A 209,282-nucleotide genomic window follows, 5' to 3' on the forward strand; every position below is an offset into this window, starting at 1 on the left:
GAGCCAGTAGTCATAACAGCACAGAGTTGTTGATGCTGCTGCATTAGCTACGTATTGGTTGTTAGGGGACTTGATCTTTACGATGAAACTGCCGTAAGGCATTACCCAATTAAAAGTACATCTAATTTATACTCTGTCAGCATCAAAGTTTCAGCCTGGGAACATTTTAATCACGGAATGATTCTTCACTCAAATGTGAATTGGGTAAAGCTTTTCATCTCAGTTTGTTTAACCTGAAATGTGGTTTGCATAATGGCCCTTGTAATGTAATCCTCTGTTTACAGTTCATATTCATGTGGTGCATTGTCTGCATAATAATGACTGCAGTGACGGGGAGCTCTCAGGAGATGTGTTATGGCCAGCTGAAGGTGCAGGGTTACAACGTCAAGTTTTGAATGGTTTATTTTTGCAAAAGTGTTTTAGTGTTAATGTGTGACACATAAATGTGAGTGTGTTGACCTTGTGCTGCTGCTGTCACTCATTAGACTTGTCTTTGTCGCAGCACTGCCTGTTCCCCAGAGGTGACATTCACACACGTCACATTCATTTGTGTGTGAGAGATGATCAAAAGCTCTATCTGCGTCATAATGCACAAGAGCAAGTCTCAGTGGGCAAACCTCCGCACTTCACACACAAATTAAAGACCTGTATGAAGCTTTCTAAGGAGAATAAGTACTGTTTACAAAACGATTAAACCGTCTATCCCTGTTGAGAGGAAATGTACATACATTATGTATGGTAGTAAATCACTATGTTTCTACAGTACAGTGACAGTCCTATATGTTCTCTCGTGTGTTAAATGCGGGTCAGCTGATGCCTGTCCTGTTAGGGAGTTGGTGATGCGATAGAAGCTATTGACGTTCCCCTGTGGGGTGTAGCTATTGATCCTGGGGACTGACCTCTGTGGGATGGGTTTGAAGAATATTATCAACCTTTCCCTCGTCATAGGCCTACGTCACAGTGTACTGTAACTTTTTATGTTGGACCATCAGGAATCTTACCGGTCCAGACCATTTGGAGGGACTCTGCAGTTCTGGTAATGGTAGAAGTCTGTTGTCAGTGTTTCCTGACCACATGACCTGACATGGGAAACTCCTGGCTCTGGTCATTAGTACTGCAGAACTGAGGTTACATTCTTAGCTCTTTAGCACAGGGTCCATTTCTCCATGGTCTTGAGGCGAGAGAGAGAATATGGCTTGGCTAGAGTAGCTTCCACTCAATGCCCCAGCGGACTAAGCCAGGGTTGTCTAGATATCTGAAGATTGTGACGTAATGCCCGAGCACCATGTGATTCTAGTGTGTGTGCTATGTAGAATGGCTGATTTGCAGGCTTCTAGAATGTTCTGGTCTGATCTTGTCTGGTGCTGTGACAACTGTCGGAGCTCTCCCTGGAGCCAACTAGAGAGACTATGCTCAGCCAAAAGATTATAAACATCAAAGGGTAGAGTTAGGGACAGAGTCCAGGAACTGAGACACACAACCCAACACAGCAGCCTCTGCTTTCTGTTTAGTTTAAGGGTCTCTGACGGATTTAAAACAAACCTATTTGTGTACGCTTGCGCCTCATTTTCTGGGTATTATGCAGGCAGAGTTGGGCTTTTATTATGAATGTGGCTGCCAATATACTGTTTCCGTGAAATTAACTATTTAATGATCTTTTCTTTGAAGTGTACTACTGCACAGTTCCATAATAGGGCTTGTGTTTTGGGTACATCCAGCCCACATTATTTAGACTACTTTGATCTACTACAGCACTTCTCTTTAAAGTCCTTGTCCTTATTTGAATAATGGTGGCATAATTTATTTATGTCTGGAACTACACCACCCAGCGACATAAAGCGTCTTGATTAATCAGGACCTCGACCTCAGTGAGGTGAAACTTCTCCTCCTCTCTGTCTCCTCAGACTCCATGTCTGTGTGAGAGCTGTGCACGTTCCAGGGGTTTCTGTAAGGGAACAGAGGCATAGCGAGTGAGAGGTGCTGAGGCGCACATTGCATCCACATAGCAGTGATGAGGTGTGTCAGGATTAGGCGTATCTGAGTGAACGCCCCCACACCGCTCTTCAAATGGGTATAATCTCCCCCCCACTGCGCACTCTGGCACGGACACAACAGCCCAACAATGCCATGGGCTGGGGGTGGGAGGATAGAAAGAGAGGAATGTATTCTTCCCAATATTATCTAATGCGGCAAACATTGGTTTTGTATAGGCTGAGTGTAGACTGATAAGTAGTGATAATGGAAAAACTGCAACACAGAACCATTGGTTACCCATGTGATGATGCACAGCATGGCTAAACTACCTATGAACGCTCTATAAAGTATACCATAATCTACATGTAAAGTGTTACCGCTCATCCATCTCCCTCTGTCTTGATTGATTCTCTGCATTCTCCCTGGTTCCCTCCGTCTTCTCTACCTCTCTGTCGGTGGATTGTATGTCGCGCTAGGTGTTCTGTCGATGGACAAGGGAGCTTCTCAAGAGAAGTGGTCTCCATAAATACATCAGAGCAGAGCCACTCTCGCTGCCTGAGAGCTGGCCATTCTCAGCATAACATACAGACGAGTCAGAGTTGTACTGCAGGAGGAATACTGTACTCCAGGGTTCCCCAACTGGTGGTCCAATGGACAAATTTGACCTGTGGTTGATTTTATTTGTCCCCCCAAGTATTCTGAGAAAAAAATATTATATTATTTATTATTATTGTTGGACACAAAAGACTGTAAAAACACCAGCAAATCAGCTCCAAGTTATTTTAATTTAGGAAATTAATCAAAGTATTCCCACGCATAATAGAGATATACAATCACCAGCCAGTTTATTAGGTACACATCTAGTACTGTATTGTACCCCCCTTTGCCTCCAAAACAGCCTGAATTCTTTGGGGTATTCTACAAAGTGTCAGAAACATTCCACATGGATGTTGGTTCATGCTGACTCGATGGCATCATGCTACAGATTTGACGGCGGTACGTTCATGATGCGAACAACCTGTTCCATCTCATCCCAAAGATGCTCTAATGCAATGTTCACCAACCTTTTCTGAGTCAAGATCACTTTTTGAGTCAAAATGCAAGCCCGAGATTTACTGCTCATATATATATGAGCCCGTCCTCATCTATACATACATACATGCATGCATACATGCATGCATACATACATACATGTGAGGTCAGAAGTTTACATACACCTTAGCCAAATACATTTAAACTCAATTTTTCACAATTCCTGACATTTAATCCTAGTAACAATACCCTGTTTTAGGTCAGTTAGGATCACCACTTTATTTTAAGAATGTTAAATGTCAGAATAATAGTAGAAAGAATGATTTGTTTCAGCTTATATTTCTTTCATCACATTCCCAGTGGGTCAGAAGTTTACATACACTCAATTAGTATTTGGTAGCATTGCCTTTAAATTGTTGAACTTGGGTCAAACGTTTCGGGTAGCCTTCCACAAGCTTCCCACAATAGGTTGGGTGAATTTTGGCCCATTCCTCCTGACAGAGCTGGTGTAACTGAGTCAGGTTTGTAGGCCTCCTTGCTCGCACACGCTTTTTCAGTTCTGCCCACACATTTTCTATAGGATTGAGGTCAGGGCTTTGTGATGGCCACTCCAGTACCTTTGTTGTCCTTAAGCCATTTTGCCACAAATTTGGAAGTATGCTTGGGGTCATTGTCCATTTGGAAGACCCATTTGCGACCAAGCTTTAACTTCCTGATTGATGTCTTGAGATGTTGCTTCAATATATCCACATTATTTTCCTGCCTCATGATACCATCTATTTTGTGAAGTGCACCAGTCCCTCTTGCAGCAAAGCACCCATACAACATGATGCTGCCACCTGTGCTTCACGGTTGGTATGGTGTTCTTCGGCTTGCAAGCCTCCCCCTTTTTCCTCCAAACATACAGCAGGGGATCAAATACTTTTTTCCCTCACTGTAATGATGGTCATTATGGCCAAACAGTTCTATTTTTTTTTCTTCATCAGACCAGAGGACATTTCTCCAAAAAGTATGATCTTGGTCCCCATGTGCAGTTGCCAACTGTAGTCTGGCTTTTTTATGGCGGTTTTGGAGCAGTGGCTTCTTCCTTGCTGAGCGGCCTTTCAGGTTATCCTCTCTAGGGTAGGGGGCAGTATTTTCACGGCCGGATAAAAAACGTACCCGATTTAAACTGGTTACTACTCTTTTCCAGAAATGAGAATATGCATATAATTGGTAGATTTTGATAGAAAACACTCTAAAGTTTCTAAAACTGTTTGAATGGTGTCTGTGAGTATAACAGAACTCATATGGCAGGCCAAAACCTGAGAAGATTCCATACAGGAAGTGCCCTCTCTGACCATTTCTTGTGCTTCTGTGGCATCTCTGTCGAAAATACAGGATCTCTGCTGTAACGTGACAATTTCTAAGGCTCCCATAGGCTCTCTGAAGGCGCCAGAAAGTGGAATGAGATCTCTGCTGTCTCTGGGCTAGGTACAGGAGCGCTGTTTGTGAGTGGTCAGGCTGGTGGCTCAGAGACAGGAGATGCGCGACCCCGAGAAGTGGCCATGTTTTTCTTTCAGCCTTTGAACGAAAACAACGTCGCCCGGTTGGAATATTTTAAACAGCGTTTGACATGCTTCGAAGTACGGTAATGGAATACTTTGAAATCTTTTGTCACGACATGCGTCCGCGCGTCACCGTTCGGATAGGGACCTGAACGCACGGACAAAACAGAGGATCTTTGAACATAACTATAGATTATTTTGAACCAAAACAACATTTGTGGTTGAAGTAGAAGTCCTGGGAGTGCATTCTGACGAAGAACAGCAAAGGTAATCCAATTTTTCTTATAGTAATTCTGAGTTTAGTGAACGCCAAACTTGGTGGGTGTCAAATTAGCTAGCCCATGATGGTGAGCTATCTACTCAGAATATTGCACTATGTGCTTTTGCCGAAAATATATTTTAAAATCTGACACCGCGATTGCATAAAGGAGTTCTGTATCTATAATTCTTTAAATAATTGTTATGTATTTTGTAAACGATTATCAAGAGTAATTTAGTAAATTCACCGGAAGTTTTCGGTGTGTTTGCTAGTCCTGAACGTCACTTGCTAATGTAAAAAGCTGTTTTTTATATAAATATGAACTTGATTGAACAAAACATGCATGTATTGTATAACATAATGTCCTAGGAGTGTCATCTGATGAAGATCATCAAAGGTTAGTGCTGCATTTAGCTGTGGTTTGGGTTTATGTGACATATATGCTAGCTTGAAAAATGTCTGTGATTATTTCTGGCTGGGTACTCTCCTAACATAATCTAATGTTTTGCTTTCGCTGTAAAGCCTTTTTGAAATCAGACAATGTGGTTAGATTAACGAGAGTCTTGTCTTTAAAATGGTGTAAAATAGTCATATGTTTGAGAAATTGAAGTTATAGCATTTCTAAGGTTTTTGTATTTCGCGCCACTCGATTCCACTGGCTGTTGACTGGGTATACCCGAGAGAGGTTATGTCGATATAGGACTCGTTTAACTGTGGACATAGATACTTTTGTATCTGTTTCCTCCAGCATCTTCACAAGGTCCTTTGTTGTTGTTCTGGGATTGATTTGTACTTTTTGCACCAAAGTACGTTTATCTCTAGGAGACAGAACGCGTCTCCTTCCTGAGCGGTATGATGGCTGCGTGGTTCCATAGTATTTATACTTGCGTACTATTATTTGTACAGATGAACGTGGTACCTTCAGCCGTTTGGAAATTGCTCCCTAGGATGAACCAGACGTGGAGGTCTACAATTTGTTTCTGAGGTCTTGGCTGATTTCTTTTGATTTTCCCATTATGTCAAGCAAAGAGGCACTGAGTATGAAGGTAGGCCTTGAAATACATCCACAGGTACACCCCCAATTGACTCAAAGTATGTCAATTAGCCTATCAGAAGCTTCTAAAGCCATGACATAATTTTCTGGAATTTTCCAAGCTGTTTAAAGGCACAGTCAACTTAGTGTATGTACACTTCTGACCCACTGGAATTGTGATACAGTGAATTATAAGTGAAATAATCTGTCTGTAAACAATTGTTGGAAAAATTACTTGTGCCACGCACAAAGTAGATGTCCTAACCGACTTGCCAAAACTATCGTTTGTTGATGACAAATTTGTGGAGTGTTTGAAAAACACGTTTTGATGGCTCCAACCTAAGTGTATGTAAACTTCCGACTTCAACAGTATATATTACTTAAAAAGCGTAACCCTTTGAAACATTAACCTACACTATATGACCAAAGGTATGTGGACACCTGCTCGTCGAACATCTCATTCCAAAATCATGGGCATTAATATGGAGTTGGTCCCCCCCTTTGCTGTTATAACAGCCTCCACTCTTCTGGGAAGGCTTTCCACTAGATGTTGGAACATTGCTGAGGGGACGTGCTTCCATTCAGCCACGAGCATTAGTGAGGTTGGGTACTGATGTTGGGAAATTAGGCCTGGCTCGCAGTCAGTGTTCCAATTCATTCCAAAGGTGTTGAATGGGGTCCACCAAACCCATTTTCGTCCGTCGGATTGCCAGATGATGAGGCGTGATTTATAACTCCAGAGAACGTGTTTCTACTGCTCCAATGGCGGCGAGCTTTACACCACTCCAGCTGACGCTTGGCATTGCGCATGGTGATCTTAGTCTTGTGTGCGGCTGCTCGGCCATTGAAACCCATTTTGTGAAGCTCCCGGCAAACAGTTATTGTGCTGACGTTGCTTCTAAAGGCAGTTGGTAGTGAGTGCTGCAACAGACGATTTTACGCCCTGCAGCACTTGGTGGTAGCTTGAGCTTGTGTGGCCTACCACTTTGGCTGAGCCGTAGTTGTTCCAAGACGTTTCCACTTCACAATAACAGCACTTACAGTTGACCCGGGGCAGCTCTAGCAGGGCAGAAATTTGTGGAACCGACTTGTTGGAAAGGTATCCTATGATGGTTCCATGTTGAAAGCTCTTCAGTAAGGCCATTCTATTAATAATTTTTGTCTATGGAGATTGCATGGCTGGGTGCTCGATTTTTATACACCTTTCAGCAACAGATGTGACTAAAATAGCTGAGTCCACTAATTTTGAAGGGGTGTCCACATACTTTTGTATACAGTACATTCGGAAGGTATTCAGACCCCTTTTTCCACATTTTGTTATGTTACAGCCTTATTCTAAAATGGATTAAATAATTTTTTCCCTCATCAATCTACACACTATACCCCATACTGACAAAGTCAAAAGAGGTTTTCCGAATCTTTTGCAAATGAATACAAAATAAAAAACAGAAATACCTTATTTACATAAGTATTCAGACCATTTGGTCAAGGAGGGGCGGCAGGTAGCCTAGTGCTTAGAGTGTTGGGCCAGTAACGGAAAGGTTGCTAGGTCGAATCCCCGAGCTGACAAGGTTCACGGGTAGAATGACAGATTTTTACAAGGCAGTTAGCCCTCTGTTCCTAGGCCGTCATTGTAAATAGGAATTTGTTCTTAACTGACTTGCCTAGTTAAATAGTGTCTGTGCTGTTGTTTTTTTGTCGCACTGCTTTGCTTTATATTGGCCAGGTCGCAGTTTTAAATGAGAACTTGTTCTCAACTGGCCTACCTGGTTAAATAAAGGTGAAAAAAATCAAATAATAACAAAGGTTAAATTTGCTATGAGACTCGGAATTGAGCTCAGATGCATCCTGTTTCCATTGATCATCCAAGAGATGTTTCTACAACTTGATTGGAGTCCACCTTTGGTCAATTTAATTGATTGGACATGATTTGGAAAGGCACATACCCGTCTATATAAGGTCCCACAGTTGACAGTGCATGTCAGGGCAAAAACCAAGCTATGAAGGGATTGTCCGTAGAGCTCCGAGACAGGATTGTGTCGAGGTACAGATCTGGGGAAGGGTACCAAAACATTTCTGCCACATTGAAGGTCCCCAAGAACACAGTGGCCTCCATCATTCTTAAATGTAAGAAGTTTTGAACCACCAAGACTCATCCTAGAGCTGGCCGCCCGGCCAAACTGAGCAATCGGGGGAGAAGGACCTTGGTCAAGGAGGTGACCAAGAACCTGATGGTCACTCTGACAGAGCTCCAGAGTTCCTCTGTGAAGATAGGAGAACATTCCAGAAGGACAACCATCTCTGCAGCACTCCAGACAGAAGACACTCTTCAGTAAAAGTCACCTGACACCCCGCTTGGAGTTTGTCAAAAGGCACCTAAAGGACTCTGACCATGAGAAACCATATTCTCTGGTCTCATGAAACCAAGATTGAATTCTTTGGCCTGAATGCCAAGCGTCACGTCTGGAGGTAACCTGGCACCACCCCTATGTTGAAGCATTGTGGTGGCAGTATTATGCTGTGGGCATGTTTCTCAGCGGCAGCGATTGGGAGACTAGTCAGGATCGAGGGAAAGACGAATGGCGCAAAGTACAGAAAGATCATTAATGAAAACCTGCTCCAGGACGACTGTTCTGATTGTCCTTGATTGGCCCAGCCAGAACCCGCACTTGAACCCGATCTTACATCTCTGGAGAGACCTGAAAATAGCTGTGCAGCGACACGCCCCATCCAACCTGACAGAGCTAGAGAGGATCTGCAGAGAAGAATGGGAGAACCTCCCCAAATACAGGTGTGCCAAGCTTGTAGCATCATACCAAAGAAGACTCGAGGATGTAATCACTGCCAAAGGTTCTTCAACAAAGTACTGAGTAAAGGGTCTGAATACTTTTTTTTTATACATTTGCAAATATTTCTAAAAACCTGTTTTTGCTTTGTCATTATGGGCTATTGTGTGTAGATTCATGAGGGGAAAAAACTATTTAATCCATTTTAGAATTAGGCTTTAACAAAATGTGGGACAAGTCAAGGGGTCTGAATACTTTCTGAATGCACTGTGTATATTTTATTTATAACAGTTCTGTAGCAATGTGGTTTGTGGTAAACTATATGTCCAATACATTATCATTGCATATTTGCTATGCTTGAATTGCCCTGCCATTGTTGTTTTCAGACCATTTTGAAATGATATTTAAAAAATGTAGGTATATGATCACACTGGTAATATATCATTTGTTGTATTACTAGTGAGGCACAGCTGAATGAGCATAATCCTGATGGTCTATCTGAGGAGAGAGAGCAGCGGTGAGGCTGCCTCTCACTCGAGTCACCATCCATCTGCTGAGAAAAGGGCACGCAGTCTTCCAGCTAATGGCGAAACTCAAGTCGCACTGCATTATTTCTGCCTCATACGCCAATTCATGTATTTAATCCAATGTCCAGATGAAGTGAAATATCAATATAAAAAAATGGACAAGCTGCTAGTAATAACAATGCAAGCTTATCGAAACACTTTGCTATGAAACAATAATTCGTTGCAGCTGCGGTGCTGGTTGTAGTGTGAGTGGAAGTAGGGAGAATGCACATTTTATTGGCTATAAAAGTGTTGAACAAAGTGTTGACAGTGCTGAATAACAACAAACATGAACTTACTCCTAAAAACAGCAGCTCTTTGCTCTATTCTTTGAGTCTCTCTCTAGTCATGGTTTGAAATGTTTTGTGCTCGGGGCTCCGAACTATCTGATTGGCCAGCGGTAGGCCTGTAGGTGCACATGATATACACTCTGGGACTTCTGGGTTAGGTGGAATTCTAACTTCAGACACATGAAATGGTTCAAAATGGGAACACTTGCCTTTCAGGGGCTAGGGCTGCTGAATCAAGTGCACCTACCGTCAAAAGCACAACACTTTTTTTTTTGTACATTTATTGTTGTGTTTTTTACAGAAATGTTTGATCAACTAGGAATGCCTTGAAGATCGACTGTTTAGTGACCACTACACAGTCTGTGGACTGTGCAGGCCACTGAAGTAAATTTAACTTGCTGTCATGTTCCAGGCTATGTTTTTCAAACTCCTCAATTGTCCAGTGTCGGTGATCGCATGCCCACCTGGAGCAGCAGCTTCTTGTTTTTAGCTAATAGGAGTGGAACCCTGTGTGGTTGTCTGCTGCAATAGCCTATCCGTGACAAGGATCAACGAGTTCTGAGATGCCGTTCTGCACAACACTGTTGTACTGATCCAATATTTGTGTCTGTTGCCCGCCTGTTAGCTTGCACAATTCTTGCCATAGATGACCCTGCTGGTCATCTAGGAACGTTTGAACATCTTGGCCATGTTCTGTTATAAATCTCCACCTGGCACAGCCAGAAGAGGACTGGCCACGCCTCAGAGCCTGGTTCCTCTCTAGGTTTCTTCCTAGGTTCCAGCCTTTCTAGGGCGTTTTTCCTAGCCACCATGCTTCTACACCTGCATTGCTTGCTATTTGGGATTTTAGGCTGGGTTTCTGTACAGCACTTTGTGACATCGGCTGATGTAAAAAGGACTTTATAAATCCATTTGATTGATCTTCCTTCAACCTCTCTCATCAACGAGCTGTTTTTGACAACAGGACTGCCGCTGACTAGATGTTTTTTGTTTGTCGCGCCATTCTTGGTAAACCCTAGACACTGACGTGCGTGAGAAGCCCAAGAGGGCAGCCGTTTCGGAGATACTGGATCCGGCGCATCTGACACCGAAGGTCATACCACGCTCCAAGTCGCTTAGGTCACTCGTTTTGCCCATTCTAACGTTCAATCGAACAGTAACTGAATGACCTCATACCTGTCAGCCTGCTTTATATAGCTAGCCAACGCCACGTGACTTACTGTCTGTAGGCGCGATCAATTTCCTAGAACGGGGTGGTGTACATAATAAACTGTCCGGTGAGTATTTTTTTTTATTTTGTTTTTTATTTAACCTTAACTACAAAAGTCAGTTAAGAACAAATTCTTATTTACAATGACTACCAAAAGGCCTCCTGCCAGGACAGAGGCTGGGATTAAAAATAAAAGAACACACACATCACGACTAGAGAGACGCCACAACACTACAGTCGTGGCCAAACGTTTTGAGAATGACACAAATATTAATTTCCACAAAGTTTGCTGCTTCAGTGTCTTTAGATATTTTTGTCAGATGTTACTATGGAATACTTGTCCCGATTGGTATTTTTAAATCACTGATGAATGATCTTGAGACTGATTCCCTGACATGTCAATGTTTTTAATTTGCTGTTTTTGATTTTGTTATATTCTTTGTTAATTCTATGGTTTTTACTAGATTACTTGTAGTTTTTCATGTTGTTTGTCAGTAATTTTTGTAATGACTTGGCGCTGCCTATCTTGACCAGGACGCTCTTGAAAAAGAGATTTTAAATCTCAATGAGCCCTTCCTGGTTAAATAAAGGTTAAATAAAAAATTTAAAATAAAACTGAAGTATAATTACAAGCATTTCATAAGTGTCAAAGGCTTTTATTGACAATTACTTGAAGTTGATGCAGAGTCAATATTTGCAGTGTTGACCCTTCTTTTTCAAGACCTTTGCAATCCGCCCTGGCATGCTGTCAATTAACTTCTGGGCCACATCCTGACTGATGGCAGCCAATTCTTGCATAATCAATGCTTGGAGTTTGTCAGAATTTGTGGGTTTTTCTTTGTCCGCCCACCTCTTGAGGATTGACAACAAGTTCTCAATGGGATTAAGGTCTGGAGAGTTTCCTGGCCATGGACCCAAAATATCAATGTTTTGTTCCCCGAGCCACTTAGTTATCACTTTTGCTTTATGCCAAGGTTCTCCATCATGCTGGAAAAGGCATTGTTTGTTACCAAACTGTTCCTGGATGGTTGGGAGAAGTTGCTCTCGGAGGATGTGTTGGTACCATTCTTTATTCATGGCTGTATTCTTAGGCAAAATTGTGAGTGAGCCCACTCCCTTGGCTGAGAAGCAACCCCACACATGAATGGTCTCAGGATGCTTTACTGTTGGCATGACACAGGACTGATGGTAGCGCTCACCTTGTCTTCTCTGGACAAGCTTTTTTCAGGATGCCCCAAACAATCGGAAAGGGGATTCATCAGAGAAAATGACTTTACCCCAGTCCTCAGCAGTCTAATCCCTGTACCTTTTGCACAATATCAGTCTGTCCCTGATGTTTTCCCTGGAGAGAAGTGGCTTCTTTGCTGCCCTTCTTGACACCAGGCCATCCTCCAAAGGTCTTCACCTCACTGTGCGTGCAGATGCACTCACACCTGCCTGCTGCCATTCCTGAGCAAGCTCTGTACTGGTGGTGCCCCCATCCTGCAGCTGAATCAACTTTAGGAGACGGTCCTGGCGCTTGCTGGACTTTCTTGGGTGCCCTGAAGCCTTCTTCACAACAATTGAACCGCTCTCCTTGAAGTTCTTGATGAATGGTTGATTTAGGTGCAATCTTACTGGCAGCAATATCCTTGCCTGTGAAGCCCTTTTTGTGCAAAGCAATGATGACGGCATGTGTTTCTTTGCTGGTAACCGTGGTTGACAGAGGAAGAACAATGATTCCAAGCACCACCCTCCTTTTGAAGCTTCCAGTCTGTTATTTGAACTCAATCAGCATGACAGAGTGATCTCCAGCCTTGTCCTTGTCAACACTCACACCTGTGTTAACAAGAGAATCACTGACATGATGTTAGCTGGTACTTTTGTGGCAGGGCTGAAATGCAGTGGAAATGTTTTTGGGGGAGCCAGTTAATTTGCATGTCAAAGAGGGACTTTTCAATGAATTGCAATTCATCTGATCACTCTTCATAACATTCTGGAGTTTATGCAAATTGCCATCATACAAACTGAGGCAGCAGACTTTGTGAAAATTAATGTTTGTGTCATTCTCAAAACGTTTGACCACGACTGTACATAAAGAGAGACCTAAGACAACAACATAGTATGGCAGCAACACGTGAAAACACAGCATGACAACAACATGGCAGCAACACAACATGGCAGCAGCACAACATGGTAGCAGCACAAAACATGGTACAAACATTATTGGGCACAGACAACTGCACAAAGGCAAAAAAGGTAGAGACAACAATACATCACGCGAAGCAGCCACAACTGTCAGTAAGTGTGTCCATGATTGAGTCTTTGAATGAAGAGATAAAACTGTCCAGGTTGAGTGTTTTTTGCAGCTCATTCCAGTCGCTAGCTGCAGCGAACTGAAAAGAGGAGCAACCCAGGGATGTGTGTGCTTTGGGGACCTTTAACAGAATATGACTTGCAGAACAGGTGTTGTATGTGGCGGATGAGGGCTGCAATAGATATCTCAAATAGGGGGGAGTGAGGCCTAAGAGCGTTTTCGAAATAAGCATCAACCAGTACGACGTGTATACAGAGATGACCAGTTTATGGAGTTTTATAGAGTGCAGTGATGTGTCCTATAAGGAGGTTGGTGGCAAATCTGATGGCCGAATGGTAAAGAACATCTAGCCGCTCGAGAGAAGCCTTACCTGCCGATCTATAATGGGTAGGATGGTCATCTGAATCAGGGTTAGTTTGGCATCTGGGGTGAAAGAGGAGCGATTACGCTAAATGAAACCAAATGTAGATTTAACCTTAGCCTGCAGCTTTGATATGTGCTGAGAGAAGGACAGTGTACCGTCTAGCCATACTCCCAAGTACTTGTATGAGGTGACTACCTCAAGCTCTAAACCCTCAGAGGTAGAAATCACACCAGTGGGGAGAGGGGCATTCTTCATACCAAACCACATGACCTTTGTTTTGGAGGTGTTCAGAACAAGGTTAAGGGCAGAGAGCTTGTTGGACACAAAGAAAGCTTTGTTGTAGAGCGTTTAACACAAAATTCCAGGAGGGGCCAGCTGAGTATAAGACTATATATAAATTGCATATAAATTGATGAGAGAGCTTCCTACTACTTGAGCTATGTTGTTGATGTAAATTGAGAGGAGAGTGGGACCTAGGATCGAGCCTTGGGGTACTCCCTTGGTGACAGGCAGTGGCTGAGTCAGCAGATGTTCTGACTTCATACACTGCACTCTTTGAGAGAGGTAGTTAGCAAACTAGGCCAAATACCCCTCAGAGACATCAATGCTCCTTAGCCGGCCCACCAGAATGGAATGGTCTACCATATCAAAAGCTTTGGCTAACTCAATAAAAAATTGCAGAACAACATTGCTTAGAATCAAGGGCAATGGTGACTTAATTTAGGACCTTTTAAGGTCGCTAAGCACATCCATAACCTGAGCAGAAACCAGATTGCTTACCCGAGAGAATACTATAAATGTCAAAAAAGCCAGTCAGTTGACTATTGACAAGTTTTTCCAACACGTTTGATAAACAGGGCAAAATAGAAATTGGCCTATAACAGTTAGGATCAGCTTGATCTCCCCCTTTAAGTAAAGGACGCACCGTGGCTCCCTTCCAAGCAATGGGAACCTCCCCAGAGAGGAGAGGCAGGTTAAAAAAGTCAGAGATAGGCTTGGCAATGTTAGGAGCTGTAACCTTGAAGAGGAAAGGGTCTAAACCATCTGACCCAAATGTTTTTTGGGGTGAAGTTTAAGGAGCTCCTTTAGCACCTCGGACTCAGTGACCGCCTGCAGGGAGAAACCTTGTAGCGGGGCAGGGGGAAAAGAGGGAGAAGCATCAGGGATAGTCGCATTAGAAGGGGTGGGAAATGTTTGACGGGCAAGGAGGAATGGCTGAGTCAAATAGGAATCCTGACTTAATGAAGTGGTGATTTAAAGAGCTCAGCCATGTGCTCCTTGTCAGTAACAACCACATCATCAACATTAAGGGACATGGGCAGCTGTGAGGAGGAGGGTTTATTCTCCAGGTCTTTAACTGGTTTCCAGAACTTCTTGGGGTTAGACCCAAAGAGAGAGAACTGCGCCTTAAAGTAACTAACTTTGGCCTTCCGGATAACCTGAGTGCACTTATTTCTCATTTGCCTGAACGAGAGCCAGTCAGCCTGAGTATGCATGTGCCAAGCGATTTGACAAATGGAATTCTTGAGGTGGAGTAACTCTGCCAAATCACAGTCGGGCCAGGGGCTGAACCTGTTTTTCATTTTCTTTATGGGTGCGTGTTAACAATACCACTGAAAATATAAAAAAGAAGTTCCAAGTGTCTTCCACAGAGGGGATCAAGCTGACTCTATACCAATTTAAAGAGGCCAGGTCATGAAGGAAGGCTTGCTCATTAAAGGTTTTTAGCAAGCGTCTATGACAAATCAGGACAGGTCATTTCACTGAGCAGGCATTACAAACACAGTGATCACTAAGGTCATTACAGAATACACCAGACTGATACCTATCAGGATTATTTGTGAGGATAACATCAAGGAGAGTAGCCTTTTCTCGGTGTTTGGAGTCATACCTTGTGGGATTGGTAATAATCAGAGAAAGATTTAGGGAGTCCCATTACTTTAGGACTTGGTCAGGTGGTTTAAGCATGTCCCAGTTTAGGTCTCCTGGCAGGACAAATTCAGACTTAATGTAAGGGGCCAGGAGAGAGCATTTAGGGTACAGGCCAGTGCTCGTGTACAAATGTGATCATGTAAAAATATAAGCAAGGTTTGAAATGATTGTTTAAGTCAAATATTATACCTGTTTGGGCTTCTTGCGGTCAATTTGCTGTCTACAAATGATTTGTAATTATGTTCCCTCCCCCTGACCATCTGCTCAAGAAAAGATCGGCCCGCGGCTGAATCTAGTTGATGATCCCTGCTGTACAGTATGTGGGTTGAGTAGTTAAGCAAGCTGGCACAAACACCATCCCACATACTGGACCAAGTGCTCTTTAACATTTCTCCTCTGAGGGTAGAGTCCCTCACTGTGCCAGGTCTCTGGTGTCCCTTCAGCCTCTCAGCCTGGCCATGCCCTGTTGGTCAACGGCTATTCTTCACTCCAAGATGCTTCTCAAATGGCACCCCTGATCCTATTCCCTATGTAGTGCACTTATTTTGACCAGAGCACTGAGCACTACATAGGGGATAGGGTGCCATTTCAGACACAGTCCCTCTGTGTGCCAGGTTTCCCTTCAGTCTCTCTGCTGGCCATGCCCTATTGGCTAACGGCTGTCCTGTTCTCCACTCCAGCATACTATCCTATCTACATCCTAATAAGGTCTCTGACCTGCTTACTGTGCTGGACCATCAGCAGTATCACTGCACAGACAAATTAGGGCCAATAGCTCCCTGTTTGTGAACACTGCATACACTAATCTGTGTCTGATGAACACTGAGCATTTTGTCCAGACCAAAAATGACAGCGTTTAGAACTGTGACTCACCCTGCCTCACTGAACAAAAAATATAAATGCAACAAGTAACTATTTGAGTTACAGATCATGTAAGGAAATCAGTCAATTGAAATGTTATTCATCAGGCTCTAATTTATAGAGTTCACATGACTGGGAATACAGATATGCATCTGTTGGTCACAGATACCTTAAAAAAAGATAGGGCGTGGATCAGAAAACCAGTCAGTATCTGGTGTGACCACTATTTGCCTCATGCAGTGCGACACATCTCCTTCGCATAGAGTTGATCAGGTTGTTGATTGTGGCCTGTGGAATGTTGTCCCACTCCTCTTCAATGGCTGTGCGAAGTTGCTGGATATTGGCGGGAACTGGAAGAGGCTGTCGTATGCGTCGATCCAGAGCATCCCAAACCTGCTCAATGGGTGACATGTCTGGTGAGTATGCAGGCCATGGAAGAACTAGGACATTTTCAGCTTCCAGAAATACACATGGTCTGTGGTTGTGAGGCCTGGTTTGACATACTGCCAAATTCTCTAAAATTATATTGGAGGAGGCTCATGGTAGAGAAATGAGCATTCAATTATCTGGCAACTGCTCAGGTGGACATTTTTGCAGTCAGCATGCCAACTGCACGCTTGATACATGTGTGGCATTGTGTTGTGTCACCAAACTTAGAGTGGCCTTTTATTGTCTCCAGCACAGGTGCACCTGTGTAATGATCATGCTGTTTAATCAACTTCTTGATATGCCACACCTGTCAGGTGGATGGATTATCTTGGAGAAGGAGAAATGCTCACTAACAGGGATGTAAAAAAAAGAATGTGCACAAAATGTGAGAAAAATAAGCTTTTTGTTCATATGGAACATTTCTGGGTCTTTTATTTCAGCTCATGAAACATGGGACCAACACTTTACATGTTGCGTTTTTATTTTTGTTCAGCGTAGAAGAGGCTCTCCATTTTGGCAATCCGTCCATCTGGTCTGATATTACTGTGTCTCGTCAGTGAATCGGTGTTGTTCTAAAGTAGGTCACTTGTTGCAGATCCAGCAAACAAACACAGATCCAATATTGCCTGCATGATGAAAAAAAGATGTTCAAAATAAAAGTAAACCAGCAGATCCCTTTAACAAACCCATTGTATTGATTTATTCCTGTGTGTGTGTGTGGGGGGGGCGCCTGAGAGAGGCTGTCTACAGTTAAAATGTGCTAAATGAAATAATAAATCCATAAGTACTGTTTTTTGTGTTTTGGTGGAATGTGCCATTGTGTGGGTGTTGCAGAAAATAGACTTCTGAAGCTCATGATTGTGAACTCATTGGTGCAGTGGAACCTTCACTCTTCTGTTTTCAACAGCAATAGTTATTACCCCAAAACGATCAGTTTCTCTCCTTTACCAAACTCTAAATCTCACTTTTATGACCATATGATTCTATCCATACCCTCCGTTTAATTTACCTCCCATCACGTTCTGTCTTCCCTCTTTCATTTCATCCCCTCTCCCCTTCTCTCTCTCTCCTCCCTCGCCTCTGATCTTCTAGTGTGGAGGCGCTCTCATGCTGCATCATTGGGGATGACACGTGCTCTCTGTTTATTGCCAAGGCGAGAAGGAAGGGAGAAGGGAGCACGAGATGGGAGGGAGGGAGGGAGCGGGAGAGAAAGAGGGAGGGTGGATGAGAGGGAGAGAGATCTGGAGAGCAGAGACCCCATAGAATACACTGCCTCTTTCTGTAGCACGCTCATACACACAGACTGGAACAGACTAAGGGAAAGAGAGAGAAAAACAGACGCACTACAAAATACGCAACAATAGCAGCTGTTGAAGCTCAAACCACCACAAGAGGTAAGTCCTTATGTGTCTGTATGTTCAGTTTGGATCTGATGATGATACCTACATGAGATAGAATGACAGAACTCATTTTTTGCAAAGCTTGACTTAACCTTCTTATGCACTATAAAGAGTTAAGGTACATCGATCATGGAAGAGGGAATTGATAGCACATACTGTATAGGGACATTAGCCCCCTCAGATCCTCTACTGTCTCCTAGCTGTATAAGTGAGGCTCTGACTGTGCCCCAGTGCCAGCCTCTGCATTGGCGTGAGTACGAGGTCGTCAGGTTGAATTTATTAACCCTAGAAACAGGAGTGCGTCATACAGATCAGTACTGCCTTAGACAACCCTGGGCAACCTGCGTATTAGTAAGTAATATAGAGAATATACAGTCTAACTTCCGTACCAGGAGCAGGCCTTCTGCTTTCCAGTTAAAGAGAATAGCGAACTGCTTTGCATTGTTGTGTTTAGTTGTGTATCAGCTGTAGAAAAAGGTTTGCGTACCCTCCCCTCCAACAACCAGCAGCCACACTAATCACTAACACACTGCACTTCATATCTGAGGCCATTGCGTGTGGAAGGGGTAGAGTTAGAGATGGATAGAGACAGGAAAGCTTATATTCTGGTCCAAATAGACTGTGTTCCAAGTTTTACAGTCTCAACGAAGAGTTCATCAGTGGACATTTACAGAGCCTTCAGAAAGTGTTCACACGCCCGTTGACTTTTCCCACATTTTGTTCTGTTACAATCTGAAATTAAAATGGATTACATTTAGATATTTCTGTCACCGGCCTACATACAATACCTCATAGTGTCAAAATGGAATTATGTTTGAAGAATTTTTTACGAATTCATAAAAAATGAATAGCTGAAATGTCTTGAGCCAATAAGTATTCAACCCCTTAGTTATGGCAAACCTAAATAAGTTCAGGAGTAAAAATGTGCTTAACAAGTCACATAACAAGTTGTATGGACTAAGTCCTATGCAATAATAGTATTTAATATGACTTTGGAATGACTGCCTCATCTCTGTACCCCACACATACAATTATCTGTAAGGTCCCTCAGTCGAGCAGAGAATTTCAAACACAGATTCAACCACAAAGACCAGGGAGGTTTTCCAATGCCTTGCAAAGAAAGGGCACCTATTGGTAGATGGGTAAAAAAACAGACATTGAATATCCCTTTGATCATTGTGAATTACACTTTGGATGGTGTATCAATACACCCAGTCCCTACAAAGATACAGGCGTCCTTCCTAACTCAGTTGCTGGAGAGGAAGGAAACAACTTATGGATTTCACCATGAGGCCAATGGTGACTTTAAAACAGTTAGAGTTGAATGGCTGTGACAGGAGAAAACTGAGGTGGATCCACAGTTACTCCACAATACTAACCTAATTGACAGAGTGATAAGAAGGAAGCCTGTACAGAATAAAAATATTCAAAAACATGCATCCTGTTTGCAACAAGTAATACTGCAGAAAATTTGGCAAAGCAATTACTTTTTTTCCTGAATACAAAGTGTTATGTTTGGCGCAAATCCAATACATTTACTGAGTACCACTTTCCATATTGTCAAGCATAGTGGTGGCTGCATCATGTTATGTGTATGCTTGTAATCATTAAGTACTGGTTAGTGTTTCAGGATAAAAAAGAAATGGAATGGAGCTAAGCACAGCCAAAATCCTAGAGGAAAACCTGGTTCAATCTGCTTTCCAGCATACACCGGGAGATAAATCCACCTTTCAGCAGGACAATAACCTAAAACACAAGGCCAAATCTACACTGGAGTTGCTTACCAAGAAGACAGTGAATGTTCCTGAGTGGCAGAGTTACAGTTTTGACTTAAATCTACTTGAAAATCTATGGAAAAATCTAAAATAGTTGTCTAGAAAAATAGAGCTTGAAGATTTAAAAAATATATATAATAGGCAAATGTTGCACAATCCAGATGTGGAAAGTTCTTAGAGACTTACCCAGAAAGTCTCACAGCTGTAATCACTGCCAAATGTGCTTCTACAAAGTATTGACTCAGGGGTGTGAATACTTATGTAAATGTGTTATTTCTGAACTAATTTGAAAACATGTCTAAACATGTTTTCACCTTGTCATTATTGGGTATTATGTGTAGATGGGTGAGAAAAATAATCTATTTAATCCATTTTGAATTCAGGCTGTAACACAACTAAATGTGGAATAAGTCAAGGGGTATGAATACTTTCTGAAGGAACTGTAATTGGATATCTGTTAGGCCTTCATTTCTTTTGAGCTCTTTGTGTATGTGGATGTTCGTTTACATGCTGTGTGCACAGCCTCCTGCCTCATTGAATAGTGGTTGCACACTGGAACCTGTAGGCACACCCTTTGAGATCTGAGGCTGAATGTCAGGCCTGACATGGTGGGAGTGATCTTCACCACCTGTCAGCAAAACGATGACAGGCTCCTGGGCTGTGGTGAAAGTAAATGCTGATATGTATCACTTTCACCTTGTGAGAAATATGTCCTGTTCATTTGTACAGTTTCTGTCGACAAGATAATATGAAATAATATGGGTGCAGCCCCAATTCATTGTCTTATATAAGCCTGGTGCAGAATTCTAATACATTAATTTGTTCTAGGATCAAAAGCTTTGACAAATGGTCAGTAGACACAATGTCCCTGTTATTTAATCCACACTGTCTATTATGATTTATTATCACCCTATACAGTGTAAAAAGGACGTTATCAGGTTAGCTTTTTCTCCTTCGGCATATGCAAGCTCAACAAAGCCCACTGTATCCTATGGGACCAGGTCTGTTTCTCTGCTGCTCTTGGATATTAATAGAACTACAAAGAGCATTATAAACTGGGTGGTTCGAGCCCTGAATGCTGATTGGTTGAAAGCCGTGTTATATCAGACCATATACCATGGGTATGACAAAACATGTATTTTTCCTGCTCTAATTACGTTAGTAACCCGTTTATAATAGCAATAAGGCACCTCGGGGGTTTGTGATATATGACCAATATAATACGGCTAAGGGCTATATCCAGGCATGCCTAAGAACATTCCTTAGCCGTGTTATAACCCCCCCGGGCCTTATTGCTTAAAAATACCCTGTTGGTTTGTTCCTCTATCAGCTAGGCTGAGGCAGATAAAATTGCTTTGTTCCTACCACTGTAAAAAATCGACCTATGAGTCATGACGATATGGCTTGAACTTTGCTGTTCACTTTTTTCCCTCACTCTTTCAATCTCCAACGGATGATTTTATTTTGTACTAATAGATGGGGCCCGGATTGTTTTGGAACTTCCCTTCAAAGGCTAACTGCACGGTGCCGCAGAGCCTGCTGCAGACCATGTACGTAGTGCCTTCTGGAATGGACTTCATATACTGTATATAGCTTCCTTAACTTATGTTTTTGGCATCTCATTCATATACTGTATATAGATTCCTTAACTTATGTTTTTGGCATCTCATTCATCGCTCTTTTCATTCACCACTGTCCGTCCTTCCTAAAGTCATGAGCTGTTGGCTGCAGTGTTTCACACCGAGGCCTAGCTTGTGGACCAGTGGAACGTAACTTAGTCTCCTGGACTACAATTTAATGGCCAATCCCTGCAGAGCATTGGACCACAACTCATGACTCTGTGGCCAATCGTGGCTCAGTGTTGGACTATTACTTGTGAGTCATCAAGCACTTTTATGGCAAAGTTGAACGAGACTCATGAGCCATGGACCAATCGCAGCAGAGCACTGGACCAGGACTGATGCAATTTGGGTGATCATTTGATGACTCGTATCTCACCTTCACCCCATTAAGGCCCTGGTAATGATGCTCAGAACGAGCTTTAGCCAAGCATCACAGCACACATTCTCTATGTGTGTGTTACATTACCATCCATCAGCTTCGAACCCCAGCCGTAGCTGTTGTTGTGTTCAGTCTGGACAGAACTGCATGTTCCACACATCTTGCATGTTAATCATGTCCTTGCTTTGGGGTGTGTGGGTATAGTCTCAAACTCAGTATTAGCATACGCTTGATAGGCTTTTGAAGTAAGGTATAGCTAGTTTTCAGGAGTTTTAAACCTGTTGCTTATTTTATTTTTTACTTTTGGGTTTGTTTCCTGACTACCCACTGGGCACAGACGTCATTTCAACGTCTAGTTTTGATTTACATTTGGTTGAGTTGTCAACTAACGTGAATTCAACCAAACATGTCACCATGTCATTGGTTTTATGTTAAAAGTTGGGTTAAAAAAATCAGAAATGTGTTGATGACTTTTTATTAAATCCAATCAGTTTTCCATGTTGATTCAATGTTTTTTTTTTTTTAATGACAAACAACATTGATTCAACCCGTTTTTGCCCAGTGAGAAACCAGCATACAGTACTTACTTCTTTTAGTTTTCAGTATCTCAAGTACACATTTTCCAGCCCAATCAAACAAGTTTTTTTGGGGGGGGGTGGGGGGCAATAAAGAGACTGGATGCTATAGGCCTAGATGTTGTGGATGTTTGGGTTAGAGTAGATAGACAGTGGGGGATTCAGTGAAGCGGATCATGTAGCCCGTTGACATATTGGATATTGAGTGTGGCTTCACTGGACAAGGCTGTTGGCTGACGTCAGAAATAGCCGATGAGGGGCATGTTAGACAGCATATCATGTCAAAGACTCCAGCCACCCTAGTCACAGACTGTTCTCTCCGCCACCACACGGCAAGCGGTACCGGAGCACCAAGTCTAGGTCCAAGAGGCTCCTTAATAGATTCTACCCCCAAGCCATAAGACTCCTGAACAGCTAATCAAATGGCTATGCCCCTTACGCTGATGCTACTCTCTATTATTATCTATGCATAGTCACTTTAATAACTCTACCTACATGTACATATTACCTCAATTACCTCGACACCGGTACACCCTCTATATAGTCCCGCTATTGTTATTTCCTGCTGCTCTTTAATTATTTGTTATTCTTATGTCTTACTTTTTTGGGGGGGGTATTTTCTTAAAACTGCATTGTTGGTTAAGGGCTTGTAAGTAAGCATTTCACTGTAAGGTCTACACTTGTTTATTCGGCGCATGTGACAAATAACATTTGATTTGATTTGAAAACAGCATTTTCTGACCAGCTTAAGTACCCACCAATCTGTAAGCTTTAACAAAACTGAGTCCAGTGGAAGGAGAGGGTTTGGATGACTAAGAAAAGGCAGATCCTTTACAGTGTTACATTTCATAATAAAATCATTAAGAGATCCATCTTTTGATATACAAGAATGAACGCTGCAATCGAAAATGTGGTCTTATGAGACAGTGGTGTTTGTTCAGGAAGGTTTTAAGACCCCCTGCCTCTCCCCTCTCTGTTGTGTACAGGTCCCATTGAGAGCCACATTCCATGTCCTTCTGGCCGACTGGCTCTGTCCCAAAGCCCTGGGTACCTATAGTGACAGGAGGCAGGGTTAGGCAGGCTGGAAACACAGCCCTGTGGATTCATCAGGGGACACGGCCTATCAGGCCATCTCTGACGCCAGAGCTGAGAGCAGCATAGACACAAAGATAGGGGTAGGCTGCGTCCCAAATGGCACCCTGTTCCCTATGGAGTGCACTACATAGGGAATAGTGCACTACATAGGGAACAGTGCACTACATAGGGAACAGTGCACTACATAGGGAACAGTGCACTACATAGGGAGCAGTGCACTACATAGGGAACAGTGCACTACATAGGGAATAGTGCACTACATAGGGAATAGGGTGCCATTTGGGATAGCCACATGGCTGGCCTGCAAGGCAGTTCATGAGCCTGTAAGTATAAAAGGCTAAATGCCAGGGGCACCAGCCATAGCAGCCGCAAGTTGATATCTGGCTATCAATTTTTAATCCATGTTTGATATCTTGCTCCCCCCCAGTGCATTTTCATCGAAGGCCTTCAGACATACACCACTATATTAAAAATGGAATGTGTCACTTCAAATAGTGAATTAAAGCTAGAACTCTAACATTATTTTGATTGCTCGGTGTGTATGTGTACATGCCAGTGAGATGATGCCACTTCAAGATTGACCTGTTGAAGTGAATCTCTGGTCAAGTTGTCAGTCTCTGTTAGCATCATTCTCTGGGCTTGTGTGGGAGGCGAGTCCTGTAGGAATATGTCCACTTTGCTCATAAACAACACTTGGAGTAGCACAGAGAAACCAAGCAGGAGCAGAGAGGATGACGGATACAGCGGATGGATTGGTAGTAACAGATGCGGGTCTGAGTAGACTAGAAGATCCCCAAGAAGGGTTTTGAGTTGTTTTGTTTGAAAGCAGATCATTGAGAGAAGAGAGAGGAAGTCTGTGATGACAGCAGGATTACTGTGAGAGAGGTGACACTGGTTGCATCTAAAATGGTACCCTGTTTTCTATATAGTGCATTACTTTTGACCAGTGTTCTTGTTTGCACTTAATCATCATTAGTGTGTATAATTGATTTCATTTCTTGAGTTGTTAGGTTCCAGTGTGCTGAGGAGAGCAAAAGGCCATATTCTGTTTTGGAAGAGTTGGCCTTTAATCCTCTCTAATGTTATCGTCCATATGGCTAATTAATACGCCGTACCAGAGTTAATTATGTTACTGACAGAGAGGAGGCTTAACAAAAACAGGGCCTTTCTGGACGTTGTTTTTCCAGGGGTCACTGGTGGGTCAGCTTTACTGAATTTATGGGTAAAACAAACTGTTCAAAAACTCGTCAGTAAGAGTTCAAATCCCGACACTACCCAAACACAACCATTACACATCCAAACGCACACACACACTGTGCACACACATGACAGAGAGCCGAACCTGGCCCAGTTTCCGGGAATTGATTCTGAATCGTGCATCTGGTCAGATGCTTCCCCCTACATGCACATCCCATCGATTTCTTGTCCAGCAGAATGCTGTTCCTCAGGCCCACTCTCTATCACCGATATGAGTCACACATAAGGCCCCTGCAACTGTAATTGAGGACTGTGAGAGAGAACTAGTCTCTCCACAGTACAAAGTCAACCCTTCCAGCTCACAACCCTATGAGCTACATGAGAGGAAAGGAGAGTGATATGTTGGATATGGAGGATGGCCAGCCAGACAGAGGTAGTTAGTGTGGGTAAAGAGATGCGAGAGGGGAGCAGCTGGTGGTAATGAGAAGATGTTAAAAGGAACAGAGAAGGTAAGCCAGATCCTGTTAGAACCAAGGCGAGTCGACAGCCCTGCAGGAGGTTGTCATGGCTACAAAATCTGTGTAGAACTGTAAAAGAACAGGAGGGAGAGAGGGATGAAAACAAGGACAGATTTATTTGACCATCCTTGACCAAATAAAATGACGGTCTTCTCTTGACTCTCATGGAGAAAAACAAACCTGAACTTGGTAAGAGAAACCTCACATCTTCTTTTTACTAACAGAGAGCAGATGATGAAAAGACACTGGATGAAAGGAGACTTTAAAGTAGCACTTGACTACTTGACTCCATAGACCATGGATGCACAATGGGCACACATAAACACACACACACACACACACACACACACACACACACACACCACCAGCACCACCCAAAAGTGAAGTTGATGTTCCTGATCAGCCTCATTTTAGGGTAAATGATCAAGTCCCCCTCATTTCATTTAATTAGTATGAGGAATAATTCCTCAGAGAGAATATAAAACCGTATTTGTGGATTTAGGGAATATTGAATAAAGCAGCTAGCAAACAAAAGTATTGAGTCATTTAAACCTGAATCAGTGGGTTTGAAACGGCTTCAACTGGGACGAATATAGACTGTAATGGTAATTGATTTCACAGCAAGCCATCTTATATAAGGAGAGAGAGAGCGCGAGAGAGAGAGATTAAGCAGGCAGAGTAATGAGGCTGGTTGTCCTGGTTAGTTCCTAATTAAAGTTGGTCATGGGCCCATTATAATGTCATGCAAAGGTCACTATCAGACAGAGAACAACAACAGTGTTGTCGCAAATAGGAGGAGAGGGTTTGGTTTTCCAGTGTCGCAAATGACTTACATGGACTTTTGTTTTGGAGTGTCTGCATCTGGGTTTTGTCTAAAGGTCTGGAAACATCCGCTGACAAGAGAGAGAGAGTGTATTGACTAGCTGTTGCTGTTACTGCATCCCAGCCATTAAACAACCTGTCACTGTGTGAAGTTGGGGTTTCTAAATCATTATGAGGCCATTTTATCACCGTGCATGACTCAATTTGGTAGGAAGACTCAAACAGCAAACAGTGTTTTGATGCTAACTAAGTCTGTCAGTAAAGTACTTGATCCAGCAGGGAATAGTTGTAAAGCTCATAGGTTTCCATATTTCACCATACATGCTTATTGGGCTGACAGCCTCCCATTGCAGCTACTTTACCATTACGTTTTGATCATCTTTACATTTTTTTTATTCAATAGGCTTTCTTTTATTTTGTTGCATTTGTTTTTCTTGACAATGAGTGAGTTAATGTGCCTGTGTGTGCATGCCTATAGAACATCTACACCACCTCGAACCTTTGTCACGTTTTGTTGCTTTACAAAGTGGGATTGAAATATATTTACAAATCAGACATTGAATATCTCTTTAAGCATGGTTGAGTTAATAATGATGCTGTGGATGATGTATTAAACCCCCCCCCCCCCAGACATATCAAAGATGCGGTCGTCCTTCTGAACTGAGCTGCAGGAGTGGAGGGAAACTGCTTAGGGAAGTCACCATGGGTGATTTTAAAACGGCTTCCATCAATGGCTAGGATGGAAGAAACCTAGGATGGATTAACATTGTAGGGACTCCACAATAATGACATAAAGGACAGTGAAAAGAAGAATGAAAAAAACGCAGAATAAAAAATATTCCAAAACATGCAACAAGGCACTAAAGTAGTACTACAATAAAACACTGTAAATTAATACACGTTTTGGCCTAAATGCAGCCTTATGTTTGGGGCATATCCAACAAAACACATCACTAAGTAACTACCTCCTTGTGTTCAGGCATGGTGGTGGCTGAAGCATGGTATGGGTATGCTGGACATCTGCAAAGACTGGGGAGTTTTTAGTATGAAAAGAAATGGGATGGAGCCAATCACAGGCAAAACCTGCTTCAGTCTGCTGTACACCAGACACTGGGAGAGGAATTCACCTTTCAGCAGGACAATAACCTAAAACACAAGGCCAGATCTACACTGGTGTTGCTTATCAAGAAGACAGTGAATGTTCCTGAGTGGCCTAGTTACAATTTTGACTTAAATCTGCTTGAAAATCTATGACAAGACTAGAAAATGGCTGTCTAGCCATGATCCCCAACACCTTGACAGAGTTTGGAGAATTTTGAAAAGAATAATGGTCAAATATTGCACAATGCAGGTGTGCAAAGATCTTATGAGACTTAACCAAGAAGACTCACAGCTGTGATTTCTGGCTAAGGTGTTTCTAACATGTATTGACTAATGGGGGGTGAATAGGGAAAACCTAGTCAGTTGCACAACTGAATGCATTCAATGAAATGTATCTTCTGCATTAAAGAGGTGGGGGGGCTGCCTTATTCGACGTCATTGGCGCCTGGGAAACAGTTGTTGGGGGTTAACTGCTTTGCTCAAGGGCAGAACGGCAGATTTTTCCAACTTGACGACTTGTGGAGTCAAACCAGCGACCAACCACTAGGCTACCTGCCGCCCGATACTCATCTAATACTTATACTTGTAAGACTTATCTAATCATGGTATATTAGTGTTTTGTTTTTCAGTAATCTTCCCGTTGACCAAAAAATGACAATTAAATCTATTTTAATCCCACTTTGTAACAATATAATGTGATGAAATCCAAGGGGGGTGTAGGCACTGTAAATTGGCTGGGTGTGCGTGCGTGCGCGTGCACGTACGTGTGAGCGTTTGATATCCTCAGTGATCCAATGTGTTAGTCGAGTGGCGCCAGCCTGGGTCAGCTCTGCTCTGTGGGCTTAGCAGTGCCCTTGTATAGACGTATCAATCTAAATTGATATAGCCCCTCTGTGTCCACTGATCTGGCTACACTGCAGGAGTTTTGTTTTATCCTAATGGGAAAGCTCACTGTCTGTCTGTCTGGCTGGGTCCTCAGACCTGCTTTATTCAGTCTATGACCCAGTCCATGAGCTGATTACCACTGGAGACCCAAAGAGAACTGGCTACTACTGTTCAATATGTTTTCCAATAGGCCAATACCACAACTTTCCACAAACTTTCCACAACTATTGAAATCTTTGGGCGTCTGCCTTTAGCATTTTTTCTGGTCTCCTAAGTCCAAACGATGTATAAATCAGTCCACATTATATTATCACGTTTGAGCAAAATAACACAGCGTTTGCCATGGCAAAGTGCATAGAATCGCAGGAAATTTGCTTTAAAACTGCATCAATGTATCTCAGCTCCATGAACAAATTTGTAGAATTGCAGGAATATGTCTCTGTAGCGCCAAGATTGGGGCCTCTAAAATGTTCTCTAAAATTCAGACAGGCCGACAGGCCGACCCTGCGAGCCACTTTTTGATCCAGAAACAACCCTGGACATGTATTCTCTATTCAGATACTGAGCATCCCTGGACTTCTTTACATGCCCAACAAAAAGGGACTATGGGGGCTGGTGTAGCAATTATATAGGGAAAATGGACTTGCCCAGCCACAGCAACCAAACCTCCTGAAGACCTTGCCACCCAGCCAAAAGCTTGATATACTGTAGATATTTACTGGGGGGAGAAAAACATGATAATGCGGTTTTGCTACTGCAGTGGTTTGAATTGGATGAATTTCAGATTTTAAAGTAACAAAGTGTGCGTTGCTATGGTGATTGCAGGTTGCTCTCCAGGATGGCTGGGATGAAGGAGCAGCAATTTACTGAGGAGAAACCCCTACTACCGGAGCAGAGAGGACAAGATACTGAGATGGTGAGCATTTACTTTATATAAATGTGTGTGTGTGTGTGTGTGTGTGTGTGTGTGTGTGTGTGTGTGTGTGTGTGTGTGTGTGTGTGTTCAAATATTTATTTGTTTTTGTGCAGAGTGTGTGATATAATAGTGTATTTTTGTGTCTTTCTTTGGAAACAAAATGTGTTTACATGTGTAGGAGGGATGAATCATACACTGCATTTCAATTTAGGAGTGTGAAAGAAGGAGTGGGGGGGGACAAGACTATATAATTGAGAGGATGCAAGGTCTAACCAAATCCACTGATTACAGCAGTATGCTTGTCTTAGCAGAAGCTGTAAGTAACTCTTGATTGCTGGGACTGTTTGTGAGGAGGACAAGAGAGGTGGCATCGGTAGAGGAAAGAAAATCACATTGATTGAAATGCCAAAGGTCTAAGAGGATATGTCACTGTAATTTATACACTTCCCTGACTCTCTTGACAATGATTGACAGAGTGGAGAAACTGATTACTAAGACGATGCCAAGGCATTGGCGGATAAAACTTGGAGGCCAAATAATACATTCAAAGTTATTGATGATTATTACCTGCTAGCTAGTAATTAGTCCCAAGGGAAATGCATATTAAAGTAAAACATTATCGGGAGTGGATGTGTGACCCAGATTACATTGTGTCCTTTAGAAGTCTATGTTGTTAAAGATTTAACAGGAGGACATCATTACAGCAGCTTATCCAGATAGCTGTTACCTTAGCCTATCCTCTGTTGTCCTCCTCTATGTGGGTCATGTCCTCCCAGGTCTGTTACTCTTCCTCCCCTCCAGGCCTCTCCTTGCCTGGACCCCTGAGATGGACTGACCAGCCACTGTAACACACCTGTGTTTGTGTTTATGATGCAGAGAGACCAAGGGCGGTGTGTGAACGCACTCCCCTGCGCAAGCCCTGCGCCACTCACCGCCCCCTCTTCCTCAAGCCGCCCCCCACAACGTTGGCATGTGATCGCGCGGCACTGGCTCCACCAGACCCGCAATCGGACCAGTGGGTGCATCCCGGTAATTACAAACCTAGAACTCACCTGTAGGGGGACTATTCCCCATGCCCTGCAGGGGTACCAAATCTCCATTTCCTTTGGCTGTGTTATTGGATGCACCTTTAAATCCTCACCTGCAACACATCCTGAGTCAGAGAAATATGGAGGGCCACATACAACAGAGAATATCTATATTTTTTTAAGTTCCTTTACACACAGGCTGTAGTAGTAGCATAAGCAGGGTTTCATACTGACAGAAATTCACAGACAGGCTCAGGATCATCTGATAATAGAGAGATTTGGAACTTTCCTGGAGATCAACATGCAGCCAGCCAACACCTCCAGCACAATGTCGCAGCTCCCCCCCCTCCCCCACCATGCTGTGCTACTGCAGTCACACGTGGGCTCCAAAGGACAAGAGTGACACCTGCTGGTCCGACCGCCCCACTGAAACCACTAACCTACTATGTCTCTCCACTAAAAACAACTGCATGAAATAACCATTCTCTCTAGGTGTGTCTGATCACTGTAACACTGTCTTGAATGGCATCACCCTCTATCAATGGACTGCTGATGACAATGCAACCATTTGTCATCTTTCCTCTTTCACCTCGTCCGTGTGTTTATCTATAATCCTATCCTTTTGTCTTTCCTGAAACCACTGTATATGAATACACTATCCAGGATTGCACCTTTAGCATCACAAGGAGTTTGGGGACAGTTTTTCTTAACCCACTAATAATGCTTGGTCTGATTCAACTATAACCTCTATAGAGCATGTCCTTCATGTTGCACTGAAGTTTAGGGGAATGTTTGGGTTCTGGTTTGGCTCTTTTAGGGCAGGGAAAAAGTATTCTGTCTCTCCTGAGCCTTCTCTTCCCTGTCCACTAACTGCTGTCTGTCTGTTTGGACCCACACAGTCTCTATCTCTGTTGCTCTCTGTGGATCCATCCCCTCAGCTTTAACGGCCTGCTCAGCCCTGTGGCATCTCAGAAGTGGAAGCAGAGGGACTATCCTAATGGGCGTCAGTTGACATTGTGTTTTTGTTATCTATCTGCAGGAGAACTGTGAGACCCTGATGCCAATTGGAGACTGGAAGGTACTTCAAGTCTATTCTCTTCTATTCTCAATATACTGTATCCCCGATAATCGTTATGACTGTCCACTCACCTGCGTAACCATGGTGTCGCACTGGGAGGAGAAGGAGGAGGGATTGTTTGGCCAAATGGTTGATGGAATCATTCGCTATCACACAACACCTCTCACACAGTGTGGTACAGATTTGTGTCTGAATGATAAAGTGTAAAGGACGTATGTGTTTGTGTGTGAGAGAGACTGGAACACTCTTGTTCAATAATTATCACTCACATAATAGGGCATCAATCTCAATGCTACAACCATCGCTATAACCATAGTAACCTACTATCCGTTATGGATTAAAAATACCACAGTCGTTTTAAAGTCCTCAGAAGTTGATTTCTGTACCCGTGATGTTGTCAATTTTAACATGAATCCACGTGACGATGAGATCAGAATAATCCAGACACCTTGTTTCTCACCTCTGTCTGACGCCTCCAGTGTCACCCCCCTCTTCTCTCACCCTCGCCGGTCTCACCTCCTCTCTCTCTCTCACTCCCCTCTCCCACTACCACCTCATGATCCTGACAGTCCTTTACAATGGAAAAGCTAACAAACACAGGTGCTGATTAAGTTGAGTTAAACGGGAGAGGACTGTGTACCCTTACGATTGGTGCTATGAAAATAACAACTGTGATTTGCTTTGCACAAATCAAATGAACAGGCCTCTTGAAGTGTGAGTGTTGAGAGCGTGTATGTGTGCGCTTGTGTGCGTGTCCATGTGTGTGTGTTGAATTTTAATTAGCAAAAGCAATCTCACTGCATACTAAGCATTTGTTTATGCATCACCTTCCATGACTTTTGAGGAGCGATAAGAGGGGTGGGAGAGGAAAGGGGACAGGTAGGACAGGGACAATGGGAGGAAGGGAGGGAATTGTTCTGCTATATTCTCAATGACCTTCCTGAACCTTCCTCAGACAACACAATGCTCTCAGCAAAAAACGCATTGTCTTTCTACCCAAACACAGAACAGACCATATACACACATTACACACACTACTAAACCAGCATGTTCATCAGGACAGACCATATACACACATTACACACACTAATAAACCAGCATGTTCATCAGGACAGACCATATACTCATATTACACACACTAATAAACCAGCATGTTCATCAGGACAGACCATATACACATATTACACACTAATAAACCAGCATGTTCATCAGGACAGACCATATACACATATTACACACTAATAAACCAGCATGTTCATCAGGACAGACCATATACACACACAATACACACACTAATAAACCAGCATGTTCATCATATACACACATTACACACACTAATAAACCAGCATGTTCATCATATACACACATTACACACACTAATAAACCAGCATGTTCATCAGGACAGACCATATACACACACATGTCCCGTGTAGCTCAGTTGGTAGAGCATGGTGTTTCCATGCCAGGGTTGTGGGTTCAATTCCCACGGGGGACCAGTACAGAGAAAAAAATGTATGAAATGTATGCATTCACTACTGTAAATTGCTCTGGATAAGAGCGTCTGCTAAATGACTAAAATGTAAATGTAAATTACTCACTAATAAACCAGCATGTTCATCAGGACAGACCATATACACACATTACACACTAATAAACCAGCATGTTCATCAGGACAGACCATAAACACACATTACACACTAATAAACCAGCATGTTCATCAGGACAGACCATAAACACACATTACACACTAATAAACCAGCATGTTCATCGGGACAGACCATCTACACACATTACACACACTAATAAACCAGCATGTTCATCAGGACAGACCATATACACATATTACACACTAATAAACCAGCATGTTCATCTGGACAGCAGAGTAAAAGTATTTGTATGTTTTGTTGATTTTAATAATGCTTTTGATTCCATATGGCATGATGGACTATATAACAAAACTATATATAGTAAATTAAAGCACAGATATCCCAAAAAACTACTTAAGTAGTACTTCATAGTATTTTTACTTAAGTACTTTACACCACTGACTGTAATAGTGAAGGTGTAAACTTGGCAGTAGAAAACCTAAGCAGTATATTTGACCTCTCAGCTTCTCTATCAAGTCTTTTTTTTCAAACAGACAACCTAAGAAAATTAACAACAATGACAAATGGTTTGATGAAGAATGCAAAAACCTAAGAAAGAAATTGAGAAGCCTATTCAACCAAAAACATAGAGCCCCAGAAAACCTGAGTCTACGCCTTCACTATGGTGAATCACTAAAACAATACAGAAATACACTACGGAAAAAGAAGGAACAGCAGATCAGAAATTAGCTCAATGTGTCATGTTCACCTGTTCCTGTGATTGCCTCCACCCCCTCCAGGTGTTGCTTATTTTCCCCAGTGTATTGATCCCTGTGTTTTCTGTCTCTCTGTGCCAGTTCGTCTTGTATGTTTAGTCAAGTCAACCAGCGTGTTTTTCCCCGTACTCCTTTTCTATTCTCTTTTTATAGTCCTCCCGGTTTTTACCCCTGCCTATTCTGGACTTTGTACCCGCCTGCCTGACAGTTCTGCCTGCCTTGACCACGAGCTTTTCTGCCACTCTGTACCTCCTGGACTCTGATCTGGTTTTGACCTTTTGCCTGTCCCTGACCATTCTCTTGCCTACCCCTTTGGATCATTAAACATTGTAAGACACCAACCATCTGCCTCCTGTGTCTGCATCTGGGTCTCGCCTTGTGCCTTGATACAATGTAATTGAAGAATCACATTTTCCCGTTTCTGCGAAAATTGGGAAACACTAAACAAACAACAACACGAAGAGTTATCTATCCAAAACGGAGATGTATGGATAAACCACTTCTCCAATCTTGTTTGCTCTATAACAAAGAACAAACAGCAAAAACATATACAGTACCAGTCAATAGTTTGGACACACCTATTCATTCAAGGGTTTTACTTTACTTTTAATTTTTTCTATGTTGTAACTCTGGGTCTTCCTTTCCTGTGGCGGTCCTCATGAGAGCCAGTTTCATAATAGCGCTTGGTTGGTTTTAGCGACTGCACTTGAAGAATCTTTCAAAGTTCTTGAAATTTTCTGGATTGACTGACCTTCGTGTCTTAAAGTAATGATGGACTGTCATTTCTCTTTGCTTATTTGAGCTGTTCTTGTCATAATATGGACTTGGTCTTTTACCAAATAGGACTATCTTCTGTATCCCAACCCTACCTTGTGACAACACAACTGATTGGCTCAAACGCATTAAAATTAACTTTTAACAAGGCACACCTGTTAATTGAAATGCATTCCAGGTGACTACCTCATGAAGCTGGTTGAGAGAATGCCAAGAGTGTGCAAAGCTGTCATCAAGGCAAAGGGTGACTATTTGAAGAATCTCAAATATAAAATATATTTTGATTTGTTTAATGCTTTTTGGGTTACTACATGATTCCATATGTGTTATTTCATAGTTTTGATGTCTTCACTATTATTCTACAATGTAGAAAATAGTAAAAATAAATAAAAACCCTTGAATGAGTAGGTGTGTCCAAACTTTTGACTGGTACTGTAAGTATTCAGACCCTTTGCTATGAGACTTGGAATTGAGCTCAGATGCATCCTGTTTCCATTGATCATCCAAGAGATGTTTCTACAACTTGATTGGAGTTCACCTGTGGTAATTTCAATTGATTGGACATGATTTGGAAAGGCACACATCTGTCTATATAAGGTCCCACAGTTGACAGTGCATGTCAGAGCAAAAACCAAGCCATGAGGTCGAAGGAATTGTCCGTAGAGCTCCGAGACAGGATTGTGTCGAGGTATGGGGAAGGGTACCAAAAAATGTCTGCAGCATTGAAGGTCCCCAAGAACACAGTGGCCTCCATCATTCTTAAATGGAAGAAGTTTGTAACCACCAAGACTCTTCCTAGAGCTGGCCGCCCGGCCAAACTGTCAAGCGGGGGAGAAGGGCCTTGGTAAGGGAGGTGACCAAGAACCTGATGGTCACTCTGACAGAGCTCCAGAGTTCCTCTGTGGAGATGGGAGAACCTTCCAGAAACACAACCATCTCTGCAGCACTTCACCAAACAGGCCTCTATGGTAGATTGGCTAGACAGAAGCCACTCCTCAGTAAAAGGCACATGACAGCCCTCTTGGAGTTTGCCAAAAGGCACCTAAAGGATTCTCAGACGATGAGAAACAAGATTCGCTGGTCTGATGAAACCAAGATTGAACTCTTTGGCTTATCACCTGGTCAATACCATCCCTATGGTGAAGCATGGTGGTGGCAGCATCATGCTGTGGGGATGTTTTTCAGCGGCACGGACTGGGAGTTTAGTCAGGATCAAGGGGAAAATTCTTGATGAAAACCTGCTCCAGAGTGCTCAGGACCTCAGACTGGGGCGAAGGTTTACCTTCCAACAGGACAACGACCCTAAGCACACAGCCAAGACAATGCCGGAGTGGCTTTGGGACAAGTTTCTGAATGTCTTTGAGTGGCCCAGCCAGAGCCCGGACTTGAACCCGATCTAACATTTCTGTAGAGACCTGAAAATAGCTGTGCAGTGACGCTCCCCATCCAACCTGACAGAGCTTGAGAGGATCTGCAGAGAAGAATGGGAGAAACTCCCCAAATACAGGTGTGCCAAGCTTGTCGTGTTATACCCAAGAAGACTCCATGCTGTAATTGCTGCCAAAGGTGCTTCAACAAAGTACTGAGTAAAGGGTCTGAATACTTATGTAAATGTGATATTCTATTTATTTATACATTTTCAAAAAAATCTAAACCTGTTTTTGCTTTGTCATTGTGATGTATTGTGTGTAGATTGATGAGGGGAAAAAACGATTTAATCCATTCTTGAATATGGCTGTAACTTAACAACATTTGTAAAAAGTGAAGGGGTCTGAATTCTTTCCAAATGCACTATATATATCAACAAATTGGTGAGGGCACTGGAACAGTCTGCACCACCTGGCCTCACCCTACTAGAATCTGAAGTCAAATGTCTACTATTTGCTGATGATCTGGTGCTTCTGTCACCAACCAAGGAGGGCCTACAGCAGCACCTAGATCTTCTGCACAGATTCTGACAAAAATAATGGTGTTCCAAAAAAGGTCCAGTTACCAGGACCACAAATACAAATTCCACCTAGACACCGTTGCCCTAGAGCACACAAAAAACTATACATACCTCGGCCTAAACATCAGCACCACAGATAACTACCACTAAGCTGTGAACGATCTGAGAGCCTTCTATGCCATCAAAAGGAACATAAAATTCAACATACCAATTAGGATCTGGATAAAGATACTTGAATCAGTTATAGAACCCATTGCTCTTTATGGTTGTGAGGTCTGGGGTCCTCTCACCAACCAATAATTCACAAAATGGAACAAACACCAAATTGAGACTCTGCATGCAGAATTCTGCAAAAATATTCTCTGTGTACAATGTAAAACACCAAATAATGCATGCAGAGCAGAATTAGGTCGATATCTGCTAATGATCAAAATCCAGAAAATAGCAATTAAATTCTACAACCACCTAAAAGGAAGCGATTCTCAAACCTTCCATAACACAGCCATCACATACAGAGTGATGAACCTGGAGAAGAGTCTCCTAAGCAAGCTGGTCCTGGGGCTCTGTTCACAAACACAAGCACACTCCCACAGAGCCCCAGGACAGCAACACAATTAGACCCAACCAAATAATTTGAAAACAAAAAGATAATTCCTTGACACATTGGAAAGAATTAACAAAAAAACTGATCAAACTAGAATGCCATTTGGCCCTAAACAGACAGTACTGACCCAAAATTAAGGAAAGCTTTGACTATGTACAAACTCAGTGAGCATAGCCTTGCTATTGAGAAAGGCCACCGTAGGCAGTTCTGGCTCTCAAGAGAAGACAGGCTATGTGCACACTGCCCACAAAATGAGGTGGAAACTGAGCTGCACTTCCTAACCTCCTGCTAAATGTATGACTATATTAGAGACACATATTTCCCTCAAATTACACAGTTCCACAAAGAATTTGAAAACAAATGCAATTTTGATAAACTCTCATATCTATTGGGTGAAATACCACATAACAGAAGCAAGATTTGTGACCTGTTGCCACAAGAAATGAGCAACCAGTGAAGAACAAACACCACTGTAAACACAACCCATAATTATTTGATTTATTTTCCCTTTTGTACTTTAACTATTTGCACATCGTTACAACACTGTATATAGCCATAATATGGCATGGCTTTTGTGAGTGTAATGTTTACTGTACATTTTATATTGTTTATTCCACTTTTGTTTGTCTATTTCACTTGCTTTGTCAATGTAAACATATGTTTTCCATGCCAATAAAGCCCTTTCAATTGAAGAGAGAGAGAGAATCTCCCCTGATATAGAGCAGTGGTGGTGGTGATGAGAGAGCAAAACAAGAGCACAGCAGAGAAGATGCTCTGACTGATTGGGCAGCCAACCAATCAGATGCAGAGAGCCAGCCAAAGGGCTTGAGCTCAGCACGCCCACACGGTGGGGTTTATAAGGTGTCTGGGGGAAGAGAGAGGGCAGCAGCACTGCAGAGCTCAGCCCTAGAACAGGGCGAGGCTAGACGAGACAGAGACCACCAGCAGCAGCAGTCCCACTACCAGAGAGGACGGGCTCTGAATGTCTCGTCTCCACCCGCAGCTCCTACTCCTCCTGCCGCTCTTCCTCCTCTTTCTCCTCCTCCACCGAGCACGCTTACTCAGGCACCATGCCTGAATGCTGGGATGGGGTGAGTGGCAGTGCAAAGTGTGTCTGCAGGTGACTGAGTGACTGATAGCGTGAGGATATTTTGATAAAGTAAATTCACTACTATGTCTTAATCAACTCCTTTGTTCATGGATGTGCATGACGAGCACATTGTGCACACGTGTATTTCTCATGCACATACACACCCATGTCTTACCTTCTTCATGCATGTTCTTATACCATGTTTATATCTTCGCAAATCCACTAGCTATCTATCATGTACCCATCTGTTTTAATGCTCTGGGATAATGAGATCATGAGTGAAATCTGCATGTTGAAATATTAGTAGTCTAGATTTGGTTTTATTATATGACTGAACATATGAATTAATGTTGCATGGTGGCTACATGCTTGTTGTACTGTTATTGTGTTGCTCTAATGATCAGTCGTGTAATGTCTGAGTCTGCGTGGAGACACACTGATACATTAATGCTGTGACACACTAATGCATTCTGCAACACATGCAAGCCTACACAGAGATGCCCGTAAGTCTGGGGGAGATGCAAATTATTCCGCACTAGGGTGTCTGTGTGACCTTGGGAGTGAGGGAGGAAGGGAATTAGAGAGGAAGATGAGTGAGAGACAAAGAAATCACAGAAGAGACTAAGAAAGGGAGAGAGTGTTTGCAGTGATACAGGTGCTGTTTTTACCTGCAGTTTATTGTGCTGCCATCCAGAAAATACCAAAATAGTTTTACCCATTCCATCAACCCCTATCCTACTACACGTTTAGACAACCCGAATGACCTTTACATTGTATCTGTCAATCGTTCACACAAGCATTTCATGTCACACAAAGACAAAAAAGACAACAGATTTTACAGGTGAGTGTACTGCAGTAGCTGCCAATGTATTGGTTCACAGAGGGCATGCAGCTGCCAGACTGATGTGTGGTTAGGGAGCACTTAGCGTCACAGACTATGGCTACAGTACATCCTCAATGGCACTCTTTGGGATGCAGCCTATCAGTGGCATTTCTCTGTCTGGCTGTGATAGGACATAATCCTGGAACGCTGAACCAACGTTTATGGAAGTAATATCTGCTGCCTCCATTTTGAGTGTGTCTGCCTGTCTGTCTGTGTTGATGAGGACGCGGGTCATGTGAGATTGAAATACCAATGAGTAACTATGTCAACACCACACAACAACATTTTGTAATTAATATGCTATTGCATAGAATGTTTGCAGGTTTTAGTTTTTTCCTTTCATTTAAGACCTAGAAAACCAGATGTGGGGGGGGGGTTACTTACTAATTAGTGACCTTAATTAATCAATCAAGTACAAGGGAGGAGCGAAAACCCGCAGCCACTCGGGCCTCCGTGGAATGAGTTTGATACCTGTGATTTACAGTATATGCATAGTGTTGTCAGGCCTCTCAGAATTCTCCTTTGAATCAATAAAGCTTTTATGTTGATCAGAGGTGGAAGGTTGCAGTTGGTGTCTATTAGATCTCAGTGATAGTGGGGCAACTGTTTGTGCTCATCAGTGAACTCCATTGAACCCCACCAAGATGGCAACGACTGTATGTGCAGAGGTACAGAATCCGTCCCTGTGGAAGTAAATGTACATGCATTTAAATATGAGCATTTGTCTGTTTCAGGAACATGATATAGAGACTCCGTATGGGATGCTTCACGTGGTTATTCGTGGAGCCCCCAAAGGAAACAAGCCTGCCATCCTCACCTACCATGATGTGGGGCTTAACCGTGAGTACAAACACTGTGCTTCTACACTGTGTGTGTGTGTGTGTGTGTGTGTGTGTGTGTGTGTGTGTGTGTGTGTGTGTGTGTGTGTGTGTGTGTGTGTGTGTGTGTGTGTGTGTGTGTGCGTGCTCCATGTGTGAGTTCATGTCTTTGTTGCACCACCATCTGTCATGTAACAACGACCTGCAGCTGGTTCCAGGGTTCATCTTGCCACACTTCCTCAGGGTGTTGTTCATGGTGGGATCTGGCAGCTGTATCCGTCGAGCTGTCAGTCCCGGGAGGTGTTGTGCCTATCTGAGGTGATAATTGGACTCCATTCTGGGAGCTGTATCAGAGTACCAGTAGCATTCCCTGACAGCCGTCCAGCCAGCCCACTGCAGAGCACAGACAGACAGTGTGAATCTCTCCCCATTACCCAGCATGTCCGTTACTACCTCCCCACCGAGCCTGCTCGTTAGCTCCTCTAATTGGTGGATGGGGACTGCTTTTCAATGTTGCTGCAGTTTGCAGGGAGTCTTCTTACACTTGTAGCATGAAATGACTCCAGGATACAAAACACAACATTTAATAATCTACATTACAACTACAGTGCCTTGCGAAAGTATTCGGCCCCCTTGAACTTTTCGACCTTTTGCCACATTTCAGGCTTCAAACATAAAGATATAAAACTGTAATTTTTTGTGAAGAATCAACAACAAGTGGGACACAATCATGAAGTGGAACGAAATTTATTGGATATTTCAAACTTTTTTAACAAATAAAAAACTGAAAAATTGGGCGTGCAAAATTATTCAGCCCCCTTAAGTTAATACTTTGTAGCGCCACCTTTTGCTGTGATTACAGCTGTAAGTCGCTTGGGGTATGTCTCTATCAGTTTTGCACATCGAGAGACCGACATTTTTGCCCATTCCTCCTTGCAAAACAGCTCGAGCTCAGTGAGGTTGGATGGAGAGCGTTTGTGAACAGCAGTTTTCAGTTCTTTCCACAGATTCTCGATTGGATTCAGGTCTGGACTTTGACTTGGCCATTCTAACACCTGGATATGTTTATTTGTGAACCATTCCATTGTAGATTTTGCTTTATGTTTTGGATCATTGTCTTGTTGGAAGACAAATCTCCGTCCCAGTCTCAGGTCTTTTGCAGACTCCATCAGGTTTTCTTCCAGAATGGTCCTGTATTTAGCTCCATCCATCTTCCCATCAATTTTAACCATCTTCCCTGCCCCTACTGAAGAAAAGCAGGCCCAAAGCATGATGCTGCCACCACGTTTGACAGTGGGGATGGTGTGTTCAGGGTGATGAGCTGTGTTGCTTTTACGCCAAACATAACGTTTTGCATTGTTGCCAAAAAGTTTGATTTTGGTTTCATCTGACCAGAGCACCTTCTTCCACATGTTTGGTGTGTCTCCCAGGTGGCTAGTGGCAAACTTTAAACGACACATTTTATGGATATCTTTAAGAAATGTCTTTCTTCTTGCCACTCTTCCATAAAGGCCAGATTTGTGCAGTATACGACTGATTGTTGTCCTATGGACAGAGTCTCCCACCTCAGCAGTAGATCTCTGCAGTTCATCCAGAGTGATCATGGGCCTCTTGGCTGCATCTCTGATCAGTCTTCTCCTTGTATGAGCTGAAAGATTAGAGGGACGGCCGGGTCTTCGTAGATTTGCAGTGGTCTGATACTCCTTCCATTTCAATATTAACGCTTGCACAGTGCTCCTTGGGATGTTTAAAGCTTGGGAAATCTTTTTGTATCCAAATCCGGCTTTAAACTTCTCCACAACAGTATCTCGGACCTGCCTGGTGTGTTCCTTGTTCTTCATGATGCTCTCTGCGCTTTAAACGGACCTCTGAGACTATCACAGAGCAGGTGCATTTATACGGAGACTTGATTACACACAGGTGGATTCTATTTATCATCATTGGTCATTTAGGTCAACATTGGATCATTCAGAGCCTCACTGAACTTCTGGAGAGAGTTTGCTGCACTGAAAGTAAAGGGGCTGAATAATTTTGCACGCCCAATTTTTCAGTTTTTTATTTGTTAAAAAAGTTTGAAATATCCAATAAATTTCGTTCCACTTCATAATTGTGTCCCACTTGTTGTTGATTCTTCACAAAAAATTACAGTTTTATATCTTTATGTTTGAAGCCTGAAATGTGGCAAAAGGTCAAAGTTCAAGGGGGCCGAATACTTTCGCAAGGCACTGTACATTACCAGTAGCTGTCTGAAATAGGATCAAGTGTGCCCATTGAAGTTCCAGATACAAGCTGCATTCCACGAGATAGCACTGTCTGTCAGTGGTCAGTCATTAAAGGACTGGGTAATGAAAGAATGGCTGGAGAGAGAAAAAAAAGAGGGAGAGTGAGAAATGTAGGTCAGAAAAACATCCCTATCATACAAGTGGGGTGGTGTTGGGGGAGGGGTCAGCACTGAGGCACTGTAGATCAGCTGCTCCACTGCATGCCTGCCTCCCTCTGCATGCCTGCCTCCCACTGCATGCCTGCCTCCCTCTGCATGCCTGCCTCCCTCTGCATGCCTGCCTCCCACTGCATGCCTGCCTCCCACTGCATGCCTGCCTCCCTCTGCATGCCTGCCTTCCACTGCATGCCTGCCTCCCACGGCATGCCTGCCTCCCACTGCCTGCCTGCCTCCCACTGCCTGCCTGCCTCCCACTGCATGCCTGCCTCCCTCTACATGCCTGCCTCCCACTGCATGCCTGCCTCCCTCTGCATGCCTGCCTCCCACTGCATGCCTGCCTCCCACTGCATGCCTGCCTCCCACTGCATGCCTGCCTCCCTCTGCAGCCACAGCTGGGGGTATTAGTATGCACTGCCAGTAACCACAGCCTGACTCAGTCAACACAGCTACAGGATGGAGAGAGAAAGCGAGCGAGAGATGGAGGGAGAGGAATGAGACTAAATAGAGGAGACACTGGCCTGTATGTGGTTGTGCTGCTCCTGTGTTGTGACCTTGTGCTGGGGAGGAGATGTGAGGTGAAGGAAGGGAGACAATTAATAATAATGGTCTTCTATGGCTGACTGATGTGGGCGAATCAGAATCACCTCTCTGCCTCTGTGTGATGCCCAGTCCTGTAAATCACAGCACAGAACACATCCGTTTCATTGTTGTCTAAAAGAACACCTGGAGCATTTCAGCTTTTTCATTTCCGTCCGGTTCCAGGTTAATTAACCTGCTTAATGACGTTTGTTGGTGTTTGATGAGATGGAACAAACACCTCAGTGTTCTCTATCACCTTGTCATCTCCATGTTGTTGTCTGAGTCACCACAAACCGAAGAGAAGCAGGACAACAGCGGCGGTGGGAGGGGGAAACAGAGTTGTTTATCAGAGTTGTTGTTGAAGGTTTTAAGAGGTGAGGTATATAGGGTGTCATTGCTGGTCTGTAAAACAGAGAGAGGGGTGGCACTTCAGTTAACCTATAACCTCAGTTAAAATGCAGTATATCAAACTAGATAGTTTTTTCTTTACTCTGACTCAAGCACCCAGATGATAATGGAATGACTCCCAGTAAAACCTCAGGTCATTTCCCCATTCTCATTTCCCCTGCTGACAAGGTGCTCTCCGCTTAATGCATGTTTAACGTTTCCCTCTCTGTCTCTCTCTGTCTGCCCTGCACAGACAAGTTGTGCTTCAACAGCTTCTTCCACAACGAGGACATGCAGGAGATCACCAAGCACTTTGTGGTGTGTCATGTGGATGCTCCTGGACAGCAGATTGGAGCCTCTCAGATGCCACAGGGGTATATAACACCTAAACACACGTGCATGTCTATACACACGTATCCCTATCCATGCACCTCTGGTTTTGTCTTGTATTGACTGGAGTGTGCAGACAGACAGATAGACAGGGTGTCTCTTTGCCACGTGACTGTTTAACTAAAGATCTCCAACTCACCTCTCCACAGGTACCAGTACCCCACCATGGACCAGCTGGCAGGCATGCTGCCCAGTGTAGTGCAGCACTTTGGGTGAGTGGGCCTCCCCTTCCTCTCTCTCCTACTAAACAGTACATACATTATCCATATTGTTCAACTTTGAATGCATTAATGAACCTGTAAAGTAATTCAAACCATTCTCATTTGACAGATTCAAGAGCATTGTGGGCATTGGAGTTGGGGCTGGCGCCTACATCCTGGCCAAATTTGCTGTAAGTCATACCCGGTTATTGTTCTTTGCTTCTCCACGTATTTCATATTTTGGGGCCTAATAATGATGCCAGGTGTATCTACCACAGGAGGTTGGTGGCACCTTAATTGGGGAGGACGAGCTCATGATAATGGCTCAAGTGGATTTAGTGGAACGGTATCAAGACATGGTTTCCAGGTGTTTGATGCCATTCCATTCGCTCCGTTCCGGACATTATTATGATCCATCCTTCCCTCAGCAGCCTCCTGTGGTATCTATCTAACATAAGACAGCCTTGCTCTGCTCTGTCCTCAGCTGATCTTCCCTGATCTGGTGGAGGGCCTGGTGCTGCTCAACATCGACCCCAACGGGAAGGGCTGGATCGACTGGGCCACCGGCAAGGTAGCAGACACTGCACCTCTGTGGCAAACACATAAACAGAGTTACCTTTTAAAGCTTATTCCAACTATCAAAATGGCTGCTGTACTTGCAATTGGTGCAAGGTAATAATATATATCTCTCTTTCCTCGTCTCTCTCTTTCTCTCTCTCCTCCTCCTTTCTCTCTCTCCTCCTCCTTCCTCTCCAGCTGTCTGGGCTCACCAGTGCTCTTCCAGACACAGTCCTGCCCCACCTCTTTAGCCAGGTGAGTTCTCACTCCAGATATGTGTGGTAATCAAACCATTATCCACGTACCTACAATAGTTTGTGGCAATACATAGGACTACACACCAAAATAACAACACTAGACTGCAGGCTTTGGACTACACACCAAAATAACAACAACACTAGACTGCAGGCTTTGGACTACACACCATAATAACAACAACACTAGACTGCAGGCTTTGGACTACACACCATAATAACAACAACACTAGACTGGAGGCTTTGGACTACACACCATAATAACAACAACACTAGACTGCAGGCTTTGGACTACACACCATAATAACAACAACACTAGACTGCAGGCTTTGGACTACACACCATAATAACAACAACACTAGACTGCAGGCTTTGGACTACACACCATAATAACAACAACACTAGACTGCAGGCTTTGGACTACACACCATAATAACAACAACACTAGACTGGAGGCTTTGAACTACACACCATAATAACAACAACACTAGACTGCAGGCTTTGGACTACACACCATAATAACAACAACACTAGACTGGAGGCTTTGGACGACACACCATAATAACAACAACACTAGACTGCAGGCTTTGGACTACACACCATAATAACAACAACACTAGACTGCAGACTGTGTTATGTTAATAACCTTCAGAGACACCAGTCTCTCAGTCTACCTGTGTTATTGTGGATGGTTGTACAGGAGGAGCTGATGAACAACACAGAGCTGGTCCAGAGTTATCGTCAACAGATCAACAACACCATCAACCAGGTCAACCTGCAGCTCTTCTGGAACATGTACAACAGGTAACACACACACCTACTGTCTACAGACACACACACACCTAGTGTCTACAGACACACACACACCTAGTGTCTACAGACACACACACCTAGTGTCTACAGAACACACACACACCTAGTGTCTACAGACACACACACACCTAGTGTCTACAGACACACACACACCTAGTGTCTACAGACACACACACCTAGTGTCTACAGACACACACACACACCTAGTGTCTACAGACACACACACAAACCTAGTGTCTACAGACACACACACACACCTAGTGTCTACACACACACACACACCTAGTGTCTACACACACACACACACACACCTAGTGTCTACAGACACACACACACCTAGTGTCTACAGACACACACACACCTAGTGTCTACACACACACACACACACACACACACACACACACTTAGTGTCTAACACACACACACACACACACACACACACACACACACACACACACACACACACACACACACACACACACACACACACACACACACACCTAGTGTCTACAGACACACACACACACCTAGTGTCTACAGACACACACACACCCCTATCAATCAGTTAAATGTATTTATAAAGCCCTTCTTACATCAGCTGATATCACAAAGTGCTGTACAGAAACCCAGCCTAAAACCCCAAACAGCAAGCAATGCAGGTGTAGAAGCACGGTGGCTAGGAAAAACTCCCTAGAAAGGCCAGAACATAGGAAGAAACCTAGAGAGGAACCAGGCTATGAGGGGTGGCCAGTCCTCTTCTGGCTATGCCGGGTGTGTAGTGTAGTGTGTACAGACATACACACCACACACACCTAGTATGTACAGACACACACACACACCTGCAAACTGTGTGTGTGTGTGTGTGTGTGTGTGTGTGTGTGTGTGTGTGTGTGTGTGTGTGTGTGTGTGTGTGTGTGTGTGTGTGTGTGTGTGTGTGTGTGTGTGTGTGTGTGTGTGTGTGTGTGTGTGTGGCAGATGGTGAGAGCACTATATTCTTTGAGAGAATGTAAGCAGTGTGTCTCAGTTCTCCTCTCCCTCTCAGCCGTAGGGATCTGGAGATGAACCGCTCTGGGACCATCATCAATGCCAAGACCCTGAAGTGAGTCTCTCTCTACACTACTAGAATATTGTCCTTTGGTTCTTCATGGCATTGTCTAATTAAGCAATAGGGCACGAGGGGTGTGGTGTATGGCCAATATACCATGGCTTAGGGCTGTTCTAAAGCACAACGCAAGACGGAGTGCCTGGATACAGCCCTTAACCATGCTATATCACATATTAGGACGAGCAATGTCGGAGTGGCATTGACTAAACTACAGTAGAATAGAATACAGTATATGCATATGAGATGAGTAAAGCGGTATGTAAACATTATAAAAGTGACTATTGTTCCATTATTAAAGTGGCCAGTGATTCCATGTCTATGTATATGGGGCAGGGTTGAGTAACTGGGTGGTAGCTGGCTAGTGATGGCTATTTAACAGTCAAATGGCCTTGAGATAGAAGCTGTTTTTCAGTCTCTCGGTCCCCGCTTTGCATTGGCGAAAATCTGATATCAACTTTGGAGGGGACAATTACATGAAATTTTCTCAAGAGCAATTCCTGAGGGGGACACCAAAAGTAATGCTGTTACACATAGCCTACATTGTAATATGGTAAATGTATATTGAGGAACCAAAGAAATAAGGTGTTTGCCGTACTCCTAACTACCGGTACCCAAAACTACACAACTAATCACAACAGCAATACCATTGCCTTTAACAAATCTTAGTTCAGTCACCAGTTTAAGTTGAGAGTGGGGGTATCCATGGCATTTTCCAATTATGTTCCTATTTTACAAGTTTAAAAAAATGAGAACCTTTCATAATGTTGCCAAACAAAGACTCAACAAACTTACCTGAGACTCCCTGTGTCTGCCAGTCTGTCCCTGCATATCTGTCCCCAACTCTGCTGTCTGTGTGCCATCTGTTGCCTGCTCTGCCTAATGACATCATTGTGAAACATTTCCATTAGAATTTAATTTCTTTCTTATGAACATTTTATCAACTAGTCTTTGAGATATTAGGCTACTAAGGTTCTTACTATGCGTTTTGGTGTATTGAAAAATACTCTGATGTCCGTCTTTTATTTTTCTGCCATTTTTCTACCTGGCTGGCTGGCTACACAAACAGTGTGTAGGTTATTTACAGTAGGAGATGGGCTTCTATCATCTTATCTTTTATCATTCTATTTGGGCTTTGATCTAAAAGGTAGCTAGCAAATGTGAAACGGATTAAAATGACAAGAGTTGACAGCTGTATGAGTTCACCATCTACACAACATATGCTGCAACCTTTTGTAATTTTAATAGTTTGTTTCATATTGGCTGGCTTCCAACAATAGCTGAATTTGCAAAGCTAGTGAGCACCAATTCAGTTTCAGTGGTGTTTGCTATAATCTTTGCTACCCGGGTTAAATAAAGGTGAAATAAAATAAATAAATAAATAAAAGTTCACTTGCGACAATTTAGCTTTTGCAACGAGACCATTAAATATATTTAAGAGAATGGTAGAATTTGTAGTTTTCTGTTCAGTTTGTATTTCAGTTTATCGCTAACCTTATCACAGGGACTTTGAAGCACTAACTTACATCATCTGCATGCTGATTCCATCTTTGACGATGCCACCTAAATGGAATAGGTACTAGCTAGCTTAATAGTTAATATTTGCGCGCTAGCTCTGCATATTCAGCTAGTGTGTGTGCGCGATTGACTGGATTAACCTCACGGCAGTTACGTAGCAAACTAAGGAACTGGCAGTGGATCAAACCATTGTGAGGCAAAGGGTGGGGGGGTTGCAATCTTTTGAAACTTAAAAACGCGCTATTAAGTGTCTATAATCAGCACAATTGCTTTCATTGCGTATTATTAATATTATTTAAATTACATAGTTATGTTTCAGTGATATATTGGGGGGGACAAATCATATTTTTCCCAGGATGGGGGGGTCGTGTCCCCCCCGTCCCCCCCGGGATTTCCGCCCCTGCCGCTTTGATGCACCTGTACTGACCTCGCCTTCTGGATGATAGCAGGTGAACAGGCCGTGGCTCGGGTGGTTGATGTCCTTGAGGTTGGTGTAGGTGTCCTGCCCATATACCACAAACCCCCGACGTGCCTTATTGCTATTATAAACTGGTTACCAACGTAATTAGAAGGAAAGAATTTTGTGTCATACCCGTGATATATCAGCATTCAGGGCTCGGTCCACCTGGTTTATAGTAGTGTTTACGCACCTTTAACATTCATAACAGGTTACTGAAATTAGCCATATTTGTGTATGTGTTTGTGTTGTTGCTGATCTGTGCTCTGTGTTTCTAGGTGCCCTGTCATGCTGGTTGTTGGTGACAACGCTCCAGCTGAGGAGGGAGTGGTGAGTCCTTTTCCTTCTGTTATTCCACTCCTTTTCTCTCATCAACACCCTCTCTCCATTTCAATCTCTTCCTCCTCTACCTCCCTTCCTCCCTGCCTCAACTCCCTTCCTCCCTGCCTCACCTCCCTACTTCCCTGCCTCACCTCCCTTTCTCCCTGCCTCACCTCCCTGCCTCACCTCCCTTCCTTCCTGCCTCAACTCCCTACTTCCCTGCCTCACTTTTCTTCCTCCCTGCTTCACCTCCCTTCCTCCCTGCCTCTCCTCCCTGCCTCACCTCCCTACTTCCCTGCCTCACCTCCCTTTCTCCCTGCCTCACCTCCCTGCCTCATCTCCCTTCCTTCCTGCCTCAACTCCCTGCCTCAGCTCCCTTTCTCCCTGCCTCACCACCCTGCCTCAACTCCCTACTTCCCTGCCTCACCTTTCTTTCTCCCTGCTTCACCGCCTTTCCTCCCTGCCTCACCTCCCTGCATCACCTCCCTTCCTCCCTGCCTCACCTCCCTTCCTCCCTACCTCACCTCCCTGCTTCACCTCCCTACTTCCCTGCCTCACCTCCCTGCCTCACCTCCCTACTTCCCTGCCTCACCTCCCTTCCTTCCTGTCTCACCTCCCTGCCTCACTCCCTTCCTCCCTGCCTCACGTCCCTTCCTCCCTGCCTCACCTCCCTTCCTCCCTGCCTCACCTCCCTACTTCCCTGCCTTACCTCCCTTCCTCCCTGCCTCACCTCCCTTCCTCCCTGCCTCACCTCCCTTCCTCCCTGGCTCACCTCCCTACTTCCCTGCCTCACCTCCCTACTTCCCTGCCTCACCTCCCTTCTTCCCTGCCTCACCTCCCTTCCTCCCTGGCTCACCTGCCTACTTCCCTGCCTCACCTCCCTACTTCCCTGCCTCACCTCCCTTCCTCCCTGCCTCACCTCCCTTCCTCACCTCCCTACTTCCCTCTGTTGTGACTCTGTGCAGTACTTGGCATGCTGAAAGGTATGTTTGCCCTCATTGAGAGAAACAGAAGAAGGTTAGTCAGAAGAAGCTCAGCTCTCTGTCTCTCTCTCTAGGCACCCCTTTCTGGGGACGGCTGAGTCAACTGTGTGTGTCTCACTGCCTATCCAAGGCCCATATGTATCTCTCTCTCTCTCTCTCTCTCTCTCTCTGCTCCAGTCTCTGGGTTTCCACATGCTCTTATGGGCCAGATATTTCTATCTGTGTGTCTTTCTGTACTGTTAATCTGCTAGACTTTCAGGAGGTCAAGGCTTAATCACATCCCTCTGTAAATGTAGGATGATAGGAGGAGGGGATGGACAGGGGAGGAGTAAAATGAGAGGTTATACATCCTTTTTAGAGAGAGAGAGATGAAAACATAGATGAAAAACAGAGATATGACAGATGGAGGTCACGTTAATATTTATTGCTATGTAATGTGTCTGCCAGCACACATCTGTACACACCCCGTGTGCTGGAATGACTCATCACTGCAGCAGACTTCAGTAGCTGGGTCCACCCTCTCCCCCAGCTCCCTCCAAGCCTCTCTTCTGTCTTTCATTCACAACATCTATGTCTCTACAATCCTATTGATTCTAGGCAGAGTTGCAAAGAAAAAGAGATATCTCAGACTGGCCAATAAAAAGAAAAGATTAAGATGGGCAAAAAGAACACAGAGGAACTGCCTAGAAGGCCAGCATCCCGGAGTCGCCTCTTCACTGTTGACGTTGAGACTGGTGTTTTGCGGGTACTATTTAATGAAGCTGCCAGTTGAGGACTTGTGAGGCGTCTGTTTCTCAAACTAGACACTCTTATGTACTTGTACTCTTGCTCAGGTGTGCACCGGGGCCTCCCATTCCTCTTTCTGGTTAGAGCCAGTTTGCGCTGTTCTGTGAAGGGAGTAGCACACAGCGTTGAACGAGATACATTTACATTTATACATTTTAGTCATTTAGCAGACGCTCTTATCCAGAGCAACTTACAGTAGTGAATGCATACATTTCATTTCATGCATTTGTTTTTTTTGTACTGGCCCCCCGTGGGAATCGAATCCACAACCCTGGCGTTGCACACACCATGCTGGCGTTGCAAACACCATGCTCTACCAACTGAGCCACAGGGAAGTTTCTTGGCAATTTCTCGCATGGAATAGCCTTGATTTCTCAGAACAAGAATAGACTGATGAGTTTCAGAAGAAAGTTATTTGTTTCTGGACATTTTGAACCTGTAATTGAACCCACAAATGCTGATGCTCCAGATACTCAACTAGTCTGAAGAATGCCAGTTTTATTGCTTCTTTAACCAGAACAACCGTTTTTAGCTGTGCTAACATATTTGCAAAAGGGTTTTCTAATGATCAATTAGCCTTTTAAAATGATAAACTTGGATTAGCAAACACAACGTGCCATTGGAACACAGATGGTTGCTGATAATGGGCCTCTGTACGCCTATGTAGATATTCCATAAAAAAATCGTCCGTTTCCTGCTACAATAGTCATTTACAACATTAACAATGTCTACACTGTATTTCTGATCAATTGCTTTTCTTTCAAAAACAAGGACATTTTTAAGGGACCCCAACCTTTTGAACGGTAGTGTTTATCTGAGAATATTAAATGTCCAGCGCCTTGGTCCTCTATGTAATATTTTGTTGTTCCTCAAGGTTGAATGTAATTCCAAACTTGACCCAACCAACACCACCTTCTTAAAGGTATGAATGCAAAGCATTAATTGTGGAATGTTGGTCTTTATTAGATTTTTTATCTAATTAAATAACCAAATGGAAAATAATTGTACCTTACATGTTGTACTTGTTGAAACATTTGATGTAAAAATAGAGTATTCTGTAATGACTAATGTCCCTGTTCTCCCCTGTTGTGCTTCAGATGGCTGACTCTGGTGGACTTCCTCAGCTCACACAGGTCAGAACACTGCCTTCAGATGGCCCTCTGCATCCTCTCATTCCATATTGAAATACTCCTACTATTATTTAGCCATGCCTTCCTCTGCACCACCTCCATATCCCCCTTACTCCCTTCAGTTTCTCTTCTGACGCAACTCTCAGATGACCCCTAACTTCCTGTTTAAAATACCTCTCTGACCTCTCTATATAAGGCCTCCATACAACCCTCTTCTGATGCAACTCTCAGATGACCCCTAACTTCCTCTTTAAAATACCTCTCTAACCTCTCTATATAAGGCCTCCATACACCCTCTGCTGAATCTCCACTTCCACTGCCACCATGAGTGGGTTGGCTCTATAGCACTCTCCACAGAACTCCGCAGAGGTCATTGACAGAGGTCATTGACATCATCTGGGGTCGAGTCTTAGACGTCAAGTGTCTAACCGTACTCTTCTTGTTGTTTTATAGCCTGGAAAACTGTCCGAAGCATTCAAGTACTTCCTTCAGGGGATGGGCTACAGTAAGTATCTAGAACCCGATTACAGTAATTTGTGATATATGAGTGAGTGTGTGAGACTGTGCATGTGTTTGCGGTCTCTCAGAAACTAGGCATCACTACCTTGACTGAGTTTATCTCTCCATACCTTAGAAATACAATGTTGTACAGTCTTCTCCCTTGTTTGTCTTAATCCTCTGCTTAAACACTGTCTGTACGTTGGGTTGTTCTGAATGTGTGATGGAGTCCAGTTCGGACTGTGTTGTGAAAATGTCGTTTGGTATGGTGCGATGTGATGTCTATTGCAGGGACCTGTGTTATGTTAATCTTGCCCTCTATGTTTTCCTGCCTTCGCTCAGTTGCGTATGTGAAGGATCGGAGGTTGAGTGGAGGGCCAGGTACTTCCTGTTTGCTGTTCACCTCTGACCTCCTCCTCTCTTCTTCCCCTACATGAGATGTGGAGTGATAATACTCTGATCATATATCTGCCTTTTGACTTATTATTGCATTTGATTTGTTTTGGCGTTTGATTTCTGGTCATTGGCAATCTTGACGATTTCATTAAAAAAGTTTTTTTGTTTTTTTTATGCATTTTTTCCCTCAGCCTAAGGGAAAATATGCCATTGTTACTTTTTTCCCCATCCCTGCCATTGCATTCTCTATCTTGCTCTTTGCATGGGATACAGTTAATTATGATCCAGAATTGAACTCTCACTGGCACATTGGAGTGTCCAAGTGAAGCAACTTCTTGAGGAATGTTTGCATGAAAACAAATAGGAATAGGTCTTGCCAGATTGTAAACTGAGTATTATTGCCAATAGGCCTGTTATGCAAATACAGTGCCCTCCATAATGATTGGGAGGGTGAAGCATTTTTTATTATTTTGGCTCTTTACTCTAAAAGTTTGCATTTGAAAACAAACAATGACTATGAGGTTAAGTGCAGCTTTAATTTGAAGGTATTTTCATCCATATTGGGTGAACCGTTTAGAAATTACAGCACTTCTTGTACATAGTCCCCCCATTTGATATTTGTGCATCTGTAACTTTCTCACTCGTCATTATTTACGATTCATTCAGAATTATCTGTAATCATGGTAGCATCCACATTCATGTAGAAGTGTTTAGAAACATATTCTATTCAAATTTACAATAAAAGTTACTCCAAAATGACACAATACATTATTTACCATTCATTTCTATTGGGAACAAAAATCGGAAACACAACCAAAACAAACAGCAAATGCATCCAACAAATTTCTAGAGTCACAAACTCGTAGTCATTGCGTGCTATACAGTGCCTTTGGAAAATATTCAGACCCCTTGACTTGTTCCACATTTTGTTATGTTACAGCCTTATTCTAAAATTGATTACATAGTTTTTTTCCTCATCAATCTACGCATATTACCACATAATGACAGAGCAAAAACAGGTTTTTAGAAATGTTTGCTAATTCATGAAAAATGTAAAATGGAAATATCACATATACGTAAGCATCTTTGGCAGTGATTACAGCATGGAGTCTTCTTTGGTATGACGCTACAAGCTTGGCACACCTGTATTTGTGGAGTTTCTCCCATTCTTCTCCGCAGATCCTCTCAAGCTCTGTCATGTTGGATGGGGAGAGTCACTGCACAGCTATTTTCAGGTCTCTCCAGAGATGTTCGATCGGGTTGAAGCCCGGGCTCTGTCTGGGCCACTCAAAGACATTCAGAGACTTGTCCCAAAGCCACTCCTGCGTTGTCTTGGCTGTATGCTTAGGGTCGTTGTCCTGTTGGAAGGTGAACCTTCGCTCCAGTCTGAGTTCCGGAGCGCTCTGGAGCAGGTGTTCATCAAGGATATCTCTGTACTTTGCTCTGTTCATCTTTCTCACGATCCTGACTAGTCTCCCAGTCCATGCCGCTGAAAAACATCCCCACAGCATGACATTGCCACCACCATCCTTCACCGTAGGGATGGTGCCTGGTTTCCTCCAGACGTGATGCTTGGCAATCAGGCCAAAGAGTTCAATCTTGGTTTCATCAGACCAGAGAGTCTTGTTTCTCATGGTCTGAGAGTCCTTTAGGTGCATTTTGGCAAACTCCAAGCGGGCTGTCATGTGCCTTTTACTGAGGAGTGGCTTCCATCTGGCCACTCTACCATAAAGGCCTGATTGGTGGAGTGCTGCAGAGAGTTGTCCTTCTGGAGGGTTCTTCCATCTCTACAGAGGAACTCTAGAGCTCTGTCACCTCCCTGACCAAGGCCCTTCCCCCCGATTGCTCAGTTTGGCCAGGCGGCCAGCTCTAGGAAGAGTCTTGCTGGTTCCAAACTTCTTCAATTTAAGAATGATGGAGGCCACTGTGTTCTTGGGGACCTTCAATGCTGCAGAAATGTTTTGGTACACCCAGATCTGTGCCTCGACACAATCTTGTCTCTGAGCTATAAGGACAATTCCTTCGACCTCACGGCTTGGTTTTTGCTCTGACATGCGCTGTCAACTGTGGGAAAGGGGGATACCTAGTCAATTGTCCAACTGAATGTATTCAACTGAAATGTGTCTTCCGCATTTAACCCAACCCCTCATAATGAGATAGGTGCAGGGGGCGTCCTTAATCAACATTCCCCTTCTCCTGTGCCCGTGAATCAGTGGGTTAACTGCCTTGCTCAGGGGCAGAACAACAGATTTTTACCTTGTCAGCTCGGGGATTCAATCCAGAAACCTTTGGGTTACTGGCCCAACGCTCTAACCACTAGGCTAGCTGCTGCCCCTGGATATGCACTGTCAACTCTGGGACCTTATATAGACAGGTGTTTGCCTTTCCACATCATGTCCAATCATTTGAATTTACCACAGGTGAACAATGAAGTTGTAGAAACAGCTCAAGGATGATCAATGGAAACAGGATGCACCCAAGCTCATAGCAAAGGGTCTGAATACTTGTGTAAATAAGGTATTTCTGTTTTTTATTTGTAATAAATTTGCAAAAATGTCTACAACTTGTTTTCACTTTGTCATTATGTGGTATGTGTGTCGTATATATGGGACCAAATACTTAACCTTTTGCTACATCAATACACATGTAAGTGAATTGGTCCCAATACATTTGCTCCTCTAAAATGGGGGGAGGGGACTGTCTGCCTTTATCTTTACCTTCAGACTGACCTCCCAAAATTGTACCTTCCCCTATTTCATTCTGTCTTATTTATTTCGCTCTCTTTCTCTCTCTGTCTCCCTCTCTCTTTTTCTCTGTCTGTCTCTCTCTTAGTGCCCTCTGCCAGTATGACCCGTCTGGCACGCTCCCGGACGGCCTCACTGACCAGTGGCAGCTCCATTGAGACTTCTCGTATCCGGGGTTTTACACACACTGACAGCAACGAGGGCCAGGTCAGCCACACCATGGAGGTGTCCTGCTGAACCCTCAAACACACACGTAGATAAACAGACAGACAGAATGACGTTGGTTGGAGAGAGATGAGTTTCTACTTTGAGATTGTTAGTGCAGGATGTTCTCTCTATCTCTATTTGTCTTTGTCCTAGTATTATCTTTCCCAAAGTTCCTCAGTATTTGACAACTTTTGCCACCCCCTCCCCTCACTGTAAAATGACACCAATGTATTACTCTCCCCCTTAAACTTAAGAAACAGTTTTGGTTTTCTTGAATTGTCGTTTGTTTTGCTCAGTGTCTCCTCCCCCTTCATTTTCTCCTGCTCCCCCAGCCCTCCTCCACTCAGACCCATAGCCTCATCTGCCCCCTCCTCCACTCAGACCCATAGCCTCATCTGCCCCCTCCTCCACTCAGACCCATAGCCTCATCTGCCCCCTCCTCCACTCAGACCCTTAGCCTCATCTGCCCCCTCCTCCACTCAGACCCATAGCCTCATCTGCCCCTTCCTCCACTCAGACCCATAGCCTCATCTGCCCCCTCCTCCACTCAGACCCATAGCCTCATCTGCCCCCTCCTCCACTCAGACCCATAGCCTCAAATGCCCCCTACCTCCACTCAGACCCATAGGCTCATCTGTCCCCTCGTCCACTCAGACCCATAGCCTCATCTGCCCCTTCCTCCACTCAGACCCATAGCCTCATCTGCCCCCTCCTCCACTCAGACCCATAGCCTCATCTGCCCCCTCCTCCACTCAGACCCATAGCCTCAAATGGCCCCTAACTCCACTCAGACCCATAGGCTCATCTGTCCCCTCGTCCACTCAGACCCATAGCCTCATCTGCCCCCTCCTCCACTCAGACCCTTAGCCTCATCTGCCCCCTCCTCCACTCAGACCCATAGCCTCATCTGCCCCTTCCTCCACTCAGACCCATAGCCTCATCTGCCCCCTCCTCCACTCAGACCCATAGCCTCATCTGCCCCCTCCTCCACTCAGACCCATAGCCTCATCTGCCCCTTACTCCACTCAGACCCATAGCCTCATCTGTCCCCTCGTCCACTCAGACCCATAGCCTCATCTGCCCCCTCCTCCACTCAGACCCATAGCCTCAATGCCTAACCACTCAGACCATAGCCTCATCTGTCCCCTCCTCCACTCAGACCCATAGCCTCATCTGCCCCCTCCTCCACTCAGACCCATAACCTCATCTGCCCCCTCCTCCACTCAGACCCATAGCCTCATCTGCCCCCTCCCACGCTTGCCTGCCAACAGTTTCTGTGAGGTGGTCAATGATGGTAGTTAAGTGGGTTGTGGTCAGTGAGGATGGTTGGTCACTGGGGAGAAGACATACAGGACATTATGTATTAGGTTGCTCTATTCTTGCTCTTTCTCTGGGAAGTTCAAGATTTGACAGAAAGCAGCACACAGCCTTATATTTCAGAGGGGTTTTATATCACACTGTGGAGGATGTGTCTGTGTGACAGCTCCTAGAGCAGTATTCCCACTCCACATCCCACGCATGGCGTTTTCCCATTGATGGTCATACAGAAGCATAAATACATGTAGTGTGATTCTATACCCATGTAGCCCATGTGATTCCACTCACCTGCATTGGTAGGAGCATCCACCCTATAGGTAGTGTGACCACGGTCATTTCCAGATCCCTACAATGACAATCACACCTTGACCCAAACCAGACCTAGGAGCTGAGGCAGAACCTGTTACATCTGAGATGTTCTTCTCTCAGGTCAGATATACCAAATCTACACACACACACACTAACCTAGGACGTCTTGGCTCTGTAAGGGGACCGATTGAAATGATACCGGCACAAAACACACACAAGCGCATGCATGCACAAACTTACGCACACACCCAAACACTGTCAATGTGTCACAGTAAATGTGTTTTCACAAAACAAATGTTAATGTATTTACATACCCATGCCCATGCATAGCTCACATAGAGAAACAACATCCTAACATCCCACAGAACTCTTTTTCCCCCATGATATTGCGCTGAAACACTGGTCGTTGTTTATGGAGAGGAGTGTGCTGCTAGCTGCTGTGATGGACTACCCATTGAGTTAAGGAGGAACTGTTGTCCCTGACAATTTGCACAGTAATGTATTTCTACATTCTATTTGCATTCCTTATTCTTAGTAAAAACATCTCCCTATTCTCTATTTGAATGTCAATATCTGCATCCCCGACAAGGGTGAGGTGGGATAACTACTACTGCAGGGTGATTCCTGGGACTGTCTGTAAGGGACAGGACTTTTTTGGAGCCCGTTGCTCAAAGCTAGGAATGTAGGGAAATCCCACCCCCAACCACAAGATACCCTGCCCCTTACAGATACATCCAGTCGCCCCAAAAGGGCTATCAGCTGAGGTCACTTTTCAGTTCATAGTGTTGCCTAGCAACAGTGCACCAACGTGCAACGGTCCCCAAGGGGTACACAGCAAAGATTTTAGGACAGGGAGATTAATTCATGAATGACTTCTGACAAAGAGTGAGGGAAAGGGAGAGATTATGTCTTGATGAATAAGAGGAACTTTCATTTGTAAAGATGGAAAGAGTGTGAGAGAGTTGGATCTACAAAATGTCTTGATAGGGGGACAATAAGGGGGGGATAATAGGGGGGAATAATACATGTAAAGAGGGTATGAGTGGGGCTTCTGGGAGAGGATATTGGGTCAGGTCAACAAACACTCCCTTATACTCCTCCAATCTGTTTGCATGCACCTTAATGTGTGATATTCAAGGCTGTGCTCATGCATTTTCTCTCCGTAAGACTACTGTTGCTGTCAACTCTGAGCAGGCCTGATTTTGACCCCTCCCTCATTCTCATGCATAGTGCCTGGTGGCCCCTGAATGTAATTGGTCATATTGAAGTGCTGTACAGTATTGTCCAAGTGCCCCCTTTCACCCACCCACCATCATTACCCACTAGTGCTTGTAGCTGCTTTCCTCCCTACCCTAACACCTACCCTACATTGTACCCTAACTCCTACATTGTACCCTAAATCCTACCCTATGTCCTACCCTAACTACTACCCTACACTGTACCCTAACTCCTTCCCTACCCTAATTCCTACCCTAACTTCTACCCTACACTGTACCCTAACTCCTACCCTACCCTAACTCTACACTAACTACTACCCTACTTTGTACCCTAACTCCTACCCTAACTACTACCCTACACTGTACCCTAACTCCTACGCTACCCTAATTCCTACCCTAACTACTACCCTACATTGTACCCTAACTCCTACCCTAACTCCTACCCTACATTGTACCCTAACTCCTACCCTACCATAACTCTACCCTAACTACTACCCTACTTTGTACCCTAACTCATACCCTAACTACTACCCTACACTGTACCCTACCTCCTACCCTACTCTAACTTCTACCCTAACTACTACCCTACATTGTACCCTAACTCCTACCCCACCCTAACTTCTACCCTACATTGTACCCTAACCCCTACCCTACATGGAACCTAACACCTACCCTACCATAACTCCTACCCTAACTCCTACCCTACATTGTACCCTAACTCCTACCCTAACTCCTACCCTACATTGTACCCTAACTCCTACCCTAACTCGTCCAAGAGAACCCAAGTCCTTCCAGGTCCTCCTTGCTCTGTAGATAGAGCAGTTTAACTGAAAGAGCACTCCAACACTATTGTATTGTGACAAACAGCATTTGGTTCAACTTTCCTAGAGTTCCTCTTTTTACATAACAATAGAATTAAGTTTTCTGTGGTATATTGGTTCTCGTGTATTATTATTATTATCATTATTACAGTATTATTGATTGATTTATATTGAGCAATAAGTTGTTTTTTGACTGTATGGTTTCATGGGAGTCTCCCCAACATTGTTTCTGTTCACAGAGATAGTAGGATTGACTCTTACCTGCTTAGTCATAAAATGTGTAATGTAAAGTTTAAATATATATACAGTATATATACTGTAAGCTGTCTCTGTCCATGCATTGAACATGTAAAGACAAAGAAATAAAGACTTTATGTCAGCATGGAGTCATATGTTTAATAAGTGCATTTCTTTGCAACACTGGTTTTATTGAAAAAGTCATGATTCACACATTTTTTCACTTGCTTCCACCGATGCTGGATATGTACACAACAACATACACACTGTCAAGTGAGCAATAAACACTTATTTAGATGCGACTCAAACATTATTGTTTTATATATACAGTAGTTCACCCAAAATGAACCTTGCTGTGGGGGTGACCATTTTGGCGGTGATGTTGAAGTGGCAGACAAAGTCTTTGTTGTAGCAGTTATAGTAAAAGGGCGACCCCGTATGTGATGATGTTCGGCCCCTGGATGGTGTTGGAGATGTGAATCACCACACTGCCTGGAATACTGACCCCCACAACCAGAGAGCTCAGGCTGCTATACAGTCTCACAAAGTTGAGTAGGTTTGGGGTCATGACCCCAAGAGCCATAGCTGAATATACAGTTGAAGTCAGAAGTTTACATACACCTAAACCAAATACATTTAAACTCTGTTTTTCAGAATTCCTGACATTTAATTCTAGTAAAAATTCCCTGTCTTAGGCCAGTTAGGATCACCACTTTATTTTAAGAATGTGAAATGTCAGAATAATAGTAGAGAGAATGATTTATTTCAGCTTTTATTTCTTTCATCACATTCCCAGTGGGTCAGAAGGTTACATACACTCAATTAGTATTTGGTAGCATTGCCTTTAAATTGTTTAACTTGGGTCAACTGTTTCGGGTAGCCTTCCACAAGCTTCCCACAATAAGTTGGGTACATTTTGGCCCATTACTCCTGACAGAGCTGGTGTAACTGAGTCAGGTTTGTAGGCCTCCCTGCTCGCACAGGCTTTTTTAGTTCTGCCCAGAAATTTTCTATAGGATTGAGGTCAGGGCTTTGTGATGGCCACTCCAATACCTTGACTTTGTTGTCCTTAAGCCATTTTGCCACAACTTTGGAAGTATGCTTGGAGTTATTGTCTTGGGGTCAAGCTTTAACTTCCTGACTGATGTCTTGATATGTTGCTTCAAAATATCCACATAATTTCCCCTCCTCATGATGCCATCTATTTTGTGAAGTACACCAATCCCTCCTGCAGCAAAGCACCCCCACAACATGATGCTGCCACCCCCGTGCTTCACGGTTGGGATGGTGTTCTTCGGGCTTGCAAGCCTCCCCCTTTTTCCTTCAAACATAACGATGGTAAGTTCTATTTTTATTTCATCAGACCAGAATTCATTTCTCCAAAAAGTACGATCTTTGTCCCCATGTGCAGTTGCAAATCGAAGTCTGGCTTTTTTATGGCGGTTTTGGAGCAGTGGCTTCTTCCTTGCTGAACAGCCTTTCAGGTTATGTCAATATAGGACTCGTTTTACTGTGGATGTAGATACTTTTGTACCCGTTTCCTCCAGCATCTTCACAAGGTCCTTTGCTGTTGTTCTGGGAATGATTTGCACTTTTCACACCAAAGTACGTTCATCTCTAGGAGACAGAACGCGTCTCCTTCCTGAGCGGTATGACAGCTGCATGGTCCCATGGTGTTTATACTTGCGTACTATTGTTTGTACAGATGAACGTGGTACCTTCAGGCATTTGGAAATTGCTCCCAAGGATGAACCAGACTTGTTTTCTTATTGTTTTCTGAAGTCTTGGCTGATTTCTTTTGATTTTCCCATGATGTCAAGCAAAGAGGCACTGAATTTGAAGGTAGGCCTTGCAATACATCCACAGGTACACCTCCAATTGACTCAAATTATGTCAATTAGCCTATCAGAAGCTTCTAAAGCCATGACATAATTTTCTGGAATTTTCCAAGCTGTTTAAAGGCACAGTCAACTTAGTCTATGTAAACTTCTGACTCACTGGAATTGTGATTCAGTGAATTATAAGTGAAATAATCTGTATGTAAACAATTGTTGGAAAAATGACTTGTGTCATGCACAAAGTAGATGTCCTAACCGACTTGGCAAAGCTATAGTTTGTTAACATGAAATTTGTGGAGTGGTTGAAAAACGAGTTTTAATGACTCCAACCTAAGTGTATGTAAACTTCCGACTTCAACTGTAGTATATAGTAGTTGAATATGTGTCGGGACCAGTCACGCTCTGAAGGCGGCCTATTGGACTGTTTTCTACATGAGACACAGAATGAACAAAAGGACAGTGACACCACAGCAGCAATCAACTCTTTAAATGCTGATGAGAAAGTTATAGATGTCAATACAGGTGCTGTGGAATAAACGCATGGGGAGATGTTCAAGGGGCGGGGCAGTAAGATGGTGGCCATTCTGGCACTGGTCCAAGTCCCTCCTCAGACATGTGTTGGCCTCCTGTCCCCTGACCACCTGCATGTTGGCAAACTTCTCCAGGTCCCCAACTCCGCTATGAGCTCCTGCAGCTGGTGAGAGTGCCTAATCATTCCTCAATACACATGGTCAAACTGAGGATCCACATGCTTCTCTACAACACCTTTAAAACCTATGTCTGGTAGTCAAACATGTTCATATTTAATGTACTGTGGCTGCTCATTTGTTAGGGTTAGTATAATTTACTATAGTTTGTGACCCAGCATGCAGAAATACGTTTTTTTTAAACATGTTTGACAACATCCATTCATTGTTTATTGCCATTGGTAAACCCTTTGATCATCAGTGGGGTTTTTACATTTACATTTTAGTCATTTAGCAGACGCTCTTATCCAGAGCGACTTACAGTAGACTGCCTACATTTTTATTACATTTTTACATACTGGCCCCCCGTGGGAATCGAACCCACAACCCTGGCGTTGCAAGCGCCATGCTCTACCAACACCAGCCTAAACTGTAGCAGTGTATGTGTTGAGGCATTGGTAGCTGTGAGTGGTATTGTTAATTTTGGCCCCAACATTTATTTTGAAACTTTATTTTAGAGGTCGACCGATTAATCGGAATGGCCGATTAATTAGGGCCGATTTCAAGTTTTCGTAACAATCGGTAATCGGTATTTTTGGCCACCGATTTGCCGATTTTTTTTCTTAACATTTTTATTATTATTATTATTATATATATATATTTTTGACACCTTTATTTAACTAGGCAAGTCATCATGAAGAACACATTCTTATTTTCAAAGTCGGCCTAGGAACGGGGGTTAACTGCCTTGTTCAGGGGGGATTTGGGGATTCGTTTTTGCAACCTTCTGGTTACTAGTCCAACGCTCTAACCACCTGCCTTACATTGCACTCCACGAGGAGCCTGCATGGCAGGCTGACTACCTGTTACGCGAGGGCAGCAAGAAGCCAAGGTAAGTTGCTAGCTAGCATTAAACTTATCTTATAAAAACTATCAATCTTAACATAATCACTAGTTAACTACACATGGTTGATGATATTACTAGTTTATCTAACGTGTCCTGCGTTGCATATAATCGATGCGGTGCCTGTTAATTTCTCATCAAATCACAGCCTACTTCGACAAACGGGTGATGATTTAACAAGCGCATTTGCAAAAAAAGCACTGTCGTTGCACCAATGTACCTAACCATAAACATCAATGCTTTTCTTTAAAATCAATACACAAGTATATATTTTTAAACCTGAATATTTAGTTATTATTGCCTGCTAGCATTAAATTGTGTCACATCTCTAGCGTTCATTGCACGCAGAGTCAGGGTATATGCAACAGTTTGGCCGCCTCGCTTATTGCGAACTAATTTGCCAGAATTTTACGTAATTATGACATAACATTGAAGGTTGTGCATTGTAACAGGAATATTTAGACTTAGGGATGCCACCCGTTAGATAAAATATGGAACGGTTCCGTATTTCACTGAAAGAAAAAACGTTTTGTTTTCGAGATGATAGTTTCTGGATTCGACCATATTAATGACCTAAGGCTCGTATTTCTGTGTGTTCATTATATTATAATTAAGTCCATGATTTGATAGAGCAGTCTGACTGAGCGGTGGTAGGCACCAGCACGCTCGTAAGCATTCATTCAAACAGCACTTTCGTGCGTTTTGCCAGCAGCTCTTCATTGCGCTGTTTATGACTTCAAGCCTATCAACTCCCAAGATTAGGCTGGTGTAACCGATGTGAAATGGCTAGCTAGTTAGCGGGTGCGCGCTAATAGTGTTTCAAACGTCACTCGCTCTGAGACTTGGAGTAGTTGTTCCCCTTGCTCTGCATGGGTAACGCTGCTTCGAGGGTGGCTGTTGTCGATGTGTTCCTAGTTCGAGCCCAGGTAGGAGCGAGGAGAGGGACGGAAGCTATACTGTTACACTGGCAATACTAATGTGCCTATAAGAACATCCAATAGTCAAAGGTATATGAAATACAAATCGTATAAAGAGAAATAGTCCTATAATTCCTATAATAACTACAACCTAAAACATCTTACCTGGGAATATTGAAGACTCATGTTAAAAGGAACCACCAGCTTTCATATGTTCACATGTTCTGAGCAAGGCACTTAAACATTAGCTTTCTTACATGGCACATCTTGCACTTTTACTTTCTTCTCCAACAACTTTGTTTTTGCATTATTTAAACCAAATTGAACATGTTTCATTATTTATTTGAGGCTAAATTGATTTTATTGATGTATTATATTAAGATAAAATAAGGGTTAATTCAGTATTGTTGTAATTGTCATTATTACAAATAAATAAAAAAGCATCGGCCGATTAATCGGTATCGGAAATTTGTTTTGGACCTACAATAATCGGTATCGGTATCGGCGGTGAAAAATCATAATCAGTCGATCCTCTACTTTATTTATGGTTTATGCAATGAGCTGCTGGATCTGAGGCTGTTCGTTCTTTATGAACTGCAGAGACACAGTCCCGTACAGATCCCCATCATCCTACTACTCCAGCGCACATAAAATACGCCTCTTCAGACCCAGCAACAGACCCTCCCCTTTCATAGGCTACAGGTAAACAGTAGACAGGTGAAAAGGCTACAGGTGAACAGTAGACAGGTGACAGGCTACAGGTGAACAGTAAACAGGCTACAGGTGAACAGTAGACAGGTAACAGGCTACAGGTGCACAGTAGACAGGTAACAGGTTACAGGTGAACAGTAAACAGGCTACAGGTGAACAGTAGACAGGTAACAGGCTACAGGTGAACAGTAGACAGGTAACAGGTTACAGGTAAACAGTAAACAGGTAACAGGCTACAGGTGAACAGTAGACAGGTAACAGGCTACAGGTGAACAGTAGACCGGTAACAGGTTACAGGTGAACAGTAAACAGGCTATAGGTGAACAGTAGACAGGTAACAGGCTACAGGTGAACAGTAGACAGGTAACAGGTTACAGGTGAACAGTAGACAGGTAACAGGCCACAGGTGAACAGTAGACAGGTAACAGGCCACAGGTGAACAGTAGACAGGTAACAGGTTACAGGTGAACAGTAGACAGGTTACAGGTGAACAGTAGACAGGTAACAGGTTACAGGTGAACAGTAGACAGGTTACAGGTGAACAGTAGACAGGTTACAGGTAAACAGTAAACAGGTAACAGGCTACAGGTGAACAGTAGACCGGTAACAGGCTACAGGTTAGCAGAAGACAGGTAACAGGCTACAGGTGAACAGTAGACAGGTAACAGGCTACAGGTGAACAGTAGACAGGTGGTAACAGGTTACAGGTGAACAGTAGACAGGTTACAGGTGAACAGTAGACAGGTTACAGGTGAACAGTAGACAGGTGGTAACAGGTTACAGGTAAACAGTAAACAGGTAACAGGCTACAGGTGAACAGGAGACAGGTAACAGGCTACAGGTGAACAGTAGACAGGTAACAGGTTACAGGTGAACAGTAAACAGGCTATAGGTGAACAGTAGACAGGTAACAGGCTACAGGTGAACAGTAGACAGGTAACAGGTTACAGGTGAACAGTAGACAGGTAACAGGTTACAGGTGAACAGTAGACAGGTAACAGGCTACAGGTGAACAGTAGACAGGTAACAGGTTACAGGTGGACAGTAGACAGGTAACAGGCCACAGGTGAACAGTAGACAGGTAACAGGCCACAGGTGAACAGTAGACAGGTAACAGGCTACAGGTGAACAGTAGACAGGTAACAAGCTCCAGGTGAACAGTAGACAGGTTACAGGCTACAGGTAAACAGTAGACAGGTAACAGGTTACAGGTGAACAGTAGACAGGTTACAGGTATCGGAAATTTGTTTTGGACCTACAATAATCGGTATCGGTAGTGAAAAATCATAATCGGTCGATCCTCTACTTTATTTATGGTTTATGCAATGAGCTGCTGGATCTGAGGCTGTTCGTTCTTTATGAACTGCAGAGACACAGTCCCATACAGATCCCCATCATCCTCCTACTCCAGCGCACATAAAATACGCCTCTTCAGACCCAGCAACAGACCCTCCCCTTTCATAGGCTACAGGTAAACAGTAGACAGGTGACAGGCTACAGGTGAACAGTAGACAGGTGACAGGCTACAGGTGAACAGTAAACAGGCTACAGGTGAACAGTAGACAGGTAACAGGCTACAGGTGCACAGTAGACAGGTAACAGGTTACAGGTGAACAGTAGACAGGTAACAGGCTACAGGTGAACAGTAGACAGGTGAACAGTAGACAGGTAACAGGCTACAGGTGAACAGTAGACAGGTAACAGGCTACAGGTGAACAGTAGACAGGTAACAGGTTACAGGTGAACAGTAGACAGGTAACAGGCTACAGGTGAACAGTAGACAGGTAACAGGCTACAGGTGAACAGTAGACAGGTAACAGGTTACAGGTGAACAGTAGACAGGTAACAGGCCACAGGTGAACAGTAGACAGGTAACAGGCCACAGGTGAACAGTAGACAGGTAACAGGTGAACAGTAGACAGGTAACAGGCTACAGGTGAACAGTAGACAGGTTACAGGCTACAGGTAAACAGTAGACAGGTAACAGGTTACAGGTGAACAGTAGACAGGTTACAGGTGAACAGTAGACAGGTTACAGGTAAACAGTAGACAGGTAACAGGTTACAGGTGAACAGTAGACAGGTTACAGGTGAACAGTAGACAGGTTACAGGTAAACAGTAAACAGGTAACAGGCTACAGGTGAACAGTAGACCGGTAACAGGTTACAGGTGAACAGTAGACAGGTTACAGGTAAACAGTAAACAGGTAACAGGCTACAGGTTAGCAGTAGACAGGTAACAGGCTACAGGTGAACAGTAGACAGGTGGTAACAGGTTACAGGTGAACAGTAGACAGGTTACAGGTGAACAGTAGACAGGTGGTAACAGGTTACAGGTAAACAGTAAACAGGTAACAGGCTACAGGTGCACAGTAGACAGGTAACAGGCTACAGGTGAACAGTAGACAGGTAACAGGCCACAGGTGAACAGTAGACAGGTAACAGGTTACAGGTGAACAGTAGACAGGTAAAAGGCCACAGGTGAACAGTAGACAGGTAACAGGTGGACAGTAGACAGGTAACAGGCTACAGGTGAACAGTAGACAGGTTACAGGCTACAGGTAAACAGTAGACAGGTAACAGGTTACAGGTGAACAGTAGACAGGTTACAGGTGAACAGTAGACAGGTTACAGGTGAACAGTAGACAGGTTACAGGTAAACAGTAGACAGGTAACAGGCTACAGGTGAACAGTAGACAGGTTACAGGCTACAGGTAAACAGTAGACAGGTAACAGGTTACAGGTGACAGTAGACAGGTTACAGGTGAACAGTAGACAGGTTACAGGTAAACAGTAGACAGGTTACAGGCTACAGGTAAACAGTAGACAGGTAACAGGTTACAGGTGAACAGTAGACAGGTTACAGGTGAACAGTAGACAGGTTACAGGTAAACAGTAGACAGGTAACAGGTTACAGGTGAAAAGTAGACAGGTTACAGGTGAACAGTAGACAGGTTACAGGTAAACAGTAAACAGGTAACAGGCTACAGGTGAACAGTAGACCGGTAACAGGTTACAGGTGAACAGTAGACAGGTTACAGGTAAACAGTAAACAGGTAACAGGCTACAGGTTAGCAGTAGACAGGTAACAGGCTACAGGTGAACAGTAGACAGGTGGTAACAGGTTACAGGTAAACAGTAGACAGGTTACAGGTGAACAGTAGACAGGTGGTAACAGGTTACAGGTAAACAGTAAACAGGTAACAGGCTACAGGTGAACAGTAGACAGGTAACAGGCTACAGGTGAACAGTAGACAGGTAACAGGCCACAGGTGAACAGTAGACAGGTAACAGGTTACAGGTGAACAGTAGACAGGTAACAGGCTACAGGTAAACAGTAGACAGGTAACACGCTACAGGTGAACAGTAGACAGGTAACAGGTTACAGGTGAACAGTAGACAGGTAACAGGTTACAGGTGAACAGTAGACAGGTGGTAACAGGGTACAGGTGAACAGTAGACAGGTAACAGGCTACAGGTGAACAGTAGACAGGCTACAGGTGAACAGTAGACCGGTAACAGGTTACAGGTACACAGTAGACAGGTAACAGGCTACAGGTGAACAGTAGACAGGTTACAGGCTACAGGTAAACAGTAGACAGGTAACAGGTTACAGGTGAACAGTAGACAGGTAACAGGTGAACAGTAGACAGGTAACAGGCTACAGGTGAACAGTAGACAGGTTACAGGCTACAGGTAAACAGTAGACAGGTAACAGGTTACAGGTGAACAGTAGACAGGTTACAGGTGAACAGTAGACAGGTTACAGGTGAACAGTAGACAGGTTACAGGCTACAGGTAAACAGTAGACAGGTAACAGGTTACAGGTGAACAGTAGACAGGTTACAGGTGAACAGTAGACAGGTTACAGGTAAACAGTAGACAGGTAACAGGTTACAGGTGAACAGTAGACAGGTTACAGGTGAACAGTAGACAGGTTACAGGTAAACAGTAAACAGGTAACAGGCTACAGGTGAACAGTAGACCGGTAACAGGTTACAGGTGAACAGTAGACAGGTTACAGGTAAACAGTAAACAGGTAACAGGCTACAGGTTAGCAGTAGACAGGTAACAGGCTACAGGTGAACAGTAGACAGGTGGTAACAGGTTACAGGTGAACAGTAGACAGGTTACAGGTGAACAGTAGACAGGTGGTAACAGGTTACAGGTAAACAGTAAACAGGTAACAGGCTACAGGTGAACAGTAGACAGGTAACAGGCTACAGGTGAACAGTAGACAGGTAACAGGCCACAGGTGAACAGTAGACAGGTAACAGGTTACAGGTGAACAGTAGACAGGTAACAGGCCACAGGTGAACAGTAGACAGGTAACAGGTTACAGGTGAACAGTAGACAGGTAACAGGCTACAGGTAAACAGTAGACAGGTAACACGCTACAGGTAAAACAGTAGACAGGTAACAGGTTACAGGTGAACAGTAGACAGGTAACAGGTTACAGGTGAACAGTAGACAGGTGGTAACAGGGTACAGGTGAACAGTAGACAGGTAACAGGCTACAGGTGAACAGTAGACAGGCTACAGGTGAACAGTAGACCGGTAACAGGTTACAGGTACACAGTAGACAGGTAACAGGCTACAGGTGAACAGTAGACAGGTTACAGGCTACAGGTAAACAGTAGACAGGTAACAGGTTACAGGTGAACAGTAGACAGGTAACAGGTGAACAGTAGACAGGTAACAGGCTACAGGTGAGACAGTAGACAGGTTACAGGCTACAGGTAAACAGTAGACAGGTAACAGGTTACAGGTGAACAGTAGACAGGTTACAGGTGGACAGTAGACAGGTTACAGGTAAACAGTAGACAGGTAACAGGCTACAGGTGAACAGTAGACAGGTTACAGGCTACAGGTAAACAGTAGACAGGTAACAGGTTACAGGTGAACAGTAGACAGGTTACAGGTGAACAGTAGACAGGTTACAGGCTACAGGTAAACAGTAGACAGGTAACAGGTTACAGGTGAACAGTAGACAGGTTACAGGTGAACAGTAGACAGGTTACAGGTAAACAGTAGACAGGTAACAGGTTACAGGTGAACAGTAGACAGGTTACAGGTGAACAGTAGACAGGTTACAGGTAAACAGTAAACAGGTAACAGGCTACAGGTGAACAGTAGACCGGTAACAGGTTACAGGTGAACAGTAGACAGGTTACAGGTAAACAGTAAACAGGTAACAGGCTACAGGTTAGCAGTAGACAGGTAACAGGCTACAGGTGAACAGTAGACAGGTGGTAACAGGTTACAGGTGAACAGTAGACAGGTTACAGGTGAACAGTAGACAGGTGGTAACAGGTTACAGGTAAACAGTAAACAGGTAACAGGCTACAGGTGAACAGTAGACAGGTAACAGGCCACAGGTGAACAGTAGACAGGTAACAGGTTACAGGTGAACAGTAGACAGGTAACAGGCTACAGGTAAACAGTAGACAGGTAACAGGCTACAGGTGAACAGTAGACAGGTAACAGGTTACAGGTGAACAGTAGACAGGTAACAGGTTACAGGTGAACAGTAGACAGGTGGTAACAGGGTACAGGTGAACAGTAGACAGGTAACAGGCTACAGGTGAACAGTAGACAGGCTACAGGTGAACAGTAGACCGGTAACAGGTTACAGGTACACAGTAGACAGGTAACAGGCCACAGGTGAACAGTAGACAGGTAACAGGTTACAGGTGAACAGCAGACAGGTAACAGGCTACAGGTGAACAGTAGACAGGTAACAGGTTACAGGTGAACAGTAGACAGGTAACAGGTTACAGGTGAACAGTAGACAGGTAACAGGCTACAGGTGAACAGTAGACAGGTAACTTCCGTTAATACTGTATTACACAATGAAATGATGTAAAATATCAGAGATCCGTTTCTCACTATAGGTAATAGCTTTAGAGAGTGGATATTTAGAAATAAGATTTCAGAAGCCTGTCACTTACTTGCTGTGGAGTGATGTTTTTAGTGCACTTTGAGGCACTGTCCTCTACAGACTCAAATCAAAATCGAATTGTGTTCGCACATGCTTTGTAAACAACAGGTCTAGACTAACAGTGAAATGCTTACTTAGGGGCCCTTTCCAACAATGCAGAGAGAAAGAAAATACAGAAATAATAGAATAATAAAAGTAATGATAAATACATAATGAGTAACGATAATGAGTAACAATAACTTGGCTATATACACTACATGACAAAAGTATGTGGACATCTGCTCATCGAACATCTCATTCCAAAATCATGGGCATCCCCCCTTTGCTGCAATAACAGCCTCCACTCTTCTGGGAAGGCTTTCCTCTAGATGTTGGAACATTGCTGTGGGGATTTGCTTCCATTCAGCCACAAGAGCATTATTGAGGTCGGGCACTGATGTTGGGCGATTAGGCCTGGCTCGCAGTCGGCGTTCCAATTCATCCCAACGGTGTTCGATGGGGTTGAGGTCAGGGCTTTGTGCAGGGAAGTTAAGTTCTTCCACACCGATCTCGACAAACCATTTCTGTATGGACCTCGCTTTGTGCACGAATCCACACATTTGAAGGGGTGTCCACATACTTTTGTATATATAGTGTATATGTGGGTACCAGTACTGAGTGGATCTGCAGGGGTATGAGGTAATGGAGGTAGATATGTACATATAACTAGGAATAAAGCGACAGTTAATAAACAGTAGCAGTAGCAGCGTATGTGATGAGACAAAAAAAGTTAGTGCCAAAAAAGTCAATGCAAATAGTCCAGGTAACTATTTGGTTATCTATTTAACTAACTATATGGCTTGGTGTATCAGTACCGCTTGCCGTGCGGTAGCAGAGAGAACAGTCTATGACTTGGGTGCCTGAAGTCTTCCTCTGACACCGCCTGGTATAAAGTTCCTGGATGGCAGGGAGCTCGGCCCCAGTGATGTACTGGGCTGTATGGACTACCCTTTGTAATGCCTTGAGGTCAGATGCCAAGCAGTTGCCATACCAAGCAGTGATGCAACCAGTCAAGATGTGCTCAATGGTGAAGCTGTCAAACGTTTTGAGGATCTGAGGGCCCATGGCAAATCTTTTCAGCCTCCTGAGGTGGAAGAGGCTTTGTTGTGCCCTCTTCACGACTCTGTTGATGTGTGTGGACCATGATAGATCGTTAGGGATGTGGACACCGAGGAACTTGAAACTCTCGACCCGCTCCACTACAGCCCCTTTCGGCCCGTTTCCTGTAGTCCACAATCAGCTCCTTTGTCTTGCTGACATTGAGGAAGAGGTTGTTGTTCCGGCGCCACACTGCCAGGCCTCTGACCTCCTCCCTATAGGCTGTCTCATCATCGTTGGTGATCAGGCCTACCAACGTCATAGTGTTGCACAGTGGTAGGCCTGATCACCAACGACGATGAGACCCACAACCGTGGCTACACAGTTGTGGGTGAACAGGGAGTACAGGACTAAGCACACACCACACAGGGACTATGGTGGTCTGCTTGAAACATGTAGGTATTACAGATTGGGTCAGGGAGAGGTTGAAAATGTCAGTGAAGACACTTGCCATCTGGTCAGCGCATGCTCTGAGTACGCGTCCTGGTAATCCATCTGGCCCTGCGGTCTTGTGAATGTTAACCTGCTTAAAGGTCTTACATTGGCTACAGAGAACTTGATCACACAGTCGTCCGGAACATGCTCTCATTAGGGAAGGGGCGCTCAGGTCCCACACACAATCATTCAGCGACGACCAGGCCTGCGAAGAACAGTGGGAGAAATGTGCAGAGAAAGCAAACAATATTATAATACACACCTGCAGGACATTTTTAACATTGAATTGTCAAAGATTCACGTAGACAAAATGTTTTATCGGCCGAGCAGGACAGTGGTGATGATGGAGACCAGCCCAGTGATCATCAATGCAAACACCAGAGAGGACTTCATGTTTGGCCAGAGTACAGAATGGATGTTAGACCAGCTGCTCTAAGACCCATGTAAGTATGAGAGGGATATGTGATATGTGAAAAAAGACATAAGGCATTAATGCTGATAAGAATAACGGTAAAAGAAGAAAAATGTGAAGAAAAAAGATGGGAAGTTAATTTTTTGAGTTTGTGGGTTTGCAAATGAAATCTGACCAAATATGTGTGGTAGGGAAAAATATTAGGAACAGAAACAAAAACATGCTCTACTTCTGTTCACAAGGCAACACGATAGATGAGAAAAGATATCGGATTGTGCAAGAGCTTATTCTAATTCACTCTCGGTTCCACTCTTTGTCACGCTTGGTTTGTGCAATTAAATTATATTGAAAAGTTGCCCCCATAAAATAATGCCTGTTCTTCATCAATTCTGTCTGATCTATGGCAATGCCAGATTATAGCTGTACACTTTAGTGAGCAGCTTCAAGTCTACTGTACGTTCAGTAGAGATGTAGGGCCATACAAGCCACACCGAGAAGGATCTTGATTTTCTAACATTTTAGAGCTAGTGTGGTGTTTAAAGGAGTTCAAATGTAAAAATATCAAATAGTAGTGGGGTTAGCTTATCTGATAGTTTTCTAGAGGACCTCTTTAAAAGTTATCTGGGGCTATAGGCATTTCACATGGCAATGCTTGGGTGATCGCCTTACTTATGAATGGTGACTCAAACTATACCTCCAGCTCAGAATGATTGTACAAAACATTAAGAACGCCTGCTCTTTCCATAACACAGACTGACCAGGAGAATCGAGGTGAAGGCTATGATCCTCTAATGATGTCACTTGTTAAATCCACTTCAATCCGTGTAGCTGAAGGGGAGGAGACAGGTTAAAGAAGGATTTTTAAGCCTTGAGACAAGACAAAAAATGTAAGTGCCTTTGAACGGGGTACAGTAGTAGGTGGCAGGGGCACCTGTGTCAAGAACTGCAATGCTGCTGGGTTTTTCACGCGGAGCACCTCGCCCAATGCTCCCTTGTGCCCATAGGGTGAACTGGTGATTAGCTGCCAGCTTGTATGCTCTTCAAATAAAACAATAAAAGTTAGTCTGATACCAAAACTAAATCACAATGTATTTATTATGAGCACGCCCCGCTATTGGTTAGAATGAGATTTAATAAATCATGATGCTGTCCGCGATTCAACAGACGGTGAATGCGTTACCATCGCGCCAAACAGCGCTTGTGATAAACATCGTTACAGGTTACTTACTATATATAGATATTGAGCACCTACCCACTACTGGTGTTAGCTTTAAACAATTTATAATAAAGCAAAAATTAAGAAATTATTTAACTGGCTGCTGACTGGTTGAGTATCTCTTCTGCCCGGAAGTCCTTCATAAGGATTAGTGACATGTCCAAAACATCGCCATCCAGACAGACTGAGAGGAACCTCTGACTGGATATAATATAGCCACCATCCGCTGGGAGTTTGTGCTGTATTGCCACCATTTCGCTACAACACACACACTCGTACTCTCTAGCCATTATCTGGCAGCATCCGCACTCACACCCGATTGTGGCACAGCTACACCGACCCTCTAGCTGAGGTGTTTCTGTGTCACTGCTACGAGAACAAACTCTTTGATCTGGGGCAACGATCAGCTCAAACATGAACGCTTCAGTAGGTTTATTGTCTCCCTAACTAACGTTATTTCATCCTCTGTTATAAACTCCTTCTCATACACGGAGCTACTCTTGGTAAATTCAGACATTTTTGGGAGTTCCAAAATGTTCTCTCCTGCCAGTGACACAACAATGCCAATATGGCGATTTACAGTTCCAGTTAGCTGGCGTTCTAAATCCTAGTGTTTCCATTCTCCTTTAAGGGTTGATCCGAGCGTTCTGTCCTATTAACAACAGTCAAGCACCCAAGCTAACTGGCTAACGTTGGCTACTGTAGCTTGCTAGCTACTTCCAGACACAAATGAGAGAACAGCTCACTGACCATTTAACTCGCCCTAGCAGAGCTGGTTAGGCTGTTTTTATGTTATCCAGAGCGTTGGTGACTGCAACTGTGCTGCAGGCAACAGTTGACGGTTTTTGCCAGCTTTTACTGACAAAATCAACAGGTGTTGAGCGTTCATAAATGTATTAGTTATTCTGCGCTCTGGCACTCAGATGAGAGGGCTCTGATATCGGAGTAGATAGCCAGAGCGAATTTACCAGCTACGTCTATCAACAGTTGTCGTAGTGACATTCTATTGAAATGGTTACTTGCATAGTGGAGCATGTAGCTAGCTAGCTAAACAATTAACGATAATCCCATCTCATGACATTAGTACCCTGCATGAATCTGACAGGTAGCTAACCAACCAGGTTCACTGTTAGGTAGCTGAGTCATTCTAGAATTGGAGGACATTTTCTGTCCCACCCAGGAAATTTCTAATAATCCATGCCCAAAATGCTAAAACATGCACTTGTGTAAATTATACTTGTCATGAGACAAAATGTATATATAGTTGTAGAAAAGTGGTTCCAAAATTATTTAAAATACCAAATAGCTCTCGAGCACCCCCTAAAATGGCATTTTTCTCTTGTCCCACCTTCTTGATGACCAACTTGCACATCAAATATAACAGTTAAAATAAGTTTTAAATCTACTTGTTTTGGTATGATTTTGTTATATGTCTCTTGTAATTGTTAAAACAATTTGTTTAAACTTCAACATATTTAAAATTATATCAATTATGTACTGAAGAAGTGTCCCACAACATGCATGCAGCCCTGTTACCAGAAACCTATTTATGTCACACCCTGATCTGTTTCACCTGTCCTTGTTATTGCCTCCACCCCCTCCAGGTGTCGCATGTTTCCCCCGGTGTATTTATCCCTGTGTTTCCTGTCTCTCTGTGCCAGTTTGTCTTGTATGTTCCAAGTCAACCAGCGGGTTTCCCGTACGCCTGCCTTTGCGTTTCTCCTTTTTCTACTCCTCCGGTTTTGACCCTTGCCTGTTCTGGACTCTGTACCCACCTGTCTGACCGTGCTGCCTGCCTTGACCCCGAGCCTTTCTGCTACTCTGGTCCTCCTGAACTCTGATCTGGTTTTGACTTTTTGCCTGTACACGACTATTCTCTTGCCTACTCATTTTGGATTATTAAACATTGTAAAACTCCAACCATCTGCCTCCTGTGTCTGCATCTGGGTCTCGCCCTTGTGTCATGATAATTTAGCCTGGCAGAGGACCTAAAAAAACTGAGTCACATGACAAAGGAACCATGGGTAGACCAAAGGTAAGTCCTCTCTTTTATATTTTTCCAGTGTTTTCAGCCTTGATTGAGTGTCACTCTAACCAACACAACTCTGTTACTCTATCAGAATAAGACAAATTAATTTCAAAGTTCTGTTTTTATTTATATAAAACTAAGTTTATCCTTGACCTTGACAGTAACGCTACATTCCACAGCTAGCATCTATTCCTGAGAAAGCTAACATTAGCATAGATTTACAACCCTGTTACTAATTCAAGTAACAGTGTTGAACTAAAGTAACAGGTTGAATCTCCTTCAGTTCACTCTGCAGGTGAAATGGTTAAGTGACAATATATTTGTTTCTTTTAGGCAATGTGATCTTGGGAAAAGGAAAAAGGAGGGCTGCCAAAGAAATTAAACATGGAGCTGCAGAAACTACAAGCTCAGTTGAGGAAAGTCGAACAGCGAGCAGAAAAAATGCAGAAAGCGGCTCCAACGATCGAAAAAGGACCACCCATCTCCAAGATCCAAAGTCAACAAGTTGGTTCCGCAAATCTCGGACACATCCCTAAGGAGAACCCTGTTGTTTCATCCAGCAGTAGCTGAGGAAGTACGTAACAAGTACGCACAAAGAGGGAACGTGACAGACAAGTCATTGCAGGAATGGTCACCAGCAGAATCCTGAAGAAGTACAGGTTGCAGAGATTGGCAGAGGAGGTTTTGGGATTTTCAAGGAGGTGGACAAAACTGGCAAATGAAAATGTCTACAGGTACCAGAGGAAGAAGCACGAGGGGATTGCTGCCACGATGAGATCAACAGTGAGATTATTTTTAAGTGACGATGTCAGCAGGATCACAACTGGGAAAAAAGCAAACGGTGACAAGAAAATGCAGAAAAGATTACTGGTGGATTCAATGAAGAACCTCCATTTTTGAAGTAACTGGATGAGCATACCAAGCTCTGTCTATCATACTCACGGTTCTGCACACTTCGCCCCTACTGGGTTGTGCGTCCAACATTGGCAGATTGTGACACATGCATGTGCAAACAACATTAAAATCTAGGCTTTATTGCCAAAAAGCTTCACCAGATGCACATCATCGACACATCCAATGTGGGGAGCCTGACGCATGCCATCACATGACCCCACAAGCAACAATGTATGTATGGGGAATGTGAGCAATGTAGCAATTAATACCTGTCCACTCAAAAGCCACTACAGAGCATCTCCTACCTTCAGTGGACCACTGTGGACAAAGAGCACAAAAATGATCTTGGAGCAGTCTCCAAGATCACTTAGAAAAATCTGCCCCTAGCACCTCCTGCACTGTATCGGCATCCAGACTGAAAGGACCACCTGCCATATGGCAACACCTGGAGCCCATCCTGAGGGAAATCCAAGAGAGATGCCCGGATGTGACAACCGTCCATTTTTCTTTATAAAAGCAATGGTCCCTGCACACAGTACAAGCAGTGTGGTAATTTTTACCTGTTTTGTACTGACATAATCAAGAAAGAGTTTACAAGAGGAACCTGGAACTACTTCGAACCCAGTCATGGCAAAGGTGCCCCAGATGGTGTGGGTGGCACGTTGAAGAGGAGGGCCGACAGGCTTGTCGGCCAAGGAGTTGATATCCCCACTGCATTGTCCCTGTACCAAGCTCTGAGTGGGGGACAATCGAAGGTGAAATTGTTTTACATCCAGGAGCAAGCTGTGGAGGATGCAGTGAAAGAAATGTCAGATTACCTTCTAGCTGTACTGTCCACAATGAGGCTCCACCAGGTGGTCACTCTTTCACCTGGGAAAATTCTCTACCGCGAATTCAGCTGCATGTTCTGCAACAGGGAATCTGGAGTGTGATTGCCAAAAAACAAAGTGCTTCAGCTTTAATCTCACAGATGACCACACAGAAGACCCCATACACAGCACACCAGAAGATGTGCAGTGGCACAGTCCAGAGGTTGTGTGGTAATGATGTGCCCTGGTGTACGAATACACCATCTACCCCGGGATCATCCAAGAGGTGAATAAGTTCAGTTCATGACTATTTTAAATATGCTCATTTAATGCCAGGTTGTCGCCCTACTGTAATATGACTATTTATTTTTATATTTGTCCATTTGAATATTTGATCAGATCCAGTTTGGTCTTATTGACATGTTTATTTTTTTATCATTCATACTCATCCTGTTGATCCTCCTTTTGAATATATATATTAAATATTATTAAACAACATTCCTGGGTATTTATTTGTCATATTTATGTCATGATCTACAATCAAAAGTAATGTAATCCATTCAACCCCGCTACTTTTTGTCACGTCCTGACCAGTAAAAGGGGTTATTTGTTATTGTAGTTTGGTCAGGGCGTGGCAGGGGGTGTTTTTCTGTGTGTCTTGGGCATTCTGTCCTTTTTTCTATGTTTTTGTATTTCTTTGTTTTGGCCTGGTATGGCTCTCAATCAGGGACAGCTGTACATCGTTGTCGCTGATTGGGAGCCATACTTAGGTAGCCTGTTTTCTTTTGGGTTTTGTGGGTGGTTAATTTCTGTTTAGTGTTTTGTAGACCTGACAGAACTGTTTGGCTGTTGTTTTCTCTTTGTATATTGTGTTCTCAGAATATATTAAATTATGAGCACTCACCACGCTGCGCCTTGGTCCTCTTCTTCCAAAGACAGCCGTTACACTTTGTGCAACCCTGTTACTCTAATTTCAACCCTGTTAACATATCAGTTTTATTAAAATAATCTTAAATTATTTTCTGAGCTCACGAGGGTTTAACCTATTGTCCTCCTAATAGCTTGACTGATTATATGCATAACGTATTTGAAAATAAATACTGAAATTAGTTTAAAAAACATGTGACTATTAAAGTTGGGCAAGCTAGATTTCAAAAGTCAAGTCTTATCTGAAATTGAGCTTGACTTTCTTTACTTACTGGTAAAGGATTTATTAAACAATTTAAAATATATCTTTTTCAGGTTCCTGAGTATTTGTATCAGGTTTGCGCCAAGCATAGCACACAAAACAACTCATAAAAAGTGTACTTTTGATGCCTGAGCTGGACGAATCAAATAATTTGACGGTTTATTACCTGTTTATCTTATACATAACAGAAAATTATGAAATAAAGGGTTCATTTTTCAAAAGGGACTCATTTGTCCTCCAATTCTGGAATGACCCAGCTAACATTAGGTTATAACTAGTAAAGCAAATGGTTCTGCAATACGAATAATAAGATCATACACATATCGTCAGCTAGCTAGCTAACAGTACACTTTAACTTCAAATGAAAATGACTTTGTCAAAATTAGAAATGTGTAACATCTGAAAATGTGGCTAGCTAGACTCTTACCCGTGCTCTGAAATCAGAGCAGATAGCCAGAGCGAATTTACCAGCTAAGTCTATCAACAGTTGTTGCAGTGAATTTCTACTGAAATGGTTACTTGCATAGTGGAGTCTTAAGACATGTAGCTAGCTAGGTAAACAATGAACCATAATCCCAACTCATGACATCACTACCCTGCATGAATATGCAGGTTGCTAACCAACCAGGTTCAATGTTAGCAAGCTAACATTAGACTAACTAGCAAAGCAAATGGCTCTGAGATAGGAATAATAAGATCATACATGTATTGTTAGCTAGCTAGCTAACGGTACACTTTAATTTGAAATGAAAATGACTTTGTCAAAATTAGAAACGTGTAATATCTGAAAATGTAGCTAGTTAGACTATCTTACCAGTATACATCATGGATGGACGCTTCTCCCTGTCACGGGTGCCATGGTTGCCCTTAGTTTGAAGATGTAATCCGGAGACAGGTGTTTTTTCCATCTCCTTAGATATCATGCTCTAATTCAATTCCACTGATTTCAAAACTTGGTCCTCCAGAAAGTGGAGAGCAACACGTATGCAGTTCTACTACGCAATGCATTTAAAAAAAAGCCGTGATAGACAGGATTACCTACACATTCTGACCAGCTCAAATTGACAGAAGCGTCCTATATGGCAGACCAATCCAAACTCATCTCTCGGTGTGTCCAGCCCACTCATTATCTCAGCCAATTATGCCTTAATGGAAGGTTGCTTTCTTTTTATGTGGCTAAACCAGCTAGACTTGTAATTTAACAAATGTATTTGTATTTACAAATGGCATACAAGTCTGCTTTTAAGGCACATGAAAGTTCAAATGTTCTAGAAGGCATTTCTCCCCAAAAATGCATTTTGATTAAAATTGCTCTGCTGGGAAGTAGTGACCCACAACATACGCCTAGTTTCCTGAAACAAGTCACTATTAGGAAGGTGTTCTTATTGTTTTGTACACTCAGCGTAGATATGCAGATATGTAAATGTGTCCACAGTGCACACATGTTTCATAACATATTTTTGGGTGAAATGTGAAGACCTCAGCAAAGTGGGTTGCGCAGTAAGGGAATCATGAATTGCACAAAGAGGTAGGAATATGGAACACACTTCCTGTCACTGATTCCGCCACAACCCCAGTACATGTCCATATTTTGGTTTAATGGTTTCACATCCTGGTGATGAGCTAGATCTTTCTCAACCTCTGCATTTACATAGAAAAAAATTGCCTTCTACAGCAAAAGTAGTAACATCTGTGGCTGTGTACATCTGTGTGTCTGTGTTCTTAAAAGCCAAAGTTGTTCCTTTTTGTTTCAGTGTGCCGTGGGTACTCTAACACTGACCATGCTGTTGCTCCTGTTGCTCCTGACATCCACTGTGAGTTCTACTCTTTGTCCACACCACCTGTGTACTATTTTACATTACCTATCTCATACATCTAATATATTTTTTAAACCTCCACAGGTTTATGTTCATTGTAATTACAGCACACCTGAATTGTTCATATCTTTTTTTTAAGGGTTGATAGTATATTTTTGTTCAAGTAGATGTTTTTATTTTGGTGTATGTGAACAGTTTAACAGGAAAACTGCATACTGTGTATACACAGAGTAATGGTGATGCCCAGCGTATTCCTGGCTTGAAGAAGGATGACTCATGTTCATGTCAGGTCAACAGTAGTGTCTGGGCGTTCCCTGCCATGAAGTTTGAGGGGGTGCTGCAGCTGGTGCAGGACTGTGGCGACTCCCTGCAAAACCTCCAGGCACAGGTAAGGCGTGTTACAGTGGGCTATGATTATGTTCTGAAATGTTTTCCTGTTCCACAAACAACATGACCCTGGATATGGGATAAAAATTAAATTTTAGGGTAATAAGAGTGTATTTTAAGTTGATTGATAGCTGAAATTGTCAACTGATTGTTTAGGTGAAGCTGTCCAACGAGAGGCTTCCTGAGATCCAGGCCACCATTGAGAACGTGACAGCTCGCCTGGAGCCGTACCAGTACCTGAACGACCAGGGTCTGTACACCGCCCTGCACCTGCGTCAGCTAGCTAATGAACTGAGGGGGCTGGAGGAAGACATCACTTCCATACACCAAGACAAGCCAAGTGATCAGACTCAGAAACTGACCCAAGAGGTACATACAGTGTAGCTCACTTTAGAAACATGTCATTTTGGCCAATCTTACATGCTATCACAACAACACCAACTCTCTCAACCCACAGATATATTGATGAATTACAACATGTTATACAATCTGGCCAAGGTGGTTATACATGCATCTCAAATGGGGAAGAAATGAGAGCTTGCCAAGGTCTTTCTCTGGGTAGTCTAATGTGGTAACAAGGCTCCCCAAATTCTATCAGCATATCGATTGTGCTACCAGGGGTAGCAAAACCCTAGACCACTGTTATTCTAACTTCCGCGATGCATATAAGGCCCTCCCCCGCCCTCCCTTTGGAAAAGCTGACCACGACTCCATTTTGTTGCTCCCAGCCTATAGACAGAAACTAAAACAGGAAGCTCCCGCCCTCAGGTCTGTTCAACGCTGGTCCGACCAATCGGATTCCACGCTTCAAGATTGCTTCGATCACGTGGACTGGGATATGTTCCGCATTGCGGCGAACAACAACATTGACGAATACGCTGATTCGGTGTGCGAGTTCATTAACAAGTGCATCGGTGATGTTGTACCCACAGCATCTATTAAAACATTCCCCAACCAGAAACCGTGGATTGATGGCAGCATTCGCGCAAATCTGAACGCGCGAACCACTGCTTTTAATCAGGGCAAGGTGACCGGAAACATGACCGAATACAAACAGTGTAGCTATTCCCTCCGCAAGGCAATCAAACAAGCTAAGCGTCAGTACAGAGACAAAGTGGAGTCGCAATTCAACGGCTCAGACACGAGAGTTATGTGGCAGGGTCTACAGTCAATCACGGACTACAAAAGAAAAAACAGCCCCGTCGCGGATCACGATGTCTTGCTCCCAGACAGACTAAACAAGTTTTTTGCTCGCTTTGAGGACAACACAGTGCCACTGACACGGCCCGTTACCAAAACCTGCGGGCTCTCCTTCACTGCAGCCAACGTGAGTAAAACATTTAAACGTGTTAACCCTCGCAAGGCTGCCGGCCCAGACGGCATCCCCGGCCGCGTCATCAGAGCATGCGCAGATCAGCTGGCTGGTGTGTTTACAGACATATTCAATCAATCCTTATCCCAGTCTGCTGTTCCCACATGCTTCAAGAGGGCCACCATTGTTCCTGTTCCGCACACTGCCCTATCCCATCTGGACAAGAGGCATACCTATGTAAGAATGCTGTTCATCGATTACAGCTCAGCATTTAACACCATAGTACCCTCCAAACTCGTCATTAAGCTCGAGACCCTGGGTCTCGACCCCGCCCTGTGCAACTGGGTCCTGGACTTCCTGACGGGCCGCCCCCAGGTGGTGAGGGTAGGAAACAACATCTCCACCCCGCTGATCCTCAACATTGGGTCCCCACAAGGGTGTGTTCTCAGCCCTCTACTGTACTCCCTGTTCACCCATGACTGCGTGGCCATGCACGCCTCCAACTCAATCATCAAGTTTGCAGACAACACTACAGTGGTAGGCTTGATTACCAACAACGATGAGACGGCCTACAGGGAGGAGGTGAGGGCCCTCGGAGTGTGGTGTCAGGAAAATAACCTCACACTCAATGTCAACAAAACAAAGGAGATGATCGTGGACTTCAGGAAACAGCAGACGGAGCAGCCCCCTATCTACACTGACGGGACAGTAGTGGAGAGGGTGGAGAGTTTTAAGTTCCTCGACGTACACATCACGGACAAACTGAAATGGTCCACCCACACAGACAGCGTGGTGAAGAAGGCGCAGCAGCGCCTCTTCAACCTCAGGAGGCTGAAGAAATTTGGCTTGTCACCAAAAACACTCACAAACTTTTACAGATGCACAATCGAGAGCATCCTGTCGGGCTGTATCACCGCCTGGTACGGCAGCTGCTCCGCCCATAACCGGAAGGCTCTCCAGAGGGTAGTGAGGTCTGCACAACGCATCACCGGGTGCAAACTACCTGCCCTCCAGGACACCTACACCACCCGATGTCACAGGAAGGCCAAAAAGATCATCAAGGACAACAACCACCCGAGCCACTGCCTGTTCACCCCGCTATCATCCAGAAGGCGAGGTCAGTATAGGTGCATCAAAGCGGGGACCGAGAGACTGAAAAACAGCTTCTATCTCAAGGCCATCAGACTGTTAAACAGCCATCACTAACATTGAGTGGCTGCTGCCAACATACTGACTCAACTCCACCCACTTTAATAATGGAAAAATGTATGTAATCAATTTATCACTAGCCACTTTATATTATATAATGTTTACTTACCCTACATTACTCATCTCTTATGTATATACTGTATGCTATACCATCGACTGCATCTTGCCATCTGATGTAATTAAATATATCACTAGCCACTTTAAACAATGCCACTTTATTTAATGTTTTCATACCCTACATTACTCATCTCATATGTATATACTGTACTCTATACCATCTACTGCATCTTGCCTATGCCATTCGGCCATCACTCATTTATATATTTTTATGTACATATTCGTATTCATTCCTTTACACTTGTGTGTACAAGGTAGTTGTTGTGGAATTGTTAGGTTATTACTTGTTAGATATTACTGCATGGTCGGAACTAGAAGCACAAGCATTTCGCTACACTTGCATTAACATCTGCTAACCATGTGTATGTGACAAATACATTTGATTTGATTTGTGTAATATGCTAATTTTGTCACTTCACTGTGTCTCCCAGATTGGTAAGGTACGTAAGGAGGTAGATAAGATGCATTTGTCAAACACCTTTAACATGAAGACGGTGAAGGAAAAACTTCGCTCGCTGAAGAATGGCGTGGAGTCCTGTAGGACAATCCCAGAGGTGTTCATAAGTGAGTGTTGTGTTTATGTATGTTTCTGTGAGATAGCTAAAATATGTTATGGATTTTTTGTTGTTGATTAATTGCCATCATTTGGACTTTTATTGATGTAGAAAATCAATCCTGCCCTGACTGTATGACCATCTGATTGACTCCATTGTCTCTTATCCCAGGCAAGCAAGGTGTTTGCTCTCAACGCATCATGTCCAACATCAGCCCCCCTGTGATCACAAAGATCAGCCCGTATGGCAAAAGCTATACGTCTGGTTCCTGGGGTCGCCAGGCCAAGCAGGTCATGGAAGACCAGGAGGGCAGTGGGGTGTTCTACTGGGTTCAGCCCCTAGTGAACAGCCACAGACTGGGGAACACCGTTCGACGCTACCGCTCCTACGACGACTTCATGGCCTCCAAGAACCACGAGGATGTGTCCGTGGCACCGTCCTACAGCCATGCTAATGCCATCCAGGGCTCCGGCACGGTGGTGTATGGTGAGGCAGTGTTTTATAACTGCTACTACTCCCCTGAGCTGTGCCGCTATGACCTACAAACCAAGGTCACAACTCGTCTGAAGATCCCAGACATCGGTACCAACAACGAGTTTCCCTACTGCTACTACAACTGTAAAGACTGGACGGACACCGACTTTGCTGCTGATGAGACTGGCCTGTGGGTGATCTACAGCACACGGGGTAACCATGGGAACCTGGTGCTGAGCCGGCTAGACAGCGAGGCGTTCAACGTGACACACACTTGGACCACGCGCCTCTTCAAGAAGTCAGTGACTAATGCCTTCATGGTGTGCGGAATACTGTATGCCACCCGTTACATTGACCGGTTCCACGAGGAGGTGTTCTATGCATTTGACACAGCGACAGGTAAAGACGACAACACCCTGGCTCTTCCCCTGGAGAAGATTGAGAACGGTGTGGCCAGTCTGAGCTACAACCCCATCGACAGGCAGCTCTACATGTACAATGACGGTTACCTTCTGTCTTACCAAGCTATCTTTTAAAGTAAACCTTGTACATGATGTAGAAACAGTGTATACTGTGACAAATCCCACATTTTGCTGTTTTTCTGCTTATCTTTATAAACTTGACTTCTTCCTAAAAATAAAACCACAGCAATGAACCTCTGTAATTTTTTTTCATGTTAGTAAGGGTGGGCTAAAATGAGGTTCTAATTGTGTTGAGGTGCTATAAACACAATTATAAACTGGGTTGTTCAAGCCCTGAATGCTGATTGGCTGACAGCCGTGGTATATTAAACTGTATACCATGTGTATGACAAAACATTTATTTTTACTGCTCTAATTACGTTGGTAACCAGTTTATAATAGCTATAAGGCACCTCGGGGGTTTGTGGTATATGGCTAATATACCACGGCTAAGGGCTGTCTCCAGGCACTCGGCGTTGCGTCGTGCTTAAGAACAGCCTTTAGCCGTGGTATATTCGCCATATACAACACCCCCTCGGGCCTTATTTCTTAATTAACAGGCTGAACTGAGCTCTAAATTTGTTTATTCAGTCAATCTTTTTTCTCAATGGGGGCATTCACTTTCCTTTCCCCAAATCTACTGAGTTAGACATGTAACACACACACACACACACACACACACACACACACACACACACACACACACACACACACACACACACACACACACACACACACACACACACACTGATGATATGATCTCTCGATGTAGTCTTGTTGTATCCATAATAGTGCTCTTGTTCCCTGAAAATAAATACATAGAACATTCCACTAGTTATGAGCCCTTTTTTTTCCAAAATAGAAAGTACTGTTTCTATAACTCTTGTTCTGCAAATTGTACCTGAATCTTTTTCAGCTTGATTTCATTTTCAGCCTCTCTCCTACATCTCTGCATCTAGCGACAGGTCCAAAGGACTGGGAGGTGAGCTGATGGGTTCACTGGGAGATTCTGGGTCATTCTGGTTGGGATCATCTGAAAAACAGAACATCCTTAAAGCAAATGAATACTGTTTAATGTTCATATTCAAACATAGATATAAATAAAGCTTGGTGGAGATATCAGTAACTTGGTATGGCCAGTGCAGGGTGCTAGAAGGACTAAATGCGATCAGAACATGTTGGCAAAGCTAGCCACACTGACCTGAGTCGTAAATCACCTGCCTCTCTAGGAGCTGTCGCGTCTTCCTTAGTTTGTACTCCAAGAACTGCTGCTCTGTACACACAAACAACACAACAATGCTTCGTAATCTAAATTCTGTACAGCATTGTGGATATGACTGATCAAAACGGAGTAGGACCTATGTCTGAGTATATTATATGAGTATATAAACCCATGTGAAACGGACCTACTCTGTGCCGCCGCTCTCGCTCCTTGTCCAGCTCATTGTTCAGGTTGTCCACATCTCTCCTCTGTAACTCCAGCTGAATGTGTTAACACAAATACACATGATGTATATCTTATTGTGTACCCATTTTTATTTTGCTAATTTTCTGACTTTTTAACTCTGGCTTGTTGGGAAAGGACCCCTAAGAAGACATTTCACAGTAAAGTCTACACCTGTTGTATTCGGTGCATGTGACAAATACAATTTGATTTGATGTACATTTATCTATCCAGGCTATATATTCCATAGGATATCCTCAAAGGAGGAGTAGTTGGTTAGTCTCACCTGTTCTCTAAGGGTCTTGACCTCTCTGACTAGCCTTGTCACACACACAGCCTGCTGCTGATAGGCTGCCAGGGCCTTTGTCCTCCTGACAGAGATAGAGGAGACAACAATGACCTTCTGACAGGGCACAACAATCATAGTGTGTGATCTCACTTTCTATGTATTATGTTACACCATGTAATAACACTGAGACATTGCTGTGTAACCTCTGTGCTACTTTACATAGTCTCTGCTCTAATAAACAATGTTAGGGGTGGTCTCCATGGACACAGTTGGGGAGTGTCATGTTGTGTGCTTAATTAACTCACGCCATCTCCACCTCCAGCTTGAGCTCCGGCAGCATCAAGGAAAACCCAGGGTTACGGCTCTCTGACTCTGGAGGAAGAGAGGACGGTAAGGCTGGATTTATTGATATGACCAGTATTGAGCTCCCTGTGTGGTAAATGTCAGGTGGCTCACCTGTGGTGAAGGGAGGTAGATAACTCATTAGGGTGGTGTTGGTCCACTCATCCCTCACTTCTCTGATGAAAGACAGACAGAGGTAAGATGTAAACAACATGTTGAACAGGCAGACCGGTGGTGGCGATGATGTGTTTCAGTACCTGAACTTGTCGTTGAGCAGGGCGTCATCAGTGAGACCACAGCGTGAGAAGAAGTCCACCGCGTCTGTGTCAGCGTGAGCGAGGAATGCGTCGTAGGCCCCACACACTGATTGGGTCTTCAGCAGCTGACCACCACAGAGGAATAACGAAAATAAAGGTAAGCTTTTAGAATAGTATATCATCATCAAAAACAGATGCTGGTAGAATTGGAACTGACAGGTACTGCAGAACCATACAGTTCATTGTAAAGATGTGCAAATCCTCTCATGGCCAGCAGGGGGCCCTCTAACCACACAGAGACAGAGAGAGGATCAGAGACGCTGTATGACTGTGGCAGCAGACAGGGAAGAGCGCTGCCTTGATTTGACTGACACACCCAAACTCCTGACATAATAACAGACTGCTGGTTCATAGTTAAAGAAAACGTACATTCTGTATAGTTCACGCTCTGTGGTTACAGTATTTTGACCTTTCATCATGTACAACTTTTAGTTAGTAATATTATTTTTAACTGGATTTGCCTGGCAGTTATTTTTCATTTAGTTACTCCTTACTAAACCAGTATAGCCCAACATTACAGAGGGAATTTCTTCTGATTTCAGGTTCTCACTAAAGCACGGTTCACATGGCTACTGGGAACCTCTACTGTATATTCCCACTGAGCTGACAAACACATGCCCCAGCCCCACCCTACCTCTATGATGTAGCGACCCACTCCACAGTTCCGATAGCGCTTCCTGGTAGCCATCAGAGACAACTGTAGCACCTTCTCTCCTGTTGACCTGGTAAGGTGAAAGAGAGGTCAGACCTTCGCGTTTCTCAGTAGTGTTGTTGTTTGCTTCCGCTCAATGTCATGTCCATATTTCCACCAATAGCCATTACTATAGCGGTAATGCACATGATGGCCACACTACTATCATCCCCATTACCAGTGATGCTCTTATACTCCTGCATTGTATGCATTAGTGATGATCCCACCAGTTATGGCGATTAGCTAGCAAGCATCTATGCCTGAGTTGATCCCTCTCCTTATGGCCATTACCATCTCTGTTAATACTGCTTGTTATGTCCATAAGTAACCACTAGGGGTAATACTTCCAAATGTGATTAATATTACTGTATTTGAAGGACCACGTTCAATGGACTGGTGAGCCGCTAAAGCAGCAGATCTGAAACACTGTTGAGCTGCAGACTCTAAGCACTGTTTCTCACTCTGCCACCACCATTCACTTCACTGGACAAACTGTGAAAGTGTGGAGGCTCGGGTTGGGAGAGGTGGAAGCCATTGGCAGGGAGAGGAGAGGGGAGGGTGGGGGCAGCAGTGGAAAGGGAAGCAGTACGCTGCTGCTGCTCTCTCATTGGGAGGTAATTGCACACTACATTCCTCACAGCTCAGCGCAGTGTTCAGTTCAGCCATCCTCTGGAAATAGACGCAGGCAAGCCGAGAGGGTGTGGGAGGGATGCAGGCCACAAAGGGTGGGACCCAGACCTGACTTCCAGAAGGGGACTTATAATGACAAGGCCTCTTTCAGTTTGAAGATATACATTTAAAAAAACTCTTTAAAAAACCTGGAAGGAATCCGCCCAGTCCAAGAGGAGAGGATGGATGGAAATGGTAATGCCTGCTAGACACTGTACCCAGTCTGTTCCCTATACTGACTGGGTCATTGTGTTTAAGGGCATTTCCCGGACGGCCTTGGAGCTAAAACATTCCATTTTAATATGTCCTACCTGATTCATAAAAATGTGGGTTCAAATAGAATGTTGAAAACATGGTTCACACCCTGATGTAAATGCATTTTCTTCTGTGCAAAAACAGAGACAGGTGCTCAGGAATGCCTATGCTGTTGACAGAGGACTGAAAAAGGATAAATAACAGGAAACAGATTTTGGGAGAGAAATGTAGATGAAGACAGACAAGGAAATGATGTTCCTGTGGCAAAACCTGGGCTAGAGCTCAGCAAAAAGTATAGTATCTCTTTCAGGGTGTAACCTGTCCCAAATTTTCACCGAAAGCCCCATCACCTCACCCAGGATCATTTTCCTGTGTTACATTTTGACTATAATCTTTGTTCATTTTACCACAGTACCGCATATACCTGTGTACCTGATGTCTTACGCCTGCCCTCATACTGCTACTTACAATGTCTTTAACTCGTACGCTGCCGCCCCTACGATGAGGGACTCAGCTCCCACAGCTGTGGGCAGGAGTGGCTTGTCTTCTACCAGAGCCTCTCTCTGTGCCCTCCGCTCCCGTGCCCTGGCCAGGAACTCCTCCAGCCCCGTACAGAAGGTCTCCCACGCAGACCTGCAGGGATGGAACACTGCACAGTTATACACACAGAGATGGACTGACTGGGCCAAATAGTCCTCCTACTATAAGAGGACTAGAGGTATGACTATGTAATAAGACGCTCTTAGAAGCCAGGCCTAAAGAACGGACACAATGAAGACAACTGTCACTATGAATTACAGACAGTTACACAAGCTAGTAAACAAACACTACCAGGTTTTTCACTACAAAACACAAGAAGATATTTTGCCATGTCTCTGCTGTCTGATAATCAATCTGCAAAACGGTGTCGACACACAGTTATATATCATAATGTTTCCATGCTCTAAAAGCTCTGGGCGGTAGTGTTTCAGCTCTCTACCACATCACCTTGTACTTTGGGGTGCTTCAGTGCTCTGTAATAGAGTAGCTTCATACTGTTCGGTATAGGTTTGTTTCTTCCCCTGTGATAAAGCTGTACTGCAGGCAGGAACTGAGTAGTGGGTGTTTTGATATGGACTCTCCCTTCCAGGAAATGTAATCTCCAGAGCATCAGTGCTAATGTTAGTTGGGCCTGCTCTGCTCTGCTCTGCTCTGCTGCAGGGAAGCTAAGCTCTAGTTGGACAAGTGAGAGCACTTGGCTGACAGCAGTGTCAGCCTTGGGAGTGGATCTCCTCATAGTCCCTTAATCTCATTATCTTTAATACAGTCGCTCTTGTTAGCCGGGTCTCGCCTTGGGTTTACTTTGCCCTCATTTGTCATTCATGTCCATTACCATCACATCAAAATGCAGAGACACAACCTTGCAGCTATCAACACACTTACACTCACACATGCACTCTCACGCGCACACCCACATATATGCGCAGCTGAACACACACATTGGAGGATATTGACACAACAAGCTGACAACTCACAGTCCTGAGACCATGCCACTACGTATGTAATACACTCAAACACAGTCAGATACTACTCACTGGGAACAGAAGTCAGATACTACTCACTGGGAACAGAAGTCAGATACTACTCACTGGGAACAGAAGTCAGATACTACTCACTGGGTACAGAAGTCAGATACTACTCACTGGGAACAGAAGTCAGATACTACTCACTGGGAACAGAAGTCAGATACTACTCACTGGGAACAGAAGTCAGATACTACTCACTGGGAACAGAAGTCAGATACTACTCACTGGGAACAGAAGTCAGATACTACTCACTGGGAACAGAAGTCAGATACTACTCACTGGGTACAGAAGTCAGATACTACTCACTGGGTACAGAAGTCAGATACTACTCACTGGGAACAGAAGTCAGATACTACTCACTGGGTACAGAAGTCAGATACTACTCACTGGGTACATAAGTCAGAAGTAAGAATAACGAGGCTATATACAGGGGGCACCGGTACCGAGTCAGAGTGCAGGGGTACAGGCTAGTTGAGGTAATCTGTACATGTAGGTGGGGGCAAAGTGAATATGTAGGTAACAAACAAACAGCGAGTAGCAGCAGTGTACGGAGGAGGGGGGGGGGGGTCAACTTAAATTGTCCAGTGGTGATATTTATGAATTGTTCAGCAGTCTAATGGCTTGGGGGTAGAAGTTGTTGAGGAGCCTTTTGGTCCTAGACTTGGAGCTCCAGTACCGCTTGCCGTGCGGTAGCAGAGAAAACAGTCTATAACTTGGGTGACTGGAGTCTCTGACAATTTTCTGGGCTTTCCTCTGACACCGCCTATTATATAGGTGCTGGATGGCAGGATGCTTGTCAACTAACGTGAATTCAAAGTAAAATGAACAACAACAAAAATACAATCTAATTGGATTTAGGGTCAAAGTTGGATCTGCCATGTCCTGTTATTCCAGAGCAGAGATTCTGGTAGCCCCTTCTGTTTGTAAGTGTCTTTCAGCCCATCCTATTTAAGCACCAAACAATCCTATCAGCTTTCTGGTTCCCCTGAGGATCCACCTTTATATTCATCTTTCTGTTGGACTGGTGAACTAATAGAGTTGTTTGGAAATGACCTGCCACAGATAATTATTTATTCATAGACTTGGTGATCAATTCAACCCAGTATTCAGACCAATAAATATCATTTCCATGGCACTCACTACGGCAATGCATTTGGAAATGACTTCAATGTGCGTAAATACCTTATTTCATTCATTCATTCGTTTGTTTGTTCATTCGTTTGTCTTAAATTCTTGGATTGTTTAGGGATTAGTGAGACTGATGTTGGCATTCTAAGTCAGTTCTATATGGATCCATCATGTATTAGTGTGAGCTCATGGATCAACACACCTGCCAATACCAAGAAGAGCTTTTTGAAATCAGGAGTGTTACAGTACTATGAGCCAATGTAACAGTGGGTCAGAGGCAGTGCAATGGGATGCATGAGTTACTGTAGCACTGTACCTGGGCTCTGTGCCCTCCTCGCCATCTTCATGCTCATCAGAGCTGTCATCTGAACTGTCTTCTGATTCGCTGAACACTTGGAGGTATCGTCCCTCTGATTCTCTATCCCCATTTACCACTACAGGGACAGGAGGGCTCACTGGTTCCCGTCGAGGACTGGGCAGTGGTCTGCTTCTGTACTCCTCTAAAACATCTGGAGAGAGAGAGGGGCATGGAGAAAGAAACAGATAGAGGTGCAGGGGGAAAGAGAGAGGAGCAAGGGGAGAGATAGTGGAGCAGGGGGAAAGGGAGAGAGGAGCAAGGGGGAAGAGAGAGAGAGAGGAGCAGGGGGGGAAAAGAGAGAGAGGAGCCAGGGGGGAGAAAGAGAGAGAGGAGCGGGGGGAAAGAGAGAGAGGAGCAGGGGGAATGAGAGAGAGGAGCAGGGGGAAGAGAGGGTAGCAGGGGGAAGAGAGGGTAGCAGGGGGAGAGAGAGTGGAGCAAGGGAAAAGAGAGAGAGGAGTGGGGAGAGAGGAGCAGGAGGAAAGAGAAAGAGGGGAATGGAGATAGAAAGAGAGAGAGGAGCAGGGGGGAAGAGAGGGTAGCAGGGGGAAGAGAGGGTAGCAGGGGGAGAGAGAGTGGAGCAAGGGAAAAGAGAGAGTGGAGCAGGGGGAAAGAGAGAGAGGAGCGGGGAGAGAGGAGCAGGAGGAAAGAGAAAGAGGGGAATGGAGATAGAAAGAGAGAGAGGAGCAGGGGGGAAGAGAGAGAGGAGCAGGGGGGAAGAGAGAGAGGAGCAGGGGTGGAAAGAGAGAGGAGCAGGGGGAAAGAGAGAGAGGAGCAGGGGAAAAGAGAGAGGAGCAGGGGTGGAGAGAGAGAGGAGCAGGGGGAAAGAGAGAGAGGAGCAGGGGTGGAAAGAGAGAGGAGCAGGGGGAAAGAGAGAGAGGAGCAGGGGGAAAGAGAGAGAGGAGCAGGGGTGGAGAGAGAGAGAGGAGCAGGGGGGAAGAGAGAGAGGAGCAGGGGTGGAAAGAGAGAGGAGCAGGGGGAAAGAGAGAGAGGAGCAGGGGGGAAGAGAGAGGAGCAGGGGTGGAGAGAGAGAGGAGCAGGGGGAAAGAGAGAGAGGAGCAGGGGTGGAAAGAGAGAGGAGCAGGGAGAAAGAGAGAGAGGAGCAGGGGGAAAGAGAGAGAGGAGCAGGGGTGGAAAGAGAGAGAGGAGCAGGGGTGGAAAGAGAGAGAGGAGCAGGGGGAAAGAGAGAGAGGAGCAGGGGTGGAAAGAGAGAGAGGAGCAGGGGGAAAGAGAGAGAGGAGCAGGGGTGGAGAGAGAGAGGAGCAGGGGGGAAAGAGAGAGAGGAGCAGGGGTGGAGAGAGAGAGGAGCAGGGGGAAAGAGAGAGAGGAGCAGGGGTGGAAAGAGAGAGGAGCAGGGGGAAAGAGAGAGAGGAGCAGGGGGAAAGAGAGAGAGGAGCAGGGGTGGAGAGAGAGAGAGTTGCAGAGACAAAGATGGAGCAGGATATTACAGAGCATGTTTGATGTCTGATGTCTATCTCCAAAAAGGCCCACTCTAACTGTATGAATAATAATCATACTTTAGAAAGTGAAGTATACCTGAGGGTTGCCTGAGCAGGATAATAGTGTGCGTTCCATGGCTGTGTACCGTGTCATGGACGTCTCGAGGGCCAACATCCGGGAGAGACACATCAAACAGAGCAACCACTGAACTCAGGATATCCATATTTTCTACCTATGGAAAACACACTCATGAACACACACACACACAACCCTTCCATATCCTACTCTTCCAAGACACTGAGATTTAGCAGGATTTGAAAGTGTAATCAATTAAGAATGAGAGTTCTGGGACAAGTAAAGGCCTGAGGCAGGAGGAATACCATTGATGATAATATGACCTATATGTATAAAATCCACATCTGTACAGACAGGCTCGTGAAACGCGGAAGAAGCCAGGAAATGGGAGGCAGAGAAGTCGAAGGGGTGGAAAGAATATCTTAATGAAAGTATGAACGAGAGGAAATGAGATGGGTGATGAGAAAGAGATAATGGGAGAAGGTGTGTGTTTTGTGTGTGTACGTGCCTATACTTGTTTGTGTACAGTTGTAAGATCTTAATTTGAACACTTGTTGCTTAATATTAAATGCAGACGAGCTTCATGATTCACATAAATTCACTGATAACCTGAACTAACACTTGGTTATATTAACAGTATTGCACTTTTCATATATCCTCATTTTGTCCAGCTAATAGCCTAACCACCAGTCAAGCAACATTATGGACTAAACGTTAAAATCCTGTTGCTGCGGGATTATTTTGCTGTGACAATAGTGGTCAAATTAAGATCCAACACCTGTATGTGTGCACTTGCTATTTTTCTCTCCCTCTCTCTCTCCTATTCTACTGTAGCTATTGCAATAATGTGTTTAGTCATCTACAGTGGTTTCGCAACAAATGAACTTCACAACCAAAGCTAGATTCAGTGTGTGTCTATGAATAGGATGAGGGTAAACCCCAGGCAGCAACACATGCACACAACCCACACAAATGCGCATGAGAATACAGACTTGGCTGCACAACTATACAGTATCTTCTAATGATCAAACATAAGGGCAATGTTTCTATATGTTGCATCTTGGCTACACAGCAACACTCCCTAACCCCTTTGGCAGAGCCAGGCATTACCGTCATGTATTTTTAGTGGTCCCAGAAGAGTGAATGCATTTGGACTGCACTCTATAATTAATCTGATTGCCTGTGAGAGGAATTCATCATAGAGTCTGTGGGTATGATGACACTTGTGCTGTTTCCAGCGGAAAAGGGGTGCTATGGTCGGGAGGGGATGGACAGATGCACACAAGTTATTCAATGTGAGTGAGGAGGTATGTCTAGATAAGAAGGAAAACGGATGCAGGGGAGTGGCAGGGGTTGCGAGTACCTGTGGAACGAGCTCATTGGCATCACTGATTCCCAGCAGCTCGTAGAAGTGAACTTTGATGGGCTGTGCAGTAAAGTCACCTCTGCTGCCATCTATTTTGGGCTTGAATTTCACTGTGTGGAGACGGACCACACAACCATCCATATTCACAGGCTCTTTATTTACCCTGCAGTAATGACAGCAACAACAAAAATACTTGTCATCTTATCATTCAAGTCGAAGCTAACAGCTAATTAGCTAGCCAGTGTCTGATACGAGCTATGTTACTTACTTGCCTGCTGCTGGTAGCCTACAAAAACTCCAATGTTATGTTATGGTAACTATGGAAACACTGTGACCGACTGTGCCTTCTGGGAATTGAAGTCTAAGAAATTTTACACCACAAAAGACGCGAACTAGAATCTCACTGAGAAGTGACGTGTGGTGTCAGGTAGCGTGTTTGAGTGAGCCATGCAATCTCACGTTTGCATTTCTACTTAATTCAAATAGTACATTTAATGGAGTTAAAACCAACCCAACTGCCCGAACAAGAACCAGAGTGGTCGTCATGAGAGGTTACAAGGTTTGTCTCTGCCTTTCGATTGGCGGTGGTCGTTATGAAAAGGGAGTGGCATCGTAGCCGGTGAGCTATGACGTCAATGGAGCTGTTCAAAGTGTGGTGGTGCTGGAAGGAATCTCACGCAGTTCATCAGCACAGGCTCCGCGGCCATAAAGTGGACTGGATTTCAGAGCATCAAAGGCTATTATCACGGTTCAGAGGGGGAGAATACCGAAGACAAATAGTGTTCCACCTGTTTGAATAAATCGGCGAGATCTGAAAGAAGTGAGTAGCTATTCCGAATCGCATGATTTGCGAGGGAACAAGGGTTGGGATCATGAAGAAATTTGGATTTTAGAACATCTTGAGCACGTTGCGATAGTAGAAATGTTTCTTTGCCCTTGTGAATTTTTAACCATAGACAAACGGTCTTGATTGGTTACTTCGGGTTACCTCTAGCCTATAATAGCTTTATTGATGCGTTTTTGTCTTTGTAATCCGCTCCTTTCACCTCAATGACTATTGCATGCACAATGGGATGATTTGACTGGTATTTCCATAAGTCTCAAGGATCGAATGTTCAAGTCATCATCGAGTGTGTGTTTGTGTGTAAAAGACGAGGGAGAGCGAGAAAGAGAGACGTTGTTCGTTTCACATAGACTAGTCTAGTAAATCAAACCCATGGAATAAAAAAATACATTATCCGCGCACGTTTCATATAGCCTACTCCTCGTAATTAATTGTCTCTAAATATTATATTCTCTTCAACATGATTGTGAGGGGAGGGCTGTGCCGGGCGGCTAGGCGAAGTCACTCGGACATAGTGGCTAGGAGAAGTCACTTGGATATAGTTAGAAAAATATACCCTTTTAGGAGAAGTCGTAATAACAGTTTGCCTGAAATCAGTAGGCCTAGATATCAACACTGTCTGGACAGAATTGTAGCCTACACTCTTTCCAAAAGGGTTCTTTGCGGGGGATAGGGTTCTACCAAGAAGCGTTTTTATCTGAAGAGCCCTTTTTGGAAGCCGTGGGTTCTTTGAAGGCAAAGGGTTCTACCTAGAACCTTTTTCATCCCAATAGCCGTTTTTAGAAGAAAGGGTTCTTTTATGATTATTTGGAAGGCAATAAGGATTCTTTGGAAAGTACGAAAGGTTCCACATACATTGAACACTTTGAATATGGATACTTTTTTATTTTAGCTTGGACAGCAGGAGTTTGAGTCATCTTAAAAAGATAGATGTGAGCATGTTTTAAACTGTACCAATAAAGGAATATTTGTAGGCTGAATGTATCTGGTATTCTCTTATTCATTTTATATGTACAGTAATGACATAGTTGATATCTTTGCCATGGTTTCTTTCTTTAAAATGAGTATTTTCTGTGATTTTATTTGAGCAGAATAGGATTATAGAAGGGAGTATGTATGGTACACAGTAAATTGGCCAGTTTGACTGACCTCATGTTGATTATTCAGTGTAACATTTCTAGTGTTGATTCAGGAGTTAAATTAACTTAACACTCAGTGGCGTGAAATAACCTACAACCAGAGTTGAATGTAGAGTAAAACACTCAAAACCACACCCATCATTATGATATTTCCCAGCATGGTCTATTGCAGGTTGATTTTCAGAATTGTTTGTTTCAATATCTGTGTTTTTGCATGTAGATTGATTAGTTCATTAATCTTATGCTATACAAAGATAAATTATATACATTTTTCTAAATTAATCCAAACTGTTAGTAGTTGGACTTATTGCACCCATTACTGAGATTGATGTTCCAGTTTAGATAATTTACGTACTCTCATTAATTAATCTTCCCTACCCTGACATGTGTTCTGTATGCATGTGGTGGGTGATTAAAAGTACCAATTGTTGGATATCCTCACTCTGGCTGGATTCCAATAGGAATTACACATCCCTTTGCAAGCCAGCATAATGTGACTTGCAGGCTTGATGTGGTCTGTAAACCAGGAGTTTCAGAGCACTGTTTTAATGTATAACTAAGCCCTCTACAAAAGGCCTAATGATATATGTAATGTATTGTAATAAATCGTTTTTTTAAAGGCTATTACGACTGGTGGAACCGTTCATAGACGGTTCTAGGAATAACTTTTAGATGATAAAAGGGTTCATGGTAGAGCCATTTATAGAGGATTCTATAAGAAGAACCCTTCATAGAGGGTTCTAGGTAGAACCATTTACAGAAGGTTCTATGAATTACCCTTCATAGAGGGTTCTAGGTAGAACCCTCTGGAAAGGGTCCTCCCTAGAACCAAAAATGATTCCCCTATGGAGACAAGCCGAAGAACCCTATATGGTTATACTAAGCACTTTTTTTTCTAAGAGTGTATTGAAATAGGGTAGTGTTATTGACTGAACATGGCTACTGATTTAGCCCCCATGTTGCTGTAGATTCAGTGGAAACAACATCTTTGATTGCGGATGGTGATGTTATTCCAATGATAGGTGTGGCACAGCCGGTGTGCACAGGCTGCTCTCTCAGTCGGTGTCCATCTCTGATCCGCTTTTTGGCTGACGTGGTGAAAAAGAGTCAGGTGCTATAAAACTCCTCCCTTCTCGTGAATAGACGCTCAAAGCTGAGGTGACAAGGGAGGGAGCAAGAGGATGCTGGTAGCTGATAGGCCTAAGTGTGTCCCATTAATTAAAACACAGCCTGCAACTCGTATTTTTTAATTTTTTTATCGGGGCACTGATGGCCAAGTGTGATAGGCTATCTTCAAAATGTGGGTAAAGAAAATATAGGCATACAATCTTCAAAGTAGCCTATAATTTGATAGAATTGAGTGGGTCTACTTTCACTTTATCACAGACCTGCCCAGTGTATGTCTGGCTTGCCTATCAAACGCCCATCTAACCACTGTTCAATAATGAACCAGGTGGTCGGGCCAGATGGGGGTTGATGGGCCTTGCACAGGTGATACAGGATACTTCAGGATTCGGTTTCTTTTGTGTGTAACCTACATTACAGTCTCATGAGTAAGTGACAGCCAAATGTAAATAAGAAGCCAGTGACAGTGGTGACAGAAAAACATTCATGTTCACTGTCACTGTCATTATAGTCTTCAATAGATAGGCCTTGTGTGTGTTTTTGTCCATGCAGCTCCAGAGGGAGTAGGGTCCTTAAAGGAAAAATACATTTTGGTATTTTTTTTTCATTAGTGTTAGCAATCAAGTTTTCAAGATATAGGACTTTCAAAAAGCAAATTGTCACCACCTACGTCATCATGTATCATGTATCAACAGTGGACTAATGGGCTCCTTTAAGTGCTATCAAGTGAGGCTGAATACACGACTTGGTACATGGAAATGCTCTGTTGTGTATCCTGCAAGCAGGCAATTTTCTCAGCAAGAGGATGCAATCACTAATCAAATGCATTGTTGAATGCTTTTAGCAAAAGAGCAGCAATACAACACTGGTCCCACTGTAAACATCTACAGTCTTGGTGACAAAAAGTTGTTCCTGAGCTTCAAGAGGGGATGGGGCCCTCTGCCATTCTAGGCCTACACTGCTTTCACTTTTTGGGACACTGAGCAAGTTGACAAGGCTCTCTCTCCATTTAGGCCCATACACTTAGAAAAAAGGCGCTATCTAGGACCTAAAAGGGTTCTTTGGCTGTCCCCATAGGAGAACCCTTTGAAGAACCCTATTTGGTTCCATGTAGAACCCTTTCCACAGAGGGTTTCACGTGGAACCCAAGAGAGTTCTACCTGGAAAAGGGTTTTACCTGGAGCCAAAAAGTGTTCTCCTACGGGGACAGCTGAAGAACCCTTTTGGAACCCTTTTTTCTTAAGAGTGTGTCTTCTTCCTTCTTTCTTTCATTTACTCCATTCTAACCATCTGCCTATTTTCAGCATACATTATCTTTCCATCCAAGTCCATTTGCCTTTCACTCTCCTCTCTCACACAACCCTGTCCCTCTCTGTCTGTCTCTGCCATCTCCCTTTCCTCTCCCTCTGTTTGTTTCCATTCACAGTGCCTGAGTTAGGTAGTCAGTGTTGTGTAACCTGATGTTCCCGTGGATGTATTATTATACAAAGTGTAATGTTCCAAAACTCAGCGAAGCTGGCTCAATTTAGTCTAACCCACGTCACAGTATTGACACAGCAAACTGAATCACATAAATACATCATGTAAGAATACCTGAAAATACTTCTCTCAATGCTTCCACTTTTCAGCATAAGACAAGTTGGCTCGGACAACAAACATCATGCAAAAATATATTTCAGTAAGATTTATTTGAACACTGATATAATGATTCTTCATATATCTGAACAGTTACACAAACTATGAACCCCACTTTAAACACTCAGGCCTAAGAACAGAGGATTTACTGCAGGTTTATTAGATGCACATGACCCCTCTGATTCTATGGCATTTAGAAAAGATTACTGACATCTCAGACGTCATTCAGAGTGGGCACTCAAACAACACACAGGGATGGAACAATATAACACAGTTCAATTGATAATCCCAAACAGTATAGCAGATTTGATTTGTGTGCTCTAAAATCTGATCTCTTCAGATGAAAGTAACTGTACAGTGTTTACAGGTTTCTCTGAAATATGACCTATAATGAATTACAATATGAGTGAAATAGTTGCTAATTAAGTATGTTAAAGTGCAGCTTTTCTGTGTTGGAATGGTGTGGGCGTACCCCAACAACCAAATGGTGTGGGTGTATACCGGTCATTACAAATATTAATGCGAGTACACCGCTGATTGGCCAGCTCATCCTACTCGGGATGACATCATCCTCTATGAGGAAATAGCAAGCATTTTCTTTTCAAGTCTGTTTGAGATACAAGTTTAAGGTGGGGTTTTTGAAGTGTTTTTTTCTCCAATTTATGCTTTGGCCACAAATACAAGTATAGGATGAGTCAACAACATTATTTGGGAATGAGCTAATAGAATATGAACTTTTAAAAGTGAGATTTTCATTGGACGGTTTAGGAAAAAAAACATTTGCTGGTGGATTTTCATGTGCTAAAAATATGACTCAAAGTATAGGACAGAGCAGCCTACAATTATTCTAGTAGAGTGCCATGGTGGGATTTACTCAGCAGGGATATGCTAAGTTTTATTTAATGACCTCTCACTGATCATGTGTTTAAGCCAGTTCATAGTATGTGTGTTCATAGTATGTGGTAGGGAAGGAGGGACAGGGAGACCTGGGTGATATTGGCAGTGTTTTGTGAACAGACTTTGTGAACATGGAGAGATGATGTGTCCTCCACTGGTAGAGGGGAAAATATGACTGACACAAGAGGGGGAGGATTTGGGTTTTGTTCACTAAGCCACAGGTTTGTTTTAGACTATATATGTGCGCATGTGCATGTGTGTGTGACTACCAGCCCTCAACTTGTCCTGTCCGACTTTGCCGTCCACTTATCAATGCACTCAGCCACCCACACTGCCAGGCTTGACCCATGCCATCCTCTCTTCTACAAAGCCAGAGCAGAGCTGTGTCATTAGGTACAGTATGCTGCCGGTTGCTGGTCTGGGTGGGTGTGTAATTATGGTGCTGTATGGGTGCTCAGGGTGGTGCTATGGTCTTGCCCCAGACAGTGGATCGTGTGGAGACAGGCACTGATCACAGGGGGAGAAGTCAGTGTGGGTCTGGGTGGGGTTCACTCCTCCATCCCAACACACCCTGCCTATCCTTCTGGAACCTATCAGATGGTCTTTCATTACCAAGAGGCCATGCTCTGACCTCAAAAAGTGTGTGTGTGTGTGTGTGTGTGTGTGTGTGTGTGTGTGTGTGTGTGCGTGTGCGTGTGCGTGTGCGTGTGTGTGTGTGTGTGTGCGTGCGCGTGCGTGTGCGTGTGTTTGTGTGGTTGTGGTTGTGTGTGTGTTGTACATTTGGTTTGCGTGTCCTGTACATGCGTGTGGAGCAATGCTTCTGTGTCATTAGCCTACTACACACTCTGTTGGCTTGTATACTGTGATTGGAGATGGGGTGGACTGGCGCGGTGGGACATTCAGCCTCAGCTACACACGGACCTGGAGAGCAGCTATAGGAGGGCTGCTGTACTACATGTAGGATATGGTGTGTTCTTCAGAACCTGTTCACGTGGTGGTGCTTGTTGTGACGGGCAAAGGTACGGACACTCGTTTTCACTCTCTCCATCTCACTCCCTCTTCTCTCCTCTCTCTCTGTCTCCGCTCCTATATGGTCTTGTACTCACCTGTGTTTGCCATTGCCTGAACTTTGAGCGGTTTCCATGGCAACCTTCACCTCACACTTCAGGGAATACCTGTGATCTCTCTCTTTGTCTGTTCTTTCTCAATCTCTCTTGTTTTTCACATTTTGTTTCTCCTGTTATGAGTAGCTATGTGTGTTGGTACCTTTACATAATTGTACGTGCTGACATTGCGTTATCCCACTGCTAAAGGGATTGCCATGTTTATTATGCCAGGCCTTTGCTTTGAAGCTAAGCAGGTTATTCAAAAAGTGGCAGTTCCTTCAAGTGACAGTTGGTTTAGTTTCTAAAGACCATATAAATGGAAATATGGTTTCTCAGTGTGCAGCTTTTTGTAGAGCTTCTTTAAAATGACTAATCTACTATTAACTGGTTGAAGAACCCTGGAAAATATCACACTCTCTCTCAAGTTCCACACCTAAATGACAAGGGGCCTTTTAACTGTATGGCCTTCAACCCTGCAGGAATGGTGCAACGTCACAGTTCATGCCAGAGATTTTCAGTCCAAGGCTTGCTTTCTATTCAAGGCATGGCTGGCTTTTAGTCCAATGCTGGCTTGCTTTCCTCACAAATACACGTTTTCTCTATCTGTATTTTGAATATAAATGTATTTGTTTTCACTGTCTGCAAGTTAACAGACTGAAACGAACAGTTTTGACATTTCAGATCAGTGTTGCCGTAGCCTTTAACATGACAAATGTGGAACAAATCAATGGGACAACCAATCCATATCTGTCTGTAGAAAACCAGGGCAGGGTTCGAGCTAGTGATGGATCACTTACCGTTTGTTTGTGCGTGTATGTACACTACATGACCAAATGTATGTGGACACCTGCTTGTCGAACATCTCATTCCAAAATCATGGAGTTGGTCCCCCCTTTGCTGCTATAACAGCCTCCACTCTTTTGGGAAGGCTTTCCACTAGATGTTGGAACATTTCTGCAGGGACTTGCATCCATTCAGCCACAAGAGCATTACTGATGTTGGGCAATTAGGCCTGGCTCACAGTTGGTGTTCCAATTCATCCCAAAGGTGTTCAATGGGCTTGAGGTCAGGGCTGTGTGCAGGCCAGTCAAGTTCTTCCACACTAATCTCAACAAACCATTTCTGTATGGACCTCGCTGTGTGCACTGGGGCATTGGCATGCGGAAACATGAAAGTGCCTTCCCCAAACTATTGCCACAAAGTTGGAAGCATAAAATGGCATTGAATGCTGTAGCGTTAAGATGTCCCTTCAACGGAACTAAGGGGCCTAGCCCGAACCATGAAAAACAGCCCCAAACCATTATTCATCCTCCATGGCACTATGCATCGGGGCAAGTAGCATTCTCCTGGAGTCCGCCAAACCAAGATTGGTCCGTCAGCTTGCCAGATGGTATAGCGAGATTCATCACTCCAAAGAACGCATTTCCACTCCTCCAGAGTCCAATGGCGGTGAGCTTTACACCACTCCAGCCGATGCTTGGCATTGCGCATGGTGATCTTAGGCTTGTGTGCGGCTGCTCGGCCATGGAAACCCATTTCGTGAAGCTCCAAACAAACAGTTCTTGTGCTGACGTTCCTTCCAGAGGCAGTTTGGAACTCAGTAGTCACTGTGTTCTTCAGTAAGGCCATTCTACTGCCAATGTGTGTCTATTGAGATTGCATGGCTGTGTGCTCAATGTTATACACACCGGTGTGGCTGAAATTGCCAAATCCACTCATTTGAAGGGGTGTCCACATACTTTTGTACATACAATGTATGTGAGCACACATGCATGCAGGATTTGCTATGTTACTGTAACGAATGTGAGAATGCATGATGTCAGCCCATATGTCTGTCTGTGAATGTTTTTCAAGGGCAGGGGAGTAGGCTACACGTTTACAGAAAGAAGAAGCAGGAGTATTTTTAGTGGTAGAGCTTAGTCATGGGTGTTACAGCACCCATGACCGGGGGTGAGGAGGGAGGTGGGGTCCAGATGGGTGACTGAGGGAAGGCTGGGGTCAGAGTTCATGAGTCGGGGACAGAGAAACAGGGACAGACATGGTGCAGAGGTTAGTGTATAGTCGAGGCACGGTGGGGGGAGGGGCACAGTACATTGCATGAAGTGTATGATGGCACATCAGCTCATTCGTATTGATCCAGCATGATCTAGATTTGAAAGTATATTTAGTGCAGCTGCCCAATGGCAGTGTGAGCCCATATAGGCCACAGCCCAGGGGTATGCTGGGTAATTCTGAATCATCATCGTAATCCCCCATGTCAGTAGACGCCAAGCCAAGGAGGTCTCTTTATACATAGCCCAGCAGTAATACTCCACAGCACTACTGTATACTATTCCAGTTCTCTCTTTCTCTCACACATCTGTTTTCTTCTTGGTACCCCTTTAAAGTACAGTCAATTTCTCTTATACAGGGTTGGGTAGGTTACTTTCTAAATGTAATCTGTTACAGTTACTAGTTACCTGTCTAAAATTGTAAACAGTAATGTAACTTTTGGATTACCCAAACTCAGTAACGTAATCTGATTACTTTCAGTTAGTTTTGGATTACTTTCCCCTTAAGAGGCATTAGTAGAAGACAAAAATAATCCATCAAATGCATGGTGTGTCATAATAGTGGTCTCAGACTCGCTCAGGGGGAGCAAACTTAAACGTGCGCCATTTTTCAATGCTGATTTGACTGTCATTGAGAAAACAGAAAGGTTTTCACAGACATCCTTTCTGAATTTAAAAGTAATCCAGGAAGTTAGCCTAATCATCTAGTTTTTCGAAAGTATCTGTAATCTGATTACAATATTTTAGCTGGTATTGTATCTGATTACAGTTATAGTTTTTTGTAATCAGATTACATGTAATCGGTTGCTCCCCAACCCTGCTCTTATACCTGTGCACAGTAATAACTCTTTAGTTACTCAGCAACAACCTTAATTAACAAGTTGTTACATAATAAATTAGTAAATCTGTTTAATCACTAAATAACACAAACATACACAAACAGAGACCAATTTCCCTGTGCAAGCCCTTAGAGGGAAGCTTGAGGAATGATTGTTCCTTACTAAAAAGCAGGTGGCAGGAGGGGCTGATTGAGTTATAGTGATGATTGCATTGTGGTAATAGTGATGGCATTATCCATTTCCTCTAACAGTATTACATTTACAATTACACCCAGCCCAGCGCACACTGTGGCTCCCACATGGGCTTCCGAGTGGCGCAGTAGTCTAAGACACTGCATCTCAGTGCAAGAGGTGTCACTGCAGTACCTGGTTCAAATCCAGGCAGCATCACATCCGGCCGTGATTGGGAGTCCCATAGGGCGGTGCACAATTGGCCCAGTGTCATCTGGGGTAGGCCGTCATTGTAAGTAAGAACTTGTTCTTAACTGACTTGCCTAGTTAAATAAAGGTAAAAAATAATAAAAAATAAAACTGTCCTGTCCGGCATAGAAATGGTGATGAAAGAGAGAGAGAGGGCTGTTCTAACCCAGTCTTCTACCAGCATGCCAAAAACAACCAGTGCTGCTGAGCAAAACCCTTGAGGCTGTTTGTCCGGACACAGCCAATGCAACAAAACAATAATACACTGACCCTTATACCATAGAATATTCAGAGCTTTTGGCAAAGATGCTAATCTGGCCAATATGCTTTCTGGGTTTGGACAGGTGTAATGATGATGGATTGATTGTCTAATGAGGCTTTGGGAGGTATTGTTTTCAGCCAGCCTTTCTCATAGGGACTTAGTCAATAGTAGAAGCCAATCTTATGACATTTAAGAATGACAAGTGCTTATTTATACCACACGTGGACAGACTAGACAGGGCCAGGGGTATTTTACAGAAACCTGAGTCTATCTGCCTGTTGGAGTGTGGATCTGAAGTACACATGAATGCTCTACCTGTGTCTCAGGCTCACCATTATTAGATTGCTTGTTCAAATTTTAAAAGGTACCTGAGTAATGGCGTGTGTGTTTGCCAGAGTGTGTGTGTGTGTATATTTAATCCAAAGTGCAGTTGTGTAGAGTTAAGGTTAGACACAAACATGTGTGTGGTAGGGGAGTTGGAGGTGGGCAACATTCACCATCACACACCAACAGGCCTCGCTAGTACCTGAGTGCATGTGACTAGGTCACCATGACAACCAAAACCCCTTAAGAATACTCGGAGTAGCGTCACCGCTGGCTCTGGCAGTGGAGGAAGGGAGGCAACTTTCAAAGCTCACAGGGAAGAGAAAGAGATCCAGAAAAGGGCCATCCTTAGGGGAGAGGGAAACGTAGTGGGTCTGCATATGCTCCAACTCTGTTCTGATGGTTTACTGGTCTGGTCTGTTTTAGTGCTATGGCCTGAACACAGACATCTGCCGGTGTCTCATAATGTAGCAGCGTCGTACACTTAAACGCTTCACAATTCTGCACCATTAATATTGAAACAGAAGGAAACCACCACAGCCGGCTAGATGGGCCACATCGATCTCTGTGGTCACCGGATACTTAGCAGTACATCACTCATTTACCCACTCTAAAACGTATTGACACAAACAGAGCCTCCACACACACACACACACACACACACACACACACACACACACACACACACACACACACACACACACACACACACACACACACACACAAACACACACATTCACACACACACACACACACACACACACACACACACACACACACACACACACACACACACACACACACACACACACACACACACACACACACACACACACACACACACACACACACACACACACACACACACACACACACACACACACGCACGCACACACACATGCACACGTATTCACCCAGGATTCAGCAGGAGCTTTCTCCCTTTGTCATTATCAGTATTGATCCAATGGAGGAGGACATTTCGTAAAACAAATCCATGGGGAGCGGTTGAGGCACCCGGACCCCATTCATTTGTCATGCTCGTCCCCATTGAAGCTTGCTGATGAGTCTCTCTGGGTTGGTTATGCTTCAGTTGAGTGTGACTTTTTCAGGCAGGAAGACCCCTTGGGTAACTTATGAAAGATGCCAAAACATTGCTTGGAGATATACGACACGATTATTATCCAAGTGGTTTTAATTCCAAAACAAACACATGGTTGGCTAGCTAGATGAAACAGATAGCCCCCCTCTCAGCGGGGGATGTGTTCCTAGATTCCTTCAAGCAAACAGATAACAGTTGTTAGTCATGTAAACACAGTAAATACCGGAGAGCTGACTACTGAGTTAGCTACTCAGGCAGTCAGACAGGAAGGCTCCCTCAATGTCAGTACTAGATGGAGGTCAGGACACTGCTGTGTACTCTGTGTGTTTGTGTGTGTGTTTGTTTGTATGTGGGTGTTTGTGTGTGTGTGTGTGTGTGTTTGTTTGTATGTGGGTGTTTGTGTGTGTGTGTGTGTGTGTGTGTGTGTGTGTGTGTGTGTGTGTGTGTGTGTGTGTGTGTGTGTGTGTGTGTGTGTGTGTGTGTGTGTGTGTGTGTGTGTGTGTGTGTGTGTGGGCGGGCGTGAGTGATTGAGTGTGTGCATGTGTTCTTGTGTGGCTACAGACTGCAGAAGCATTAGAAGCTGTTGAGATTTCTATCTCTTCCTGTGCTCAAACCCTGACTACAGCATTATTTCAGTTTTTATGTTCTGCCCGAGCACAAGTAGTGTGTTCAAGCAGAGATCGTCACATTCAGGCCTGGTCATACTGTAGGTTCAGCATCCTGCCGTCTATCACCACCAGGGTTGGGCTACAGTGATGCACTGGCCTGTCTTCAGCAGGAGTGAACCCAGCAGAGCAAACACTGCAACAAAATAGCAGATTGTTTCTGACAGCAAATGTAAGTGTTCTTCTGTGTTTGGTTGTGTCACTGTGCATCTGTGTCTCTGAGAGAACTGGTGTTTGTGTATGAATGTTTTATGTGTGCGTATGTGCAAATATGTCTATGAAACTGAAAGTAGATAGGATACTATTCATACTTTTGCAATGTGGCACTGTGGTATGGATGTCTGTGTGTCCTTTTTATGTGTGGGTTAGAGACAGAGAGACAGAAATGATGTGTCGGCTCTTACACAACCCAGTGATATTTTCTCTATCCTCACTGTGGAGAAGTATGGTTAGTTGATTCTGGATAAGACATAGAGTGACTGTTTGATAAAACAACTGGTGTTTTTCTCTCCATTTTCCCCTATTGATCCTGCCATCCGTCACCAGGGTTGGGGAATAACGTATTACATGCAATCAGTTACATGTAATCTGATTACAACAAAACTGTAACTGTAATCGGTTACATTACCAGCAAAAAAATGTTGTTAATCAGATTACAGATACTTTTGAAAAACTAGATGGTTACTTCTTGGATTACTTTGAAATTCAGAAAGGATGTTTGAGAGAAAAACAACAAATGATAACACCTCTATGTGCGTTTGATGGATCCTTTTTGTCTTCTTCTAATGCCTCTTATGGGGAAGGGAGACTTGTCGTGGAATATTCTAATCAAGTGAGAGAGACTTTGTCATTTCTTCAAACAATCATCTTTATTCAATATCGATTAATTATTGCAATAATGAGGCTGGTCAACCCCACACCCTTAAGTGTTGGACCGAGTAACCTAACCTTTACACAAACGTAGAGTACTATATATAGCTGACACTTAAAATGCTTAGTCATGGTTGGTTCCACCCGTCCCATGCAGATTGGGGGCATCATAAGCCACTCTGGGTTCATCCAGTCGTTATCTGCACGGGGTTGTTGTCTTAACCCCACCCTGGCTTAGTTTCCCAGATGCAAGGATGATTTTGAGACAATGAGGGATTGTTCTACTCCTAAGCTATCCCTAGTAAAACACATTCTTGTCTATGTAATGCAGTCTTTAACTCATTTGTCAGCTCAAGCCATCTCCAGTGACCATACACCCAGATTAGCTGCAGGGAACTAGAGTGGAGACCATACAAACACAGACACTGGTAGGACAGAAATGTCTTAATATAAGTTAAATATTTATTGTTAACCATTAATATCAAATAAATCAGGTAAATACGTAATTTTTCTCTCACTTTATCCAAAGTAACCAGATTATGTTGCAGATCCAAAAGTTACATTACAGATAACAATTTTGGACAGGTAACTAGTAACTGTAACGGATAACATTTTAGAATGTAATCTAATCAACCCTGTCTGTCACCCACCCCTACGATGCAGAGGTGCAAAGGGAGATAAATGATGATGAGAACAGGAACCGGCTCTGCACCTGCTTTTTCTCTCCTCTCCATCTCTCCTCCTCTTCTCTCCTCTCCATCTCTCTTCTTCTTCTCTCCTCTCCATCTCTCTTCCACTCTTCTCTCCTCTCCATCTCTCTTCCACTCTTCTCTCCTCTCCATCTCTCTTCCACTCTTCTCTCCTCTCCATCTCTCTTCCACTCTTCTCTCCTCTCCATCTCTCCTCACATCTTCTCTCCTCTCCATCTCTCCTCACTTCTTCTCTCCTCTCCATCTCTCTTCCTCTTCTCTCCTCTCCATCTCTCCTCACTTCTTCTCTCCTCTCCATCTCTCCTCACCGCTTCTCTCCTCTCCATTCCACTCTTCTCTCCTCTCCATCTCTCTTCCACTCTTCTCTCCTCTCCATCTCTCCTCACTTCTTCTCTCCTCTCCTGCTCTCTTCCACTCTTCTCTCCTCTCCATCTCTCTTCCACTCTTCTCTCCTCTCCATCTCTCTTCCACTCTTCTCTCCTCTCCATCTCTCCTCACTTCTTCTCTCCTCTCCATCTCTCCTCACTTCTTCTCTCCTCTCCATCTCTCCTCACTTCTTCTCTCCCCTCCATCTCTCCTCACTTCTTCTCTCCTCTGCTCTTCTCTTCACTATATCTCTCCATCTCTATCTCTCCTCTGCTTTCTCTCCATCTCTATCTCTCCTCCTCTTTTCTCTCTTCTCCTCCTCTTTTCTCTTCTCTCCTCTGCTTTTCTCATCTCTCATGCTCCAAAACATTAGGTGCATGGTGCTTCTGCTCGTGCACGCAGATTTGCTTTTGTCTAATTTCATAAAAGGGTCCAGTGTTGTTGTACTCTGTGTTAATCACCATGACACAGCTTTAACCTGTCACCCTGAACAGTGAGATGCATTAAGAATATTGCATATGATCAAAATATATTACGCTAGGTGATTCAAAACAGTAGCCAAAGCACTATAAAAAGGATCAATGCCAATACAAGAGATTTTTGGAAGCCAAGTCTGAGGCCTCAATATGAATAGTAGTAATTGAATTTGTGATGCTGCATTATATTCCATACATACGGTGTAGCATTGAGAGCTATCTTGCTGTCATCCGGACATCAAGATACCAAGATGATCTATCTAGCCAACAAAACCTGTACAGTTTTAAAAATACAGTATCTTCCAGATAAATATTGCTCATATTGTTGTATAGCGTTGTATATACATAATTATCTTGTAAAATGAAGTGGCACATTCTCTATATTGAAGATAGAATAGATCACCATTATTATGGCTTCATTCCAACAAACACTGACAGTTTCACATTGAAAAGGAAATGAGCGTGTCAAGACAGCTAAGAAAAGTTCACATTGAAATGGCTTCTCATCGGCGCAAAACCTATTCACAGTTGTCCCCACTGCCATTTCAGCCCAGAGGAGAAGGTCACAAACAGCCCCGGGTGCTGCCTGAACTCCATTTCAACATAGTCATGGTCAGAGGTCCAGAGACAGATGCAGTTAGTGTGCAGCCACCCTGGGCATACTCCTCATTTAGCAGATAGACAGACAGACACAGGGGCTGCATCCCAAATGGCACCCTTTTCCCTATATAGCGCACTACGTCATGCTGTATGTCATCAGGGACAGATAAGGGCCCTGGTCAAAAGTAGCGCACTATTTAGGGAATAGGGTGTGATTTGAGACACAGCCAGGGCCTGCTCTGGGCACTATCTGTCCCTGATGACATAGAGCGTGACGTTCCACAACATGATAGAAAGTTTGGCATTAATCATAGTGGTGACAAACAGTGACATTACACATGATGAGACACCATGTAACCAGAGATGGTCTATAATCTTGTAACAGGCTTTGATGTACGAGATGGATGATGAGGTGATCTTAATAAGGGAGCTAGTAGCATCAATATATTTCTGATCCATTGAAAGTTTATTTGGCATCAGTCCTAAAAGGACTCACTAACTGCTTTGTTATCCTAAAAAGTCCATTGACAGGGACTTTATAATCCATTGACAGGGACTGCATAGTCCATTGACTGCATAGTCCATTGACAGGGACTTTATAATCCATTGACAGGGACAGCATAATTCAGTGACAGCAGCTGTGCTATTCTTTCTGTTTCGTAAAACAATGACATTTTCATATGATCCTGATCGATTCAGAGCAGCATACATAATGGCCGTTTATACAGTGTTTGTGACACAGTCTTGCCCCAGGGTCGCGGTGGCACACAGTCTAGAGTCATATTGCTGTTGCTGTGCTGAATATGGTTTGGTGGCTCTGGGGTTAGGCTAAGGCCAGTGGCCCTTTAGTGTTTCAATTCATGAATTAACAATTCATGATTTATTTATATTGTGTGCATTGCTTCACTTTCCACTCAACCCTATATTTATATAAGGTTACCCCACTGAGTGCGTCCTGTGTCTGATTATCGTTTACAGCAGTGTTATTTGCTATGAATTCTGCAGATTTATTAACCATGTTTTGGCACTAAAACCATTTGGTGTTTTTGTTGTGTTATGTTAAAAACAAGTCTCATTTTGACTGTTTAAACACACGGAGATTCACACAAGCCTATCAGAAACTGTGTATCACCTGTGATGCAGTATTTCTAACCATTGGGGGACATTAGGGAAATGAACAAGGCCCATTTTGCTGACCACACATTTTCATCTCAGTGAGTCATTGCACAGCTGATGCCCCTTCCCTTTTTTCTCCCTCTCTCTCTCTTCGACTCTCTCTCTCCCTCTATCCTTCTGTCCTCCCTCTCCTCTCGGCAGGTTCTGAAGCTGAGATGGTACTGAGATTCACTTCTTCATAGATCCGCCTTCATGGTGTCCATGGATTCCTTCTGACTACAGCAGCTAGTTCTACGTCATCAAGATGATCTCCACCCAGAGACTCTAGTTCCTCATTCCTCCATTGGAGGGCCACTGTGGTGAGGGGAGGGGGAGGGTGAAGGAGCCTCCTGTCATCAGGCAAATAGCTGCGGAGCCTGCTGGTGAAAGCGATGGGAACCATGTAGTGTTCATTTCTCCACCCAGGGGGAGGGTAGATTTGAGTCAAGTTTGTTTTCCATTGATTTTAGTGTGAGAGTGTTTTATGTGAGCCAGAGAGGAGATGGTCCTCCACACCTCTCCCTACTCCAGTGCCTTCCTGCGGTGCCTCACTAGCCTGTCATGGGGCTTCATCTTCCCTTGCTACTGGCTGCTGGACCGCCTGCTAGCCTCCTGTGTGGCCACCTCTCTGGAAAAGCGCCGGCGCTCCCAGGACCCCTGCTCCTTTGTGACGCTGTATGTGCTAGTGTCCACTCCGCTCTACCTGCTGCTCCTCCTGGCCTCGCTGCCCTTCGCTCTGCTGGGATTTCTGCTGTGGGCTCCCCTGCAGGCGGCCCGCCATCCCTATCTCTACACCCACCGCCGCCCGAACAAGCACCAGGCCGAGCAGGGGGGCGCGGCATCACTGGCCGACTGGAGGCCGCAAGGCCGCAGCTTCTGCTTCGGCAGTGCCAACGTGTGCCTACTGCCAGACTCCCTGGCACGCTTCAACAACCTGTCTGAGACCCAGCGCCGTGCCCGCGAGGTGGGAAAGCGCATCCGTAACGGGGCCAGCCGGCCACAGATCAAGATATACATCGACTCCCCCACCAACACCTCCATCAGCGCCGTCTCCTTCAGCAGCCTGGTCACGGGGTTCCCACGCACCTCCTCACTGGACCAGCGGCCTGACAATACAGCCGAGTCCGAACCCCTCACCGAGTGCCCTGTACACAATGCTAGTGCAGACTGCCCAATACACACTGCCGGTGCAGACTGCCCCATACCCACCGCTGGTGACGACTGCCGCATACACCCAACAGGGGACCAGAGCTCCTCAGATTGTCCCGTCCACGTAGCTGGTGGAGAGAACACACCAGAGTGCCCGCTTCACACTGCTGGTGCCTATAACAGCTCTGACTGCCGTGTTCACACCACAGTGGCCCAGAACTCCCCAGACTGCCCCTTGCACGCCTCTGGGGTCCAGATCAGTATCAGTGCCCCAGAGCCAGACGCCCCAGAGGCTGAGACAGGAAACCACCAAGGCGAGGGTGACGGGGAGAGCCTGACAGGGGGGGTGCCTTCTAACAACACCCTGTCCCACCGCACCTCCATGTTCAAGAAGCACAGCGGCCGCAAGCGGCGCCAAGGCGACGACGGCATCGACCACGAGATCTCGGCCTTCTTCCCTGCCAACCTGGACTTCCTGTGTCTGCAGGAAGTGTTTGACCACCGGGCCACATCCAGGCTGAGGCGGCAGCTGCACCACTACTTCCCCTACATCCTGAGTGATGTGGGCCGCTACGCCTGGAAGGGCTGCTGCTCCCGCTTCAAGTTCCTCAACAGTGGCGTTATGCTGGTCAGCCGCTACCCCATCCTGGACGCCCACTATGAGTGCTACCCTAACGGGCGAGGGGAAGATGCCCTAGCAGCCAAAGGAGCTCTCTTTGTCAAGGTTAGGTGTTTTTTCTCTCTCTCCTAATGATAGCATTGGCAAGTGCTGTAAATGTGTAAAAGGCTGAATGAATGATCATAATTAGGGTAACACTTTGAGTGTTAACAATAAGTTACTGCCTCTTATTGGACCAGATCATTGGTAAAGGAGCTAAATGTCCTCCAGGCTGCATCCTCACATCTGGCTGCTTTTTGAGGTTGGATGTGTTTCCACTGTTGTTAGACAGATATATTCAATCTTACTGTTGCAGAAACTTTGTGAACACAACGAAGTTGAATTATTTAGGCATAGTTCCCTGTACCCTTGGCTTAGGGGTAATTGAAAGTTGAAAATCTCTCTTGCAATTTTTTGCAGAGACCAGGAAATAATAAATGCCCTTTTTTTATTCAGTCTCAAATTAAATAATACACAACTGTAGACCTTATTTTTCATTTTAGGGTTGAAGATACACTACCTGTCAAAAGTTTGGACATACCCACTCATTCAAGGGTTTTTCTTTATTTTTACTATTTTCTACATTGTAGAATAATAGTGAAGACATCAAAACTAGGAAATTACACATATGGAATCATGTAGTAACCAAAAAAGTGTTAAACAAATCAAAATATATTTTATATTTGAGATTTGAGATTCTTCAAAGTAGCCACCCTTTGCCTTGATGACAGCTTTGCACACTCTTGGCATTCTCTCAACCAGCTTCATGGAGTATCCACCTGGAATGCATTTTAATTAACAGGTGTGCCTTAATTTGTGGAATATTTGTGTGCCATAATTTGTGGAATATCTTTCCTTCTTAATGCGTTGGAGCCAATCAGTTGTGTTGTGACAAGGTAGGGGTGGTATACAGAAGATAGCCCTATTTGGTAAAATACCAAATCCATATTATGGCAAGAACAGCTCAAATGAGCAAAGATAAATGACAGTCCATCATTACTTTAAGACATAAAGGTCAGTCAATGCGGGAAAATGTCAAGAACTTTGACATTTTCTTCAAGTGCAGTCGCAAAAACCATCAAGCCCTATGATGAAACAGGCTCTCATGAGGACCACCACAGTAAAGGAAGACCCAGAGTTACTTCTGCTGCAGAGAATAAGTTCATTAGAGTTCCCAGCCTCAGAAATTGCAGCCCAAATAAATGCTTCACAGAGTCAAGTAACAGACACATGTCAACATCAACTGTTCAGGGGAGACTGCATGAATAATTGCCTTCATGGTCGAATTGCTGCAAAGAAACCAGTGTGAAAGGACACCAATAAGAAAAGAGACTTGCTTGGGCCAAGAAACATGAGCAATGACCGGTGGAAATCTGTCGTTTGGTCTGATGAGTCCAAATTGGAGATTTTTGGTTCAAACCGCCATGTCTTTGTGAGACGCAGAATAGGTGAACGGATGATCTCTGCATGTGTTGTTCCCACCATGAGGCATGGAGGAGGAGGTGTGATGATGTGGGGGTGCTTTGCTGGTGACACTGTCTGTGATTTATTTAGAATTCAAGGCGCACTTAACTAGCATGGCTACCACAGCATTCTACAGCGATACGCCATCCCATCTGGTTTGCGCATAGTGGGACTATCATTTGTTTTTCAACAGGACAATGACCCAACACACCTCCAGGCTGTGTAATTGCTATTTGACCAAGAAGGAGAGTGATGGAGTGCTGCATCAGATGACCTGGCCTACACAATCACCCGACCTCAACCAAATTGAGATGGTTTGGGATGAGTTGGCCTGCAGAGTGAAGGAAAAGCAGCCAGCAAGTGCTCAGCATATGTGGGAACTCCTTCAAGACTGTTGGAAAAACATTCCAGGTGAAGCTGGTTTAGAGAATGCCAAACCAGCTCAAATATAAAAAAAAACATTTTTTGGGTTACTACATGATTCCATATGTGATATTTCATAGTTTTGATGTCTTCACTATTATTCTACGATGCTATTCACATATCTAGCCTACAGCATGTCTTTGATTCTAATTTTGTGGGCTGTCTATTTATACTGTGACAGTATTTATTAAGTCCTAAAACAAGGGGTTCAAATGTGAATTAGCACAGGGCAACAGGAACAAATTGTAGAATATTTAATATTTTTAAGGATAATCTTCTGTTATAGCTGTTTACAGGCTTTCGAGTTGCTCCAGAACTACAGACCGCTGCTATTTCAGAACATGAATTAAGTCATATTTAGCTAGTCTAACCCATTTTCACCAGTGAGCTTCAGTCGTTTTCTGGTGTGGCAGCGCCATGCCATGAGCTGCAGGTGACTGACGAGGCTCCATTGGGGAGACTGATGACAGAGGTTGGGGCTATATGGCTGGGGTTAGGGCTGTGTGGCTGGGGCTAGGGCTGGGGCTAGGGCTGTGTGGCTGGGTCTAGGGTTGTAGGGCTGGGGCTAGGGCTGTGTGGCTGGGGCTAGAGTTGTGTGGCTGGGACTAGGGCTGTGTGGCTGGGGCTAGGGTTGTGTGGCTGGGGCTAGGGCAGTGTGGCTGGGGCTAGGGCAGTGTGGCTGGGGCTAGGGCTGTGTGACTGGGGATAGGGCTGTGTGGCTGGGGCTAGGGCTAGGGCTGTGTGGCTGGGGCTAGGACTGTGTGGCTGTAGTTGTGTAACTGGGAGTGTAGTTGTGTAGCTGGAGCTGTAGTTGTGTAGCTGGGGCTGTAGTTGTGTAGCTGGGGCTGTCTGGCTGGTGCTGTGTCTGGGGTTGTGGGGTTGTGTCCCAAATGGCAGCCTATTCCCTTGGTGCCATTTGGGATGCATCCCTGGTTCTGGCTGGGCTCCAGGTCCTGCTGGGCAGTTCAACAGTTCTCAGCCTGAAGGTGATGATGGGAGGCTGACAACAAGCCTGATAAGTTCTGTATGCACCTTTTAGTTCCACCACTCTGACAACTATGTTTGATACCTCCCACCTGCTGCTTATTGATTCAGATAACAAGCTCCTATGGCTTTGCCTCTATGTGCCTCCCTCCTCCGTAGGGTCATTCTGGGTCATCATCTCACTCTCTCCAGAGCTCATGTAGGACTGACCCTTAGCTTCAGGGTCCTCGTGCAGCTTGACCCCACAGACTAGTAGGCTTTAGAAAGAATTATGTATCCAAGTGGTCTTTCTCTGCAAGATTGGGAGTCTTGTGACCAAACAAACATTATCAAACCACATGGTAATTTTCCTCTAACAATGTACGTTCTTAGCAATGTAAGTGGCAGATTTAATTTGCAATACAAAGTGACAAACTCAGACATTACAAAGACATGAGGTCCGGAGGCAAAGGGAAGAAGGGTGAAAGGGAGGAAGAGATACAGGGAGGGAGGGAGATACAGGGAGGGAGGGAGGGAGGGAGGGAGGGAGGGAGGGAGAGGGAGAGAGAGGGAGATACAGGGAGGGAGGGAGGGAGTGAGGGAGAGGGAGGGAGGGAGGGAGAGAGAGGGAGATACAGGGAGGGAGGGAGGGAGGGAGGGAGGGAGGGAGGGAGGAAGGGAGGGAGGGAGGGAGGGTGTGTAGAGATACACAATTAATTAAAAATGTCTCCCTGAAGAGCAACCCAGTAATTAAAGCCTTTCGGTCTCAACATTTATCCCTCTTATTATTATTTAAAACCACAAAGTGCAAGGTTGAAGGAGGAGTGTGTGAGTGAGTGTGTGTGCATGCGTGCGAGAGAGCGTGCATCTTTGTGCATGCTTGTGCCTGTTTGTGTGGAGTTTGAATACATTACTGAGAGAACCTTAAAACAGGCCCACTCAAAGAACACATTGAATGGAAATCAATGAAAGAAATAAACCTTAGCTTCTCCCTTTGCTTTTAATGACCAAGAACTCCTTTCAGTGCTGAGGTCGACTCCATTTGTTGATATAAATTACCTTCCTTCCTGGGATAAAGGGACTTGCTTTTACTCTGCCTGCGTCGATGTGAAAGTCTATTTAAGCATTGGACACAGTAATGGGGTACAGTAGAGGTCTTGGCTCCTCTCTCTAGCCTCCGTGCTGAGAGAGAAAAAGGTCTGGTTGCAGGAGAATTTAAAGTGGGTCACATAAACTACATGACCAAAGGTATCTGGACACCTGCTCGTCGAACATCTCATTCCAAAATCATGAGCAGTAACATGGAGTTGGTCCCCCGTCTGCTGCTATTAACAGCCTCCGCTCTTCTGGGAAGGCTTTCCACTAGATGTTGGAACTTTGCTGTGGGGACTTTCTTCGATTCAACCACAAGAGCATTAGTGAGGTCGGGACCTGATGTTGGGCGATTAAGCCTGACTCGCAGTCGGCTTTCCAATTCATCCCAAAGGTGTTCGATGGGGTTGAGGTCAGGGCTTTGAGCAGGCCAGTCAAGTTCTTCCACACTGTTCTCAACAAACCATTTCTGTATGGAACTCACTTTGTGCACAGGGGAATTGTCATGCTGAAACAGGAAAGGGCCTTCCCCAAACTGTTTCCACAAAGTTAGAAACACAGAATTGTCTAGAATGTCATTGTATACTGTAGCGTTAAGATTTCCCTTTACTGGAACTAAGGGGCCTGAACCATGAAAAACAGCCCCAGACCATTATTCCTCCTCCACCAAACTTTACAGTTGGCACTATGCATTGGGGCAGGTAGAGTTCTCCTGGCATCTGCCAACCCAGATTAGTCCGTCGGACTGCCAGATGGTATAGCGAGATTCATCACTCCAGAGAACGCATTTCCACTGCTCCAGAGTCCAATGGCGGTGAGCTTTACACCACTCCAGCCGACACTTGGTATTGCGCATGGTGATCTTAGGCTTGTGTGCGTCTGCTCGGCCATTGAAACCCATTTATGAAGCTCCCGACAAACATTTCTTGTGCTGACGTTGCTTCCAGAGGCAGTTTGGAACTCGGTAGTGAGTGTTGCAACCGAGGACAGACGATTTTTACATGCTACGCGCTTCAGCACACAACGCTCCCGTTCTGTGAGCTTGTGTGGCCTATCACTTCGCGGCTGAGCCGTTGCTGCTCCTAGACATTCCCACTTCACAATAAGAGCGCTTATAGTTTCCCGGGGCAGCTCTAGCAGGGCAGAAATGTGACGAACTGGCGTGTTGGAAAGGTGGCATCCTATGATGATGCCACGTTGAAAGTCACTGAGCTCGTCAGTAAGGCCATTCTACTGTCATGTTTGTCTATGGAGATTGCATGGCTGTGTGCCATGCAATTTTATACACCTGTCAGCAACGGGTGAGGCTGACATAGCAGAATCCACTAATTTGAAGGGTTGTCTACATACTTTTGTATAATACTGTTGAAGTCAGAAATGTACATACACCTTAGCCAAATACATTTCAACTCAGTTTTTCACAATTCCTGACATTTAATCCTAGTAAAAATTCCCTTCCTTAGGTCAGTTAGGATCACCACTTTATTTTAAGAATGTGAAATGTCAGAATAATAGTGGAGAAAATGATTTATTTAATGCCTTTAAATTGTTTAACTTGGGTTAAACGTTTCGGGTAGCCTTCCACAAGCTACCCACAATAAGTTTGCTGAATTTTGGCCCATTCCTCCTGACAGAGTTGATGTAACTGAGTCAGGTTTGTAGGCCTCCTTGCTTGCACAGGCTTTTTTAGTTCTGCCCACAAGTTTTCGTTAGGATTGAGGTCAGGGCTTTGTGATGGCCACTCCAATACCTTGACTTTGTTGTCTTTAAGCCATTTTGCCACAACTTTGGAAGTATGCTTGGGGTCATTGTCCATTTGGAAGACCCATTTGCGACCAAGCTTTAACTTCCTGACTGATGTCTTGAGATGTTGCTTCAATATATCCACATAATTTTCCTTCTCATGATGCCATCTATTTTGTGAAGTTCACCAGTCCCTCCTGCAGCAAAGCACCCCCACAACATGATGCTGCCACCCCCGTGCTTCATGGTTGGGATGGCGTTCTTCGGCTTGCAAGCCTCCCCCTTTTTCCTCCAAACATAACGATGGCCATTATGGCCAAACAGTTCCATTTTTGTTTCATCAGACCAGAGGACATTTCTCCAAAAAGTACGATCTTTGTCCCCATGTGCAGTTACAAACCGTAGTTTGGCTTTTTTATGCCGGTTTTAGAGCAGTGGCTTCTTTCTTGCTGAGCGGCCTTTCAGGTTATGTTGATATAGGACTCGTTTTACTGTGGATGTAGATACTTGTGTACCTGTTTCCTCCAGCATCTTCACAAGGTCCTTTGCTGTTGTTTTGGGATTGATTTGCACTTTTCGCACCAAAGTATGTTCATCTCTAGGAGACAGAACGTGTCTCCTTCCTGAGCAGTATAACGGCTGCGTGGTCCCATGGTGTTTATACTTGCGTACTATTGTTTGTACAGATGAATGTGGTACCTTCAGGCGTTTGGAAATTGCTCCCAAGGATGAACCAGACTTGTGGAGGTCTACAATTCTTTTTATGAGGTCTTGGCTGATTTCTTTTGATTTTCCCATGATGTCAAGCAAAGAGCCACTGAGTTTGAAGGTAGGCCTTGAAATACATCCACAGCGACTCAAACGATGTCAATTAGCGTATCAGAAGCTTCTAAAGCCATGACATAATTTTCTGGAATTTTCCAAGCTGTTTAAAGGCACAGTCAACTTAGTGCATGTAAACTTTTGACCCACTGGAATTGTGATAGTGAATTATAAGTGAAATAATCTGTCTGTAAACAATTGTTGGAAAAATGACTTGTGTCATGCACAAAGTAGATGTCCTAACCAACTTGCCAAAACTATAGTTTGTTAACAAGAAATTTGTGGAGTGGTTGAAAAAAGTTCACATTGAACTTTTACCCTGCTACTAGTTTACTCAAGATGCAAGGAATTCAGATTTTAATTATCATCATTATCATTTATTTATTTTCTAACATGTAGCCTATGTAAAGCACAAACACAAACAGCGTGCACACACCCGCACATGCACCCACACACAAGCGGGTCCTAGACACATGACCATGATTCCCTTCAGGCCTGTTGTCAGTTTTAGAGCACACAGCTACCCAAGCATGGATAAGCCTCTGAAATATTCATACATAGGGACACAGGCAGAGAAAGAGAGAGAAGTGAAAGGAGAGAGAAATAGAATGGGGAACAGGAACAGAGGGTAAGAGAATTGGAAAGGGACCTGCTATACAGACTGGGTCAGGGAATGTACAGTGCATGTGTCAGGCCAAGTGGACAGTGGATGGCTCCAAATCTCTGCGGAGGAAAAAATGTCACAGAATGTATTGTGTTGTAGTCTAAAACGTAGCCCTTGCATTTCATTTTAAAGTCTAGCTAATTGGGCTAATGCTTTACTGTGGTCCTAAGCGTTTTCTATGAGGGCCTTGTCGGTGAGACCAAGCCAAGACTGCGATCCAGTGATTGCATGACTGCACAGTGACTGAACAGAGAGCTTGAGCACACTGTAATCAAATCTAATCAAACCTGCAATCGCCCTGATGACAGAGGAGATCTATTGAACAAGTCCTGAAAGGTCTTTAGATAGATATTTTCTGACACTAGGTAACACTTCAAAACAATGCACATTTCAAACCCACTCAATCGAATACTGTAGTCCATCCCTATTACCTGCACCCAACTGTGTAGGCCACCGCCCCTGACACTCAAAAGCATCAGTCTATCCATTCAGTATAACCATTTTTGGCTCTGGCTCACAGGCCCGGCGTAATCTGCAGTAAAAGCCTCTCCATTCATTCCAGGATCATCAGTGTTTCTATGGCCAATTCGGGCCTGTAAATCGAAACAGTGAGGAACAGACTATCTCCACTGAGGGGATTTCAAACAAGGACAATGTCAGAGTTACGGGTGTTGGAGAGGGGAGGGAGGGTTGTTTTTGGATTGGGCCAATGACAGAGAAAGTGAGGAGCAGAAAGGAGGCTAGAAAGGGGACAGTTAAAAATATATATATATTTTAACTAAGCATGTCAGTTAAGAACAAATTCATATTTATGAACAGTGGCTTAAGGAACAGTAGGTTAACTGCCTCGTTCAGGGGCAGAACAACAGATTTTTACATTGTCAGCTCAGGGATTTGATCCAACAACCTTTCGGTTACTGGCCCAGCGCGTTAACCACTAGGCTACCTTCCACCCCAGAGTGGGCAGCATCGAGACAGAAGTAGGTCTGTAGATGTAAAGGTTACATTAATATATGATATTATGTGGTATTAAATGTTTTCTAATTCACTGTCCAATCTGCTTGTTGTCAGAGATATATAACTTCCTATTTTTCTCTCCCTATTCTCTACAGGTGCAGGTGGGAACCTCTCATCAGGAGCAGAGAGTTGTGGGATACCTCACCTGCACTCATCTACATGCCATTGAAGGTATTTTTAAGTTTATAGTATACAGTACAGTACATGCTCACACACCAATACATTTTTTAGCTTCTTTGCTAATTGGATCCTAGCTTCTCCTCCCTACTCTGAGTCTATGCTGGCTCTGTAGTCTTATGTGAATACCAGAGGTAAATGGAACAAATGTTTGGGAATAAAAAGGGTTTGAGAGTCAAATCATATCAAAGTTTATTGGTCACGTACACAGATTTGCAGATACAATAATACAGTAATATACACACAGCAATACAACAACAATACACATATTATCCAAAAAGTTTTAAAACATCTGAAATATCAAAACCAGCAATGTCAGAGTCCTGAATATACACACAGTTGAAGTCAGAAGTTTCATCCACTTAGGTTGGAGTCATTAAAACTCGTTTTTCAACCACTCCACAAATGTCTTGTTAACAAATTATAGTTTTGGCAAGTCGGTTAGGACATCTACCTTGTGCATGACACAAGTCATTTTTCCAACAATTGTTTACAGACAGATTATTTCACTTATAACTCACTGTATCACAATTCCAGTGGGTCAGACGTTTACATACACTAAGTTGACTGTGCCTTTAAACAGCTTGGAAAATTCCAGAAAATGATGTCATGGCTTTAGAAGCTTCTGTTAGGCTAATTGACATCATTTGAGTCAATTGGAGGTGTACCTGTGGATGTATTTCAAGGCCTACCTTCAAACTCAGTGCCTCTTTGCTTGACATCATGGGAAAATCAAAAGAAAACAGCCAAGACCTCAGAAAACGAATTATAGACCTCCACAAGTCTGGTTCATCCTTGGGAGCAATTTCCAAATGACTGAAGGTATCGCATTCATCTGTACAAACAATAGTACGCAGGTATAAACACCATGGGACCACACAGCCGTCATACCACTCAGAAAGGAGACGCGTTCTGTCTCCTAGAGATGAATGTACTTTGGTGCGAAAAGTGCAAATCAATCCGAGAACAACAGTAAAGGACCTTGTGAAGATGCTGGAGGAAACGGGTACAAAAGTATCTATATCCACAGTAAAACGAGTCCTATATCGACATAACCTGAAAGGCCTCTCAGAAAGGAAGAAGCCACTGCTCCAAAACCGCCATAAAAAAGCCAGACTACGGTTTGCAACTGCACATGGGGACAAAGATCGTATTTTTTGGAGAAATGTATTCTGATCTGATGAAACAAAAATTTAACTGACTATCGTTATGTTTGGAGGAAAAAGGGGGAGGCTTGCAAGCCGAAGAACACCATCCCAACCGTGAGGCACAGGGGTGGCAGCATCATGTTGTGTGGGTGCTTTGCTGCAGGAGGGACTGGTGTACTTCACAAAATAGATGGCATCATGAGAAGGAACATTTTGTGGATATATTGAAGCAACATTTCAAGACATCAGTCAGGAAGTTAAAGCTCGGTCGCAAATGGGTCTTCCAAATGGACAATGACCCCAAGCATACTTCCAAAGTTGTGGCAAAATGGCTTAAGGACAACAAAGTCAAGGTATTGGAATGGCCATCACAAAGCCCTGACCTCAATCCTAACGAAAATGTGTGTGCAGAACTGAAAAAGTGTGAGCGAGCAAGGAGGCCTGCAAACCTGACTCAGTTACACCAACTCTGTCAGGAGGAATGGGCCAAAATTCACCAAACTTATTGTGGGAAGCTTGTGGAAGGCTACCCAAAACGTTTGACCCAAGTTAAACAATTTAAAGGCAATGCTACCAAATACTAATTGAGTGTATGTAAACTTCTGACCCACTGGGAATGTGATGAAAGAAATAAAAGCTGAAATAAATCATTCTCTCTACTATTATTCTGAAATTTCACATTCTTAAAATCAAGTGGTGATCCTAACTGACCTAAAACAGGGAATTTTTACTAGGATTTAATGTCAGGAATTGTGAAAAACTGAGTTTAAATGTATTTGGCTAAGGTGTATGTAAACTTCTGACTTCACCTGTATATTTATAATGGTGTGTATAGACAGTATGGACAGTATATTAATATAAAAGGTGTGTATATAATGTTATGTATTGGCGTGACTTGACTTTAACATTAATCTGAAGACTGTTATTTATCTAATCAACTAACTATATTTAATTGTTACCCAATTAAATTAATCATGTAACAAGGAACTCATATGGGGAACCACGAGAGCGGTTCTTTAAAGAGTTACCATCTCCCGAATTAAACTCTACTTATCACATCTATAAACAGTCAACTTATTCATCATTAACTTTGTTAAAAGTAAATAATAGAATAAGTATATATTTTTTTGTTATTTGTAAACTCAGGTTCCATTTATCTAATATCAGGTTTTGGTTGAAGATCTGATAACATTCACTATCAACAATATAAATAGAGAAAATCTGAAAAGGGTCAAATACTTTTTCACGGCGCTGTATAAATATAAAGTGGGTCAAATAGTATGTAAACATTGTTCAAGTGACCAGTGTTCAATGTCTCTATATACATGGGGCAGCAGTCTCTAAGGTGCCGGGCAGAGTACCGGGCAGGTGGCCTGCTGGTGATGGCTGTTCAAAAGTGTGATGGCCTGGAGATAGAAGCTGTTTTTCAGTCTCTCAGTCCCCGTCTTTGATACACCTGTCGCCATCTGCTAGATGAGCAGGGTGAACAGGCTGTTGCTCGGATGGCTCAGGTCCTTGATGGTCTTCTTGGCCTTCCTATGACACCGGGTCCTGTAGATGTCCTGGAAGGCAGGCAGTGTGCCCCCAGTGATGAGTTGGGCTGATGGTGCAGTTGCCGTACCAGGCGGTAATGCAGCCTGAAAGAAAGCTCTCAATGGTGCATCTGTAGAAGTTTGTGAGGGTTTTAGGGGCCTTGATGAATTTCTTCAGCCTCCTGAGATTGAAGAGGCACTGTTGCGCCTTCTTCACCACAGTGTCGGTGGAACCATTTCAGGTCCTTGGTGATGTGCACGCCATGGAACTTGAAGCTTTTGACCCTCTCCACTGCGGCCCCGTCGATGTGGATGGGGACGTGATCTCTCTGCTGTCTCCTGTAATCCACAATCAACTCCTTTGTTTTATTGACAATGAATCAAATAGCCACCGGACTATTTACATTGACCCCTCCCCTCCATTTGTTTTGTACACTGCTGCTACTCGCTGTTTATTATCTATGCATAGTCACTTCACCCCTACCACTATGTACAAATTACCTCAACTAACCTGTTCCCCCGCACATTGACTTGGTACCGGTACCCCTGTATATAGCCTCGTTATTGTTATTTTATTATGTTACTTTTTATATTTTTTACTTCAGTTTATTTGGTAAATATTTTCTTAACTCTTTCTTGAACTGCACTGTTGGTTAAGAGCTTGTAAGTAAGCATTTCAGGGTAAGGTCTACACTTGTATTCGGTGCATGTGACAAATAAAGTTTGATTTGATCTTGAAGCAAGTGGGGACGACAGACTGAGATAGGGAGAGATCTGAGTGATTGTACACGAGTGTGTGAACACAATAGTAGTAGACAGATGGTGTAAGATGGATGGTGTGTGTAGTAGCCTACTCTGCTTTCTACCTCAGAGCAGATAAATGGATGCATCAAACCCACACACTTGCTCTGCACACATGCTCTGTTCCCATGGCGATGGGCTCAAACTGTTTTAAGAGTCAGGCCTATTTAAAGCCTCTGGTCTCTGGGTCTCGTTTTTTTTCGAAGACAGATCTCCCTGCTATTTTTGGAGCATCCTACACCTCTGAGAGTCTGCTCACTGGGCTAACTATAGAACAAGGGCTATTTCTAAAGACAAATGAAATATAGGGAAGAGAGAACAAGAGAGGTCTTATTATGTTCTAGGTGATGCTTTACACAGTACAAAACCGATCTTTACAACGAGGCACATTCCTATTGCTGCTTGTTTTTCATGTACCATTTTCCCCTCTTACTGCTTGTTCTGTGTGTGTGTGTGTGTGTGTGTGTGTGTGTGTGTGTGTGTGTGTGTGTGTGTGTGTGTGTGTGTGTGTGTGTGTGTGTGTGTGTGTGTGTGTGTGTGTGTGATTTCTGCTTTTACTTCTGTTTATTTTGGCCTTTGCTGCTTATAACCCATGTTTTCATTGTCTTGTTGACTCATAAATGATCAGCATTGAATAGATGTTGTCAAGGGTTCCAGACCACCCCTGCTCTCCCCACACACAGATCTGTTTAGTAGCTTGGTCATCCTTGCTGGCCACAGGGAGCCTCCCCATTCCCCAGCCAGTAGCCCATAGTGACCATTATGCACTGTGCTGTAAATACTGTTTGAGTACATTCTATGTATTTTTTCTCCCTCTTTCCTTGTGATGCAGCCAAAATCCCATCCAAAGCTAAGCCACTCACATTTTGTATTTCCATCCCCCTAACCACACTCCTCTCTCTTTCTCTCTCGCTCTCCCTCTATCTCTCTCTCCCCCCTATTTCTCTCTCTCTCTCTCTGTCTCTCTCTCTACGTCCTTTAGGAGATGCAGCTGTGCGTTGTGAGCAGTTGGATCTACTCTTGGAGTGGGGGACGGATTTCCGCAAGGCAACGTCCCGCCCCTCGGAGGAGAAGGGTCTGGAGGACCAGGTGGCCTTTGATGTTGTCCTCGGTGACCTCAATTTCGACAACTGCTCCTCAGGTAGCTAGCTCTCTGACTGTGTGAAAAGCTTCTATTCTCTGACATCCTGCAGAAATTGTATGTTTGGGTGTTGTACCTATCATTCCATGTATCTGGACTAATAACTGGGGGATCTGGACAGACAAGCCCCTCTTTGTTTCTCATTGTATCCCTCCATTTCAGAAGATAAACTGGAGCAGCAGCATTCCCTCTTTACGCAGTACAAGGACCCGTGTCGCCTGGGGCCAGGGGAGGACAAGCCATGGGCTCTGGGTGAGTGGACAGGAGTTTGGGCTGGTACTGGTGGGAGTGGGTGTGCTTGTGTCAGGGAACTAGGCTTTGTCTCTTTGGCAGAAAATCTGGGAACACATTGTGCAGATCAAAATAAGTACAATAGATTATGAGACATCAGCAATAGTGGCATAAACCTGGAGAATGATGGTCTGGAACTGAATCTAAAGGAGAAGGGACATTAGCAAATCAAATCAAATTGTATTGGTCACATACACATATTTAGCAGATGTTTTGCGGGTGTAGCGAAATGTTTATCTAGGACACACAGTGATGTTTGGAAAGTGATATGTGCTGTGATGGCAGGGAGATGGTAGGATGGATGCTGGCATATATTCAAGCTAGCCAAGTTTATTGTGCACTAGAGCCAACATGTAGATACTGTATATGGGAGTTATGTTAATCACTGTGAGTCACCATGTTCTCCTTCTCATCTACTGCTCATTTAAATGTCGTCTCGCCCTCCTCCTTGTGGGAGACATCATTAGCCTAAGACTAGGTCCTCAGAGGTCCTCATTACTGGTACTGCACATTTGTTTGCTGACCACAATTCTCTAAATGAACATTTTAGAGGTCCGGGGAGAGATCTGTTATGTCACAGAGGAGGAAGATACTGGAGTGTTCATTTTTTTTTCTTCCCAACTACAGTTCATCCATTTGTGTTATTGTTGAGCTCTTGAGAAATTACAGAGAAAACAGGCTTCAGAACTACATGTTCTTTTGAGCTGCCATCCATTGTCAGATTTCGAAATTGGTCAGGTGAACTCAAATTCCTCCCTGCCAGCTGTTCTCTAACCCAGGTGTGTGTGTGTGTGTGTGTGTGTGTGTGTGTGTGTGTGTGTGTGTGTGTGTGTGTGTGTGTGTGTGTGTGTGTGTGTGTGTGTGTGTGTGTGTGTGTGTGTGTGTGTGTGTGTGTGTGTGAACAGGAACACTACTGGACACCAGCGGGCTTTATGACGAGGAGGTCAGTTCACCAGAGAGTTTGCAAAAGTAAGTAAAACAACCAGTATCAACTCCCACACCGACATAATAACACGTAGTACATAGAATACATAGCACCCAGCTCGCACCTTTGGTTCCTTGGAAATTGTGGAAACATGTTTTTGGTTTCACATTGGTTGTCGGAACAAAGCCATTTGTTTCCTGACTGGTAAAAAAATTATGTTTTTTAAACATTCTGAGAACAGATGTGAAAATTTCACCTGTTCGACGAATGTGCATTTGTAGGTTACAGGGAGGTTCTGACAACGTTTTACTCTGGTTCCCTGAAAGTTTTCCTGGGTGGTTTTATTAACGCTCTGAGGACGGAAATTATAGGTTATATGAAGGTAATTAAATAACATTCTGAGAACATTCTCTAAATGTTTCGGTATGGTTATATACTACCCATTAAAAGTTTTAGAACACCTACTCATTCAAGGGTTTTTCCTTATTTTATTTTTTAGTAGAATAATAGTGAAGACATCAAAACTATGAAATAACACATATGGAATCATGTAGTAACCAAACAAGTGTTAAACAAATCGAAATATATTTTATATTTGAGATTCTTGAAATAGCCACCCTTTGCCTTGATGACAGCTTTGCACACTCTTGGCATTCTGTCAACCGGCTTCACCTAGAATGCAGTCTTGATGGAGTTCCCACATATGCTGAGTACTTGTTAGCTGCTTTCCCTTCATTCTGCGGTCCAACTCGTCCCAAACCATCTCAATTTGGTTGAAGTCGAGGGATTGTGGAGGCCAGGTCATCTGATGCAGCTCTACATCACTCTCCTTCTTGGTCATATAGCCCTTACACAGCCTGGAGGTGTGTTGGGTCATTGTCCTGTTGAAAAACAAATGATACTGTAGTCCCACTAAGCCCAAACCAGATGGGATGGCGTATCGCTGCAGAATGCTGTGGTAGCCATGCTGGTTAAGTGTGCCTTGAATTCTAAATAAATCACTGACAGTGTCACAAGCAAAGCATCCCCACACCATAACACCTCCTCCTCCATGCTTTACGGTGGGAAATACACATGCGGAGATCATCTGTTCACCCACACCGCGTCTCACAATGACACGGCGGTTGGAACCAAAAATCTCCAATTTGGACTCCAGACCAAACAACAGATTTCTACTGGTCTAATGTCCATTGCTCATCTTTCTTGTTCCAAGCTAGTCTCTTCTTCTTATTGGTGTCCTTTAGTAGTGGTTTCTTTGCAACAATTCGACCATGAAGGCTTGATTCACACAGTCTCCCCTGAACAGTTGATGTTGAGATGTGTCTGTTACTAGAACTCTGTGAAGCATTTATTTGGGCTGCAATTTCTGAGGCTGGTAACTCTAATGAACTTATTCTCTGCAGCAGAGGTAACTCTGGGTCTTCCTTTCCTGTGGCGGTCCTCATGAGAGACAGTTTCATCATAGAGCTTGATGGTTTTTGCAACTGCACTTGAAGAAACTTTCAAAGTTCTTGAAATTTTCCGCATTGACTGACCTTCATGGCTTAAAGTAATAATGGACTGTCATTTCTCTTTGCTTATTTGAGCTGTTCTTGCCATAATATGGACTTGGTCTTTTAACAAATAGGGCTATTTTTTGTATACCCTTCCTTGTCACAACACAACTGATTGGCTCAAACTCATTAAGAAGGAAAGATGTTCCACAAATTAACTTTTAACAAGGCACACATGTTAATTGAAATGCATTCCAGGTGACTACCTCATGAAGCTGGTTGAGAGAAAGCCATGATTCGATATGTGTTATTTCATAGTTTTGATCTCTTCACTATTATTCTACAATGTAGTAAATAGTCAAAATAAAGAAAAACCCTTGAATGAGTAAGTGTTTTAAAACGTTTGACCGGTAGTGTATATATGAACATTTTCTTTACACTTTAAGAACTAAGTGTAAAGGTTATTTAAAGGTTTTTGAATAACTTTCTTAAAACTTTCAAAGAATGTTTTAATAACACATTTAATAACACCTCTAGCTTATTCTGGGTTAACTCTTATGAACTCCAAGGACATATTGAGTAGGACACATGGAAATGAATTTGCTTAGGTATTAATCATGCAAAGATTTTAAAAAATGTACTGTCTATTACGGCTTCAGTGAGATTCAAACCTATGATTTTCTGACATAAAAGAGAACCATACATTCGCTGAACGTTCTGAGAACATTGCTTAAGTCACACCGTTTTTTTTTTACATTCCCAGAATGTAGTAAATATATTACATTAAATAGGACCTGTGGCATGTTCTGTAGAAGTACTGAAATTCCCACAGAACAACATTGTTTCTTTAAAAAATGTTTTTTTTTAACTAGGCAAGTCAGTTAAGAACAAACTCTTATTTACAATGACGGCCTAGCAGGGAACGGTGGGTTAACTGTCTTGTTTAGGGGCAGAACGACAGATTTTTACCTTGTCAGTTCGGGGATTTGATCCAGCAACCTTTTGGTTCCTGGCCCAATGCTTTAACCACTAGGCTACCTGTCACCCCCTGTTTCTTAATGTTCTTCTGAAAGATTTGAGAACATTACTTTACATAGAACCACGAGGAAACCTGTGGGAAACATTATGCTGAAGAGCTTAAATTCCCGCAGAAGAATGTTGTTTCTTAACATTCTCTGAACCGGATGGAGAGCATTCCTAAAACATGACCAACATTGTAATTAAATGTAACCATGTTTGAGCTTTTAGGAAACATTCTGTTAAAGTAATGAAATACCAAGAAAATATACATGTTTTCCCCTTAAATGTTCTGAGAATGTTCCAAAGCCAAGCAACTAACCTGTACCATTCCTAGAAAGTTGCGGGAAGGTTGTATGCAAAATAACAATAGAACAACCCCGCTCTCACCAAGCTCTAAAATATGGTTTTCAGAACGTTATGTGCAGCTGGCTGTTGAAATCGTTAAGGTGTTTTTAAGTAAATGGTTGATTGTTTTCATTGATAGAGTGATGGAGAATGAGGAGGGGAGGAAGGAATACTTGGTGTTCCCTACCAATAAAAACCACTGTCCGAATCAGAAGGGCAGAAAGATCCCCCTGAAAGGCAACGGGAGGAGGATCGACTACATCCTTTACAGTGAGGCGGTGCAGCAGGACTGGAAAGTGGTACGTTCATTGCCAAATATGGAAACCCTGGCGAAATACCCTCAAGATTCCAAGGAGGTTGAGATGTAGAAACACACAAAAGAAGGAGACTGAGCATAACAGCATAACAGCTGATCAAGGCCAGATCAAATACATTGGGAAAGAAGGGTTAGGGTTAGGACAATGTTTTCATCACATTTTGTGTATGGAGCAAAGAGGATTAGAAAACCAAATTACTTTATTTGCATAGGTTGCAAATCTGTGCTCAACAACATCTCGCTTTTCTCATTATGAATCATGGCACTGAACTGCCACCTTGTGATTAAATGTAGCAATGGCAAGAATTCTGAGTGACATACATTTTCAGATAAACCATATTTTCAAGGACATTATGCACAATGGCTCAGAAGATTAGGATTTAAAATACGCTGCGTTGTAATCTAGTATTATGATAACGTGATATAATTAATCTGTAATCCCATAATGTTGTATTATGAAATTATAATGATGTCATGTACCTACTCTCTGTTGCCATCTGTAGGACATTGAAGAGTTTAGCTTCATCACCCAGCTGGCTGGCCTCACTGACCACCTGTCTGTGGCCATGCGTCTGGCTGTGTCCACAGGAGAGGAGGAGCCTTAGGCCCACACCCTTTATACTGCCACGGAGGAAGAACCGGGACGGAAGAGGCAGAGAGAAGGCAAGGAACTCAGGCCTGAGAAAGACAGAGCTTGAAAAGGGAGAAGAAATGGATGGACATAACAAAGAAGAAATAAAGGAGCAGATGCAGAGGAGTCATGTGATCCAGAGAAAACCTGGTGGAGAGAGATAAGAGAGTGGTTGTTGTGTGTGTCAGAGGTCTGGACTGGGCCCAATGCGGACCTGAGGGACTGAGCCAAAGACTCACACACCTACAGGCCACCGTACCATGTATCACCTCTGGTCCTCGAGGTCTATCAGCTCCCTGATGATGGAGTACCAATGATTGACTTACTATCAATAATTTCCTGTATTTAGATACTTTTATGTTTTTAGGCCTCATTTATGTCTGACCTTTTTATGTTTATACTTTTTGGGCTCGGAAGCGTCTAAACTTAGTTCTTTATTTGATTTAAAACGGTGACATGAGACTTCTCTTGACTCATGGAATATAGAGTGTAGCCTGGCTTACTGTGTCTCTGTGTTGGTGTGTTTGTTCCTCTCTTACCTTAACCTCAATTCATGGAACCTCAGCATAATGTCTTTTTTTCTAACTCTTTCTAATGGTTTCTATGGTCGACGTACCATCTTTGTAGGGAGTTGAAACACCCACATTTAATACTTTAAATTTATAATGGAGGTATTGTATGAAAATAACATCTGAAAGGGATATTTTCCGGGCCAATCTGACCGGCATCTCATGTTTCAGTGGTTGTTTGGTTGTTATGCAGAGCTGAGCAGTGAGGAACACCTGATATGATTAGATAAGAGGAACTTAGTTAGGAGGGGGTGGGGGTGGGAGTGGGGGGGGTGGGGGTTCTGCATGGGGGAGGGTAGTGAGGATATCAGATGCAATCCCTCAATAAGAATTTTAATCACCGACTGTTTGGGTTGAAAGCCTGGTCTCCAGGGCGATAAGCATGTTCCCCTGACGATGCAATCTCAAATGCTGCCAATGCAATGAGTCTGCATGAAATGCCACCCTGCCAAAACCCACAAACACACACACCTGCACACTCATTACATACACAGACACCATTGGCACTGATGCCTGCCTCATTTGTGACAACACCTTTTTACTCTCTCACCTGTTCTTATTGACACTGTTGCTATTGCTGGCTGTATCACAGGATGATAAGGGATGTGTGTATGTGTGCAGAGCTGGCTTTGGGATATGTGACGACCCCATGTCCCCCTTTAGCATGGTGCAGTATTTATAGATCTTATTCCTGGTTGTGGCCACAGCAGAGGCGAACGTTTACACACCTGCTTACTTGTTTCAGGTTATGGAGGGATCCTGGTCAGTCAGAATATCTCTGTACTTTAATATGTATGTACTGTATGTATGCCCACCTGGCGTTTCTACTCATTTACTATCACCTGGCTGCTTTTATACGCTCTAAAGCCTCTTTATTATTATTAGTAGTAGTAGTAGTATTGGTAGGGTTTATATTTGTGCTTTTTAATACAGTACATGGCCCATCTTGCATTGATCTGTTCCATATTTAGGATGCTGCAGTTCCCTGGTTTAGGAAGCTCATAGAGATAACATCTCCCCTGTGCTGGTCTGACTCTCCAGTCCCTCAGCCTCTCTGCGGTTGGGTCTGTTTTTGAGTCAGGGACTAGGGGGGTCAAGGGGCAGGCAGGGGGACTGCTGTAGCTGCTTGCAAAGTGTTATGATGATGCTCCATGGCTTCTAGTCTCTCCACAGATAATGCATCACATTGCTATCCTTTTGATTTTGTTCTCTATAATAACTGATGGTCACTGATGGTTTTTTAAATCATTTTGTGGGGAATGCTGCTTTGGGGTAGCCTCGTTATCTGAGTGATGTGGCAGGGAATTGGCTCTCTTTTTTAAGCTTATTCAACAGCTCATTTTCTTCTGCTTTAAAAAAAGTATATTTTCCCTCTTTGAATCACTGGCTCTTTGTGTCTTTATTTGAGTGTGGAGTATATGTCTGAAGGAGTCTCATTCACCAACAGTCATTCTTTGCCAAGCCTCCAGTGGAAAACACCACAGAAGCCTTCTGTCTCACTGGGACTTAGGGACTGTGTGTGTGTGTGTGTGTGTGCGCGCGTGTGTGTGACCCAAACTGACCCATAAGTGTGTGTCGTGTAGGTCTTTGTATAGCAAGCGTGCTGAATAAATGTTGCTTTACCTTTGCTGAGCATCAGATACCCAGAGGAAGAGTGGTGGGTTACACAAAGACCAGCCAGCAGTGCGTGCGTACCTGTGTGTGAATTTGTTTTCACAACCTCAAGTTGTGTAACTCATGCCCATGAACATACCACAGCTCACAGCTATTTCATGAGCTTCACTGTCTATGAAAGCTTCGTGTTACACAGGATAATTGTGTTTAGTGCCACATTATATAGGACATAGAAAGGAAATAAACAACTTGTGCATAGAAAGAGAGAAAAGTGACAAGGAAGTAAAACCTTGTGTGTACTTTCCTCCTATGACGTGGACTTCTGCTTTTTGATATCAGGGGAGAGGGGAGTTCTATGTTACACTTGATGAACAACAAAGCACTCTTCGCTGTGACAGAATTCCCTTGAATGAGCTTTTTTGAAAACCCCAAGGAGGGGAGTCCCTGTGAACATAAACCAAAAACAAATAAACAGAGACACAAGACCAAATGTGAGATAAACATTTGGCCATTTTGGCATCTTTTGCCAACCAGAAGGGTCCATAATAATGGCATTCCTCCAAACCAATAACACATGCCTTATAATTTGTATCTAATTTTCGAGGTTATTATTGTTTATTCGAGCTTGATGATATGCCCTATATGCTAATGAGTTCTGCAGATTGCGTGTCCAGTCAACCAAACACATATTTGTTGCTAATAAAAAGCAACTCTCATTTATAATGACAACATTCAGGCATAAATACAGTGAATTTGTGCCAACGGCAATTCTATACTAAAGCCTTCTACATGCATGACCAGAAAGACATGTAGAAACACTGTAATAGGAGGACTTTTAATAAAGAGGGGAATCACCTGCTTGTGTAAAACTTTACATACCACAATATACTGTACGTTAGTGGTGCGTGGGTCATCTGTTTGTTTACCCGCACCCATCTGCAATTGCTAATAACCCATCCACAACCGCCTGACTATACGTGATGAAGTGAAAATCTGAGGCCCACACCCAACCCTAACCATAATCACAGAAAATGCGCTATAGGCTAAAGTCAAAGACTGCAGAACCATTTTTTGAAAGGGGTTCAGGATTTGTTTTTGCCTGATGTTTCTGCTTATAATTTCCGCCATTTTGGTAGGCTGTTTGTTAGTCTATTTATCTATAATTAAATTCATGTAGCTTCTCTTCTGTCATTAAATGTTGCCCTAGAAGACTGAATAAATCATTGCTCAACAGAATCATGTCATCAATATAATTAATGCTTCAATCTAGTTGACATCAGTCAAGTTTTCACTGTCATCTTTCGACGAGAAAAAAACATTTAGGGACTTGGGAGAAAATACAATAATGCAATAAAAAAAAACAGGAAAGATTTTCTGTGCAAAATGTCCAAATGTCATCAGTTTGAACGGTTGTAAGGAAAAAGAAAGCTGTGACAACGACTCAAGGTGTTTCTGCTAAGATTTCAGTTCGGCTTCGAGGTATATTTTATGTAGTTGAAATACTATCAGCTTTTATTATGCTTTTATTAGGTTGACAGCACCTCTACATATGGTATCTAACTGTGCATTGCATTCTCTCAAGGTGCAGAAAGAAAGAAATTATATTTCTCCACTCCTGTTCCCATAAAAATGTTGCCTACATTTGGTGTATAGTTTTACTGCAAGAAACGTTGCATTCTGCCAGAGTTATTATTAAGGCTATGTGAGAGGTTATAGACCTACAGTCAGTGTCCAGATTTCAGTTTCCATTTAACCCATCTAACAGTAGAATAGGCTACAGTACCTGTGACAGTCAAATTTGAATAACACCTCACAATCATCACACATAACAGCCACCAGCACCGCTATCATCCTCTTTTACCACTTGACCAAATCTTTTCCAAACATTACTTTTCTGGCCCTCCCTTCTCTTTATTTTCAACTCTCCTTTCGCAGCTTTTGTCTTATTGAATTCAACTTCGACAGCGTATTTTTTGCCTTTGTGGATTGACATTAACTTTTTCTGCCCGTTCCCAAAATAATTATTTGGCGATTGGCTGTGTAGGCTATTTGGCACGCGTACAGTTAAGCCCTAAAGTTTAGGTTTATGCACTAATACCAGATAGCCTAAATATAACCTGGCACAGAAAATATATTCATTTATTTCAGCATTACAGTACATGAGATCTGAGAAAAATGAATGTTCTTAATGGTTCTTCATCAGCTCTTAAGATTCCTTGGACAACTCTTGCCTGATAAAGAACCTTTGAGTTAAGTGTGGGTTTCTTGACGTAGCATCTACGCTTCTTCAGAATTCTAAAAGGTTCTTGAAATGTATGGCAACCTGCAGATGTATCCCTTTCATACCACACAGCAAATTGGCCAGGTTTAACCTGTAAAAGTCTAAGCCTTTGAGGGGGGGGTTAAGATGGTAATACCATGGATCATTTAGCTATATGACTTGTAGTTTTAGGAGGGGGTTAAGATGGTCATACCATGGATCATTTAGCTATATGACTTGTAGTTTTAGGAGGGGGTTAAGATGGTCATACCATGGATCATTTAGCTATATGACTTGTAGTTTTAGGAGGGGGTTAAGATGGTCATACCATGGATCATTTAGCTATATGACTTGTAGTTTTAGGAGGGGGTTAAGATGGTCATACCATGGATCATTTAGCTATATGACTTGTAGTTTTAGGAGGGGGTTAAGATGGTCATACCATGGATCATTTAGCTATATGACTTGTAGTTTTAGGAGGGGGTTAAGATGGTCATACCATGGATCATTTAGCTATATGACTTGTAGTTTTAGGAGGGGGTTAAGATGGTCATACCATGGATCATTTAGCTATATGACTTGTAGTTTTAGGACCTCTGTAGGTATAACATTTTTTTTACCATTGTGTTCGTGACGTCTCATCTTTCCATAGAGTGGTCATATGACTTTGTATAGCTCAGGCAGGTTCCACTGCAAATGCGGAAGGCCAACATAGGTGGATGTGGTAGACTGAGACGCAGCCCATGCAAAAAAACAGATATCTCTAGTTTAAACTGACGGATTTTGATGGGGATTTTTTTATTATGTTACTTAGATTGGCGCACGGGTGCATCAATAGTAACTAGTGTTGTTTTTCAGTGTAGCATTTCTAGTGTTGATTCAACAATGAATAAAGAGAAACAATACCTTAAAAAAAATCTAGAAATGTATACTTCTTGTGCAATTTATATAGGCTACTTTGAGGTTTTTCTTTCATTATCTAACTCTAAGAATAGTTTTGCTGATCAACAGATCAACAGGCTATAGAACATAAAAGTCCCACAAATGATGTACTTCTGGTGTAAAAACCAATGGCGAAAAAGGGAAGTGAAATACAGGCATGTCATAACAGGAGAAGGCAACACACTGATGCATGGGATGAAACCCACCCACATGTACACATACTAAATGCCAATCAGATGTAAAAAAAAAAGTGACCGAGACTATCACTTTCTGGATATCCCCCTAACACTCTCACCAGACTATAAAGATTGGTCCTCTGTTCCCTTCACCACACAGCAGACAAGAAAGCTTGAGACCAGTATTCACAGCAGACTTCTCCTCATCTAATCTCCATCCCACCTGAGCCAGCATGTTCACCCCTCGTCTTGCTATGCTGTCTGTGCTTGTTCTTGTACTGAGTACCATCACATTTAGCGAAGGTAAGAGACAACTGGAATGTTTGTATGTTTGAGTGTGGAAGTGTTTAACTATATTTGTGGGGACCAGAAGTCCCCACAAGAATAGTAAAGGAACACAAAATAGGATTTTGAATGGGTCACTGAATTGTGTGTCTCCACAAGGTCAGTTATACAAGACTGCGTGTGTGTGTGTGTGTGTGTGTGTGTGTGTGTGTGTGTGTGTGTGTGTGTGTGTGTGTGTGTGTGTGTGTGTGTGTGTGTGTGTGTGTGTGTGTGTGTGTGTGTGTGACCCAAACTGACCCATAAGTGTGTGTTGTGTAGGTCTTCGAATGTCAAGCGGGCCGGAGAAGTGCTGCTTTACCTTTGCTGAGCGTCAGATACCCAGAGGAAGAGTGGTGGGTTACACCAAGACCAGCCAGCAGTGCTCTAACCCAGCAATTATGTGAGTAAACCCTATTGTACTTATGCTATTGATGTGTGTGTAAGTGGATATGTGTGTGGCGATGAGAGTTAGGCTTATTACAATTTGATAGAAACACTCAAGATGCCGTACCGTATGTAGGAATTGAAAGGAATGAAATGTCAAAGAAACAGTGATATGTTGTAAAAGTATTGTGAAATAGAGGTGTCAGACAGACATAGAGTCATTGATTCAATCATGCTGTAACTGGGATAGTTACGGGGGGTTAGGGTTACCCGTTAGTGGCCGAATCCTCAAAGCAATCTGTGTTAGAGATCAATCCACGAGATACACAACAACCTCTTATCATCCAGGGGTCAAATTCAATGTTTTGACTTTTTTGTGAGTTTACCTCTGTTGTAAAATGCAGAATGTGCTATATTCCTCCTTCATGTGATTGATTTTCACTACTTCACTTTCACGTTGGGCATTTTCCTCTCAAATATGATAATTTTATTGATTTAACTACGCAAGTCAGTTAAGAACAATTTCTTATTTACAATGACGGCCTACCCTGGCCAAATGTGGATGACGCTGGGCCAATTGTGCCCAGTGTGGAATTTAACCAGGGTCTGTAGTGACACCTCTAGCACTGAGATGTAGTGCCTTAGACCGCTGCGCCACAAGTCACGTCATAATCTAAAAAAAGATGTCATGAGTATCAACGGTATCTTGTATGTGCATTTCCCTATGGGGTTCACACTGTTGTGCTGTGCTGATAACCCTATGGGGTTCATACTGTTATGCTGTGCTGATAACAGTGTATTTCTATGTTCAGGTTTAAGACTCAGAAGGGGAGACAGGTGTGTGCCAGGCCCTCAGACAGATGGGTGAAGGACTACATCAACATCCTGGACGGCAAGAACTTTGGGAAGCAGACGCCACTCCTGTAACCATGGTGATGTGACCCTCATCTATGTCAACGTCAAAGCAAATCCTTCAAAACCTATTTTGTTCCTCGGTTACACAAGAAGGACATGGCCAGAACTCTGCCTCAGAGAGAGCAGTTAAGGTCCTGAGCCAAAACACCACCTGGGTCTATCTGGGCAAATAGATAAGCTAAATGATCTCCATATAACTGTAATGCTGTGAGCAGTCTGCGTTGCTGTGTATACCTCTCTCTTTACCATTTGATGCCTGTGATCGATACTCAATATTTATTTTTGGAATCCATAAAACACATAATTGTGCCGAATGAGTTGTGCATAGTAATGATTAGATTCAATTAGAATGTAGTTCCATAGAATGTCCTATGGAACTGCATTCTATAGGCCCATTCTGTTTGATTGCCTTCAATGAATTAAAATGCATGTGGATAAACCATTTGTTGGTTTTAATGCTTACCTGATGAAACAGGACTGTAAAAATCTATCTAAACCACATTCAGTTGTAAGCTACTTAATTGGGTCTGTGTCTAACCCTCTCAGCATGAAGAACATGTTATATGCCATTTAGCAGACACTTTTATCCAAAGTAACTTACAGTCATGCATGCATACATTGTACATATGGGTGGTCCCAGGCATCAAACCCACTACCCTTGAGTTACAATTGCCATGCTCTTCCAACTGAGCTATAAAGAACCACAAAGTGGCCAGCTAATTCTGGTGCTCATCTGCTAACTGCAACTGTCCTCTAGTGGGTTACTTCTAACTCGTGTGTGTGTGTGTGTGTGTGTGTGTGTGTGTGTGTGTGTGTGTGTGTGTGTGTGTGTGTGTGTGTGTGTGTGTGTGTGTGTGTGTGTGTGTGTGTTTGTGACGTTCCAAAAATGTGCGTGGGCCAAAATAACCATTTTACAATCACCAAACGTGCATTCTAACAGAACATAGATAATAGGCCTAATACAGCTGCTTCAACTGCACAGCCACAAGAGAGCGCAACTAGACCGTGTACGGTCAAAAGACAATGTGGGATGAATGAATGTATGTATGTTTCTGTTTCTTGATCATCCTGTTGAGAATCCTAAGAAGAAGCACACATGTATGCGATATTTGACCTGTGAAATATACAAATCCAACAGCGCATTTTTGGTTTGTACGTCCAAGGCATTCGTAAAAGATTCGAGGTAAAAGGCTCGGCTCGCCACAATGCAGGCAGTTCACCTTTAGAACCAATGGAATTCGGTAGGCTGTCGGATCTTGTCTGACATCACCATTTTAGATGTCTTTAGCCAATAGGCATGCAGTTCCGAAGGAGGACACAATCGCCTTTTGAGATTTGTAGCTTGGAGAAAAAAAATCCCTTCTGCTGTTCATGATGCTTTACTAGTGGTATGTCGATACCACCTACCCAATTTCATTATTTTGGACCCGTTTAGAGGCATTAGGGTTCTGTTGCTACATAAAGACGTCAAATTGCCTGAATAGGACGTGTCTTTTTGAAAGCAGCGTCTCTAACGCTTTTGTTTCGTAAGTTTTGTTATTTTTTTGTATGACTGATTTATTCGGCTCCTGGGTGGGTGGTGTCACGCTAGTACTACAATGATCGAACGACCAGAATCTACAGTTGCCAGCATTGCAGTAAGTGTTATTCTGATCACATTAAATCAATGTTGATACTCGTGTGAACTGGATTTAAACATTTCCATGAATGAATTGAAACCAATGACTTTATGCAAACGACGTTGTCTCCAACGGTAGAACTCCATTATGGTCCATGACAATACTATAAGAGGAATGTGACCGACAATGCTGATTTCATCTAGCTCTCAGCCAGAGTACGGGTTAATTCCACTCCATTCTCGCGTATAATTGACAAGAAGAGAAGGGTTCCGCGCCCGGTCGTGGAGAGGAATGGACATGCATACTTATGCGCGTTTGAGAATCCACGGGGGAATTTATAAGATGTTTCCATGCCTTGGTTATTTTTTTTATTTGCGCCCGTGATGAAGGCTATTATGTAGTCTTTGATAATGTCATTATAGGCATAGGCTATAAAAAGTGGTCTTAGTCAAATATTGATTAAACATATTCAGTTCATTATTGTATTAGAATGCAGAAAAACGTGATCACTTGACACATATGCATTGGCAAACAGAGAATCCGAATGCAGTTGCTGTCATCCAGCTAACCCTGGTGTGCTTTCCATTCTGCACCACACACCCACATCTTTATTCACAGTCCTCGGATCTCTCTTCTCATTCTCTCTCTCTCTTTCTCTCTCTCTCTCTGTTCTGTCTCATACACATGTATTTATACCTACATCAGTCCCTCTTCAAAAGGTCCCCAATAATTCTAGCTTCTACCATCTGTTACGTGTTAACTCCAGGTGATGAGAGAGCTGAGATTACATCACAGCAAAGTTATATAACCCAGCATGGGTAGGGAGGGAGTATGGAAATTGCTTTGGGGCCATTTAAAATCACTATGTGCTTGTACACATAGTGAACTGTAAACAACAGCAAGATATCAATATTGGATTGATATGAACCCTTAATGTATGTGACCTTTTGCTTGGACCTGTTATTTTCCACCAACAATGTACGTGTGTAAATTGGAAAAACTCTTGATTGCCACCAGGGTTGCAAAGGGTCGGAAACTTTCCGGTAAATTTCAGACATTTTTCTGGAAATTTTCCATGAGAAGTTAAGCCCAGGAATTTGGGGAATTTTGCTTAAAATCATCAAAAAAGTTGGCTTATAACAGTCAACCTTTTTTTGTGGGATACACATAAGGCAATTCTAGGTATTGTGGCACATTTTGGTTAAACTATCCCCAATTCAATGGAATTTCAACCCCCTGCATGCAAAGTGCATTCTTCCATCACATGTATAGCTGATTCTCAAGATCTTGCACACTAATGAGATGCTATTGAGCCCACACTACTACACTGTCTGAGCCAAGGACTAAATGCTTTCTGGTAAGTTTTTATTACAATACTGGGTTGGGTGAATATATTTTGTATGACATATGTTGTTTTTGTTAACTAGTAAGTGGTAGCCTACAGCAAAGTGTGTTTAAATCATTTCTAACTTGTTAACAATTTCTGCTAGTTAGTTTCTGCTATCATGTGGGTTTTAGCTTGCTTGAGCCTGCTAACTGAGGAGTGTTAATTCACCTGTTTCCATACATGTTTCATTTTAAAACATTTATCTAACGAAGGAGTTGATTAATCTAACTGCTTAACTATTTATGGAATAGTTTTTGTTTTTTTACTAATTATTTTACAGGAAAATGCCACGGGCACTATCTGATGTGTGAAGACATTTCACTGCAGCTAATGTAGAAGGAAAAGCAGTGTACATTTGCAAATACTGTGCCAAATCATATGTGAAGAATGCAACAAAGATGCAGAATCATCTGGCCAAGTGCATAACGTTCCCTCAGCGCTCACAAGAAGCAACCTCTGACAAAAGTCTCTCTACTTCTATTCGAGGTGAAAATGATGAATCAGACACCTTATAAATAGCAACAGCTCATGGTCCTGGAATAAAACGCTTTTTTGACTCAATGGAGGAACTTAGTCAGATAAATTCTGATGAATGTCTTGCTCGAGCTGTGTATGCAACTGGTTCACCTCTGATGCACACAGGCAATGTGTATTGGAAGAGATTTCTGAATGTTCTTCGCCTAGCCACCCCTCCAACCAGACATGCTTTATCTACTCATTTGCTGGATGTTGAGTTCAACAGAGTTCAAGTGAAGGTCAAGCAAGTCATAGAGAAAGCAGACTGAATTGCAATCATCTCTGATGGGTGGTCGAATGTTCGTGGGAAAGGAATAATTAACTACATCATCTCCATCCCTCAACCAGTATTCTACAAGAGCACAGACACAAGGGACAACAGACACACCGGTCTCTACATTGCAGATGAGCTGAAGGCAGTCATCAATGACCTTGGACCACAGAAGGTATTTGCACTGGTGACAGACAATGCTGCAAACATGAAGGCTGCTTGGTCTAAGGTGGAGGTGTCCTACCCTCACATCACACCCATTGGCTGTGCTGCTCATGTATTGAATCTGCTCCTCACAGACATCATGACACTGAAAACAATGGATACACTCTACAAGAGAGCTAAGGAAATGGTTAGGTATGTGAGGCAATCTACCTCACCAAGCAAAGTGAGAAGAATAAGAGCCTCCACATTGAAGCTGCCCAGCAACACCCGTTGGGGTGGTGTTGTCATAATTTTTGACAGTCTCCTGGAGGGGAAGGAGTCTCTCCAAGAAATGGCCATATCACAGTCTGCCGACATGGACAGCCCTACCAAGAGGATCCTCCTGGATGATGTATTTGGGAGAGAGTGGTAAGCAGCCTGAAACCTATAGCAGTAGCCATTGCACGGATTGAGGGAGACAATGCCATCCTGTCTGATGTTCAGACTCTGCTTGCAGATGTAAGAGAATAAATCCGTACTGCCCTGCCCTGCAGAGGAAACTGCAGTTCTGAAATACATCAAAAAGCGTGAAGACTTCTGCCTGAAGCCCATACAAATGCCGCAGCGTACATGTGGACCCCAAGTATGCTGGCAAGAGCATCCTGTCTGGTGCAGAGATCAACAAGGCCTATGGTTTCATCACTACCGTGTCTCGCCACTTTGGCCTGGAGGAGGGCAAGGTTTTTGGCAGTCTGGCAAAGTACACTTCCAAGCAAGGGCTTTGGGATGGAAATGTAATATGGCAGTCATGCCAACATATCTCATCAGCCACCCGATGGAAGGGAATTTGAATTTTGTCGCACTCCTCTTTGCAGATCTTCTCCAAGTCATTAAGGTTTCGAGGCTGACGTTTGGCAACTTGAACCTTCAGCTCCCTCCGCAGATTTTCTATGGGATTAAGGTCTGGAGACTGGCTAGGCCACTCCAGGACCTCAATGTGCTTCTTCTTGAGCCAGTCCTTTGTTGCCTTGGCCGTGTGTTTTGGGTCATTGACATGCTGGAATACCCATCCACGACCCATTTTCAATGCCCTGGCTGAGGGAAGGAGGTTCACACCCAAGATTTGACGGTACATGGCCCTGTCCATCGTCCCTTTGATGCGGTGAAGTTGTCCTGTCCCCTTAGCAGAAAAACACCCCCAAAGCATAATGTTTCCACCTCCATGTTTGGCGGTGGGGATGGTGTTCTTGGGGTCATAGGCAGCATTCCTCCTCCTCCAAACACGGCGAGTTGAGTTGATGCCAAAGAGCTCCATTTTGGTCTCATCTGACCACAACACTTTCACCCAGTTGTCCTCTGAATCATTCAGATGGTCATTGTCAAACTTCAGACGGGCATGTATATGTGCTTTCTTGAGCAGGGGGACCTTGCGGGCGCTGCAGGATTTCAGGGCTTCACGGCGTAGTGTGTTACCAATTGTTTTCTTGGTGACTATGGTCCCAGCTACCTTGAGATCATTGACAAGATCCTCCCGTGTAGTTCTGAGCTGATTCCTCACCGTTCTCATGATCATTGCAACTCTACGAGGTGAGATCTTGCATGGAGCCCCAGGCCGAGGGAGATTGACAGTTCTTTTGTGTTTCTTCCATTTGCGAATAATCGCACCAACTGTTGTCAACTTTTCACCAAACTGCTTGGCGATGGTCTTGTAGGCCATTCCAGCCTTGTGTAGGTCTACAATCTTGTCCCTGACATCCTTGGAGAGCTCTTTGGTCTTGGCCATGGTGGAGAGTTTGGAATCTGATTGATTGATTGCTTCTGTGGACAGGTGTTTTTATACAGGTAACAAACTGAGATTAGGAGCGATCCCTTTAAGAGTGTGCTCCTAATCTCAGCTCGTTACCTGTATAACAGACACCTGAGAGCCAGAAATCTTTCTGATTGAGAGGGGGTCAAATACTTATTTCCTTCATTAAAATGCAAATGAATTTATAACATTTTTGACATGCGTTTTTCTGGATTTTGTTGTTGTTATTCTGTCTCTCACTGTTCAAATAAACCTACCATTAAAATTATAGACTGATCATTTCTTTGTCAGTGGGCAAACGTACAAAATCAGCAGGGGATCAAATACTTTTTTCCCTCACTGTAGATGTAGGGTGCTGTGGGTGATTACACCACTGTCACATGCTGATGCACAGACCTGATTACATGAATGTCCCATTTTCCCTGAAGGAACATGCTATACAGTGGTAAGAAAAAGTATGTGAATCCTTTGGAAATACCTGGATTTCTGCATAAATTGGTCATAAAATTTGATCTGATCTTCATCTAGGTCACAACAATAAACAAACACAATCTGCTTAAACTAATAACACACAAACAATTACACGTTTTTATGTGTTTATTGAACACACCGTGTAAACATTCACAGTGCAGTGTGGGAAAATGATGTGAACCCTTGGATTTAATAACTGGTTGACCCTCCTTTGGCAGCAATAACCTCACGCAACTACAGAAAACATTTGGTTATCAGACCTGCACAATGGTCAGGAGGAATTTTGGACCATTCCTCTTTACAAAACTGTTGGGATGAGGTTTTACAGTTGGAATGAGGTTTTGATGTTGGTGTGTTGTGCTTTTTTTTCTCCACACATAGTGCTGTGTGTTCCTTCCAAACAACTCAGTTTCATCTGTCCACAGAATATTTTGCCAGTAGCGCTGTGGAACATCCAGGTGCTCTTTTGCCAAATTCAGATGTGCAGCAATGTTTTTTTTGGACAGCAGTGGCTTCTTCCGTGGTGTCCTCCACATGAATACCATTCTTGTTCAGTGTTTTACGTATCGTAGACTCGTAAACAGACGTTGGCATGTTCCAGAGATTTCTGTAAGTCTTTAGCTGACACTCTAGGATTCTTCTTAACCTCATTGAGCATTCTGCACTGTGCTCTTGCAGTCATCTTTGTAGGACGGCCACTCCTAGGGAGAGTAGCAACAGTGCTGAACTTTCTCCATTTATAGACAATTTGTCTTACCATGGACTGATGAACATCAAGGCTTTTAGAGATACTTTTGTAACCCTTTCCAGCTTTATGCAAGTCAACAATTCTTAATCTTAGGTCTTCTGAGATCTCTTTTGTTTGAGGAATGGTTCACGTCAGGTAATGCTTCTTGTGAATAGCAAACTCAAATTTTGTGAGCATTTTATAGGGCAAGGCAGCTCTAACCAACATATCTCATTGATTGGACTCCAGGTTAGCTGACTCCTGACTCCAATTAGCTTTAAGAGAAGTCATTAGCCTAGGGGTTCACATACTTTTTCCAACCTACACTGTGAATGTTTAAATGATCTATTCAATATAGACAACTACAATTTGTGTGTTATTTGTTTAAGCACACTGTCTATTGTTGTGATCAGATCAAATTTGATGACTAATGTATGCAGAAATCCAGGTAATTCCAAAGGGTTCACATACTTTTTCTTGCCACTGTAGGTGGCACTGTATTTGATGGTCAAAATAGCCTAGGTGTTTTTGTCCCTGCTACTACGGATTATCTGGTTTTATAAGCCACTTCTCTTTGACAGGATGTGCCCTGATTTTCTCCATTGACCTGTTATCATTTTTTTCTAGCACAGTGATTGCACTGTCACACTGAATGTCTTAAAATACAGAAGAGGACGGTGAGGAAGGTTTCCCATCTGCCCCTTAGTCTTGTTGTCAAAAAACAGTTTGGGGGCAAAGAGTCTTAGGATTTAATTTGTCATTGTATGTGTAATAACACATTTGTTATCACAGCCTATAACAATAACACAATTGTTATTACATATTCAATCATGGTTAAGGCTTAAATCCCCTCAAATCTACCAGCTTCTGACCGGTGTGGGGTTGGTTAACGAAGCTTGATGTGGAATAGGATACACACAAAGATTGTCGTAGAGCTTTTTGGGTTAATACTCCACTAACTCCTTTCCTCAAATGGAAGCATTTAGGGCAATTGCCTGTACACCTCCGACATACCACAACAATGTGTTTGCTCCCAAAGCAGCCCTGTTGTGTGTCTCCTGACTCTCCTTGTTACTATAGGAATGAGAGGACACGTTTTCAGGGTGGTAGACAGTGTCTGACTGAGCTGTTGTGTGGGAGTGACTAGTGTGGCCCCTTTTCTACCCCTGTGTTGTCCATTGGGACACGCATGAGAGGTCCTGTGAACAGGGGCGAGCAGTGATCAATTGTTTGCCTTGTGCAGCATGAGTGACAACGCGCTGGGAGAGAGAGAGGATGAGATTAGAGCAGGCAGAGGGAGGAATGGAGAAATACGGTACTCAAGAGAAGGACAACACACAACTTGGGAACGCGTTGGCTGTCATCTGGTGTGAGATCCACTGTCTCCATGACGACGTCTCTCAGATGATGGATATGATGGATATGATACGACTCGTAAATAAACACAGGAGGATCAGTTAGACTACCTTACCCCCTTCCTCTCCTTTTGTACCTATTTTTTTCATGTAATTTTACTCACCTCAAACCCATAACCCTGTTCCCGTTTTACCCCACTCTTTCAAAGGTGCTTTGTCACTCCAGGCCAGAGAAATGCTAATCATGGCCTCTAAAACCAGCTCTTTGTCTCTCTGTGTGTCTGTGTACGCAGAAGTGCTTTTCTCACCCCAGGAGATTCCAGAGTAACTCTGTGTGTTTTCTTCCAGCAGAGGAATCTGGAGGGGTATGTGGGGTTCGCCAACCTCCCCAACCAGGTGTACAGGAAGTCAGTGAAGAGGGGCTTTGAGTTCACACTAATGGTTGTTGGTGAGTCACTTTGTCTGCTTCTCTTTTTATGTGTGGGTCTCCCTGGTCAGGTTAATGTTTGTCTCTCTATATGTGTCTGCTTGTGAGTCTGTCTGTCTGTGAAAAAGGAACATGAAGCATGTCATTTGAGGTTCCATATTTGTTTTGAATGCATTGTATGGATCAATGTGTGTTTCCTATTTCTCTGCATGGAATTGAAGTAAAATGTCACAAAGTTTCAGTGAATTTGTTCATTACTTTTTTAACTCTAGCTCTGTGAATTGGTAAACTGAGTGCATTTAAGAATTATTGAACCACAGAATTCCAATGAACTTGGAATGGAATCTGGTGGCTAAGGAGATTAGATGAGAGTGGAGGAGTGATTGGTTATACCAGCCAGGTCGCTCAAGATCCACTGTGAAAGTAGAAATCCGTCCAGGTAAACAGGACGTCAGGCGACTACTTCAAAAGCGGCCACTAGGGGCAACGGTGAATGCTATTAGAATCATGTAGGCTTGGGTTTTGTTTTGTGGACTGTTCTGAGGGTCGTGTGTTCTATCCCAGTGCTCGGCACTTGTTTTTGATGTATATAACTTAACCTGCCTAAACGTAACCTTCGAAATTTGACGTTAATGGACAAACTTCTGATTCTTCAGTGAGACTGTGAGAGCTGGTTGGTTATACATGCGCACGCACGCACACACACACACACACACATTCACAGACCACAATCACATGTTTATTGAATTGTTACTCTACATGAGGCGATTGATGTGAGGAAATACAGTATTGATCATACTTCACTGATGTAAGGGCTGCCTTCCATGGGAATCAAGACTGGATATTTTTGTTTTTGTCATATGTATGCCAACTGTGCACTCTTGCGCTTCCTTGCGACACACACACTCTCTTTCTCTCAGCCAACCAGCATGACATGTCCCACATACAGAATATCTCCCTCTGGTTTGGGTTTCCTGTTTGGTAAAGTAACACTGTGAAAGGGCTACATGTGCCAGAGGGAGAGTGGCAGAATTCAATGTCAACAGGATTGGAGATCAGCCTTGTTACATATGGGCCTTTCTTTCCTTTTATCTCCAACCCCAGCTGAGCCAAACATTACACATAACAAATGTGAAGTGTGGAAGAGAGAACAAACACAACAGTGCCTCGAACACAAAGATGAGACACTCACACAGACACACACTCACACGGTATAGCTTTTATACTTTAAGACACTACTATTGTGAAACTCTACCAGACACTCATAAAAAAGTTAAGACTTCTGGAGCAATCTCATCCATTCCAGCTCTGACAGACAGACAGGCCCCCTCTCTCTGTGAGAGTTCTAGAGAGAGTCAGAGAACGCACTCCCAGGCTCAGGGCCAGTAGAGCGAGCTATAGCTGGAGTCATGAGGAGATTGGCCTGTAATGGAAGCCAGCTGGGTTCACTGTTTTGACAGGCTGGGGCTCTTTTTGGGAATCCGCTCGCCTGTTAGAGCCCGGTCACTTGGAAGTGTCTCCACTGTTCCAATGTCACTCTGTGAGACTGACGCCACAGGACTTTGGCTTGGGACAATTTTTTCCCTCCAAAATTCTGGAATGGAAAAAACCTGTTTCCTGGCCTTTTGGCCAGCTGGCAGAATTTCTGTACTGAATCTGGGAAAGACTGGAGAGAGCCGGGCTGCTCTACAAAGCAGGTCGTCCAAATCCATGATATACTACAGGAACAAAGTAGAGGCTAAACAGACTACTGTTCCAATTCACCTCACAAGACTTAAGAATTTACAACACTTGGAGCTTGAGCTTCTCTTTACTCAGTCAGTGCCAATAGTAGATCCCAGTCTCTGTTCTGTTCTCTCCTGTCAGCCATGCTGTCTGTCTCCCTTTCTTCATGTTGTGTGTATGAGTTCTGATAAGATGGTCTGACAGGCTTTGCTGCTGACCTGGCAGGGGGATTAACTCTAGTTTTCTTAGATTCACTGAGGCTGAAGGCTTGGCCCACATCTCCCCTACTACTAGGGATGCACAATTAATAGAATTCACATTGAAATCTCAATATTGACACGTGCAATATCCATATCGCAAGAGGTCCATATTGCATGGAATATTTTGAAATGCCACTTAGCCACATGTGACATCCGTTTTTTAGAGTTGACTCCTTTTGTCGTCTCTCTCCTTCTCTTGCAGCTCCTTCCCCACACACACCAAGCCCTGCCTGGTCACTCAAATTAAACCTTTATTTAACTAGGCATGTCAGTTAAGAACAAATTATTATTTACAATGACGGCCTACACCGGCCGAACCTGGATGACGCTGGGCCAACTGTGCACCACCCTATGGGACTCCCAATCACAGCCAGATGTGATATGGCCTGGATTTGAACCAGGGACTGTAGTGACACCTCTTGCACTGAGATGCAGTGCCTTAGACCGCTGCGCCACTCGGGAGCCCTCAAGCAGCGCAGTTTCTAATTTGTTAGATTCACTATAAGCTTGTTCTGTTCGGTCAAATGCTTTGCTTCTTCTCATTCTATTTCTATGATTCAGTTCACCCAAGTGTTTTGATCTACACTGAGTGTACAAAACATTAAGAACACCTTCCTAATATTTAGTTGCACCCCCTTTTGCCCTCAGAACAGCCTCAATTTGTCAAGGCATGGACTCTACAAGGTGTCAAGTGTTCAACAGGGATGCTGGCCTTCGTTGACTCCAATGCTTCCCACAGTTGTGTCAAGTTGGCTGGATGTCCTTTGGGTGGTGGACCATTCTTTATACACGCAGGAAACTGTTGAGCCTTCTACCATACCCCGTTCAAAGGCACTTCAGTCTTTTGTCTTGCCCATTCACCCTCTGAATGGCACACATACACAATCCATGTCTTAATTGTCTCACGGCTTAAAAATCATTATTTTGAAGGGGGGGATACCTTGTCAGTTGTACAACTGAGTTCCTTCAACTGAAATGTGTCTTCTGCATTTAACCCAACCCCTCTGAATCAGGGGATAATAGCTTTCACCTGGTCAGTTTGTCATGTTCCTAATGTTTTGTACACTCAGTTTATATCGCAAGTCCAATCGCAATATTTGGTCAAAAGAATTGCAATTACATTTGTTGCCCATATCTTGCAGCCCTACCTACTACCCATTCATACTCCCCTACCACTATCCCATCCCTATTCCAGGGTTTCCCAACTGGCGGCCCATGTGTGTCTTTATTTGGCCCCTCAAGTTTTCTGAGTACATTTTGGTTTTATTGTTAGACATAAAAGACTGTAAAAACACCAGGAAATCAGCTCCAAGTCATTTTAGTTTTGGGAATCTGTTCTTGAGTATTCCAGCGCAAAAGAGACATGATTGCATATAAGGAAGGTTTGAATTTATTCTGTTTTAGTCAAATATTATATCTGTTTGTGCTTCTTGCGGTCAATTTGTAGTCTACAAATTATTTCTAATTATGTTCTGGCCCCCCCAACCTTCCGCTCAAGAAAGAATCATCCTGCGGCTGAATCGAGTTGATAATCCCTGCCCTATTCTATGGCAGTTTACTTTCACCTATTGGTTTCCTCTGGTTCGTCTTCTTACTGTCATCTACCAACTCTTGTTCACTGACTAATTAGATAGCATTACCTCAAAAGCATAGAACCACGAAAAGAAAGGATGTTTTCACACACAGATTTTCCAGGTGAAGGAAATGTCATCACATTGCAACAAGATGAGCCACTAAGAAAAAGGAAATGTATTTCACATGAGACACAGCAGCAGCGCCTTAGTTTGTGTGAGATCTGTTGGACCGCTTCAGGGTGTGTGGGTGACTCTGTGTGGGGGGAGCTGCTGCTGCTGTATAATGCAGTGTGCACATGTCCTGTATGACCTCACTCGTGCTGATTCTGTCAGTTTCTGTTTAGACTCAGGGGTTCAAAGTGAATCTTTTATAGATTACCCGCTCTCTCACAAAAATCTTGGGAAACTGACTCTCACATTGACTATACAGACCAGATCTTATAATAGATGGTGGAGTAGCTAGTCCATCTGTAAGCCTACCAGAGTATCTCATATAGCCTTATAGCATAGTGTTTCTGGTGTATCATCCTTTTATCTTCCGCCGTATAGTAGTTGAGGTGTGTTTGTGTGTGAGTTGCAGATCTTTATCAGATGACCTTTTGACCCTACTGCAGCCATCCCATCTCCTGATTGATAGAGCTTATCTGACACACTTAAACATCCCTTCTCACACACACACACACACACACACACACACACACACACACACACACACACACACACACAGACTCTCTCTCTTTCTCCTCCCTTCCCCCCTCTCTCCCTTCTTTCCCTCTCTCTCCTCATATAGACATTAGTGCATGTGGACCAGATGTCTCATTTCCCACTGATTCAGGCCCACATGTCTGTTAGTTAGGGGAGGAGAGCTCTGTGTTTGTCAGTGGAAAAGAGCTACAGGCGTACAGACCAGAAGCACCAGGAGCCCCTTTATGAGGGGTGATGAGGAGAGGAACAAGGGGTCTGGTCTGGCTGGGCTAAGCAGGGGAGTGTAAAAGGGGCCTGTCAGGATGTGTGGGGCCAGCTGCTACCCCAGGTTTCATTTTGTTTGGGCATTAGTATGTTGACAGGAAGAGGGAGGAGAGAGAAAAGCCTGGAATGTTAGGTATCTCCTGGGAAACGTGTCCTGTGTGTGTGTGTGTATGTCTGTACCCATAGCCCTGTCAATCTGTCTCGCTCTCTAACTGCAGTTACTGTACTTCAGTACTGTACTTCCCTTCCCTCCCTGTCAGTTTTTTTTTTTCTCTTCACCTGCCTCTTGGTCTCTCCCTCTCTGTCCCCCTCACAATGTTCCCATTATGAAAGAGGGGAAGTAAGGGGCGGGTCACCCAGCCAGCCATCCATCTATGCAGCTTTGGGTCGTCACGGAGAGGGTCTATTTATGGAGAGTGCGTTTCCAGAGATCATGCGGACCAATATTTAATTAAAACTGAGAGGAAGGCTAATTGGGTTGGACTTGCCCTCCGGGGGTGGGGTAACTACTGCAGAGAGACTATCATTGGCGACTCTGTCGGCTCGTTTGCACCACAGAACGGCCACTGTCACAACTAACTATGTGCTATGTCGACTGTTGCTGTCCTGTGATTTTGACCACGATGAGTTACTATGAACTCCAAGGTCAGTGGTTCTTCTAAGTGGAGTACACTACGCAGGACATGAGCTGTAATTTGGCTTGCATCCCCTCTGGAGCAGCTCTATGGTATTTGGTTAGTTTCCTGTGTTCTGGCTGGTCTGTTGTGCAGCTGAGGTGGAGTGTTTGGTGAGAAAGAGGGGCCAGGGGGTGTAATTTGATCCAGGACTGCAGGAGGGGGATGGAGGGAAGATGAGCTGGGGGTTGGATTTTAGATGGTAGGTAAGGAGTCACCTAAAATGGGTCTGGTTCTTTGTGGTGGTGATGGGCCTACTGTATAAAGGATAATAGATATATGGACAGTTATCACGCTGTGATTGATGTCCTTTCTTGTCCACGTGTCAGTATTTAGTTATTCATTTCCCTTCATTTGTTTTTCTAGCCAACATCAGCAGTCAAACTAACAAAGGACGAGGATGCTCTAGTCTAGGAACCAGAGAGAAAAGCTCTTCAGCTATATTTTATACCAGGATTACAATAGAGTTCATATTGTATTTCTGCAAGAGTTATTTAAAGTGTCCTGTGTTTTTTTTCCTAATCCAGTGAACTCCGATCCTAATTCTGTCCTCCCCAGTGTCTAGTTCAACCCAAAACGCAGATCAGTGTCCCAGGAGCCAGACTCAGAACAGGGCCTCTCTCTATCTGGGACTTGTCGATCCATTTTGCATGCGTGAGAGGCAGAGAGAAACAGGAGATCCCAGTGCCAGGTTTTAGGGCCACAGAGAGGGGTGGGAAGATGATGTGTATGACTGGCTTCCATTAAAATTCCTTCATAACTGCTATCAAGCTCCAGAGTAATCTGCAGGCACTGTCTGCTCTCCTTTAGATACATGCCCCTGACCCTCTGTTGCCCTCCACCTATTCCCCCAGAGTAGCGTAGGAGGTGCCTGCCTGCCCCTCTATCCTCCCCCCTCCTGGTTTGGGTGACCTCCAGCACAGGCCGGGTGCTGACAGGTGTACCCAGCAGACAGTGGGTGGGTTTGGTGTATCTTATCTCATGGTTAAACAGTGTGTTTTGAAGGGGGCAGGGGGGAACCTGTGATCTAGTGCTGTCTGTCAGCCAGAGGTGAGCTGCCCAGAGTCTACACCTCAATGAGGGTCCGGGTGAGAGGTGACGGTTAAGAGACACACTGTCTGAAATCGGAGGATTTGACAACTGGCCAGGACAACCTGACGATTATCAGGGACTCCACGGAGTCATCATAATGACTGGTTTGGTTGCATTGCAGGATTGTATGCAGAGCGGAACACATGCAACCCCACAAATCAACAGTCAGTCATTATCAGGAAACGTGTGTTTCCATCAGGAGTGTGACACTAAAGACTTGGGGCGAGCAGGATCAACAACCTCTGCATCATCAAGACAGTTGCTTTGTGAGGTGTTTTTATGGAACCTTTGTTTAACTAGGCAAGTCAGTTAAGAACACGTTGTTATTTACAATGACGGCCAAACACGGATGATGCTGGGCCAATTGTGCGCCGCCCTATGGGACTCACAATCACGGCCGGTTGTGATACAGCCTGGAATCGAACCAGGCTCTGTAGTGACGCCTCTAGCATGCAGTGCCTTAGACCGCGGCGCCACTCGAGAGCCCGAGTTTAAAGTTCATAGTTAGCCATTGTTATGTAAATGCAAGCTGAAAAGTACCAGTGGTCTGGTATTGGCCCCAAGTCAAAGCAAGTATGAGCCTTTTGGGTGAAACACTGAGGTAAATCTGATGGAAACTTGACATGAGTATGGGCTAGCTGTGGGTTGATGTGGGAGTGTTGGGAATGATTGAAAGCAAGGTGGTGGGGTGCCCCCTGCTGGGACAGTGGTGGTAATGCTGCTGTTGCTCTGCTGCTGGTGTGGTGGTCCTGCTGGAGCATGCCAGGCAACCCGCCCTTGACCCTCCCAGAGCACTAGAGCAGTCACTCCCAAGCACAGCTCTGGATATGCTCAATCATTAATCACACTAACTTGTGTGGGAGATGGAAGCTGTGTGTGTTTTATCCTCTGTAAACTAATAAGATCATATAGTCAAACTAATAACATACTGAATGATTTTAATGTCAGGGTGGGAAGAGAGGGTAAGAACGATTAGTGAGAGAGAGAATAAATGTTTTATTAACTCGGACTTAAAGCTTACTTTCTGGCAGATAGGCTTTTGACCTTTTCCCAATGAGACAATAAATCAGCTTTATTTCCTGTGCTGCAATTATCCGGGACAGAAATGACCTTCAAACCCTTGACTGTGACTATGCCACTGCAGGGTGTGTGTATGCGTGAGTATTTTGGTGTATGCATACTGCATAGCCAGATAAAGGCTATATGCTGAATTCCTCATTGTGACAATGATGTAACTGACGTCAGATCTCCTCCCATAGGTGAGTCTGGATTGGGGAAATCCACGCTCATCAACTCCCTCTTCCTGACTGACCTGTACTCCAAGGATTACCCTGGCCCATCCCTACGGATCAAGAAGACTGTGCAGGTAGCCTACAACTCCTTCCTCCACATGTGGAAGTGCAACACAAGCAAAGGCCAAAGAGCACAGAGCTCTCAGGCCAATACAAACAAACCCAATAACCACTGGATGGTCACAGCAGCCAGGCCAGAGGCAGCGCACCCAGAGCACCAGCAGCCAGAGATGGAGCCCATAGTGGTTTGTCCTTATATGTCCTTCATAAACAGAAGAGGGACAGATGAAGAGGCTGGGGGGGGCTAGTTCAATTGATGGGTGCACATTTTAGTTAAGGGTGTTTGGGGAGATTTGTGTGGCCTCTCTTTAGGATGGGGACAAGAAGGGGGAGAGTTGGACTCAGGGGCTCTGGTTCCTCTTGGGGTCAGTAGGGGGTTAGGAATGTTCCCATGAAACAACACCCAGTGGTGACTTTCCCACCAAACACAAGACTCCCATCTCGGAGGCATCCTGGGCCTCGGATTTCTGTCTTTGTGATGTATATACAAAGGCACACACACCAGGGCAGTGTTTGGCTGCTATATTTGGGTTTTTATCTCATCACACTGAGGTGGGAGTTAGTAACTATTGTGAGTCATCATTTCCTGAATTGGAACCACACTTTTGCAAAGCTGTTTTCAAGAAATGACCTTGTTCACAAGAAAACGTGTGACTTCATTTTGAATGTAGACCGACGTAAGTTGTTTTTCAGATTTGTTGAGGCCTAAGATTCCTGGTTGTCTCTGGGGTCCCCGTGGTTCCTGCGGATGTGTTTGGTCCTCCATTGAAGAGTGCGTCCAATGTTTTTACAAATGGAGCTGTTGGGGTAGGCCAAAGCCACAGTGTAAATGTAGAGGGGTAGACTTGGGTCGTGTGCTCTGTGCGGCTGTCTGCTGCGGCTGCCGTGGGCTGAGGGGGGGAGGAGGAGAGTATTTATATTCCAGAACAATCTCTTATGTCTGTCAAATGGTCACATTCTGTCTACTCAAATTTCACTCAATTGATGGGTGTACATTTTTTGTTTTTTTTTGTTTTTCTTTCACTGAAATGGATTTAAAAGCAGACACACACACACACACACACACACACACTCTTCCGAAAGTATTTTGAGTGCTTGATATATGCCCTGCTAGAAAAGAATGTGCATCTAAACTGAAGTGTTTTGCAAAGGAAAATAATTTGTGTGTTTAGAGAGACTGAAAGAGGTCAACCCAAAATAACTACCCTTGTGAAAGTATGAGGCAGCCGAACAGAAAGCAACTGAAACAAACAACAGCGGGAAGCGAATTTTGCATTTGTCTCCTAAACCGTGAAAAATCGACCAGCACCATATCACTGTCACAGCTGCCATTTTCCCCCCCAGGACTAACAAGCTATAGATGAGCCGTAGTGTATGGGGGAGCTGAGAGATGAAATGGAGTTATGTTTTAGAGCCACTGTGGTGCTGTTTTGCAGGTGGAGCAGTCCAAGGTTCTGGTGAAGGAAGGAGGTGTCCAGCTCACTCTCACCATCGTCGATACGCCAGGGTTTGGAGATGCGGTGGACAATAGTAACTGGTGAGTATTGGGAGTGAATGTGAGCATTTATGAAAGATATGGTGGAGTTTGTTGTGTGGGAGTGTGACACTATGCAATATTCTCTCTGCGTCACTGAGAGCCTAAATCTAGAGGTAAACAACATTTTCCTATTTTTCTCTCTCTTTCTCACCGCTCTCTCATCCCCCTCTCAGCTGGCAGCCTGTCATTAACTTCATTGACAGTAAGTGTGAGGACTTCCTGAATGCAGAGTCCAGGGTGAACCGACGACTGATGCCAGACAACAGGGTTCACTGCTGCCTGTACTTCATCGCCCCCTCTGGCCACGGGTGAGTACTGACAGACCTTGGGGGAACAGTCCCTTTGTGATCATGTACCAGTACTACATTGATGTCATAGGAAGTATAGTATAAACTTTTTGATGGCTAAATATATGAAGCCGATGCTACCCACCTTGTCTCATAAAGAGACTCGTATGAGCTGAAACACATTTTAAATTATAACAAATGTTTTTATACAGTATGTGTGCTGTAATTCTAAAAATTCTCTATGCTGCTTCTGAGTTAGGAGTGGCCATGTCTTTCCATGTGCATTAACTCTGTGTTGTATAAGTCATGACGTTATGCTTTTGATCGTGTGTGTGTGTGTGTGTGTGTGTGTGTGTGTGTGTGTGTGTGTGTGTGCGCACGCCTTTATCGATTATCTCTGCTTGCCTATGTATGCGAGCCCGAACGTGAACATGAATGTATGAGTGGAGTGTAGGCTCATGCGTGAGTTCACATATGTGAGTGGGAAGCGAGACAGAGAGAGATGTAGGCTGCCAATGTTGTGACCTACTAGGTTGCATAACACCCACTAGACCGAGGATGAGATGGAAGCGCTCTCACCATCACTGAGCCAGCCAATCAGGAGGAGGCAGCTCACTGAGGAGCCCCTGAGCTCAGAATCCCTGGGAATGGGATGCTTTATTTTCAGCTTAGAAAAACGCCTCCGTAGCAAATCAGCTAGGCCCACTTTTTGTGTTAGGATCTATCCAATCCTACACATTTTAACCAGTCAAATGGTTGCTGTAATTATATGTAGCCATATAAGGAGGACTATGGACACTGACGTGGTTGTGACATTATATAAGATCAGGAAAATGTCCGTTGTTAGACCGACACAAGGTAATGCATTAAGAGATCAGAAATCATGTCAGTCCTTGCCTCTGATAATGTGGAGACAAATTCAGAACATGACCTTCCTCCTCTGCCAGGTCTGTCTCTGTCGCTCTCCCCACACTTCATATGCCCCCTTTACTCCTGTGACCTGTAACAGCGGGTCTGTTGCTCTGTATATTCCTGGAATACACAGCCCTCCCCACCCCCATTACCCTTAGTGCTTTGCCCCCTCCAGCTCTCCCCTCCAGCTCTCCCCTCCAGTCCCTGGACAGAACTCACTCTCTCAGGCCACAGAGAAGAAGAGCCCCTTTGTCCACCTACTCCCTCATCAGCCAGAGTGAGAACATCACAGAGAGAATAACAAAGAGAATCCCTCATGTTCCCACCATGACATAATTGTTAGTGGTCACTGACTGGGAAAAAGAAGACAGAAAAATTCACTATATATACAAAAGTATGTGGACACCCCTTCAAATTAGGGGATTCGGCTATTTCAGCCACACCCGTTGCTGACAGGTGTATAAAATCGAGCACACAGCCATGCGATATCCATAGACAAACATTGGCCTTACTGAAGAGCTCAGTGACTTTCAATGTGGCACCGCCATAAGATGCCACCTTTCCAACAAGTCAGTTCGTCAAATATCTGCCCTGCTGAGCTGCCTTTAAGTGATTTTATTGTGAAGTGGAAAGTCTTAAGAGCAACAACGGCTCAGCCGCAAAGTGTTAGGCCACACAAGCTCACAGAACGGGACCAATGAAGTGCGTAGCGTGTAAAAATAATCTGCCCTCGTTTGCAACACTCACTACCGAGTTCCAAACTGCCTCTGGAAGCAATGTCAGCAAAAGAACTGTTCGTCTGGAGCTTCATGAAATGGGTTTCCATGGACGAGTGGCCACACACAAGCCTAAGATCACCATGCGCAATGCCAAGCATCAGCTGGAGTGGTGTGAAGCTCGCCGCCATTGGACTCTGGAGCAGTGGAAACACGTTCTCTGGAGTGATGAATCAGGCTTCACCATCTGGCAGTCCGATGGACGAATCTGTGTTTTGGCGCATTCCTGGAGAACGCTACCTGCCTTGATGCATAGTGCCAACTGTAAAGTTTGGTGGAGGAGGAATAATGGTCTGGGGCTGTTTGTCATGGTTCAGACTAGGCCCCTTAGGGAAATGTTAATGCTACAGCATACAATGACATTCTAGACAAATCTGTGCTTCCAACTTTGTGGCAACAGTTTGGGGAAGAACTTGACTGGCCTGCACAGAGCCCTGACCTCAAGCCCATTGAACACCTTTGGGATGAATTGGAACGCTGACTGTGAGCCAGGCATAATCGCCCGACCTCACTAATGCTCTTGTGGCTGAATGGAAGCAAGCCCCCGCAGCAATGTTCCAACATCTAGTGGAAAGCCTTCCCAGAAGAGTGGAGGCTGTTATAACAGCAAAGGGGGGACCAACTCCATGTTAATGCTCATGATTTTGGAATGAGATGTTCGACCATGTGTCCACATACTTTGGGTCATGTAGTGTTTCCAGTGTTTTCTTGCCACTGGTGGCAGAACGTGTACTAACTACAGAGAATTATTCAGGACTGTGTCACATCAAAGCATAAGTCAGCCTTCCCTGCCTGCCTATGTTTGCCTGACTGACTGTGTATCTGTTTTGACTGTGCAACAACAGAGCCTCAACATATTTTTTAACTGTGTAAAATGCGTTGAAGGCTGAAGCCCCTGGACATTGAGTTCATGAAGCGTCTCCATGACAAGGTCAACGTGATCCCTCTCATCGCCAAGGCAGACACTCTGACACCTGAAGAATGCCAGCTGTTCAAGAAACAGGTGTGTGTGTTCATTATTTGTGTTTGCACAAACACATGTGTATGGCAATTACTCATGTCATTTTTACCTTCAACTCAGATCATGAAGGAAATCCAAGAACACAAGATCAGGATCTATGAGTTTCCTGACACCGAGGACGATGAGGACAGCAAGCTCATCCGGAAGATCAAGGTAGTGTCCAATGAGAGAGAGAGACCGATACGGTCATTAGCATCAGTCCACACTAGTCCCTATCTGCCATTTTGTTTTGCCCCTGTCAGTTATCTAATAGGTTGTCGATACTGTACACTGATGAACTGTCACTCTCCCTGTGTGGCAGGAGCGGATGCCTCTGGCAGTGGTTGGCAGCAACGTGGTGATTGAAGTGAACGGCAAGAAGGTCAGAGGTCGTCAGTACCCCTGGGGCGTGGCAGAAGGTAGGTTCAGTATGGGCCTGGCTGGGTTCTCTGTTCTCTGTCTGAGATGAGACCGTGGCATGGTATTGTCTGTGGGTTGTTGTTCTGGAGAATGTTATTTATTAATGTCACTCACTGTGCCATGCAAGTGGATGAAGCATGGAAGTGTGGAGACCTAGTGTAGGGAAACTGCATGGCCTCCCAGGAAATTCCCCCCTTCCCCCAGAGAGTGTTTCTGACAGGGATTCTGGAAAAGGGGGACAGGGTTCTTCTACTAGGGTATCATGGTCTCTCTGGCAGTGAACACTGTACTGTACCACCCCAGGGACTTCAGAGAGCGAGACCTTGCCACCCCTTTTTTTCACCATTGGCCACAATGAATCGTTGTTGTTGTTCTCCGCTTGATTTTCTTTTGTTTTTAAGTTCCCTGAAATCCTTTTTTTTTTTCATTTTCAAGTGTTGCTCTGTGGTTGACCGTATCAGTGGTTGACCGTATCAGTCTTTCACTTTTTCATTCTTTCTTTTCTCTTTTTTCTTTCTGTCTATTCTTTTCCATGACTGACAGAGGGCATTTTTGGTAAACAAAACCATCTCTCACATTTGATACCCCTCTCCCTCAGGCCTTCCTCCCCTCTTCACTTTTTGTTGCTGCGACATTAGGTTGATGGTCAAAGTGGAGCTCTTACTAATTGAAGAACCTATAGGCTGCTCAGTGCTAACGCTTCTCCTAGAATAGAGCGACATCACCCTCTAACTCATGTTTAGAAGTACCTGATTATCTTAAAGGGATACTTTGGCATTTGGGCAATGAGGGCCTTTATCTACTTCCCCAGAGTCAGATGAGCTTGTGGATTACCATTTTTATGTGTCTCTGTCCAGTATGAGGGAATTTAGAGCTAGTTTCGTGAGCCAACGCTAACCAGCGTTGGCACAATGGCTGGAAGTCTATGGGTATCGACTAACACGTGAGATAAAGGGCCTCATTGCCAAAATCCTGAAGTATACCTTTTTATATTAAGTCATACCTTTTCCAGAACTGCATGATCTACCTTTATTCGTTTTAATCGTCATTTGGCCACTCGTCAACACTCAATTGTAGAACTGTTAAGAGATACATTTGCACAAACTTTTTGTAAACATAGTATGTGAATGTATACATATTTTGCATGCATTATCTACGAACAGTCACTTCTGTATATACACTCTGTTGCTCTAAATCCTTGCACCGTGATGCTGTTTGCTGACACTCCCTCCCTGTAGTTAACACAGGGGGTCCATCACACATACTCCGTTGCATATTGATTCATAGAACATTTTACAATAAGTTCTTTGTCATGGGATAAGACATTTTTCTCTGTTCTTGGCTCATTCAATGGAAACCTCCATGCAGGTATCATAATCTAACGACCATTACTAGCTAAAGCACTCGGGCTTAAAACTCCTGATGGGCAGCTGACCTCGTGCGCTAGCAGTGATCGTACTCTCAATGTTGCTTTGTTTTAACGGCAGAGCACTGAAAACAACAGTGAGGAGGCAACAACCATTCAGTCCAGCGTACATCAGGAGTTTTCAGCCAATCGGCCGAGGGCGTGTCTTTCCATTAGAGCTACAACCCTGCTTTGTTGTGTCCCTATGACCCTGTGACCCCCCCACCTCAACCAAACCCTCCTCCACTCCCGTCCCATCACTGAGGCTGGCCTGCCCTGCCAGCCCTCATCTCCCCTCATGTAACCCCTCGTTCAGTAGACAGTCAGGGTGGACAGACACGGGTTACAGGGGTCACCTGGGCAGGACCTGGGTTCCTGTGTGCCCTCTCCTCCCTCCCGTCAGAAGTCACTCAGGTAGGTGACAGCAGGGGCTCTATGCATGCACCTCACGGGTAAGATGTCCTCTTCCTGAGATCCACAGCTGCCAGCGTGATGCACGTTAGGCTTAGCCCCAGATAAGGGGCCTGGGGAGAGGAGCTATGTAGTAAAGGAGCCATGTTTTGATCAGGAAAGAGAAGGAATCCACATCCTCAGCAGCAGCACAGTGTCTCTGCGGTCCTTTTCCAGAATCCCATGTGATCTTTTAACCATGTGTGTGTTTAATCAGCTGAAACGTATGTCTTAGAGCAGTGGTCTGTCTGGTCTGTGACATGTCTGTCTGTTGACTACTCTATGTACTGTATACTACTGAATGTGTGTGTTTGAGCAGTGGTCCAGTGAAATGTGTTTCTGTCTTAGTGATCGTTTTAACCATGTCTGTGTTCACTGAGCAGACACATTCTTCTTTACAGTCTGACTGTCTGAGCACGGGTCCTTTTGGCCAATGACTTTGTGTTGTCTGTGTGTTTGACTACCTAACAGTCTCATCAGGTAACTACCTGTAATAAGAGTGTACACTAGACTAGCTGAGCGACCCAGTGATTTTTGGCTCCGTGAGTAGAAATTGTCCCTTTGATCCGAGAGCCTTTGTAATGTTACCGGGAATTCTGGGAACTGGTGTGTATTCTACCAGTACCCAATAATGATGGATGGCGATGAGATCAATCTCTGTGGGTCTCTGACATCTCTCTCTTCCTGTTTTAGTGGAGAACGGGGAGCACTGTGACTTCACGGTCTTACGGAACATGCTGATCAGGTGAGAGACAGAAGATGCATGTCAATCCTTTTATTCATCCATTATTGTCAGTGAATTATACCACGGTATTTACAGTGATATAATTATTTGAGACCCAACTTCCCCAATTCTCTCCTGTAGGACCCATATGCAAGATCTGAAGGATGTGACCAACAACGTCCACTATGAGAACTACCGCAGCAAAAAGCTTGCTGCCGTAACCTGCAATGGAGGAGTGGACACCAGCAAGACCAAGAACCAAATGACCAGGTAGGAGAGAGACCTTAATCATCAGAGGAAATACCATAGATCTGATATGTTCAATAGTAATCAGACAGACTGAGAATCTAAAAAATGCTGTAAAGCTTATTTCATAGATTAACCTGACGTTTGAGTCATACTGTTGTTAAGTGACAGTGACCAGACTGTATTAGTTGGGATGTGCTTTGTTAATCACTGGTCACTGTTAGTGATTCTTGATGTTTGGTCCTTCACCTTTGACCTGTAGGAGCCCCCTGGCCCAGATGGAGGAGGAGCGGAGGGAACATGTCATGAAGATGAAGAAGATGGAAACAGAGATGGAGCAGGTGTTTGAGATGAAGGTCAAGGAGAAGAAACAGAAACTGAAGGACTCTGAGGCTGAGGTGTGTGTGTGTGTGGGTGTACACCAATTGGGAGACATAAGGACAGGAGAGGTAGAGAGCCTCAGTAAGTTTGGATGTGTGTATCTGTATCTGTTTTATTCACAAGTAACACATTTGCCTCCCTTCTCAGCTGGAGCGACGCCACGAGCAGATGAAAAAGAACTTGGAGGTCCAGTATAAGGAACTGGAGGAGAAGAGGCGCCACCATGAGGAGGAAAGGTGCAACTGGGAAGCACAGCAACGTATACTGGAGCAGCAGAAACTTGATGCTTCTAAGTGAGTGGCTGACATATTTCATTGTCCTTGCTCTTATTCTCTCAGACAAGCATATAGTATGTTTTGTCTATTTCTTTTGAAATATTAAATAATTCCCTTTTACTCTTTTTTTTTTACAGGACCATGGAAAAGAACAAAAAGAAAGGAAAAATATTTTAAGTTGAACCTATTCCTTCAATTAAATATTGCAAACTCGTTTTTACATCCTTTTTGATGCTCACACAATCTATGACCCTCAAACCATATACACACACACACGCACGCACGCAAATAAGCCGCGTTCATACTGCACTTGGCTCAGGGCTAAGAGGGTGTTCACACTTGCACATTCTAAAGTGGGCTAGCTGGCCCTAGTGTACTATTTAGGCATTCCATCCCAACCTCTCTTACATGCAGTACATGTCATACATGGACCTCACACATGCATCTCATTCAGTACATACAACACACCCCAATGTCACACTCATACACCACTATACACACACACACAGCCACATCCCTCTTTTGGGGGTCTGCCAAAACCTTTTATTTCTATTCTTGACAAGGAGGAAATGATGTCCCTCTGATCTTTGGAGTTTTACACATGGCAGGCACCATGCATAGCCATCCTATATACTAGTGTACTACAATCTGTTCTCTAGCTAGCTCAGCTGTTTCTTCCAGCAGAGGCCGCTCAAGACCATTCACAAGCACACTCCATTGTGACATGTGTAAACACAATTACGTACACTCGGACATTCCCTGAACTCCTAGGACATGTGCATGTAAACACACACTTGTAGGTGATTATTAAGGGTTCGAGTCAGGTGGGAGTGTACAAGAAACAGGAAAAGTATTGTTTGGAATTATGACAGTGAAAAGCCAAGTCGAGATGAAAATGCGAGGTTCAGGAAAGGGGGTGATCTATCTTAAATGTGTGTGTACTTGTGTGTGGGTGCCTGTGTGCCTGTGTGTGTACAACTGTAAACCATGTGTTTGTGTCTTCTATTTTATGAATACAAGACACATTTAACGGTATAAACAGTAACATTGTCAGTGTCATAACATTCTCTGGATACTGAAGCAGATAATTATGTCCCTATTATATAGATAATGTTACACAAATCATATGGGTGTCTAAAACAATGATAACCGTGATTATGGCAATGTCTTATATTGTGAAGTGATGGATTTTGTCAAAGCCCTGAACCTAAAGCCCTATCTATTCCTTGTCCCCTCTCTGTCTCGTCCCTGTTCTGAAGACTGTACCGAGAGCTCTAAATGCATGGGTTTGTCCCAAATGCATGGTGAGACACTGAGACACATTGTGTGACACCTCTAAACCCTTACCTCTCTGAGGTCCGTCAAGTTTTATTTTAATATATTATGTATGTATGGTTGGACAACTAGCCCTTGAATCCAGTAGGGTCATTAAGAGGTTCAACAATTATTATTTTAGTGTAGTCTTGATTTTACAAACCTCTAGAATCTTAAAAGATGCACTTGAAGACGTGCAAAAGGGACACAGAAAATGCACAGATAAATACAACACACATAAAACCCCTGTAATTTTCTTCTGGTTCACATGGAATGGAATTGACTGTAAATTGTTATATACTTCACAACTGAACACAAACCCCAGAAGACAACCTCTGACCCAACCTACACTGCCTTCACAAGCCACACTCACACACACAATATAACTCTATGCCAACTGTATACTTTCTCAGGGCCAGTCTCTTGTTGCAGGTCTCTGAGTTGTAATAGTCAGAAGTTAGTCCATGGTCTGAGAAGTCTTAAAGGCTCATTTGAGCTCAGGTCTGAGACAAACTTTTCCTAAATCATTCTTTAACCACTCCCCTATCTAATATTGTTGAAGGTAGCCATAACTTTAGGAGTTTTTGTTATTGTTTTTTATATATCTACACTCTTCAGCTTTATTCTGTTCTTCATTTTATTATCATCTGTTCTCTCTAACTGTACATTATTAATATTAAAGATGAGAAGGTTATGCTTAAGTGAAATGTTTCCTCTCCTTTTATTAAAGCAGTGGATTCTCACATACAGTACATTAAAACACAATAACGTGCCTGTGCATCTTAACACTCATATCAATTACATATATTACAAAATAGTTATTGCTGCATTCAAAGTGATAAACATGTCACTTTCTTACTGTTAAGTGTTATAGGAAATAGTTCTGAAAGTTTTTATAGTAAAGTGAACATATGCAGTAAAACATGGGGTAAGATGATAACCAAAAGTTTGGTGCCATCCAGTGAGCTACATTAAAACTCTGTCTCTGCTTGTATGTCGAGCATAGAGTAGTTTTCATGGAGCTGGTGAGGCTTGAGTCATGATGAGGTTGTCAGGGATGACTGGAACTCTCAGTGCCTCTACCTGTGGCCACAGCTGCTGGCTACTTGAGCCGGTTGAAGGCTTTCTGTACCCACCGCTCACTCGACTGGAAGCAAATCAATTTCCGCTGGACAGTTTTGACCCTGTAGTAGAGAAATAATGGTACAAAGAAAAGGGTACTATTCAGACGGGTATTCCTTTTATGACTGTTGCAAGTCAGTGAAAGTCACTAGTTCTTTAGTCTTCCATAATTGAGACAATGCAAGGGCCTCAAACTAAGCGTTTGTGCTGTTGGACTCTGGCATCAGTGGAAGAGGAACAAACACTTACACAAATCCTGGTAGGGGGCAGCCAATGTGAGTCTTCTGAATTGAGACAATCTTATTGTAGAGGACTCTCCTTTTGAGGAAGCTGAAACAGCAGGTTTCTGGTGCTGCCTGCAGTCCAAGAGCTGTGTGGGGAGAAGATGGGTCAATTAGAACTTCCTTGTGAAGATTTCCTAGCATAAGCCATGAGGCAATCAACCCAAGATAAGCATGACTATCTTACAGGTATATAATCAAGATCATAAAAGGATAACTTATCCAAGTGCCCCTATCAAGAGGGCATATAAGCACCTACTTGGGTTACATCCTTCTGTTAATGCACAATCCTTCTGAAAATGTAATGAACTTACGGGTAGCATAGGAGTGGAACACTGTCAGCAGCAATAACCCAAGAGCCAAGCAGGTAGTCTTCATGATGGTTTGAGATGTCGAAGGTCTGGCTTTTGCTCTGTTGTTTTCTTGGTTCCTCTGTAGTCTGAGTCCGTAAGAGTTACATCTCCCCATATAAATACTGTCCAGATGCGTAATGGAACTTCCAGAGTTATATTAATATTTCGTTGAAGAGTAGGTGCCATTACAAACTACCATTACAATCTCAAAATGTCCCTACGCCCACATAGCTTGCCAAGTTAACCACTACTGATCAATGGCTGTAGTCTTTATATTCACTTCCTTTTTGAGAGGTAGGGGACTGTAAAGATGATGGTGTGAAGATAAGATTCAATGCAGTGCCACCACAGTACTTACAACTTCTCTCCAGCAAAACTCTGTCATTGGAAAGCTGATGACGAATCTTCACAAGAAGTGGATCAAGCAGGAAGGGGTCAGACTGTATGACAAATATTTTTTCCTCCTACTGTATTTCATCAGCTATTTGAAAACATGCCATAATCAAACAACATCCATTCAGCAGTCCTGGAAGAAGCTGAATCTTCAGATGTGTGACTTTGTATGTTGTCCTCCTGCATTATTTAGTTGTAATAGATCAAATTTGGCTATACAATCACAATTACCACAAGCCTTAAAGCGGCAATCAGCAGTTAAAGCAATAACATGGATGGGGTTGGAGAAATGCAACCGCTCTCAAATTCATAGACAGAGCTATGTAAACCATTGGAGTAAAACACACTTATATTTTTACAAATTAATACAGAATTAAAAGCTGAAATGTCTTGAGACAATAAGTAAGTCAACACATACAATTAGCTGTAAGGTCCATCAGTTGAGCAGGGAATTTCAAACACAGATTCAACCACAAAGACCAGGGAGGTTTTCCAATGCCTCGCAAAAAAAGGCACCTATTGGTAGATGGGTAAAAAAACTAAAAAAGCAGACATTGAATATCCCTTTGAGCATGGTGAAGTTATTAATTACACTTTGGATGTTGTATCAATACACCCAGTCACTACAAAGATACTGGTGTCCTTCCTAACTCAGTTGCCAGAGAGGAAGGAAACCGCTTAGGGATTTCACCATGAGGCCAATGGTGATTTTAAAACAGTTACGGCTGTGATAGGAGAAAACTGAGGATCAGGGGTGGAGGTAATGCTTCTGGAACACTCCCTCACCTTTTTCAATTTGAGAATACATGGAGCTGGTAAAACTATTTCTGGAAAATGTATTCTGATTAATTCTATTAAATTACCATGAAAAAACATGTAATGACAAACCAAATAAATATGTAGTCTACAGCAGCCTAGAGGTAGGTTGTAAATGGTGGTTTCATCTATGAAAATACACTTTATGAATTGATAGTTCACCTCTCTATTTTCTTTTATTCTTTAATAGGGTATATAGTAGCCATGTGTTAAAGCTAATCAAATCAAAGTGTATTTATGATATAGTGTAGTGCAGTGTGCAGTAGTGGTGCGTGGGTAAAATCCCTGGGGCAGCCAAGCCCCCCCCCATAATTCATATGCCTTGCTACCATGATATACTGTATAGGCCAGTGGCAGAATAAATTGAACCACGCCTTTGTTTTATCACAAAACCAGATAGCAACCTCTGTCCAGTAAAGTATATCGCATATACAGTAACATGACCTACAGCATAGTCAAGCAAGTTCATGTTTCCAACAGTTTCAGACCACAAGACAACTATTGATTTACAACCACAGACTGTTACATTTACATTTGACTCATTTAGCAGACAGTCTTATCCACAGCAACAATTGGGGTTAAGTGCCTTGCTTAAGGGCACATCAACAAATTTCACTTAGTCAGCTCCGAGATTCAAACCAGCAACCTTTCAGTTACTAGCCCAACCTCTAAACCACTAGGCTACCGCCCAGTCCGCTGCAGGTCACAAAGAAAACAGGAGCTGCCTCCACTATTCCAGTACCATTTCCACTTCAACATCATCAAATCACCTCTGCTTAGTCTAACACAGTGACAACTTAAAGATACCAAAAACAATTTAGTCCAATCAATGTAAGATACATATGATGTGGCTGTCCATGGTTCAGATTTCATACAGTAAAAGCATTTATTTTTTGTTGTCCTAGTCTAAAATGCTTGCTCGCCAAACTTCCATTCATGGGCAACGTTAGCTACTTAACATTTACATCTAGCTACATATTTAACTTCCATCCTCTCAGGCCAGGGGTACAACAATGTATAAATTATTGGTTGGATCAGAATCACCGTTATAATCACTGGCCGGTAGGGATAATTAAGTAAAACCACAAGTCCAAATCCCTATCTCCATCCATGGCTAATTTAGGAAAGGGACAATTTTAGCTAGCTCAGCTGTTTCTTCCAGGAGAGGCAGCTCAAGACCATTCACAAGCACACTCCATTGTGACATGTGTAATCACAATTACGTACACTCGGACATTCCCTGAACTCCTGGGACATGTGCATGTTAAACACACACTTGTAGGTGATTATTAGGGATTTGAGTCAGGTGGGAGTGTACAAGAAACAGGAAAATAATTGTTTGGAATTATGACAGTGAAAAGCCAAGTTGAGATGAAAAAGCCAGGTTCAGGAAAGGGGGTGACCTATCTTAAATGTGTGTGTACTTGTGTGTGGGTGCCTGTGTGTGTACCTGTGTGTGTGTACAACTGTAAACCATGTGTTTGTGTCTTCTATTTTATGAATACAAGACACATTTAACGGTATAAACAGTAACATTGTCAGTGTCATAACATTCTCTGGATACTGAAGCAGATAATTATGTCCCTATTATATAGATAATGTTACACAAATCATATGGGTGTCTAAAACAATGATAACCGTGATTATGGCAATGTCTTATATTGTGAAGTGATGGATTTTGTCAAAGCCCTGAACCTAAAGCCCTATCTATTCCTTGTCCCCTCTCTGTCTCGTCCCTGTTCTGAAGACTGTACCGAGAGCTCTAAATGCATGGGTTTGTCCCAAACGCATGGTGAGACTCTGACACTGAGACACATTGTGTGACACCTCTAAACCCTTACCTCTCTGAGGTCCGTCAAGTTTTATTTTAATATATTATGTATGTATGGTTGGACAACTAGCCCTTGAATCCAGTAGGGTCATTAAGAGGTTCAACAATTATTATTTTAGTGTAGTCTTGATTTTACAAACCTCTAGAATCTTAAAAGATGCACTTGAAGACATGCAAAAGGGACACAGAAAATGCACAGATAAATACAACACACATAAAACCCCTGTAATTTTCTTCTGGTTCACATGGAATGGAATTGACTGTAAATTGTTATATACTTCACAACTGAACACAAACCCCAGAAGACAACCTCTGACCCAACCTACACTGCCTTCACAAGCCACACTCACACACACAATATAACTCTATGCCAACTGTATACTTTCTCAGGGCCAGTCTCTTGTTGCAGGTCTCTGAGTTGTAATAGTCAGAAGTTAGTCCATGGTCTGAGAAGTCTTAAAGGCTCATTTGAGCTCAGGTCTGAGACAAACTTTTCCTAAATCATTCTTTAACCACTCCCCTATCTAATATTGTTGAAGGTAGCCATAACTTTAGGAGTTTTTGTTATTGTTTTTTATATATCTACACTCTTCAGCTTTATTCTGTTCTTCATTTTATTATCATCTGTTCTCTCTAACTGTACATTATTAATATTAAAGATGAGAAGGTTATGCTTAAGTGAAATGTTTCCTCTCCTTTTATTAAAGCAGTGGATTCTCACATACAGTACATTAAAACACAATAACGTGCCTGTGCATCTTAACACTCATATCAATTACATATATTACAAAATAGTTATTGCTGCATTCAAAGTGATAAACATGTCACTTTCTTACTGTTAAGTGTTATAGGAAATAGTTCTGAAAGTTTTTATAGTAAAGTGAACATATGCAGTAAAACATGGGGTAAGATGATAACCAAAAGTTTGGTGCCATCCAGTGAGCTACATTAAAACTCTGTCTCTGCTTGTATGTCGAGCATAGAGTAGTTTTCATGGAGCTGGTGAGGCTTGAGTCATGATGAGGTTGTCAAGGATGACTGGAACTCTCAGTGCCTCTACCTGTGGCCACAGCTGCTGGCTACTTGAGCAGGTTGAAGGCTTTCTGTACCCACCGCTCACTCGACTGGAAGCAAATCAATTTCCGCTGGACAGTTTTGACCCTGTAGTAGAGAAATAATGGTACAAAGAAAAGGGTACTATTCAGACGGGTATTGCTTTTATGACTGTTGCAAGTCAGTGAAAGTCACTAGTTCTTTAGTCTTCCATAATTGAGACAATGCAAGGGCCTCAAACTAAGCGTTTGTGCTGTTGGACTCTGGCATCAGTGGAAGAGGAACAAACACTTACACAAATCCTGGTAGGGGGCAGCCAATGTGAGTCTTCTGAATTGAGACAATCTTATTGTAGGGGACTCTCATTTTTAGGAAGCTGAAACAGCAGGTTTCTGGTGCTGCCTGCAGTCCAAGAGCTGTGTGGGGAGAAGATGGGTCAATTAGAACTTCCTTGTGAAGATTTCCTAGCATAAGCCATGAGGCAATCAACCCAAGATAAGCATGACTATCTTACAGGTATATAATCAAGATCATAAAAGGATAACTTATCCAAGTGCCCCTGTCAAGAGGGCATATAAGCACCTACTTGGGTTACATCCTTCTGTTAATGCACAATCCTTCTGAAAATGTAATGAACTTACGGGTAGCATAGGAGTGGAACACTGTCAGCAGCAATAACCCAAGAGCCAAGCAGGTAGTCTTCATGATGGTTTGAGATGTCGAAGGTCTGGCTTTTGCTCTGTTGTTTTCTTGGTTCCTCTGTAGTCTGAGTCCGTAAGAGTTACATCTCCCCATATAAATACTGTCCAGATGCGTAATGGAACTTCCAGAGTTATATTAATATTTCGTTGAAGAGTAGGTGCCATTACAAACTACCATTACAATCTCAAAATGTCCCTACGCCCACATAGCTTGCCAAGTTAACCACTACTGATCAATGGCTGTAGTCTTTATATTCACTTCCTTTTTGAGAGGTAGGGGACTGTAAAGATGATGGTGTGAAGATAAGATTCAATGCAGTGCCACCACAGTACTTACAACTTCTCTCCAGCAAAACTCTGTCAGTGGAAAGCTGATGACGAACCTTCACAAGAAGTGGATCAAGCAGGAAGGGGTCAGACTGTATGACAAATATTTTTTCCTCCTACTGTATTTCATCAGCTATTTGAAAACATGCCATCATCAAACAACATCCATTCAGCAGTCCTGGAAGAAGCTGAATCTTCAGATGTGTGACTTTGTATGTTGTCCTCCTGCATTATTTAGTTGTAATAGATCAAATTTGGCTATACAATCACAATTACCACAAGCCTTAAAGCGGCAATCAGCCGTTAAAGCAATAACATGGATGTGGTTGGAGAAATGTAACCGCTCTCAAATTCATAGACAGAGCTATGTAAACCATTGGAGTAAAACACACTTATATTTTTACAAATTAATACAGAATTAAAAGCTGAAATGTCTTGAGACAATAAGTAAGTCAACACATACAATTAGCTGTAAGGTCCCTCAGTTGAGCAGGGAATTTCAAACACAGATTCAACCACAAAGACCAGGGAGGTTTTCCAATGCCTCGCAAAAAAGGGCACCTATTGGTAGATGGGTAAAAAAACAAAAAAAGCAGACATTGAATATCCCTTTGAGCATGGTGAAGTTATTAATTACACTTTGGATGGTGTATCAATACACCCAGTCACTACAAAGATACTGGTGTCCTTCCTAACTCAGTTGCCAGAGAGGAAGGAAACCGCTTAGCGATTTCACCATGAGGCCAATGGTGATTTTGAAACAGTTATGGCTGTGATAGGAGAAAACTGAGGATCAGGGGTGTAGGTAATGCTTCTAGGACACTCCCTCACCTTTTTCAATTTGAGAATACATGGAGCTGGTAAAACTATTTCTGGAAAATGTATTCTGATTAATTCTATTAAATTACCATGAAAAACCATTTAATGACAAACCAAATAAATATGTAGGCTACAGCAGCCTAGAGGTAGGTTGTAAATGGTGGTTTCATCTATGAAAATACACTTTATGAATTGATAGTTCACCTCTCTATTTTCTTTTATTCTTTAATAGGGTATATTGTAGCCATGTGTTAAAGCTAATCAAATCAAAGTGTATTTATGATACAGTGTAGCGCTGTGTGCAGTAGTGGTGCGTGGGTAAAATCACTGGGGCAGCCAAGCCCCGCACCCCATAATTCATATGCCTTGCTACCATGATATACTGTATAGGCCTAAAGGCTGAGTAAATAAAAAGACACAGTGGCAGAATAAATTGAACCACGCCTTTGTTTTATCACAAAACCAGATAGCAACCTCTGTCCAGTAAAGTATATCGCATATACAGTAACAAGACCTACAGCATAGTCAAGCAAGTTCATGTTTCCAACAGTTTCAGACCACAAGACAACTATTGATTTACAACCACAGACTGTTACATTTACATTTGACTCATTTAGCAGACAGTCTTATCCACAGCATCAATTGGGGTTAAGTGCCTTGCTTAAGGGCACATCAACAAATTTCACTTAGTCAGCTCTGAGATTCAAACCAGCAACCTTTCAGTTACTAGCCCAACCTCTAAACCACTAGGCTACCGCCCAGTCCGCTGCAGGTCACAAAGAAAACAGGAGCTGCCTCCACTATTCCAGCACCATTTCCACTTCAACATCATCAAATCACCTCTGCTTAGTCTAACACAGTGACAACTTAAAGATACCAAAAACAATTTAGTCCAATCAATGTAAGATACATATGATGTGGCTGTCCATGGTTCAGATTTCATACAGTAAAAGCATTTATTTTTTGTTGTCCTAGTCTAAAATGCTTGCTCGCCAAACTTCCATTCATGGGCAACGTTAGCTACTTAACATTAGCCTTCTACATCTAGCTACATATTTAACTTCCTTCCTCTCAGGCCAGGGGTACAACAATGTATAAATTATTGGTTGGATCAGAATCACCGTTATAATCACTGGCCGGTACAGATAATTAAGTAAAACCACAAGTCCAAATCCCTATCTCCATCCATGGCTAATTTAGGAAAGGGACAATTTTGGCTAGCTGGTTAGCTACCTACCGTAGGACAACAACAAGATGCAACAATTCAAGTTTTTCAGTCAATGGCGTATGCTCTCAATGGGATTTGATAGGAGTGATGCCAAATCCAAGCTGTCTTCCCTTTACACTTTCAGGACCATTCACAGTTGAGCTCGCTTAGTTTAGCTCAATGCTGATTGGCAATTTTTTTTAATACTTTTTTTGCCAAGGGAAGCAAAGATCGTACTTTTTGGAGAAATGTCCTCTTGTCTGATGAAACAAAAATAGATCTGTTTGGCCATAATGACCATTGTTATGTTTGGAGGAAAAAGGGGGATGCTGCAAGCTGAAGAACACCACCCCAACCGTGAAGCACGGGGGTGACAGCATTATGCTGTGGGGGTGCTTTGCTGCAGGAGGGACTGGTGTACTTCACAAAATAGATGGCATCATGAGGAAAGAAAATGATGTGGATATATTGAAGCAACATCTCAAGACATCAGTCAGGAAGTTAAAGCTTGGTTGCAAATGGGTTTTCCAAATGGACAATGACCTCAAGCATACTTCCAAAGTTGTGGCAAAATGGCTTAAGGACAACAAAGTCAAGGTATTGGAGTGGCCATCACAAAGCCCTGACCTCAATCCTATAGAAAATATGTGGGCAGAACTGAAAACGTGTGTGCTAGCAAGGAGGCCTACAAACCTGACTCAGTTACAACAGCTCTGTCAGGAGGAATGAGCCAAAATTCACCCAACTTATTGTGGGAAGCTTGTGGAAGGCTACCTGAAACGTTTGACCCAAGTTCAACAATTTAAAGGCAATGCTACCAAATACTAATTGAGTGTATGTAAACTTCTGACCCACTGGGAATGTGATGAAAGAAACAAAAGCTTAAACAAATCATTCTCTCTAATATTATTCTGACATTTAACATTCTTAAAATAAAGTGGTGATCCTAACTGACCTAAGACAGTGAATTTTTACTAGAATTAAATGTCAGGAATTGTGAAAAACTGAGTTTAAATGTAGTTGGCTAAGGTGTATGTAAACTTCCGATTTCAACTGTATATTATTTGCTTCCCTTGGCATCCATGAGTACACGCCACTGGTGTAGTGTAAGCAACTTATTTAACGTCATTGAGCGATCTTTGAGAGTACTCCAATCTTTTAAAATAGCACTCATTAAGATCTGTTGCCTACGCCTAATAGTCCAACTCAAATTATTATTATTATTACAAATAGAAGGTTATCACTTTTCACAATGGGTCTTTTCACAAAGAACCTTCTTCTGAAACTCTTCAGTCTATTCTTGTTCTGAGAAATGAAGGCCATTCCATGCAAGAAATTGCCAAGAAACTGAAGATCTCAACGTCAACAGTGAAGAGGCGACTCCGGGATGCTGGCCTTCTAGGCAGAGTTCCTCTGTCCAGTGTCTGTGTTCTTTTGCCCATCTTTTCTTTTTATTGGTCAGTCTGAGACATGGCTTTTTCTTTGCAACTCCGCCTAGAAGGCCAGCATCCCGGAGTTGCCTCTTCACTGTTGACGTTGAGACTGGTGTTTTGCGGGTACTATTTAATGAAGCTGCCAGTTGAGGACGTGTGAGGTGTCTGTTCCTCAAACCAGACACTCTAATGTATTTGTCCTCTTGCTCACTTGTGCACTGGGGCCTCCCACTCCTCTTTCGATTCTGGTTAGCGCCAGTTTGCGCTGTTCTGTGAATGTCACGATTCTCTCAAGCTGAACCCAGAAGCAGACCAGGACAAGGTGAGTAAAATGAAGGTGAGTATTTATTTACAGTCTTGATGTGAAAATAGAATAATCCAAGAGACGGAGCGGCAGCGGAGGTGAGTTGATGAGAGTGAATAGGCAGATCCAATGATGTCACTGAATCCACCGACGGCCAGGCAAGGGAGTTGAATGTTCCGGGAGGATGACTGTAGGCAGAGTAAACTGGGGTGAGTAACCGGCAAAAAGTACAAAACAACAAAACTAACTCTGGAAACATGAGGCTGATACGCTGGCACAACATACTAACGATCCGGCAGGGAATGGATGTCAGGTCAGAGCTTATGAAGTGGAGAGGTGATGATCAGGACCAGGTGTGCAGATGGCTGATGAGATGCAGGTGCGGGTAATCAAGAGTTCTCCCGCCTAGCTTTGTCGCCTGGCAACCAGACAGGGTGAGTTCAGGAACCTCAGGAAACAGACTCCAAAACAAAAAACAGTCAGCTCAGGCAGAAAACAGTCTCAGGACGCGGGATTCCTGACAGTACCCCCCCCCCCCTCCGACGAACGCCACCGGGCGGACAACCCGGAGCACCAGGATGGAGGCGGTAGAAGTCACGAAGGAGGGCATCATCAAGGATCTGACGCCGAGGAATCCAACTCCTCTCCTCAGGACCATACCCCTCCCAGTCCACGAGATACTGGAAACCCCGACCCCGCCGTCTGGAATCCATGATGCGGCGCACTGTGTAGACTGGACCACCTCCGATCATCCGAGGAGGAGGCGGAGGGGGTAGCAGAGGACTGAGGTGCACAGGCTTGAGGCAGGAGACATGAAAGGTGGGGTGGACTCTGAGCGTTCTAGGCAACTTGAGTCGAACCACAACAGGATTGATCACTCTCTCCACCACAAACGGACCAATGAACTTCGGTGACAGTTTCTTTGACTCAGTCCGCAGAGGAAGATCCCGTGTAGCCAACCATACCTTATCTCCGATGGCATAAGCGGGAGCTGGATTCCGGCAACGATTCGCCTGGAGCTGATAACGGTCAGAAACTCTAAGGAAACAGGCTCCAAAATAAAAAACAGTCAGCTCAGGCAGAAAACAGACTCAGGAAGCGGGATTCCTGACAGTGAAGGGAGTAGTACATAGCGTTGTACGAGATCTTCAGTTTCTTTGCAATTTCTCGCATGGAAGAGCCTTCATTTCTCAGAACAAGAATAGACTGATGAGTTTGAAAAGAAAGTTCTTTGTTTCTGGCTATTTAGAGCCTGTAATCGAACCCCCGAATGCTAACACTCTAGATACTCAATTAGTCTAAAGGCCAGTTTTATTGCTTCTTTAATCACAACAGTTTTCAGCTGTGCTAACATAATTGCAAAAGGGTTTTCTAATGATCAGTTAGCCTTTTAAAATGATCAACTTGGATTAGCTAACGCAACGTGCCATTGGAACACAGGAGTGATGGTTGCTGATAATAGGCCTCTGTAAAAATCAGCCGTTTCCAGCTACAATAGTAATTTACAACATTAACAATGTCTACACTGTATTTCTGATCAATTTTATGTTATTTTAATGGACAAAAAAAACGCTTTTCTTTCAAAAACAAGGACATTTCTAAGTGACCCCATAGTTTTGAATGGTAGTGTATAGCAATTAGATATTTCTGTATTTCATTTCCAATAAATTTACAAAAATGTTATCAATTTTGAATTCAGGCGGTAACACAACAAAACGTGGAGTAAGTGAAGGGGTATGAATACTTTCTGAAGGCACTGTCTATGCATAGTCATACTAGGTCTACTGTGTGACAATTATTTTAGGAAACCCCCAAGCATTTTCTCTATGATATGTTCTTCTTTTTTTTGTTAGTGTGGAATGCGTAGGATGTTGTTTTCCTCTTTTGCAGAAGTCTGTGGCGTGGAGCTATCTTTGTCAAGTGGAGATGTTATCAGATATTTTCACAAGCATACTGTAAGATTTTTTACAAAGTTCTTATCAGGCTGACTCACACACACACACATTTTCAACCCTCACCAATTTCCACAGACAATTCATCATTGATATTCTGCAATAACGCAAATGAGATAATTCTAGACCTCAATAAATGTTAAATGAATGTAGAGAATGTGTTTTGTTTTGGACTTGTATTAGGTATTGGTTGTAAATTGCAATTAGACAAATTTTACAACCCAGTGTAGACTGCAAAACATTGATGACGCTGACTCACGTTATCAACTAATTTAGTTAGATAGATTAGATATGAATTTATGAAGTTCCTTGCCTCACCCTTTATGGAAGTTCATAATCTAAGATACTCACAGTAATTTTCCACCTCTCAATGTCCTAGTCTGTAATCCCCAGAAGACTTCAATCATTCTAGTTCACAATAACTCTACGGCTTCATACCACAATGGCTACCACCCTGTAGCACTCACATCTGTAATCATAAAGTAATTTGAAAGGCTGGTTATGGCACACATCAACTCCATTACCCCATTCACCCCCAGACCCACCCTAATTTGCATATTGCCCCAACAGATCCATAGACAATAGAATCTCAATTGCACTCCACACTGCCCTCACCCACCTAGATAAAAGGAATACCTATGTGAGAATGCTGTTCATTGACTACAGCTCAGCGTTCAACACCATTGTTCCCTCCAAGCTCGTCACCAAGCTTAGGACCCTAGGACTAGCGCTTGCAAGAAAGACATTTCACTGTACTTGTGCACGTGACATTAAAACTTGAAACTGAATCTACCGTAAACACAAGAAGAAAAGCCTTGCGCGCTCGGTCTTGGCGTTATGGTAATTTATTCACCCACCAGTGACGCACTTCCAAAGACCCGCTGAAATTCAAAGTGTATTTGAAAAGGCGTCAAACGAACAGCCGTTCGAATCTTTTCCGCAGTTTATGCTCAGTCGTGACTTGTTTGCTTGACCTACACGGACACTTTTGTTGAGGTAAGAGGATATAATATCCGACACATTATAGGTAAATAGCTGAAAGTATGTTCAGCCAGCTAGCAGCAGTAACATTCAGCTATCTATGCATTCTCCAGAGTCCAGTTAGCTAGCTTGTAGCTAGCCAGCTGAGTTATTGTAACGAACCTACCGAATAAATCAATTAGCTAAGTTACATAAACGATAACTAGACACTTAATTTGGTGTTTATTTTACAGGAAGATCATGGATGGGGAATTTCGAAGTGGGTTGGCGACAGCTTTGAAGAGACATAGAGATCCTTTGTCTGACACAGAAGACAATGTCCACTCGTCTGGTGAGTGTGTCAACATCACTGCGTGCGCATGAGTGTTTGTTAAACCCCCTGAGGTAGACATCCATGCCCCGCGGAAATCTAATTAATAAATTCATTCAAAATCAAATGGCAAAATGACATTAAAGCAATTCCATATATTTAAGCACTTCCCTGGCTTAGAGAGGTCTTAGACTCTTATTAAAGGCTTGAACAAGTGTTAATTAGTGTCAACTCTTGTCATCCATCATCAGTGCAGTGTTGGGGCATACACATTATTGTGAGTTTCCCTTTCCTGTCTTGCAGATGTCAATGATGTTCAGAAAAGGCGTCGCCTGGAGGTGTTGGGCAACGAGAACGTCAGCCCTACAAAGAAGTCTTCAACTAGAGACCGCCTCCGCTGTGCAGAGCTGGTGAAGCCTGACACCCCTGCTCTCTGCTCTGTCCGCTCCAGAGTACAGCAACTAACCCAGAGACGTGAGGGTAAGAGGATAACGCCCCCTCCTAAAATAACCAACTCGGAGCCTGTATACAGTATCGATAGAATTAGAATATGGCAGTATCCATGCAACACTCAGATCTGTAGTCATTGAGAAACAGTGACTCCAACAGGGGATGTTTTGTTTACAGGAGGGCATGTGCTGGCTCAGAGATGCCTCTCTGATCCAGGGTCTGGGGTACCATCCATTAAATTCCAGGATGGATTCAAAGAGCACCATCTTATTGGTGAGGATTCTTACACATTTACCTTCCAGCTTCTTTACCATTCATTGAATGTAAGTGAGAACACATCTGCACTAAAGTGGTTAAACGATAGGAGCATCTGGTCTGTTTTTCAGGTGAGGCAGAATTCAGCTCGCGGGTGGAGCGGTTTAGATCCCCCACCACTCCTCAGGCCAGCCCCCTGCCAGCCAACCGGTGGCCCCGTACCCTCTCCAACGCTGTTACCAACTTACAACTGAAACTCGAGGCCAGTGACACACCCAGCTCCAAACAAGCCTCCCGCATACGCCAGGTCTGTGCCATTGAGCAAGGCACTTAACCCCAATTGCTCCTCTAAGGTGCTCTGGATAACAGTGTCCGCTAAATGACTAACATGTATATGTAAAATGTACCAGGAGGCTTGAGGTATGCAATGCATTCTAAAATGTTGATGTTGCACAATTCTTAACATTCCTGTGAAGTTTCGAACGGCTTCTATTTGTCTGACCAATCAGGAGAGGGAGGAGGAGCTGCGTCTTGTAAGGGCCCAGCCAATCACAGAGAATGTCTTCTTAAAGCGAAGCTTCTCTGATTCCTCGCTGACTGAGGTAAGTTTTGTTACCCTCCCTCTTGTGTCAGGTCACGGAATATTGTTGTTAAGGGTTATGTTTGTGGCTTCCACTCAGCACAGTCAAAGCTCTTCTCTGTCCTGGTACCTCAATGGCGGAACGAGCTTCCCGCTGACACTAGGGACAGCAGAGTCCCTGCCAGTCTTTCGAAAATGCCTGTTACTCTACCTCTTCAAACAGTATCTTAAATTATGTGCACAAATTATGACCTGTTTCTCTTAATTGTCTAAAACTCTATGATCATATTTTATAACTTGTTGGCAATTGAACAAGCTTTCAAGTCATGCCCACCTGACCCATATTGCGATTTATAATGGACCCTTTTTGAATTGTGTGAAGAACAGTAATTGTGCGATGGCGGTTATGCAGGGCTGTGTTCCAAATGAAATGACTACAAGTATGCTTGTTCCTCAACAGCATAGCTAGGAGAACTCGAGTACCTTTTATAGTTGAACTCTTTGACATAAAATTGCTTAGGAAATGTGCACACGTTGGAGAGGTGTGTGTCCACTTGGAGACACCAGTTAGTCCTCTCACTCAAACCCTTCATTTTTTGTTTTATGTTGCAGATACCCCACATTTTCCAGGAATAGGCTTATGTTACTGAATGTATCCAGAGTATTTTCAGATTTCGTTATAAACGAATGCGACAACGTACAGTAAATGTAAAATGCACATAAAATCAAGTGTAATGTTTGGATTCAGTCCTGTCAGGTGAACTGTTGTGTACTCACCATTTGATCTAATAATTTTCCTGTTATCTCCAAACTGTTCCCTTTCAATTACTACCGTGGTTATGCGTTTTCATATTTCTTATTTTAACAAACATTTCAATATACTGTAGCAAATTCCCATGTGTATAAAGGGTTAATCGCTCTGGATAAGACCGTCTGCTAAATTACTAAAATGTTGAGTTCAAGTACTTGTTTCCTGATAGAAAAATGATATTTGTTGTGATATCATTAGAGGGCGACCCCACCCGTCTCCTCATTCTCCCCTTGGATGATGTTTAGACGTAGCAGGAGACTGCAGTGGCCACCGTTCCAACCATGGAATGTGAGTTTACTTATATGGACTGAGTAACTGGTTCTGAGGAGAACAGGGTGTCTTGAAATGTCACAGGTGTCACTGATGTCATTTTCATCCCCCCAGGTCACTTGAATGGTATTCGGGTATAGGGTTCACTTGGTCCATCGTATAGTGGTACAGAATCTTTATAATATAAAATTCCTGGAAAGTATTCAACCCCCTTGACTTTTTCCATATTTTGTTGCGTTAAAGTAGGATTTAATTGTGGAAGAAAATTATAACATTTATGAACATTTCATGAAAAATAAAACACTAATATATTTTAATTAGGTAAGTATTCAGTACATGTTAGAAACACCTATAGCAGCAATCACAGCTGTGAGTGTTTCTGGGTAAGTTCTTTATGAGCTTTGCACATCTATATTGTTCAATATTTGCACATTCTTTTTCAAATTCTTCAAGCTCTGTCAAGTTGGTTGTTGATCATTGCTAGACAGCCATTTTCCAGTTTTGCCATAGATTTTCAAGCCAATTTAAGTCAACTGTAAATAGGCCACTCAGGAACATTCAATGTCGTCTTGGTAAGCAATTCCAGTGTCGATTTGGCCAGGTGTTTTAGGTTATTGTCCTGCTGAAAGGTGAATTCCTCTTCCAGTGTCTGTTGGAAAGCAGACTGAACCAGGTTTTCCTCTAGAATTTGGCCTGTGCTTTGCTCTATTCTGTTTTTTATCCTAAGAAAACTCCCTAGTTCTTTGCTGATGACAAGCATGCAGTACCCATAACAATGATGCAGCCACCACAATGCTTGAAAATATGAAGTGGTACTCAGTGATGTAAAGAATTTGCCCCAGACATAATGTTTTCTATTCAAGACAAAAGTGAATTTCTTTGTTGCAAACAGGATGCATGTTATTGGAAATTTTAAAAATGTTTATTATGCACATGCTTCCTCCTTTTCACTCTTTGTTAGTATTGTGGCGTAACTACAATGTTGTTGATCCAGCCTCAGTTTTCTCCCTTCACAGCCAATAAACTGATAACAGTTTTAAAATGACTATTGCCCTCATGGTGAAATCACTGAGCGGTTTCCTTCCTCTCCGGCAAGGTGTATTGATACACCATCCAAAGCCTAATTAATGACTTCACCATGCTCAAATGGATATACAGTATTCATATTTCTACCCATCTACTAATCGGTGCCCTTCTCTGTAAGATTTTGGAAAACCTCCCTCATCTTTTGTTTGAATATGTGCTTGAAATTCACTACTTGACTGAGGGACCTTACATATTGTATATGCGGGTTGCAGAGTTGAGGTAGTCATTCAAAAATCATGTTAAACACTATTGCACACAGTGAGTCCTTGAAACGTATTATGTGACATGTTAAGCACATTTTTACTCCTGAACTTATTTAGGCTTGGCATAACAAAGGGGTTGAGTACTTATTCACTCAAGACATTTCATATTTTCATTTTGTAATGGTTTAAAAGAAGAAAAAAATTTCCACTATGACATGGGATAGTGTTTGTAGATTGTGTGACAGAGCTTGAAGAATCTCAATTTAATCAATTTTAAATTCAGGCTGTAACACAACAATGTGGGAAGTCAAGGGGGTTGAGTACCTTCTGCTGTAGATGCATAGACATGTGCATAAGAGGAACAATGTATTTTAGGGGGCTAATTTGTCTGAGTGTCCAGCAGGCAGACCTCAATGTGACTGGTGATGAACCTTTTGGCGTGAAGGACGGCAGCTTTACCGAGACATCTGTCTTCACTAAGGTCGATGGAGTGGAGCCTCCAATTCAAGACACCGGTAAGACACTGCAAGAGGAGAAGTCAATGCATTATTACAGTTTAAGAGCTTGAAGGTAGATAAGTTAATAGTATATGTTGAGGAAAATCTGACTAAAATTTAAGAATCTGAATTTTGTGCAAATATCAGTGTAGAGGTCAGAATGTGATTATTCAACAGGTGAGGTGGCAGAATCCTCAGTTCACATGGATGTCCCACCAAAAGAGGTGAAGGGGAGACGCATGGCTGAGGAGCAGGCAGAGTGCGCTATGGACATTTGTCAGGGAACTTCTCTACCAGATGAACAACATGAGGCAGCAGAGGGTCCTGTAGTGAAAGAGCAGCAAAAGGCAGTCTCAATGGAGTCAAAAGGAGATGGTGAGGAGTTGGGTTCTTCTGTAGTTGAGGAGCAGATGGGGTCCCTACAAGAGCACCTGAGGTCTTCTGTAGTTGACTTGGGGTCCCCTGTAGATGAGGAAGTGGGGTCCCTGCAAGAGGAGGAGAACCGGGAGGTGGGGTCCTTTGTAGATGAGGAAGATGTGGGTTCCCCTTTAGGTGAGAAACAGGTGGGGTCTGCTGTAGGTGATGAAGAGGAGGTAGTTCAGTCCCAACTAGAGAAGGTTGGGGACCTATTAGGTGAGGAGATGGAGTCTTCTGGAGTTGAAGAACAAGGGAAAGCAGAAAGTATTTTACATGTCCAGGGTGAGAAGTGTGTTCTAGGTGAAGACCAGGGGGAGTTTGGTCCAGAGCAGGGAGAGGCCTCAAACGCATCAGCTGTGTCAGACAGAGAACAAGGAGACACTGTGCTGCTTACAGATGAGGAACCGACTGATGAACCACAGTCAGAGGCCAGAGGGTTAAAGAAAGTCACATTTATCCTGGAGCCAGAAATGATCAATGACTCAGCTCTGTCTGAGCTGGACTCTTCATCTAGCTGGAAAAGAGAAAGTATGTCAGGTGAGACATGTCTAGGTTGTTGGCACAAGTTGGACGGGAGGTGAGACACAACCACGTTGGGTTACACACACACACCTGGGCATAAAGATACTGGTCAAATGTTTCTGTCACTGCCATTGTTTAAACAAGGGATTCAATGGGTCACGGCCAACACTTTGCACCTCATCTTTTTTCTACACCATGAACAGCCAAACATTTAAAAAAATATTTGTTACATGTTGTAGACCAGGGATCATCAACTATATTCAGCTGCGGGCCAATTTATTTTTGAGTGGTTGGTCGTGGGGCCGGAACATAATAAAACAAATCAAAGTTTATTTGTCACATGCTCTGAATACGACGGGTGTCGACCTTACAGTGAAATGCTTACTTACAAGCCCTAACCAAAAGTGCTTTTAAGTAAAAAACTAGGTATTGGGTAAACAATAGATAAGTAAAGAAATGTAAAATGACAGTGAACATAACAGTAGCAAGGCTATATACAGGTGGTACCGGTACAGAGTCAATGTGCGGGGACACCGGTTCGTCGGGCTAATTGAGGTAATATGTACATTTGAGGTAATATATTTGTGGACTGCGAATTGACTGCAAGAAGCCTAAAGATATACAGTGCTTTCAGAAAGTATTCCTACCCCTTGACTTATTCCACATTTTGTTAGGTTACAGCCTTATTCTAAAATTTATTTAATTGTCCCCCCCCCAATTTACACACTACCCCATAATGACAAAGCAAAAACAGGTTTTTAGGAATTTTTCCTTATTTATAAAAAAAAACAAAAAAACTTTGCATTTAGACAAGTATTCTGATCCTTTACTCAGTACTTTTTTGAAGCACTTTTGGCAGTGATTACAGACTCGTGTCTTCTTGGGTATGACGCTACAAGCAGATCCTCTCAAGCTCTGTCAGGTTGAATGGGCAGCGTCAATGCACAGCTATTTTCAGGTCTTTCCAGAGATGTTCAAGTCCGGGCTCTGGCTGGGCCACTCAAGGACATTTAGACACTTGTCCCGAATCCACTCCTGCGTTGTCTTTGCTGTGTGCTTAGGGTCGTTGTCTGTTGGAAGGTGACCCCAGTCTGAGGTCCTGAGCGCTCTTCATCAAGAATCTCTCTGTACTTTGCTCCGTTCATCTTTTCCTCAATCCTTACTGGTCTCCCAGTCCCTGACAATGGAATAACATCCCCAAAGCATGATGCTGCCACCACCTTACTTCGCCATTGGGATGGTGCCAAGTTTCCTCCAGCCGTGACGCTTAGCATTGAGGCCAGAGTTCAATCTTGGTTTCATCAGAACAGAGAATCTTGTTTCCCATGGTTGGAGAGTCCTTTAGGTGCCTTTTGGCAAACTCCAAGCGACCTGTCATGTGCATTTTACTGAGGAGTGGCTTCCGTCTGGCTACTCTACCATACAGGCCTGATTGGCAGAGTGCTGCAGAGATGGTTGTCCTTCTGGAAGGTTCTCGCATCTCCACCCTGAGCCCCTTCTCCGATTTCTCAGTTTGTTTTGGTACCCTTCCCCAGATCTGTGCCTCGACACAATCCTGTCTCCGAGGTCTACGGACAATTCCTTCAACCTCACAGCTTGGTTTTTGCTCTGACATGCACTGTCAACTGTGGGACTTTATATAGACAGGGGTGTGCCTTTTTAAAATCATTTCCATCAATTGAATTTACCACAGGTGGATTCCAATCAAGTTGTAGAAACATCTCAAGGTTGATGAATGGAAACAGGATGCACCGGAGCTCAATTTCGAGTCTCGTAGTAAAGGGTCTGAATACTTATGTAAATATGGTATTTCTGTTTTTATTTTTATAATACATTTGCAAACATTTCTAGCCCTGTTTTTGCTTTGTCATTATGGGGTATTGTGTGTTAAAGCATCAATTTTAGAATAAGGCTGTCACGTAAAATAATGTGGAAAAGGTAAGGGGTCTGAATACTTTCTGAATGCACTGTAATATTTGACTAAACATCATTTCAAACCTTGATTACATTTGTTAACATTGTCCTGCGTAGGGTACTGTCTTTGGGACAGTAAAACGGGTGTCCTGACTCTCTATGGTCTCAATCCCATGGCGTTTATTGTAGAGGTGTTCACCCCGGTGTCATGGCTATATTCCCAACCTGGCCACATTCCATCATGGTCACCTAATCATCCACCTCATTCCTAATTGGCATATCATTCCTCACCTCTCCAACTGATAGTTGATGTGTGGTGAGAGTTCTGGCACAAAATGGTCACTGTGCATCACTGAGGTGAGTGCTTCACATTGATGGTGGATGAGGTGAGTTTCCCCCTACTATGTAAAGCGCTTTGAGTACCTCAGTTGGTAGAAAAGTGATGTATAAATCCAATCAAAGTAACTTGTAGCTGATTTCCTGGTATTTTTAGTCTTATGTCCAACAACGAAAATTAAACAATTTTATGTTTTTGGGGCTCAGAACTTTCTGGGCGAAATAAAACCACCGTCAATTGGGGACCCTGTTGTAGATGCACTAGAGCGACGTTTTTTGTCTGGATGTAACTTACTGCATATGGGGATTTATCCACAGAGGCTGAGCTGAGCTCTCGTGATGAAACCAACACCGCTGAGATGATTGACCTCATGTTTGATGAGGTGCTGGAGGCTGCTGCCCAGGGAAGGATGGAAGAGGAGGGTGAAGAGGACACTGAGGATCACAACAGTGGTATAGCCACAGCGATGAGCGGAATGGAAAAGGAGAAAACAGACACAGAGTTGGACAAGGACAAAGCTGAAGAGGGTGAAGACCTGGAAAAAACCAAGGAACTGGACTCCAGTGCAGATGAGCTGCTGTCCTTCCCACCCAGCTTTATCCTCTCCCCTCTCAGCAAGTCTGTGGACGCTGTGGTCACTCCTATGGTAAGGCTCTGCAGACAGACGGTGGTGCCATGGTCACATAGTTCAATGTGATTCTGAAAGTGATTGGTATTTTACTAGGATCCAATTAGCTCTTGCGAAAGCGGCAGCAGCAGCTACTCTTGCTAGGGTCCACACATGAAACATGACATCATACAGAACATTAATAGACAAGAACAGCTCAAGAACAGCACTACATACTTACAAACGGCACACACAGCCTACATATCATTACATACACACAATATCTAAGTCAATAAGTGAGAGGTGTTGCGTTATCAGTTTTTTAAACCAGGTTTGAGCAATATGAGATGGAAGTTCGACGCAATAATGGCTCTGTATGCTAATAATACTGTACGCTTTCTTGAATTTGTTCTGATTTCGGGACTATGAAAAGACACCTGGTGGTATATCTGGTGGTTTGTGTGTGTGTTAGAGCTGTGTGTAAGTTGACTACGCAAATAATTTAGAGTTTTCAACACATTAATGTTTCTTATAAGAAGTGATGCAGCCAGTCTCTCCTCAACTCTTAGCCAAGAGAAACTGGCATGCGTTAAACTTATATTAGCCCAACAACTAGAGCCTGCAAGTGTGGTGTCAAAAGCAGTGCATCTCTTTATTATGGACAGACTTCTCCCTGTCTTTACAACCATTTAATCTATACAGTGCATTCAGAAAGTATTCAGACCCCTTGATTTCTTCCACGGGGGGGGTTGTTCCTCTGTGTTGATGGGAGAAACTTCCAGAAGGACAACAATCTCTGCAGCACTCCACCAATCAGGCCTTTATGGTAGTGTGGCCGGACGGAAATCACTCCTCAGTAAAAGGGACATGACAGCCTGCTTGGAATTTGCCAAAAGGGACAATAAAGGACTCTGACCATGAGAAACAAGATTCTCTGGTCTGATTGAACTCTTTGGCCTGAATGCCAAGTGTCACATCTGGAGGAAACCTGGCACCATCCCTACGGTGAAGGAAGCATGGTGGTGGCAGCATCATGCTGTGGGGATGTTTTTCAGCATTTGGGACTGGGAGACCAGTAAGGATCGAGAGAAGGATGAACAGAGCAAAGTACAGAGATCCTTGATGAAAACCTGCTCCAGAGCTCTAAGGGCCTCAGACTGGGGCAAAGGTTCACCTTCCAACAGGACAATGACCCTACGCACACAGCCAAAACAATTCAGGAGTGTCTTCGGGACAAGTCTCTGAATGTCCTTGAGTGGCCCAGCCATAGCCAGGGCTTGAACCTGATCGAACATATCTGGAGAGACCTTAAAATTTCTGTGCAGCGTCACTCCCCATCCAACCTGACAGAGCTTGAGCGGCTCTGCAGAGAAGAATGGGAGAACTCTTCAAATACAGGTGTGCCAAGCTTGTAGCGTCATACCCAAGAAGACTTGAGGCTGTAATCGCTGCCAAAGGTTCTTCAACATTGTACTGAGTAAAGGGTCGGAATATTTATGCATTTTATTTTTTACATTTGTTATACATTTTAAAACATTTCTTAGCCTGTATTTGCTTTGTCATTATGGGGTATTTTGTGTAGATTAAAGGAAAAAGTACTATTAAATCCATTTTAGAATAAGGCTGTAACAAAACAAAATGTGGAAAAAGTTGAGGGTTTGCCATACAAGATAACACCATGTAATTTATTAGCCATACCATTCATTACCAGATTCAGCTGAGGTGTAGAGCTTAGGGAATTATTTGTACCAAATACAATGCTCAGGACCAGTTTATTACTGGCCACCCATTCCAAAACTGACTGCAACTCCTTAAGAGTTTCAGTGACTTAATTTGCTGTGGTTGCCGACATGTATATGGTTGAATCATCAGCATACATGGACACAGGCTTTGTTTAATGCCAGAGGCAGGTCGTTTTGTAAACTTAGAGAGGAATAGAGTGCCTAGAGAGCTGCCCTGCGGTACTCCACATTTTACATGTTTGACATTCGAGAGGCTTCCATTAAAGAAAAACCCTCAGTTCTATTAGGTAGCTCTGAATCCACAATATGGCAGAAGTTGGAAATCCGTAAAACATAAGTTATGGTCAATAATATCAAAGGCTGCACTGAAATCTAACAGTACAGCTCAAACAAATTGTATCAATTTTTTTTCAACCAATCATCAGTCATTTGTGTCATTGCAGCACATGTTGAGTGCCCTTCCCTATAAGCATGCTGAAAGCATGTCAATTTGTTTACAGAGAATTAGCATTGTATTTGATCAAACACAATTTTTCCCAACCGTTTGCTAAGAGCTGATAGGTCGGCTGTTAGAACCAGTCAAAGCCGCTTTACCAGTCTTGGGTTGTGGAATGACTTTGGCTTTCCTCCAGGCTTGAGGATTAACACATTCCTCTAGACTCAGATTAAATATATGATAGACAGGAGTGGCCAGTCAGCTACCATCCTCAGTAGCTTTCCATCTGTCAATGCCAGGAGGTTTGTCATTGTTGTTTGATAACAATGATTGTTCCACTTCTCCCACACTAACTTTACACAATTCATACTTACAATGCTTTTCTTTCATTATTTGTTTTAATGCATGTATACGATGGCTCACTGTTCATTGTTGGCATTTCCGCCTGAATTTCCCTACATTGCCAATGAAGTAATCACAAAAATAATCTGCAACATCAATGGTTTTGTGATGAATAAGCCATCTGATTCAATGAAAGATGGCGTTGAATTCATCTTTCTGCCCATAACTTCATTTAAATGGCGTGGGTTTTTTTGTGTTTTTTTTTTTCTTCCCCCCATCGTTTTTTTATGTCATTGTTTTTGGCTTTCAAAGTTTGAGTCTTTTACACTTAAATGTCCCTCCACGTGTTTGCTATCCCCACAGAGACTTGCAGCCAACCCTCCATCCCTACTTCTGACTCCTGAAGAGCTGTCCACGCCCCCTGCTGATAGTGCCCCTCTCTACAGGTGAGTCATCTTGTCACTTCTGGACAAGCAGAACTGACAGTGGTCAGCTAACATGAGTGAAATTAAAGTCATTGACTGAAAATCTTTCGAAATATGTGATTGACTTGTTATTTATACCTGTGACGACTCCAATGTGTTTTGTGATTGACAGCATCGATGCCTACCGCACCCAGAGACAGAGCACCAAGCCAGCCATTCAGAGAGTAACCCCAAGGGTGCAGAGGCATGCCACTGAGAAGTCTCACCCCCAGCCCTGTGTCAACACCAAGGAAAGGATCATGGTCTGTAGTAGGACTGTTGGAACGGTTGAGTCTGTTGTGTGTCTTCCGCGTCATGGAGAGTTACTACCTGTGTAGCATATCATCCAAACTTTGCGTGTCCTTTATGTGGGCATTTACAAATGTACCACATGGATAACATTGGCTTTGGCACTGACCACGTTTACATGCGCGCAGTATTCTGGATAGTAGCGCATATCCTGCTTAAGGTCTTTTTCGGTAGAAGCTGTTTCCATGCATCTTTCGATATCCCACTCATGAGTATCCCTGTAGCCATGAATACAAAATAATATTTCTTATTTAAGTTCATATGGGTTAATTGAAATAGTAACTGAAATATGGGTGCTGACTGTAGGCCTATAACCGCTCACATAGTGTAATATTAACTCCTTACAGTGAAATTAGATAACAATTAACATTTGTTGTCTTGGGAACAGGAGTGGAGAAATGATTTCTTATAGCATCTCTTGAGGAAATGCGAGTACACGTATGTGTTATCTTTGACACTGTTATGCAAGCAGACAGTATTTCAACCACATAAAATATGCACTCAAGACGAACTGAACTTTTATCAGAAATGTGTTTCGTCATTTTCTCAGAATTTAATTTCCTTAACTGGTCAAACTGATGACATTTTGCACAGGACCGATCTTTTCACTTTTAGAGGTATTTCGTTTTCTCCCCAGTCCCTAAATGAAACGGTAAAACTGACAAATTTACCGATGTTAACTACTGTAGATTACTCATGCATTCATTCTATTGACGTAAGACATTCTGGTGAGCTTTACTTTATTTAGTCTTTTGGGGCAACAATTTATAACAGAAGAGAAGCTGTATGTCTCAAACTATAGTTGACAACCAAATGTCGGAAATGTATAATATGGCCTACCAAATATAGGAAATTGTAAGTCAATGTAATTTTAATTTATAGTAGGCTAAATTATTATGGTGTATCGAACTGCACATGTAGTCTACTTTTTGAAGTGGTTTGTTTGACAATCAGATGACATCACACAACACCAATGATATGTGAAACTGAGCCTGCACAGACCACAATAAACAACAGTAAAGGGGATGAGATGTTTACATGCCACAGTATCCCGTCTTACATCAGCATGTCCCAGGCATCTAATCCGGGTTTTTCATAACCGGGATACAAGCGTTTTCGGGTTATTGTGAACTGGATATGTTTATATGCATGAACTCAAAAACAGAATACTTAAGTGTCCCGGATAATAACTGGATATTGGTGTGCATGGATTTGGTATTTTAGTTATTTTATTAGGATCCCCATTTAGCTGTTGCAAAAGCTACAGCTACTCTTCCTGGGGTCCACACAAAACAATACAGAATTACATAATACAGAATCAAATTTATTTATATAGCCCTTCTTACATCAGCTGATATGTCACAAAGTGCTGTACAGAAACCCAGCCTAAAACCCCAAACGGCAAGCAATGCAGGTGTAGAAGCACAGTGGCTAGGAAAAACTCCCTAGAAAGGCCAAAACCTAGGAAGAAACCTAGAGAGGAACCAGGCTATGTGGGGTGGCCAGTCCTCTTCTGGCTGTGCCGGGTGGAGATTATAACAGAACATGGCAAGATGTTCAAATGTTGATAAATGACCAGCATGCTCAAATAATAGTAATCACAGTGAACAGGTCAGGGATCCATAGCCGCAGGCAGAACAGTTGAAACTGAAGCAGCAGCACGGCCAGGTGGACTGGGGACAACAAGGAGTCATCATGCCAGGTAGTCCTGAGGCATGGTCCTCAGAGAGAAAGAAGGAAAGAGAGAATTAGAGAGCGTACTTAAATTCACACAGGACACCAGATAAGACAGTAGAAATACTCCAGATGTAACAGACTGACCCTAGCCCCCCGACACAAACTACTGCAGCATAAATACTGGAGGCTGAGACAGGAGGGGTCGGGAGACACTGTGGCCCCATGCAACGATACCCCCGGACAGGGCCAAACAGGCACGATATAACCCCACCCACTTTGCCAAAGCACAGCCCCCACACCCCTTGAGGGATATCTTCAACCACCAACTTACCATCCTGAGACGAGGCCGAGTATAGCCCTCAAAGATCTCCGCCACGGCACAACCCAAGGGGGGAGCCAACCCAGACAGGAAGACCACGTCAGTGACTCAACCCACTGGAAGGGACGGCATGGAAGGGCACCAGTAAACCAGTGACTCAGCCCCTGTAATATGGTTAGAGGCAGAGAATCTCAGTGGAGAGAGGGGAACCAGCCAGGCAGAGACAGCAAGAACATCATTCGACAAGGACAGAACTACATCAATTTTTTAAAAGGCACACGTAGCCTACATATCAATGCATAAACACAAACTATCTAGGTCAAATAGGGGAGAGGCCTTGTGCCGTGAGGTATTGCTCTGTTTTTTTAAACCAGGTTTGCTGTTTATTTGAGCACTATGAGATGGAAGGAAGTTCCATGCAGTAAGAACTCTATATAATACTGTATGTTTTCTTGAATTTGTTCTGGATTTGGGGACTGTGAGAAGACCCCTGGTGGCATGTCTGGTGGGATAAGTGTGTGTAAGTTGACTATGCAAACAATTTGGGATTTTCAACGCCTTAATGTTTCTTATAAAAAGTGATGCAGTCAGTCTCTCCTCAACTCTTAGCCAAGAGAGACTGGCATGCATAGTATTAATATTAGCCCTCTGATTACAATTAAGAGCAAAATGTGCCGCTCTGTTCTGGGCCATCTGCAGCTTACCTAGGTCTTTCCTTGGAGCACTGAACCACACGACTGGATATTAATCAAGATTAGACAAAACTAGAGCCTGCAGAACTTCCTTTTTGGAGTGTGGTGTCAAAGCAGAGAATCTCTTTATTACGGCTAGACCTCTCCCCATCTTTGCAACCATTGAATCTATATGTTTTGACCCAGCCCTGCAGGGGCACTGTCAGCATCAGCAGTGTCCAGCTCCCTCTCAAGGTGGAGTTTGTCTGCTCTGCCCGCACACGAACAGATGGCCCAGAACAGACAGTTTACAATCCAAATCCGAGTAATTTACTCTCCTCAACTTGTTCAACAGCCACACCATTCATTACCAGATTCGGCTAAGGTCTAGTACTTAAGGAATGATTTGTACCAAATACAATGCTCTTATTTTTAATGTTCATGACCAGTTTATTACTGGCCACCCATTCCAAAACAGACCAACACTTTAAGGGTTTTAATGACTTCATTAGTGGTGGTTGCTGACTCGTAATGGTTGAATCATCAGCATACTTGGACACATGCTTTGTTTAATGCCAGTGGCAGGTCATTGGTAAAAATAGAAAAGAGTAGAGGGCCAAGAGAGCTGCCCTGCGGTACACCACACACGCATGTAAATGTGACCAATGTAAAGAAAGACTATTTAAATGAGTATGGCTGGTTGGAGTGAATATCCTCTCCTCCTGTGATTGGTCAGGTTCTGAATGAGGATGCTGCCAAGCTGCACATGGTCATCAAACAGACGTTGCAGGCCCTGAGCTGCTGCACTGACGAGGACCACGGCAGGGGCTCCCTGGAGGAGGCAGAGGCTGATAAACTGCTGCTCGTCTCGTGTGAGTCTCTATCCACTCCTATCCCACCCCTAACTCCGTGACATTTTCTCTCCCCTCCCAAAATGTGTCTGCTGAATTAGTGTATAATCGTCAACCTCATCTCTCACTGCTATTGCATTTTTTTTGTCCTGTATACGTCTATGCTGGAAGGTATGATGGACTTCTTGATTTGTTCCATTGCTTGATCATCTGACTCTGTCCCCCTCTGTCTCTCTTCTGTGTCAGGTGAGAAGCGGGCAGCCCTGCTGGCTGAGGTGGCCAGGCTGAAGGAGAGGGGGGGCTCAGCCTCTGAGGATCTAGAGGGGGGTGATGGTGAGGGGGACTCCAGCATGTCCCAGCAGCCCTGCAGGGGCACTGTCAGCATCAGCAGTGTCCAGCTCCCTCTCAAGGTGGAGTTTGTCTGCTCTGCCCGCACACGAACAGGTACCTACAGACAGTTAGGCTACGCGTGTTATCACCTTTGTAGTATGACGTTTGTTGCTTCATTTATTTTGAACCATTTACTCTGCTGCTGCTTGCTGCCTAGGTGAGTTGTTTGCCTCATTTGGGTTAAATGTTCAAGTAGTAAAGTACAATTAATTCATTTTCAGCTCAAGACACATTTGAAACCATACCAGGTGATTAATGAACAACCCTCCTGACTATTTCTCTCCTCCCTAAAGGTCGGCCCACTCATTATTTCTTTGTCCTGATTCGTTATGGACCCTGCAACATCGTTGCGACCCCATTGGCCACGGCAGTGGACGCCCAGAATGGAGACACCATCTCCTTCCCCACCTCCATCACCCTGTGAGTCCCGCCACTGGCTCCATATGGAGGAAGTGAGGCGTAAAGGAGAACTCGCCAGACCTATTGTCTGTCTGTACAGTAGGGGGCTGTTCACTTGTCGACGCATGTGTTGTAGGGTCCATGTTGAATCGTTTTTGTAAATTACGGCCAGCACTCTGTGCAGAATCGCTAAGTTCTCTCGGCAGGCAATCCTACTGGTCTGTCTTTGCCTTTAAAGGAGATGCTTGTGTAATATCTGCTGTACCACTGCTGAAATGGCTCTCACCCCTAGTCTGTCCAACTCTTTCTGTGACTGACTGTATTATGTCCCTTCAGGCAGGACATTCGCTCCAACTTTGAGATTGATGTGGAGGTCTACAGCCTGGTGAGATGGAACATATTACTTTATTTCTCACCTAAAACGTGTGTATTCGTAAATATAGTAGATGGTCAGTGATAAGAATGTGTGTTAACAGGTTCTATGTATAATTTACAAACTGTCTTCTATTACTCAGTCCCACAGCTCAGGGAACACCTGCAATGTGGATCTCCGCAGCTCCACCAAGTCAAGGGTGAGTGCGACATCTTCTGATTTACGAATGCTATCCAATGTTCTATGGCTGAAAATGAGAGAGAGAGAGATATATATATATATATCTCTATCTCAGTTCTGATCATATTTATTTTTTAGGTCACTCCAAGGAAGCTTCTAAGCACCATCAAGGTAAATTATCTGCTTTCTTATCTGTGTAGTGCTTGAAATGGTGAGGGGCATATATTTATACCCCCTTTCCTGTTACATGTTTCTAATCTGAAAACGTTATCTTGTTGCTTTTCAACAGAGATCCAACCAAAATGTAACATGTAAGTATTATTGTCCTAGTTGCATATGATCTGAAGATGGCAATTGTCCTGAGTGGTGACAGTTTGATTGGATTGAATCAACACCCCACAGCTTCTACCATGCCGCCCCTGAACACCCGGCGCACCAGCAACTTCTCTCTGGTTGGTTCTCACAAGATCTCCCTGGCCTCCCTGGGCCAGAGCAAGTTCCCCCTGGACAAGGTAGGCTCACCTGCTGCAGTGCTCCAGCCTGGATGAGATATGTTTAGTGTACCTGCACTCCTACAGTATGGGAAGATGTAGGGATGCATGTTGTCAGTCCATTCCATGGTTTTATCGTGCCTCTTATTTTATTTTGAACCACCTGATTGCTAGATTGTATCTCACTGTCACTTGAGGATGTGTGCCACTATCTCTTAATCTATTTGGCTGAATCTACTGCATATCCTGTTACATCTTCAGATTTGCCACCCATTGTAATTTTTTCAGTTGCGAGATCGGATGGTTGTCATTTCCTCAAATGATTTATTTTTCTTTTTTCTTCGTGGTGTTAGTAAAGTTTTCTAGTCTGGGCTGGGCCACTTGTAGGGCTGTGACAATTATGGAATTTGGGGTAACAATTAATTGTCATGCAAATTTGATATTTATTGTAATTTTTTTGTTGACAAACATCTTTAGCTTGTAATTCATCTTTGAGAATGATCTATAACATACCTAATATAAAACAGCTTTGGTACCACCCCTGTCTCAAACTTTACCCACTTCATAAAAAATGAAAAACGATTTATTGGCTAAACTATATGTACTTGAATATGAAATTGAATCGCCCCCCCCAAATCTTCTAAAATGAATGTATTAAGATGTTTTTGACCCCCCAAAAATTCACTCTTACTGTCGGTTACATAATTATACAATAATCATAATTATACAGCCCTAGTCACTTGGGATGTTACCTCTGTCTCTCTCCACTTGTGCACAGATGAAGTTTGAAGGCAAAATCAGGAGACTCCTGGGAGATGAGTTTCAGGAAAAGGTTTCACTCTTTCACTTTTCCCCACGTTGCACACTCACTTTTACCCCTTTCTCTTTGCTTCTCCATTTGACTCCTTTCATGCGGCCAGCAAAACTGGTATCAATAATTAGTCTTCGCTACACTGGCTATAATATCAGTGATGGAGTACTCCATAAGTAGATTAAAAGGTGTTTAGAAATCTATGTTCATATGACTTTTCTTCAATTTTTCTTTATTGCATGTTTTGTTTACCTCCCTAGCTAGATAAACTACAAGCAGCTTAACCCTGGTATCCATGTAATTCTACCTCTGTGCAGGTGCCCTTCCTGTCTCCACTAGAGGGAAACATATACCTGCAACTGGAGAGCGAGAGCCACTCTAATGTCCAGCACCAGGGCTTCCTTGTGAGTTTTAATTTTTTTGTTAACCCAATTCGCTTCGATCTCTCAAGTGCATATTATCCTGTTCCTGTCCTCTATACTTTCTTTCCTGTGATTCATCCTCCACCCACCCCTTTGTTCTCCCTTCTTCCATCCAGACAATGTTTGAGGTGGTGAATGGATTTGGAGCTTGGCATCGACGCTTCTTTGTCCTGGAGGGAAACCACATGTCCTATTGGAACCACCCCAATGACAGAGGCAGCAAGGTGGGCATTGAGCTATCACAGAGGTGACTGGAGCGCTTGGTTCCAAGCTCTCAGGTTATCAGAAGGATTTTGAAAAAAGAAACTAAGAATAACAATTCCATTGTTTATTGCATACATGATAATACACTTGATAATATTTCTGATATCTTTTCTAATATTTCTAAGTTGTCTATGTACCTTTCCTGCTGCAAAATGCATTGCCTCTTGGGGACATTAACGTTTTCTCTTAACTGAATATACAAAGTCACTCTAACTTGATTTAAACATTCCCTTATCTCCTCTCTACTGTTCTCTCTGTTGTACTTGCAGGCAGCAGAAGGCAGCATCTCCCTGTCTTGTTCCTCTAGTCAGAGTGTGAAGCCAGTGACGAGAGACTCCTGTGCTCGCCCCTATACTTTTGAACTGGTCAGCAGTGTCCAGACTGCACAACAGGATGACCAGGGCACTCTGGCCAAGTAAATAATATTACATATTTTCTTACTCCCTTATGACACAAGCAAATTAGCTTGACAACAAGTGGTCGTGAATGTTTTCAATATTGTTTTGTGGTGGACTGACACTGCTAAAGTGAGCCTGTCTGTATCTGATAGACAGTGGTCTATTTTCATTGATCTTGTGATATTTCTCATAACATGTTCTCTCTGTTCTTCAGGTGCTGGTTCTCAGCAGATACTGGGGAGGATCGAGGGGACTGGATGGAGAACCTGAACCAGGTTCTCCTGGACCTGCATACCTGGACTCGCTGCCCCCCTGAACCATGCTAAAGCACAGCCCAACAACCAGGCCAGCTGTGGGAACATGAGGGACAGCAGTCTAACACACTATTATATCATATCTTTATGAATTCTTATGATTACCATTGGGAGATTATTTTAGACGTGGTGATATTTTGCCTTTCCTTGGATTTGTCACTTTCAATAGCCATTTAAAATAGAGTTCCATCGTGTTGTGTGTTGCATGATATATACTATTTACCTGAGCTTGAAGTAGATGATTTAAATGAATCCATATAATCTACAAACACTATTAAATGCGTATCAAACCTAGTGCAGGAGAGCCCTAACGCTAAACTGATGATTAGTCCAATAGTCTAGTTATAATTTTCGTAAGACAAACAGAAAAAAGCCAGACATGGCTACTGGACAATATGATTTCACTACTACAGCATTGCTGTAATACCCTCAAGTGTAGAAATCTCTCTCGGAAATAAGAAATCTGTACCTGACACACAACCTACCTAATCTAGAAACTCGTGAATTGAGTGATTCAACTAGAATTGCAGTCAAGTTGAGTTATAGTACTGTACTTGAAAATCTGAGCCCTCTGCTACGAGGTAAATATTGACTATTTCACAAGTTCAATTCTTCGTATTCCTTAAATCAATCTATTGCTGTGTTGTGCATAACACAACAGGGGCCTGTCAACAAAGATGGTACCCAAGCACTTCAAATGGACTATAGAATGATAAGGTGTACAATGTTAGTGCCTCATCTCATGATAAATCCTAGTAGGAGCCTAAAAGGTGATGAATGTATATGCTGACTGTAGTCAACCTAGTTTCTTTTCTTTTCCTTCATGTATTTACTGTCATTCTCTTTCTGTATGTGGATGTTATCCCTATAAAATACCTGTCAACATTCTTTATATGCACTTGATTGATGAAGGTACTACCAGTAAATAATACAAATGGGTCTAATGGCATACACAGTTTGTCATGCTCTTCTGTAAATTTGATGTGGAAAATATTTGCCATGTTTTTGTTACACCATTTGAGTTTATAGACCCATAAGCTCAAATATAGCCTTCGTTGTCCTCCGTCTTAAAGCTGACATCTTCCTCCATAATATAGTGATGGCAATATTAGCATATGAACGAGTGAGCCATACACTGTTTACAACATTGTAAAGTATTGAGGGAATGGGGTTGGCTATGGAGCAGGAACTCGGGTCAGGAATGTCATACAGGAAGTCATGCCTGTGTTTGGTGTGTACTGCTACAGAAAGAATTCCTGGAGCCCCTCTGGGTGGAGGTGGGGCAGTTGGGTCTCAGATCAAGGTGATGATTGGAAGAGTGGCCCAGCTGTACATCCCAGGGCCCATGCCTGAGTGTTGTGTTCAGCCAGAACACTGGGCAGAGTCTGGTAAATGACACCATATTCCCTATTTAGTGTATTATGGGCCCTGGTCTAAAGTAGTGCACTTTAAAGGGAATAGAATGCCCTTTTGAATGCATACTGGGGCTATAGCTAGCAGAACATTGACATGACTGGTGAGATACCCAGGGACGAGGCCAATGTTATAGGGGAAGTAATGATAGACCAGTTTCTTAAGTGATCTGGGTGGTCAGTGAGATACAGTAAGAACAATGGGGCCCTGGCCTAGTCTCACCCTAAGAGGAAATAATATTGCATCATCTCCCCAATCTGTAACTGTCATTTCTGGTAAATGTGTCTGTTTTGTTAGATACTGTACCCTCAACCCATTATGGTACTTGGCATATGAACCCCTAAAGACATGTTACCGGAGTATTTACATCAAATAAACCAATTGACCGTTTAACTGATTTGTGGAAGCTGCATCAACTGGATTACGTTACAAGCTGGGAAGAAAAATAGTTTTAAGAAATCTCATCACACATACAAAGGCTGTAATAATACCCCCACTTGGGGCATAGTTCTGTGTTTTGAAGAGATCCAGGAAATGGGGAGACATGAACACACAGATGGGGAGAGGTCAGAGGACTTGCTGATACAAATAAATTCCCTTTAGAGGAAGCAGTTGTGAAACGTCCCTCGTTTGTCCCAGATCTCAACAGCTGTGGAAGATCAGAGGACTTCGCTCATCAAAGCTACTGATGTTAAGGGCAGTACAGAATTCCCTTATTGAAATGTCTTACAATGACGGAATAGAGTTTTCCCCCTTCATTTCTAATGACAAGTACTGTAGGTATGCATTCTATCAGCGAGTATGTATAAAATTCATTTGCCCATTTAAAGAAAATTAATTTCAATAAGTCACTGTTGGATACAAGACCACGCTCCCACCCCCTCTGCCCCTCTCCCTCCCTTCCTGCCGGCCTTTCCATAGAGGATGTGAGAGGGGAAGGCTGTCAGTAGAATGGATATGTGCCTTCTCTCCTTTCTCTACTGTCTGACTCTTCATCCCCCTCTCTCGGTGCTGTTCTGGTCCTATGTGTAGGGCTCTCTGTGGTGTTCTGGTCCTATGTGTAGGGCTCTCTGTGGTGTTCTGGTCCTATGTGTAGGGCTCTCTCTGTGCTGTTCTGGTCCTATGTGTAGGGCTCTCTCTGTGGTGTTCTGGTCCTATGTGTAGGGCTCTCTGTTGTGTTCTGGACCTATGTGTAGGGCTCTCTGGTGTTCTGGACCTATGTGTAGGGCTCTCTGTGGTGTTCTGGCCCTATGTGTAGGGCTCTCTGTGGTGTTCTGGTCCTATGTGTAGGGCTCTCTCTGTGGTGTTCTGGTCCTATGTGTAGGGCTCTCTCTGTGGTGTTCTGGTCCTATGTGTAGGGCTCTCTGTGGTGTTCTGGTCCTATGTGTAGGGCTCTCTCTGTGGTGTTCTGGTCCTATGTGTAGGGCTCTCTCTGTGGTGTTCTGGTCCTATGTGTAGGGCTCTCTCTGTGGTGTTCTGGTCCTATGTGTAGGGCTCTCTCTGTGGTGTTCTGGTCCTATGTGTAGGGCTCTCTGTGGTGTTCTGGTCCTATGTGTAGGGCTCTCTGTGGTGTTCTGGTCCTATGTGTAGGGCTCTCTGTGGTGTTCTGGTCCTATGTGTAGGGCTCTCTGTGGTGTTCTGGTCCTATGTGTAGGGCTCTCTGTGGTGTTCTGGACCTATGTGTAGGGCTCTCTGTGGTGTTCTGGACCTATGTGTAGGGTCTCTCTGTGGTGTTCTGGTCCTATGTGTAGGGCTCTCTGTGGTGTTCTGGACCTATGTGTAGGGCTCTCTGTGGTGTTCTGGACCTATGTGTAGGGCTCTCTGTGGTGTTCTGGTCCTATGTGTAGGGCTCTCTCTGTGGTGTTCTGGTCCTATGTGTAGGGCTCTCTGTGGTGTTCTGGTCCTATGTGTAGGGCTCTCTGTGGTGTTCTGGTCCTATGTGTAGGGCTCTCTGTGGTGTTCTGGTCCTATGTGTAGGGCTCTCTGTGGTGTTCTGGTCCTATGTGTAGGGCTCTCTCGGTGCTGTTCTGGTCCTATGTGTAGGGCTCTCTCTGTGGTGTTCTGGCCCTATGTGTAGGGCTCTCTCTGTGGTGTTCTGGTCCAATGTGTAGGGCTCTCTCTGTGGTGTTCTGGTCCTATGTGTAGGGCTCTCTTTATGGTGTTCTGGCCCTATGTGTAGGGCTCTCTCTGTGGTGTTCTGGTCCTATTTGTAGGGCTCTCTCTGTGGTGTTCTGGTCCTATGTGTAGGGCTCTCTGTGGTGTTCTGGTCCTATGTGTAGGGCTCTCTGTGGTGTTCTGGTCCTATGTGTAGGGCTCTCTGTGGTGTTCTGGTCCTATGTGTAGGGCTCTCTTTGGTGTTCTGGTCCTATGTGTAGGGCTCTCTCTTTGGTGTTCTGGTCCTATGTGTAGGGCTCTCTCTGTGGTGTTCTGGTCCTATGTGTAGGGCTCTCTGTGGTGTTCTGGTCCTATGTGTAGGGCTCTCTCTGTGGTGTTCTGGTCCTATGTGTAGGGCTCTCTTTATGGTGTTCTGGTCCTATGTGTAGGGCTCTCTCTGTGGTGTTCTGGTCCTATGTGTAGGGCTCTCTCTGTGGTGTTCTGGTCCTATGTGTAGGGCTCTCTCTGTGCTGTTCTGGTCCTATGTGTAGGGCTCTCTGTGGTGTTCTGGTCCTATGTGTAGGGCTCTCTGTGGTGTTCTGGTCCTATGTGTAGGGCTCTCTCTGTGGTGTTCTGGTCCTATGTGTAGGGCTCTCTCTGTGGTGTTCTGGTCCTATGTGTAGGGCTCTCTGTGGTGTTCTGGACCTATGTGTAGGGCTCTCTCTGTGGTGTTCTGGTCCTATGTGTAGGGCTCTCTCTGTGGTGTTCTGGTCCTATGTGTAGGGCTCTCTCTGTGCTGTTCTGGTCCTATGTGTAGGGCTCTCTGTGGTGTTCTGGTCCTATGTGTAGGGCTCTCTCTGTGGTGTTCTGGTCCTATGTGTAGGGCTCTCTCTGTGGTGTTCTGGTCCTATGTGTAGGGCTCTCTCTGTGGTGTTCTGGTCCTATGTGTAGGGCTCTCTGTGGTGTTCTGGTCCTATGTGTAGGGCTCTCTGGTGTTCTGGTCCTATGTGTAGGGCTCTCTGTGGTGTTCTGGTCCTATGTGTAGGGCTCTCTCTGTGGTGTTCTGGTCCTATGTGTAGGGCTCTCTCTGTGGTGTTCTGGTCCTATGTGTAGGGCTCTCTCTGGTGTTCTGGTCCTATGTGTAGGGCTCTCTTGGTGGTGGATGGGTGGACCGCTGAACTTATGGCAGACAGAGACAAGAATGGTGGTGACAAACCTGAAGGTACAGACGTCTACATGTTCATGTTCAAATCACTAACAACCACCACCACAGACTGTACCAGCTGACTCACACCAACACCCACTTCTCACAATAGAGAAAATAATAGAGAGCTTTAATGTGTTTGAGTTGGCTGTAAATGTGCATGCATCAAATTCTCTTACCCTCACCGAATGGAATTGTTTCTGTGTTAGACAAGGGAAGCTTATTCTAAGTGTTTCTCTGACAGCATCTCCAGCTTGCCTATATTTAGACTAGTCATATTTTCCATAGGTTTATTGTGCCGCAGAATTGATGATGTCACGCTTGGTCATATTTAATGCTCATGGCCACCACTGAGACAGATGGTTCTGTTTGTCTAAATGGCACATACACACACACACACACACACACACATACACACACATACACACACATACAGTGGGGGAGGGGAGTATTTGATCCCCTGCTGATTTTGTACGTTTGCCCACTTACAAAGAAATGATCAGTCTATAATTTTAAATGGTAGGTTTATATGAACAGTGAGAGACAGAATAACAACAAATAAATCCAGAAAAACGCATGTCAAAAATGTTATAAAATGATTTCCATTTTAATGAGGGAAATAAGTATTTGACCCTTCTACAAAACATGACTTAGTACTTAGTGGCAAAACCCTTGTTGGCAATCACAGAGATCAGACGTTTCTTGTAGTTGGACACCAGGTTTGCACACATCTCAGGAGGGATTTTGTCCCAATCCTCTTTGCAGATCTTTTCCAAGTCATTAAGTTTTCAAGGCTGACGTTTGGCAACTCGAACCTTCAGCTCCCTCCACAGATTTTCTATGGGATTAAGGTCTGGAGACTGGCTAGGCCACTCCAGGACCTTAATGTGCTTCTTCTTGAGCCACTCCTTTGTTCCCTTGGCCGTGTGTTTTGGGTCATTGTCATGCTGGAATACCCATCCACGACCCATTTTCAATGCCCTGGCTGAGGGAAAGAGGTTCTCACCCAAGATTTGACAGTACATGGCCCCGTCAAATGATGCGGTGAAGTTGTCCTGTCCCCTTGGCAGAAAAACACCCCCAAAGCATAATGTTTCCACCTCCATGTTTGACGGTGGAGATGGTGTTCTTGGGGTCATAGGCAGCATTCCTCCTCCTCCAAACACGGCGAGTTGAGTGACGCCAAAGAGCTCCATTTTGGTCTCATCTAACCACAACACTTTCACCAGTTGTCCTCTGAATCATTCAGATGTTCATTGGCGAACTTCAAACGTGCATGTATATGTATTCTTGAGCAGGGGGACCTTGCGGGCGCTGCAGGATTTCAGTCCTTCACGGCATAGTGTGTTACCAATTGTTTTCTTGGTGACAATGGTCCCAGCTGCCTTGAGATCATTGACAAGATCCTCCCGTGTAGTTCTGGGCTGATTCCTCACCGTTCTCATGATCATTGCAACTCCACGAGGTGAGATCTTGCATGGAGCCCCAGGCCGAGGGAGATTGACAGTTCTTTTGTGTTTCTTCCATTTGCAAATAATCGCACCAAATGTTGTCACTTTCTCACCAAGCTGCTTGGCGATGGTCTTGTAGCCCATTCCAGCCTTGTGTAGGTCTACAATCTTGTCCCTGACATCCTTGGAGAGCTCTTTGGTCTTGGCCATGGTGGAGAGTTTGGAATCTGATTGATTGCTTCTGTGGACAGGTGTCTTTTATACAGGTAACAAACTGAGATTAGGAGCACTCCCTTTAAGAGTGTGCTTCTAATCTCAGCTCGTTACCTGTATAACAGACACCTGGGAGCCAGAAATCTTTCTGGTTGAGAGGGGGTCAAATACTTATTTCCCTCATTAAAATGCAAATAAATTTATAACATTTTTGACATGCGTTTTTCTGGATTTTGTTGTTGTTATTCTGTCTCTCACTGTTAAAATAAACCTACCATTAAAATTATAGACTGATCATTTCTTTATCAGTGGGCAAACGTACAAAATCAGCAGGGGATCAAATACTTTTTTCCCCCACTGTACACACATGCATGCATACATACATACATACATACATACATACATACACACACATTAACACACCGTGCTGCGCCCCATTGACTCATAACTGCTCATGACCACACGCTCATACAAGCAAAACAACAAAACGTATCTTTCCATAAGTACAGACAGACATGTATCCTTTTCATGTGGATCTTGTCACATATATTGTTTGATTGAATATCTGGTGAATTGAGCTTGTTTACATCTGATTGACAGATGCTGCAGCAGCGCTCCGAGGTGTGGCCAGAGGTGTGGAGGGCAGAGAGCTTGGCCTGGGACACTGCCCTGATGTGGGTATTGGGTGTGTTCTGTTGCCCTGAGCATTTGGATAGGTTAGGACAGTACTGCAAAAGGGAATGTCTGAGGACTTCATCCATCCACTCCAGACTCAAGGTATCATGTAATTACAAACACACCTGCTCTCACTAGAAGCAATTGTCATTTCCCATGTGAAATTATATAGACTTGAGGGAGAAATTGATACCATTCCCCAGATCTGTGCCTCGACACAATCTCAGAGCTCTACGGACAATTCTTTCGACCTCACGGCTTGGTTTTTGCTCTGACATGCACTGTCAACTGTGGGACCTTATATAGACAGGTGTGTGCCTTTCCAAATCATATCCAATAAATTGTATTTACCAGAAGTGCACTCTAATCAAGTTGTAGAAACAACAAGGATGATCAGTGGAAACAGGATGCACCTGAGCTCAAATTCTAGTCTCATAGCAAAAGGTCTGTAAATAAGGTTTTCAATAATTTATTTTTAATACATTTGCAAAAATTTATAAAAACCTGTTTTCACTTTGTCATTATAAGGTATTGTGTGTAGATTGATGAGGAACATTTTTTATTTAATCGATTTTAAGGCTGTAATGTAAAACAAATTGGGGGAAAAGTCAAGGGGTCTGAATACTTTCCGAATGCAGTGTATGTACACTTGTTTAATACAGTGAGATTCAGAGAGAGGGTTGAGCATCACAGTTCATTCAAGAGCCCACATTGCTAAGTGGAGTTTGTATTGTGTAGGAGAAAAGTGTCTGGGTGGATGTATTGTGTAGGAGAAAAGTGTCTGGGTGGATGTATTGTGTAAGAGAAGTGTCTAGGTGGATGTATTGTGTAAGAGAAAAGTGTCTGGGTGGATGCACAAGCCCCTGGAGGTTGAGCTGACAGACTGGCAGAGAGACCAGGAACCAGACGCTGACCATGAGGGCTTTTACCGCACCAGCCTGCCAACCATCACACAGGTTAACAAACATACAATCTACATTTAGGCTGCTTTAAAATGGTCACTATATAAAATGTTTGCAATGTGGTTGTGGTAAATGTTATTTTAATGCACGTACTTGAGTTGCGTTGGTGATATGTTGTGGAGGGTTTTGAGGCCTGTTAGTTGTTGTGATGTTCTGTTTGTGTCGTTGTTGTGTTAGATACTGGAGGGGAATGCGCATGTGGCTCTGATGATCAGTTAATCACTTTGGGATCAGACCACACAGGTGGGGCTCTATGAGATGGAGAACCTCCTCAATAGGTGGGTCTGTTTTTTGTATGAGTATGTGCCTACTGTGGCTGTGTGTTTATGAGAATGGGACAAAGAATTTGTGATACTTTTCCTATAACCTATATATTTGCTTGTGCATGTAATCACTGGATTCGCTTTCTCTCTACATCAGTCTCCATGTCCAAGTCTCTCATTTCGTCTCCCTCTGTTTCCAGTTTCCGGGAGGCGCTTATTGAATTTGGGTTGGAGCATCGCTGGGATCAAAGCACAAATAACAAGGGTCACCTCTATCTACTGGCCTCTATAAGTGACTGCATCATCCTCCATCAACCCCTGGCTGCTCTGAACTGGATTGTGAGGATGGCCTGCCGTCTGGCGATAGGCCAACTACTGCTGGAGCTCCAGCCCTTCCTGCAGGGACTCCTGTCTCGCTCCTGACTGGCCCAGGGATACATCACGCTCACTTCGAAGTTATGTGGCGTCCTGGAGCGCCATATTGAGATGTATAGTTGTGTTCGCCCACCCTGCCAGCAGACCAGTATCTTTGACAATCATATTAGTCTGTAGCTGACTTATATCAGTGTCCTGAGTAGAGGTCGACTGATTATGATTTTTCAATGCTGATACCGGTTATTGGAGGACCAAAAAAAGCCGATACCGATTAATCGGCCAATTTTAATTTAATTTTTTTATTTGTAGTAATGACAATTACAACAATACTGAATGAACACTTATTTTAACTTAATATAATACATCAATAAAATCAATTCAGCCTCAAATAAATAATGAAACATGTTCAATTTGGTTTAAATAATGCAAAAACAAAGTGTTGGAGAAGAAAGTAATAGTGCAATGTAAGAAAGCTAACGTTTAAGTGCCTTGCTCAGAACATGGGAACATATGAAAGCTGGTGGTTCCTTTTAACATGAGTCTTCAATATTCCCAGGTAAGAAGTTTTAGGTTGTAGTTCTTATAGAAATTATAGGACTATTTCTCTCTCTACGATTTGTATTTCATATACCTTTGACTATTGGATGTTCTTATTTATTCTTATTTTTTATTTTAGTCATTTAGCAGACGCTCTTATCCAGAGCGACTTACAGTAGAGAATTCATACATTTATTTTTTTCCCCGTACTGGTCCCCTGTGGGAATTGAACCCACAACCCTGGCGTTGCAAACACCATGCTCTACCAACTGAGCCACACGGGCTCTTATAGGTGCTTTAGTATTGCCAGTGTAACAGTATAGCTTCCGTCCCTCTCCTCGCTCCTACCTGGGCTCGAACCAGGAACACATCGACAACAGCCACCCTCGAAGCAGCGTTACCCATGTAGAGCAAGGGGAACAACTACTCCAAGTCTCAGAGCGAGTGACGTTTGAAATGCTATTAGCGCGCACCCGTTAACTAGCTAGCCATTTCACATCGGTTACACCAGCCTAATCTTGGGAGTTGATAGGCTTGAAGTCATAAACAGCGCAATGCATTGCGAAGAGCTGCTTGCAAAACGCACGAAAGTGCTGTTTGAATGAATGCTTACGAGCGTGCTGGTGCCTACCACCGCTCAGTCAGACTGCTCTATCAAATCATAGACTTAATTATAATATAATAAACACAAAGAAATGCGAGCCTTAGGTCATTAATATGGCCGAATCCGGAAACTATCATCTCGAAAACGTTTATTTTTTCAGTGAAATACGGAACAGTTCCGTATTTTATCTAACGGGTGTCATCCCTAAGTCTAAAAATTCCTGTTACATTGCATAACCTTCAATGGTATGTCATAATTATGTAAAATCCTGGCAAATTAGTTCGCAACGAGCCAGGCAATGAACGCAAGAGCAGTGACACAATTTCATGTTAGCAGGCAATATTAACTAAATATTCAGGTTTAAAAATATATACTTGTGTATTGATTTTAAAGAAAGGCATTGATTTTTATGGTTAGGTACATTGGTGCAACGACAGGGCTTTTTTTGCAAATGCGCTTGTTAAATCCTCACCCGTTTGTCGAAGTAGGCTGTGATTCGATGAGAAATTAACAGGTACCGCATCGATTATATGCAACACAGGACACGTTAGATAACTACACATGGTTGATATTACTAGTTTAACTAGTGATTATGTTAAGATTGATAGTTTTTTATAAGATAAGTTTAATGCTAGCTAGCAACTTACCTTGGCTTCTTGCTGCCCTCGCATAACAGGTAGTCAACCTGCCATGCAGGCTCCTCGTGGAGTGCAATGTAAGGCAGGTGGTTAGAGCGTTGGACTAGTAACCAGAAGGTTGCAAAAATGAATCCCCCCTGAACAAGGCAGTTAACCCCCGTTCCTAGGCTCTCATTGAAAATAAGAATGTGTTCTTAATCTGACTTGCCTAATTAAATAAAGGTGTAAAAAAAAAAATGTTTTTTAAACGGTGGCCAAAAATACCGATTTGTTATGAAAACTTTAAATCGGCCCTAATTAATTGGTCGACCTCTAGTCCTGAGTAGCGTTTGCAGCCAGTGGCTGATTGTGGTGGAGTATGTGAGGGTGTTGATGCAGAAGAGGCTGGTGTGTCAGAATGCAGAGGAGCGACGCCAGCTGGCCCAGAGAATGGCACTGGATGCCCAGTATCTAAGGGATCTCTTCCGGGGCCTGGTTGTGAGGATACACTTGAGTTTAGCCACAGCCAGTGACACCCAATCCAGTGGGAAACTCTGCCCAGCTCTGCTCTCTTCTCTATCCCACAGACTACACACCCAACTCACAGCCGGTCCACACCATACCCAACATACACCTCAAACCACACCCTCCTTCGTTTTAATTCACGGCACCATTTTATGTACAGTTTCTATTTTCACATAAATACAAACATACACTACCAGTCAAAAGTTTGGACACACCAACTCATTCAAGGGTTTTTCTTTATTTTTACTATTTTATACATTGTAGAATAATAGTGAAGACAAACTATGAAATAACACACATTTGCACCCTTTAAATGTGGTAACCAAAAAAGTGTTAAAATATATTTTGATTTATATTTGAGATTCTTCAAATAGCCACCCTTTGCCTTGATGACAGTTTTGCACACTCTTGGCATCCATCTTCTCTGACACCCTGGTGCCTATTCCTAGCATGCCATTCTGTCTGCCTACTGCCATCTGTGCATTTGCACCCTTTAAATTCATTAATCACACACACACACAAGCTTGTGGTTTATAAGTTATATAAACTTGAAATGAACAATAATACAATTCAAATGTGTGGAATTCATGACTGCTTTATTGGAATAATATGTTGATGAATCTGATAACTTTAAGTGTTTGATCACTGCCAGAAAGAAATACAGGTAACCAAAATAAATACTTAATTAAATGGGGGATACAAAGTATATTGAAAGCAGGTTCTTCAACACAGTTGTTGTTTCTGAGTTAATTAAGCAATTAACATCCCATCATGCTTAAGGTAATTTATAAAAATGCCAAGTTGTGCATTATTTTGCCTACCAGGGCTAGAAGAGATCTCATTGAATTGACTTTGAAAAAGGGGTCCCAAAGGTACATAGGAGACAGTGTTTTCCACCACCATCAACAAAACACCCAATTATGGAATTTTTCATGGAAGAATGGTGTCGCATCCCTCCAATAGAGTTCCAGACACTTGAAGAATCTATGCCAAGGCGCATTGAAGCTGTTCTAGTAGCCCAACGCCCTATTAAAGAGAAAGGAAAGGAGGATACCTAGTCAGTTGTACAACTGAATGCATTCAACTGAAATTAAGACACTATGTTGGTGTTTTATTTATTTTGGCATTTCCTTGGAGCAGTTATCTCGATAGTTAACAACAGCTAACTAAGCATTAATGTCATTGTTGCCTTTCCACCGGCACTGTACTGTAGATAGCCTAAATACTCTACATCTGCAACGTTGGAAAGATGGGATTCCCCGATATTAAACAGTAGCCATGTAATTGCGACAACGTTAAAACATATTCTAAGAATAGCATAATTGACAAATAACTTGCTGTGCATAGATCTCCCCTGAAACATGAATATTTGAGGCTTATATGTAAACATGTCTAGTGAGAGACCTTGCTCTGAAGTAGCCTACCTTATCCATTTGATTCCTGATTCATTGAGTGAGGGAATCATTTTATAAAGACAAAAGTATTTGG

The 209,282-nt window shown here is 43.5% G+C and overlaps 9 protein-coding genes across 33 annotated transcripts; 6 read left to right on the forward strand and 3 right to left on the reverse strand.

Moving 5' to 3' along the window:
- The first annotated feature begins 17,749 nt into the window (after positions 1-17,749).
- ndrg4 (NDRG family member 4) lies at positions 17,750-59,266 on the forward strand. Of its 7 annotated transcripts, XM_014124363.2 has the most exons (19): positions 17,814-17,973; positions 21,231-21,304; positions 28,774-28,864; positions 29,741-29,893; positions 30,932-30,970; positions 39,366-39,471; positions 43,109-43,229; positions 43,395-43,457; positions 43,576-43,636; positions 43,930-44,016; positions 44,202-44,258; positions 44,958-45,061; positions 46,113-46,169; positions 48,426-48,477; positions 51,112-51,159; positions 51,335-51,370; positions 51,821-51,872; positions 52,208-52,246; positions 55,094-59,266. In XM_014124363.2, the coding sequence occupies exons 2-19, from the start codon at positions 21,231-21,233 to the stop codon at positions 55,240-55,242; spliced, it is 1,389 nt and encodes a 462-aa protein (XP_013979838.1). In that variant the 5' UTR covers positions 17,814-17,973; the 3' UTR covers positions 55,243-59,266. The 7 variants fall into 7 exon arrangements, with proteins under 7 accessions (XP_013979840.1, XP_013979842.1, XP_013979838.1 ...); XM_014124365.2 differs by lacking the exon at positions 21,231-21,304 and having other exon boundaries at positions 17,750-17,973; XM_014124366.2 differs by lacking the exon at positions 29,741-29,893.
- Positions 59,267-79,795: 20,529 nt separating this feature from the next.
- On the forward strand, positions 79,796-84,755 carry si:ch211-194m7.8 (olfactomedin-4). Its single transcript, XM_014124361.2, has 5 exons — positions 79,796-80,044; positions 80,277-80,435; positions 80,591-80,803; positions 83,504-83,636; positions 83,798-84,755. Exons 1-5 carry the CDS (start codon positions 80,012-80,014, stop codon positions 84,634-84,636), a joined length of 1,377 nt encoding a protein of 458 aa, XP_013979836.1. The 5' UTR covers positions 79,796-80,011; the 3' UTR covers positions 84,637-84,755.
- Positions 84,756-85,223: 468 nt separating this feature from the next.
- Positions 85,224-95,070, reverse strand: si:dkeyp-50b9.1 (uncharacterized). 2 transcript variants are annotated; one of them, XM_045688145.1, is made up of 14 exons: positions 94,766-95,068; positions 94,495-94,660; positions 93,153-93,288; positions 91,578-91,770; positions 89,037-89,201; positions 87,588-87,675; positions 86,894-87,018; positions 86,751-86,812; positions 86,600-86,666; positions 86,292-86,376; positions 85,968-86,043; positions 85,763-85,834; positions 85,463-85,594; positions 85,224-85,365 (listed from the first exon to the last, which is right to left on the reverse strand). In XM_045688145.1, the coding sequence occupies exons 2-13, from the start codon at positions 94,636-94,638 to the stop codon at positions 85,503-85,505; spliced, it is 1,305 nt and encodes a 434-aa protein (XP_045544101.1). In that variant the 5' UTR covers positions 94,639-94,660; positions 94,766-95,068; the 3' UTR covers positions 85,224-85,365; positions 85,463-85,502. The 2 variants fall into 2 exon arrangements, with proteins under 2 accessions (XP_045544101.1, XP_045544102.1); XM_045688146.1 differs by lacking the exon at positions 85,224-85,365 and having other exon boundaries at positions 85,972-86,043; positions 94,766-95,070.
- A 33-nt stretch (positions 95,071-95,103) lies between these two features.
- Positions 95,104-131,394, forward strand: smpd3 (sphingomyelin phosphodiesterase 3). Of its 2 annotated transcripts, none has more exons than XM_014124358.2 (8): positions 95,104-95,317; positions 111,243-112,953; positions 121,171-121,246; positions 125,716-125,874; positions 126,037-126,126; positions 127,071-127,134; positions 130,088-130,247; positions 130,768-131,394. In XM_014124358.2, exons 2-8 carry the CDS (start codon positions 111,583-111,585, stop codon positions 130,867-130,869), a joined length of 2,022 nt encoding a protein of 673 aa, XP_013979833.1. In that variant the 5' UTR covers positions 95,104-95,317; positions 111,243-111,582; the 3' UTR covers positions 130,870-131,394. The 2 variants fall into 2 exon arrangements, with proteins under 2 accessions (XP_013979833.1, XP_013979834.1); XM_014124359.2 differs by lacking the exon at positions 95,104-95,317 and adding an exon at positions 106,776-107,075.
- A 5,146-nt stretch (positions 131,395-136,540) lies between these two features.
- LOC106561115 (C-C motif chemokine 4) lies at positions 136,541-138,518 on the forward strand. The gene is made up of 3 exons (XM_014124763.2): positions 136,541-136,759; positions 137,060-137,180; positions 137,977-138,518. The coding sequence occupies exons 1-3, from the start codon at positions 136,690-136,692 to the stop codon at positions 138,089-138,091; spliced, it is 306 nt and encodes a 101-aa protein (XP_013980238.1). The 5' UTR covers positions 136,541-136,689; the 3' UTR covers positions 138,092-138,518.
- Positions 138,519-139,401: 883 nt separating this feature from the next.
- LOC106560914 (septin-7) lies at positions 139,402-164,877 on the forward strand. Of its 7 annotated transcripts, none has more exons than XM_014124354.2 (14): positions 139,402-139,716; positions 146,728-146,824; positions 154,357-154,463; positions 155,886-155,986; positions 156,160-156,294; positions 158,847-158,964; positions 159,043-159,135; positions 159,284-159,380; positions 159,925-159,936; positions 161,930-161,981; positions 162,102-162,230; positions 162,469-162,604; positions 162,735-162,880; positions 163,000-164,877. In XM_014124354.2, the coding sequence occupies exons 1-14, from the start codon at positions 139,678-139,680 to the stop codon at positions 163,037-163,039; spliced, it is 1,302 nt and encodes a 433-aa protein (XP_013979829.1). In that variant the 5' UTR covers positions 139,402-139,677; the 3' UTR covers positions 163,040-164,877. The 7 variants fall into 7 exon arrangements, with proteins under 7 accessions (XP_013979829.1, XP_045544104.1, XP_013979830.1 ...); XM_045688148.1 differs by having other exon boundaries at positions 139,403-139,716; positions 146,725-146,824; XM_014124351.2 differs by lacking the exon at positions 139,402-139,716 and adding an exon at positions 146,179-146,455 and having other exon boundaries at positions 146,725-146,824.
- LOC106560915 (C-C motif chemokine 8-like) lies at positions 164,874-166,167 on the reverse strand. The gene is made up of 3 exons (XM_014124357.2): positions 165,894-166,167; positions 165,548-165,668; positions 164,874-165,360 (listed from the first exon to the last, which is right to left on the reverse strand). The coding sequence occupies exons 1-3, from the start codon at positions 166,045-166,047 to the stop codon at positions 165,279-165,281; spliced, it is 357 nt and encodes a 118-aa protein (XP_013979832.2). The 5' UTR covers positions 166,048-166,167; the 3' UTR covers positions 164,874-165,278.
- Positions 166,168-169,646: 3,479 nt separating this feature from the next.
- LOC123724454 (C-C motif chemokine 8-like) lies at positions 169,647-170,962 on the reverse strand. Its single transcript, XM_045688149.1, has 3 exons — positions 170,667-170,962; positions 170,321-170,441; positions 169,647-170,133 (listed from the first exon to the last, which is right to left on the reverse strand). Exons 1-3 carry the CDS (start codon positions 170,818-170,820, stop codon positions 170,052-170,054), a joined length of 357 nt encoding a protein of 118 aa, XP_045544105.1. The 5' UTR covers positions 170,821-170,962; the 3' UTR covers positions 169,647-170,051.
- Positions 170,963-177,455: 6,493 nt separating this feature from the next.
- LOC106560912 (anillin) lies at positions 177,456-197,810 on the forward strand. 11 transcript variants are annotated; one of them, XM_014124340.2, is made up of 26 exons: positions 177,456-177,764; positions 177,983-178,080; positions 178,363-178,539; positions 178,687-178,782; positions 178,896-179,071; positions 179,274-179,366; positions 180,354-180,443; positions 182,115-182,229; positions 182,389-182,586; positions 183,025-183,165; positions 185,719-186,047; positions 188,892-188,974; positions 189,126-189,255; positions 192,705-192,840; positions 193,066-193,263; positions 193,503-193,629; positions 193,945-193,993; positions 194,124-194,180; positions 194,300-194,332; positions 194,451-194,472; positions 194,564-194,673; positions 195,431-195,484; positions 195,781-195,867; positions 196,002-196,109; positions 196,419-196,564; positions 196,762-197,810. In XM_014124340.2, exons 2-26 carry the CDS (start codon positions 177,990-177,992, stop codon positions 196,871-196,873), a joined length of 2,958 nt encoding a protein of 985 aa, XP_013979815.2. In that variant the 5' UTR covers positions 177,456-177,764; positions 177,983-177,989; the 3' UTR covers positions 196,874-197,810. The 11 variants fall into 11 exon arrangements, with proteins under 11 accessions (XP_013979815.2, XP_013979816.2, XP_013979817.2 ...); XM_014124341.2 differs by having other exon boundaries at positions 182,118-182,229; XM_014124342.2 differs by lacking the exon at positions 195,431-195,484.
- The last annotated feature ends 11,472 nt before the right edge of the window (positions 197,811-209,282 follow it).

This window comes from Salmo salar, chromosome ssa10 (assembly GCF_905237065.1).
Source record: "Salmo salar chromosome ssa10, Ssal_v3.1, whole genome shotgun sequence".
Taxonomy (NCBI): Eukaryota; Metazoa; Chordata; class Actinopteri; order Salmoniformes; family Salmonidae; genus Salmo; species Salmo salar.

Bases quoted from the DNA above. Each gene is read 5' to 3' on its own strand.
- ndrg4 (XM_014124363.2), top strand. From the start codon at position 21,231: ATGGGGCCCGGATTGTTTTGGAACTTCCCTTCAAAGGCTAACTGCACG. The intron at 39,472-43,108 runs GTGAGTACAAAC...TGCCCTGCACAG, and splicing joins CCATGATGTGGGGCTTAACC to ACAAGTTGTGCTTCAACAGC. The intron at 52,247-55,093 runs GTACTTCCTGTT...TCTCTCTCTTAG, and splicing joins GAGGTTGAGTGGAGGGCCAG to TGCCCTCTGCCAGTATGACC.
- si:ch211-194m7.8 (XM_014124361.2), top strand. From the start codon at position 80,012: ATGCTGTTGCTCCTGTTGCTCCTGACATCCACT. The intron at 80,045-80,276 runs GTGAGTTCTACT...GTGTATACACAG, and splicing joins TGTTGCTCCTGACATCCACT to AGTAATGGTGATGCCCAGCG. The intron at 80,436-80,590 runs GTAAGGCGTGTT...CTGATTGTTTAG, and splicing joins TGCAAAACCTCCAGGCACAG to GTGAAGCTGTCCAACGAGAG.
- si:dkeyp-50b9.1 (XM_045688145.1), bottom strand. From the start codon at position 94,638: ATGGATGGTTGTGTGGTCCGTCTCCACACAGTGAAATTCAAGCCCAAA. The intron at 86,813-86,893 runs GTACTGAAACAC...GTCTTTCATCAG, and splicing joins CTGCTCAACGACAAGTTCAG to AGAAGTGAGGGATGAGTGGA. The intron at 85,835-85,967 runs GTCCGTTTCACA...TTGTGTGTACAG, and splicing joins AGAGCGGCGGCACAGAGTAG to AGCAGCAGTTCTTGGAGTAC.
- smpd3 (XM_014124358.2), top strand. From the start codon at position 111,583: ATGGTCCTCCACACCTCTCCCTACTCCAGTGCCTTCCTGCGGTGCCTC. The intron at 112,954-121,170 runs GTTAGGTGTTTT...TATTCTCTACAG, and splicing joins AAGGAGCTCTCTTTGTCAAG to GTGCAGGTGGGAACCTCTCA. The intron at 127,135-130,087 runs GTAAGTAAAACA...TTTCATTGATAG, and splicing joins TCACCAGAGAGTTTGCAAAA to AGTGATGGAGAATGAGGAGG.
- LOC106561115 (XM_014124763.2), top strand. From the start codon at position 136,690: ATGTTCACCCCTCGTCTTGCTATGCTGTCTGTGCTTGTTCTTGTACTG. The intron at 136,760-137,059 runs GTAAGAGACAAC...TGTGTTGTGTAG, and splicing joins TACCATCACATTTAGCGAAG to GTCTTCGAATGTCAAGCGGG. The intron at 137,181-137,976 runs GTGAGTAAACCC...TTCTATGTTCAG, and splicing joins TGCTCTAACCCAGCAATTAT to GTTTAAGACTCAGAAGGGGA.
- LOC106560914 (XM_014124351.2), top strand. From the start codon at position 146,297: ATGAGATTAGAGCAGGCAGAGGGAGGAATGGAGAAATACGGTACTCAA. The intron at 158,965-159,042 runs GTGTGTGTGTTC...CCTTCAACTCAG, and splicing joins GCCAGCTGTTCAAGAAACAG to ATCATGAAGGAAATCCAAGA. The intron at 161,982-162,101 runs GTGAGAGACAGA...TCTCTCCTGTAG, and splicing joins TTACGGAACATGCTGATCAG to GACCCATATGCAAGATCTGA.
- LOC106560915 (XM_014124357.2), bottom strand. From the start codon at position 166,047: ATGGGGAGATGTAACTCTTACGGACTCAGACTACAGAGGAACCAAGAA. The intron at 165,669-165,893 runs GTAAGTTCATTA...CTCCCCACACAG, and splicing joins GTTCCACTCCTATGCTACCC to CTCTTGGACTGCAGGCAGCA. The intron at 165,361-165,547 runs GTAAGTGTTTGT...TCTCTACTACAG, and splicing joins TGCCCCCTACCAGGATTTGT to GGTCAAAACTGTCCAGCGGA.
- LOC123724454 (XM_045688149.1), bottom strand. From the start codon at position 170,820: ATGGGGAGATGTAACTCTTACGGACTCAGACTACAGAGGAACCAAGAA. The intron at 170,442-170,666 runs GTAAGTTCATTA...CTCCCCACACAG, and splicing joins GTTCCACTCCTATGCTACCC to CTCTTGGACTGCAGGCAGCA. The intron at 170,134-170,320 runs GTAAGTGTTTGT...TCTCTACTACAG, and splicing joins TGCCCCCTACCAGGATTTGT to GGTCAAAACTGTCCAGCGGA.
- LOC106560912 (XM_014124340.2), top strand. From the start codon at position 177,990: ATGGATGGGGAATTTCGAAGTGGGTTGGCGACAGCTTTGAAGAGACAT. The intron at 186,048-188,891 runs GTAAGGCTCTGC...CTATCCCCACAG, and splicing joins ACGCTGTGGTCACTCCTATG to AGACTTGCAGCCAACCCTCC. The intron at 194,181-194,299 runs GTGAGTGCGACA...TTTATTTTTTAG, and splicing joins GCAGCTCCACCAAGTCAAGG to GTCACTCCAAGGAAGCTTCT.